The sequence below is a fragment of the Oncorhynchus gorbuscha genome, linkage group LG15 (assembly GCF_021184085.1).
Source record: "Oncorhynchus gorbuscha isolate QuinsamMale2020 ecotype Even-year linkage group LG15, OgorEven_v1.0, whole genome shotgun sequence".
Taxonomy (NCBI): domain Eukaryota; kingdom Metazoa; phylum Chordata; class Actinopteri; order Salmoniformes; family Salmonidae; genus Oncorhynchus; species Oncorhynchus gorbuscha.
The window spans coordinates 34,309,391-34,514,265 of NC_060187.1; the positions used below are offsets into that span (position 1 = coordinate 34,309,391).

At 42.5% G+C, this 204,875-nt stretch overlaps 10 protein-coding genes, 11 non-coding genes and 1 pseudogene across 30 annotated transcripts; 4 read left to right on the forward strand and 18 right to left on the reverse strand.

The window, feature by feature from the left end:
• Positions 1 to 4,885: 4,885 nt before the first annotated feature.
• Positions 4,886 to 17,039, reverse strand: LOC123997237 (glypican-3-like). The gene is made up of 3 exons (XM_046301397.1): positions 16,590 to 17,039; positions 9,211 to 9,425; positions 4,886 to 4,939 (listed from the first exon to the last, which is right to left on the reverse strand). The coding sequence occupies exons 1-3, from the start codon at positions 16,753 to 16,755 to the stop codon at positions 4,886 to 4,888; spliced, it is 435 nt and encodes a 144-aa protein (XP_046157353.1). The 5' UTR covers positions 16,756 to 17,039.
• Positions 17,040 to 24,317: 7,278 nt separating this feature from the next.
• aqp12 (aquaporin 12) lies at positions 24,318 to 25,828 on the forward strand. The gene is made up of 3 exons (XM_046303486.1): positions 24,318 to 24,996; positions 25,187 to 25,303; positions 25,415 to 25,828. Exons 1-3 carry the CDS (start codon positions 24,402 to 24,404, stop codon positions 25,534 to 25,536), a joined length of 834 nt encoding a protein of 277 aa, XP_046159442.1. The 5' UTR covers positions 24,318 to 24,401; the 3' UTR covers positions 25,537 to 25,828.
• On the reverse strand, positions 25,796 to 28,832 carry LOC123998356 (ribonuclease P protein subunit p21-like). Its single transcript, XM_046303487.1, is given in 6 exon segments — positions 25,796 to 26,195; positions 26,198 to 26,241; positions 26,532 to 26,666; positions 26,890 to 26,972; positions 27,159 to 27,259; positions 27,345 to 28,832. Coding segments are annotated over 6 exon segments (519 nt in total). The 5' UTR covers positions 27,402 to 28,832; the 3' UTR covers positions 25,796 to 26,096.
• Positions 28,833 to 39,062: 10,230 nt separating this feature from the next.
• trnav-aac lies at positions 39,063 to 39,135 on the reverse strand. The gene has a single exon. It is a non-coding gene; the product is annotated as a tRNA-Val (tRNA).
• A 6,408-nt stretch (positions 39,136 to 45,543) lies between these two features.
• Positions 45,544 to 45,616, reverse strand: trnav-aac. Its single transcript has one exon. It is a non-coding gene; the product is annotated as a tRNA-Val (tRNA).
• A 5,567-nt stretch (positions 45,617 to 51,183) lies between these two features.
• Positions 51,184 to 51,256, reverse strand: trnav-aac. Its single transcript has one exon. It is a non-coding gene; the product is annotated as a tRNA-Val (tRNA).
• A 5,148-nt stretch (positions 51,257 to 56,404) lies between these two features.
• On the reverse strand, positions 56,405 to 56,477 carry trnav-aac. The gene has a single exon. It is a non-coding gene; the product is annotated as a tRNA-Val (tRNA).
• Positions 56,478 to 57,149: 672 nt separating this feature from the next.
• On the reverse strand, positions 57,150 to 57,221 carry trnad-guc. The gene has a single exon. It is a non-coding gene; the product is annotated as a tRNA-Asp (tRNA).
• A 1,323-nt stretch (positions 57,222 to 58,544) lies between these two features.
• Positions 58,545 to 58,615, reverse strand: trnag-gcc. Its single transcript has one exon. It is a non-coding gene; the product is annotated as a tRNA-Gly (tRNA).
• Positions 58,616 to 61,356: 2,741 nt separating this feature from the next.
• trnag-gcc lies at positions 61,357 to 61,427 on the reverse strand. Its single transcript has one exon. It is a non-coding gene; the product is annotated as a tRNA-Gly (tRNA).
• Positions 61,428 to 65,429: 4,002 nt separating this feature from the next.
• trnav-aac lies at positions 65,430 to 65,502 on the reverse strand. Its single transcript has one exon. It is a non-coding gene; the product is annotated as a tRNA-Val (tRNA).
• Positions 65,503 to 65,863: 361 nt separating this feature from the next.
• Positions 65,864 to 65,935, reverse strand: trnad-guc. Its single transcript has one exon. It is a non-coding gene; the product is annotated as a tRNA-Asp (tRNA).
• Positions 65,936 to 67,752: 1,817 nt separating this feature from the next.
• Positions 67,753 to 67,823, reverse strand: trnag-gcc. Its single transcript has one exon. It is a non-coding gene; the product is annotated as a tRNA-Gly (tRNA).
• Positions 67,824 to 73,623: 5,800 nt separating this feature from the next.
• trnag-gcc lies at positions 73,624 to 73,694 on the reverse strand. The gene has a single exon. It is a non-coding gene; the product is annotated as a tRNA-Gly (tRNA).
• Positions 73,695 to 79,393: 5,699 nt separating this feature from the next.
• LOC123996985 (serine/threonine-protein kinase PAK 2) lies at positions 79,394 to 118,149 on the reverse strand. 6 transcript variants are annotated; one of them, XM_046300893.1, is made up of 17 exons: positions 118,084 to 118,133; positions 117,926 to 117,999; positions 93,355 to 93,532; positions 92,110 to 92,438; positions 84,851 to 84,957; positions 84,557 to 84,707; positions 84,433 to 84,464; positions 84,157 to 84,267; positions 83,926 to 84,058; positions 83,751 to 83,814; positions 83,551 to 83,599; positions 83,198 to 83,310; positions 82,890 to 83,007; positions 82,633 to 82,732; positions 81,310 to 81,506; positions 80,981 to 81,118; positions 79,394 to 80,799 (listed from the first exon to the last, which is right to left on the reverse strand). In XM_046300893.1, exons 4-17 carry the CDS (start codon positions 92,297 to 92,299, stop codon positions 80,713 to 80,715), a joined length of 1,590 nt encoding a protein of 529 aa, XP_046156849.1. In that variant the 5' UTR covers positions 92,300 to 92,438; positions 93,355 to 93,532; positions 117,926 to 117,999; positions 118,084 to 118,133; the 3' UTR covers positions 79,394 to 80,712. The 6 variants fall into 6 exon arrangements, with proteins under 6 accessions (XP_046156849.1, XP_046156850.1, XP_046156848.1 ...); XM_046300894.1 differs by lacking the exon at positions 93,355 to 93,532 and having other exon boundaries at positions 118,084 to 118,149; XM_046300892.1 differs by having other exon boundaries at positions 93,355 to 93,423; positions 117,926 to 118,146.
• Positions 118,150 to 118,426: 277 nt separating this feature from the next.
• pigx (phosphatidylinositol glycan anchor biosynthesis, class X) lies at positions 118,427 to 129,658 on the reverse strand. 3 transcript variants are annotated; one of them, XM_046300901.1, is made up of 6 exons: positions 129,518 to 129,658; positions 128,326 to 128,407; positions 120,814 to 120,949; positions 120,448 to 120,652; positions 120,182 to 120,282; positions 118,427 to 118,693 (listed from the first exon to the last, which is right to left on the reverse strand). In XM_046300901.1, the coding sequence occupies exons 2-6, from the start codon at positions 128,382 to 128,384 to the stop codon at positions 118,556 to 118,558; spliced, it is 639 nt and encodes a 212-aa protein (XP_046156857.1). In that variant the 5' UTR covers positions 128,385 to 128,407; positions 129,518 to 129,658; the 3' UTR covers positions 118,427 to 118,555. The 3 variants fall into 3 exon arrangements, with proteins under 3 accessions (XP_046156857.1, XP_046156856.1, XP_046156855.1); XM_046300900.1 differs by lacking the exon at positions 129,518 to 129,658 and adding an exon at positions 129,152 to 129,247; XM_046300899.1 differs by lacking the exon at positions 129,518 to 129,658 and adding an exon at positions 128,887 to 129,043.
• On the forward strand, positions 129,095 to 130,743 carry cep19 (centrosomal protein 19). The gene is made up of 2 exons (XM_046300902.1): positions 129,095 to 129,544; positions 130,094 to 130,743. The coding sequence occupies exons 1-2, from the start codon at positions 129,409 to 129,411 to the stop codon at positions 130,468 to 130,470; spliced, it is 513 nt and encodes a 170-aa protein (XP_046156858.1). The 5' UTR covers positions 129,095 to 129,408; the 3' UTR covers positions 130,471 to 130,743.
• Positions 130,684 to 138,116, reverse strand: ing5a (inhibitor of growth family, member 5a). 2 transcript variants are annotated; one of them, XM_046300898.1, is made up of 8 exons: positions 137,985 to 138,116; positions 133,866 to 133,937; positions 133,537 to 133,703; positions 133,265 to 133,376; positions 133,070 to 133,169; positions 132,844 to 132,979; positions 132,644 to 132,705; positions 130,684 to 132,564 (listed from the first exon to the last, which is right to left on the reverse strand). In XM_046300898.1, the coding sequence occupies exons 2-8, from the start codon at positions 133,891 to 133,893 to the stop codon at positions 132,525 to 132,527; spliced, it is 645 nt and encodes a 214-aa protein (XP_046156854.1). In that variant the 5' UTR covers positions 133,894 to 133,937; positions 137,985 to 138,116; the 3' UTR covers positions 130,684 to 132,524. The 2 variants fall into 2 exon arrangements, with proteins under 2 accessions (XP_046156854.1, XP_046156853.1); XM_046300897.1 differs by lacking the exon at positions 137,985 to 138,116 and adding an exon at positions 136,999 to 137,149.
• A 282-nt stretch (positions 138,117 to 138,398) lies between these two features.
• Positions 138,399 to 144,100, forward strand: LOC123996491 (pleckstrin homology domain-containing family B member 2-like). Its single transcript, XM_046299857.1, is given in 8 exon segments — positions 138,399 to 138,647; positions 139,677 to 139,725; positions 139,990 to 140,098; positions 140,100 to 140,140; positions 140,256 to 140,358; positions 140,467 to 140,506; positions 142,388 to 142,502; positions 142,675 to 144,100. Coding segments are annotated over 7 exon segments (588 nt in total). The 5' UTR covers positions 138,399 to 138,647; positions 139,677 to 139,688; the 3' UTR covers positions 142,818 to 144,100.
• A 1,454-nt stretch (positions 144,101 to 145,554) lies between these two features.
• On the reverse strand, positions 145,555 to 153,810 carry LOC123996990 (vacuolar protein sorting-associated protein 4B-like). Its single transcript, XM_046300903.1, has 11 exons — positions 153,598 to 153,810; positions 153,176 to 153,287; positions 151,279 to 151,429; positions 149,279 to 149,340; positions 148,992 to 149,111; positions 148,668 to 148,824; positions 148,365 to 148,513; positions 148,078 to 148,159; positions 147,652 to 147,871; positions 147,346 to 147,486; positions 145,555 to 147,007 (listed from the first exon to the last, which is right to left on the reverse strand). The coding sequence occupies exons 1-11, from the start codon at positions 153,616 to 153,618 to the stop codon at positions 146,906 to 146,908; spliced, it is 1,317 nt and encodes a 438-aa protein (XP_046156859.1). The 5' UTR covers positions 153,619 to 153,810; the 3' UTR covers positions 145,555 to 146,905.
• A 1,334-nt stretch (positions 153,811 to 155,144) lies between these two features.
• On the reverse strand, positions 155,145 to 162,994 carry LOC123996992 (ankyrin repeat domain-containing protein 29). Of its 2 annotated transcripts, none has more exons than XM_046300905.1 (10): positions 162,489 to 162,513; positions 161,424 to 161,534; positions 160,820 to 160,918; positions 160,444 to 160,542; positions 160,140 to 160,238; positions 156,693 to 156,791; positions 156,426 to 156,524; positions 156,105 to 156,200; positions 155,836 to 155,934; positions 155,145 to 155,685 (listed from the first exon to the last, which is right to left on the reverse strand). In XM_046300905.1, exons 1-10 carry the CDS (start codon positions 162,498 to 162,500, stop codon positions 155,602 to 155,604), a joined length of 897 nt encoding a protein of 298 aa, XP_046156861.1. In that variant the 5' UTR covers positions 162,501 to 162,513; the 3' UTR covers positions 155,145 to 155,601. The 2 variants fall into 2 exon arrangements, with proteins under 2 accessions (XP_046156861.1, XP_046156860.1); XM_046300904.1 differs by having other exon boundaries at positions 155,146 to 155,685; positions 161,365 to 161,534; positions 162,489 to 162,994.
• Positions 162,995 to 166,310: 3,316 nt separating this feature from the next.
• Positions 166,311 to 167,261, forward strand: LOC123997238 (annotated as a pseudogene).
• Positions 167,262 to 204,875: the final 37,614 nt, after the last annotated feature.

Consider the following 204,875-nt stretch of genomic DNA (forward strand, 5'->3'; position numbering starts at 1 on the left):
CAACGTGGGGGTAATATAACACTGTGCAGCCATTACACAGAATGGGGTCCTCCAAAGCCATGCCCATATGGGCCCTTACAACACAGCACTCATACTTACATTCTTGGACCAATTGCACAACATAACAGCAGCAAATCAAATCGATCATATGCAATACATTGTTGTCTGGGACAACGTGTCTTTCCACCGCTCTGCTCTGGTTCAGAACTGGTTTCAGCAACATCCACATTTCACCCTCCTATATCTTCCACCATACTGTCCATTCCTCAACCCTATAGAATAGTTTCTCGGCATGGCGGTGGAAGGTATATGATCTCCGTCTCCAGGCTGAGGTACCCCTCATCCAAGCCATGGAGGAGGCCTGTGACCAGATGGAGGTAGCAGCAATGCAAGGATGGATTCGTCATTCAAGACGTTTCTTTCCAAGGTGTCTTGCTAATGACAACATTGCCTGCGATGTTGATGAAATTCTCTGGCCAGATCCAGCTAGGCGAAGAGACAATCATTGCCTGCGATGTTGATGAAATTCTCTGGCCAGATCCAGCTAGGCGAAGAGACAATGTCTAGTTATTTATTTATTTTTTTAAACTTACAATACGTAAAGTGACGTTTGGTTACAGTATTATGAAACTCCATGTCAACATTTTGGGCGTGTTGAGAAATAAATGAGTTTCTTCAGTCTGCAACATTGGTCTTGTGTAGTGTTTGGTGAATTTACATTATATTTGTACTTTGTTGATAGTAGCCTACTCTAATCATAGGGAAGTAGAAGTGCTAAAAGTGTTTTAGGTTTATCACAGCAGAGTGTAACTCTGCAGACAGAGTATATTAATGTGAAACGTGTGTGTTTCATATGGTAACAATGTGTGGTTTTTATAAAGAAGTGTATAGTTTTAACAAGAGTGTTTAATTTTGCAAAGGATCTGTAGTGTTGTGCTAATTGGGTGTGTGGTTGTGCTAATCGGGTGTGTGGTTGTGCTAATTGGGTGTGTGGTTGTGCTAATTGGGTGTGTGGTTGTGCTAATTGGGTGTGTGGTTGTGCTAATTGGGTGTGTGGTTGTGCTAATTGGGTGTGTGGGTGTGCTAATCGGGTGTGTGGTTGTGCTAATCGGGTGTGTGGTTGTGCTAATTGGGTGTGTGGTGGTGCTAATTGGGTGTGTGGTTGTGCTAATTGGGTGTGTGGTTGTGCTAATTGGGTGTGTGGTTGTGCTAATTGGGTGTGTGGTTGTGCTAATTGTGTGTAGTGTTTTGAAAACACGGGCCCTGTTTTGAAAATCATGCTTAAGCAATCAAAAAAAAAACGGTAAGAATGAGAATGTGTTTAGAGTTTTGCTGAAAAGTCTAAGTGAGATCTGCAAATTGTGTTTTACCATGTGAAATGGTTTAAGGTATTGACAACAGACTGCATTATTAGCTAAATGAGTCCAGGCAACTGAGAACTTTGTTCAGCCAATGGGTTTTTGTGTTTTAGCAATTGAGAAAAACTGTAATCCCTGTGTTTATCAGTGAAGTGTGATGTTCCCAGGCCAGGTATGTCGTTAAAGAGACATGATCACAGATTATACAACCTTTTTTATGACCAGAGATGACATACCATCTCCACCCCTAAGCCCCTCAGCACCCCACTACCTCTAATCAGGCCATCGGTCATTACAGTTTCATAACCTTTTTTGACAACACTGATCAAAATGTAAAACGTCTGGCTGCATGTGTTCTTATCAGTCATACTGAAGCCCATTTTACATTTCCTACATTTCACCAAGTCACATTCTCACATTTACTGGCTTGACTGCAAACTCGACAGCAGCGCCCAAGCAAACCATTCTAGCTAGCACTGTGAAAAGGGTAATCTTCTTTCTGTAAAGGATTTGACCCCAAACCCCTAATCCAGCTTCCCAGGATTTGGGGTTTAGAAAATGGAGGGTGGAAGGAATGAGGGGTGGAGGAGGGAGACCAACAGGTGGAACTGCAAGAAGTGGGGGGGGGGGGGTTTACGGAGAATGAATACTTGTCTGAATTAACAGATTGTACTGGCATGATGCCTAGGGCTTTTAGATTTACACACACAGAAATGTTTGTTTGGTGTCATCTTCAGCTCTGTTATTTAACTACTTAGAATGCACAAGTATGTACTCAAAGTACTCGAGTTCAACAAATACAATTAAATAGACGAAGTACGCTTAAAAGCAAACATTGTCAATGCAATACATTACTACTAATGGAGTTAGTAAAACTGTGTTGTCAGGAATGGGACGACCACTTCGACAGCTGCTATAATGCTGCGCTTGCCAGAAATGTCCCATTGAGTAACGAGCAATTGGAATGCAGGTGGGAAGCCAGGGGAAGTGGTTTCTAATGTTCAAAAACTCCACAGAGAATTACAGTCACTGATGGACTTTCACCCTCCCACACACATACTTATAGGAGAGAATGACACATTATACATACTCAGACATTAGGCACCTACACATCTCACACACTTATAGATATTTACAGTATGTGTCCCATCTATTAAACAAAGACACATCCACGCACGCTCACACAACACACACACACACGTTGGTTTTTCCAACCTTGTGGGGACCAAACCATTTAACCTAACCCTTTACCCCAGGGGCACAACATTCACTGGGGACGGTGGGACATGACCCTCCCACATTCTGAAATTGCCTTTGTTTGGTCCCGTATCAACATAAGTAAATTAATTTGGCTCGTTTTGTTGCCAGTTGATGTACCATTAAAGCAAGCCAAAAGTTGGCTAACATCAGATATTATTTTGCCCCAATCACAGTCAGTATAGCAACGTAACATTATTGATCTGTCAGTTTCCCGAGCAAATTCTCTACTTTTCACACTGACACGGTATAAACATATCTGCAGGCTTCACTGTCATGGTGCACAGTCAGTATACAACACTATGCTCATCATGTCTTAGCAGGACCAGATGGTGACACATTTTGTAGTATATTATAACAATCAGTGTATGGATACAAAGTTCCATCTTGATTTGATAGGTAGGTTACAGTCTGGGATCTGGGAATAATGGTCTTTTCAATTATTGAACCATTTATTTATATTGTTGGATAATTTAATGTAGAAATGTACAGCAAGGTATTTCTTTGTCATGTCTTATCTGAACAGGTTTCCACTGCTCCAGAGACCAATGGCTGCGAGCTTTACACCACTCCAGCCGACGCTTGGCATTGCGCATGGTGAACTTAGGCTTGTGTGCGGAAACCCATTTCATGAAGCTCCCGACGAACAGTTCTTTCGCTGACGGTCGTTCCAGAGGCAGTTTGGAATTCGGTAGTGAGTGTTGCAACCGAGGACAGACGCACTTCAGCACTCAGCAGTTCCGTTCTGTGAGCTTGTGTGGCCTACCACTTCGCGGCTGAGCCGTTGTTGGTCCTAGACGTTTCCACTTCACAATAACAACACTTACAGTTGACAGGGGCAGCTCTAGCAGGGCAGAAATTTGACGCACTGATTAGTTGGAAAGGTGGCATCCTATGACGGTGCCACGTTGAAAGTCATTAAGCTCTTCAGTAAGGCCACTCTACTGGCAATGTTTGTCTATGGAGATTGCATGGCTGTGTGCTCGATTTTATACACCTGTCAGCAATGGGTGTGGCTGAAATTGACAAATCCACTCATTTGAAGGGGTGTCCACATACTTTTGTATTTATAGTGTATGTTTGAATGCCCAGTCATGTTCATATGATCTCAGGCATAAATTACTGCAGTTTAAGACTATCCACAGAATGTGCAATATGCCGGTAAAACTGAATATCATGGATATGTTATTCTCTTGTGAAGGCCGGCTGAATTCTGGGAAAGTGTATGTTGTTTTTTCTCTGCATGTCTACAGATTCCCCCTTCTCTCTGTTTATGTTTGCTTGGAAAACTGTGTAACCTAGCATTCATAGCGGCTAACAAATGCATTTCCATTCATTGGAAGGTTTATTTATTTATTTCACCTTTATTTAACCAGGTAGGCCAGTTGAGAACAAGTTCTCATTTACAACTGCGACCTGGCCAAGATAAAGCAAAGCAGTGCGACACAAACAACAACACAGAGTTACACATGGAATAAACAAACATACAGTCAATAACACAATAGAAGAAAAAATCTATATACAGTGTGTGCAAATGAGGTAAGATTAGGGAGGTAAGGCAATAAATAGGCCGTAGTGGCGAAGTAATTACAATTCAGCAATTAAACACTGGAATGGTAGATGTGCAGAAGATGAATGCGCAAGTAGAGATACTGGGGTGCAAAGGAGCAAAGAAATAAATAATAATAACAATATGGGGATGAGGTAGTTGGATGGGCTATTTACAGATGGGCTATGTACAGGTGCAGTGATCATCAGTGAGCTGCTCTGACAGCTGATGCGACGAATATGAAGCGCGGGCCAGCCAACGAGAACATACAGGTCGCAGTGGTGGGTAGTATATGGAGCTTTGGTGACAAAATGGATTGCGCTGTGATAGACTGCGTCCAATTTGCTGATTAGAGTGTTGGAGGCTATTTTATAAATGACATCGCCGAAGTCAAGGATCGGTAGGATAGTCAGTTTTACGAGGGTATGTTTGGCAACATGAGTGAAGGATGCTTTGCTGGAAATAGGAAGCCGGTTCTAGATTTAATTTTGGAATGATTAATTAGGTTGGTTATCCTTCCACAATATCACAATGAATGGCAGAAATGTCAAGTCATGTATCACTATATTTGATATATTACAAGATTACAGGTATACTGTGCAATTTTCATAACGTCTAGATGGCTTATATGGAATGCTGTATGACAAAAGGAGTCTATATTGAGAACATGCCCACGTCAGGGGAGATACCTATTGTGGGCAATCCCTAGCTGCTCGGCTGCTCAGTCCTGGCCCTGGGGGTCTGCCGTAATGTTGGCTGACACTCTGGCCTTGGCCTATCACACCTGAAACCAATCATGAATGTTTCACTAAGATCGTAAAGCTGAGTGGGGTGTGTTGGGTTGGGGCGCTGCAGTGCTGTGGACCCCTAGGGACAGGATGGGGTGGTCCAGCTATATTGTGTGCAAGTAAAAAGAGCTCTACAGTACTAGTAGGCCTATGATATGAATTACAGTGCCCTCTGTAATTATTGGGACAGTGAACCCTTTTTTTACTTTTTGGGACTTGGATTTGAAATCAAACAATGACTATGAAGTTCAAGTGCAGACTGTCAACATTTTCCCCCTGGGTATTTTCATCCATATCAAGTGAACCGTTCAGCTGCATCTGAGTCTTCAATGACAGAACAGTGCCAATACCTCCTTCCTTAATGATGCACACAAGACAGTTGAGTGAGCAACACTAAGGAGTACCATGTCACGGGTTGGAAAAGATACAACTATTGCAGTTCAGTGGAATCTAATTTTCTACTGTCAATAAAACCAACTTGAGAAGACTTGCACCACCCTCCTACAATGTATAGGCAAATCCTCCATGCACAAAGCCAGCCACTGTCAGAGAACATCCCACTCATGACCAGAATAGTCACAGTCTATGAGCATAACCCAGGTTTAGTGGGCTGTGGTGTTTCCCAGGTTGATAGGAAGTATTTACTCAAACTGTGGGAAAAGGAAGAGCTGGAGAGCAGCTGCAGGCTGAGGACTAAGAGGAGACCCTAATGAAAACATCCTGTACATACAGAGGGAGACCAGTAGGGACACTAATTAGCCCTTTACCATTTACAGCTCATACACATACCCTGACTGACTACTGTACTATTCTATTGTACAATTGGCCATACTAAACCCAAACCCTGTTTTTGAAATTGATGTTGTTGTTTTTTTTTCATTTCCAACATCTCAACAACCCAGCTTTGGATAATTTGGTTAAATGGGATGAGCCTAAAACTGAAATGGAGGTTCTGGAACATGGTACCAGGGCGTAGCAGGGGCACTGTCCTGTCCCCGGCAAGCCAGTCAAGCTGCTCTGGAGGGCCTCTCTCTCTAATATGTCTACTGCTGGCTCATATAACCTAGGAGCTGACTGGAATCAAAGGGACCCGGTAAGACACAGATGACTGGCATGCAGTCTACAGTTTCCAGGGCCAAATGTATCCCTGTGTGACCAGCTTGGACTCACGGCCACGGGTATACCCCACACTCTGACACCAAGGAACCTGGATATGTAGCAGACTGAGATGGAGAGAGAGGATCAGAGGTGCTACTCATATCATCCTAGCGTCAAGAAACAATCCACTGATCATCACAGACATATGAACGTTTAAAGGTTATGAAATTGTGGTTGTTTTTGTCCCTGATTTACAGACACACAAAAACAGTATTTGAAATGTACTATGATACATTATTTGACCATGCTATATATGCATTCTTGAGTGTTTCCAACAAGAGGGTTGGTTCAGACATTCCCGTGTGTGGGACACAAACCATTTCCATGAGGTGACTCTGGGTGCCCTTTACACCGACAGACGACAACCTACAACTGCAGTCTCATGTCAGGACGGACTCCTCCTCAGTCTTCTCAGTTTCACCCACATGCGTTTCCAATTATGTGTGCAAATCAGTTCCACAAGAGCCTGTCATGAAGGTTAAGCCACGCTGCAACTACCAATATAGAGTTACAGAGAGAGTGACAGGCTTCCAATGACACACCAATGCAGGAACATATGTATACTGTATATTCACACAAACACACACATACACACAGCGCAGCAAATCGGGTGTGGGAACGACCGAGCTGTAAATGTGATACTGGTTCGCACCTCCAGGTTCCTGGACGGAAGCAGGAGATCTTAACCCTATGTGGGCCACAGACAGAGGGCGGGGGGAGAGGCAGAGGTGAGCGGTGACGGGAAGGTGTGCGATCCATAAGTCTCACTTTTCAAAACCAGGTGCACTGAATCAGGGATCTCCCAACTCTTTTCCCTATGTGGACATATCCTATCCTAGCAACGGCGTCCAAAACACAGGGGCATCGAGTGACAGGGCAGGGATTACTTGGGGATCGTGTGATGAGCCCATGCTCATCTGTGATAGGGTCAGACCAGCAGCCTGGACAGGAGGGCATGCAGGTCATCAAGCACCATAACTGACTACTGAGTCCCAAGACTGCTGTCCTGACTCCTGTCCTGCCCATGTCGTCCACTCATGCTATAGGCTCCTTAATGGGACAGATTGAAGGGGATATCCTAGGTCTCTGCAGTGCTGACCCCATATGCCCTGCCTGGTCCCCATTCCCACCCCCAACACCCACATTGGGCCAAGACACACCCTGGTCATAAGTTTGAGCTTGGCAGGTTCTAAATGGCAAGATCAGTGTCATGTCTCTGCACCGCCTGGCAGGGTTGTGTCAGTAAGTCTGTCCAATCTACTCTAACCTCTGAGGGTTTCAACAAGTAGTGCTTAGGTACTTGGGTAAATGTGTAGTCTTTGGTGGTGGGCATGGAGTGTAGGGATACAGACCGGTATAGGCCCTGCAACAGCCTAAAGCCTAAATTAACTCAAGCTTATTTAGGCTGCTGAATGGTCATTGGGTGTTATGGCGCATTCTGAGCCTGGTCAAAATGAGGTTCAGATGTAACTCATGAATCACATTTGTAACCATTAGTGTCCATCACCTATTTCTCACAAGTAGATGGCAGGACCTTAGATCTTTTCCCAGAGACCAATTTGTGAGAGGCTTCAGAGGAGAGATGAAATGAAGCAGATGTCAGGGGGACCAGAGGGTAGCGTTTACAGAAGTACTCAGTAGAGAGGGAATACAGCAGTAAACAAAATGCTGCGAACATTATATACACATTAAGAAGTACAACAAAAGGCTAATGATCACATCTGAAAGTGATACAGAATGACAGCAAAATATGCTAATATTAACATTTTCGAGTGTACTTCCTCTGAACTCCAACTGCATCAGGTTTGAGGCACTTAAACACATTGTACGCACAGCATACATCCACAGAAACAGACACAAAACAAAAATACATGTAGACACATATAAAAACATACATGTAAACTGCCACGATAATGCTTTGTGTGAAATGTTTATTGTAATGAGATTCCTTATTCTAGAAGCCAATTAGATCAGGTTACCTCAGCAAACCCACTGCTGAAAGCCCAGTGAGCAGTGACCTGGCAGGCATCCTCAGAGGACACTGTTCACATCACTCATTGACATCATCTGTCTTTCAGCAGAGATAAAAGGCCAAGAAAGCCTCCCTTTCTGAGAAGCCAGGGACCAGACACCCAGCTTGCCTGACGTCTCAAACTGAATTATTCCGCTGCTCTATCATTCGCTACATACTTCAGTCTGAGACTGCAATCATTGAAGTCGTTTGTGTTGACATCAAAATGAGGGATATTGTATAAAACTAAGTAATCAGCGATTGGATCTCTAACCAATCAGAGTATCAATTTTATAAACGTCTGGCTACCCATCGGTTTCTGGGAGCAATCAAACGATCTAGAATGTATTGCCATTCTAGAAATAGTAAGGAAGGTACTCAGATCCAGACTCATTGCGGAGAAGAAACTAACGTCCGTGGGCGGGCATAGAGTTTGGCAGGAGCAAGGAGTTTGGGTAGCCAGGCAACCGCCCAGCAGCCCTCTCTGTGAAAAGCAGAGCAGGATAACCCCACTATTCTTCCCTCTCATTCAGGACAGCTCGTTAGAGAGACAGATTGATTCAAATGTTAACACATCTCCAGGGATACTCAGTGAATGTAAACATTTTTCCCTCCCTGTATTTCATTGGTTCAGAACAAGACCTGCTGTGTATTCTCTACTCTACATGGCTGAATAGAGAGAGAGAGAGAGAGAGAGAGAGAGAGAGAGAGAGAGAGAGAGAGAGAGAGAGAGAGAGAGAGAGAGAGAGAGAGAGAGAGAGAGAGAGAGAGAGAGAGAGAGAGAGAGAGAGAGAGTGTGTGTGTGTGTGTGTGACAGAGGCAGAGACAGACTCAGACATCTAGAAAGACAGAAAGATATAGACAGATAGAGATACAGAGCGCAGTAGTCAAGTTATTAATTTCTCAATGTGAGGCCTGGCTAAATATTTGCTTTATAAGCCAATATTGAACCGTACAAAACCAATTTCAAATGCCACTGAAGTGGTTCTCAGTGAATCATGGCTCTCTCGGGATATCAGTGAATTCGTAACAACCTAACCATTAAGAGACTTCAATAGCAATTACATTTTTTGTTGAATATACTCTAACATCATCCCACTCCCCTCTCCTCGCCCTGTCCCACAGGCCCCCCATATCCTTACCCTGGAAGGCAGAGGAATGGCCCACAATGAGGTACTTGAGCTCAAAGCTGTAGGAACGGATGTTCTGGAGAGTCTCTCTGCGCACTGCTGCCTGGTAACTCTCCTCCATCTTGCGTGTGCAACATGACGGGCCTGGGTGCTTGCAGATCTGCAGCTCGCCATCTGGGAGAGAAGAGGAAACACATTATAACAACAAACCTGACTAGAGAGGCAGAAGCGAAGCGAGAGGTTTTACTCCGCCCAAAATCTGTCCATAAAAACAGGCCCACATAGTGAGGAATTTCTGTATAGAGGTCAAAGAGAGAGTGTTGAATTTGTTCAACAAAAAATGTAATTCCAATAGAAGTTTCTTAATGGTTAGGTTGTTACGAATTCACTGATATAAGTGGACGCAGGTGGCATTTCGGCAACTTTGAAAGAAATGTACTATATATCGGAGTTGTGATGTTGTCATAGAGATAGCATGGACATTGCCATTGAGGTCTTTCACCATTTTAAAGTAGTCAACTGGGTGGGGATTCCTATGAGTTGGGAACAATCAGCCAATGAAAAAGAAGAAAATGGACTACCTTAAAATGTAGATAACCTCAATTGCACTGCCCATGCTGTCACAGACGCTATAATGGCACAGATACAGAGATGAGTCCTCTATCTATCTCTATGGTCTGTTGGTCACACGAGTATCTGCCCTCTCATTAGCTAGAATGGTCCCACCTGATCTCGGCTCCTCCCGTCTGCCTCTCATCTATGAGGCAATGTATTTCCATTGTTAGAGCTGTCACTTGACTATCTTGTCAATATAACAGACGATCTTTAACATGACACATCTCAACTGAGGTGTCAATATGAAATACATAGCTCAAGTGTGCTAGAAGCTTTGACCAAATGTGGTTAATAATACTTACTCAAATAGTTTAATAAATAAATAGTGAATAAATGGTTCCAACACATTATTTCTCTACATTTATTTCTGATGGGAATCTACACTGAGTGTACAAAACATTAAGAACACCTACTCTTTCCATGACATAGACTGATCCAGGTGAAAGCTATGATCGCTTATTGATGTCACTTGTTAAATCTGCTTCAATCAATGTAGATGAAGGGGAGGAGAAAGTTTAAAGAAGGATTTTTAACCCTTGAGACAATTGAGACATGGATTGTGTATGTGTGCCATTCAGGGGGTGACTGGGCAAGGCAAACAGTTTAAGTGTCTTTGAACGGGGTATGGTAGTAGGTGCCTGGTGCACCGGTTTGAGTTTGTCATGAACTTCAACGCTGCTGGGTTTTTCACGCTCAACAGTTTCCCATGTGTATCAAGAATGGTCCCTCACCCAAAGGACACCCAACCAACTTGACACAACTGTGGGAAGCATTGGAGTCAACATTGGCCAGCATCCCTGTGGAATGCTTTCGACACCTTGTAGAGTCCATACCCTGACGAATTGAATCTCTTTGAAGGCAAAAAGAGATGCAACTCAATGTTAGGAAGGTGTTCCTAATGTTTTGTACACTCAGTGTATACTGTTTTCAAGTTCCCTTTCAGTTAACAAAGAGTCCCCTAATACAATCTAATTTGGATGAGGTCCAGGGTGACCCTGGCACCCCTTAGCCACTCTAGCCGATGTCCTCGCTCACCACCCCACTCCCCTCCACTCCCCTCCACCACCCCCCACACCCACCCCCCCAAGCTGGCTCACCATAAGCTTGATCTCCCATATGAAACTAATACACCAGCATGTGAAAGTGGAGCCAGGAACGAGAGAGAGAGAAAAAGAGCTTCAGAAATAGACTTTGGCTATCTGGCCAGAACTGGCTGAATCAAAGTCCAGATACAAGAGCTCCAACAGGGCAGAGAGAGGAAGATGCAGAAGGAAACAGAGCGATGCAGCTGAGTTTAGGCTCACCAGAGTTAACATGCTTAAAAACTCAACCAAGCCTAAATCATTGGACGTGTCAATCATGACAGCATTGTGTGAACAAATCAATCATGTGACTGATGACAGCTGATGTAGACTTACATGCACTGGATGTTCTGTTGTTCAAGTATCAAAATGTTATCACAGTTGTGTGAAATAGCTATGTCTGTCTGGTCCTCGCAAGTATGGCTTTTCTCAGGCTCAGAAGCCCCCAATACAACCGCTGCATGTTCATATGACTTAAAAGTAAGTCTTAAACAGTAAACAGTAAATCTCACATGTCTTTCATCCCACGTATGAGGACAGAATTGGAGGTGGGCTGAGCGATGAGGAGGACAGGACACAGTGTCATACACATTCACAGCAAGCTCCTGAGAGGGGGTTGAGAGGCAGTGAAAGCGTGAGGATTCATGATTACCGTCCTCGTCTCCAGTGTGAGGAATCTGACATTGACAAGCTACTATAAACCAAGCTGAAGAACAGCTGATTGGGATCACGAGATGGGAAAAAGCAGGCCCCTTCGCAATCCCCACTACCACCACAACATGCCCTACACTACTGGGCATCGGCAGCACAGTGGTGAAAAACATCTTCCACAACCCACCCGTGCATCCACTCCTCGATGTGATCACCCTCTAAATGCATACGAGCATCTCATTCTATTTTCTGTGCTTCCTCTACCTGCTAAACTTTCTAACCAACTTATGCAAACAATGTGTGTGACAGTTAATAAGGATGAGGGCAAACAGCAGTGAAGGGAAAGGGGCTCAGAGTGCTAATAGACAAAGCCCAGTGTCTCCTCAGCTGTTGGAGTCAGCCCCCATTTGTCCCAGAATGCATTGCTGTGGCTGGATTCAGTGTCTGTGACACTTTTCCCCCAAGGACAAGATGTTATGCATGCACTGTACATTAAAATACCACAGTGCAAGTGATAGACACTGCAGAGGGACACAGGAACAGGGGGCTTATTAAGACTGAAATAAATCAGTTAAACACTGGGGTACTTTCCAAAAGGCACAGTGATCATACGATACCACACATGAATATACAGTGCATATACAGTGGGGCAAAAAAAGTATTTAGTCAGCCACCAATTGTGCAAGTTCTCCCACTTAAAAAGATGAGAGAGGTCTGTAATTTTCATCATAGGTACACTTCAACTATGACAGACAAAATTAGAAAAAAAAACAGAAAATCCCATTGTAAGATTTTTAATGAATTTATTTGCAAATTATGGTGGAAAATAAGTATTTGGTCACCTACAAACTAGCAAGATTTCTGGCTCTCACAGACCTGTAACTTCTTAATTAAAAGGCTCCTCTGTCCTCCACTCGTTACCTGTATTAATGGCACCTGTTTGAACTTGTTATCAGTATAAAAGACACCTGTCCACAACCTCAAACAGTCACACTCCAAACTCCACTATGGCCAAGACCAAAGAGCTGTCAAAGGACACCAGAAACAAAATTGTAGACCTGCAACAGGCTGGGAAGACTGAATCTGCAATAGGTAAGCAGCTTGGTTTGAAGAAATCAACTGTGGGAGCAATTACTAGGAAATGGAAGACATACAAGACCACTGATAATCTCCCTCGATCTGGGGCTCCACGCAAGATCTCACCCATGGGGTCAAAATGATCACAAGAACGGTGAGCAAAATCCCAGAACCACATGGGGGGACCTAGTGAATGACCTGCAGAGAGCTCAGACCAAAGTAACAAAGCCTACCATCAGCAAGGGCATTGAAGATGAAACGTGGCTGAGTCTTTCAGCATGACAATGATCCCAAACACACCGGCCGGGTAGCGAAGGAGTGGCTTCGTAAGAAGCATTTCAAGGTCCTTGAGTGGCCTAGCCAGTCTCCAGATCTCAACCCCATATAAAATCTTTGGAGGGAGTTGAAAGTCCGTGTTTCCCAGCAACAGCCCCAAAACATCACTGCTCTAGAGGAGATCTGCATGGAGGAATGGGCCAAAATACCAGCAACAGTGTGTGAAAACCTTGTGAAGACTTACAGAAAACATTTGACCTCTGTCATTGCCAACAAAGGGTATATAACAAAGTATTGAGATACACTTTTGTTATTGACCAAATACTTATTTTCCACCATAATTTGCAAATAGATTCATGAAAAATCCTACAATGTGATTTTCTGGATTTTTTTCTCTCATTTTGTCTGTCTTAGTTGAAGTGTACCTATGAAGAAAATGACAGGCCTCTCTCATCTTTTTAAGTGGGAGAACTTGTACAATTGGTGACTGACTAAATACTTCTTTGCCCCACTGTATAAGTCTACAACCCCCCGATGTTTTTTTTTTTTATACATTTTATTTTGTTAATTGTATGTCAATGATCTACACAAAATATTATGTAAGTAGAAGAAAAATACATGAAAAATAAAACACAAATATACCTTGATTAGATAAGTATTCCCTCTCATGTGTAAATACATGTTAGAAACCCATTTGGCAGCAATTACAGCTGTGAGTCTTCTTGGGTAAGTCTTATAAGAGCTTTGCACATCTGTATTGTGCGATATTGGCTATTTTTATATTTTTTATTATTCAACATCTGTTAAAAGTGTTAGGGATCATGGCAAGACATCCATTTTCAAGTCTTGCCATAGATTTTCAAGCATATTTAAGTCAATAATGTAACTTGGCCCCTCAGGAACACTCTTCTTGGTAAGCAACTCCAGTGTAGATGTTGCTTTGTGTTGTAGGTCATTGTCCTGCTGAAAGGTGAATTCCTCTCCAGTCTCTGGTGTAAAGCAGACTGAAGCAGGTGCTTAGCTGAATTTTGCCTGTGCTTAGCTCCATCCTGTTTCTTTTCATCCTGAAAAACTCCCCATGCTTGAAAGTAAAGAGGCAGTTGCTCAGTGATGTGTTGTGTTAGAATTACCCCAAACATAAGGATTTGCATTTTGACCAAAAAGTATATTCCTTTGCAGTATTACTTTAGTGCCTTGCACATATTCTGTATATCTGTATTCTTCTTTTCACTCTGTCATTTAGGCCATTGAACTCTGTAGCTTTTTAAAATCACCAATGACCTCATGATGACATTTCTAATCAGTTTCCTTCCTGTCCTCAAGCTCAGTTCAGAAGGACGACTGCATCATTTTTGTGTCTGAGTGGTTTAATACATCATCCACAGTATAATTATTAACTTGACCCTACTTAAAGATACATTTTAATTTTTTAATTAGGCAAGTCAGATAAGAACAAATTCTTATTTTCAATGACAGCCTGGTCAAACCCTACCCCAGACAACACTGGGCCAATTGTGCGCTGCCCTATGGGACTCCCGAACACAGCCGGATGTAATACAGCCCAGGGTTGAACCAGGGTCTGTAGGGTCTCTAGCACTGAGATGCCTGCAGCCTTAGACCGTTGCACCACTCGGGAGCCCTAATATTCAATATCTGATTTGCTATTGTTACCCATCTACCAATCACTGAGGCTTTTCGAAAAGCTCCCAGGTTTTTGTATTTGAATCTGTGCTTGAAATTCAATACCTGACTGAAGGACCTTACAGATGTTGCATGTACGGGGGACAGAGGAAGGGGTAGTCATTAAACAAATAATTACTTCACACAGACTGAATCCATATAACTTATTGTTAAGCCAAATTTGACTTCTGAACTCATTTAGGCTTGCCTAAACAAAGGGAGTGAATACTTGCGCAATTACTATATTTTTGTTATTCAATTTTTATTACTTCGTAAAAATGTGTAGAATTTTCTTTTCACTTTGACATTATGGAATATTTTGTGTATTTTGAATATTTATTTTGAATATTTTTTGGACATTATGGAATAAATCATTGACAAAATATTTCAATGAAATCTATTTAAATCCCACTTTGTAACACAACAAAACATTTTAAAAGTTCAAGGAGGTGTAGACTTTCTATTAGTGGTAGAAAAAGTACTCAATTGTCATACTTGAGTAAAAGTAAATATACCCTAATAGAAAAGGACTCAAGTAAAAGTGAAAGTCACCCAGCAAAATACTAAAAGTAAAAGTCTAAAAGTATTTGGTTTTAAATATACTTAAGTATCAACATTATTTCAAATTCCTTATATTAAGCAAACCAGAGGGCCCATTTTTTTTTTTTTATCTACGTATGCCATTGAGACAACATGAAATTGATATACAAAACAACAAGTTTGTATCCCATAAAAGGCGAAGTATAAAGTATAGCCATGATGTTCAAGCAGGACAAGCAGTCTATTAAACCTAATGACCTGTATATGTACTGTAGATGATCACACACAACACGCAGCTCAGTTATTGTGGCCCCTGGGGCTCGGGTCTGACCAATATAGATGAGGAGAGAGAGACAGAGAGAGAGAGAGAGAGAGAGAGAGAGAATATGTGTGTGCATTTGTGTATTTATTTGGTTTTAATGGGATATTTGATTATGATACTATCTCCAAACTAAATTGCAAAATGATTTTGACTCACACTTCATTTTAAGGTATCCTTAAAAATATTTATGAAGGGGCTTCTAACTTTCAAGTTGTTTATAATCTGTTCAGTAGGTGTTTAGTTTATACAACTTTAATAAACAATTATTGAACATTGGTTGAAATTGCGTGAATGCTTTTTTGGTGTTTGCTGAATTATGAGCTGATATAACTGCAATGTTATTGATTATGACAGTTATGGCCATTGCATCCATATAATAAGCTCAGTATTTGAAAAGAAAAAAAAAGAAAAGATTGGGACCCTTGGGACTCATATCCAGTTCTTGGAATTATGATTTATACACAAAGACAAAGCATTAACTATTCGACCTACTTGCTAGCCAGTTTTGCTTGAATCTTTCTCTTGAATCTTTGTCACAGTTTCTGCTCATTTTGCCATCCATCACCTAACCTATAACATTTTCATTGGCATATCTCTGTCTGATGTAGCCGGAAAGTATATTCGGATCAGGAGGATGAAATGCATTAATGTGGAAAGGAAATATAATTTCAGTATCAGACAGAAAACTTGAGTAAGCTTGCAATGTATTTGTGCGAGTTTTGACAATGTGAACGATCCTATGAGCGCATTACTGCTGTCACTACCAATGAAGTAGCCTATATGCTGTCACTACCAATGAAGTAGCCTATACGTCATTGTTCACTATGTGTATTTGTCCTATTCACAGCACAGGGAACCATGTGTAAGCTTTTACATGAGTAAGAACTTCATTTTTTATGAAAAAATGAACAGGCTAAATGACACTTAACATTAATGTAAACAATTTGTACATTTCTATGATTTTGAGGTATCAATACCTTAAGGAAAAGAATGGAAAAGAAACGGGTGCACAGCACGCACAGGTGCACAAGCGGCGGGAATCTGGCTCCTGGACACAACATGTGTTAGGACCTGCTAGATCAAGTGCGCACTAACCTGTTCCAGGTGCCTCGGGGACCCATTTCAACGAGCCGATCTGGCGCAATTGGAAAGCCGTTTTAACCTCATGGCAACTGTGCGCTCCTGCACCAGAAGCTCCACATAGTACAACTGTTACCCAAATCAACCAAAAGTCAACGCGTTGGAGTATCCTTCGGAACATTGCACCATTTCAATCAGATAGACTATGAAGGTATCCTGGCAGTGGTATGGCCGTTTGTAAAAGTAGCCTAATAGGCTATTAAAGTAGCCAAATACAATCCCAAAACAAATTCGCTGTCCTTATCAACTGCATCGGTCTGTTCAAATATCACATTCTTGGGTCTGTTCAATAGAGCGCACGACGTTTACACTCTTAAGTAGGCTATCACCTTAAAATCCATGTGCTTCAGAAAGTGCAACACCGCTCTTTGGTAGGTTACAGCTGCGCACTCTCTCGCTCTCTCCCTCTCTCTCTCTCTCTCTGAATATCACACACACGTACACGTACACACCGTGCAAACCAACATACACTATTGAAATGCTCGGTCTGAAACATCACACACAAGACAGCAAAAAAAAAACATATTCGTTTCTTCAGAAAGTATTCACACCCCTTGACTTTTCACACTTTTTGTTGTGTTCCAGCCTGAATTTAAAATGGATTAGATTTAGATTTTGTGTCACTGATCAACTCCCATAATGTCAAAGTGAATTGTTTTCAGAAATTGTTACAAATGAAAAACAAATAAAAAGCTGAAATCTCGAGTCAATAAGAATTCAACTCCTTTGTTATGGTAAGCCTAAATAGAGTTCGGAGTAAAAATGTGTTTAGCAAGTCACATGAAAAATTGCATGGATTAACTCTGAGCGCAAAAATGGTGTCAACGTGATTTTTGAATGACTACCCCATCTCTGTACCCCACACGTACAATTAAATAAAGTTAAATACATATATATATATTTTTTTATTAAACAAAATATCTGTACGGTCCCTCAGTTGAGCAGTGAATTTCAAGCACAGATTCAACGACAAAGACGAGAGAGGTTTTCCAATGCCTCGAAAGAAGTGCACCTATTGGTAGATGGGTTCAAATAAAAAAGCAGACATTGAATATCCCTTTGAGTATGGGGAAGTTATTAATTACAGTTTGTATGGTGTATCAATAATTCCAGTCACTACACAGATACAAGAGTTCTTCCTAACCCAGTTAACGGAGAAGAAGGAAACCGCTCAGGGATTTCACCATGAAGCCAACGGTGATTTTAAAACAGTTACGGAGTTAAATGTCCGTGATAGAAGAAAACTGAGGATGCATCAATAACATTGTAGTTACTCCACACATCTCCATTCTTCAATTATCCATTGCTTTTGTCTTGTTCCATTCACACCTGGTTTGCATTCCCCAATCACACTAATTGTATTTATTCCTCTGACCCCCCTCATGTCTTTGTGTGAAATGAGTTGTGTGTTAGGTGTTGTACGCACTAGCCTAAGCGTTTGTTATGTTCTGTGTGTTTTCACGAAGCGTATTTGTATTGCTAAACATTTATGTGTGACATTTGTGCGCTCTCTACACTTTGCCTTGTTGGCTGGAGGACGTTTTTGACGCAGCTGTGTCCATCTGTATATCTCTCATACCGTAATAATAAAGTGTGCGCCTGTTCACAATTCTCTGCTCTCCTGCACCTGACTTCACCACCAGTATGCACACACCTGACACTCTTCATATTTTCAAGAATTGGTAGTGCCTGCATCATGTTATGGGTATGCTTGTCATCAGCAAGGACTATGGACAGGGCTCCGGGCAGCCGAGCGGAAATGGAGGAAAACTCGCCTCCCTGCGGACCTGGCATCCTTTCACTCCCTCCTCTCTACATTTTCCTCCTCTGTCTCTGCTGCTAAAGCCACTTTCTACCACTCTAAATTCCAAGCATCCGCCTCTAACCCTAGGAAGCTCTTTGCCACCTTCTCCTCCCTCCTGAATCCTCCTCCCTCTCTGCAGATGACTTCGTCAACCATTTTGAAAAGAAGGTCGACGACATCCGATCCTCGTTTGCTAAGTCAAACGACACCGCTGGTTCTGCTCACACTGCCCTACCCTGCGCTCTGACCTCTTTCTCCCCTCTCTCTCCAGATGAAATCTTGCGTCTTGTGACGGCCGGCCGCCCAACAACCGGCCCGCTTGACCCTATCCCCTCCTCTCTTCTCCAGACCATTTCCGGAGACCTTCTCCCTTACCTCACCTCGCTCATCAACTCATCCCTGACCGCTGGCTACGTCCCTTCCGTCTTCAAGAGAGCGAGAGTTGCACCCCTTCTGAAAAAACCTACACTCGATCCCTCCGATGTCAACAACTACAGACCAGTATCCCTTCTTTCTTTTCTCTCCAAAACTCTTGAACGTGCCGTCCTTGGCCAGCTCTCCCGCTATCTCTCTCTGAATGACCTTATTGATCCAAATCAGTCAGGTTTCAAGACTAGTCATTCAACTGAGACTGCTCTTCTCTGTATCACGGAGGCGCTCCGCACTGCTAAAGCTAACTCTCTCTCCTCTGCTCTCATCCTTCTAGACCTATCGGCTGCCTTCGATACTGTGAACCATCAGATCCTCCTCTCCACCCTCTCCGAGTTGGGCATCTCCGGCGCGACCCACGCTTGGATTGCTTCCTACCTGACAGGTCGCTCCTACCAGGTGGCGTGGCGAGAATCTGTCTCCTCACCACGCGCTCTCACCACTGGTGTCCCCCAGGGCTCTGTTCTAGGCCCTCTCCTATTCTCGCTATACACCAAGTCACTTGGCTCTGTCATAACCTCACATGGTCTCTCCTATCATTGCTATGCAGACGACACACAATTAATCTTCTCCTTTCCCCCTTCTGATGACCAGGTGGCGAATCGCATCTCTGCATGTCTGGCAGACATATCAGTGTGGATGACGGATCACCACCTCAAGCTGAACCTTGGCAAGACTGAGCTGCTCTTCCTCCCGGGGAAGGACTGCCCGTTCCATGTTGACAACTCCATTGTGTCCTCCTCCCAGAGCGCTAAGAACCTTGGCGTGATCCTGGACAACACCCTGTCGTTCTCAACCAACATCAAGGCGGTGGCCCGTTCCTGTAGGTTCATGCTCTACAACATCCGCAGAGTACGACCCTGTCTCACACAGGAAGCGGCGCAGGTCCTAATCCAGGCACTTGTCATCTCCCGTCTGGATTACTGCAACTCGCTGTTGGCTGGGCTCCCTGCCTGTGCCATTAAACCCCTACAACTCATCCAGAACGCCGCAGCCCGTCTGGTGTTCAACATTCCCAAGTTCTCTCACGTCACCCCGCTCCTCCGTTCTCTCCACTGGCTTCCAGTTGAAGCTCGCATCCGCTACAAGACCATGGTGCTTGCCTACGGAGCTGTGAGGGGAACGGCATCTCAGTACCTCCAGGCTCTGATCAGGCCCTACACCCAAACAAGGGCACTGCGTTCATCCACCTCTGGCCTGCTCGCCTCCCTACCACTGAGGAAGTACAGTTCCTGCTCAGCCCAGTCAAAACTGTTCGCTGCTCTGGCCCCCCAATGGTGGAACAAACTCCCTCACGACGCCAGGACAGCGGAGTCAATCACCACCTTCCGGAGACACCTGAAACCCCACCTCTTTAAGGAATACCTAGGATAGGATAAGTAATCCTTCTCACCCCCCCCCCTTTAAGATTTAGATGCACTATTGTAAAGTGACTGTTCCACTGGATGTCATAAGGTGAATGCACCAATTTGTAAGTCGCTCTGGATAAGAGCGTCTGCTAAATGACTTAAATGTAATGTGAATGTATGGAGTTTTTTAGGATAAAAATAAAAGGAATAAAGCTACGCACAGGCAAAGTCCTAGAGAAAAACCTGGTTCAGTCTGCTTTCCAACAGACACTGGGAGACAAGTCCACCTTTCAGCAGGACAGTAACCTAAAACGTGATGCCAAATACACACTGGAGTTACTTACCAAGACCACATTGAATGTTCCTGAGGGGGCTAGTTACAGTTTAGACTTAAATAGGCTTGGCAATCTATGGCAAGACTTGAAAATGGCTGTCTGGCAATGATCAACAATCAATTTGATAGAGCTTGAAGAATTTGGAAATATTGTACAATCCAGGTTTGAAAAACTCTTAGAGATTTACCCAGAAAGACTCACAGCTGTAATCACTGTCAAAGGTGATTCATCTCAGGGGGTTGAATAACCTAATAAAAATATATTAGGTTTTTATTTTCCATTAATGTAAAAAAGATTGTTGACAAAAAATGACAATTAATTTTATTTTAATCCCACTTTGTAACACAACAAAATGTGGAAAAAGTCAAGGAGTGTGAATACTTTCTGAAGGTACTGTAGGCCTATTGGGTTCTCTGTTCTTAGGTTTTGGCAAATCATTGTGCGATCATTTAAAACAATAACATGACATTTGGAGTTATCGATGGATTCATATGACTGGGCATGGGCGCAGCCATGGGAGGTGCTGGGAGGGCATAGGCCCACCCAATTGGGGGCCAGGCCCACCCACTGGGGAGCCAGGTCCAGCTAATCAGAATGAGTTTTTCCCCCACAAAAGGGCTCTATTACAGACAAAAATACTCAGTGTCATCAGCTGTCTGAGTAGCTGGTCTCAAACAATCCCACAGGTGAAGAAGCCAGATGTGGAGGTCCTGGGCTGGCGTTTACACGTGGTCTGCGATTGTGAGGCCAGCTAGATGTACTGCCAAATTTTCTAAAATTACGTTGGAGGCGGCTTATGGTAGAGAAATTAACATAAAATTATCTGGCAATAGCTCTGCTGAACATTCCTGCAGTCAGCATGCCAATTGCATGCTACCTCAAAACTTGACAATTCGGTGGCATTGTGTTGTGTGGCAAAATTGCACATTTTAAAGCGGCCTTTTGTTGTCCCAAGCACAAGGTGCGCCTGTGTAATGATCATGCTGTTTAATCAGCTTCTTGATATGCCACACTTGTCAGGTATATTGGCAAAGGATATGCTCAATAACAGGGATGTAAACAAATGTGTGCTTTGAGAGAAATACTTTTTTAGAATTTTGGAAAATATATGTAATCTTTTATTTCAGCTCATGAAACATGGTACCAACACTTTACATTTATATTTTATTCAGTATACATTGTATTTGGAAAGTATTCAGACCCCTGGACATTAACACATTTTGTTACATTACAGCCTTATTCTAATATATATTAAATGTTTTTCCCCCTCGTCAATCTACACAATACCACATAGCACCACTTAGCACCAGGTTTTTAGAAATTTGTGCAAATTTATTACAAATTAAAAATGAAAATATCACATTTACATAAGTATTTCAGACCCATAACCTAGTACTTTGTTGAAGCACCTTTTGCAGCAATTACAGCCTTGAGTCTTCTTGGGTATGACGCTACAAGCTTGACACACCTGTATTTGGGGAGTTTCTCCCATTCTTCTCTGCAGATAATGGGGAGCGTCGCTGCACAGTTATTATCAGGTCTCTCCAGAGATATTTGATCAAGTTCAAGTCCGGGTTCTGGCTGGGCCACTCAAGGGCATTCAGACACTTGTCCCGAAGCCTCCCCTGCATTGTCTTGGTTGTGTGCTTAGGGTCCATGTCTGTTGGAAGGTAAACCTTTGTCCCAGTCTGAGGTCCTGAGTGTACTGGAGCAGGTTTTCATCAAGGATCTCTCTGTACTTTGCTCCGTTCATCTTTACCTCGATCCTGACTAGTCTCCCAGTCCCTGCCGCTGATAAACATCCCCACAGCATGATGCTGCCACCACCATGCTTCACCATAGGGATGGTGCCAGGTTTCCTCCAGACCTGAAGCTTGGCATTCAGGCCAAAGAGTTCAATCTTGGTTTCATCAGACCAGATAATCTTTTTTCTCATGTTCTGAGAGACTTTAGGTGACTTTTGGCAAACTCCAAGCGGACTATCACGTGTCTTTTACTGGGGAGTGGCTTCCATTAAGGCCCTTCTCCCCCGATTGCTCATTTTGGCTGGGTGGCCAGCTCTAGGAAGTCTTGGTGGTTCTAAACTTCTTCCATTTAAGAATGATGGAGGCTTGTACTTTGGCCCTTTCAATGCTACTGAAATTTGTTGGTACCCTTCCCCACATCTATGCCACAAAATAAACCTGTCTCAGAGCTCTAAGGACAATTTCTGGCTTGGTTTTTGCTCTGACTTGCACTGTCAACTGTGGGACCTTATATAGAGAGGTGTGTGCCTTTCCAAATCATGTCCATCAATTTAATTTACCACAGGTAGATTCCAATGAAGTTGTAGAAACATCTCAAGGATGATTAATGGAAATAGGATGCACCTGTTATTTTATGATATTTTTTGCAAGAAATTCTAAAAACCTGTTCTTGCTTTGTCAATATGGGGTATTGTGTGTAGAGTGATGAAGGGAAAAAATATTTAATCAATTTTAAAATAAGTCTGAATAGTTTCTGAATGCACTGTATATATTCATGTCCAGCCTGCAGGGGTTTATCTAATATGGATTCAGTAACTTCAAGGACTGATATCTTCATCATCGACGTATTAACTGTGTTTGCATTCATAGGTAAATTGACATCCTAAATAAAGCCAGTAGCAGGGCTATGCAAAACATCTGCCCCGTGTGAGGCTCGAACTCACGACCTTCAGATTATGAGACTGACGCGCTGCCTACTGCGCCAACAAGGCTCAAACATGCAACGTCCAAGGTGGATAAATCAGTCATTTTGAGTTTTACTTCACCACATTCTTAAAGAAGATAATGTACTTTTTACTCCATACATTTTCCCTGGCACCCAAAAGTACTGGTTACATTTTGACAGGAAAATGGTCAAATTCACACACTTATCAAGAGAACATCTCAGGTCATCCTTACTGCCTCTGATCTGGAGGACTCACTAAACACAAATGTTTCATTTGTAAATGGTGTCTGAGTGTTGCAGTGTGTCCCTGGCTATCCGTAATTTAAGAAAACCTGTGCCTTCTGGTTTGCTTAATATAAGGAATTTGAAATGGTTTATACTTATACTTTTACTGTTGATACTTAAGTACATTTTAGCAATTCCGTTTACTTTTAATACTTAAGTACATTTAAAACCAAATACCTTTAGACCTTCACTCAAGTAGTAATTTACTGGGTGGCTATCATTTTTACTTGAGTCATTTTCTATTACAGTATCTTTACTTTTACTGTGACAATTAGGCACTTATTCCACCCCTGGTTCCCAGATAGCATGGACCTTAACAGTGCCCTTATTTTACAATGCAATTATTCCTGTAAGTACAGGGTTAGACAAGGGTTAAGGAGGATTAGACTGAACAGTATGAAAAAGTATGAAAATGTATGCACTTACTATATTGTAAATCGCTCTGGATAGGAGTGTCTACATTGGTCTGCTAAATTACTAAAATGTTAAATGAACACAGATTGACACATAGCAGAATAAATAGCTAAATAAATAAGATTCAATAAATATAACTGAATCAAAGTAAGGTATATTCTTTAGTGGGATCAGACCAGGTAACAATATTTTTTTTCCTGGTGTCAATAAACTATATATTTGGTTTAAGCTACAATAGTCCTTTGCCCTTATCAATGGGGCAAAGCCACTTCCCTGACCTTGAGAAGGGAAGTGTGTATTTTGGCAGGTGGTGTGGGATGAAAAGCTGGTGTTTCTGTGATAAGAAAAACGCTTCTCCATGTGCCACGTTGTCACAATCACACAGACAGCAAACTGAGCAACAAGTCATACATTGTGTGAGCAGAACCAGCAAGGTGTAGTATCATCGGTGAACCTAACTATGTCTGGACTCAATGTCTCCCTTGCTTACTTTCTCGCTGTTGTGGTGTTTGGTGCAGCCTTTAGAAGCCTTTTCAGAAAATGGCCTTGTTTGAGTGTTGCAGCAGAGTTTCCGGCCTCATATGTGCTGGTGGCATGCTGGCTGGAGGTGCAGACCATTAAAGAGGTGGGCGAGTGGGCAGGAGGACTGGGTCCAGACGTGACTCTAACCATACTGTTTTTAGTGCTGCTTACCCATGGTGTGATCTGTGCCGGAGCCACTGGAAACCCCTCCCTGACTCTGATGGATTTCCTGCTGCTGGAGACCCCTACTCTGCACACTCTGCTGGCTCTGGCTGCTCAGTTCCTGGGGGCACACCTGGCTCTGCTTGGGGCTGGCTACTACTGGGCCCTGGAGCTTAACGACATGCACATGATCAAGAACCTGATGTCAAGGGAGTGCAGCACAGCCCTGCGTGTCTCCCTGGTGCAGGGGGTCTTTTCTGAGTGTGTGTGTGCATTCATCTTTTATCTGATATACCTCAGCCTGAAACGTCGCTCTGCGCTGATTCGGGTTCCTCTTGTTGCAGCTGTGCTCACCTTCTTCTCCCATTCAGGTAAGTAGCCCATCATGACAATCATGGCTCTAACTTAGATTTCAGTAAAGAGATCATTATTAAAGTTGCATAGGCCTATATGCTGTTTTCTTTATGTTATATCTGTGAGTCAGAAAAAAAAACTGTTTTTGTAGATGATCGCTGCATTAATAAGTTCATGATCGGAGAACTCATCTTCTTTGTATTTCAGCCAGTGATTATACCATGGCTTTCCTGAACCCCTCCCTGGCCTATGGCCTTACCTTCTACTGTCCCGGGTTCACCTTTACGGAGTACTCAGTGGTCTACTGGCTTGGGCCAATTTTTGGTAAGTCAAACAACATTTTTGTTACATACAAACACCTGATAAAAAGGCTTTATCCTTGACAATGAGGCATAATTGCTTATCAAGCTGGTAATACAGATATCCTCTTTTCAGGAATGACGCTTGCCCTTCTCCTGTACATGGGCCACATTCCCAGGATTTTTACCAAGAACCTGCTGTATTCCCAGAAAACCCACTTCCGGGTGCCAAAGGGGGAGGGAGATAAAAAAAAGTGAAAGAATATAAAAATCCTCCACCTCAGCTGATGCAATAACGGACCTAGAGTGCATTAGGAATGCAATGCTCAATTTTGTTCTTATTGGGATGTTTCATTACGCACTGAGCACTATTCAACAGCTGATTCTCTCCTTAGGTTAAACTGACAAAAAGTGGTGGGCTATAGAATAATAAGATCTGTACATGTATGATACAATTTTATATCTCATGTACAACAACCTGTGTTCTTTCAGAAGTAATACATCAATTGAAAATAACTATTTTAAATAAACATGTGTATTAAACATTTAACATTGGTTGTCATTCCTGAACTTACTGTACATTGTGAACAAGTTGAGGTATACACAAAACTCAAACCATACATTTTTTTTGTTGCATTTTTACCAACCTCAACCAATTAACCAATCCATTACCAAAATACCACTGATGTAATGCTAATAGGTTGTCACCAGCAAAAAAACACAGCAAAAAAATAAAATATGCTCAAATAAAAATTTAAAAAATGAAATTGTTGAAAATATGTGTCAATACCACACAAAGAGGCTATGTCCAGTTGTGACTAGGCTACCGAGGCCACAGGGCTCAGGTTTAGGGCTTGGATGGAGACACCTGGTGCTGGGTAGAGGAAGGCCCTGTAGAGGATTTCTGAGATACGGGTCCATCAGCTTTCTCCTTCTGCAACTCTTTAGTGGAGTGACCTTGTTCTGCAAAACAGACAGGACAAATGTTAAACAGCATGGCCTTCCTCTGAGATGGATGAAAAGTGGCATATATTATATTATATAAATATATTATCTTTCCCCACATAGCCAACATGCAATTTATACCGGTGTCGTGCGTACAAGACTATCTGCGGAAATCAAAGAAGGCATCTGACACGCAGTCCGACTACTCAAACTCTTAATTCACCTATGCATGACGGTCCTTAGTTGTCCTGCGCCTAACTAATATGAACCATAACTAATGTAGTGGAGTTGTCTCAGGGTAACCTCACCTGGCTGCGATTGGTTCTCCAGCTGGGCTTCAGACTGGTCCACCCACAGGCGATGCTTTGGATTGTTAAGGAACCTCTTGCTCTGTCCACAGCTGAGACACTGCAGCACTGTCATGCGGTTTCTATACTTAATCCCTGAAGAGAATAAAGCATGGGTTACATGTAATGACATTGGACTCTCACTCAGTACTTCAAAAATCTCATCATGAGATATAAATGTCTCCAACTGCTAGGTACAACCATAACTCTGTTTTCATCTGTGTTTGTATTGAGAAGGACTAGAACGACAAATAGCTTGCAACAATGTGTTGGCTTTGATTAGGTGGCTGACGAGCCATCTATTTAGTTATATACTTACTTCTCTGTCTGGCTGTGGCAGTTACTCCTGGGACCAGCAAAGAGCAGCACTTCTTACATAATGTTCTTTTCACTGAGGGGTCTCTATAAAGATGTCAATAACATTCTAGTTATGCCCTAGTTGTCATCATTTTAGCAGACATGTTTCAAACTGACAATTTCTGTCATGTATTCTTAACGTGACATGAAAGTTGCAACGTTTATTGATGGAAATGTAAGCACATATTTTTTCTTACAAGAGTTTTTACGGTATTGTTATAGTGTACTCACTGTCTCAGCACCAAACGTTTTGCAATGGTCTTCTGAGTGAAGCAGTAAAAACGAGCCAATTCCACATTCTCAGGGGTTTGAGACAAAACACAGTGTGCAGCCTTCAAGAAATCAATATCACATGAAACCACGATCTGTGCAAATCAGTTAGCAAAATATAAAGTACTAGAAATCAATAAAACGTACCTGATATAGAAAGTTTAGTCTTTGATATGCTTCCTTGTCTTTCAAGTTTGCTGCCATTACATAGATGTGGATTGCTATGCTAAATTAGCCTGCTAACTTCTATGTAGGCTAGCTAGGTAGCTATGCTATCTAGCTAGTTATATGTATCCACAGAATGGTAAGTAGCTACCTAACAGGCAACAGGAAAATATGTAGCCTCAAATTCAGCTAGCTTCACAAGCTTCTAGTTAGTTAGCTAGATAAACCCTCTGGTAACTAATCTACCTCTGAACCAGGGAGCCAGGGTGTTTTTACTGTCTTGTGGATTTTATATGAGAGTTGACAACCAACTTTATGGTGCATTACCGCCACCAACTGGACTGGAGTGTGCACCAGAAACAGGGAAGGACTAAATCCTACCTAATATTCTCGTCTCCCTAAGGAAACAAAATACATAATTAAATACTACATCTCCTGAAGGTTCCCCAGCAGTTCACTTAACATTGGCTCTTCAACCTCATTACACCTTAAATATAACAACATTCTCTCCCTTTCCCTCCCATATTGCTGCCACTGAAATATAACATGTTCCACTGTCTCCATCTCCTCTTGAAAATGATCACACCTCCCAGTATGATGTTTTCCTACCAATTCCAATGTACTATGGAGTCTTGTGACCCAGTCTCAGCCTTGTAATTATACTTTTGCCCCTTCTATCTCAACCTGAGGACCTCCCTGCCCACCACCTTTCCTGAGTCTTATACAGGTGTCTTCCCTTTCCCACAACTCTTGCCCTTATTTTATAAACACTGTTTTTATTAACCACTTGGCTTCTGCTTTACTGATTGACAATTCCATCTCAACATCAGGATGTTTAAAATCCTGCTTGGCGAGAACATCCATTTCTTCATTGCCCTCATTTCTTCACTCCCACATGAGCTGGTGCGTAGAAGAACAAGACACATACCCCCATGTCTCACCCTATAAAACCCTCATACAATAGATACTGTTTTCTATGAGACACACATTAATTTAAGGTCATTAGTGCTGCACAAGAGTCAGAGCAGATAACTACCCTGTCTGGCCTCACCTCCTCCACCCACTCTTCAGTCAAGAGTATGGCCAGCAACACCCTTGTGTAAACCGATAAATTATCCGTTGCTCTTTTTGTCATTGCCACCTTAAACTAAGAAACGCTAAAAGCTGCACCTGTCCTCGCTATTTAAGGGTCCTTAGATCCATCAGTGAATATATTCAAAAAAGCATAGTACTGTGTTCTTAAATGTTCACAACTGAACTGAATATACTTCTTCCTCGACAGTTCTTACCCTCTCAAGCATCCCTAAAACTATACGAAATATATTACATCACCAATTAATTGATTAAAACACACAGTTTTGCAATGAAGGTATATAATAGCTTCAAGAGCGCTCTGGTGCGGCACCAGGGGACAACTGGTTTCCTTCCTCCTCTGGGTATATTGACTTCAATACAAAACCGAGGAGGCTTCCAGAGGACGTCCTCCAACCCATCAGACCTTTCAGAGCTCTTGCAGCATGAACTGATTCCACCCAATCAAAAGATCAGAGAATGAATCTAGTACTGAAAGCATAAGCTACAGCTAGCTAGCACAGCAGTGCATAAAATGTGGTGAGTAGTTGACTCAAAGAGAGAGAATGACAATAGTTGAACTTTTTTTTTCAAGTTCAGGAGAAGCAAGAAAGAGCTAGCTATATTTAGTATTTTTTTTTTCCGGCTCAAATAGAGGAATGCTATGTTAGCTAGTGTAACAGCCATTGGTAAGGACCAAGATGCACCGTCGTAAGTGTTCATCATTATTTTAATAAACTGAACACTAAAGAAATAACTCCATCATTTGCAAACCACACTAGACAGACAATAACTACCCACACCACACAGGTGTGAAAAGGCTACCTAAGTATGGTTCTCAATCAGAGACAATGATAGACAGCTGCCTCTAATTTAGAACCACACCTGCCAAACAACACAAAAATCAAAAACATAGAAAGTGAACATAGAATGCCCACCCTCGTCACACCCTGGCCTAACCAAAATAGAGAATAAAAACCTCTCTATGCCAGGGCGTGACAGCTAGCTGCTTATGGCTATCCAACACTGGAACTCTTCCAAGTTAAGGTAAGCTTTTGGTTAAATTAATTTATTGTCACCTGTCTATTTATGGAAAAATTGCCCTGATTAACTCCTTAGTCATATCTTAGTTTACTCACTTTTTATGGTGCTGCCTACTCCTGATGATTTGATTTTTCAAATCATATGAGCCAAAAATATTTCGCTTTATCTGGGACACTAAACCAGACAAAATAAAACGAGCCTATCTATATAATGAATATGAATTGGGTGGATTGAGTTTGAGTTTGAGTTTATTTTTTATTTTTACAGGGACAGTGCACATTAATCAACGTTTCAGTAAAAGTGCCGGTTTTAGCCAGCCGGCTAATTTTCAACCGCAGTCCCTGGGCAGGTTATTAAAAACAATTACAATATAGACAAAAGCAAAATAGAACAAGCAAGACATAGCAACATAGGACAAGCAAGACATAGCATACAGACAGAGCAACATAGGACAAGCAAGACATAGCATACAGACAGAGCAACATAGGACAAGCAAGACATAGCATACAGACAGAGCAACATAGGACAAGCAAGACATAGCATACAGACAGAGCAACATAGGACAAGCAAGACATAGCATACAGACAGAGCAACATAGGACAAGCAAGACATAGCATACAGACAGAGCAACATAGGACAAGCAAGACGTAGCATACAGACAGAGCAACATAGAACAAAAAGCAGCAAGACAAATTCATAAAAGCAACAAAGTGTTTCCACACCTCACAAGCTACAGACAACAGACAACATGGAAAGCGGCAACACACAGCTAGGGACCATGTTCACAAATCTGATTGACCTTTAGCCATGTCTTCAAGCATTTTGTGAAAGTGTGATATGTGGTGCAGTTATGTGTGTCTGATGGCAGTGTATTCCAGACATGGGAAGTTCTCACAGAGAATGCAGCTTTACTAAAGGTGCTTTTCCTTAAGGGAACTATACAGTCACCTCTCATGGCAGACCTTGTGGATCTGCTGCCATATGTCTGGGTTTTCTGTTTAACAAAAATATTGAGTGGAGGGGGAGCCAGGCCATTAAGGATCTTGAATACAAGACATGCGTCGGTGTATTGCACAAGATTTTCCCAACTCAAGAGCTCATGCTTTCTAAGGATGTGACAATGATGATGGCTATTGGGCTTCCTATCAAGCACTTTGAGAGCCTGTTTGTAGACAGACTGAATAGGTTTTAATGTTGTACAGCAAGCTTGGGCCCAACTAGTCAAGCAGTATGTTAAGTGGGGGAGTATCATAGAGTTGAAGTACAATTTTGCTACCTCTGTTGCAAAAGAGTTGGGAAGAGATTTTTTATGTACCGATTCCATGATGCAGGCTGTATGAGTTGATATATAAAACACAAGATTCAACTTGATGCTTTTCAGCTAAAATTATTATATAGACTTCTTGCCACCAACAAATGTTTAATATTTGGGGCATAAAATCATTGAAGCTCTACAGATTTTGTTGTGAGGATACAGAATCAATAGACCATTTATTTTGGTATTGCCCTCAGGTAGCCTGTTTCTGGTCTCACGTTCAGGAATGGCTGAAAATGCATTGCAATGATCTAAAACTTACTCTAGAAATAGTACTGTTAGGAGATCTGGAGAGACCGGGTCACTCAATTACTAATATACTAATACTCTCAGCAAAAGTATTTATCTTCAACACGCAATCTGCAGATTCTATTCGATTAGATAGATTTAAATTGTATGTTAAACATCTTGGCATAGTTGAAAGATATGTGTTGTGTTGCGTAGAAACACTAAGTGGGTGGCCAGCAGAGATGGATGGGACGGGCTGAGGTAAGCTGAGGGTTGGTCTGTGGAATTGGAGACAAGTGGGAGTGGAGTTGCTGTGTGAGAGATAGAATGATGGGATGTGCTGAGGGTTGGTATGTGGAATTGGAGACAAGTGGGAGTGGAGTTGCTGTTTGAGGGAGAGAATGATGGTCAAAAGATAAAGGGGGAAAAAAAGTCAAAAAACATAATATAAGTACATTTGAATGACACTAAGTGGCAGTGTTTTTACAACTAATGCCGGTTTGCATGAGGCTGATGCTGTGCAGGTGTTTGTACACATGCATATACACACACTCATTCAAATGAACACCTACAAGAACACACACATACATGTAATAGTGCCAGACATGCACACAAACATATACAGTTGGCATTGCTATTATGATTTCAGTTGTCCTTGATGTCCTTTGTTTTAAATGTATTATTATTATTATTATTATTATTATTTGTTTGCATTGTTTGCTGTTTTCTTCTGTCTTTTCCTTTTTTCTCTAGTTCATTCTCTTGGTTGTTGGTGCATTGGGGGGTTCTTGGGGGTGGGGAATGGAATTAATTGTATTTAAAAATTTAAAAATCTCAGGGGGGCGGGGGACTGTGGGAGGGGTCTCAAATGGTTGAGGGACAGCTATTGGGGAACCGTGGGGGGATCTTGGAGGGTTCGGGTTTCACAAGATGAAAAAGGAAACTATGACATATTTTATATCACTATCATGCACATGCACCCTCACACATAAGGATGGCTCTGTTGCGGAAAGACTGATACATGTATGATAGTGTCTTGATGCTGTGTTTGTCCTTCATGTCCTAATAATTTAATGTTACCCCTTCCTTGTGTTTTTTGTAATAAAAATAAAAAATGTATTGCCACCGGAGCCCGCCAGTGTAAATAAAGGTGAAATAAAAAATAAATCAAATAAATAGCTTGACACATTCAAGCTATAGGCCGTTAGCATTGACATCTCATGTATGGAAACATATGGAAAGGATGATAACAGAAAGGCTGACTTACTTTCTTGAGAGGAGAGGACTAATGTCACCAGATCAAAGTGGGTTCAGGAAAGGCAGGGGAATGATGGATCCTGCACTGTGCCTTGAGTCAGTAATATGGAAGGCACAGGCAAATAAAGAGGTGGTGGTAGCTGTTTTCTGTAGCGAAGTGTAGTGAAGGCCTAGTTGTCAATGGGAAGACTATATTGAATGTGATGTGTTGCCTGTCAGGAATGGAGTGGGGGGCAGATAGAAGGGTGTTAAAAATGCTATATATAGAGCTGTCAAGGTCATCACTGGATTATGGAAGTGTAGCGTCTCTACCAGCAGCTCAGACATCTTTAAAAAAAGTTAGATGTAATCCAGTCCCAGGCACTAAGAATGTGTTGTGGAGCACTTAGGACCTCCCCGGTGGCAGTGAGGCATGTAGAGTTGGGAAAGATGCCGTTGAAGTTAAGATGACAACAGCTAACCATGACATACATATTGGGTAAATCTACAAGGACATAAGGTTACACATCCTACAAAAAATGTACCCCTAAAGCAGTGGCAGTCTGTGACCTGATTTTTTTTAGGAGCATGGCCTTAATTCTATAACAGCATGGATGACTGTCATTCATACCCAGCTCAAAGTAACATTGAAAGGTTTAGGCTACCTCATGATACCCAAATTGTCCCCATACCCATCATGAGGTTGCTACAACCTAGCCTATGAATGAAAGTTTACAAAATACTATAGGAGTGTAACAGTATAACTTTAGTCTGTCTCCTTGCCCATACCCGGGCTCAAACCAGGGACCCTCTGCACACATCAACAGTCACCCTCGAAGCATCGTTACTCATCGCTCCACAAAAGCCACTGCTCTTGTAGAGCAAGGGGAACCACTACTTCAAGGTGTCAGAGCAGTGAAGTCACCGATTGAAACGCTATTAGCGCGCACCACCGCTAACTAGCTAGCCATTTCACATTGGTTACAGGAGCACAGGTCGAGAGAGACATTTGAGTACTCAAGGTAAAAGACAGTGATACATTCAAAACTGCCTTACACACTCTTTCATACGTCTAGCTGATCTAGGGTGTAATCATTAGTCCAACAGTTGCAAAAGAGTTTCTATTGGACAAAATTCAGGTATGTTTATCCCAGTTTCAAGTTTTAATATCACATGCACAAGTACAGTGAAATGCCTTTCTTGCAAACTCCAAAACCAACAATGCAATAATCAATAACAATGTATTACTATATAAAAACATGAGGCATGACACTTCCAGGTCCTCCCTGTAGGCTGCCTCATCGTCACCGGTGATCAGGCCTACCACCATCCTGTCCTCAGCAAACTTGATGATGGTGTTGGAGTCGTACGTGGCCACGCAGTCGTGGGTAAACGGGGAGAATAGGATGAGACTAAGCACACACCCCTGTGGGTCAGCGTGGCGGAGGTGATGCTGTCTATCCTCACCACCAGGGGTTGGCCCTTCAGGAAGTCCAGGATCCATTTGCAGAGGGAGGTGTTCAGCCCCAGAGTCCTAAGCGTGGTGATGTTTAAGAAACATTTTCAACTGAATTGGCAGAATGAATACACCCCTGATCACACTCAAACACAGTTCACTTCCATAGCAGCCAGTTACAAACATGATAATTTTGCTCATTGTAGAATTCCTTCTCGCATCTACGTGCTCTCCTCCTCTCCGACCTTTCCCTTCAGTACACAACACATCAGCTGTATGTGACCAGGCAAAAAAACCTTTCCAAGCCAAACCTTCATATCATAATCTCTAACTACTACACACAGCCTACCTACATCGTCGTAGCAAGACGAAGTAACACGTTAGTAAACCCGCTACAATCACTTGTTGTTTGCCTACTGAAATTGAACTTCAGTTCATGAAAATAAATAGCTAGCCAGCTACTATAAATCGCAGATGGCATAGTCTTTTTCTTCGTCTTTTTGTGTCCCGTGTATATATCTTATTTCTTTGCATATATTTTTCTTAACCTCAACTTCAACATACTCTCCTACAACCCGCCTCACCCAATGTGAAGGTAAAGAAAATAGCAGATCCATACCACACAAGGATTCCTAAATCATTGCTAAGAATAATGAAAATGACTGCAGTTTCTACTAGAGGTCGACCGATTATGATTTTTCAACACTGATACCGATACCGATTATTGGAGGACCAAAAAAGGCCAATACCGATTAATCTGACTTTATTTATTTATTTGTATCAATGACAACAATACTGAATGAACACTTATTTTAACTGAATATAATACATCAATAAAATCCAATTATCCTCAAATAAATAATGAAACATGTTCAATTTGGTTTAAATAATGCAAAAACAAAGTGTTTGAGAAGAAAGTAAAAGTGCAATATGTGCCATGTAAGAAAGCTAACGTTAAGTTCCTTGCTCAGAACATGAGAACATATGACAGCTGGTGGTTCCTTTTAACATGAGTCTTCAATATTCCCAGGTAAGAAGTTTAAGGTTGCAATTATTATTGGAACTATAGGACTATTTCTCTCTATACCATTTGTATTTCATATACCTTTGATTATTGGATGTTCTTATAGGCACTTTAGTATTGCCAGTGTAACAGTATAGCTTCTGTCCCTCTCCTCACTCCTACCTGGGCTCGAAGCAGGAACACATCGACAACAACCGCGGTGCTTGCAGAGCAACTACTCCAAGTCTCAGAGCGACCGCTAACTAGCTAGCCATTTCACATCGGTTACACCAGCCTAATCTCATGAGTTGATGGGCTTGAAGTCATAAACAGCTCAATGCCTGAAACACAGCAAAGAGCTGCTGGTAAAATGCACGAAAGTGCTGTTTGAATGAATGCTTACGAGCCTGCTGGTGCCTACCATCGCTCAGTCAGACTGCTCTAGCAAATATAGACTTAATTATAACATAATAAAACACAGAAATACAAGCCTTAGGTCATTAATATGGCCAAATCCAGAAACTATCATCTCGAAAACAAGACGTTTATTCTTTCAGTGAAATACGGAACCGTTCCGTATTTTAGCTAACGGGTGGCATCCATAAATCTAAATATTCCTGTTACATTGCACAACCTTCAATGTTATGTCATAATTTCATAAAATTCTGGCAAATTAGGCGGCCCAAACTGTTGCATATACCCTGACTCTGCGGCAATGAATGCAAGAGAAGTGACACAATTTCACCTGGTTAATATTGCCTGCTAACCTGGATTTCTTTTAGCTAAATATGCAGGTTTAAAAATATATACTTCTGTGTATTGATTTTAAGAAAGGCATTGATGTTTATGGTTAGATACACATTGGAGCAAGGACAGTTCTTTTTCGCGAATACGCACCGCATAGATTATATGCAACGCAGGACACGCTAGATAAATTTGTAATATCATCAACCATGTGTCGTTAACTAGTGATTATGATAGGTTTCATGCTAGCTATCAACTTACCTTGGCTTCTTACTGCATTCGCATAACAGGCAGGCTAGGCTCCTCGTGGAGTGCAATGAAAGGCAGGTGGTTAGAGCGTTGAACTAGTTAACTGTAAGGTTGCAAGATTGAATCCCAGAGCTGACAAGTTAAAGAGCTAACAAGGTAAAAATCTGTCGTTCTGCCTCCGTTCCACCGTTCCTAGGCCGTCATTGAAAATAAGAACGTGTTCTTAACTGACTTGCCTAGTTAAATAAAGATGAAATAAAGGTGTAAAAATATATACATATATCGATTTCCGATTGTTATGAAAACTTGAAATAGGCCCTAATTAATTGGCCATTCCGATTAATTGGTCGACCTCTAGCTTCTACTGGTCATTGTTTTCAGGCTGGTTGTATTGGTGCTAGCTATATCTGTTTATAACCCTCTAGTGGTGTGGGGGCTGTGCTCTGACAAAGTGGTTGGGGTTACATCCTGCCTGTTTGGCCCTGTCTGGGGGTATTGTCGGACAGGGCCACAGTGTCTCCCGACCCCTGTCTCAGCCTCCAGTATATACAGTGCCTTGCGAAAGTATTCGGCCCCCTTGAACTTTGCGACCTTTTGCCACATTTCAGGCTTCAAACATAAAGAAATAAAACTGTATTTTTTGTGAAGAATCAACAACAAGTAGGACACAATCATGAAGTGGAACGACATTTATTGGATATTTCAAACATTTAACAAATCAAAAACTGAAAAATTGGGCGTGTAAAATTATTCAGCCCCCTTAAGTCAATACTTTGTAGCGCCACCTTTTGCTGCGATTACAGCTGTAAGTCGCTTGGGGTATGTCTCTATCAGTTTTGCACATCGAGAGACTGAATTTTTTTCCCATTCCTCCTTGCAAAACAGCTCGAGCTCAGTGAGGTTGGATGGAGAGCATTTGTGAACAGCAGTTTTCAGTTCTTTCCACAGATTCTCAATTGGATTCAGGTCTGGACTTTGACTTGGCCATTCTAACACCTGGATATGTTTATTTTTGAACCATCCCATTGTAGATTTTGCTTTATGTTTTGGATCATTGTCTTGTTGGAAGACAAATCTCCGTCCCAGTCTCAGGTCTTTTGCAGACTCCATCAGGTTTTCTTCCAGAATGGTCCTGTATTTGGCTCCATCCATCTTCCCATCAATTTTAACCATCTTCCCTGTCCCTGCTGAGGAAAAGCAGGCCCAAACTATGATGCTGCCACCACCATGTTTGACAGTGGGGATGGTGTGTTCAGGGTGATGGGCTGTGTTGCTTTTACGCCCAACATAACGTTTTGCATTGTTGCCAAAAAGTTAAATTTTGGTTTCATCTGACCAGAGCACCTTCTTCCACATGTTTGGTGTGTCTCCCACGTGGCTTGTGGCAAACTTTAAACAACACTTTTTATGGATACCTTTAAGAAATGGCATTCTTCTTGCCACTCTTCCATAAAGGCCAGATTTGTGCAATATACGACTGATTGTTGTCCTATGGACAGAGTCTCCCACCTCAGCTGTAGATCTCTGCAGTTCATCCAGAGTGATCATGGGCCTCTTGGCTGCATCTCTGATCAGTCTTCTCCTTGTATGAGCTGAAAGTTTAGAGGGACGGCCAGGTCTTGGTAGATTTTCAGTGGTCTGATACTCCTTCCATTTCAATATTATCGCTTGCACAGTGCTCCTTGGGATGTTTAAAGCTTGGGAAATCTTGTTGTATCCAAATCCGGCTTTAAACTTCTTCACAACAGTATCTCGGACCTGCCTGGTGTGTTCCTTGTTCTTCATGATGCTCTCTGCGCTTTTAACGGATCTCTGAGACTATCACAGTGCAGGTGCATTTATACGGAGACTTGATTACACACAGGTGGATTGTATTTATCATCATTAGTCATTTAGGTCAACATTGGATCATTCAGAGATCCTCACTGAACTTCTGGAGAGAGTTTGCTGCACTGAAAGTAAAGGGGCGGAATAATTTTGCACGCCTACATTTTTCAGTTTTTGATTTGTTAAAAAAGTTTGAAATATCCAATAAATGTCGTTCCACTTCATGATTGTGTCCCACTTGTTGTTGATTCTTCACAAAAAAAATACAGTTTTATATCTTTATGTTTGAAGCCTGAAATGTGGCAAAAGGTCGCAAAGTTCAAGGGGGCCGAATACTTTCGCAAGGCACTGTATGCTGCAATAGTCTATGTGCCGTGGGGGCTAAGGTCAGTCTGTCCTATCTGGTGAAATTCACCTGTCTTATCTGGTGTCCTGTGTGAACTTAAGTATGCCCCCTCTAATTCTACCATCGTTCTCTTTCTCTTGGCCTCCACAATCACCTGACTTCAACCCAATTGAGAAGGTTTGGGATAAGTTGGACTGCAGAGTGAAGAAAAAGTAGCCAACAGGTGCTCAGCATATGTGGGAACTACTTCAAGACTGTTGGAAAAGCATTCCAGGTGAAGCTGGTTGAGAGAATGCCAAGAGTGGGTAAAGCTGTCAAGGCAAAGGGTGGCTACTTTGAAGAATCTCAAATACAACATATATTTTCATTTGTTTAACACTTTTTTGGTGATTCCATATGTGTTATTTCATAGTTTTGATGTATTCACTTATTCTACAATGTAGAAAATAGTAAAAATAAAGAAACACCCTTGAATGAGTAGGTGTGTGCAAACTTTTGACTGGTACTGTGTATCTTAATTGACCGCGTTTTCATGAATTTGATTATATAATCTTGAAAGCCATTCAAAAGACCATGGACATGAACATGGAAGTATGACGTAGGAAAGAATCATCTGCACAGGGTATTCATATTCAAAACCAGAGACAACATCCTGGTAATTTGTCAGCTAGGAAAGATAGAAGAGAACGCGTAGAAACAAACGCTCTCTGTGGTTAACAGAGAGTGGTTTCTGAAGCCAATGTGGCATGTTGAATTAATTTTCTTAATACATTTGGCTTTAGCATTTGAACTGTTTTGGCTATATGCTTTTATGACCCCATTCCAAAAGGTAAGACTCCGGAGCATGTACGTGCCTTCTGTACATGGTAGCATGAACCATTATTAGCTAGCAAAGATCGTAAAAATACCTAACTAACGTTAGCTAGCAAAAATCTGGTGATCTCCCTCAATCTTAGCTAGCTGGCTAACGTTATACTGCATCTTAAGTCTATTTGACGACATCACAATTTTCCCTCAAGCCACTATAATGCACTTTTGACTCTAAATCTTCATCAGCGCCAATTGACAATGCAAAAGAATGTTATAAAATGTACAACCAATTACGACTGTAACATATTAATTTGACGGTTTATTGTCAAATAATGGTCATAGCCTACGCAACTATTTACTTTTTGAAAATGTGTTTCCGCCCGGTCTCGAACCGGGGACCTTTCGCGTGTTAGGCGAACGTGATAACCACTACACTACGGAAACTGAAGGTAAGACACTGCCTTTCGGTGTCATGTTGCCTGAAATTCTGTTGGCGGGGTGCTGTTCTGTCTAAATTTGAATGTTCGCCTTTGATATATCGGTGGCTCTTTGAGTGCAGGTGTCAATTTAGGTCTCTTCTAGAGACCCAGGATGTAGTTGAGGAGAGATTGTGGGATGGGATGAAAAGAGAGAAAGCAAATGTACCTATGGTAGGTGAAAATAAAGAGAAAAAGGAAATAAATACAATACATCCGAGTTTTACAACAAGTTAACAAAAATATCTACATACAAGGGACATATTGGTGCACCCAGGCATCAGTAATTGTCCAACTCAAGGTGTAGAATAAAAATGCAACCCCCTCCCAATGTAAAAAATATTTTCACATGACCCTCCCCTTGTACTGTAAAATAAATGGAACACCCTCATAGAATTAACTCAGAATAATGTTTATTGCTGCCATTGACTGGAACGAACTACAAAAATCTCTGAAACTTGAAACACTTATCTCCCTCACTAGCTTTAAGCACCAGCTGTCAGAGCAGATTACTGCACCTGTACATAGCCCATCTATAATTTAGCCCAAACAACTACCTCTTCTCCTACTGTATTTATTTATTTTGTTCCTTTGCACCCCATTATTTGTATTTCTACTTTGCACATTCTTCCACTGCAAATCTACCATTCCAGTGTTTTACTTGCTATATTGTATTTATTTCGCCACCATGGCCTTTTTTTGCCATTACCTCCCTCATGTGGTACCCTTCCAGCAGGCTCATCCTGACATGACCTTCCAGCATGACAATGCCACCAGCCACACTGTGCGTGATTTCCTGCAAGACAGGAATGTCAGTGTTCTGCCATGGCCAGTGAAGAGCCCGGATCTCAATCCCTGTTAGCACGTCTGGGACCTGTTTGATCGGAGGGTGAGGGCTAGGGCCTTTCCTCCCAGAAATGTCTGGGAACTTGCAGGTGCCTTGGTGGAAGACTGGGAGGAGATGCACTGCAGTACTTAATGCAGCTGGCGGCCACACAAGATACTGACTTAACTTTTGATTTTGACCCCCCTTTGTTCAGGGACACATTATTCCATTTCTGTTTGTCACACTGAATAAAAATATAAACGCAACATGTAAAGTGTAAGTCCCATGTTTCATGAGTTGATATAAAGGATCCTCACAATTCTCACAAAAAGCTTATTTCTCTCAAATGTTGTGCAAAAAAATGTGTTTTACATTCCTGTTAGTGAGCATTTCTCCTTTACCAAGATAATCCATCCACCTGACAGGTGTGGCATAACAAGAAACTGATTAAACAGCATGATCATTACACAGCATCTTGTGCTGGGGACAATAAAAGGCTACTAAAATGTGAAGTTTGTCACGCAACAAAATGCCACAGATGTCTCAAGTTTTGAGCAAGCATACAATTGGCATTCTGACTGCACGAATGTCCACCAGAGATGTTGCCAGATAATTTAATGTTAATTTCTCTATCATAACCTGCCTCCAATGTTTTAGAGAATTTGGCAGTAGGTCTGTGTGTTTTGGACATTGAAACTTAATGTGTAGCTAGTCTTGTCCATTTGTTCAGTTCCAATGCCATGTTGATCATGTTTGATCCGCTGTCGGTAGTCCTACATACTTGACACGAATCTTTCAAGCCCCAGGATGAAAGTGCCCCCCTCAGCCCAGCTGCAATTATTTCTCCAGTGTGATCAACTGAGAAATAAGAGGTCTGAAGGCCTTTGCTTTGCAGATACCAGTTGTTGTCAATGGTATCTGCTGAGTTGAGGATGCATGGTCATTCTTTAAAAGTAACTTCCTCACCATTTTAGATAAGCATGCTCCGTTCAAAAAATGCATAACTAAGAACAGATACAGCCCTTGGTTCACTCCAGACCTGACTGCCCTCGACCAGCACAAAAACATCCTGTGGCGGACTGCAATAGCATCGAATAGCCCCGTGATATGCAACTGTTCAGGAAAGTCAGGAACCAATACACGCAGTCAGTCAGGAAAGCTAAGGCCAGCTTCTTCAGGCAGAAGTTTGCATCCTGTAGCTCCAACTCCAAAAAGTTCTGGGACACTGTGAAGTCCATGGAGAACAAGAGCACCTCCTCCCAGCTGCCCACTGCACTGAGGCTAGGAAACACGGTCTCCACCGATAAATCCATGATTATGGAAAACTTCAACAAGCATTTCTCAACGGCTGGCCATGCCTTCCGCCTGGCTACTCCAACCTCGGCCAACAGCTCCGCCCCCCCCGTAGCTCCTCACCCAAGCCTCTCCAGGTTCTCCTTTACCCAAATCCAGATAGCAGATGTTCTGAAAGAGCTGCAAAACCTGGACCCGTACAAATCAGCTGGGCTTGACAATCTGGACCCGCTATTTCTGAAACTATCTTCCGCCATTGTCGCAACCCCTATTACCAGCCTGTTCAACCTCTCTTTCATATCGTCTGAGATCCCCAAGGATTGGAAAGCTGCCGCAGTCATTCCCCTCTTCAAAGGGGGAGACACCCTGGACCCAAACTGTTACAGACCTATATCCATCCTGCCCTCCATCCAGGGTGGTGATGCTGGTCAGGCGTGCAGGTAGCGAACGGTTGAAAAGCATGCATTGGTTTTTTTCTAGCGTTTAAGAGCAGTTGGAGGCCAAGGAAGGAGTGTTGTATGGCATTGAAGCTCGTTTGGAGGTTAGATAGCACAGTGTCCAAGGACGGGCCAAAAGTATATAGAATGGTGTCGTCTGCGTAGAGGTGGATCAGGGAATCGCCCGCAGCAAGAGCAACATCATTGATATATACAGAGAAAAGAGTCGGCCCGAGAATTGAACCCTGTGGCACCCCCATAGAGACTGCCAGAGGACCGGACAGCATGCCCTCCGATTTGACACACTGAACTCTGTCTGCAAAGTAATTGGTGAACCAGGCAAGGCAGTCATCCGAAAAACCGAGGCTACTGAGTCTGCCGATAAGAATATGGTGATTGACAGAGTCGAAAGCCTTGGCAAGGTCGATGAAGACGGCTGCACAGTACTGTCTTTTATCGATGGCGGTTATGATATCGTTTAGTACCTTGAGCGTGGCTGAGGTGCACCCGTGACCGGCTCGGAAACCAGATTGCACAGCGGAGAAGGTACGGTGGGATTTGAGATGGTCAGTGACCTGTTTGTTGACTTGGCTTTCGAAGACCTTAGATAGGCAGGGCAGGATGGATATAGGTTTGTAACCGTTTGGGTCCAGGGTGTCTCCCCCTTTGAAGAGGGGGATGACTGCGGCAGCTTTCCAATCCTTGGGGATCTCAGACGATATGAAAGAGAGGTTGAACAGGCTGGTAATAGGGGTTGCGACAATGGCGGCGGATAGTTTCAGAAATAGAGAGTCCAGATTGTCAAGCCCAACTGATTTGTACGGGTCCAGGTTTTGCAGCTCTTTCAGAACATCTGCTATCTGGATTTGGGTAAAGGAGAACCTGGAGAGGCTTGGGCGAGTAGCTGCGAGGGGGGGTGGAGCTGTTGGTCGAGGTTGGAGTAGCCAGGCGGAAGGCATGGCCAGCCGTTGAGAAATGCTTGTTGAAGTTTTCCATAATCATGGATTTATCGGTGGTGACCGTGTTACCTAGCCTCAGTGCAGTGGGCAGCTGGGAGGAGGTGATCTTGTTCTCCATGGACTTCAGTGTCCCAGAACTTTTTGGAGTTGGAGCTACAGGATACAAATTTCTGCCTGAAGAAGCTGGCCTTAGCTTTCCTGACTGACTGCGTGTATTGGTTCCTGACTTCCCTGAACAGTTGCATATCGCGGGGACTATTCGATGCTATTGCAGTCCGCCACAGGATGTTTTTGTGCTGGTCGAGGGCAGTCAGGTCTGGAGTGAACCAAGGGTTGTATCTGTTCTTAGTTCTGGATTTTTTTGAACGGAGCATGCTTATCTAAAATGGTGAGGAAGTTACTTTTAAAGAATGACCAGGCATCCTCAACTGACGGGATGAGGTCAATGTCCTTCCAGGATACCCTGGGCCAGGTCGATTAGAAAGGCCTGCTCACAGAAGTGTTTTAGGGAGCGTTTGACAGTGATGAGGGGTGTTCGTTTGACTGCGGCTCCGTAGTGGATACAGGCAATGAGGCAGTGATCGCTGAGATCCTGTTTGAAGACAGCGGAGGTGTATTTGGAGGGCCAGTTGGTCAGGATGACGTCTATGAGGGTGCCCTTGTTTACAGAGTTTGGGTTGTACCTGGTGGGTTCCTTGATGATTTGTGTGAGATTGAGGGCATCTAGTTTAGATTGTAGGACTGCCGGGGTGTTAAGCATATCCCAGTTTAGGTCACCTAACAGAACAAACTCTGAAGCTAGATGGGGGGCGATCAATTCACAAATGGTGTCCAGGGCACAGCTGGGAGCTGAGGGGGGTCGGTAGCAGGCGGCAACTGTGAGAGACTTATTTCTGGAGAGAGTAATTTTCAAAATTAGTAGTTCGAACTGTTTGGGTATGGACCTGGAATGTATGACATTACTTTGCAGGCTATCTCTGCAGTAGACTGCAACTCCTCCCCCTTTGGCAGTTCTCTCTTGATGGAAGATGTTATAGTTGGGTATGGAACTCTCAGAATTTTTGGTGGCCTTCCTGAGCCAGGATTCAGACACGGCAAGGACATCAAGGTTAGCAGAGTGTGCTAAAGCAGTGAGTAAAACAAACTTAGGGAGGAGGCTTCTGATGTTGACATGCATGAAACCAAGGCTTTTTCGATCACAGAAGTCAACAAATGAGGGTGCCTGGGGACATGCAGGGCCTGGGTTTACCTCCACATCACCCGCGGAACAGAGAAGGAGTAGTATGAGGGTGCGGCTAAAGGCTATCAAAACTGGTCGCCTAGAGCGTTGGGGACAGAGAATAAGAGGAGCAGGTTTCTGGGCATGGTAGAATATATTCAGGGCATAATGCGCAGACAGGGGTATGGTGGGGTGCGGGTACAGCGGAGGTAAGCCCAGGCACTGGGTGATGATGAGAGAGATTGTATCTCTGGACATGCTGGTTGTAATGGGTGAGGTCACCGCATGTGTGGGAGGTGGGACAAAGGAGGTATCAGGGGTATGAAGAGTGGAACTAGGGGCTCCATTGTAAACTAAAACAATGATAACTAACCTGAACAACAGTATACAGGGCATATTGACATTTGAGAGAGACATACAGCGAGGCATACAGTAATCACAGGTGTTGAATTGGGAGAGCTAGCTAAAACAGTAGGTGAGACAACAACAGCTAATCAGCTAGCACAACAACAGCAGGTAAAATGGCGTTAACTAGGCAGAGGGAGGGTCGGATTAACTACACACAGAGCCTGAGTGCGGCTGGGGCCGACAGATAAAACATAAACAAGCAGAATGGAGTACCGTGATTAATGGACAGTCCAGCATGCATCAGCTATGTAGCCAAGTGATCAGTGTCCAGGGGGCAGCGGTGGATGGGGCAGGGAAGCTGGACTGGCGAGTGTTATCCAGGTTTAAAAAACGAACAATGACTAAATAGCTTGTAGCTTGTAGCTAGTTTAGCGGGTTAGCTTCTGGAGGTTCTTGAGTGTGTTCTAAAAATGAAAAATAATAGCGATTCCATATCACATTTGATGTTTTGGTGCCTCGATGCCACTTCAGAAGCTGATTGATGAACTTTTTACTGATGAATGTGTTTGTTTTTTATGATCGTGTTTTTCTTTCTGTTTGCAGTTAGTATTAATTTTTTGATGTGTGCATTTTCTGTAATAGTTTTTAAACCCAAGGTCCAAATGGGCCAATACTTCCAGGAACGCCTATTTGAAAAGCAGTTTCTAGGCATCTTCATACTAAACAATCTTCGGAAGAACTTTCAGTCAAGCACCAGACCTCGAGAAACTTCATAACAATATTGTAACACAACGTGCAACACATGAACACTGGCCTGGAAATACAATGACATTGCTAAAGTATGCAAAAGATTAGTAGGAAACGACTTTGCCATCATTACGATGTTGTCAACTTTATTGTGGACAGATGGCAATGTTAACATTCCCTAACAAAGTTTGTATAAAAAAAAAAAAATACCTAGCAAAAAGATCAGGTGCTCTCCCCTCACTCTTAGCTAGCTGGCTAACGTTTTAATGCATCTTCAAGTCAATCTGACGAGACCACAATGAAGACAAAAGGTTTTTCCTCGCAATTTATTGCCTCCTTTAGAAATGTAATTGTATTTCCAAGCTACTATAATGCACTTTTGACTAAATCTTTATCAACGCCAGTTGACAATGCATTGAGTATAGTGCTCAGTCGGGAGTCCAGTGTCCTAAAGAATGTGCAACACATGAATACTGTATTTATTTGTTTGTTTAATTTTAGACAAAAGCTTTGGCCAAACACTTCGTTTTTTTAGTTTTTAAAAAAGTGTTTCCGCCCGGTCTCGAACCGGGGACCTTTCGCGTGTTAGGCGAACGTGATAACCACTACACTACGGAAACTGAGCATGACAGACAGAAGTACTCCAAATACACCTACTGCGCATTAAGTTAGCGTATACACTACAGTAGCTTCTATAAAGCAGGGTCTCATTTCCATATCAATTTAGGTTGTTTTAAGAAAGGTCAATCTGGTGCAGTCCATGAGGAGGAGATGCACTGCAGTATTTAATGCAGCTGGCGGCCACACAAGATACTGACTTAACTTTTGATTTTGACCCCCCCCCCTTTGTTCAGGGACACATTATTCCATTTCTGTTTGTCACACTGAATAAAAATATAAACGCAACATGTAAAGTGTAAGTCCCATGTTTCATGAGTTGATATAAAGGATCCTCACAATTCTCACAAAAAGCTTATTTCTCTCAAATGTTGTGCAAAAAAATGTGTTTTACATTCCTGTTAGTGAGCATTTCTCCTTTACCAAGATAATCCATCCACCTGACAGGTGTGGCATAACAAGAAACTGATTAAACAGCATGATCATTACACAGCATCTTGTGCTGGGGACAATAAAAGGCTACTAAAATGTGAAGTTTGTCACGCAACAAAATGCCACAGATGTCTCAAGTTTTGAGCAAGCATACAATTGGCATTCTGACTGCACGAATGTCCACCAGAGATGTTGCCAGATAATTTAATGTTAATTTCTCTATCATAACCTGCCTCCAACAATGTTTTAGAGAATTTGGCAGTAGGTCTGTGTGTTTTGGACATTGAAACTTAATGTGTAGCTAGTCTTGTCCATTTGTTCAGTTCCAATGCCATGTTGATCATGTTTGATCCGCTGTCGGTAGTCCTACATACTTGACACGAATCTTTCAAGCCCCAGGATGAAAGTGCCCCCCTCAGCCCAGCTGCAATTATTTCTCCAGTGTGATCAACTGAGAAATAAGAGGTCTGAAGGCCTTTGCTTTGCAGATACCAGTTGTTGTCAATGGTATCTGCTGAGTTGAGGATGCATGGTCATTCTTTAAAAGTAACTTCCTCACCATTTTAGATAAGCATGCTCCGTTCAAAAAATGCATAACTAAGAACAGATACAGCCCTTGGTTCACTCCAGACCTGACTGCCCTCGACCAGCACAAAAACATCCTGTGGCGGACTGCAATAGCATCGAATAGCCCCCGTGATATGCAACTGTTCAGGAAAGTCAGGAACCAATACACGCAGTCAGTCAGGAAAGCTAAGGCCAGCTTCTTCAGGCAGAAGTTTGCATCCTGTAGCTCCAACTCCAAAAAGTTCTGGGACACTGTGAAGTCCATGGAGAACAAGAGCACCTCCTCCCAGCTGCCCACTGCACTGAGGCTAGGAAACACGGTCTCCACCGATAAATCCATGATTATGGAAAACTTCAACAAGCATTTCTCAACGGCTGGCCATGCCTTCCGCCTGGCTACTCCAACCTCGGCCAACAGCTCCGCCCCCCCCGTAGCTCCTCACCCAAGCCTCTCCAGGTTCTCCTTTACCCAAATCCAGATAGCAGATGTTCTGAAAGAGCTGCAAAACCTGGACCCGTACAAATCAGCTGGGCTTGACAATCTGGACCCGCTATTTCTGAAACTATCTTCCGCCATTGTCGCAACCCCTATTACCAGCCTGTTCAACCTCTCTTTCATATCGTCTGAGATCCCCAAGGATTGGAAAGCTGCCGCAGTCATTCCCCTCTTCAAAGGGGGAGACACCCTGGACCCAAACTGTTACAGACCTATATCCATCCTGCCCTCCATCCAGGGTGGTGATGCTGGTCAGGCGTGCAGGTAGCGAACGGTTGAAAAGCATGCATTGGTTTTTTTCTAGCGTTTAAGAGCAGTTGGAGGCCAAGGAAGGAGTGTTGTATGGCATTGAAGCTCGTTTGGAGGTTAGATAGCACAGTGTCCAAGGACGGGCCAAAAGTATATAGAATGGTGTCGTCTGCGTAGAGGTGGATCAGGGAATCGCCCGCAGCAAGAGCAACATCATTGATATATACAGAGAAAAGAGTCGGCCCGAGAATTGAACCCTGTGGCACCCCCATAGAGACTGCCAGAGGACCGGACAGCATGCCCTCCGATTTGACACACTGAACTCTGTCTGCAAAGTAATTGGTGAACCAGGCAAGGCAGTCATCCGAAAAACCGAGGCTACTGAGTCTGCCGATAAGAATATGGTGATTGACAGAGTCGAAAGCCTTGGCAAGGTCGATGAAGACGGCTGCACAGTACTGTCTTTTATCGATGGCGGTTATGATATCGTTTAGTACCTTGAGCGTGGCTGAGGTGCACCCGTGACCGGCTCGGAAACCAGATTGCACAGCGGAGAAGGTACGGTGGGATTTGAGATGGTCAGTGACCTGTTTGTTGACTTGGCTTTCGAAGACCTTAGATAGGCAGGGCAGGATGGATATAGGTTTGTAACCGTTTGGGTCCAGGGTGTCTCCCCTTTGAAGAGGGGGATGACTGCGGCAGCTTTCCAATCCTTGGGGATCTCAGACGATATGAAAGAGAGGTTGAACAGGCTGGTAATAGGGGTTGCGACAATGGCGGCGGATAGTTTCAGAAATAGAGAGTCCAGATTGTCAAGCCCAACTGATTTGTACGGGTCCAGGTTTTGCAGCTCTTTCAGAACATCTGCTATCTGGATTTGGGTAAAGGAGAACCTGGAGAGGCTTGGGCGAGTAGCTGCGAGGGGGGTGGAGCTGTTGGTCGAGGTTGGAGTAGCCAGGCGGAAGGCATGGCCAGCCGTTGAGAAATGCTTGTTGAAGTTTTCCATAATCATGGATTTATCGGTGGTGACCGTGTTACCTAGCCTCAGTGCAGTGGGCAGCTGGGAGGAGGTGATCTTGTTCTCCATGGACTTCAGTGTCCCAGAACTTTTTGGAGTTGGAGCTACAGGATACAAATTTCTGCCTGAAGAAGCTGGCCTTAGCTTTCCTGACTGACTGCGTGTATTGGTTCCTGACTTCCCTGAACAGTTGCATATCGCGGGGACTATTCGATGCTATTGCAGTCCGCCACAGGATGTTTTTGTGCTGGTCGAGGGCAGTCAGGTCTGGAGTGAACCAAGGGTTGTATCTGTTCTTAGTTCTGGATTTTTTGAACGGAGCATGCTTATCTAAAATGGTGAGGAAGTTACTTTTAAAGAATGACCAGGCATCCTCAACTGACGGGATGAGGTCAATGTCCTTCCAGGATACCCTGGGCCAGGTCGATTAGAAAGGCCTGCTCACAGAAGTGTTTTAGGGAGCGTTTGACAGTGATGAGGGGTGTTCGTTTGACTGCGGCTCCGTAGTGGATACAGGCAATGAGGCAGTGATCGCTGAGATCCTGTTTGAAGACAGCGGAGGTGTATTTGGAGGGCCAGTTGGTCAGGATGACGTCTATGAGGGTGCCCTTGTTTACAGAGTTTGGGTTGTACCTGGTGGGTTCCTTGATGATTTGTGTGAGATTGAGGGCATCTAGTTTAGATTGTAGGACTGCCGGGGTGTTAAGCATATCCCAGTTTAGGTCACCTAACAGAACAAACTCTGAAGCTAGATGGGGGGCGATCAATTCACAAATGGTGTCCAGGGCACAGCTGGGAGCTGAGGGGGGTCGGTAGCAGGCGGCAACTGTGAGAGACTTATTTCTGGAGAGAGTAATTTTCAAAATTAGTAGTTCGAACTGTTTGGGTATGGACCTGGAATGTATGACATTACTTTGCAGGCTATCTCTGCAGTAGACTGCAACTCCTCCCCCTTTGGCAGTTCTCTCTTGATGGAAGATGTTATAGTTGGGTATGGAACTCTCAGAATTTTTGGTGGCCTTCCTGAGCCAGGATTCAGACACGGCAAGGACATCAAGGTTAGCAGAGTGTGCTAAAGCAGTGAGTAAAACAAACTTAGGGAGGAGGCTTCTGATGTTGACATGCATGAAACCAAGGCTTTTCGATCACAGAAGTCAACAAATGAGGGTGCCTGGGGACATGCAGGGCCTGGGTTTACCTCCACATCACCCGCGGAACAGAGAAGGAGTAGTATGAGGGTGCGGCTAAAGGCTATCAAAACTGGTCGCCTAGAGCGTTGGGGACAGAGAATAAGAGGAGCAGGTTTCTGGGCATGGTAGAATATATTCAGGGCATAATGCGCAGACAGGGGTATGGTGGGGTGCGGGTACAGCGGAGGTAAGCCCAGGCACTGGGTGATGATGAGAGAGATTGTATCTCTGGACATGCTGGTTGTAATGGGTGAGGTCACCGCATGTGTGGGAGGTGGGACAAAGGAGGTATCAGGGGTATGAAGAGTGGAACTAGGGGCTCCATTGTAAACTAAAACAATGATAACTAACCTGAACAACAGTATACAGGGCATATTGACATTTGAGAGAGACATACAGCGAGGCATACAGTAATCACAGGTGTTGAATTGGGAGAGCTAGCTAAAACAGTAGGTGAGACAACAACAGCTAATCAGCTAGCACAACAACAGCAGGTAAAATGGCGTTAACTAGGCAGAGGGAGGGTCGGATTAACTACACACAGAGCCTGAGTGCGGCTGGGGCCGACAGATAAAACATAAACAAGCAGAATGGAGTACCGTGATTAATGGACAGTCCAGCATGCATCAGCTATGTAGCCAAGTGATCAGTGTCCAGGGGGCAGCGGTGGATGGGGCAGGGAAGCTGGACTGGCGAGTGTTATCCAGGTTTAAAAAACGAACAATGACTAAATAGCTTGTAGCTTGTAGCTAGTTTAGCGGGTTAGCTTCTGGAGGTTCTTGAGTGTGTTCTAAAAATGAAAAATAATAGCGATTCCATATCACATTTGATGTTTTGGTGCCTCGATGCCACTTCAGAAGCTGATTGATGAACTTTTTACTGATGAATGTGTTTGTTTTTTATGATCGTGTTTTTCTTTCTGTTTGCAGTTAGTATTAATTTTTTGATGTGTGCATTTTCTGTAATAGTTTTTAAACCCAAGGTCCAAATGGGCCAATACTTCCAGGAACGCCTATTTGAAAAGCAGTTTCTAGGCATCTTCATACTAAACAATCTTCGGAAGAACTTTCAGTCAAGCACCAGACCTCGAGAAACTTCATAACAATATTGTAACACAACGTGCAACACATGAACACTGGCCTGGAAATACAATGACATTGCTAAAGTATGCAAAAAGATTAGTAGGAAACGACTTTGCCATTATTACGATGTTGTCAACTTTATTGTGGACAGATGGCAATGTTAACATTCCCTAACAAAGTTTGTATAAAAAAAAATACCTAGCAAAAAGATCAGGTGCTCTCCCCTCACTCTTAGCTAGCTGGCTAACGTTTTAATGCATCTTCAAGTCAATCTGACGAGACCACAATGAAGACAAAAGGTTTTTCCTCGCAATTTATTGCCTCCTTTAGAAATGTAATTGTATTTCCAAGCTACTATAATGCACTTTTGACTAAATCTTTATCAACGCCAGTTGACAATGCATTGAGTATAGTGCTCAGTCGGGAGTCCAGTGTCCTAAAGAATGTGCAACACATGAATACTGTATTTATTTGTTTGTTTAATTTTAGACAAAAGCTTTGGCCAAACACTTCGTTTTTTTAGTTTTTAAAAAAGTGTTTCCGCCCGGTCTCGAACCGGGGACCTTTCGCGTGTTAGGCGAACGTGATAACCACTACACTACGGAAACTGAGCATGACAGACAGAAGTACTCCAAATACACCTACTGCGCATTAAGTTAGCGTATACACTACAGTAGCTTCTATAAAGCAGGGTCTCATTTCCATATCAATTTAGGTTGTTTTAAGAAAGGTCAATCTGGTGCAGTCCATGAGGAGGAGATGCACTGCAGTATTTAATGCAGCTGGCGGCCACACAAGATACTGACTTAACTTTTGATTTTGACCCCCCCCCCTTTGTTCAGGGACACATTATTCCATTTCTGTTTGTCACACTGAATAAAAATATAAACGCAACATGTAAAGTGTAAGTCCCATGTTTCATGAGTTGATATAAAGGATCCTCACAATTCTCACAAAAAGCTTATTTCTCTCAAATGTTGTGCAAAAAAATGTGTTTTACATTCCTGTTAGTGAGCATTTCTCCTTTACCAAGATAATCCATCCACCTGACAGGTGTGGCATAACAAGAAACTGATTAAACAGCATGATCATTACACAGCATCTTGTGCTGGGGACAATAAAAGGCTACTAAAATGTGAAGTTTGTCACGCAACAAAATGCCACAGATGTCTCAAGTTTTGAGCGAGCATACAATTGGCATTCTGACTGCACGAATGTCCACCAGAGATGTTGCCAGATAATTTAATGTTAATTTCTCTATCATAACCTGCCTCCAACAATGTTTTAGAGAATTTGGCAGTAGGTCTGTGTGTTTTGGACATTGAAACTTAATGTGTAGCTAGTCTTGTCCATTTGTTCAGTTCCAATGCCATGTTGATCATGTTCGATCCGCTGTCGGTAGTCCTACATACTTGACACGAATCTTTCAAGCCCCAGGATGAAAGTGCCCCCCTCAGCCCAGCTGCAATTATTTCTCCAGTGTGATCAACTGAGAAATAAGAGGTCTGAAGGCCTTTGCTTTGCACATACCAGTTGTTGTCAATGTAATGAATCGTGAGGCTAATGTATGGCCCTGTGGTCCGACTTGACAGAAGTGGTAGAGAAGAATGCAGCGTTACGGATTTCATTGGCAACTCTATCCCGACATTCCGTGTAGAGTTCTGGCCGACATAATTTGCGGTATTTACGGCTCGGGATATCGTATCTTGGGTCTAGCGTTCGAATCAACTTTCTGAAACCATCTTTCTCCACGGTTTGAATTGGTTCCATGTCTTTTGCTATGTGATATGTAATTGCACTCGTTATCTCATTCCATGTCCTGCTCTTCTTGTTTATATGGAGTACCACTAACGAATGATGCCTTGAGTGATAGCTGAGTGCTGGTCTGGCTTGAAGATGTCTTGGGACTTGCTCCACTGCTCCGGGGGTTTGTTGCACACATTCTGGTAGATTCTTCATATTCATGCACATGCAGGGTTTTCACCTTGGGCTAGCACAATGTGTCGACACAACCTACACAGTACTGTTTGTTGGTCGAGTTCAGATATCTTAAAGCCCAAGCAGTCCCAAAGGACAGAGGAAGCAGCTTTTTTTTCGAACCAGGCCTTCGTCGTCCTGCAAATCAACCTCAATAGCGTTATTTCCTTGTCTTCAGTAATCCTCAGCGCAGAAGAGTAAGCAAGCATTATGTTTTTAGTAAAATAAACCATTTGAACAAGCCCACTAGGCTGTATTATTCGACAGATTTTTTTACGAAACAAAAGCGCCTTATTTCATACATTTATTAATTTACCATGATATGGCAAAATCCATATCATGGCACAATATACCGGTATTCACGTTCGTACCGGTATTCCGCCCACCCCTAGTTCTTCAATATAAATAGGTCCTGCCTCTCGCTAAATAGTATGAAACAGATCATTCAGTTGACGTTACTATGGTCCAATATCATCTCTGTAAACACAGCTGCCACTTCATTATTACCATAAGATACAGTTTATTATTGCGCACTGCGCTTTATTATGAGTGACAATTTTCTACATCACTGTAATTCTCTATCAGAAAGTTGATTGGCCCACTTTGATGTCACGTAGGGTTGATACATTGCTAGGTTTTCATTTATAAAGCCCTTGTACAAAAAGTCCCACTGTACCTAACATGATTACTAAACTTTAGACATACAAGTTACCTCACACAGTCTCAGGGATGGCTAGCTCTGGAAATTCCTTAGGTGTCTACGGAGTTAGGTAAGTCAGGTTTTAGTTTCTTTGCACCTTATTTGTGGAACAATTTTGAAATAGTTCCTACATTTAAAAAAAAAAGTTTTTATTTATTTCACCTTTATTTGACCAGGTAGGCTAGTTGAGAACAATTTCTCATTTGCAACTGCGACCTGGCCAAGATAAAGCATAGCAGTGTGAACAGACAACACAGAGTTACACATGGAGTAAACAATTAACAAGTCAATAACACAGTAGAAAAAAAGGGGAGTCTATATACATTGTGTGCAAAAGGCATGAGGAGGTAGGCGAATAATTACAATTTTGCAGATTAACACTGGAGTGATAAATGATCAGATGATCATGTACAGGTAGAAATATTGGTGTGCAAAAGAGCAGAAAAGTAAATAAATGAAAACAGTATAAAAACGCGAACCAGGGACCTACTGCACACATCAACAACAGTCACCCACGAAGCATCGTTACCCATCGCTCCACAAAAGCCGCGGCCCTTGCAGAGCAAGGGGAACTACTACTTCAAGGTCTCAGAGCAAGTGACGTAACCGATTGAAACGCTATTTAGCGCACACCGCTAACTAAGCTAGCCGTTTCACATCCGTTACAAATAGACTATGTACAGCTGCAGCGATCGGTTAGCTGCTCAGATAGCAGATGTTTGAAGTTGGTGAGGGAGATAAAAGTCTCCAACTTCAGCGATTTTTGCAATTCGTTCCAGTCACAGGCAGCAGAGTACTGGAACGAAAGGCAGCCAAATGAGGTGTTGGCTTTAGGGATGATCAGTGAGATACACCTGCTGGAGCGCGTGCTACGGATGGGTGTTGCCATCGTGACCAGTGAACTGAGATAAGGCGGAGCTTTACCTAGCATGGACTTTACCTAGCATGAAAAGCATGCATTGGTTTTTTTCTAACGTTTAAGAGCATTTGGAGGCCATGGAAGGAGTGTTGTATGGCATTGAAGCTCGTTTGGAGGTTAGATAGCACAGTGTCCAAGGACTGGCCGGAAGTATATAGAATGGTGTCGGTAGCAGGCGGCAACAGTGAGAGACTTATTTCTGGAGAGAGTAATTTTCAAAATTAGTAGTTCGAACTGTTTGGGTATGGACCTGGAAAGTATGACATTACTTTGCAGGCTATCTCTGCAGTAGACTGCAACTCCTCCCCCTTTGGCACTTCTATCTTGACAGAAGATGTTATAGTTGGGTATGGAACTCTCAGAATTTTTGGTGGCCTTCCTGAGCCAGGATTCAGACACGTCAAGGACATCAAGGTTAGCAGAGTGTGCTAAAGCAGTGAGTAAAACAAACTTAGGGAGGATGCTTCTGATGTTGACATGCATGAAACCAAGTCTTTTTCGATCACAGAAGTCAACAAATGAGGGTGCCTGGGGACATGCAGGGCCTGGGTTTACCTCCACATCACCCGCGGAACAGAGAAGGAGTAGTATGAGGGTGCGGCTAAAGGCTATCAAAACTGGTCGCCTAGAGCGTTGGGGACAGAGAATAAGAGGAGCAGGTTTCTGGGCATGGTAGAATATATTCAGGGCATAATGCGCAGACAGGGGTATGGTGTGGTGCGGGTACAGCGGAGGTAAGCCCAGGCACTGGGTGATGATGAGAGAGATTGCATCTCTGGACATGCTGGTTGTAATGGGTGAGGTCACCGCATGTGTGGGAGGTGGGACAAAGGAGGTATCAGGGGTATGAAGAGTGGAACTAGGGGCTCCATTGTAAACTAAAACAATGATAACTAACCTGAACAACAGTATACAAGGCATATTGACATTTGAGAGAGACATACAGCGAGGCATACAGTAATCACAGGTGTTGAATTGGGAGAGCTAGCTAAAACAGTAGGTGAGACAACAACAGCTAATCAGCTAGCACAACAACAGCAGGTAAAATGGCGTTAACTAGGCAGAGGGAGGGTCGGATTAACTACACACAGAGCCTGAGTGCGGCTGGGGCCGACAGATAAAACATAAACAAGCAGAATGGAGTACCGTGATTAATGGACAGTCCAGCATGCATCAGCTATGTAGCCAAGTGATCAGTGTCCAGGGGGCAGCGGTGGATGGGGCAGGGAAGCTGGACTGGCGAGTGTTATCCAGGTTTAAAAAACGAACAATGACTAAATAGCTGGTAGCTTGTAGCTAGTTTAGCGGGTTATCTTCTGGAGGTTCTTGAGTGTGTTCTAAAAATGAAAAATAATAGCGATTCCATATCACATTTGATGTTTTGGTGCCTCGATGCCACTTCAGAAGCTGATTGATGAACTTTTTACTGATGAATATGTTTGTTTTTATGACCGTGTTTTTCTTTCTGTTTGCAGTTAGTATTAATTTTTTGATGTGTGCATTTTCTGTAATAGTTTTTAAACCCAAGGGCCAAATGGGCCAATACTTCCAGGAACGCCTATTTGAAAAGCAGTTTCTAGGCATCTTCATACTAAACAATCTTCGGAAGAACTTTCAGTCAAGCACCAGACCTCGAGAAACTTCATAACAATATTGTAACACAACATGCAACACATGAACACTGGCCTGGAAATACAATGACATTGCTAAAGTATGCAAAAAGATTAGTAGGAAACGACTTTGCCATCATTACGATGTTGTCAACTTTATTGTGGACAGATGGCAATGTTAACATTCCCTAACAAAGTTTGTAAAAAAAATACCTAGCAAAAAGATCAGGTGCTCTCCCCTCACTCTTAGCTAGTTGGCTACCGTTATAATGCATCTTCAAGTCAATCTGACGACACCACAATGAAGACAAAAGGTTTTTCCTCGCAATTTATTGCCTCCTTTAGAAATGTAATTGTATTTCCAAGCTACTATAATGCACATTTGACTAAATCTTTATCAACGCCAGTTGACAATGCATTGAGTATAGTGCTCAGTCGGGAGTCCATTGTCCTAAAGAATGTGCAACACATGAATACTGTATTTATTTGCTTGTTTAATTTTAGACAAAAGCTTTGGCCAAACACCTCGTTTTTTTAGTTTAAAAAAAAGTGTTTCCGCCCGGTCTCGAACCGGGGACCTTTCGCGTGTTAGGCGAACGTGATAACCACTACACTACGGAAACTGAGCATAGCAGACAGAAGTACTCCAAATACACCTACTGCGCATTAAGTTAGCGTATACACTACAGTAGCTTCTGTAAAGCAGGGTCTCATTTCCATATCAATTTAGGTTGTTTTAAGAATTGCTGAAGACCGTTTTTATATTTTATATTTTATTTGTTTACCTTTTTTAAAAACAGGGATTCACCGTTAAGACCAGGGTCTGTTTCGCAATGGAGCCATGCACATACAATTCATACACAAAATCAAATACAAACTAAAATAAAGCACAACAATCAAGAAAAACAGAAACATTCCTCAGCAAAGTTCCCCAATCAATATTTAAAAAATGAGGTGCATTAAAACTAAAAGCGGATTTACCTAATTCAGCGGGGGCCCAACCCTGTAAGTGGTTTTGGTACCTCATGGTTTTTTAAATACTTTTTTACACTTTAACAACAAAGTTAATTATAAAAAATACTTCATATTTAAAGTTAAGTCAATTGTAAGCTTGTGTAGTATATAATGCATGTATACTGTTCTTCTCATGATGTTTAATGATCATATCCGACATTATGTCTTGGCAATTACTGAAGCGCTAAACGAACACAAATGTCCATCCACGTAAAGGTGACGTTTCAGGTTTATCGATTACAAATCAACAATAAAAAATCCTTAAACAAAAAAAAAAAATCCTCCCCGTCGGGGAATTGAACCCCGGTCTCCCGCGTGACAGGCGGGGATACTGACCACTATACTAACGAGGAATACACGTACAACTCACAATGGTTTTTATAATATTGATCACCTAATTATATTATATATGTCTCTGTGCCTATGTTTGTGTTGCTTCACAGCCCCCGCTGTTCTATAAGGTGTATTTTATCCCCCCAAATCTGATTCTACTGCTTGCATCAGTTACCTGATGTGGAATAGAGATTCATGTAGTCATGGCTCTACGTAGTACTGCGCGCCTCCCATAGTCTTTTGTCGACTTAGGGACGGTCATTGAAGAGACCTAGTGGCATGTCTTGTGGGGTATGCATGGGTGTCTGAGCTGTGTGCTAGTCGTTTAAACAGACAGCTCGGTGCTTACAATATCTCTCACAAATACAAGTAGTGTCAATCTCTCCTCCACTTTGAACCAGGAGAGATTGACATGCATATTATTAATGTTTGCTCTCTGTGTACATCCAAGGGCCAGCTGTCCTGCCCTGTTCTGAGCCAATTGCACTTTTCCCTCTTTATAGCACATGACTGAACAGTAGGCCAGGTGCGACAAGACTAGAGCCTGTAGGACCTGCCTTGTCGATAGTGCTGTTAAGAAGGTAAAGAAGCCTTTTATTATGGACAGACTTGGGCAGTCAGGAAGTCCTGCTGCCTTTTCATACATATATGTTTTTTAGGTAGGTACATCATTATTTAAAAATGCACTATGCAGAAATTGCTCTGCCATTTCCTGGTTGCTAAAATTTGAATAGTTCCCCTAATTTCAGTTTATGTGACAAAAAGAGCAAGTGGAGTTGCACTGTTTAATCTCTCTGCTAAAATGTTCATATTGTGCCACTCACAGTAGTGAGTTCTGTAGCTAGCACCCGTAATAAACCTAAGTGCGCAAGGATACGTAGCATCCAGCGATGTAAGTGTTGATGCCGTAGCATGCATGTAAATAATATCCCCATAATCTAAAACTGATATAAAAGTAGCTTGCACAATTTGTCTTCTATTTGTAGAGGACAAACATGTCCTGTTTCTATAGAGGAAGCCAAGCTTGATTTTAAGCCGTTTACAAAGTTCATCAATATGCATTTTAAAAGACAGTTTATCATCCAACCATATCCCTAAGTAGTTATATGCAGAGACCTGATTAATTTGAGAACCATCAAAGCTCGTAAATGCAAGTGTATTTTCAACTTTTTGAAACTATTAAAAATCATAAAACGTGTTTTCTTTGCATATTTTACATGTCAACAATCTTAGCCAACCTTGTCTGTTTTGCCCCATAGTTGCGCACGTGTCGGTTTTGTTGCTCACCAACCAACTCTCCTATAAACCAAAATAACATGGGTGACCGAAGCAAAACATGTTAATGCATTGGCCGGGAATCGAACCCGGGCCTCCCGCGTGGCAGGCGAGAATTCTACCACTGAACCACCAATGCTTACTTTTGTGTAAAAATCTAGTTGTATAAATAGTTGTATAGAACAGTCATTTGTGCATGGCAGTAGTTCTTTTTGGTAAGAATACATGAGATACGGTACTCATCATTTCCATCTCAATTGGACAACTGGAGAAAGATTAGAAATCAATAAAAACATCAATAGTATGACCACCGGGTGGCGCTCTAGCTCGGAGAAATAGCCTAAACCTGGGAGGCCAAAATAACTTCTCCACAAAACTGTTGCCACCACATCCATGACATGGAGATTGCGCTACAGAGATGCAGCTTTCCAATCATGCAATTTCGAAAAAAATGTGTCTCCATAAAATGCTCAATCAAAACAACAGATAGATACAAAATGACTGGGCTAATCGCAAGTGTATCCAATGGTTTAAATAAAACAACCTAATTATCGTTTTTGCATGTGATGGCTCTGTACGAGCCTTCAGAAAGTATTCACACCCAATTGACTACATTCTGTTGTGTTACAGCCATGGGGTGAAAGTAAGCTCATACTGTCCAATATTGTGTCCCCGAAATAAATAGTGGGTGTATGCCGTACTGGTAAAACATGAGTTTATCACAATAATTAAAACTAAAATGTCAAGAAAGCTGTTGGCTATTTCACAAATTGTTATCATCACAGCATGTCAGGCATGAAAAATGAACAAATGCGATGTGGTTAAGACGAACACACTGACATTCTGCCAAGGCTGAGATGAGTGGCCAACAGAGATAAGCAGACAACAGTGGACGCATAAATACTAGCCTAATGACAATCGCAAAATGTCATTACACTTTTTGGTGTTTTGTGTAACAGATGTCTCTTTTAGAGGTCAACCGATTAATTAGAGCCAATTTCAAGTTTTCATAACAATCGGTAATCTGCATTTTTGGACACCGATTACATTGCATTCCACGAGGAAACTGCGTGGCAGGCGGACCACCTGTTACACGAGTGCAGCAAGAAGCCAAGGTAAGTTGCTAGCTAGCATGAAATGTATCTTGTAAAAAAACAATCAATCTTCACATAATCACTAGATAACTACACATGGTTGATGATATTACTAGGTTAACTAGCTTGTCCTGCTTTGCATAAATCAATGCAGTGCCTGTTAATATATCATCGAATCACAGCCTACTTCGCCAAACGGGGGATGATTCGTTGCACGAATGTACCTAACCATAAATATCAATGCCTTTCTTAAAATCAATACACAGAAGTATATATTTTAAACCTGCATATTTAGCAGGCAATATTAACTTGGGAAATTGTGTCACTTCTCTTGTGTTCATTGCACGCAGAGTCAGGGTATATGCAACAGTTTGGGCCACCTGGCTCGTTGCGAACTCATTTGTCCGAATTTGACATAATAATGACATAACATTGAAGGTTGTGCAATGTAACAACAATATTTAGACTTAGGGTTGCCGCCCATTCGATTAAATACGGAACGTTTCCGTTTTAACGGAAATAATAAACGTTTTGTTTTCGAAATGATAGCTTCCGGATTTAGCCATATTAATGACCAACGGCTCGTATCTCTGTGTTTATTATATTATAATTAAGTCTATGATTTGAAAGAGCGGTCTGACTGAGCAGTGGTAGGCAGCAGCAGGCTCGTAAGCATTCATTCAAACTTTACTACATTTGCCCCACAGCGCTGTTTATGATTTCAAGCCTATCAACTCCTGAGATTAGGCTGGCAATACTAAAGTGCCTATTAGAACATCCAATAGTCAAAGGTTTATGAAATGCAAATGGTATAGAAATAAATAGTTGATGCACCATAATTCCTATAATAACTACAGCCTATAACTTCTTAACTGGGAATATTGAAGAACTCGGAATATTGAACCACCAGCTTTCATATGTTCTCATGTTCTGAGCAAGGAACTTAAACGTTAGCTTTTTTACATGGCACATATTGCACTTTTACTTTCTTCTCCAACACTGTGTTTTTGGCCGAGCCAGTCTCCAGACCTGAACCCAATAGAAAATCTTTGGAGGGAGCTGAAAGTCCATATTGCCCAGCGACAGCCCTGAAACCTGAGGGATCTGGAGGTCTGTATGGAGGAGTGGGCCAAAATCCCTGCTGCAGCCTCCTCCCTAAGTTTGTTCTATTCACTGCTTTAGTACACTCTGCCAACCCGGATGTTCTAGCTGTGTCTGAACATCCGGACCATTGAACCACCAAAAATTCAGAAATGTTAATTCCAAACTACAACATTTTCAGACAAGATAGAACTGCCAAAGGGGGCGGTGTTGCAATCTACTGCAAAGATAGCCTGCAGAGTTCTGTCCTACTATCCAGGTCTGTACCCAAACAATTTGAATTTCTACTTTTAAAAATCCACCTCTCTAAAAACAAGTCTCTCACCGTTGCCGCCTGCTATAGACCACCCTCTGCCCCTAGCTGTGCTCTGGACACCATATGTGAACTGATTGCCCCCCATCTATCTTCAGAGCTCGTGCTGCTAGGCGACCTAAACTGGAACATGCTTAACACCCCAGCCATCCTACTAATCGAAACTTGATGCCCTCAATCTCACACAAATTATCAATGAACCTACCAGGTACCTCCCCAAAGCCTTAAACACGGGCACCCTCATAGATAACAATTGGAGACAAAATATAGTTTACATGTCAATAATCTTAGCCAACCTTGTCTGTTTCGCCCCATAGTTGCGCACGTGTCGTACCTACAAATAACATTGGTAACCGAAGCAAAACATGTTGATGCATTGGCCGGGAATCGAACCCGGGCCTCCCGCGTGGCAGGCGAGAATTCTACCACTGAACCACCAATGCCTACCCCTACACAAAAATCTAGGTCACTAAATAGGCATATAAAACAGTCATTTAACCAAATTATCGTTTTTGAATGTGATGGGTTGTAATTATACACGGAGGTACAGAGCCGTCAGAAAGCCTTCACACCCAATTGACTACATTCTGTTGTGTTACAGCCCTGGGGTGAAAGTAGGCTCATATGGTCCAGTAAATAGTGGGGGTATGCCATACTGGTAAAACATGAGCCAATCACAATAATTAAAACTAAAATGTCAATAAAACTGTAGGCTATTACACCACTTATTATCATCACCGCATGTCAGGCATGAAAAATGAGCAAATCATCACCGCATGTCAGGCATAAAAAATGAGTGAATGGACTTGAAAAAAATCGAAATATCAAGTGTTAATTTTTTTATATGCAGTAAAAAAGATAACAAAAAATCTATGAAAATCAAGCAATTTCATTTGTCCATTCAAAAAATAAGCTGTTTTCATGTTGCTGATTCCGGGTGGTATAAGTGACCTGGAGGGCAGGTAGTTTACCCCCGGTGAAGCGTTGTGCAGACCTCACTACCCCCTGGAGAGCCTTACAGTTGTGGGTGGAGCAGTTGCCGTAACAGGCGGTGATACAGCCTGACAGGATGCTCCCGATTGTGCATCTGTAAAAGTTTGTGAGTGTTTTAGGTGACAAGCCAAATTTCTTCAGCCTCCTGAGGTTGAAGAGGCGCTGCTGCGCCTTCTTCACCACGCTGTCTGTGTGGGTGTTGGGTGTTGAGGATCAGCGGATTGGAGATGTTGTTACCTACCCATCACCACCTGGGGGCGGCCTGTCAGGAAGTCCAGGACTCAGTTGCACAGGGTGGAGTCGAGACCCAAGGTAGACCTATAGGGGCGGTAAGCAAATTGCAGTGGGTCTAGGGCAGGGGTGTCAAAGTCAAATGGACGGAGGGCCAAATAAAAAATTTAGCTACAAGCCGAGGGCCGGACTGTTCGAATGTTCATTGAAAATTTTTTAAATGACGCATATAGTCTAGTGAACCTAATTGAACCTACTGAAAACCTAACAAATATATTCCAATATGATCAGATAAATAAAGCAATATTTTCTTATGGCTCTGTCAGTAATCTTTAATTTTCAACAGACACAAAAGACAAATTTCCTTTATATAAAAATCCCCATAACATGAACATTAAATGAAAGAAACCGGTATTCAAGGCACCATCAGTAGCCTATATTTTCTATTTTAGCAAAAGTGGGCTAAATTTACTTCAAAGAAAAAAACAATAATAGCAATTTTCTATCATCCACTCAACTGAAATATTTTTAAAATATAATTGGATTGAAATACAATAAAATAAAGTGCAAAAATCTATTAATCAAAAACAACACTTTGTTTAAGGAGAAGTAACATGCAGTGAAAACAAATATTAAACTTTAACTTTTAAACTTGAACTGAGTAAAAACTCTAAATATGTGATTGCACAGTAATGTTCACTTGTTTGAGGTTGAGGGTGATACTTGGTGGTGTCCCATCTTTTCCACAAGTTCATCAATGTTCGGGGTAAGGCTCTGAGCTGAGGAAATCCTCAGAATTGAGTGGAGGTGTTCAGCAGTAAGTCGACTTCTGTGTGATGTTTTGTTCAAGTTCATCAAAGAAAACAGTTGTTCACACAGGTATGTGCTGCCAAACATAGACAACGTTTGAGCAGCCTGGATGCGCAGCTGGGGCATTGTGTCGGGGAGGAAACGGGCGAACTCCGCAGCACCCACTGCCGCATATTTTGCCCTCAGTGCATCATTGCATTGGAGGTCAATCAACTCCATTTGGAGGTTTGGTGGTGAGCTTTCCACGTCAACAGCAAATGGGTTACCGAGCAGTTCCAACCTGCTTTTTTGTGCTTCAAAGTCAGCAAATCGGTGTCGAAAGTCAGCGGCAAGCATACCTATTTTATCAGCCAACTGTGCGCTCGGGAACGCACTGGTAGAGAGCTTCTCTTTCATGGTCTGGCAGCTGGGAAAGTGGCTCAAATTTTCTTTCCGCATCTGCGTCTCCCACAGAGTCAGTTTGGTTTTAAATGCCTTCACTGTACTGTACATATCAGAGATGACACGATCCCGACCCTGCAGCTGCAAGTTCATTGCATTCAGATGACTCGTAATGTCACACAGAAAAGCCATTTCACACAGAAACATTTCGTCTCGGAGTTGTGTTGTGTCTTTCCCTTTGCTGTCCAAGAACAGACAAATCTCCTCATGAAGCTCGAAACATCTTTGAAGCACCTTTCCCTGGCTTAGCCATCGCACCTCTGTGTGATAAGGCAAATCACCATGCTCCGTTTCTAACTCCGTCAGAAATGCCTTGAACTGGCGGTGATTCAAATCTTTGGCTCTGATAAAGTTAACTGTGCGCGTGATGATGCTCATTACATGCTCCATTTTCAAGGCTTTACCGCACAACGCTTCCTGGTGTATGATACAATGATAAGCTGTCAGCTCACCTGTCGCGTTTTCCTCTTGCATCTTTTCCCGTATCTTCTCCACCAGTCCGCTCCTGTGTCCACACATCGCAGGTGCTCCGTCGGTTGTCAAACCCACGTGTTTTTCCCAAGGCAGCTCCATCTCATTTACACATCTTGACACCTCTTCATACAAATCATGCCCCGTAGTTGTGCCATGCATAGGACGTAAAGCCAAAAACTCCTCTGTCACGCTTAGGCTGGAGTCCACTCCGCGGATGAAAATTGACAACTGGGCAATGTCAGAAATGTCGGTGCTCTCATCCACAGCCAAGGAATATGCAATGAAATCTTTTCCCTTTTTCACAAGCTGCTCTTTTAGATTGATGGACAACTGGTCTACTCTCTCGGCAATGGTGTTTCTGCTCAGACTCACATTTAAAAAGAGTTGCCTTTTTCTGGGCAAACTTCGTCACAAACTTTAATCATGCAGTTTTTGATGAAATCCCCCTCCGTAAATGGCCGGGCTGATTTAGCGATCTCTTCTGCCAAAATAAAACTGGCCTTGACAGCAGCCTGGCCTTGTGATTTGGCTTTTTTGAACAGAGCCTGTCGAGATTTGAGGCCTCGTTTTAAGTCCTCTGCCTTTTGTAGCCTTTGTTCCATGTCCATATTCTTGTTTTTGTCCGCGTGTTTCGTTTCATAATGTCGTCTCAGATTATACTCTTTCAGTACCGCCACACTTTCTCCACACAGAAGACACACAGGTTTTCCAGCTACCTCCGTGAACAAATACTCCGACTCCCACCTTGTTTGAAACCCCCGGTTCTCAGTGTCCACCTTCCGTTTTGCCATTTTTGATGGGTATCTGAAAGTTAATTTTACTGTGATGCTGACAACTGCTGTGCCAATAAATATTGAAATGAAGCAGCCTACTGCTCGGTGCGTCACCGTTGCATTGTGGGAAATGTAGTATTGGTGCGTGTAAAAGATCTGCGGGCTGCCGGCTTGCTGCGGTCTGCGGGCTGGTTCTAATAATAAATCAAGATCATCCCAGGGGCCGTAAAAAACCTTCTCGCGGGCCGGATGTGGCCCACGGGCCTTGACTCTGACATATGTGGTCTAGGGTGTCAGGTAGGGTGGAGGTAATATGGTCCTTGACTAGTTTCTCAAAGCACTTCATGATGACGGAAGTGAGTGCCACGGGGCGGTAGTCATTTAGCTCAGTTACCTTAGCTTTCTTTTGAACAGGAACAATGGTGGCCCTCTTGAAGCATGTGGGCAGCAGACTGGGATAAGGATTGATTGAATATGTCCGTAAACACACCAGCCAGCTGGTGACATCACAATGACAAAAGGTTTTCCTACCATTTTTTTTGCCTCCTTTAGAAATGTAATTGTATTTCCAAGCTACTATAATGGACTTTTGACTAAATCTTAATCAACACCAATTGATAAATGCATTGAGTATAAGGTTCAGTCAGTGTCCCAAACAATATTTATTTGTTCATTTTCAGACATTTGCCACAGATTAACACTAGAATGTACTTTTTGAAAAAGTGTTTCCGCCCGGTCTCGAACCGGGGACCTTTCGCGTGTTAGGCGAACGTGATAACCACTACACTACGGAAACTGAACACATTTAGCAGAAGTACTCAAAATAAACCAACTGCATATTAACTTAACCTATAGCATACAATAGCTTTTACTTCTACTTTTAAACGTCACCATTAAGACCAGGGTCTCTCGCAAGGGAGCCCTGCACGTTCAATTCATACACCAAATCAAATACAAACAAAAATAAAGCACAACAATCAAGAAAAACAGAAACATTCCTCAGCAAATAGTTTCCCAATCAAGATTTTAACATTGCAGAGCGTCAAATTGCACTGCATTTTGCAATTGGTTCCAGCAATAAGGTGCATTTAAACTAAAAGCGGAATAACCTAATTAAAAATCAACATTGAAAAAGCCTCAAACTATAAAAATTGATACTCCCCGTCGGGGAATTGAACCCCGGTCTCCCGCGTGACAGGCGGGGATACTGACCACTATACTAACGAGGACTATACATACAAAATTACAGTGGTGATTATATAACCGATCACCGCATTATCATTTTCGCATGTGGTGTGTTGTAAAGATGTACAGTGCCTTCAGAAAGTATTCACACTCCATTTTATTGTGTTACAACCAGCGGTGAAAGTAAGCTCATATGGTCCAGTACGGTGTCCAAAATAAATAGCGGGGGTATGCAGTACCAATAAAACATGAACCTATCACAATAATTATAGCTAAATGTCAAGAAAACTGCAGGCTATTACATCACTTTTTTATCATTACCGCATGTCAGGCATGAAAAACGAACGAATTGACTTGAAAATGGGTGGAACCTATGCTCCAAAATGCAATGTGGTTAGATGAAAATACTTCAATTATTTGCCAACACAGAGATACGCAGACAACAGTGGACGAAAACAATTCTGGCCTGATGACAATCGCAAAATGTCATTACACTTTTTGACGTTTTGGTAACAGATGTCTCTTTCCATTCACCACCCACAGGGAGTTGATTAGTCCCAGGGTGGGCACTATGGTGTTGAATGCTGAGCTGTAGTCAATGAAAAGCATTCTCACATAGGTGTTCCTTTTGTCCAGGTGAGAAAGGGCAGTGTGGAGTGAGATTGAGGTTGCGTCATCTGTGGATCTGTTGGGGCGGTATGCGAATTGGAGTGGGTCTAGGTTTTCCGCAATTATGGTGTTGATGTGAGCCATGACCAGCCTTTCAAAGCACTTCATGGCTACCGACATAAGTGCTTACGGGGCGGTAATAATTTAGGCAGGTTACCTTCGCTTTCTTGGGCACAGGGACTATGGTGGGTTGTTTGAAACATGTAGGTATTATAGACTGGGTCAGGGAGAGGTTGAAAATGTCAGTGAAGACACTTTCCAGTTGGTCTGCGCATGCCTTGAGTACACGTCCTGGTAATCCGTCTGGCCCCGCATTTTTTTTCATGTTGACCTGTTTAACCTCTCTAGGGTATGTGGGACGCTCCCACCTGGCCAACATCCAGTGAGATTGCAGAGCACCAAACTCATATACAGAAATAGTCATTATACAAATCAGAAAAGATAAAAGTATTTTACATAGGTTTAAAGATTAACTTGTTGTGAATCCAACCACGGTGTCAGATTTTTAAAATGCTTTACAGCGAAAGCATACCTTACAATTATTTGAGAACATAGCCCAGCAATAGCCCAGCAGACAAATCATTACAAACAGTAACCAGCCAAGTAGAAGAGTTACACAAGTCAGAAATAGAGATCAAATTAATCACTTACCTTTGATGATCTTCATATGGTTGCACTCAGAAGACATTCATTTATTCAATAAATGTTCCTTTTGTTAGATAAAGTCTCTCTTTATATCCGAAAACCTCCGTTTTGTTCGCGCGTTTTCTTCAGTAATCCACAGGCTCAAACGCATTCACAACAGGCAGACAAAAAATTCAAATTGTATCCGTAAAGTTCATAGAAACATGTCAAACGATTTATATATTCAGTCATCTGGTTGTTTTAGCCTAAATAATCGATAATATTTCAACCGGACAATAACGTTGTCAATAAATAGAAAAGGTAAACAAGAAAGACAATCTCTCGGTCACGCACATGAAAAAAAAAGAAGCTCTGTGACACTGCTCATTGTGCAAATGTATTTGTTTCAATAAACATTGGAGACAAAATATAGTTTACATAGTTTACATGTCAACAACCTAAGCTAAACTTGTCTGTTGTGCCCCACAGTTACGCACGTGTCGGTTTTGTTGGTCAACAATCAACCTTCTACCAAAATAACATGGGTGACCAAAGCAAAACATTGTAATGCATTGGCCGGGAATCGAACCCGGGCCTCCCGCGTGGCAGGCGAGAATTCTACCACTGAACCACCAATGCTTGGTAACAGATGAATTTCACTTTTATTTAATCAAGTAGGCAGGTTTAGAACAAGTTGAGAACAAGCTCTTGTTTACAATTGCAACCTGGCCAAGGTAAAGCAAAGCAATTTGACACACACAACAACACAGAGTTACACATGGAGTAAAACAAACAAAAACAAGTCAATAATACAGTAGAAAAATAAGTCTATATACAATGTGAGCAAGTGAGGTGAGATAAGGGAGGTAAAGGTAAAAAAGGCCATGGTGGAGAAGTAAATACAATATAGCAAGTAAAACACTGGAATGGTTGATTTGCAGTGGAAGAATGTGCAAAGTAGAGATAAAATAACAGGGTGCAAAGGAGCTAAAATAAATACAGTAGGGAAATAGGTAGTTGTTTGGGCTAAATTATAGATGGGCTATGTACAGGTGCAGTAATCTGTGAGCTGCTCTGACAGCTGGTGCTTAAAGCTAGTGAGGGAGATAAGTGTTTCCAGTTTTAGAGATTTTTGTAGTTCATTCCAGTCATTGGCAGCAGAGAACTGGAAGGAGAGGCAGCCAAAGGAAGAATTGGTTTTGGGGGTGACCAGAGAGATATACCTGCTGGAGCGCGTGCTACAGGTGGGTGCTGCTATGGTGACCAGTGAGCTGAGATAAGGGGGGACTTTACCTAGCAGGGTCTTGTAGATGACTTGGAGCCAGTGGGTTTGGCGACGAGTATGAAGCAAGGGCCATGAAAATATATCAGCTTAAACAAAATATAGATTTTTGGAAAACTCTGCTTATCTCCTTGGTTGGTCATATAAACGCTATTAAAATGGTTGTCCTACCCAGGTTTCTTTACCACTTCAAATGTCTACCAAATTTCATACCACAAAGCTATTTTAAGAAACTGGATTCAATAGTAACTCCATTTTTATTGGATAACAAGGCAGCCAGAATTTCAAAGAAGCATTTAGGCTTTGGCCTTCCTCACTTTAAACTGTATTATTGGGCTGCTAATCTGAACATTGTGTCTTTCTGGAGGGAAAGTTTACCTGCGACGAAACAGAAGGATATGCCTGCATGGCTTTTGATTGAGCAGGCCTCCTGTCAACGTTCCTCACTCTCTGCACTTGTTAATAGCCCATCATATGTGAAAAAATCCACTTATGACTCTAACCCAGTCATTTGTCATATGCTTAGGATCTGGAAACAGATTAGGTATTTTCTTAACATACCCACTGTATACATTGACAGCCCGATTTGCCTGAATCATGCTTTCCACCCCGCATTGGATGATGTGGTGTTTTCACATTGGAGGGAGAAGAGGCTCACAACAATTGGTCATCTATACATAGATGGTCATTTAGCTTAATTTCAACAATTACAGGGAAAGTTCAACATGCCAACAACACATTTTTTCAGATACCTCCAAATCAGGAATTTCGTTAGGACACATATCCCACAGTATGGCATGAAGCCAAATAGTCCTACATTAGATAGCTTGATCCTTGTCAAACCCCATTCAAACGGGTCGGTTTCTAGACTGTATGATGTGCTACAGGCCCACATAGAGGTATCCACAGACACAATTAAAAGGGCTTGGGAACAAGAACTTGGGTCAGAAATCTCAGATGAGGACTGGGTAGAAGCTCTCAGGAATATAAACCACAGTTCAGTGAATGCCAGACACAATCTTGTACAGTTTAAGGTGATACACAGGTTACATTACTCAAAAGTAAAACTGCATAAAATATTCCCGGACACCTCGCCACTGTGTGAGAGGTGCAAGCAGGATGAGGGGACGTTGACCCACTTATTCTGGGCATGTCATAAATTACATGTTTTCTGGGCTCTCATTTTTGATTACTTATCTAGAGCCTTTCATAGAGTTCTAGCCCCAGACCCATTGACCGCTCTGTTTGGTACAGTTGATGGGAATAACCACGAAGGGAAAGCTGTCTCTCTTTGTACTCTATTAGCCTGCGACAAAAAAGGCTCATACAAAAAAGGCTCATATTGCAATTTTGGAAACTGGAGACTGTACCTACCTTTGAAATGTGGTTACGGGATTTAGGGAATGTAATACATATGGAAAAGATTCAATACAATACCTCCAATAGAAGTCCAATGTTTTACAAAATATGGCAGCCGATACTGGATAAATGGTCTAGTCCCGCTTCATAACTGGGTTGACGATCTGCTGCTACTCTGTGCTGTACTCCACTCAATATTTATTTTTGGCTTAACTACACTGCTTGTAATGACTATATGCTGTCTTCTTATACATGTACCAGGATTTTGTTTTATTTTGTGTATGTGTGAGTTAAGTTTTGTTTTGTCCTCTAAATTGTCCATCCCATACAACAGTACAATGAATGTCATTGTTAGTATTGCTGTCTTTTGTATTCGATGTTTTATTGTAAAATAATAAACATATTATGAAGCAAGGGCCAGCCAACGAGAGCGTACAGGTCACAGTGGTGGGTAGTATATGGGGCTTCGGTGACAAAACGGATGGCACTGTGATAGACCGCATCCAATTTATTGAGTAGGGTATTGGAGGCCATTTTGTAAATGACATCGCCAAAATCGAGGATTGGTAGGATGGTCAGTTTTATAAGGGTATGTTTGACAGCATGAGTGACGGATGCTTTGTTGCGAAATAGGAAGCCAATTCTAGATTTAACTTTGGATTGGAGATGTTTGATGCGAGTCTGGAAGGAGAGTTTACAGTCTACAGCAGCGATCGGTTGAAGAGCATGCATTCAGTTTTACTTGTATTTAAGAGCAATTGGAGGCCACGGAAGGAGAGTTGTATGGCATTGAAGCTTGCCTGGAGGGTTGTTAACACAGTGTCCAAAGAGCCAGAAGTATACAGAATGGTGTCGTCTGCGTTCAGGTGGATCAGAGACTCACCAGCAGCAAGAGCGACATCATTGATGAATACAGAGAAGCGAGTCGGTCCAAGAATTGAACCCTGTGGCACCCCCATAATGTAATCTAACATGTATTGACTCAGGGGTGTGAATTACAGGTGTGAACGTTTAATTTAAAAATATAAATATTTTACCAAATTAAAATCAAATCAAATGTATTTATATAGCCCTTTGTACATCAGTTGATATCTCAAAGTGCTGTACAGAAACCCAGCCTAAAACCCCAAACAGCAGGCAATGCAGGTGTAGAAGCATGGTGGCTAGGTAACCCAAGGGGGGCGCCAACCCAGACAGGAAGATCACGTCAGTGACTCAACCCACTCAAGTGACGCAACCCTCCTAGGGAAGGCATGAAAGAGCACCAGTAAGCCAGTGATTCAGCCCCTGTAATAGGGTTAGAGGCAGAGAATCCCAGTAGAGAGAGGGGAACCGGACAGGCAGAGACAGCAAGGGCGGTTCGTTGCTCCAGAGCCTTTCCGTTCACCATCACACTCCTGGGCCAGACTACACTCAATCATACGACCCACTGAAGAGATGAATCTTCAGTAAAGTCTTAAAGGTTGAGACCGAATCTGCGTCTCTCACATGGGTAGGCAGACCATTACATAAAAATGGAGCTCTGTAGGAGAAAGCACTGCCTCCAGCTGTTTGCTTAGAAATTCTAGGGACAATTAGGAGGCCTGTGTCTTGTGACCGTAGAGTACATTTAGGTATGTACGCCAGGACCAAATCAGAAAGATAGGTAGGAGCAAGCCCATGTAATGCTTTGTCGGTTAGCAGTAAAACCTTGAAATCAGCCCTTGCCTTGACAGGAAGCCAGTGTAGGGAGGCTAACACTGGAGTAATATGATACATTTTTTTGGTTCTAGTCAGGATTCTAGCAGCCGTATTTAGCACTAACTGAAGTTTATTTAGTGCTTTATCCGGGTAGCTTGAAAGTAGAACATTGCAGTAGTCTAACCTAGAAGTGACAAAAGCATGGATTAATTTTTCAGTAATCATTTTTGGACAGAAAGTTTCTGATTTTTGCAATGTTACGTAGATGGAACATTTAACATTTAAGTCATTTAGCAGACGCTCTTATCCAGAGCGACTTACAAATTGGTGCATTCACCTTATGACATCCAGTAGAACAGTCACTTTACAATAGTGCATCTAAATCTTAAAGGGGGGGGTGAGAAGGATTACTTATCCTATCCTAGGTATTCCTTAAAGAGGTGGGGTTTCAGGTGTCTCCGGAAGGTGGTGATTGACTCCGCTGTCCTGGCGTCGTGAGGGAGTTTGTCTGTCCTTGAAACAGTCTTGATATGTTCGTCAAAAGAGAGATCAGAGTCCAGAGTAACGCCGAGGTCCTTCACAGTTTTATTTGAGACGACTACACAACCATCAAGATTAATTGTCAGATTCAACAGAAGATCTCTTTGTTTCTTGGGACCTAGCACAAGCATCTCTGTTTTGTCTGAGAATGTTTGCAGAACATCCACTTCCTTATGTCTGAAACACAGGCTTGTAGCTAGGGCATTTTGGGGCTTCACCATGTTTCATTGAAATGTACAGCTGTGTGTCATCCGCATAGCAGTGAAAGTTAACATTATGTTTTCGAATGACATCCCCCAGAGGTCAAATATATAGTGAAAACAATAGTGGTCCTAAAACGGAACCTTGAAGAACACTGAAATTTACAGTTGATTTGTCAAATGACAAACCATTCACAAAAAAAGTGAAAAGTGAATCACAGTGCAGTTATCACAAAACTACCACTATCAGACCCTGATCATCAACTTAAACTGACTTGTTTTAATGAAATATATACCTAATGCAACAATGCTGTAAAGTAGGAGATCTGCATCTTTCAAATGAATTTGCCACAGATATAAAGCGATGCGCACATCATCGTCGTTAACAGTTGGAAAAATGGCAGATAGTGAGAAAGGGAAGTGACAGCAGCGAATTTGTGTATGGCAATAGGCTACTTACTTTGAGAAGTTAAATGAGGTGATGAAATGCAAACTTTACATGGTATGGTGGAATTGAGCTTCAATGGCAGTACAGGAGCACCCCTTGAAATGATTGAGAATGGCTGCAAATCAACTGCAATGGTAAATTATGTTGGTTACAGTACCCTAATGGCATATCTAGATTTTAATTAATTAAATAAGCAAGTCAGTTAAGAACAAATTCTTATTTACATTGATCGCCAAGCCCGGCCAAACCCTAACCCGACGACACTGGGCCAATTGTGCACCGTCCAATCACGGCCGGCTGTGATACAACCTGGAATTGAACCAAGGTCGTAGTGACACCTCTAGCACTGAGATGCAGTGCCTTTGACCCCTGCGCCAATCTAGAATCGGACTTGCTGGATGTCTATAAACACACTTTCATACATAGGCAAAGCCCCATACGTAGGTTATCCACTAGTTACCACAGCCAAGTCAAAATGGTCTATATTGGTACATCGAACTGCATTTCCCCCTAGCGGTCATATGCAGAACCACATCTGAATTGTGAAAATTGCAGTTAAATTTTTAAGAGAAAATCCTCGTGTGAATAGTTATGTAAATGAGATCTGTATTTCATTTGCAATAATTTAGCTAAGATGTCTAAAAACATGTTTTCACTGTCATTATTGTAGGGTGTAAATTGTTGAGAGAGAAAAATCAATTTAATCAATTTTGAATTCAGGCTGTAACAACAAAACTTGGATTAAGTCAAGGGGTTTAAATACTTTCTGAACATATATGGCCATTATACCACAGTTAAGGGTTGTGTCCAGGCATTCCGCATCGCATCGTGCCAAAGAGCAGCCCTTAGCCGTGCTATATTGGCTATATACCACACTTCCTCAGGCCTTATTGCTTAAAGAACATAGGTGACCGAAGCAAAACATGTTAATGCATTGGCCGGGAATCGAACCCGGGCCTCCCGCGTGGCAGGCGAGAATTCTACCACTGAACCACCAATGCTTACTAATACATGACAATCTAGGTTTAGCTAAAACTACATGCAGGAATGGATGCAAACGGCCCAAAAATGCGACGGCTTTTTTTTGCACTGCTCAGGGGAAATGCAGGTTTTAACTAATTAAACAACAAAGAATATGATCTACAGTCTCTGTGTGTAAAATAAAATGGTTAATGTGAACCTAACTCACAGCAAAAAAATGTAAAGGAAGCAATCCAATGTTATTTGTAACCTAGACTTCACTGCAAATGACACAAGTCTTAAGAAGAAAAAAAAACAATAAACTAATATTGCAGTTAGCCATGACAACCTTTATAATAGAACACTTGTGACCACACACATCTAAATATTGTACTTAAGAAAAAAAAATCTTAAGTTGAAATACAATGAAACAAACAGGCATTCTATTTTTGCTCTATTATAGTGGCCACTATAGTAGACATCGATCAAGTGCACAAGGCTACATGTGTGCAAAAATAATGTTCACTGAGTAAAAACTGTAATAATCCCCCCTCACTCACACACAAGTGTTACTATCAAGTTCAACACAACTAAAGCAAAATCTTTGGGCAACACTGCACATTATTACATTATTACATTTTCATTGCCTGTGGATATCGGTTCTACAATGTGCCAACAGAGCATGATAGATACCCTTTTTTGGCATAATTAATCTTTTACCCAGAGAGTACACCTGGCATACCCCTTTTATCCATTGTATTGAAAAAGTGAGAAAGAGAGAAAGCGTGTAGTGTTCTATTCACCTCTAACAGTGGCATCCAGCTTAAGCAAGGTGTAACCGAAGTGAAATGGCTAGCTAGTTAGCGCACGCTAATAGCATTTCAAACGTCACTCTCTCTGAGCCTGTGGTTGTTTCCCTTGCTCTGCATGGGTAACGTTGCTTCGAGGGTTGTTGTTGTCGTTGTGTTCCTGGTTTGAGCCCAGGGAGGAGCGAGGAGAGGGATGGAAGCTATACTGTTACACTGGCAATACTAAAGTGCCTATAAGAACATCCAATAGTCAAAGGTTAATGAAATACAAATGGTATAGAGGGAAATAGTCCTATAATTCCAATAATAACTACAACCTAAAACATATTACCTGGGAATATTGAAGACTCATGTTAAAAGGAACCACCAGTTTTCATATGTTCTCATGTTCTGAGCAGGGAACTTAAACGTTAGCTTTCTTACATAGCACATATTGCACTTTTACTTTCTTCTCCAACACTTTGTTTTTGCATTATTTAAACTAAATTGAACATGTTTCATTATTTATTTGAGGTTAAATTGAATTTATTGATGTATTATATTAAGTTGTACTGCAGCGCCAGCTGTGCAATCAGAGACTGGGTTCGCGCCCAGGCCAGGCTCTGTCTAACCCTGTGATAGGGATGTCCTTGTCTCAACGCGCACCAGCGACTCCTGTGGCGGGCCGGGCGCAGTGCGCGCTAACCAAGGTTGCCAGGTGCACGGTGTTTCCTCCGGATTGGATGCGTGCTGTGTTAAGAAGCAGTGCGGCTTGGTTGGGTTGTGTCACGCATGACTTTCAAGAGCCCGTACGGGAGTTGTAGCGATGAGACAAGATAGTAGCTACTAAAAAAAACAATTGGATACCACGAAATTGGGGAGAAAAAGGGGTCAAAATTCAAAACAAAAAAAAGTGTTAATTCAGTATTGTTGAAATTGTCATTATTACAATGTTTTTTTTTTTAAATCGGCCGATTAATCGGTATCTACTTTTTTGGTCCTCCGATAATCGGTATAATCTGTCGACCTCTAGAAAGTACCTTTCTAAATCATGCAACATTTAAATATATAAAATGCTCAATCCAAACAAAACAACAGATAGATACTTGCGACTAGCCCCAGTAACTTCGCATCCATTCAGTGTCACTGTCAAAAGCGATTGTTGATTTTGATATTGGTGAAGCCAAGGTTTTCTTCACACTCCACACAATGACTGATGTTTTAGTCTTGATAAGATTTACACAATCTTTAGTCCAGTTTGCATTGGGAACGTTTGTGTAGCGTTTGTGTAGGCGGTCATTATTTGATATGCAAAATACATTTTAATCCTCGAATCAGCTCTGCACACGTTGGCCTTCTGTGCCCTAGGGCGAGATTGTGCGCCAGCTAGGTTTACATTCAGATTATAATTTATTATTTACTTTACTGTATAATAAATGTTCATCCTTTGATATCTAACTCGTTGACGAATCCAATATTGGGGTCCAATTTCTCAAAAAACTGTTGCCACCCCATCCATGACATGCACAGACTCGTTGCAGAGAACAGCCTTTGCATTGAGAAACTGTGTAGGAAACTGTGTAGGCATTATTAATGTTTATTTCTAGTTTTATTTTATATGCAAGACAGATTCTAATAATGGTATCAGGTCTGCACGTTTTGGCCTTCTATGCGCACATGAGCGTGTGCGCCTGGCCTTCTATGTACACGTGAGGCTGAAGCGACTGCTTTGCAGGCTCACATTTGGACTAATATAATGTATAGTTAAAATCAATTATTAATTAATTGATATCTAAATGACCTAATCCATTATCTGAGACCAAGCGTAAATCGTTATAAAACACACATAAGCATCATGAATCAATGTGCCTGTCTAGCTCAGGCCAAGCATGCATATGGCCTCAGAACATCAGGCAAATCCAGTCAATTATAGACGTTTTCAAAAACATAACTTTTCAAAATCTTACATGGACTTTGCTTGGAGTAAATGGTCATTCATGTATCAATTATAGATTTAATGTATTTCCAATTCACCATGGATGAAATGATGGCAATCCATATTTCTGGTGAAGGTGCATGTGCCTTTTTTTGATAATGCTCCAGAAAAGAGCACATGGCGCAGCAATCCATAATATAAAAAAAATTCTACTTAATTACAAAACATAATTTCCATGCATATACAGTATTTTAAATGAGTAATGTCCACTCACAGATCCTCGACGACGAACTGTTAGTAAGACAACTATGGCCAGTATCTGACTGTCTATGACATCATATGATCAATGCGTCTGATTGGATTATTGGATATTGCATTGGCAAGAAAAACAGTAGCGTATGGCTCATTTCCTTCTCAAATTGTAGATCTTTAACTGTATGGTCAGGACATTCTTATTATGAGTAAATATAAACTCAAAATAAAAAAATCCTCTCACTATCAGCTGCGTTAATTTTCAGCGAAATTAATGTGTAAATAGTTGTATGAACATAACAAGATTCAACAACTGAGACATAAACTGAACAAGTTCCACAGACATGTGACTAACAGAAATTGAATAATGTGTCCTTGAACAAAGGGGGGTCAAAATCAAAAGTAACATTCAGTATATGGTGTGGCCACCAGCTGCATTAAGTACTGCAGTGCATCTCTTCCTCATGGACTGCAACAGATTTGCTAGTTCTTGCTGTGAGATAATACCCCATTCTTCCACTAAGGCATCTGCACGTTCCCGGTCATTTCTGGGGGGAATGGCTCTAGCTCTCACCCTCCGATCCCAGACGTGCTCAATGGGATTGAGATCCGGGCTCTTCGCTGGCCATGGCAGAACACTGACATTACTGTCTTGCAGGAAATCACGCACAGAACGAGCAGTATGGCTGGTGGCATTGTCATGCTGGAGGGTCATGTCAGGATGAGCCTGCAGGAAGGGTACCACATGAGGGAGGAGGATGTCGCCCTGTAACACACAGCGATGAGATTGCCTGCAATGGCAACAAGCTCAGTCCGATGATGCTGTGACACACCGCCCCAGACTATGACGGACCCTCCACCTCCAAATTGATCCCGCTCCCGAGTACAGGCCTCGGTGTAACACTCATTCCTTCAACGATAAACGCGAATCCAACCATCACCCCTGAGGAGACAAAACCCGCACTTTTTGCCAGTCCTGTCTGTCCAGCGACGGTGGGTTTGTGCCCATAGGCGACGTTGTTGCTGGGGATGTCTGGTGAGGACCTGCCTTACAACAGGCCTACAAGCCCTCAGTCCAGACTTCTCACAGCCTATTGCGGACAGTCTGAGCACTGATGGAGGGATTGTGCGTTCCTGGTGTAACTAAGGAAGTTGTTGTTGTCATCCTGTACCTGTTCCACAGGTGTGATGTTCAGATGTACCGATCCTGTGCAGGTGTTGTTACACGTGGTCTGCCACTGCAGATCAGCTGTCAGTCCTGTCTCCCTGTAGTGCTGTCTTAGGCGTCTCACAGTACGGGCATTGCAATTTATTGCCCTGGCCACATCTTGCAGTCCTCATGCCTCCTTGCAGCATGCCTAAGGCACGTTCACGCAGATGAGCAGGGATCGTGGGCATCTTTCTTTTGGTGTTTTTCAGAGTCAGTAGAAAGGCCTCTTTAGTGTCCTAAGTTTTCATAACTCTGACCTTAATGGCCTACTGTCTGTAAGCTGTTAGTGTCTTAATGATTGTTCCACAAGTGCATGTTCATTAATTGTTTATGGTTTATTGAACAAGCATGGGAAACAATGTTAAAACCCTTTACAATGAAGATCTGTGAAGTGATTTGGATTTTTACAAATTATCTTTGAAAAGACAGGGTCCTGAAAAAAGGCACAACTTACTCTCTCAGTCCAGGTCCTGTACCTGTGCCAGGTTCTTGCTAGTAAAATGGGTCTGCCTGGACATACTCCCATCTACAGTAGCGGGAGTTACTCAGGTTTATCTACACCCACATTCATTTTGTAACATTTTCAATTCATGAAACAACCCTTGACTTTGAACAATCTGACTTATTATACATGCATACATAAGAGAAAAGACAAACAAAATCACGAGGACGTTTGTTTTTCTTGGCCTACTTTAACAAAATGTAATAGCTCCAAATCTTGCCTAAAAATAATGCTCTCTTGGAGTGTCATTCCTTCAGCCCACTCTTTGATGGTCTCCATTCAAGTTAGAGTCATAGTATACAGAAATAATCATTCTTAAATCAACAATAAGGACAAACAGCTGCATTTATTTGAATTTGCAGGCAATTGTCAGATTGTTAGTAATCCAAATAGAAAAAAATAAAACAGTAAATATACATGGCCTTTTCTAGCCTATAAAAAAGGTACCCGGCCTTATATCCACTGTTTTCCGTCTAGTTAGGTACACAATATACACATGAAAAAGCACATTTTCAAGCTACAGTCCTAAATACACAAAAAGTACAGAATTTGACATATACAATATAGCAAAACATTTTTATGAGAACAAAGAATGTTGGCCCAAGCAAGAATAAACCCTGTCATTCTTCCATTGAATTTGCCCATACGGGTGCACATCTACTACCAAGGGACTAATGACGCAGGAGGGAATGATGGTAGCACTGGCAAATGAGGCAACCCTATATCGTCATCCATATCACCATATTCACTGTAATAATGGGAATGTTTTCAAATGTCTGTCCTATAACAAATGAGGCAAGGTTCCCTATATGGGTCTGCCTCATCCATATCACCATATTCATTCATTTTGTAATAATGGGAATGTTTTGAAATGTCTGTCCTATAACAAATGAGGCAACCCTATATCGTCATCCATATCACCATATTCACTGTAATAATGGGAATGTTTTCAAATGTCTGTCCTATAACAAATGAGGCAACTGTTTTCCCTATAGGTACACAATATCATCCATATCACCATATTCACTGTAATAATGGGAATGTTTTCAAATGTCTGTCCTATAACAAATGAGGCAACCCTATATCGTCATCCATATCACCATATTCACTGTAATAATGGGAATGTTTTGAAATGTCTGTCCTATAACAAATGAGGCAACCCTATATCGTCATCCATATCACCATATTCACTGTAATAATGGGAATGTTTTGAAATGTCTGTCCTATAACAAATGAGGCAACCCTATATCATCATCCATATCACCATATTCACTGTAATAATGGGAATGTTTTGAAATGTCTGTCCTATAACAAATGAGGCAACCCTATATCGTCATCCATATCACCATATTCACTGTAATAATGGGAATGTTTTGAAATGTCTGTCCTATAACAAATGAGGCAACCCTATATCGTCATCCATATCACCATATTCACTGTAATAATGGGAATGTTTTGAAATGTCTGTCCTATAACAAATGAGGCAACCCTATATCGTCATCCATATCACCATATTCACTGTAATAATGGGAATGTTTTGAAATGTCTGTCCTATAACAAATGAGGCAACCCTATATCGTCATCCATATCACCATATTCACTGTAATAATGGGAATGTTTTGAAATGTCTGTCCTATAACAAATGAGGCAACCCTATATCGTCATCCATATCACCATATTCACTGTAATAATGGGAATGTTTTGAAATGTCTGTCCTATAACAAATGAGGCAACCCTATATCGTCATCCATATCACCATATTCACTGTAATAATGGGAATGTTTTGAAATGTCTGTCCTATAACAAATGAGAAAAGACCAAAGATTAAATGTGGCACCAGGTGGGAATAACAGTTTCATTAAGTGAGAGGCCCTTAACGTGATCACAGTGGGGACACAAATTAAATTCAAGTATCAAAATGCCTAAGAGGACACTAACAAGCTGGATTGGGAAAAATTACAAAGAAAAAACAATTATGGAAAAATAATTTGACACAATCAACAATACATTAGGCAATGTTTGCATTTGTTTAAGGCAGTAATATTTCTTCCAAAAAGTAAGAACCAGATATCTTAATTCCATGTTAAATAAAAATTTAGCCCCCAATTTTTTTCTTCTTGTACAAAATAACTAAGCCTGGATCTGAAGATAAGCACTTTCATTTGACTTGTCTTCAAACGTTTGAGTGAGAATCAAAGAGTTCATATGGTCAGCGATGGGTTGTGCTCTGGATGTTTTTGGTCTTCTTCACAGTGAGGTTTGTTAGGGCTTATCAGGCTGGAGCATATACAGTTGGGTTGTCACTCAGTCTATTGTCTGGCACAAAACCTCAAATCTGGCACAGCATGGGAAGGCATGGTTGTTTGTTCGGTTAATGGTTGCCTTTCATGGCCTCCTTAGCAGCCAATATGAGAGGTGTAAGACTGGAGAGGGGTTTTGCCAGCTTCAGGAAGGGATGCTAGACAAACAGGAAAGAGGGAGGAAAAAGAGAGTACGGTTAACATTGGAGCTCATCTCTATTGTAGTACATGCAGATGGTGTAATAATGGAGGCATATACAGCCACATCCAACCATTCAAGTTGACACAACAGTAGAAGATCAAATCACATGGGAAGCCATAAATAAAATGGGGCATCACCTGCAGCAGCTCTTTTCCCCCGCCTCTCTTCTCCACATCCATTTCTAGGCAGTGATTAAGGAAGTCTCTGAAGATGGGGGACAGCTTTTCTGGGTTCTGCAGCTCTGGAGTGCCATTGGTAGCAATCAGGTACAGTGCCTTGGGGAGGAGAGGAGAGAGTGCAGAGGGGAAGACTAGAACTGTGAGATACCTTACAAATGTGCTGGAAAAGTCTGCCTGTTACATCCATGTCAGTCTTATATCACTATGGAACTAGCTTTTGATGCACTATGATACAGTAAAACAAAGACATTTCATTTTAGAAGGGTGCTACTCTACGGTTCACTTACTCTTAGCGGGTTCTCATTGAGGTATGGAGGCTCCCCCTCAACCATCTCAATGGCCATGATGCCCAGGGACCAGATATCAACCTTTGGCCCATAGGCCTTCCGGGTCACCACTTCAGGTGCCATCCAGTAAGGCGTGCCCACCATGGTGCTGCGCTTGCTCTGCTCTGGTGTGATCTGGGCGCAGAAACCAAAATCGGCTGCACAAAGAGAAGGGAGGTGGGACAACTCAGAGAGAGATGGAGACTGAATGTTAGCACTACAAACAGCAGCACTAGCATAATAGTCATTATTTAACTATCCTTTCCAAAATGTTACTTCCCTTTCATAGGATGTAGATTAATGGTTTGATGTGTCAGCTGTTTGTTCACCCTCCTGCAATTGCTAATAACCCATCCTCAACTGCCCGACTATATGTGATAAAGTGGAAATCTGAGGCCCGCACCCGACCCGCTATTATAGAAAATGTGCTGTAGGCTACAGTCAAAGAAGGATTTTTTGACAGAGGGTGCAGGTTATTTTTTGTGTGCCCGATTTAGATACGTTTCTGCTTATACTTTCCAACATTTTGGTAGGCTATTTGTAAATCAAGTGTCTATAATTATATACATGTGGCTTCTCTTTTGTCATTATATGGTGCCCTAGAAGACTAAATAAACTCTTACTCAACAGAAAATGTAATAGATCAATGGAATCAATCCTTCAATCTAGTTGACATCGGTAAAGTTCTCTCTATCATCTCTGCTTATTTTGCGGAGCAAAGACGTTTAGGGACCTGGGAGAAAATGCAGTAACAAATAAATAAATGGGAAAGATTTTCTGTGTAAAATTTCCAAATGACATCAGCTTAGATTTTATGTGGTTGAAATACAATCAGCGTTTTAATTCTAATTATTAATGACATTCTGGGGTACAAGGGTTTATTTAGTCTTCTAGGGCCACCTATAATGACAGAAGAGAAGCTTGACTACCAAAATGTTGGATATTATAAGCAGAAACATCTAAATCAGGCCAAACAAATCCTGCACCCCTTGTCAAAAAATCAATCTGCCGTCTCTGACTATAGGTAGCCTACAGCGCATTTTCTATATTAGCGGGTTAGGGTCGGGCCTTAGATTTTCACTTTATCACATATAGTCGAGCAGTTAAGGATGGGTTATTAGCAATTGTGGGCATGTGCTGGTGAACAAACAGCTGACTCACACACCACTACCACAGTCAATAAGGTAAATATCTACCCCCAACTATTAGTACTTTTACTTCCTCTACAACTCTACATAGACCATGACCAGCCTGGGGTTGTTTAGGGGGTAGAGGGAGACTCACTGAGCTTGACAGAGCCATCCATCCCCAGTAGCACGTTGTCACTCTTGATATCACGATGGATGACCTGGTTCGCATGAAGGAACTCCAGTGCTTGTAAACACTTCAGATGGGGAAACCAATGAGAGGGAGAGAGACACAGAGAGGGATGGTTATGAAGGAAAAAACAGTCAACAAACACACACAAGTTTCTCACCCAGCCAGTGTTAAAGGGTAAATATGTAAAGGTTAACCCTGTGTTCCGCATAAGAGCTGGTCACCTCTCTGCAGACAGCAGCTATCTGAGCCTCGTCCATGCAGGTCTCTGTCACCACATCAGTCAGCGAGCCACCAGCCAAGTACTCCATCACCACATAGAGCTCCTCTCCCACCAGGAAACTGACATAAACACACAGACACCAAAGCCAGAGAGGTCGTTAGGATATATTGTATTGTAAAAAAATGGTACACCCAATGTGTTCCAGGACCTCTAGAGTCTCACCATCACCAGGAGGTTAGGTTTGGTACATCGAACTGACACCGAAGTTAGTGATGTTAAGGTTAATTATATATTTGACCATTCTATTACCTGTCTACGAAGTTGACAATATTTGGGTTCTTTAACTCTTTCATCACCATAATTTCATTTATGATCAGCTCCTTCTTGGGCTGCTTCTGTAGGTTGATCTGTTTAATGGCCACCTGTGAAAAACACCCAGAAAGAAGGAAATGTTCAACATGAGCCTCTAAAATGGGTGAGTGATTAGTTATCCTGCTATTTCTAATCTGCTGCCAGGCTAACAGTTCTCAAACTCTTTCCCCATTCCTGACTCTCTTGTCGTCATTCCTCTACTCTTTCAATATTTCCTTCCTTTCACTTATTCTCCTCTATGCATCAATCCCCGGTCAGTCGACCAATGACAACCCTTAATTCCCCTTTACCTCTTGTCCTGTGGCGACATCAATGGCCGTGTACACTGTCCCCGAAGCCCTGTGTGTGGACAATGTTTACATATTTTTTTATAACTCGGACACACACACACACCTCTGTCACACACACTCTCCCCATGCACAAATAAGACCCCATACACACTACACTCAAATACACCCCAATTACCACCTTCAAATAAACGTACACTTACCCCTGTCCAATTTTTTCATATCTCGTGTACTTCTTTTTGGGATCTCCAATGCTGACTATAGTTCCTGAGGGCAAATATATGATTATACAGACCAGACCAATACTGATTTCCCCTGACAAACGGGTCTTAATAGCTACCTGTAACATTGCTTTTGTGAAATATATAGTTTGTTTACTCAGTTTGTCCATGATCTCCTCGTCTGACATCTTTCCCTTCTTCTTCTGTCTGTCTACAGCCTTGGAGGCCGAGTCTCCATCTGGGCATGTGGCTGGAGCTGGGATGGGGTCAATGACGGAGCGAGTGTACACCTGCAGGCCAACACACAAGGCACACATAATAAATAAGTCGAAAGAGAGCAAGAGCGAAAGAGAAGTGGAGGTTGTGAGCTCCATTCAAAATGACTCACACTCTTAGTGTATTCTGGACGTGGTGCCACAATGGGTGGGGGAGCTTCATCATCATCATCATCAATGTCCTTGATATTGGTCGATGAGGGTTCCATGACATTTTTGACCGGCTAATGCAAAATAGAAGATATAACAAACATTTCATACATAGCCCCACACATATGTCTTTCACATATTTTCTAGGCTGCCATGAGTGAGGTCAAGGAACAAGAAATTGCAGCACCATATTATTCAGGTAGCTAGTAAGTCATCACTAGAACAAATTTAGTACTTACAGACTGGGGTCCTGTGGGGAAACCATCTTTTTCTAAAAATGAAATGACATTTTTTTTTGTTGCAATCTTTAAAAAGTCTGTAACAAACAGAAAACAGTCAAGTCTAATCCATATGAAAGTTCACCAGAGGAGGAGAAACTGAGGTATTTCTGGCGGCCGTTGCCCGTAGAGTCATAGAATTTGAGCACGTCGAGAACAGCCTGTGGGTTCTTCTTCTGCTCGGACTTGGTGATGTTTGATGTCTGGAGAAGTCGTGCCCATTGCTCTGGCATGCCCTATCAGCGAGGAGGATACAAGGGGGGGGGGGGGGGGGGGGTCAATCAACTAAGAAAACTAGCAGTACTACATCCATCCAGGCTGAGATTTGAGTATACCTGGAGTAAGAGATGAAGAGTTGGAGGAAAGTGTGGCTACTCACAGTGAACTCCCCAGTGACAGCATCAAAGCCAACGTGGATGGTGTGTTCAAAGTCTGAAGGCGGAGAGATCTCTGGTCTTTCTTTGTCCCGGTCTTTCTTTCTACCACCTGAAAGTCAATCAATAAACCATCATTACATTCTCTGGTAATAAATGGGCTGAAACGTAATCAGATCCAACAATGGATAGACAAATTGAAAGACCAAAAAACTTCAACTGCCTCTGGATAGTCTGATGCACACAGATGGAAACTAATATAAGATGGATTGGTTCTGAACTAAGATGCACTGAATGAAATGTAGCCTCTACTGGAAATGCACCTTTACCACCAGAACCACTAAAGCAGAGTCATTTGGACTGCTCACGAATGTCTTCTTTATTTATTGCTGTGACATTTTTAAAGTCATGCCCCTCTCTGTCCTTGAGACTTTTCCTAAATACGTCTATTTAACACATTGTAGTTGTTAGAATCTTTCTTGACATTTTGATTAAGAGGAAGGGGGGTGTACTTTAGCACAGACCAATAGAGGAAGCCAACGGACAGGAATTCCCTTTTACGTGGAGACAGCTTCCACCCTACAGTGCATTCGAAAAGTATTCAGATCCCTTGACTTTGTCTACATTTTGCTGCGTTACAGCCTCATTCTAAAATTATTTTTTTTTAAAAAAAAAAAAAAATAAAAAAAATAAATAAATAAAATAATTAAATAAAAAATAAAAATCCTCATTAATCTACACACCATACCACATAATGACAAGGTGAAAACAGGTTTTTAGACATTATTGCAAATGTAGTAAAAATTAAAAACATAACTTTTTTCTCTCCAATCAAAACATAACTTTACTGTGTTTAAACATCTCAATACACTTTACATGAATATACAGTAGACACACTGAATGGCACACTGTTCGGCTGTCACGTTCTGACCTTTATTTCCTTTGTTTTGTCTTTATTTAGTATGGTCAGGGCGTGAGTTGGGGTGGGCAGTCTGTGTGTTTTTTAATGTTTTTCCATTTCTATGTTTGGCCTGATATGGTTCTCAATCAGAGGCAGCTGTTTATCGTTGTCCCTGATTGAGAATCATACTTAAGTAGCCTGGGTTTCACTGTTGGTTTGTGGGTGTTTGTTTCCGTGTCTGTCACCACACGGGACTGTTTCGGTTTGGTTTTCGTTCATGTTCACATTTATTGTTTTGTAGTTCTTAGTGTTCAGTTTATGTTTTATAATAAACGATATGGACACTTACCACGCTGCGTTTTGGTCCAATCCTTGTTACACCTCTTCAGACGAAGAGGAGGAAATCTGCCGTTACATCGGCCATGTAAGTGACCAGGAGCTAGCTGGACTGACAGACAGCTGTCGTCATTATGTGGTGCTTACCCTGCAGAGTACAGTTGATCTAACCTCAGGCCAGACCATGGTAAATCCCACCAGTCTCTGAGAGAATTCAACCCCTGACCTCTGACCCCTGGGATGTGTCTTTGGGAAGTGCAGTTTGTTTATCTAGATATGTCTTCAGGGGATGTACAGTAGTAGCTAGTTTCTCTGGAGACCTCACTTCTTCACTGTAGGAATAAATGTGTAAACCAAGAGACCCTGTAAACTGGGAGCTGGGGCTGGGAGCTGAGGGCTGGGGAAGGGAAGAGAGGCCCTCTACTGTACATGTTTCGTGTACTGTAGAGGACAATGGTGGGAACTTGTACGTGGGTTGAAACTGCAGTTCTCAGCCAAAAACAGAGATAGAGGGCCACATCAGATGTAATGCAACACATACAAATCCCCCTTAAGAATCAATCAGATCATCAGACAGTCTTAAAGTTCTGTGACATAAGCCTCCACCTGACCTTGGGATTTGATCCAGCTCAGAGCAACAAGCACGTCTTTTTCAAAGAGGAGTTTTTTAACCTTTTATGATGTCACCTGGATTTTACTACCTACTTGGACATCTTTATAACCGTACAACAAACTACAATTACAACATCTTAGAGTTATAGTGGAAGGAATCCAATGGGCTAGAAGTACATTTCTAATACATTTCAATACATATGGAAAGTTCCTAGCCCAGCCTTTGCTTCAACCAGTGACCTGTATTCAAATCCCCAGGGGTTGTTATTCAAAATCCGGTTCAGAGATGAAGGTTGTATTTTTAATGTTCCCTGCTTGCTAGAAATACTGTTTTTACATAAGTATTCAGACACTTTGCTCTGCGACTTGAAACTGAGCTCAGGTGCATCCTGTTTACGTTGATCATCCTTGAGATATTTTTACAACTTGGAGTCCACCTGTGGTAAATTCTATTTATTGGACATGATTTGGAAGGACACACACCTTTATATATAAGGTCCCACATTTGACAGTGCATGTCAGAGCTAAAACCAACCCATAAGGTTGAAGGAATTGACGGTAGAGCTCAGAGACAGGATTGTGTTGAGGCACAGATCTGGGGAAGGGTACCAAAAAATGTCTGCAGCATTGAAGGTCCCCAAGAACTCAATGGCCTCCATTATTCTTAAATGGGAGAAGTTTGGAGCCACCAAGACTCTTCCTAGAGCTAGATGCCTGGCCAAACTGAGCAATTGGGGGAGAAGGGCCTTGGTCTGGGAAGTGACCAAGTACCCGATGGTCACTCTGACAGAACTCCAGAGTTCATCTGTGGATATGGGAGAACCTTCCAGAAGGACAACCATCTCTGCAGCACTCCACCAATCAGGCCTTTTTGGTACCAGACGGCAGTGGTGGAAAATGTACTCATTGTCATACTTGAATAAAAGTAAAGATACCTTAATAGAAAATGACTCAAGCAACAGTGAAAGCCACCCAGTAAAATACTACTTGAGTAAAAGTCTAAAAGTATTTGGTTTTAAATATACTTAAGTATCAAAAGTACATGGAATTGCTAAAATGTACTTAAGTAACAAAAGTAAAAGTATAAATCATTTCAACTTCCTTATATCAATTTTCATTTGATCTTTTTATTGACGAATAGCCAAAAGCACACTCCAACACTCAGAAATGATTTACAAACAAAGCATTTGTGTTTCGTGAGTCCGCCAGATCAGAGGCAGGGACGTTATCTTGACAACTGTGTGAAATGGACCATTTTCCTGTCAAAACATAAGGAGCACTATTGAGTGTCAGATTGACATTCTCTCCCTGACCAAGTCTGTAATACCTATATGTTTCAAGCAAACCACCAAAGTCTCTGTGATCAAGAAAGTGAAGATAACCTGCCTAAATGATTACCACCCCGTAGCACTCAAGTCGGTAGCCATGAAGTGCTTGAAAAAGACTGGTCATGGCTCACATCAACACCATCATCCCGGAAACCCTAGACTTACTACGGAATTGTGTTTGGCCACACAGTCAACACCATCATTAAATTTGCTGACGACACAACAGTGGTAGGCCTCACTGACAATGGTGAGACAATCTCCAGTTCCTTGGTGTCCACATTACCAACGGACTATCATGGTCCAAACACAAAATGTGGAAAAGGTCAAGGGGTCTGAATACTTTCCGAATGCACTGTACACCCTAAAAAAGTGCCTCCCCATCCGCTAATAGGGGAAAGGGGTATACCTACTGAATGCATTGTGCCTTCCGCATTTAACCGAACCCCTCTGAATCAGAGTGGTGCGTGGAGCTGCCATAATCGACATCCAAGTCTTCGGCGCCCGGGGAACAGTGGGTTAGCTGCCTTGCTCAGGGGCAGAATGACAGATTTTTACTTTGCCAGCTCGGGGATTTGATCCAGCAACCTTTTGGTTACCTGGCCCAACGCTCTAACCACTAGGCTACCTGCTGCCCCAATACAGTTGCATACGCAGGATTTGTATTACACAGAGGGACTATGACAAACAAGCCGACTATCTGGATGAGCTTTTCAGGCAGCGGGGTTACCCAGAGGAATGGCTGCATGACGCAAGGGATCGTTATAAAACTATGACCCAGGTTGACAGCCTCAGGCCCAAACCACCCCGCCCTCCTGACCAATGCGTTCAGTGCTTCCTTCAGTACTCCCCACATGGTAAACAGTTCAACCACATCATTAAAAAACACTTGTACATCTTGAGCACTGATCCACCACTGGAAAAGACGTTTAAACAACCCCTGCGGGTCGTCTTCAAACGCGCCTCTAACATCAATCAAATGGTGGTGATATCGGATCTTCCACCAGTGTCACGTAGTACTTTCCTAGACAATGTGCCGATTGGCAATTACAGATGTGGCCGATGTAACCAGTGTAGCTTTACGAAAACATGCACAATGTTCAATCACCCTATTACGGGCAAGGTCATTAAGATTAAGGGCATCATTACGTGTTCCACAAAAAATGCAATATACCTGATCAAGTGTGTGGTCTATGCTATGTAGGAAAAACAAAACTATCTCTGAAAACAAGGAGTAATGGAGGCTCGTCACAACATTAGCTCTCAGATACACATCGGTATCGAATATGTTAAAGACTCCTGGGGGGGTACTGATAATCTTCTCAATAATATTGTATTGGATCCACCATGTGTACCATGTCTCCTAAAAGGTCTGAACCAAGAGTTTGACATCAGACCATTTCTTACATGAATATGTCACTTTGATTTGTCTTGCCTATCAGGTCTCCAACTTGGTCATTTTGAAATATAGGTCATTTTTTTGTAACTACCACATGTGCCAATCTCATTGATATCAAATTATTAGTGATACACATAGTTTTTACACCCAACATGTGTCATGTGCGTAATGGTCATGAGAGGTGAAACATGTATATTTTGGGATGTAAGCACTCGTTTTTTTTTATTTGACTTGAAAAAGATCCGTTAGATAGAAACATTGTCAAGAAAGCCGTGAATTGTGAGCTTTAACAGTTTGCAGGCCTTCTTGTTCTTTACTAGAATCTTAATATCACAAAATAAACTGGAGTTATAACCAGTTTTAGGAGGGCATGTCATTTTCTGAATGGTTTTCCCCCGTTGCCCCTCTTCCGACAGTAGGGCCTGATCCCCTCCTTCTCCCGGAAGTTGGAGGTGCCGTGCCCAGTTGATAATCACCCCAATAATTGCCTCGAAACTGAACCTAAGCTAAACTATACAGAGACTAACGTCACACAACAAATTACAACAAATCTCACCCAAATGATGGGTGAGAAAGTGTGAGTTGATTACTGAGGGGAAGCTAACAATGCCAAATGTTGTAAATCACCAATTGTGAATGAAGAACAAGGCAGGCCATTCCATTGCATTGATCTATCTAATTTCAAAATGGTATGTACCCTCTATCAGCCCATTGAATCCAAGCAGTCTTATCAGTCTACTCAGGCCTACTTGGAGTGCGTGCGTCATTTACAATGGCAAGAAGACCAAGATGATTGGATGCACATTCTGCATCAGCGTTGCTACAAAATCTGAATGCAAACAGCTCAGATCTTGGGGAAGAAATGAATCATCTCTGATGATGATTCTTCTTATTCTCCTGAACATACACCCCTGAGGTCTAAGTAAAAACATGTTTTAAATGAATGGTGCAATGAGCAGGTGCCCGCGCCACCACCAAATGGAACGGCGAGACAGGAGAGAGGAAGGACAACGCTACGGGACAATTATCAGCACAAAATGTCATCACTGAGAGAGAGGACCCTACATCAAGCAAAAACATCAGCAACACACTCAGCAGTTTGTTGTTTATGTGACATGAGGCCATTGCGTTTAGACGCACGCCATGTAAGCACAAGCTGGTCATATTTGACTGCTGTCAGACACATTCATTATAATACCATCATTGCTATTTTGATGATTTACACTATTTATTAAGCACACTTGGCGCTTATAATGATGTTTAGGCTACTGATGTTTTCATCATTTGACACGTCATGCTGACCTGACCGTGCATCTTGATGGTTGGGGTATTTTTTGTTGTTGTTTTTGTTATAAAAATAAGCTGTTACCACATTTCAACACACAGCCTATGTTTCATAGTTGTCACAATTCCACAAATAGTTTAATTTATTTCACCTTTATTTAACTAGGCAAGTCAGTTAAAAACAAATGAGAATTTACAACGCTGGGCCAATTGTGCGTTGCCCTATGGGACTCCCAATCACGGCCGGATGTGATAAAGCCTGGATTTGAACTAGGTACTGCAGCGACGCCTCTTGTACTGAGATGCAGTGTCTTAGACCACTGCTCCACTCGGGAATAAAATGTATTGAACACTTGAATGTGTTTTTACATACAGCCTACAGGAGCAGAAACAAATGAAAGTGCTATTGTGTTATTTGAAATATATATATTTCATGTTCTAATGTTATCGAAGACATTCATAAACACAACCAAATTATTATTTTTGTGATAGCATATATAGCTAGGTTTCCATCCAATTGGTGACAGATTTCTGAATGCGAATATTCTAAAATCTGCATAAAAATTATATGCGCATTTTCCCACCGGAGCTGTTTGCATCAAAGTGCCTTGTTGCAGATAAAAGGCTGTGCGTGATGATTTATTGGACATAAAATACCTTTTGCAGTTAAATTCCCATGTACCGAATAAAAAATACAAGTTAAATGGGTTTCCATCGCATTTTCAACTAAGTGTAATGCACATTTAAAAAATGTATTTGCATTACATAGCGAGTGTGCCCACTCTGTTATTGGCACGTGCGCTCTAGCCAACAGCTGGCAGATACAGTGCGGGTATAGCATACATGATGAGACTATTATGGACAAAAGAGAGATATTAAATTGTATTTGTCAAACGGCAGCCAAGCATCGATGATAATTTCACCAGAATAAGACCCTTGATATTTATTGGAACTGAGCATCAAGCTCATCACCGTGCACTTTCACCACCCTGTGAAGTTCATCATAACTTATTTCATCTGTAATAAACTGCATGCTTTCCCGAGTTTTAGTGGGTGGTCTACTTCAACATGATGGTTATTATATGAATATTTGCGCATAAAACCACTTCTACTGACATTTCTTGCATAATTAGTTTTACGAAATAAAAAGATCTCACCTTGTCTAGCGTGTTTTGTAGACTTTTCTCGCATAAAAAGGTTGGATGGAAACCTGGTTCATGAAATGTATTAATTACACTGCTAGAATGTTACACCTAGAATGTTACACCCAGAATGACAACTCATTAGCTTGGGGGGGGGGGGTCCCTTGAGGCCCAGTGGTTCCCTAGTGTTAAAAAAACAAGATAGGACAGCCAACCCACGCTTTAGAGCCCCTCCCAGTGCCCCACCTCTATGGACTCGTCTGACCTTTCTCTGCGCCTGAGAAAATGGAGATGATCTTGTTGCGGGGTTTCCTCTCCTCTGGAACCGAGGGCAGGGGCTTAGAGCTGTGATTGGCTGAGAGTGGGTCCTTGCTGGAGCCTGTGCTGAAGATGGTGCTGCTCATCCGGACCGGGGGGGCAGGGGGCTTGTCCTCGGGATCACCGTTATCACACATGGCCACAGGGAGGGGAGGGGAGAGGACAGAAAGGGTAACAGAAAGAGACAGACAGAGACTGAGAGTGCGCGGAATAGACAGGTGTGTGCAGAGAGATCAGGAATGGGAATCAGAATAGAAGGAGAGCGCAGAGTGATATCTGTAAGGAAAACAGAGACATAATCAGCTTGACCACACAAATGACAGGTGAACAAGAGCACATGCACATTACATTACATTACATAACATAATAGGTGGTTTTGCTTTTGGAGGCCAGTTCAGTTTTGTGGACACCATAGAGATGTGTAGATATCGCAACATTGTATCTGTCCCATTATGGCACCTGTGAGAGCAGGGGCAGCGCCATTGAGGCCATCTCCATTTTGAAGTCGTACAATTTATTCTTCTAGTACATCTACGAGTGTGTTGATTGAACAGGTATAAAGCCAAGGTTGGCAATTTACTGCCAGCTGCACTGGTAGAATGTGTGTTCACAAGTATAATTAGTTGGCTGATCCCTCCTGGTGACCTAGATGAAATTGTAATCCGTCTCACCCAGTTGAGTACTTCAAAATGGTGAAAGTATTAAATGGTATTGCCCATGTTAAAATGGGCTTTGGGCACTAGAGGTCTCTATACAGTACATATCTGTGGGTGACACTGACGTTATACACAGTAGATGAGCACATTTATGTAGACAGGAAGCTCTGTCCTGCAGAGGTCATTTTCTCCCTGGCATGTTTTCAGCATTCCACTGAGATTATGGAGAGATTTGAGCATAGACCATATTTCCTATATTATCATCATCGCATACTCATTCACACTCTAAAGATAATTCTATGTCTATGGAAGGAGGGGGCAGGGGACAACAACAACACTGGATAAGTTGTGGTGCAGAGGTGATAGGTAGGGACTTGACAAGATCAGTAGGGTCTAGAATAGATATGCTGCAATCAGTCATTTATCAGAAAGGTGTGGGATACAGAGCCAAGGAAAGCACTGCCAGTGCAGACTGTGGTGGGTTTTTAGAGGTTTAATAATTGATGTAGTAGAGATCAACAATAGGGAGGGAATACCTTGAGTAAAGAAGCAGCATCACCAGTGTGGCACTGTCTCCCTTTCATTGTATCCTTTGCTATCTCCATCTAATTATGAGAGAAGTGGCAAGGGGGAAGTCAATCAATTGGAGGACATCCGATTCCACTATTGTTCTCACATCTATCCATCTTCTCAGATCAGTGCAGATGATAGAGACTAAATGAAGAGAGGAAACCATGTCAGACTATTGAGAAACACAATAAATGGACTGTGTATGAAGACCATCATAAACAACTTTCAAGATCAGTAACATTAGCTAGTTAGAAAAGAGAGAAGATAGAGGCATACCTAGAAATTCTCTCACTCCACACATTCAATAGCATTTACCTAACATTAGGCCAAGGTTTCTGAAATATGCAACATAGTAACGTTAGCTAGTTCTACAGTCCAGATCACCCCGACATCCAACACAGAGGTAAAGACAGTTTCGGGTTGGATAATACACGGATATTCACCTGTAGTTTTCCTTATGTCCACCAACAGCAGTTAGGGACCATCAACATAGTGACAAATCAACATTTTCAAATTTCAATAGATCTTTAACCATTACTCCTAAAACTTTCAAAACTGGTTCTAGCTAACCCGGTGGCATAGGCACAAATTGCACACACCTTTTTTTGTTGGTTTACATCTCACACTATTTTAAAATTATTTATTTGAATTTTTGAAATTCAATAGTGCCTTGGTCTTGTGACCAACACCTCAAAAGGTTCATAATGTACACTCAGTGGGCCTACTGCACACTCTTTTGTGTCAATTTGCATCTCATGAGATTTTACAATTTAAAAAATATAAAAAACGTCAATAGCTCTCTGATCATGTGACCTACAACCCTCAAACTGCTATCAGAATATCCACTGAGTAGCCTTACATGTAGCACAAACTTTTGTTTGTCCATTTTAATCTCATGCGATTTTAAATTAATTTTCAATGTTTCGAATTTCAATAGTTCCTTGGTCATGTGACCTACTGACCTCAACCAAGGTTCAGAATGTTCCTTCTATATGGCACACCCTTTTGTTTGTCCCTTTTCATCTCAGGTGATTTTACATAAATATTTTTTAAATGTTACATTTCAATAGCTCCTTGGTCATGTGAACTACTGACCTCATACAAGATTCAGAACGTACTCAGTGGGCCTACACATTGCACACTCTTTAGTTTGTCCATTCTCACCTCACACGTTTTTAGATACAGTGGGTTAAAAAAGTATTTAGTCAGCCACCAATTGTGCAAGTTCTCCCACTTAAAAAGATGAGAGGCCTGTAATTTTCATCATAGGTACACTTCAACTATGACAGACAAAATGAGAGAAAAATAACTCAAAAAATCACATTGTAGGATTTTAATGAATTTATTTGCAAATTATGGTGGAAAATAAACATTTGTTATTGACCAAATACTTATCTCAATACTTTGTTATATACCCTTTGTTGGCAATGACAGAGGTCAAACGTTTTCTGTAAGCCTTCACAAGGTTTTCACACATGTTGCTGGTATTTTGGCCCATTCCTCTATGCAGATCTCCTCTAGAGCAGTGACGTTTTGGGGCTGTTGCTGGGCAACACGGACTTTCAACTCCCTCCAAAGATTTTCTATGGGGTTGAGATCTGGAGACTGGCTAGGCCACTCCAGGACCTTGAAATGCTTCTTACGAAGCCACTCCTTTGTTGCCCGGGCGGTGTGTTTGGGATCATTGTCATGCTGAAAGACCCAGCCATGTTTCATCTTCAATGCCCTTGCTGATGGAAGGAGGTTTTCACTCAAAATCTCACGATACATGGCCCCATTCATTATTTCCTTTACACGGATCAGTCGTCCTGGTCCCTTTGCAGAAAAACAGCCCCAAAGCATGATGTTTCCACCCCCATGCTTCACAGTAGGTATGGTGTTCTTTGGATGCAACTCAGCATTCTTTGTCCTCCAAACACGACGAGTTGAGTTTTTACCAAAAAGTTATATTTTGGTTTCATCTGACCATATGACATTCTCCCAATCTTCTTCTGGATCACCCAAATGCTCTCTAGCAAACTTCAGACGGGCCTGGACATGTACTGGCTTAAGCAGGGGGACACGTCTGGCACTGCAGGATTTGAGTCCCTGGCGGCGTAGTGTGTTACTGATGGTAGGCTTTGTTACTTTGGTCTCAGCTCTCTGCAGGTCATTCACTAGGTCCCCCCATGTGGTTCTGGGATTTTTGCTCACCGTTCTTGTGATCATTTTGACCCCACGGGGTGAGATCTTGCGTGGAGCCCCAGATCGAGGGAGATTATCAGTGGTCTTGTATGTCTTCCATCTCCTAATAATTGCTCCCACAGTTGATTTCTTCAAACCAAGCTGCTTACCTATTGCAGATTAAGTCTTTCCAGCCTGGTGCAGGTCTACAATTTTGTTTCTGGTGTCCTTTGCCAGCTCTTTGGTCTTGGCCATAGTGGAGTTTGAGGTTGTGGACAGGTGTCATTTATACTGATAACAAGTTCAAACAGGTACCATTAATACAGGTAACGAGTGGAGGACAGAGGAGCCTCTTCAAGAAGAAGTTACAGGTCTGCGAAAGCCAGAAATCTTGCTTGTTTGTAGGTGACCAAATACTTATTTTTTATTTTATTTTACACCATAATTTTCCCCCCTCATTGTCTGTCATAGTTGAAGTGTACCTATGATAAATTCCAGGCCTCATCTTTTTAAGTGGGAGAACTTGCACAATTGGTGGTTGACTAAATACTTTTTCGCCCCACTGTACATTTTGTAAACTTTCTCATTTCAATAGCTCCTTGGTCACGGTTTTGTTATTTACTGCTGCTCTTTAATGATTTGTTATTACTTTCTCTTTTTAGGGATTTTCTTAAAACTGCAGTGTTTAGGGCTTGTAAGTAAGCATTTCACTGTAGGGTCTAAATAGAACTTGATTTTATGTGACCTACTGACCTCAAACAAGGTTCAGAATGTCCAATGACTACCCATCTATATTGCACACCTTAGTTTGTCAATTTTTCATCTCACACGTTTTTACAGTTTACAGTAATTGCCTGCTCTGCTCCCCTGAAGGACAGTGTCACTCACACCTATTCACTTGGGCATTCCCACTGGGGCCTTCCTGACCTCCAGGCAGGCCCCCATTGCCATCTGAACTCCAGGCCTCTACTCCCTGCCTGCCCTCTCCCTGGGCCTGAGTGTGTATAGCTTACTCCCTGGAACTACAGACCTCCACACCTACTCTCCCTACCCGTTCAACACCCCTCTCACTGGGCATCACCCATCAGCGTGCCCTGGCCGGGGCTCAGCCATCTCCATAACCTTGCCCATCAGGCGAACTGGAACACCCACACTTAAGTACCCCCTCCCGGACACTAAGACATCTATTTTCCCACTGTCAGGAACCACGTGCACCTGGTAATCCAAAACAGGCTCTGTACACCTGGTGACCCGCCTGCTTTTTTCCACTCTGAAACTAAGTCCCCACTCCAACCTCCATGGCCGGAGTGCCGCCCCTGCTCAGAATCTTGAGTGCACCCCACCTTGATGAAAGCCTCCTCGTGCACCTGGTGACCCTTTGACTTCCACAGTCCCATCAGAGGATGGGCCCAGCCGGATGAGCGACCACCACCTAGCCCCCTACCTATCCAGAGGCCCATGTCAATGCCTTCTACCTGCTTGCCTGGGCTCTCTTACACACTGTCTGATCTCTGGCCCTTCTGCGTGCACCTGGTAACCCGTATGTAAAGAAGGATGGTGGAGGAAGACGCCTTCTGTCCCCGACAAAGGTTTGGATCGAGGGCAGACTTAATAGATCGCAGCGAGTGAGCTGCTTTGCTACGTACGAAAACCTGACCCAGAATCAGTTAGTCTATGAGTGATTTAGCACCAGGTTCCTCACAAACATGCAATGCGCATCAGGAGAGGACCAGCAACTCATCCAGCCGCACCCAACCCCGTCACGAACGTCTCTACTCACCTGCCAAAAGAGGCAGGCTATGCCGGGCCAACCTCAAGATCCGTGGTACTACGTTATCGTTGCGTTTAGGGGGGGGGGGGATTCACACAGATGGTAGCGTTGCATCATTGGCTCTTCAGCCAAGCACATACACCAAATGTGCTTGGGTGATAAAAAAAAAATATATATATATATATATATATATATATTTTTTTTTTTTTCTCGTTAAAGGAAAAAGTTTATTCTAGTCCGTGGTTAGTAATTGCTTTAATTTTTTTATACTTAGTTTTTATTGTAGGAACACAAAGAAAGTACAAATAAAGTCAAATATAAGAACAACAAAAAAAGATTGGGCAGTTACAGTGCACTTCATACCTTCATCATATCAGTTACATTGACATCTTTGAATTAGACTTTTTACAAGTACGAAACCCATTTTTCCCAGTATTCCTGACCTCTCTCCTGTTGAGTTCTTAAAGCAAAGGTCATACGCTCCATGTGGTGTATTTCTTCTACAATGTCTATCCAGTGTGTCACTGTGGGAGGGTCTTTTTGTAGCCATTTCCTTGTGATAGCCTTTTTACTGGCTGCCAGTAGGACCTTCAAGAGTTACTTTTCACTATTGTGTAAGTTATCAGGTATTTCACCCATGTACAAAGAAATTGTTTGTTCTATGTCAAATCCCATTATTTAACCAATGTTAGATCTTATTTCTCCCCAGTAAGTTTCGATTGAGGGGCAAGTCCAAAAGATATGAGAGTGGTCCGCCCTCAATAGACCGCATTCTCTCCAACAAGGGTGTAGTGAGCCAGTCGGTTTTGATTTCAGTTTAGGTGATATGAAGAAACGTATAACATTCTTCCAACAGAATTCTCTCCATGACCTCGAGTTGGTGGAGCTTTGTTGAGTCTCTAATATGTTCAACCATGTTTCATCAGTTATTTCAATGTTAAGTTCCTCCTCCCATTTCTTTTTAATATAGTTTGTAGAATGTTTCATGGAGGATTGAATACCCAAGTAGAGATTTGAAATGTTTTTTTTGTTACTCTCCAAGTTATATGCATTAGTGAATACTTGGATTAATTTTGGAGGTGCTCGAGGGTCAGTCACTTTTATCTCCCTTAAGAAATAGTGTTGAACTTGTAGGTATCTGTAAAAATCTTGTTTATCCAAGCCATGTTTTTTACTTAGGTCCTGGAAGTTATCTAGGTTCCCATTCCTTATGGTTGTACTGAATGATGTGATGCCTTTCTGCGTCCATTGTTTAAACCTGCTGTCCTGAGTTGCAGGGATGAAGCTGGGGTCGTATGCGGGCCAACTCAGCAGTTTGATCTCTCTGTCTAAATTATTTTGCTTAACTACCCTAAACCATGTCTTCAGAGAGAAATTAATCCACTGATTTTGTCTATTGTATATTTCTTTTACCATGTCCTTATTTCCCAAAACTGACTGTATGGGTACCTCTGTCAATGTAGTCTCCATGTCCTTATTTCCCATAACCGACTGTATGGGTACCTCTGTCAAAGTAGTCTCCATGTCTTTCCATTTGGATTCGTATTCTGAATTGCACCAACACACCAAGGTCTCAATTGGGCTGACACAAATCTTTTAGGTTTGGTAAGGCCATACCCCCAGTTGTTTGGTAACTGTAATGTTGTATATCTAGTTATTGGTCTCTAACCGATCCAGATAAACCTTGATGTCCGTTTATCCCATTCCCTAAACTGTTTAGGTGGGATTTCTATGGGCAGTGATTGGAACAAATACAGTAACCTTGGCAGGATGTTCATTTTGATTGTTTCAATTATACTATTAAGATCTAAGGGAAGTGAATTCCACCTGTTTAGGTCATCATATATTTTCTTGTTAATGTGATCGTAATTCATGCAATAAAGTTTGAGTGTATCTTTTGGTAAATTTACTCCCAGATATTTAATGGATGAAGAGGTCCAGGTGAAGTTATACCTACTCTTCAGCGCTTCCTGTGGGGTATAATTTTCTACTAGGGCTTGAGTCTTGTGTACGTTAAGCACATACCCTGAATATGTTCCAAATGTTTGTAAAACATCCATCAATCTAGGTACACTTCAACCTGGGTCTTTAAGGAATAACAGAACGTCATCAGCATACATGCATATCTTATGTTCACTGCCTCTTATTGTTATTCCCTCTAAGGTTGGGTCCTGTCTTATTGCCTGTGCTAATGGTTCGAGGTACAAGGAGAAGAGCGTGGGTGAAAGATTACAGCCTTGTCTTGCCCCTCGCTCTAATTTTAGCGTTCGTGTCAAATGTCCATTTTATCTTTATTCTAGCGGTCGGACATGAATACAGTGTTTTGATGCACTGTATCACTTTGTTGAAACCAAATCTTTCCATAACTTGGAATAGGTAATCCCATCCCACTGAATCAAATGCTTTTTCTGCATCTAGGCTGATTAATATTGCACTTATTCTGAGTAATGCGGTCCATGACATGTAGTGTTCTCCTTATATTGTCCTGTGTCTGCCTATTTTGTATGAAACCAGTTTGATCTCCATCAATCAATTCTGGGATTATGTTCTCCATTCTTTTGGCTATGATTGATGCATATAGTTTATAATCTGTGTTAAGAATTTCGATAGGTCTATTTGAACTACATTCTTATCTTTACCCTCTTTTGGGATTACTGATATGATGGCCTCTCTCCATGGCGGTAGGAGACCCCCCTCCCTCAAGGTCCAGTTAAAAAACAGGCCTTAAGTAGAGGTGTTAATTGTTCTCTGAAAGTCTTGAACAATTCTGAAGGGAAGCCATCAGTGCCTTGAGACTTGTTGACTTTTTGTTGAGATATTGCTTTATTAATTTCTTCAGTGGATATTTCTAAAGTTAGTCTATCATTTTGCTCTGTCCCAATTGAGGAGAGATCAAGTGAGTTCAAAAAGTGCTCTATTGTCTGTGCATCTGCCTTCTCTGGTTGCTTGTACAGATTTGTGTAATATGATTCAAATGCATTCTGTATTTCATCTCATTTGCATGTGATCTTTTTTGTTTTGGGGTCTTTTATTTTGAAAATGGTATTCTGTGCTTGTTGTTTCCTGAGTCTCCATGCAAGTAATTTGGTTGCCTTTGAGCCTGCTTCATAATATCGTTATTTCTCTACTTCTTATCTATAAATCTGGTCAATCTCCTGTTTTACCTTTTGAATCTCTCGTAATATAAGTGGGTCTTTGTATCGACTACGAGATCGTTCTAAGTTTCTTAGGGTTTCCTGTCATTTCAGCAGTTTCTGTGCTTTAATCTTTTTCATGAGAGATGTGGCTATGATCTTCGCTCGAATAACCTCCTTAGCTGCATCCCACAATATAGCAGGAGATACTTCCCCATTATCATTATTCTCCAGATAGATGTTCAATTCTGTCTTTATTGATTCCTTGAATTCTGGATCATTCAGCATGCTTGTATTAAGTCTCCATATACACTGCTCAAAAAAATAAAGGGAACATTTAAACAACACAATGTAACTCCAAGTCAATCACACTTCTGTGAAATCAAAACTGTCCACTTAGGAATCAACACTGATTGACAATAAATTTCACATTTTAGGCAATTAGCAAGACACCCCCAATAAAGGAGTGGTTCTGCAGGTGGTGACCACAGACCACTTCTCAGTTCCTATGCTTCCTGGCTGATGTTTTGGTCACTTTTGAATGCTGGCAGTGATTTTACTCTAGTGGTAGCATAAGACGGAGTCTACAACCCACACAAGTGGCTCAGGTAGTGCAGCTCATCCAGGATGGCACATCAATGCGAGCTGTGGCAAGAAGATTTGCTGTGTCTGTCAGCGTAGTGTCCGGAGCATGGAGGCGCTACCAGGAGACAGGCCAGTACATCAGGAGATGTGGAGGAGGCCGTAGAAGGGCAACAACCCAGCAGCAGGACCGCTATCTCCGCCTTTGCGCCCTTTGCCCTGCAAAATGACCTCCAGCAGGACACAAATGTGCATGTGTCTGCTCAAACGGTCAGAAACAGACTCCATGAGGGTGGTATGAGGGCCCAACGTCCTCAGGTGGGGGTTGTGCTTACAGCCCAACACCGAGCAAGACGTTTGGCATTTGCCAGAGAACACCAAGATTGGCAAATTCGCCACTGGAGCCCTGTGCTCTTCACAGATGAAAGCAGGTTCACACTGAGCACATGTGACAGAGTCTGGAGACGCAGTGGAGTACGTTCTGCTGCCTGCAACATCCTCCGGAGGTGGGTCAGTCATGGTGTGGGGTGGCATTTCTTTGGGGGGCAGCACAGCCCTCCATGTGCTCGCCAGAGGTAGCCTGACTGACATTTGGTATGAGATGAGATCCTCAGACCCCTTGTGAGACCATATGCTGGTGCGGTTGGCCCTGGGTTCCTCCTAATGCAAGACAATGCTAGACCTCATGTGGCTGGAGTGTGTCAGCAGTTCCTGCAAGAGGAAGGCATTGATGCTATAGACTGGCCCGCCCGTTCCCCAGACCTGAATCCAATTGAGCACATCTGGGACATCATGTCTCGCTCCATCCACCAACACCACGTTGCACCACAGACTGTCCAGGAGTTGGCGGATGCTTTAGTCCAGGTCTGGGAGGAGATCCCTCAGGAGACCACCCGCCACCTCATCAGGAGCATGCCCAGGCGTTGTAGGGAGGTCATACAGGCACGTGGAGGCCACACACACTACTGAGCCTCATTTTGACTTGTTTTAAGGACATTACATCAAAGTTGGATCAGCCTTTAGTGTGGTTTTCCACTTTAATTGAGTGTGATTCCAAATCCAGACCTCCATGGGTTGATAAATTTGATTTCCATTGATAATTTTTGTGATTTTGTTGTCAGCACATTCAACTATGTAAAGAAAAAAGTATTTAATAAGAATATTTCATTCATTCAGATCTAGGATGTGTTATTTTAGTGTTCCCTTTGTTTTTTTGAGCAGTGTAGTATTTCTTGGTTTGCTATCAAGGTATAGAGTTAGCTAAAGTCCATTATGATCTGATAAGTCGCTCTGCCAGATCCTACAATCCTTAAGCCTGTGTCTATCTGCACTGTACATAAAAAAGTAGACTAACCTGGAGTATTCAGTGTGGCGGGCTGAGCAAAAAGTATATTCCTTATCGGTCTTGTGGGTGTCAACGCCATACATTGAGCAGTCCTAGAACCAGCAGTATCCTATTGATCTATTTGGCAACTAGGCTAATTTTCCTATTTTGGTTTGTGCTGTCCAATTTTGAGTTTAGAATTGTGTTAAAGTCCCCTCCACAGATAAGAGTGCAAGAGGTTTCTGTGGCAATTAAATCAAACACCTTCCCCTGGAAGACCATGTCACTCCATGGGGGTGCGTTCCTTGTTATCCAGTTTACATTTAACGAGTATAAATCTACCCTCCTTGTCTTTTATTTCTGACATAAAGTCAAAATTAACTGAATTTGGGATAAAGATTGCAACTCCCCTTCTACCCATTTTGTAAGAAGGAAAGAAAGTGTTCCTATATCCCATTTTCTTGAGTTTCTCGTGTTCAGGTGTGGATAAGTGAGTTTCCTGACAGAATAGTATGTCAACTCTCTCCTGTTTCATCTTTGCTATTACCTTACTTCTCTTGAAGTCACTCCCCAGTCTGTTTACATTGAGACTGATTACCTTAAATTCCCCATGATGCATCAATATAAATAAAAAACCCTGTGCACAATATCTGTCTGCTTATCATGACCCTAAAAATGAAGTAAACCAAAGTGGGAAAATACTTTGGTATTTGGACTCCCATGTCAGAGGACTGTCACTTTTCTCTGGGGTTTGAGGGGATGAGCCTGTCCGCAGGATGGGCCCCTCGCTCAGATATGAAAATGCGTGACGTAGTCACAAACAAGACCTGGTGGAACCAAAAATAATCAGGGCGCCTAATTTCGTCGCTTATACACATTGATTAATTACAAGTGAAAACTATATCGGTCATGCTTGCATATCATGAATCCTCCCCTCGATATGCCCTTCTGTCGCCCCATTATCAATGTGTCATTAATCCTTAGCTAATATATATGTTATTAACGTGACGCTACTTAGTGTGTTCGTAAAGAACACGTGCTTTTGGCTACTCACCCTTCTTCAGCATTGGGGGAAAATAGGGGATATATTTTACCTATTGTAATGTCAACCGTAACAACCCAAAGTCTTAACAGCTCGTGTTAACTATTAATTCTGTTAAATCCGATTCAGCGTCTTCCATCTTCCCGTTGGAAATGCCTGAGTCTCTCTCGGATGTGAACGTCCTCTCGCCGAGATGGTTTCCCTCTTTCTCCATGACCCTGCTTGTCAACAATGATCCATAGGAGAACTTGCTCAAGTCTTTCCGCTGGTGATGTCACCTTTCTCCTGGCGGTATACTCCACTGGGAAGCCCTTTGACTTCAGGTCCTCAGCCACCTCGTCTGCATGCTCGTATGTAACCGGGCCATTTTCCAGAAATACCCGCATTTTTGCCAGGTATGGTGTTTGGAAGTGAATACCCTTCTCTTTAAGTGCTTTCTTAATGGAGGTGTATTCTTTCCTTCTTTTCGGTATCTCTCCCGCGTAGTCATGATCAAAGAACACTCGTTGGCCTTGGAAGTTAACAGGCTTTTTCCAGGTTGCATGTAAGACTTTCTCTTTGACTGAGAATTTTAGGAACCGTACTACTATGGATCTTGGTGGGTCGCCGCTGGGGGGTTTTGAGGACAGAGCTCGGTGTGCTCTCTCGATTCCCAGGTCAGTGTCGTCTTCAAGTATGCCCTTGAATAGACCCTCCATGAAGTTGGGCATAGAGTATTTTTCTGCGCCCACTACTAAGTTATAAAGTCTAATGTTGTTTCGACGTGAGAAACCTTCTAGTTCTGTCACTTTTGCCTGTAGTGCGTGTTGGCTTTTCAGTGACTGTTCAAGTATTTCCTTGACTGCAGAGTTCCATGTGTCCGTTTCCCAAATGCGCTGTCCTGCGTCTCCCATTCTTGTAGACATGCTGTGAAGTTCTAATTTGTTTTCTTCCAGTTTCTGGTTAATGTCCTTCTTGAACTCATTTGGTTCTTTTCTTACATCTTCTCGAAGTTCCTCTCGTAAGCCTGTGAGTGCCTCGCGCAATTCCTCCTTATCACCTCACGATCCGCTCTTTTGCTGCTGCTATCTTATTTGCGCTAGTATTAGCCATTTCGGGTTCATCGATTATATCTTCTGCTGTTTTGTTACGGGCTGTTGTAGCTCCGCGGCCTTTTCCTATTTTCCCCTTCTGCGTAAGTTATTATAATGCTCAGAGTAAATACTTGAATTTAGGGGGGGGAAATACCCAACCGATGTGCAGTACGGAAAACTAGGCAGCCATTTCCTAAGTTGCGTCACCGGAAGCCGTGCTTGGGTGATTTGAGTGCGACCGCGACAGGTGGGTACGCTCCTTTGAATTTCATCAAGTTGACATTCAGTGATGAGTGCCCAGTGGAAACCTGTCCGTTGTATGGGTCCACAGCAAATCAATGGGCGTGGATGGTACTACCCACATCAGATGTAGGCCTCCCTCCCAAGACGAGCTGGAGATACCTCTCCCCACTTCGTAGGGCATGAGCCAGATCCATGCGGGCCAATGGGTTTGGTCTCCACCTCGAGTCTAGTGAGCGTAGAGACCTCCAATGTGTGGTGTCCCGCAATGAGGCAAACCTGAGGCTTGGTAGTGTCAACTAATGGTAAGGCACATGCCATCTCCACTACATGCTCCAAGGAGCATGGAGGAGAGCTCCCACATAGAATGTGTAGAGTCCCGCACCCAGGCGGACCTGAGACATGGCAGTGTCCATAACCGCTAAGCACATTCCAGCTCCATTTAGTACTCCACCGTTAGCGGATCCAGCCAAAGCCAGCATTCGATTCAAACCTTCACGGTTTAGAGCTAGTTAAGTATACTGGGGATGTGTGTTTAAACGTTTCACAACAGCCGCTCTGTGATCAGACTGATGCCAGTAGTACACTTTCATCAGCCATATCCCAGGACTTAACTACCCCTCCCAGCCAAAGCCAGGTATGCGTTCGAGCCATCATTCTCTGATTGACAGGAAGCCAAAGTCAGGATTCAGCAGCAAAACATTGAGTCTGGTGGAACCGCCCTTACATTTTCATGCTTGACCGAAAGCCCCATAGTCCAGGACTGACTGCCACCTTCCGTTAACAATCATCAGCCATCATCATCTGCAGGACTCTCTTCGTGTACGGACTAGTACCGAGGTAACTCCCGCTTGGTTTGCATCATTAGCGACACTAGAAAACAGGTGACATACAGGGAGGGATTGGAAGAGCCCTGCTATAGGGATACCTCATTATCTACCTTACTAAGGCTAAGCACTCCTTAAGAGAGTCATTGTTCCTCCCGCAGTTTACCTGCGCTTCATTGAATTTCTTCACTTTGACATTCAGAGCACTGGGCAGAAATCACATCAACACCCACCTCGGGCCTTCGCGATGCTTTGTTTTACTTAAAGCAGACGGATTCCCCTGGTCCGCACCCGCTCTAAATCAGCTGCTCGACGCCGGAGAATCGCCGGAGACCCAGCGCGAACAGGGACCGGCGCACGTCCAGAGTTGCCGCCACCAACTGCCTGACCCAACCCCCATCTGTCCAGCCTTCGGCCTCCAACCCCCACATGCAGCTCCTCTCTGCACAAAAGACTGCACAACAAACTTCCAATGGTGGTGAAAGAAGGGCAATGGAGCGACTGCTCCGGATTTTCAAGGGCCAGCGAGAGCTCAACGGATGCCGCCTGAACTGCAACGCTTTCCAGGACTTGGGCCCCTCTCTTGGGGAGAACCCATTCCAGGGCGCCCTGCCCTGCAAAGCTGGCTCCCACCAGCTTCTCAGGGATCAGTCACCTTACCACACTGGGCGCCGCTCCACCAGGCCGTGGTACATTCTGAAAGTAGTTTGAGGTCAGTAAGTCACATGACCAAGGAGCTATTGAAATGTAACATTTTTCAAAATGTATGTAAAATCATGTGAGATGAAGATGTTCAATATAGAAGGGTAGTCAGTGGGCATTCTCAACCTTGTTTGAGTCAAGTAGGTCACATGACCAAGGAGCTATTGAAATCAGAAAGTTTGAAAAATTCATATAAAAATGTGAGAATGGACAAAATAAAGGGTGTGCATTGTGTAGGCCCACTGAGTGTACATTCTGAACCTTGAAGTCAGTAGGTCACATGGAGCTATTGAAATTCAAATGTGTGGCGCATTGGTCTAAGCTGTAGCTGTGCTCCTAGAGATTCTGGGTTCGAGTCCAGGCTCTGTCACAGCCGGCCACGATCGGGAGACCCATGGGGCGGCATACAATCGACCCAGTGTCGTCCGGGTTTGGCTGGCAGGGATGTCCTTGTCCCATCGTGCACTAGTGACTCCTGTGCCATGCTGACACGGTCAGAGGCGTTTCCTCCGACAAATTGGTGCGGCTGGCTACCGGGTTAAGTGGGCATAGTGTCAAGAAGCAGTGCGACTTGGTTGGGTTGTGATTCGGAGGACACACAGCTCTCGACCTTTGCCTCTCGAGTCCCTACAGGAGTTGCAGCGATAACACGAAATTGGGAAGAAAAAAAGTTTGTACTTTGATAGTTGATAGGGAGTGTAAACAAAGTACAAACTAACAAATTCAACTAGGAATACAAAATGCTGCTCACATTTCCACGTTTATGAGCTTTGGAAAGCGAATTAATGTCCAACTGTTGAAAATAAGACCTGTGCAATGTTGTGCGCAATTTTTCCAACATCAAGACACTTATTTGGATGGCTCAACCTTGGATCATTGTTACTCTAAATTCCGCGACGCATATAAGGCCCTGCCCCGCCCCCCTTTTGGAAAAGCTGACCACGACTCCATTTTGTTGATCCCTGCCTACAGACAGAAACTAAAACAAGAGGCTCTCACGCTGAGGTCTGTCCAACGCTGGTCCGACCAAGCTGACTCCACACTCCAAGACTGCTTCCATCACGTGGACTGGGATATGTTTCGTATTGCGTCAGATAACAATATTGACGAATACGCTGATTCGGTGTGCGAGTTCATTAGAACGTGCGTTGAAGATGTCGTTCCCATAGCAACGATTAAAACATTCCCTAACCAGAAACCGTGGATTGATGGCAGCATTCGCGTGAAACTGAAAGCGCGAACCACTGCTTTTAATCAGGGCAAGGTGTCTGGTAATATGACCGAATACAAACAGTGCAGCTATTCCCTCCGCAAGGCTATCAAACAAGCTAAGCGTCAGTACAGAGACAAAGTAGAATCTCAATTCAACGGCTCAGACACAAGAGGAATGTGGCAGGGTCTACAATCAATCACGGACTACAAGAAGAAATCCAGCCCAGTCACGGACCAGGATGTCTTGCTCCCAGGCAGACTAAATAACTTTTTTGCCCGCTTCGAGGACAATACAGTGCCACTGACACGGCCTGCAACGAAAACATGCAGTCTCTCCTTCACTGCAGCCGAGGTGAGTAAGACATTTAAACGTGTTAACCCTCGAAAGGCTGCAGGCCCAGACGGCATCCCCAGCCACACCCTCAGAGCATGCGCAGACCAGCTGGCCGGTGTGTTTACGGACATATTCAATCAATCCCTATACCAGTCTGCTGTTCCCACATGCTTCAAGAGAGCCACCATTGTTCCTGTTCCCAAGAAAGCTAAGGTAATTGAGCTAAACAACTACCGCCCCGTAGCACTCACTTCCGTCATCATGAAGTGCTTTGAGAGACTAGTCAAGGAGCATATCACCTCCACCCTACCTGATACCCTAGACCCACTCCAATTTGCTTACCGCCCAAATAGGTCCACATACGATGCAATCTCAACCACACTGCACACTGCCCTAACCCATCTGGACAAGAGGAATACCTATGTGAGAATGCTGTTCATCGACTACAGCTCGGCATTCAACACCATAGTACCCTCCAAGCTCGTCATCAAGCTCGAGACCCTGGGTCTCGACCCCGCCCTGTGCAACTGGGTACTGGACTTCCTGACGGGCCGGCCCCAGGTGGCGAGGGTAGGCAACAACATCTCCTCCCCGCTGATCCTCAACACTAGGGCCCCACAAGGGTGCATTCTGAGCCCTCTCCTGTACTCCCTGTTCACCCACGACTGCGTGGCCACGCATGCCTCCAACTCAATCATCAAGTTTGCGGACGACACAACAGTGGTAGGCTTGATTACCAACAACGACGAGACGGCCTACAGAGAGTAGGTGAGGGCCCTCGGAGTGTGGTGTCAGGAAAATAACCTCACACTCAACGTCAACAAAACTAAGGAGATGATTGTGGACTTCAGGAAACAGCAGAGGGAACACCCCCCTATCCACATCGATGGAACAGTAGTGGAGAGGGTAGCAAGTTTTAAGTTCCTCGGCATACACATCACAGACAAACTGAATTGGTCCACTCACACAGACAGCATCGTGAAGAAGGCGCAGCAGCACCTCTTCAACCTCAGGAGGCTGAAGAAATTCGGTTTCTCACCAAAAGCACTCACAAACTTCTACAGATGCACAATCGAGAGCATCCTGGCGGGCTGTATCACCGCCTGGTACGGCAACTCGCTACACTCGCATTAACATCTGCTAACCATGTGTATGTGACAAATAAAATTTGATTTGAAAGTGGTTAGAAAGAGCAAATATCAAATCTGAAACGGTCATTACTGTAGAGGATTGCTAATTCTTATGTAGGTGACATTACTGCTATTGCATTGTTATAACTGAGACAACACATAACAACGTATTTTCATAGTAAAACAGGTTGGGCCCCATACAGGATACTCCTAGCCACAGGTGCTGGCCGGGAGTTCGGCCATAACTCCTCTGAAGATAGGGACGCACACACATTACACACTGACTCCTCTGAAGACAGGGACGACACACATACAATACACACTAACTGCCGAGGACACACAGATAAGACATACACCCACACATTGGGAAGAAGAGACACAGCCTTGACTTGCAGACAAACTAGCACACACACATAATCTCCCTCCCAGCCGAACATTGTGTGACTGAAGATAGCGCACACACCAGATCCCCTTTTCAGCTGAACATGGTGTGACGACCAAGAACAGGCATGGCAGGATTCTACGATGAAGGACAGACAACAGAGCCAATGCCGGATGACTACACCCCAGCCTGATCCAATCCGAAGATCCGATCTCCTAGAAATCAACCTACTTTCTGTTGTGTATATGAAGCTTGTACTCACTGTTAGCAGGTGCCTTTTCTGCTAGTCTCTGATGAGCTAACAGTGGGGCCCGTATATACGCTGTACCAGATATCTTCACTCTGAATAAACCTGTCGCTTGTCGTACAATCTACCACCTTGTCTGAATCGATCCTTAACCGGCTCATCCTTCCACATAACCTTTTATCAACAGAACTTGGTAGCGGGAGGATGGTTTAATAACGGTCCGTCGATGTGAGTTGATTTGGGTGTGAGAAGGAGAGTGACGGAAGGACGGTTGTAGGAAGACGGGTGAAGGAATTCGGGGGAGGACAACAATTCTGCTCAACTCGGTAAACTGATCACAAGGCGCACCACAAACAAGGTAAGCAAAACCTGTTAAATCAAACTTTGCATATTGTCGTATAGTCTATCCAAATTTTGATCAGTATTACCGAGTAAGTATGAATTCTTGTGTAAATTTATAATTTGCTGACAAGTTGAAAGTACAGTGAAGTGAACATATGTGGTACAAACCGGCGACGGCCGGGTGATTAAATCATTGATGAGATATCAGTAAGTGGATAGCTAATTACTATTCATTAAATCTGGCGCCGAGGGGATAAATTGTAATTTTGTCCCGTGACCCAGTCAGCGCAGTCTGATAGCTTTCAATGATGAGGTATCACTTTTGAGGCCTGTGGTTCCGATAGGGGTTAGGAATAGAGATCAGTAGGGGATAGCTAATTACTATTCATTAAACCTGGCGCCAAGGGGGACAAATTGTAATTTTGTCCTGTGGCCCGGTCAAGGCCAGACTGATAAGAGATTCACTGATAGAGGTCGGACATGTGTACAAATCCTGATAGGGGTTAGCTCGATATGGATCAGGAATAGAGATCAGTAGGGGATAGCTAACTACTATTCATTAAACCTGGCGCCGAGGGGGACAAATTGCAATTTTGTCCTGTGGCCCGGTCTAGGCCAGTCTGATGAGAGATTCTCTGATAAGGATCGGCTTTCAGGGGTCAGAGATATAACGTGTTGTTATGATAAGGATCAGCACGGTAGAGATTAGGGATAAAAATCAGTAAGGGGATAGTTAATTACTATTCATTAAACCTGGCGCCGAGAGGGGAAAAGATTGGCAACTTTGTCCCGCGACTCGGTCGAAGACCAGTCTGATAAGTAGTCCAAAAGATAAGCTGATAATGGTCAGAGAAAACGTGTATTTGTAACTGTTCATATTAAAATGTAATGTGGTTGTAATCGTCTCCATCAAGATTGTTGATGGTTTGAGAGAGAGAGAACTCAAGAAGGGTTATTGGATAAATCCGAAACTTATATGTTGTATGTATCTATAACTTCTGTGTAAAATGTATAATCAGGAACAAAATGACTGATGTATAATTGAAATAAGATCTGAATATAATATTTAATATTGTGACTATATAGTCGAATAGATCCCTTGGTTGCGCGCTCCACGAAAGCTATACCAACCCAATCGTTTTTTCTCGAACTGAATATTCAAGGAAAAGCTCTGAGATAAGGCAGAGTGTGAGCAATAGTGTCTCCTCGAATACATCGTTGTTATTAACTAACGACGGGCTAAGTATATTCTAATTATATTCAAGTAGTCTGGAAAATTCCGATTAAGTTACGATTAATTTCCAATTGAATTAAAATTGAATTACGATTTAAAATTCACAATGGCGACCCCCAATACTCCAAAGCTGAAGTTTAATGAGTTCCTAGAAAGAAAAAAAATAGAATATAGATCAGGGGTAAAGGGACAGTGGAAGGATATAAAGAAAGTCTGGGAGGGAGTAAAGTTAAGATGGACGCAAGCAGGTTACCTAGGAGGGGGACTGCCAACCGGGGTCCAGTTGAAAACAATGGAATGTGGGTTAAGGGAGACGTTGCAGGAAGCTAGAGACAAGGAAATAGGAAGAAACAAGGCCCATTTATTGAGGAACCAAGGGACCAAACAGAGAGAGAGAGCAGAAGAGGAACTAAAGATAGGAACTTGGGCCATAGAAGAAGCGCAGAAAGCACAACTGAATAAAAAAATCCTGAAATGATGGGGGTTGCCACTCCCCCACGAGGGGCAGATGAACAGACGAGCTACCACCAGGAGATGGCGCCACATCCCTCTACATATATAATTACTAAAACATACAATACATGACAAATGGTGACCCTGACGTGGTCTGGTAAAAAGATATCGCCGGACATTGGTGTGCCAGCCGATTGGCCAGTACTGTCGTCGGACGGTGTGTCTCACAAATCCTGACCGGTCAACTAAAAAAGGGTAAGCAGACACCTGTTGTGGAAAACTAAAGTTCTGCACATTGGAGTTATACAAATTTAGTTTTGTGAGACACCTGTTTGATGTAAGTTACTAAATTTAAACTATTATGATGTGTGAGATTGGAAAATAGTTGAGAAAGTAATATCTCCATTGGCAACTGCAATTTTATTATTGATCAACCATACTTAATGGTGCATTGTGTATGGGATGTACTAGTATGCCTGGTTGGTAGGTGGTAACAGAGATCACTTACCACGTGTATGAATGATGGGTAACGGGTGACCACCAAAGCTTGAATGGATAGTCTGGGACTACATGTATGAGTGGTGAGCAACGAGTGATCGCCAAAGTGCGAATAGAAAGTCATATGATGCGAACGTGATGTATTAGGCAGGGCCAAGTGTGAATGACGGATATTCAAATTGAATACTCGGACTTGAGACCGATTTAGCCGTAGGGAAAGGGTATCACTTGGGTTTCAGTAAAGACATTGGTTGTTGGCAGTATTGTAGTGTACATGGAATGTCGTTGGAAATAGAAAAGAGGTTGAGAACGCTGAAGTCCATTCTAGAATTCAATAAAGGCAGAGAGGATAAGGAGTGGAGGAGACTGGGTGAGAAGCTGTACAGAGTATGGACAGAAGGTGGGGCTATTGCATCTCCTACTGGTCTGCTTGCTGGGGAGAATGAAGATTTGTGTGTGTATGGTGTAAATTGAAGTTTACTGGCGTAAATGAAGATTTGTGAGACTCAAATCGTGTGCATGAAATACGTTTGATATTCAGTCGGGGACTAATATCGGTATGAATGAGGTCGGGGATTTTTATGATAAGAATGTTGAAAAGGTTGCAGGCTTGCTGATGAGAGTAATATCATAGAATATTGAGGGGGTGTGCATGACTGTTGGAAAAGGTGTTAAACTCTATTGACGTAAAATTCTGTGTGTAGAGTTATATTATGAGGTTTGAACTATACTAATATTGTGGAATTACATAATCAACATCTGAACATACTTACGATAAACATTAATTGAGCCACTGAGTAATAGATAAGATATACACTAGGTACGGGGCGACGGGTGTGGTCGATGTAAGACGGGAGTGGTGTTCTAACCAAGTGCTGAGAAATAAGGTAGATTTATTTTGTTCTTTTAATTAGTTTACACAAGTTCTTCCCGGTTATTGATTTTGGTTTGATTGTTCAGATAAAACCACTGAAATTAAACAGGAGGTTAAGGTAGACTAACATTAGAATCTGTATTCATTATGGGGAACAATGAAAGGCCCGCAGAGGGGATTGCAGGCTGAGGTTTTTATGTTAAAGGGACAGTGCACATTTAACACAGTTGTGTGTGTGTCTAATGGCTGGGGATTTAAGAAGTATTTTTGGGGAGACAATTTGGAGAAACACGAATAAAACATGAAACACCAAGACAAATTATTTGAGTTTGAGGGGATTATCATAATTATTAGGTTTTGTTTTTGTAGTAAACGTTTGGGTTAAGGGGATTTTCACGTTCCCAGAGACATGGTATTTTACAGCTGGGGGAAAAGGCAGACGGAGGGGCCCTCCCCCGCACTGCAGAGACCTTGAAAGTTGGAGAGAAGTGAGGAGAGTTTTGGAAAGGGGGGGGCCAGGACAGGCAAAGATAGCAATTGCTGAGTGGAGACAGGGGAGAGAGTTGGACATGTAGAAAATGTAGGGGGCGCTCCTTCATGATGATGTCAGAACATAAGGATACTATACTAATCTTACCTAAGTCATTATTTAGAGTAGGTAAGGTTGATACCTGGGCAAAGCCAGATATCAAAAGGGGGATGGGTAAATTGTGGTCTAGGATAGGATGGGGACTATTGGATAAGAAACTAATAATTTAAAAAATGTAAGCTAACAATTGGGCATAGAAGTTAAAGATGTAATCAGATAAAACATATGAGAAATTGTTTGTTAACCAAGCCTGTATGTCCAGGATTTTATGCATTACAGGTGAACTACAGGTGAAGTCACTCAATCCAGTCCCAGAGGCTTGGGGACCATAGAAGACCCCTGGTGACAGCTAGCTGAAAGAGCTGCCCAGATTCATATCGCACGGCGGAAGGGTAAGACACCTTTTCACTGTCGGACAATAAACAGAGTTCGGGAGAAGAACTGGAATTAACAGAATTCCGGGGGCTAACTCCCGAATGAAGTAACCCTACCTGTCCTATCACCCCTGTTTTTGTCCATAGGAGTGAGGATGTGTCTGGCTCTGGCTAAGTGATGTGTATTTTGTTCCAAAATGAACATAAGAGATCCCTAGATTTGGGTAGACAGGAAGTTAGAGTAGAGATTACATGATAACCGACTTCGGACTGTTCTAGGATTGGAGAAGAGGGTATCCTTATAGCATAGAGGGTCCCACAAGGGTGGATAGGTTTTCCATGATATGGGGGAAACCTGGGAGCAATGTTGAACTTTGTAAAGGTGATGAAATCCTACTAACCATAAAAAATATTGAGCTCTCTGATGCAGGCACTCACACCCTCGGACTACAAAGGACGAGGACAGACATGCTGGGTGTGTTTTCTATTAAGGTACTGCCAAGACCAGAGGTAGCCGGACACACTCCTCTACCACCACTGTGTTAAAAATACCATTCAGGTAATTAATGTTAGAGACTATTCTGCTTATTGATCAATTAGGAACTGGGACTGGTTTTGATTATGGGAGATTGCCTGAAGCTGATTGCAGTAGTAACATAACCATTAATTCCACTTGGCCAGTTACAGGCCTAAACCAAACTAGTGGTCTGGCTGATGTGAGGTGGATGTGTGGAGCCAAAAAGAGTGCTGAGACCCATTCTTAGAGGAGAATGGCAAGATACGTGTGGTCTGACCAGTGATAATTCCACTGACCATTGTTGATGTTGCTGCTGAACAGCTGCTGAGTTCTGTAACCAGGGGACCTGAAAACATTCCATCCCATGGGAGACATAGACGTAGTGCTCCATGGACAGAGGATGTAGTTGACATATATATATATATATATATATATATATATATACATACACTAACCTGTTGGGAGTGCCAGTGGGGGTTCCTCATGAGTTTCAGGCCTTGGGTAGGAATGATGGACTCTGGCACTTACTACCTATTATGGGTCCAGCCATAGTGGATGCTGGACAGACTGCATGGATTAATTATATCTACTATAATCAACAGCGTTTGGTGAATTACTCCCGTGATGCACTCACTGGTATGTCTGAACAGCTTGAGGCCACATTTGGGGTTTCCAGACAGAATAGACTTGCCTTGAATATGCTTCTTGCCAGTCAGTGGGACGTCTGCAAGATGTTCGGTAAACAATGTTGCACGTATATTCCTAATAATACCAGTCCAGATGGTGGTATATCTAAGGCGGGCTTGATGCACTATCTGCTAAGATGAGGTCCACGGAGGGGGTGGAGGAGTCTGTTCTCTTGGCCTGGTTTGGTAAGTACACTGGTATGATGGTTACTGGATTTCTGACCCTAATTCTTGTATTATTTGTTATTGATGTGATATGCCGCTTGCATCATACTGTGTTTTAAGAAGTCTGTTACAGATGTGATGAAGGCTTCAGGGAGGATGGGACTGACTGAGGATGACACATGGTATGCTGTGGGTGAGGTAGTAGAATAATTTTACACCACCACAGTTCCTTGTTATACATTTTTATGATACGTTTTCTTTCCAGTATGTTTGTTCTCCCTGTTGTAAAGGTTTAGAGTCCCTGGGTGGCAAGGAGCCCACCTAGTACAGGATAGGAGTAGCTGAGAGGACCAGATGGTTTCTAATAATTCTTTACTGTTTTCCATGACCAAAGTTTTATCCTACATCTTACATGTCAAGAACAATAAAGTTTTATCCTGTTTTTGATAAGTGACACCCTTGTGGGTGACAAAAGGGGGAAACAAAAGCATACAACAAAGGCATATATCACTTGTTATTAATAATAAACTTTTTATTATTTTCATGAAATGCTATGACTGCTGAAATAAAGGATAATGAGTGACACCCTAGCGGGTGTCAAAAGGGGGACTTAAATTTCACACTATTTTCTTTTGTTCTGTTTTTGAATGAGCTGTTCTCTTTTGACATGAAGGTAGTTTAAACTTTGTAACTGTTATATGATTCATTGCTGAATTTGTGTTCACACCCTTGGGGTTATTTTACATTATAGCCATTACCATATATAAGATTGAATATTATCTGCTGTTGCCTTGTGTGGAGGTATGTATGTGTTATGCTACCTAGCTGATTTGAAACATTGTTAAAAGTATCAGGGCCATGGGACTTTCTCATGCTGGAAAAATACAGAAGGGAGGGAACATTCAGAGCGGGGTGTTGCGAGAACAAGCGGTCTTTTGTTAGATAACAGGAGCCAGGTGGGAGATAACGGTATGGAGCATGAGACCCATCTTTCAGTTTTTGCAGCCATTTTAGTGTTGTGCGGATGCTGTTGCATTCCATGTATCCGGTCCCTTACTACTAGAGTTATCTCTAAAGCTATTGACCCTGCCTCCCCTTCCCAGATGTATCCTCTGCTTGCTAATGACCTGCCAGAGTTTGAGGATGAGGTGGAGAATACCCTTTAGAGAGTGTCACATCTCTTTGGAGATGTGAAGAGAGGGTATCACAACTTTTTCCGGCTGGAAAAAGTTGGCTTATGTAGAATATAATTTTTCCTTTCATTTTGAGCTGTTGTTCTCCGCTCTGTTACATGAGGGTTGTAAGTTCCTAGGTGGCTGGTAGCCAACTTAGTACATAGTGGGATTGAGTTGGGAACATGGTGGGAATACATATACATCCATTTATTTTTAATGTTGTGCCTTATTTCATAGCCCCTTTGGGACAAGTTTTCTTTTGTATCAGAATCTAGTTAGGTTGTGTCACGTCTCTGGGGAGACGTGAAGAGAGGGATTTGTAGAGGATTGCTAATTCTTATGTAGGTGACATTACTGCTATTGCATTGTTATAACTGAGACAACACATAACAACGTATTTTCATAGTAAAACAGGTTGGGCCCCATACAGGATACTCCTAGCCACAGGTGCTGGCCGGGAGTTCGGCCATAACTCCTCTGAAGATAGGGACGCACACACATTACACACTGACTCCTCTGAAGACAGGGACGACGCACATACAATACACACTAACTGCCGAGGACACACAGATAAGACATACACCCACACATTGGGAAGAAGAGACACAGCCTTGACTTGCAGACAAACTAGCACACACACATAATCTCCCTCCCAGCCGAACATTGTGTGACTGAAGATAGCGCACACACCAGATCCCCTTTTCAGCTGAACATGGTGTGACGACCAAGAACAGGCATGGCAGGATTCTACGATGAAGGACAGACAACAGAGCCAATGCCGGACGACTACACCCCAGCCTGATCCAATCCGAAGATCCGATCTCCTAGAAATCAACCTACTTTCTGTTGTGTATATGAAGCTTGTACTCACTGTTAGCAGGTGCCTTTTTCTGCTAGTCTCTGATGAGCTAACAGAGGAGCCCGTATATACGCTGTACCAGATATCTTCACTCTGAATAAACCTGTCGCTTGTCGTACAATCTACCACCTTGTCTGAATCGATCCTTAACCGGCTCATCCTTCCACATAACCTTTTATCAACAATTACCTCAGTACTTCCAACTGTGTATTAGAAAGTCAGTGAAAGATCAGATGCTCTGTCGTCTTGCAAGTGACGTTAGGCCTAACTATTTAGCGGATTCCACGATTATATTAGTGCTAATTATTTTAGCTATTCAACTAAGCTAATTAAAGCAGGTTAGCTAGGCTAACAGTTACCCGAGTTTTTTTTTCTTCCAGTTAGTTAGCTATGTGTAATTAGAGTTCTAACGTTAGCTAGAGTGAATTAGCTAGCAAGCTTGTCCTCCAAGTGCAGTAGCGCGAATGCCAGACAATAACGAACCATGCTTGATAATACACATGTTAATTTGGTAAGCAACATAAATGCATTGATTAGCTAGATAGCGATTGTCGGTACCGAGGACAAGCACTAACTTATTTGATGACGTCCTGCGACTCGCAACTTACCAGAAAGACTCCACAGGAAACATGAATATAACTTGGGTCCAATCCGTAGACGCTATGAAAACGTTTGTACATACCTAAAACAAGAGTTATGATATTACTGTGGCGCTTGCATAAATTACACAGCGTAATCCATTGTTTTCAATAGTTCAGTTCCCTACATAATTGTTTCCTCAATCTTTTCGTCCCGGGAATAATTCCACTATGGCGAAGGGGAGGCGGAACTACCGCCCCAGCGACGGGTGTTACAACTATATTAAACGGTACCAACTACATATTGACAAGATCCGTCTGGTAATTTATTTGTTTCTGTGTGTACTTTCCTGGTGATAAAAATTAGAACCTGTCTGCAGTACAGTTATTAGTGAAGGTACCCAGGTTCAAACACCATTTTGGTTGAGGTTGTTCAACTCTACATGTCTATAGGCCTATACCCTATAGCAGAGTCAATGTATGGTACATTACTTTCAAGGATCCAATCAACGGTTCTTTGACACAAAAACATATGGAAGCAGTGTGACAATTATTTAATGTTTTAAAAAGTCATTGGGAAAAAACTAAATAGTCTAGTTGCAAATTAATCCCTGGGGATTTCTTACTGTACAGTACATTATTAAATCAGTATAACATTGTCTAAAAAACACCATGCATCCAGATACTTCTTGAAAGGATGACACAGCACAGCAGCGTGACAAGCAGAGTTCCAGCACATACAGGCTCCACCAGAGACCCATCACCAAGTGGTATCTCCAAACTCACAGGATCCTGCTCCTAAAAATAAATAAACATTTGGATAAGGTGATTCAAGTCATTTTCATATTCACAGTTGGTACGTTTTGAAACATTGTTATTGAAAATAAACAAGTTAGTTACTAAGTATGATAGTAATGACACATTCAATACTACATTGAATGTACACATCCGGCAGTGATTGGGAGTCCCATAGGGTGGCACACAATTGGCCCAGCGTCGTCCGGGTTTGGCCGGGGTAGGCCGTCATTGTAAATAAGAATTTGTTCTTAACTGACTTACCTAGTAAAAAAAATGTGGACTCCAAACATAATTTACTGTTACCAAATCACACACACAAATGTATGAGGACAGCCCTTAAAATGAGTGGATTCGGCCATTTGCCGTTGCTGAATGGTGTATAAAATCGTGCACACAGCCATGGAATCTCCATAGGAAACATTGGCAGTAGTGGCCTTACTGAGGGAGCTCAGTAATTTTCAGCGTGGCACCGTCATAGGATGCCAATTTTTCAACAAGTCAGTTCGTCAAATTTCTGCCCTGCCAGAGCTGCCCCGGTGAACTGTAAGTGCTGTTATTGTTATGTGGCAACGTCTAGGAGCAACAACTGTTCAGCCACGAAGTGGTAGGCCACACAAGCTCACAGAACGGACCAACGTTCTGTGAGCCGTACAGATAGTGTGTCCTCGGTTGCAACAATTATTACCGAGTAACAATGCCTCTGGAAGCAATGTCAGCATAATAATGAAAAGGGTTTCCATGGCCGCACACAAGCCTAATGTCACCATGTGCAATGGATTGGCTGGATTGGTGTAAAGCTCGCCGCCATTGGACTCTGGGGATGTGGAAACGCATTCTCTGGAGTTATGAATCCCGCTTGACCAGCTGGCTGTCTGGACAAACTAATTGAGGTTTGGCGGATTACAGGAGAATGCTACCTACACGAATCCATAATGCCAACTGTAAAGTTTGGTGGAGCAGGAATAATGGTCTGGAGCGTTTTTCATGGTTTGGTCTAGGCCCCTTAGTTCCAGTGAAGGCAAATATTACCGCTACAGCATACAATGTCATTCAAGACGATTCTGTGCTTCCGACTTTGTGGCAACAGTTTGGGGAAGGCCCTTTCCGGTTTCAGTATGACAATGCCCCCATGCACAAAGCGAGGTCCATCCAGAAATGGTTTGTCGAGATCAGTGTGGAAGAACTTGACTGGCCTGCACAGAGCCCTGACCTCAAACCCCATCGAACACCTTTGGGATGAATTGGAACACAGGTGATTAGGCCTGGCTCGCAGTCGAACATCAGTGCAAAACCCTATAATGCTCTTGTGGCTGAATGGAAGCAAGTCCCCGCATCAATGTTCCAATATCTAGTGGAAAGCCTTCCCAGAAGAGTGGAGGCTGTTACAGCAGCAACTGGGGGGACCAACCCCATATTAATGCCCATGATTTTGGAATGGATGTTTGGTCATGTAGTGTATGCGACAATGTCATTGGCTGATAGATTTACCTGTAGATGTTGGATCTCAAGCCATTGGCATATGCTTAAGTTGTGGACAGTGCAGGGTGCGTCCACAATTTTGTAAGGAGGGAAGGAAATGAGCTGTGTACCTTAAAACAAAATAAAAACTAGTTATAATGGTAAAAACAAGCATATTTGCCATTAAATAAGTTGGTCCACTTCCAATAACCAAACGTTAATGTTATTTACAGACACAGCATGAAGGAAATTGGGAAGTATGGTTATGCGTAAAAGGTATAAACACGATAACTCACATGTTTCTGTCCTGAGTATTAGCTTTGGAAGTTTAATTTCAACAAGTTCAAATCTCTTCCCTGCAAGAGAGGGCTTGTGATAACGGCCATGGATAGGGAGTGTTGCTTTGAGAATTCCTTGGTCCAGAGCAGGATACACGAGAACAAGGAATTCCTCAGATGTGTGTGCTGGAGCCTCCAAGTCAACCGCTGAACCCAAAAGCACCTAACAGGAAAAGATCATCAAATGTGTTACTTAGCATAGCATGTATTAGGTTTGGCCTAACATAGATCTCAGAATTGGCAGATGGAGTTGGGTATAATAATTTGATCCTATACTTTTCTGTACTGTGGTTGTATAATGCTACAGTCATTGTCATTTTTTACCTGTAAACCAGTGTCCTCTTTCAGAGATGCAAGTTGGTATTGATCAATGTAGATCCCACTGGGTAGTCTGTGAACCAGCAGAGCCTCGAGGCCATCTGGAAAACCAGGACCGAAGTCAACTGTGGTGACCAGGTCTCTAAAAACACAGAGGGACCATACTTCCTAACATTAGAAACAGTTAAAAAGTAAACAGCTTCTCAAGTCTCAAATGTGCATCACCCAATTAAAATTATCAATTTACTTGCACGTGATAGGACCAGTGTTAGTGTTGCGTGAATTCAAATCTGGTATCAGGATAAATATAACAATGAGTCTAACACCAGGTACAATGTTGTTGGTCCTATCAGAAACTGGCATACGTTAGCCCTATGCTAACCTCACCAGATAACTGCTTATTCTGCATCAGCCTATCAAATATCTTACACTTTATATCCACCAACCAATGGCATTTCTTAAAATAGGTCAACCTTGGTAACCAGTGAGATATTTTAAACCTACAAATTCTGATTTACTTTTGTTCCATTGGTCTGTGTCAAAATGTTGTGTGACAATATTGCATTGATGCATCCTTAAATAGACTACAAGCTACTAGTACTAACAGACAACATTTTTGAATACATTACAAAATCCCAGGCTTCAGCCTATCTATTTCACACGTGTGCTTTCACAGCAATACAGATTTAGGAAGAATCGGAAACCCAGCTGCGAGCTGCCCAGTGATGCAAGCCTAGCAGACGGGCTACATGCCTTTCATGCTCACGTTTAGGCAAGCAACACTGAACCATGCATGAGAGCACCGGCTGTTCCGGATGACTGATCAATCTCTCCGTAGCCGATGAGAGTAAGACCTTTCAACAGGTCAACATTCAAAAGGCTGAGGTGCCAGATGGATTACCAGGACGTGTACTCAAAGTATGCGCGGACAAACTGGCAAGTGTCTTCATTGATGTTTTCAATCTCTCCCTGACCGAGTCTAACACCTACATGTTTCAAATAGACCACCATAGTCCATGTCCAAGAACACCAAGGTAACCTGCCTAAATGACTACTGCCCCGTAACACTCACATCTATAGCCATGAAGTGCTTTGAAAGGCTGGTAATGGCTCACAGCACCATCATCCCGGAAACCCTACAACAATTTGCATACTGCCCCAACAGATACACAGATGATGCAATCTTAATCGCATTCCACACTGCCCTTTCCTACCTGGACAAAAGGAACACCTATGTGAGAATGCTGTTAATTGACTACATCTCAGCATTTAACACCATAGTGCCCACAAAGTTCATCACTAAGCTAAGGACCCTGGGACTAAACACCTCACTCTGCACCTGGATCCCTGACGGGCTGCCCCCAGGTGGTAAAGGTAGGTGACAACATCTGCCACACTGATCCTCAACACAGGGGTGCATGCTTAGTCCCCTCCTGTACTCCCTGTTCACCCGCAACTGCGTGGCCTAGCACGACTCCAACACCATTACTACATTTGCAGACTACACAACGATGGTAGGCCTGATCACCGACAGCGATGAGACAGCCTACAGGGAGGTGGTCAGAGACCTGGCAGTGTGTGTCAGGACAACAACCTCTCCCTCAACATGAGCAAGACAAAGGAGCTGATCATGGACTACAGGAAAAGGAGGGCCGAGCACACCCCTAATCGCATTGAGGGGGCTGTAGTAAGCGGGTTGAGAGCTTCAAGTTCCTTGGTGTCCACAGCACCAACAAATCGAACATAGTCCAAACACACCAAGACAGTCGTGAAGAGGGCACGACAACACCTTTTCCCCCCTCAGGAGACTGAAAAGATTTGGCATGGATCCCCAGATCCTCAAAAAGTTCTACAGCTGCACCAGAGATCATCTTGACCGGTTGCATCACCGCCTGGTATGGCAACTGCTTGGCATCCAACCATTATGTGCTACAGAGGGTAGTGCGTACGGCCCAGTACATCACTGGGGCCAAGCTTTCTGCCATCCAGGATCTCTATACTATGCGGTGTCAGAGGAAGGCCCAAAGAAATTCTCAAAGACACCAGCCACCAAAAACAGACTTCTCTCTGCTACCACACGGCAGGCGTTACCAGAGCTCCAAGTCCAGGTCCAAAAGGCTCCTTGACAACTTCTACCACCAAGCCATAAGACTACTAAACAATTACTTCAACTAACCTGTACCCCCGCACATTGACCCCTACCAACATGTACATCTTACCTCCATTACCTCGACTAACATGTACCCCCGCACATTGACTCGGTACCGGTACCCCCTGTATATAGCCTCGTTATTGTGTTACTCATTTTACTTTAGTTTATTTTGTCAATATTTTCTTGACTCTCATTTTTACCAACAATGCAGTTACTGTTGTAATCGGCGCATGTGACAAATAACATTTGATTATACATGTAAGTTTATATTTGTACACTCATGGTCTTGTCAAATACCAGTCATTTACCCTTACTGCTATGACAAAAGTCTTGTTCACACTGCAGACCTTAAATGCTCAAATACTGTGTACGTTTTGGATTACTGACTGTCCAAACAGCAAGTTGCAAGTGACCAAATCAGATTGGTTGTCATTTGCAGACATGACTACGCTAGCAGTCATAGTAATGATGGGTGTGTGAGCAGTGGTGGAGGCTGATTGGTGGTGGTGCTTGTGCCTCCTATCACTTAGCTTGCTAGTTGCTACATAACTTCTAAGGTGATCATGCCTGCCATGGATGTTTCCCAGTTGCTTTGAGTGTTCAAAATCAGTGTATGAACACTTAAAGCCTCAAAGGATAAGATCCAACTTATGAAACACGTCCTTTTCAGCTAACCACAGCTGTTAAACTTTCGAGTACGTTCACCATTTTCTTTGTAAACAACTAACAAGCTAGTTAGCTACCACATGTTTTTGTCAAAATAACAGTATGCCAAATAAATCTGATTTGACTGTTCAAGACATGTCGCATGGCCAGGAATCAATGGTGGTTTGAAATATCTGATTCCATGTGCTTTTTGGCTGTTCTGAATGCGGAAAAAAAATCTAAATGTAGGATCACATAGGATTCAAATCCAAAATAGGATGAGTCAAACTGCCAGTGTGAATAAGGCTTAAATTAGTGGTGTGATCCACTAAGACGGTAAGCCCAGAGACAGCAAGGTACGACAGCCTTGAGTTTGAATCCCCCTCGGGGTCAGGTTTTTATTTGAGAGAAAGAAAATACAAGTTGTCAGACACCGTTTCAACTGCGTGATTGTTGTCCTCACCTGACTGCAGTTTGGCTTCGCAACAGACTTCAGTGGGCAAACGCTCACCGTCGATGGCCACTGGCACGCTGGAAAAGTCTGCTCTTCACAGATGAATTAATGGAGTGGGACACCATTGCACAGGCCAATCAACAGCCTGCTCAGCTATATGCTAAGGAGGGGTCGCCCTGTATGAGGCAAATGGTTGTCATTTTAGATATTAACTGGTTTTCTGATCCACGCCCCTACTTTTTTAGGTATCTGTGACCAACAGATGCATATCACCATTCCCAGTCATGTGAAATCCATAGATTAGGGCCTAATGAATTGATTTCAATTGACTGATTTCGTTATATGAACTGTAACTCAGTAAAAATCTTTGAAATTGTTGCATATTGCATTTATATTTTTGTTCAGTGTAGTTGGCACAGGACAGAGATGAGCACAGTGAAAAAAAGATCCAAAGGAATTAACCCTTTGAAAAATGGAAATCATTTGCACAATGAGGCAAGCAATGACTTCCTGATGGGTTGACCCCAAGTCGGGAAGGTAGGCAGCAACACCTCCGCTACCCTGATCCTCAACACGGGGACCCCCACTGGGGGTGCGTGCTCAGCCCCCTCCTGTACTCCATGTTCACCCATGACTGTGTGGCCACGCGCATCGCCAACTCAATCATAAAGTTTGGTCCCTTCACACAGACAGCGTGGTGAAGGCACAACAGTGCCTCTTCAACCTCAGGAGGCTAAAGAAATGTGAGTCTTAGGGGCCAAGCCACAAACTTCTACAGATGCACCATTGAAAGCATCTTGTCGGGCTTTGCACCATTCACAACCACAGGGCTCTCCAGAGGGTGGTGCGGTCAGCCCAACGCATCACTAGGGGCACACTGCCAGCCCTTCAGGACATCTACACGCCACGGTGTCACAGGAAGGCCAAGAATATCATCAAGGACCTCAACCACAGCCTGTTCAGCCCACTACCATCTAGAAGGGGCATCAAAGCTGGGACTGAGAGACAGCTTCTAAATGTTTTCACAGATTGTGTGTATTTTATTGCTAGGTATTACTGCACTGTTGGAGCTAGAAACACAAGCATTTTGCTGCACCTGCGATATCTGCAAATCTGTGTACGTAACCAATAAACTTTGATTTGGCGTGCTCTAAAAGATGTGCAGGCTAAACAACATTTGCTGTTGAATTGCTACATTTTGTATATTATTTACAGTTGTAAACACACCCTGAAAGCACTGAATGGTCTTGTATAATCACCTTATTAAAAATGCCCACAACAGTACAAATACACTTATTCAAGCTAACATAGCTTACCCACGATTGATGTTGCACTATGAGTTAAAGTCAACAAGTCATAATTTTAGTCAAAGTATGATATATATGAATTGATGTAACAAATTCAAACTGCCCACTTTGTGCAAATCTGTGCAAATGTGATGTATTTTCCTATTTAGTTTCATGGCTAGGTTTTATTTGAATGTTAACACCCATCAGCATGACATTGATAACATTTTAGTCATTTAGCAGACGCTCTTATCCAGAGCGACTCACATGAACAATTAGGGTTAAGTGCCTTGCTCAAGGGATTCAAACCAGCAACATTTATGTTACTAACCCAATGCTTAACCCCTAGGCTACCTGCCACCCCTTTATTAATCAAAAACAGCTGCAAAGTAATTTCTCTAGGCAACAGAGATGAGCCAAAAGCCTTGTGTCCACTTGGCCACCTGAGCAATGGAGCAAATTAAAATAGAATAACATTAGTTTGCACCCCTTAACTATTTCCATTGCAGATTTGAGGCCGCAATTATGGAAGATGACAAATCCAGAACCAGCTGGCTAATTTTTTGAATACATCGTTGTAAAATAAAGAGCAACAGATAACATTAGTTAGCTAGATAAGGATATCATGCTAGCTAGCTACACTGACAGCTGTCAGTGACCCATTTGTTGATGTTGATCAACTCCAGATGGAATTCGTGAATATGTATGTGGTCTTCATCATTCTTCAGGAGGTGGAACCTAAACATGCATTTCCTCTCTAGAACAGGAAATTAACTATCAAACTATCAAAATAGTTGCAGCATCTTCCTCTGGGGATGGGTCCTTTAATTAGGCATAGAGCGTGCAATAGAATGCATTGATTGGCAGGTGTACTGTAGAATGAAACTTTCCTTTAGTGTGGAACACGCCTGCGTGGGTTCAAGTCTGTGGGTTCGAGTCCGGACTCACGATAAACTTCTTTAAAATAATCAAACACTTTTACTGGAATCTGTAGGATGATAATGCTCTTATGGAAAGTGTTTGTTCAAGTCCATCTACGTTACTTGATCCAGATGAGTGATTATTTCCCGGTGAGGTCAGCCAAAGATTATGGATATACTGGCACGATACGGGTCTTTCCGCCCTAAAAATGGGAGTCGTTGTCAACAAAGCGGTACGGTAGGCTGTACATCTACTAGAGGTCGACCGATTAATCGGAATGGCCGTTTAATTAGGGCCAATTTCAAATTTTCATAACAATCGGAAATTGGTATTTTTGGGCGCCGATTTAAAAAACAATATATATAAAAAACATTTATTTAACTAGGCAAATTAGTTAACACATTCTTACTTTCAATGACGGCCTAGGAACGGTGGGATAACTGCCTTGTTCAGGGGAAGAATGACAGATTTTCACCTTGTCAGTTCGGGGGATCCAATCTTGCAACCTTACAGTTAACCAGTCCAACGCAATAATGACCTGCTTCTCTCTAGTTGCACTCCACAAGGAGTCTGCCTGTTACACGAATTCAGTAAGCCAAGGTAAGTTGCTAGCTATCATTAAACTTATCTAATAACAATCAATCATAATCACTAGTTCACTACACATGGCTGATGATATTACTAGATATTATCTAGCGTGTCCTGCGTTGCATATAATCTGACTGAGCATACAAGTATCTGACTGAGCGGTGGTAGGCAGAAGCAGGCGCATAAACATTCATTCAAACAGCACCTTTGTGCGTTTTGCCAGCAGCTCTTCGTTGTGCATCAAGCTTTGCGCTGTTTATGACTTCAAGCCTATCAACTCCCGAGATGAGGCTGGTGTAACCGAAGTGAAATGGCTAGCTAGTTAGCACACGCTAACTAGAGGGATGGAAGCTATACTGTTACACTGGCAATACTAAAGTGCCTATAAGAACATCCAATAGTCAAAGGTTAATGCAATACTAATGGTAGAGGGAAATAGTCATAACTACAACCTAAAACTTCTTAACTGGGAATATTGAAGACTCATGTTAAAAGGAACCACCAGCTTCCATATGTTCTCAGCAAATGAAATGCTAGCCTTCTTACATAGCACATATTGCAGTTTTACTTTCTTCTCCAACACTTTGTTTTTGCATTATTTACTTGAGGCTAAATTTATTTTTATTGATGTATTAAGTTAAAATAAGTGTTCATTCGGTATTGTTCTAATTGTCATTATTACAAATTAAGTTAATTTTTTATAAATCAGCCGATTGATCGGTATCGGCTTTTTTGGTCCTCCAATAATCGGTATCGGCATTGAAAAACCATAATCGGTCGACCTCTAATATCTACCGCCTATCCTGTCTTTGGTGGATACATTGATTATTGTATTCTTTTTTGAATATTCAATGAGGGTTGTTGATGTCAACCGCCTGTCTTCGATGGAGATGCTATGCTACTAGCCTTGTGCCATGAATTTGCATCGAGGCAACGGCAATATAAAGTGTTTTTTTCTCAAAGTTGTCGGGATGTCACGTGTCCTACTTATCGGTACACTCGTAACAACTTAATAAGCATTAGGAAACTTCCTTTTTTAATTCAACACTCATTGACCTCCATACAAAAATTCCCCGCTTGGTGGGCGAAACACAGAAATTATACAAGACTAGTGAAGACCCAGTGCACTACCTCGGAGGAAAAAAAATCAAATATATTTAAATTAATATTATATTTCAAATTAAATTTCAGCACCCTCAGCACCTCTACTTCCCATGGCTATGGTTTGCATAGGTCTAACGTGTGACAGACTCCAATGGAACCAGTTACAATGTTGACCATTTTAATTGTCTGATGCACATTGAGACTGAGAAACTGTTTAAATGTAACCCTTTCTAATGTTCACAAGTATGGCCCCAGAGTAACCAAAGATTAGGAGTCAAAATCAACATCTTTCAATTGCATTTATTAGCTATGCTCTTGGTAACCTTGCAGATGTTTATTCGCCAGATGGTCATCTTACAATTAGTTACCTGTGAAAACCATTTTTGCTGACATCCATCGTTACTGATACAGTCTCCAGCCATGTCATGGACAAACCACAGCTGTTCTCGTCTGCAAAAAAAAGGTCAGAGGCTTTGTACATCACATGAAAAACTAGCAGCCATCTAAAAGCATAGGGTCAGTGACTGTCTGTGGACATTGTTGGTTGACAATTTGTCAATCCAGTGTGGCTCTGCTGTTGGCACTGAACTTCATACATTGAAGATTAGCTACTGTGCATAGCTACCTGTGAAAAAGATTGGCTGAACGAATGGCATGACAAATTTGGTGTAACGTTAACTAGCTGGGAAACTATTTTCAGGTCACTTCGATACCTTTACTTGTTTGTAGCAGGATAGGATACTGAGGTCAATGTTAGCGAAATGCTATCCTAGCTAAATTACCTGCTTCGCAAAAGCACTTTGTATCGAAGTGGCGCTAGCTAACTTTACTTTAAATACCTAACGTTACTAGCCACCACCCTTCAACCGCCCTCAATTAACATTGTCGGATTTATTCAAAATGACTTTCTTTGATGTGTTATAATTTACCTGCTTGCGTTGATCCAAAAAGAACCAAGTAAACAGCACATGTGCTGAAAAATACAAACATGAATATATTGTCTTCTGAAAACCCTGGGCGATGCTAGAAATGTCAGCCAGCCACGTCATGTGTTTACGGAAACAAACTGAAATGAAGGACCCATTCCAATATACAGTTCATTATGACAGACAAATATATTATTCTCATATTCAAATTAATTGCGATAACTACATAGAAAATCTTAAAACAGTGAAGACTTTTTTTTTTACCTACTGTGAACAAAAGTAGAAGCCATCTTCACCCCATAAGCGCACAGGCAATTGGAGCGTAGCCCAAGATTTGGACGAGGTTTGAGAAACTAGCTGGGTCGATTCGTTTGATTTTTTTGCGTGCCTGCCTTTCAGTATTTTGTTTATTTTCAAAACTCAAGATAGTATGCATGTCAAACATGTTTGCGAGCTAATTACCTTGCGAGGTACTTTGATAAATCTACATAAAACGTTCGTATAAGTAAAATAAAATACTCAACAATGCCTTTTGTGGCTAAACGATGCGGTGTTCAATTCAGCCCGCCATCAATCGTTTTAATTTATGAAAGTAATGTTGACGATACCAACAAGATCCGCAAAAGAATCATACCTGTGAGGAACTTCTCGAACTGTTCAGGTAGGAAAACTACATAGTACAATGCTGATCACAGAAAGGATGAGCATCCCATAGTCCAGCATTTTCCAAACTCGGACCTGGGGACCCCAAGGGGTGTTTGGTTTTTGCCCTTGCACTACACAGCCGATTCAAATAATAAAAAAGCTTAATGATTAACGTTAGTTGATTATTTGAATCAGTTATGTAGTACTAGGGCAATAACCAGGACCGCGTTTGGGAAACGCTACCTTGGTCACACTTGTTATGGAGAGCTTTCAGATGGCATAGTGATCTCCCGAATTATTTTAGTGTCAGATCAATACATATGGCAACACATTGCTATACTTATTAACTTGTCCAATGCAACAACTGAAATTCTAGATGGACAACCCACAAGGCAAATAGATCATAGAAAATACTTTCCCAACTAGTATTTGAGAGCTGCAGAGTACAGGTTTCATTGAAAGCCCAGTACTCTTGAGGATTTATGGTTGGTGACCACCACTAAAAGGTGTTTTACCCAAATAGATACTTAAAACATGAGGTAATCTAATTCTATTTCACCCACAGACTGCTGCATGGCTGCGGAGAGAATGAAGCACCATATTCGGCATAGGGCATACCTGGAGAGTGTTTCATTGGGGCAACTGGAGAGGCTTCATATAGTGCTGCGGGATCACATGCAGGGCCACAGCCTGGAGCACACTCTAGCCTCCCTCCGCCTGCACCCTGAGGAGGACCTCAACAAGCTGGATGATGAGGACCTCAACAAGCTGGATGATGAGGAGCTTGCGCGCAAGAAGGTCCAAATGGACAAACTCTTTGAGCGTAACCGAAGGCGGAAAGATGACCCTGACTTTGTCTATGACCTGGAGGTGGAATTTAAAGGGGAGGTTGCTCGGGAACCATGCAGCTGGGATGAAGAGGAGTCTGATGATGGGTTTTAAAAGAACACAGATCAGACTGGGAGTGTTTCAGATTGTCAACAAAGCACCCTACCTGATCTTTAGTGACTGAATAATACTCATTCCTTTGCACAGGGCAGTTGTTATTCTGGCCCTTTGCTCAATTAAGCCATCAACAACAACCATATCCAACTGGACATGGATAAAAATACACATTTAAACTAATATCCTTACAGATGCTATTGAAATATTGAGTAGTTGTACATGTTTATTGATATGAAACTTACATTTACAAAATAAACACTGTCTCCTTGACCCTCTGTTTCAACAGCATTATACTTGTACAAGATTGATATATTCACAGTTAACTAAAGACAAGTTTATGCTAAACCCCTAAGAATCCCGAACAATTATCTAAAGTAACAATCTTTGGAAATTAATATTCTTGTCACATGTCGTTGTCAACATTGTAGCCTATATCAAGTACAATAGTATTGTGTAAGGTTTGAATAAAAAGTAGCACATACAACTATCAAATATCATCTGAATCTCTACATTTAAAATTTTAGGTCAACAAAATATTCAAAAGCAATAGCAGTGGTTTTTTACAGTGGATAATAGCTCAGAATCATTTATGTTCAATTTCTTCAAATAACCAGGTTTCTATCCAACCATTTCATGGAGATTAATCACCTGACGCATTTTTAAAAAAAAAAAAACTCACGACAGGCCTCATGGAAACAGTACATTTTCCAATGTCGCCAAAACAAAATACGCAATACAAAGTGGGATATTGCCACAATTGCGGTGATAGCGTTTTTACACGCAAATATTGCCATATAAAAACCGCAGTAAGCTTGAAGTCATGCAATGAATGATATGTTTCGTTGTTCTACTAACACAAAGTGAAAAAGCATGCAGAGCTTATCGGCAGTTAAGTTAAAGTTAGTCATAATTTATTTCACAAACTTCATAACTTATGGTGGTTAAGTAGTCGGCAGGTAGCCTAGCAGTTAAGAGCATTGGGCCAGTAACCACAAAAAAATCCCAGAATCCAAAAAAGGTTAAAAAAAATATGTTGATGTGCCCTTGAGCAAGGCACTTATCTTGTGACTTACAGGAGCCATTTGGGTTAAGAGCATATGGTGATGAGCTTCATGCAAATTTCCACTAAATATCAAAGGCTATAATTTGAAAGATGCTTGGCTGTTTATTATCAACTAAAAGTGATCTGGCTTTTCTATATCTCATCATATAACCTACCCTGTCCGAACTGTCTATAGACCATTATCACAACAGTTTTTGTGATAACCATCGGAAGTTTGATGGAAAATGCCGTTCGTATGCAGATTTTAGAATATATGCATGAATATATGCATGAAAATCTGTCGCAAATTGGATGGAAACCTAGCTACTGCTGGTCTTTCTTTCATACTTTATAGCAGTTTGAATAAGATATCTTTGGAACACCATTCCCCAGAATTTTTTATTTTGTATCTAGGCATTGTTAATAATTAGTGGTGAGCAGTTGATTTTAATTCAAAGTCCTTTAATGCTCGCTGGTTATGAAGGCAAAGAAACCCCAGTGGCTTCCTAAATGTCTGACCATTATCACCATCCTACATTCAAGAGCGGGCAACTGCTTTTGACAGTCGATATAAAAATATAGTACACCTTTTACCAGATAGCTTATTAGTCCAAAAATGGACGGAGTGAACATTTTTGTTTGCTTGGTTTAAGATTTTTTGGCAGGATTCAAGATTGTTGTATAGATATTTTCTGCATGTGTGTGCTTGAACCCAAGAGGTAGCTAGGTAACTAAAATGCAGGCACAAATGAGATCGTAACACTTGAGTGAGGACTGAATTTTAAAAAATAACTAAACCATGGAGAAAATGTATTATCAACAGCAGTTAAATGTGTTTGTCAAATACTAAAACCTTTATAAATTTCAAGTACTTTGAATAAAAGCTTTGTATTTAGACCATCATATTTATGCACAGCCATAATAGAAAGGGAAATATTTTTGTAAATATATTACACTATTTTACTACAGACAAAAAAACACACATTTATAGAAAAGTACTTAAGAAATATCATTTTTTCTTCTTATCTTGGGTGCATCGTGGACAAAACCTGAAAGAGAATAGACTAAATACAAGATGTACAAAAACGTAATGCGTGTAATCACCAACTATGTAAAAGATTCACCTACCATTTTCCCTTTGGCTTCGTAGCAAGATCAACACAAGCAAAGTGAAACCACTCAATTGGGCACTGTTTGAATAAGTGAAAACATTGGTAAGAAGACATTCAGATTACAATAATCTTTCATTTAACTTCTTGGATCTACATAAAAATGCCACTAATTTCAAAGCATTCTTTGGAATAAAAGGACAACCAATAAAAACTTACATCAGGGTTATCACATCCAATCATCTCTCCATATGACACTTGATGGCACAAGCAGTATGTTGGCTCATTTGGATCAACTGGCATGTCCAAAACATCTGACGGTTGCATTGGCAGGAGAGCGTCACTCAATTCTGGGCTACAGATATTAATGGGTAAAATGACATCGAGTTAGAGTAAAAACCAGGCAGACATAGATAGAAAAGATTGTATAAACAAAATACTATACCTGTTTTTAAGCTTTTTCTTCCTGGGAGAATCCTCATCCGATGATTTCCTGCCTCTCCCCTTGGGCACACGCTTCTCCCTCAGTCCCCGACCTTCACCCTCTGAAGCAGATATTCACAGATGTAACTAACTTCCATGTGCACATGTCGTAAATGTGCTGTAAATGTGCTTTCCCACAGACAGTCTCCCTGCTTACTCTTTAACCCTCTTCCTTCTGGACTGTCATAGCCGCTAACTTCCAGCTTCTCCTTCAGCTCATTCTCAAATCGGGCCAGGTCTGCATCCAGCCTGCGGATATGCTTGTCCACCTATGACATGCAAACAATTAGATTGGTCAATAGATAATGCAAAACCAATAGTGACAGTATGACACTAGTTTGTACTCAAATGACAGGTTTGGCGCACTATACAACCAACAGTGAAAGTATTGAGATCTTTATGTACTCATGACAGTGTTGGAGCACTGACCATTTCATATGTCTGCATGGCAAGCTGCACTTTGTCATCGCTGAACTCTTTGCACTTGCAGTAAGCACTCTGGATCTTCTGCAGGTGCACAACCCTCTGTTCCGTAGCCAAGTTCCTTACACTTGAGATGTACTCCTCTGCCAGCTTGTCGATCTCTCCTTTTTTCTCTACACATTTGCAGGACAATTTAAATACTGGAAAATGAATTATGCTGAACAATATAATAGTGATGGGCATGAAACAATGTAGTAAATCAGGTGATCAAAACTAATACAATTTGTAATGTATTTTTTGTGTAGCTTAACTGATGTCAACCTCATGTTTTGTACCTTCAGTTCTATTGTCCAGGTCCCGCATCAGTGAAAAGTTCCTCTGTAGTTCACAGGGCAGATTCTCAATACCTAGAGGAATACATCATGATTGTTAAACGCAGTCATCAGTAACTACAATATTTCATCCTCAGAACAAGATAGGACTCTATGGTAACACACAGCTGACAGCTCATGGTTCATGTTCACTTTTCTACAATGAATACACTGCAGTCTGATGCCGATACTAGATAACAGGTGGCCACATCCAAAATGGATAATGTTAGCCAGGTAGCTGGATCACAACAGCTGTACTAGCAAAATAACTTCAACCTAAATGTTTTCCCCCATGGAAAACAAGGTTGTCACTAGTAACCACAGACGCAAAAAAAAAAAATATATATATATATATAAAAAATGGCTACATCGTAACAATGAATGAAAACATTAGTCTTTATTTAAGGTTAGGATTAGGCATGTTAAAAGTGTGGTTAAGGTTCATTTTAAAATCAGAAGAGGCAGGGTTTAGCCATAATTATTATGACTGTAGTAACTCGTCACTCTTGTTTTCCGGTAGAGGATAGCTTCATATTATCTTCCACTCCCTTAAGAAATTTGGCTTCGGGGATTTTTTCTGTAAGGCTATTAAGACTATATACGAATGGTAACAGCTCTATCAAACTGAAACATGACACCTCACCTAGATTTGATTTAGAGAGCGAAATAAGGTGAGGTTGTCCTATCTCACTGTATCTATTTTTATTAATCACCCAACTTCTTACAAATTCTTTAAATAATAGTCCTGTACAAGGCATTTGCATAGCTGGTAAACAAATGATTATAAGCCAGCTGGCTGACGATACTACAATTTTTCCTGAAAGACGCTAGTTAGATTCCCATATCGATAAATGTGATAGAATCCTTTTCCAAAGCATCTGGTCTATATCTTAACATTAATACATGTGAACTCATGGCTGTCAAAGATTGTGTGACACCCTCATATTATGGTATTCCAGTGAAAGAAGAATTTACATATTTAGGCATAACTAAGGATCAGAACTTACTAAATTGTAACCCTCAAATTATTATTATTATTTTTATTTTTAACTAGAAGCTAAATCAATGGCTACATAGGGACTTATCATTAAAAGGAAGAGTCCTAATAACCAAGGCTGAAGGTCTAGGTTAACATATGCCGCTCTATCTTTATATCTTTACGGGAAAATAAGCAAAGAGATAGAAAGTTGAAAAGCATTTGGTCTGTGGAGAAACCGTACCCATTCCATCGTATCAGTTTTTTCCTAATGTAACACTTGTGTATGGTGGGCTGAATTTTAAAGAATACTTTTAAGATCAATTGGATAAAACAATTCCTAAGAAGACCCACTTCTATGTGGAACTTCACTCCTCATCATGTCTTCTCTACTTTTGGTGGCCTTAATGTTGGTTTGCAATAATAATATTGACAAAGTTCCAGTGAAACTCTGCTTTTCAACAGGTTCTCGTCATAGTACTTAATTTATCAGCATAATTTCTCTCCACAGATATATGGAATAGTCGGGACATACGGTATAAAAATACTTCTTTGTTATAAGAATATTGGTTCCGAAATATCCTATTGGTGAGTCAACTTGTTAATGAAGAGGGTCTTTTACTTAATTCTAAGGAATTTGTATCACTTTACAAGATCCCTGTAACACCGAAAGATTTTGCAATTGTTTTAGAAGCCATTCCCTCAGGTGTTGCTTTATTATTCTGGAACGTGTCAAGACCCTCAGAACATACCTACAATTAACCCGATTGACTCATTAGTAGGAAAGATTTGTTTTTCTTTTAGTCCATTCAACAACAATAGAGCTATACGAGCCTTGTGGCAACAGGATGTTGTATCTATACATTATTGGATTGGTTTTACTGATAATGTCTGTTAGGAAAAAGTTTAGATGTTGCCACACATGTAAAAAGTTTTCATAAAAATGATTGCCGACCACTATATTAAGATGTTTTTAAAAATCCTAACTTTTTGTAATGACCACTCAGAAACAGTGCTGCATCATGTTTGACATTGTATTCATGTAAATGGATCTGTGGCAAGACATCAGTCGATTTATATTTGAACACATTTATGAAGATGTTACACTATTATAGAGAGAGATGCTGCTTTGATTCTTTACTTATGATAGAAATAAGATGAAACAATTAAATTAATTTCATTATTCTTTCGACCAAATGTTATATTTCAAATGTACAAAAAAAAAAAATACCTTGAAAAAAGAAATGTAACTATATTTTAAGCCTGTCAACAAAAAATGTTAGAATTATTCATGTATATTCCCCTTAAGGTCCTTGTGTAATGTGATATTGTACCCCCTAGCCCAAATGTCCATTAATATTATACACACACACACACACACACACACACACACACACACACACACACACACACACACACGTGTTTTCCATGTACTTTTTGTATTGATTTGTTATTTAAACATTTTCATAAATACGATTATTTTGGCGGATGTGGAACTGGAATTTGGTTATACTTTGTGCTCGTGACGCACTTTGAAATCAAACAGTCCGCCCTGTGTACACCTGACTCGCCGTAGAAAACGAGGTTGCGTTCCCCGCCAACTTGCTAAAGTTACATTGAGGAAAGTGCTCCCTGTTCAGGGAAGTTGTCAATCATTATTCGGAACGTGGCTATAACAAACGAACTAGTACTAATCAACCGCATTTTGTTACTGGCATGCACCACAGATTAATGTACAGGTTGCAGTTTAGGTTAGTAACTAGCCAGAACATAATCTGTTACTGGTTTACTGCTACAAAATAAGCCAAGACAGCGGAAAAATATACCCTCAGTGCGCTAGCTAACATTAGATAGAGGATAGAGATAGATGAAATGCTATGAATTGAATTTAACGTACAGTTTCAATAACATAGTTACTAGAAAACAAACAACAATAACAGTAAATTAACGAACTAGTTAGTAATGCCGAGAATTTGTAATCTCGCTAACGACACAACATGTTTCTTGCTTGCTAGCTCGCCAAGCTAACGTTAGTTTAGAAGTTCGAGACTGAAAAACAAACACGGTTGGAAATGTAGCCAATTAACACAACTGTTCACATTAAGTTAGCTAGATACTCACTGTCGAGGTAATGTTCCAGGTATATTGCCGTCGCCATCTTTTCAATTGTATTTTACCGGACAAGCTAGTAAACTTTTTTTGCCAACTAGCTTAGCCGAACGCTTGATACGTTTCTAATTCATGACGTCCTCAATTTTCATTGGCTTAAAATACAGGTTTGAATATGTTATTCTGATTGGATAACTTTAAGGTGTGGCTCCTTCATATTTTTATGCGCTTCAAACAGTAAAGATCATACCCACATTATTATTGTAACTATATAATATCACCATTTGTCTTAATAAAAGTAATTTTGCTTTTCACAAGCTCAGAACGCCGTGAGGAGTACATTTTGTAAATATTTATTTTTTATCGACTTTAAAAAAAATGTATACATGTCTGGTTTGATCACAAATATGGTGGTTGTCAAAGTTACACGAGATGATAAATCAGTTTGTTTGTCTTGTGCTAGCTAATGTGTTTGCGTTTAAATAATGCAGCTAGGGTTGCCATGTCCGCGGTTTTCCCGAAACTGGGCTACTTTGAAAACATTGTTGCACTGCGCCCGCCATGGCATTTCTCTTAAAAAATATACAACTATTTCACTGTGACATGCTGTTGCCGAGTGAGTAGTGGGGTGAGCGTTAAGAACACTGCAGGAGGCAATTTAGTCCAGCATTGCCTGAGTCAGGTGAATGAGGGAGACAGATCATCAGCACGTCGTGACAGCTCTTTACCACAGATAGAAAGAACAATGAGACAGATATTTCACCGAATGTATAAATGTGAAGCATCCGCTTGGCGTTTCCACTGGCACACTGACCGGGAGCAAATTAATCATAGTGTGCACGAGCTAGCGAGATTCTATTGGCGCGGTCTAGCATTATTTGCATATTTTTGTTAAAGAACGCCTCTACTCTGCGTGTGCAATAACTCAATTTGCGCTTGCGCTCATTCTACACAACACAATATTTTTTAACTTTCGAAAACTGGTATAGTCTACAAACCTTACAGTCCACTCTGTTCATAACATATTTTAGTTTTGGGAACAGAAATCAAATATTGAATCGATGAGAACATTTGCACAATGTCGGCCAAAACCCATCTCGTTCCATCTTCTCCCACTGCTACGCAAGGAAGTCACGTTTTTAAAAACTACATTTCCCATCATTCTAATTAAGGACCGGTCCATTTATTGATTATGCAACCACCATATAAAAACCACAGAAGAAGAATGATATTGATTATGACATTCAAAACGAGGCAGTTAGCTAAGTTTGTCGTCTCAGGGCTTTGAAAACAGCGTTCCACAATTAGTATTTTAGATACAACTATCAACGTTTCTATTTAAGCGTTGATCGTCATGGTAATGGCTCTATAGTATTGGAGAAAAGTTTTTAAAAATGACCCTCCGTTACATCGTGACGTGTCATGCCGTAACGTACAGCACGCATAAAGCAACTATTCCTGTTTTACAATCGCTCTCCACCAGGTGTAGCATTTCTCTCATCGTTTAAAAACAAGAAATGGACAGTAAAGGGGGATACCTAGTTATTTTTTTGCGCCATCACTGTAAGCGACCGTCACTCTCAAAGTCGCTGTTTACTTCTAAGATCACTTTAGCACCGCCCTAAAAGCCCGATTCAAATTCGACACAAACCTTCAAATAGGTATGTAATGACACATTATATAAACTCTTTATATTGTTTTATTTACATTTTAGAGGCGATAAGGTGATAAGTTGGACAGATCGAGTGAAAAAAAAGGCGTTTTCCCACACATCTCCTCTCCTCACAACCACGCATTAGTTTCGCTCCCCCACCCGCCATTTTTAAAAAAGACCCGAAGGAGCTCATTGCCTTCTTCAATCATGCAGAAACGGGCAGCGTGGAGGTCTCGGCATAAATTCTGTTGGAAAGGGGAGAAATTGTGCTTTACTTCGGTATTGACATTACAGTTGATCTGGAAGTATTACATTTTTGGGGCGCTAAAATAAGGTCAATTGTACGGACCAAGGCGATGTACAAAAGTGAGTGAGTTTACGTTAGTCATATTATAATCTCCAGAAATATTGTCAGCACAAACTTCAAAGTAACGTAATAGTTTTAATGACCAAAGGGTCAAATGCCAACGTAAATAGGTCCGCTAGCTAGGCAACGTTACAGACAGTACAAATTTAGCTAGTTAGCATACCCGACAATGTCAACAATGAGTTTAGATAAATATAGTAAACTTCCTCTCTGGTGTAGGTGGTGTGTGTTGTGATTAAGCAATAAGGCACATGGGGATATGGTATATACTCCGCGTTGCGTCGTGCATAAGAACAGCTCTTAGCTGTGGTATATTGGCGATATACCACAAATCCCCGAGGTGCCTTATTGCTATTATAAACTGGTTACCAACATAATTAGAGCAGTACAAACACATGTTTTGTCATACCTGTGGTATACGGTTTGATATACCACGGTTGTCAGCCAATCAGTATTCAAGGCTCGACCCACCCAGTTTATAATCGTAGATATAGAACTGATATAAACTACAATTCCCATCATTCTAATTAAGGACCAGTCGATTTATTGATTAAAACAGCTACAGTAGCTAACTAGATAGGGATCAGTGATGGTTTAGGAAGGCCAATTTAGTTAAATGGATTTCGCTATATGCAGTAAGCATTTTTTTTCTATGTATTCTATTTTCAGTGTGACCTAAGGATGTCGATTGTGAAAAGTGGCTTCCTTCATCGGCAGAGTAAGTGGAGCTGTACAGCACACAAATGTCAGAAACCTGTTAGCCATGCATCGTGCTTGTCATGTTTCCAACTACCAATGTAACAGGTACAAGGTGTGGTCAAGAATAAGTTTGATTTCTATAGTTGAACGTTTCTTCCTGGTACTTCACTGAATTTCCTCATGGAGTTTTTCCATATCACGATGACCTCATTGCTCTTTGACTTTGGGGCTTAAGACCTGTGTTTGCACTAAGTGCTACAATATTTTAATACAATTGATGCAGGCACTATTCTGCGGCGGTGGAAGAGAAACTGGTTTGACCTGTGGTCTGATGGGTGGCTGGTATTCTTTGATGACCAGCACCGGTGAGATATGGAGGATGGGATCCACATGAGTGGACAGCATTAACATTCGCAGTGCAACTGCATGTCAAGGTATTTGACTACATCTGTTATACTTTTCTATCCTATCCTCTCAACTAGACCTAGGATAGTTTATTTGCACCAACCCATCAATCACCTGTTCCATTCACATTTTCATTGTCAATAGATCTGAACCCACCAGAGGGTAGGAGTCAAAATGCCCTGCTCCAGATAGTCTGCAGAGACGGACGGGTCATCAGCATTTGTGGAGACAGTGCAGATGATGTTTTGTAAGACAGTTCTCCCATTGTAATCAATATTACTGTGGTTAGTTGTGTCTATATTGGATAGCCTGCTGATAAGTCATGTCAATTCTTGTTTTCCTATTGTTGTTTCAGTGTATGGACCATGGCTCTCCAGGATGCCAGAGTCAGCTCTGTGAGTTTCTACTGATCTGCCAAGACCCTCAGCCTTCATATCCCAGTCTTCTTATTGACCGTGTTAGATTAGTTAATAGATTAGTATATTTTTTAAATTCACATTCAAAACATTCCAAAGAGATTATCTATATTTTAGGTGGTCGCTCATCCTCAGATTGACTTTGCGCTGAAGATTGTTGCTTCTGCCTCTCCTCTGTATTCTGAATAAGTACATGTGAGCCTGCTGCCTATCCTTTACATTTGTGAATATACTTTGAGCAGTCAGTGTGGCACAGTGTCTTATGCTATTTCACTTGGAATTCTGTCTTGACATTTACACTGAACAAAAATATGAACGCAACATGCAACAATTTCAGATTTTACTGAGTTACAGTTCATATAAGGAAATCTGTCAATTGAAATACATTCATTAGGCCCTAATCTATAGATTTCACATGACTGGGAATACAGATATGCATCTGTTGGTCACAGATACCTTTTAAAAATGTAGGGGTGTGGATCAGAAAACCAGTCAGTATCTCGTGGGATCACCATTTGCCTCATTCAGCGTGACACATCTCCTTAGCTTAAAGTTGATCAGGCTGTTGATTGGCCTGTGGAATGTTGTCCTACTCCTCTTAATGGCTGTGCAAAGTTCCTGGATATTGGCGGGAACTGAAACACGCTGTCGTACATGTCGATCCAGAGCATCCTAAACATGCTCAATGGATGACATGTCTGGTGAATGTATATAGGCCATGGAAGAACTAGGGCATTTTCAGCTTCCAGAAATTGTATACAGATCCTTGCGACATGGGGCCATGCATTATGCTGAAACATGAGGTGATGACGGCAGATGAAAGGCACGACAATGGGCCTCAGGATCTCTTCACGGTATCTCTGTGCATTGAAATGGCCATCGTTGAAATTAAATGGTGGTGTTTATCCGTAGCTTATGCCTGCCCAAACCATAAACCCACCGCCACCATGGGGCTCTCTGTTCACATCAGCAAACCGCTCGCCCACATGACGCCATAGATGCTATCTGCCATCTGCCCGGTACAGTTGAAACCGGGGTAAATCCATGAAGAGCACACTTCTCCAGCGTGCCAGTGGCCATTGACGGTGAGAATTTTCCCACTGAAATCGGTTACGACGCCAAACTGCAGTCAGGTAAAGACCCTGGTGAGGACGACAATCACGCAGATGAGCTTTCCTGAGATGGTTTCTGCTAGTTTGTGCAGGAATTCTTCGGTTGTGCAAACCCACAGTTTCATCAACTGTCTGGGGGACTGGTCTCCGATGATCCCGCAGGTGAAGAAGCCGGATGTGGAGGTCCTGGGGTTGTGTGGTTACACATGGTCTGGGGTTGTTGGACGTTTTGCCAAATGCTAGAAAAATTAACATTAAATACTCTGGTGGACATTCCTGCAGTCAGCATGCCAATTGCATGCTCCCTCAACTTCAGACATCTGTTGCATTGTGTTGTGTGACTCGACTGCACATTTTAGAGTGGCCTTTTGTCCCCAGCACAAGGTGCACCTGTGTAATGACCATGCTGTTTAATCAGCCTCTTAATATGCTACACCTGTCAGGTTATCTTGGCAAAGGACAAATGCTCACTAATGGGGATGTAAACACATTTCTGCTCAATTTCGAAAATTTCTGGGTTCTTTTATTTCTGCTCATGAAACAGGACAAACACTTGTTGTGTTTAAAATAAATTGTTCAGTGTACTTACATTGATTTAGTGAAACCATTGTAAAGCCTTAGTTTATAATACATCTATATAACATGGTGTTTGTTATATATTGTGCTTTAGGATACATGCTCTCTAGTTATGGTGGTGGTGGTGGTGGTACTCTCCCATAATGACAGGTCATTTCTGCCTTTCCAATAGGTTTATGTCCCGGACACTTATGGGGGCTATGCCCCAGCTCCTCCTCATGGCACACAGATCATTTATTCAGCAGATGGGAAGCCTAACGCGGTTGTATACCCCTATCAGTACCAAGGTACTCACTGGGTGAATGCCCACTTTTAGGTCTGCAAGGTTACATTGATAATTACATTGATTTAAATGCTTCTTCATTCTTTTAATGGATGTTATCTTTCAATGACTATTTTAGCAATATAGAAGTTTTCACCATTCTAACTGCAGTTCATATTTCCCACCATGGTTTGTAGGAGCATATCCTATGAGGGATCCACAAGGAATGGACCAGGTTATTGTTCACGAGCGTCAACGTGATGATGGAGGAGACGTGGCTCTCAGTATGCTCGCTGGAGCTGTGACTGGATTGGCTATTGGGTCTCTGTTTGTCTTCTAGTGTCTTCATTGGAACAGTTTACAACGATACCTATCCCTAACTGACACGCACCATTCCCACATTTTTGCAGCACTGCAGCTGCATTTCTGTAGCCATGTGACTGAGATGGAGGAGTTACATGTATGTGATGGTTGGGCTATGTTCACCTATGAGGTTTGATTGTGATGTGCCAGTAAATTACTCCTTTTGTGCCCTTACCAAAGCGTTTGATGTATATTAACGCTGTAGCGCTTTCTATTAGGTACAGTAGCTATTTTGCAGCTTGCCTTTTGTTTGAAGAAACACAAATTATGTGATATTTTATGCACATCTGAAGAGAAGGTTTTGATATATTTAAACTTATTTTTATCCTTTTCAGGTCTCGCAAATGTAAATTATTCTAACTGATGCCTTATATAGTAGAGTGGTCATTAAGAGTGGGACTAGAGTTTTATTGGAACATGCCTGAGCTTGTAAAATCCTGATTCTTCACTTTACACATCTGTCTTAAATCCAATGTTCTTTTGAGGCTTTCCACTCATTTTTCATCTACTTTGCATTTGAGATTTCACTTGCCTTTATTTGGTTATTGTCATTCCTTGAACATGGAAGGATATTTTGGAAGTGAACCTAGGATTTATGCTCTAGGATTATTGCTTGGTTTTCCTATTATTTCATTGTCAGCTGTTGAACCATGTCTTTTGTTTTATCTCACCTCATGTGAGAGGTGAGGAGGAGATGCATGTGTAAACTAGAGTATGCACAAACATCCAGGCTAATCTTACATTTAAAGCTGCTACAACAGAACTGAATGATACTCCTTGACATTTCAATTGTTTTGACTTTACGCCACTCCTAAAATCATTTTTAAATATGTGTCTTTTTTATGTTAATGATATTTATTGAGTCATTACATTATGTGCACTTTGTTTAACTGGATATGTTAATTAGGTAACATGTGTGTGGCCTCTATTTGTCGCTGAACACATCAGCCACTGGTTTTTCACCTTTTATATTCAATTTCAAAGTCTTATTTAACTCTTACACCACTTTGTACAGACATTTGGAATACTAGATTGTGTTTCCTTTTAGACATGAACATTGTATACAATAATTGATAACAGATTATATTTATTTGATATCAAATGAAGTAGAGCTTTATGGGGCAAACTGCTTTCATGTAATCACAAAACCATTATACCTTACATTTCAAATGGAAAACATTTTGTTATGCAGACTTAATGCAGTGTTTATTGCTCTTTAGCGGTTGTGTGACATTTTAACAATTTACTTATTAAATTATTTTAATCCACATGAATTCACTATGGAAACTATTTGTGAATCCTAGCAACGTCTGAGTTTCACCTTGGCTCAAGGGGAGCCGCTTGATGTCGCATGGTGTTTGAAAAAGGAATCACTTTTAACCATGATATGCTCTTAACATAGTCCAGAGCAAATTAATAACAGTGCCAGTTAGTATAAAATGTAGACTACTTCATACACACATTCCATAGATTATTTACACATTTTGGCATGACAGGGCCTTGTATGTTGGGTCTCTGGGCAAACCGCTTGTCTCAACACCGTTCCCTGGTATTTCGCACCACTGTTAATATCAGAATATTACTCTCTTATGCATTGTGGTCACATCCCAGTGTTTTGTGAATGACACGCTATATCAGGGGTGTCAAATCAGGGTGGGACACATTGTCTCCAATTCGCACCACTGTTAATATCAGAATATTACTCTCTTATGCATTGTGGTCACATCCCAGTGTTTTGTGAATGACACGCTATATCAGGGGTGTCAAATCAGGGTGGGACACATTGTCTCCAATGCCGTCCGGAGGTACGCATTGAAAAGTGATGTATTTCCTTGCCATCAACATTTGCAAATAAATGGTCATCTTGACATAATTTTCACATTTTCAATGCTCTCTGTCTCGCTTTCATTTTGGTGATTAGAAGGCCAGCATCCCGGAGTTGCCTCTTCACTGTTGACGTTGGTGTTTTGCGGGTACTATTTAATGAAGCTGCCAGTTGAAGACTTGTGAGGCATCTGTTTCTCAAACTTGACACTAATGTACTTGTCCTCTTGCTCAGTTGTGCGTCGGGGCCTCCCACTCCTCTTTCTATTCTGATTAGAGCCAGTTTGCACTGTTCTGTGAAGGGAGTAGTATACAGAGTTGTACGAGATCTTCAGTTTCTTGGCAATTTCTTGCATGGAATAGCCTTAATTTCTCAGAACATGAATAGACTGACGAGTTTCAGAAGAAATGTATTTGTTTCTGGCCATTATGAGCCTGTAATTGAACCCACAAATGCTGATGCTTCAGATACTCAACTAGTCTAAAGGCCAGTTTTATTGCTTCTTTAATCAGACAAGTTTTCAGCTGTGCTAACATAATTGCAAAAGGGTTTTCTAATGATCAATTAGCCTTTTAAAATGATAAACTTGGAATAGCTAACACAACGTGCCATTGGAACACAGGAGTGATGGTTGCTGACAATGGGCCTCTGTACACCGATGTAGGTTTTCCATTTTAAAAATCTGCCGTTTCCAGCTACAATAGTCATTTACAACATTAACAATGTCTACACTGTATTTCTGATCAATTTGATGTTATTTTAAAATGGACAAAAAGTGCTTTTCTTTCAAAAACAAGAAAATTGAAAAGTGACCCTAAACTTTTGAACGTTAGTGTATTGAAATATACAACCATCCAAAGATGTGTAAAGTAAAACCAAACATCAGTAATTTCAATAAGTAATATTTTTATTTACATATACACCAAGATTAGAACAACTGGATACCTCTGGAACATCCCAGAAAAAAACCTGAATATATATTTCAAGGAAACCCCACAGCCATAGATGTTAACAGTATTTTCAAAAGAAAACATAATGACCATTCTTCTTTTATGAAGAAAAACCCCTCCCTGCTCAGCATTGTTCAACACTACACTAATCTCATCCCAGTGACCAGACAATATTTGTGAACAGCTCAAATGAGAATGAATGACTATACTGTACATTGAGATTTATAGCATTTGTGTTTTTAAGTCAGAGGTTATAGAAAGAAATGTATACAATCATAAGTAAGTAACTGTCTGAATATGTGTCTCTTTCATAGGGTGTCTGAAGTTTCATCGGCTTTAGTAGTAAGTGAGAGAGGATATACATTGATTCTCTTTCAAGGCACAACTTGTACAAAACATTTGAAGTGGGCAAAAATGTATGAAGTACAATTGAAGGGGTACAGGTTAAAAAAAATGACCAAACATTATTGCACACTCAATTACCGATTCATCTTTCAGATCAATCATTGGGTTTTATTTAATTATAACATAGCCCCACCCACCCATCCCAAAGTACTTTTACTTGCTGTTGAACAGCAAGGAACTCAGACTAACGCCTTCTTTCAAAAACAGCCTACAGCAAAATAATATGAATATTGTACAAAAAAAGACAATGAAAGGAAGTTAAAATCAAATTAAAGTTGCTGATATTTAATCATGATATGGTCCGCTTCAATGAGTGCTACTCCACCAACACAGAGTGAACGTTACAGACTTAGCCCTTCCTGGATACAACATGAATAAATAAATAAAAACTTAACTAGGTCCTAGTTAAAGTTCAAGTTTAACTAGGTCCTAGTCAAGTAAACTAACTAGGTCCTAACACCATACAGTACAACAAAACCTGCAATCCTCATCTATCTTGTCAAGTCATAGATGTACTTCAAGGAGTAAAGGCCTTTTGGAGGAGTTGCTGTAATGCACCATGACATGCATTGTTAGTTTGATGCCATCAAGGCAAAAACAGACACTTTAGTGTTTTAAAGCATAAACTATGAATACATTGCTTGAATCCATATTCTTTGAGACCATCACCATCTTAAACATTAGTCAACCTTATCTGGCTTTGTAAAAAAAAAGAAAAAAGTAATGTACTATGCGTATGTATTAGCAGAATAAGCAAACAAGTCAACATACATGAAACCCCTTTGTAACTTGGAGAGAAAGTAGAGTAGTAAATACAAGCCTGAGAACCAGTGGAGGAAAAGGACAAGAGAAAGGAAAGTTGGGTTTGCATTCTCTGGTTGAGTGTTAGCCTTCCTGACCAAAGTCCTCTGTGAACTTCTTGAGTTTATCCAAGTCCTGCTCGTTCACAGTTGGCTTGGTGTTGTGCAGTGACCTCAGCATATCAGCCTGTAAACAGCACATCACAAAGGTCAATTAGTAGGGCTGGGACGATACCAGTATCTCAATATTTTTGCAGAAATGAAAATGCGAAGCAGATCAAACAATCTTTGTTTGGATATTAAAAACCTGGTGTATGTAAAATATAGTGTGATTTAGCTTGGAACATAACTAAAATGTGACTCTGGATGACAAACATAATGATGTTTGTTCCCAACATTAGGGCTGTTTCCCCCAAAAAAGTTACATCCGCTTCATGTTTTGTTTCCTTGCAACGATACTAACGAGAATCGCAACACAGGTATCATCCCAGTCCAATCAGTTAGCATTTTTGGGGTTCTTCTCACCATGCAAACAACAGGCTCCATGAGTTTCTCCCCATTAACATCCATCCAGGTCATCTCTATGGCGTCTGGATCTCCTGGTGAGCATGGGGTCAGGAGGTCGTCTACCACGAGGTTGGGATGGTTCCATGACGATCCTTGGACCTGGGTGTATGCAGGAGAAGACATGGACGGAACTGGATTTGTGATTACTGACGTTTCATTGACAGAGCATTCAATGCTTCCTTCAAAACTATTAGATGCTGAAAATTAAATCAATTAAGATTTGCTGCACCTAGTTGAGCCCCGCCTCTGTTGAATGTCACTTACCCGTTTGAAGTGAGTGGCCGACTGCACTTTCCTGACTGGCTGCATGAGGGCGTCCCTCACGATGACGCTGATGTCAGCTCCAGAGTAGCCTTCCGTCTTCTTACCAAGGGTCACATAGTCTGATTCAATGAGCTCACTGGGGGTGGAGCCTAGATGTAGCTTGAACATGAAGGAGCGGGCGTGCTCCTCAGGCAGAGGGATGTAGATCCGCTTCTCAAACCTGAGGCACAGAAACACGACAGCTGTGATATCTGATACGGGAATGACATATGGTGATGCAGCAAGTGACAGGAGGGAATCTCATTCTTTAGTTCTAATCTTTAACAATCTGTCTAACAAGAGTCAATGGGTAAATATCCAAGGAATAATACATCTTTACAATAAGATAAAGGACTTGAGATCATCAAAAGATACATATACACAGACCTTCTCCTAATAGCAGAGTCCAATGTCCAGGGGATGTTTGTGGCTCCTAGAACCAGGACTCCATCATTGTCATTTCCAACACCTGGGAGAAGAGAGAGAAACCGCTTTAAAATAGACAGCTGGTCCAGTCAAATGGAAAGCCAAAAAATGTGTAGTTTAGTTGTTTTGGTGATACCTTAGAAAGAAAAAGGTTCAGTGCTAAACGACACAGTGGACGAAGCAGTTGTGTCACTACTCAAGGTACAAGGTAAACAGGATCTGAGGCCAAGCTTTGCGTAAACTCTCACCCTGCATCTGGACCAGGAACTCAGTCTTGATGCGGCGGGCTGCTTCACTCTCGTTCTCACTCCTGGAGCCACACAGAGAGTCTATCTCATCGATGAAGATGATGGAGGGCTTGTTCTCCCTGGCTAGGCTAAACAGATTCTTCACCAACCTGATGACAGAAAGAGTGGCGGCAAGTAAATAGGAGGCCAATGGATGGTGTGGGAGAAGAATGAAGAGGATAGAGATGGGTATGTATGAGCAATATCCTTCAAATACTATTTTGATTTGATTGCATAGCCCATCCTCTTTGCCCCATCACTCACTTTTCACTTTCCCCCAGCCACTTTGACACCAGGTCAGATGACGAGATAGAGAAGAAGGTGGAGTTGTTGGCTTCTGTGGCCACAGCCTTGGCCAGGTAAGACTTTCCTGTACCAGGAGGGCCAAAGAGCAGGATCCCTCTCCATGGAGTCCGCTTTCCTGGACACCAAAGACAAACATACTCATGTATTCTTTAATTACATGACTTCTATAGTTAATGCTATCCAAGACTAAAACAATTTACTCTTCAGATGCATTGCTGCAAGTCACAATACATGCGTTATTATCTAGAATGTTATGTGTTGATTGAATTACATAATCCATACCTGTGAAGAGGTGAGGAAATTTGATGGGCAAGATGACAGCTTCTTTAAGGGCCTCTTTTGCACCCTCAAGCCCAGCTACGTCACTCCACTTGATGTTTGGCTTTTCCATGACGATGGCACCTGTAAGACATATAGTAGATAGATAGAAGTGGTTGAAATGTAGTACGATGTATATACATTTTTTCCATACAAATCAAATGCAGATTCAGTGTCAAAAGGCAACATCAAAGCTTGTATGAGCCTCACACAAAATGCTGAAAAGGGAAGTAGCTGATGCTATAACTCACCTGAGAGTTGATTTTGGAACTTCTTTTTCTCTGGGTCACCTTCACCTTCATCACTCTCATTCCTGCAAAAGAAAAAGCAAAGTCGTTTTGACCTCACTGTACTGATAAGGAGGCAACACAAAAATTATATAAACAGTCCAAAAGACTAAAGAATCAGAACCAAATTAAGGATTGGTGAGGATTATAACGCATCTCAGGATTCATTATGCTCACTTAGGGCTGTTGTGGTGACCATACTACCGCCACATTGGCAATCATGAGTCATGACCGCAGTAAATCTCCTTTTATGACTCTGCACATTTTATGGTAGTACTCAACTTGCTAACTACACCGTATATAAAACATTAGTGGATTTGGCTATTTGGACCACACCAGTTGCTGACAGGTATATAAAATCGAGCACACCTCCATGCAATCTCCATAGACAAACATTGGCAGTAGAATGGCCTTACTGGAGAGCTCAATGACTTTCAACGAGGCACCGTCATAGGATGCCACCTTTCCAACAATCTAGTTTGTCAATTTCTGCCCTGCTAGAGCTGCCCCGCTCAACTGTAAGTGCTGTTATTGTGAAGTGGAAACGTCTAAGACCAACAACGCCTCAGCCACAAAGTGGTAGGCCACACAAGCTCATACAATGGGAACGACGAGTGATGAAGCGTTTAACTCGTAAAAAATCGCATGTCCTCGGTTGCAACACTCACTACTGAGTTCCAAACTGTCTCTGGAAAAAAAACATCAGCACAATAACTGTTCGTCAGGAGCTTCATGAAATGGGCTTCCATGGCCACACACAAGCCTATGACCACCATGCGCAATGCCAAGTGTCGGCTGGAGTGGTGTAAAGCTCGCCGCCATTGGACTCTGGAGCAGTGGAAACGCATTCTCTGGAGTGACGAATCATGCTTCACCATCTGGCAGTCCGACAGATGAATCTCGGTTTGGTGGACGCCAAGAGAACACTACCTGCCCCAATACTTAATGCCAACTTTAAAGTTTGGTGTAGGAGGAATAATGGTCTGGGGTTGTTTTTCATGGTTCGGGCTAGGTCCCTTAGTTCCAGTTGAGGGAAATCTTATTGCTACAGTATACAATGACATTCTAGATGATTCTGTGCTTCCAACTTTGTGGCAACAGTTTGGGGAAGGCCCTTTCCTGTTTCAGCATGACAATGCCTCCGTGCACAAAGCGAGGTCCATACAGAAATGGTTTGTCAAAATCAGTATGGAAGAACTTGACTGGCCTGCAGAGCCCTGACCTCAACCCCATTGAACACCTTCGAGATGAATTGGTACGCCGACTGCGCGCCAGGCCTAATCACCCAACATTAGTGCCCGACCTGGCTGAATGGAAGCAAGTCCCCGCAGCAATTTTCCAACATCTAGTAGAAACCCTTCCCATAAGAGTAGGCTGTTATAGTAGCAAATGAATGCCCATGATTTTGGAATGAGATGTTCGACAAGCAGGTGTCCACATACTTCCAACAGGGGTTTGTGCGTGGAGTGAAATAAGTGTTCTCTTATTTCCCAGCTGCTCATATCAAGCACATGCTCCATTATAAAACCAAAGTAGCCTACAAAATGAACCGTTGGGAAAGCGTGCGGCCTATGTTCGCCATGTCTTTTTTCCCCTTTTTCTGCCCATTTGAAAATGTGCCATTCTAAATCAAAACTAGTTTTACATATTAGTAAAGACAAGATTACATTGTAGGCCAGTAGACCAACTCATATTCTGTTCTTCTGAAATACATTTACTTCATATGATATTGTTTCTTTAAACCTGACTAAAATAAATAATGGATTTATTGTATATTAAGTTGATTTATTATACTTTTAAAAAAAATGTAGATGTTACAAAAACACACATCTGTGGCTTGTATGCATGGAGGCCTGGAAATGCTAATCCTATGTTAATTAACAGCCAATTACCGTGAGACCGGCAGACTTTTGCACGACAATAACCGGCTGACATAATTTCATGACCACCACAGCCCTATTCACCCTTTGTCATCAGACCCAGACTCTTTGACAGGCTTGGCTGGAGGAGCCTTCTCCTTCTTCTTAAGGTATTCCTTCAGCTTCTCTGCTCGGTCCAGGTACTCTGCACACTTTGCCCTGATGCTTTGCTTGGCCTTGTCTCCCTGGGCCTCATCTATAGGAAAAGGAAATGGACCACAGGTTGTCACATCACATTATGCCCTAAGTCACCTCACACGTCGGGCATTTAATGTGAAAGTGAATTTTTTTTTTAAACAGTTTCTTTAATAAATTATTTATGTTTACCCAGAGGTCCTCCTGTGGTCATTCCAATTTCATTCCAAACTTTAAGATCAAAGGTGAACACATACACTCACCGGCCAGTTTATTAGGTTCACCACCCCATTCACAAAAATGGTTTGCTCCTACAGACAGTGATTGTCGTGGCTTTCTATATAAAGCAGGCAGACACACATTGAGGCATTCAGTTAGTTTGATTGAACGTAAGAATGGGCAAAACTGGGCCTCCTGGGTGGCGCAGTGCTAGCTGTGCTACCAAAGACTCTGGGTTCGCGCCCAGGCTCTGTCACAGCTGGCCGCGACCGGGAGGTCCGTGGGGCGACGCACAATTGGCCTAGCGTCGTCCGGGTTAGGGAGGGTTTGGCCAGTAGGGATATCCTTATCTCATCACGCACTAGCGACTCCTGTGGTGGGCCGTGCGCAGTGCACGCTAACCAGGTCGCCAGGTGCACGGTGCTTCCTCCGACACATTGGTGTGGCTGGCTTCCGGGTTAGATGCGCGCTGTGTTAATAAGCAGTGCGGCTTGGTTGGGTTGTGTTTCGGAGGACGCATGGCTTTCGACCTTCGTCTCTCCCGAGACCGTACGGGAGTTGTAGCGATGAGACAAGATCGTAACTACTAACAATTGGATACCACGAAATCGGGGAGAAAAAGGGGGTAAAATTAAAATAAAAAGAATGGGCAAAACTAGTGATCTAAGGAACTTTCAGCGTGGTGTTATTGGTGTATGATCATCGGTGTTAGGCATGCCGGACCCAGCATTTCAGAAGCGACCACCCTGCTGGGCTTTTCACACACGACAGTGCAGGTTAACCGGGAATAGTGCGACAAACAAAAAACATCCAGTGGCAGTCCTGTGGGCTAAAACCGCTTGTTGATGAGAGACATTGAAGGAGAATGGCAAGAATTGTGCAAGCTAACAGCGCAGTGCAAAAGTTGTGTGCAGTCTCTGGTGGCATCTCGGAAAACACAACTCGTCAATCTTTGTCACGGATGGGCCATTGCAGCAGACCACCACAGAGGGTTCCACTCCTACCAGCTAAAAACAAGAAGCGTATCCAGTGGGCACGTGATCACCAACACGACAATTGAGTATCGGAAAAACACTGCTTGAAACATGACATCACGTTCAGATTACTTGAGTGGCCTGCACAGTCCCCAGTTGTCAACCCAATAGAGCATCTTTGAGATTAGATGGAATGGGCTGTTCGCAGCATGAATGTACCCATCTAGACCGAGTCGGACACTCCTTTGCCTCCAGAACAGCCTGAATTATTCGGGGAATTCTACAAGGTGTCGGAAATGTTCCACAGGGATGTTGGTCCATGGTGACGCAAAGTCCAATCTGCAGCAACTGCATGATGCCATCACGTCAGCATGGATCAACATTCTTGTGGAACATTTCCAACACCTTATAGAATTCCCTGAATAATTCAGGCTGTTCTGAAGGCAAAGGGGGGTCCGAACCAATACTAGGTGGGTGTACCTAATAAACTGGCATGTGTGTATATTACCAAATTAAAGTGAATAGAATAACAATGTATGTGTATGTTCTGTGTTTGCAGTGTATTTCTCAAATTAAGACTTGTAAACAGCAAGTGGAGATATAAGACAACTCACACTTCACAACATGAAGGAAGTACTGAATAGAATGCTGGTACAACCGGAGAGCTTCCTCATAGTTTTTAGCTTTGTCCTCCTCTGCAGCCTTGCTTGCAAGATCTATGGCTTTCTGTAACACAATGCATGGGCAATGTTATAGAAGAGCCATAACAAAAGAGGGAAGGGCATTCGCATGACATCTTGTTCTGCCAGATATCACTGTCATTTGGTGTAGTTTATTTTAGAAAGGTATGTCACAATGAAATGAGTAAATAATGAAACATTTCTCACACACGCACCTGCGTCAAGAGTCATATTTACTAGACAAATCTAAGCATTAACGCCATCCGAAACAGTAGACTTGAATACAGTGTTAGCTAGCAAGCCTAGCTAGCTGGCTAATTTCGTTTGTTGTTGTCCCTGGCTGGACACTCACTCACCTGTAAATTGTTATTAGCCATGGTTGCTGGATACGTACAATTGCCAAAATAAAACTTTACTCTAGTCTCAATAGATCAACGTACAATAGCTACAACACGACGTTATTAGCTCTGGTTAGTGTTTTGTTATCATTTTGGTGAAATCTTCAATTGTTCTGAATCTCTTCCGCATCAAGATGTCGAGTGTCACTTCCGCCTATGATGTACACGTGACAGCAACAGAAAGGAGACGAGTAAAAGCTTTTTCTGACCCTTTACTGTCAATTTCATAGCCTATTTTTATCTGTACTTTGAAATTCTGATTAACAAATCATAAACATGTATGTGCATTGTATATGCTAGAAATAAGGTTACCAAGATCAGACAGATTTGCAAGGATTCTGTTTCTTGGTGAGTACAGTAAATCGAATCCAATTTTATTGGCCACATACACATGTTTAGCAATGTCATTGCGGGTGTAATGAAATTCTTGTGTTTCTAGCTTCAACCATGCAGTAATATCTAACAATTTCACAACACACACAAATCAAAGTAAAGGAATTAAGAATATATGAAAGAGCACTGTCAGAGCAGCATAGACTAAAATACAGTAGAATATAATACAGTATATGCAAATGAGATGGGTATTGCAAAATATGTTAACATTATTAAAGTGACTAGTGTTCTATTTATTAAAGTGGCCAGTGATTTCAAGTCTGTATATAGGCAGCAGCCTCTAATGTGCTAGTGATGGCTATTTAACAGTCTGATGATTTTGAGATAGCTGGGACCGAGAGACTGAAAAACATCTGTGATGCACCTGTACAAACCTCGCCTTCTGGATGATAGCGGGGTGAATAGGCAGTGACTCGGGTGGTTGTTGTTATTGAGCTTTTTGGCCTTCCTGTGACATCGGGTTCTGCAGGTGTCCTGGAGGGCAGGTAGTTTGCCCCCGGTGATGCGTTGGGCAGACTGCACCAAACCCCTGGAGAGCCCTGTGGTTGCGGGCAGTACAGTTGCCGTACCAGGCCGTGATACAGCCCGACAAGATGCTCTCAATTGTGCATCTGTAAAAGTTTGAGGGTTATAGGTGCCAAGCCAAATTTCTTCAGCCTCCTGAGGTTGTGTGGGTGGACCATTTCAGTTTGTCAGTGATGTGTACGCCGAGGAACTTGAAGCTTTCCACCTCCTCTGCTGCGATCTCGTCAATGTGGATAGGGGGATGCTCCCTCTGCAGTTTCCTGAAGTCCACGATCATCTCCTTTGTTTTGTTGGCGTTGAGTAAGAGGTTCTTTTCCTGGCACCAGAAGAAAATGGCACAGAGGGCAGCCGTGCTTCTAGCCCCTAGGCCCTCGTTTTTTTGGTGTTATTTCTTACATTATTAGGCCAGAAAATGTTTTGTTTTATTACGTACAGCTGGGAATAACTTTTTGATATCAGAGCGGCAGTAACTCACCAGCATTACGACCAGGAATACAGCTTTCCCGAAACGGATCCTTTGTTCGTACCCCCCAGGGCAATTGAACTGATTCCAAAGGCTGACCCAAAACATCACATGTTATTGACTGAGTCACAGAACAAAATATGACAGTTATTTCACATTCATATTTTATTTAACACATTAACAGTTTACTTTTATTAATATGGAAGAAGAAAAAGGCTAAATATTTAGAAATATTACAGCACCAGGGATAAAACATTTTATAAACAGAAACTATACAGCAAAGTTATAACACCTCAAAGATAAGGGCACACATGGCAAAATAACTATTGCCACAAACTGATGCATTTTTGTAGTAGGCTACATATATAACCATCCTTTTAGCTATATCCAGTTATGGTAACTCCAAATAACATTGTCTGAAGCTGCAATTGAAAACAAGCACCATATTAATAGTATTGTTGTGTGACTGAATCCTGTTGGTTTGTTCTGTTGTTCGAAGCCCTCAGTGCATTTCTCTCCATAAAACAACCATTGTCTAAGGTTTGCGGTCATGGTCTAACCATGGACAACTAGGGTTGTCATCAACTACTTCCATTTAGGATGTGAGGTCGCAGAGCCCTCAGGATGCGATTGCTCTTTGTAAGATCTGCTGGCAGTTCATTGTTCTGCAAAGAAAACATAACATAAAATGATCAACCTGAAAGACGTCCTGAAATGCCTCCTCCTCCTCTGCTTTCCTTCTTATCCCTAGCTTATCCCTAGCTTATCCCTAGCTTATCCCTAGCTTATCCCTAGCTCACACTACAGTGATGTACCTTGTTGGGTAGTGTGGGGTCTGCGTTGGCCCCCAGCAGAAGGTTTACACTTTTATGATTGTCACCCATGACAGCAGCGTGGAGGGCTGTGGAACCATTCTGGAAAAATGAAACAGTTAAAGACACTTGTAACTAACAGTGGTTTCTTATCACTAAAATACTGCAAATGTTTTACAATACAATGTTTCACAATATACTTCTGAATAAAAACTACTCATGGCAAGTCAGGAGATGCCAAAGCGCAAGCTTTATCTTGATATCTAACCTACCTTGAGAAGGCCCAATGAAGGGGAGAACTTGAGGAGCTCCTCAATGACAGTGTTGTGTCCTTTGAAAGCTGCCTTGAATAGTGCAGTTGACCCGTCCTTCAATGAGATCAAAAGAAACAAGATACATTAACATTTCAAAACTTACAAAGAAAGTCATTTAAATAAATGACTTGATTTAATATATTAATGTTTTTTTTTTTTGTATTTTCCAGAAGTAAACCCTGAAAGAGGATTTGAAAGATAAAGCAACCACATGGAGGAATAAGATCTTGTCTTTGTCAACCCACTGGGCACCGACTGGGTTGCTAAAGGACTACATACTTTTCTGTCAGCATCCCGATCTGCACCACGCAGAAGTAAAACCTTCACTACTTCACTGTGTCCCATCTGGGCTGCCATCCACAGGGGGACTGTGCCATCCTGGAGGGGGGGGGGGGGGGGGGGTGCGGTAGGGAGGAGTGAGGAGAAACAGAAGGGGAGAAAAGTTACATGGAGATAAAATAAAAGGAGGAAGAGGGTGAGACGAGAGATGAAGATGTCAGTCCCTCTATTGAGGTCCTCTATTGTTGTATGGGAGTGTGGCCTCACTTCCCTAGGGTGGTTAACTTTGGCTCCAGATGACAGAAGTTGACGTATGACAGTCACATGACCCTCCTGGGAAGCAAGGAAGAGTGGAGTGGCACCATCCTAAAACATGATATTAGAAACATGTCACATCAGAAAAGTAAATGACAAAGTGATGCACTGTATGGCTTGTCCTATGAATAGTAACAGACCCTACAGTGCTTTCGGAAAGTATTCAGATCCCTTGACTTTTTCCACATTTGGTTACGTTACAGCCTTATTCTAAAATGTATTAAATAAGTGTTTTTTCCTCATCAATAAAAAAACGTAAATATCTCATTTACATAAGTATTCAGACTCTTTACTCAGTACTTTGTTGAAGCACCTTTGCCGGCGATTACAGCCTTGAGTCTTCTTGGGTATGATGCTACAAGCTTGGCACACCTGTATTTGGGGAGTTTTTCCCCATTCTTCTCTGCAGATCCTCTCAAGCTCTGTCAGATTGGATGGGGAGCGGCACTGCGGAGTCATTTTCAGGTCTCTCCAGAGATGTTAAATCGGGTTCAAGTCCAGAATCTGTCTGGGCCATTCAGAGACATGTCCAGAAGCCACTCCTGCATTGTCTTGACTGTGTGCTTAGGGTAGTTGTCCTGTTGGAAGTGGAACCTTCGCCCCAGTCTGAGGACCTACTTTGCTCCGCTCATCTTTCTCTCGATCCTGACTAGTCTCCCACTCCCTGCCCTGAAAAACATCCCCACAGCATGATGCTGCCACCAGCATGCTTCACCATAGGGATGGTAGCAGGTTTCCTCCAGATGGGATGCTTTGCATTCAGGCCAAAGAGTTTAATCTAGTTTTTATCAGAACAGAGAATCTTGTTTACTCTTACAACCCGTTTACTCCAAACGGGTTGTGCCTTTTACTGAGGATTGTCTTCTGTCCGGCCACTCTACCATAAAGGCCTGATTGGTGGAGTTCTGCAGAGATGGTTGTTCTTCTGGAAGGTTCTCCCATCTCCACAGAGGAACTCTGGAGCTCTGTAAGAGTAAGCATTGGGTTCTTGGTCACCTCCCTGACCAAGTCCCTTCTCCCCCGATTGCTCAGGACAGCACCTCGACACAATCCTCAGCGCTCTACGGACAATTCCTTCGACCTCATGGCTTGGTTTTTGCTTTAACAGGCACTGTCAACTGTGGAACCTTATATAGGCCGGTGTGTGCCTTTCCAAATCATGTCAAATCAATTGAATTTACCACAGGTGGACTCCAATCAAGTTGTAGAAATCTCAAGGAGGATCAATGGAAACAGGATGCACCTGAGCTCAATTTGTAGTCTCATACTTACAGTGGGGCAAAAAAGTATTTAGTCAGCCACCAATTGTGCAAGTTCTCCCACTTAAAAAGATGAGAGGCCTGTCATTTTCATCATAGGTACACTTAAACTATGACAGACAAAATGAGGGACAAAAATCCAGAAAATCACATTGTAGGATTTTAAATGAATTTATTTGCAAATTATGGTGGAAAATAAGTATTTGGTCAATAACAAACAAGCAAGATTTCTGGCTCTCACAGACCTGTAACAACTTATTTTAAGAGGCTCCTCTGTCCTCCACTCGTTACCTATATTAATGGCACCTGTTTGAACTTGTTATCAGTATAAAAGACACCTGTCCACAACCTCAAACAGTCACACTCCAAACTCCACTATGGCCAAGACCAAAGAGCTGTCAAAGGACACCAGAAACCAAATTGTAGACCTGCACCAGGCTGGGAAGACTGAATCTACAATAGGTAAGCACCTTGGTCTGAATAAATCAACTGTGGGAGCAATTATTAGGAAATGGACATACAAGACCACTGATAATCTCCCTCGATCTGGGGCTCCATGCAGGATTTCACCCCGTGGGGTCAAAATGATCACAAGAACGGTGAGCAAAAATCCCAGAACCACAAGGGGGGACCTAGTGAATGACCTGCAGAGAGCTGGGACCAAAGTAACAAAGCCTACCATCAGTAACACACTACGCCGCCAGGGACTCAAATCCTGCAGTTCCAGACGTGTCCCCCTGCTTAAGCCAGTACATGTCCAGGCCAGTCTGAAGTTTGCTAGAGAGCATTTGGATGATCCAGAAGAAGATTGGGAGAATGTCAGATGAAACCAAAATATAACTTTTTGGTAAAAACTCAACTCGTCGTGTTTTGGGGACAAAGAATGCTGAGTTGCATCTAAAGAACACCATACCTACTGTGAAGCATGGGGATGGAAACATCATGCTTTGGGGCTGTTTTTCTGCAAAGGGACCAGGACGACTGATCCGTGTAAAGGAAAGAATGAATGGGGCCATGTATCGTGAGATTTTGAGTGAAAACCTCCTTCCATCAGGAAGGGCATTGAAGATGAAACGTGGCTGGGTCTTTCAGCATGACAATGATCCCAAACACACCGCCTGAGCAACGAAGGAGTGGCTTCGTAAAAAGCATTTCAAGGTCCTGGAGTGGCCTAGCCACTCTCCAGATCTCAACCCCATAGAAAATCTTTGGAAGGAGTTGAAAGTCTGTGTTGCCCAGCAACAGCCCCAAAACATCACTGCTCTAGAGATCTGCATGGAGAAATGGGCCAAAATACCAGCAACAGTGTGTGAAAATCCTGTGAAGACTTACAGAAAACATTTGACCTGTCATTGCCAACAAAGGGTATATAACAAAGTATTGAGAAACTTTTGTTATTGACCAAATACTTATTTTTCCACCATAATTTGCAAATAAATTCATTAAAAATCCTACAATGTGATTTTCTGGATTTTTTTTTTCCTCATTTGGTCTGTCATAGTTGAAGTGTACCTATGTTGAAAATTACAGGCCTCATCTTTTTAAGTGGGATAACTTGCACAATAGGTGACTGACTAAATATTTTTTTGCCCCACTGTATCTCAATACTTAAATAAGGTATTTCTGTGTTTTATTTTTTTATACATTTATAAAAACCTGTTTTCTCTTTGTCATTGTGGGGTATTGTGTGTAGATTGATGAGGAAAACATTTAATTTAATCCATTAGGCTGTAGAGTAACAAGATGTAAAAAAAAGTCAAGGGGTCTGAATACTTTCCGAATGCCCCGTATGACTATAAATTGTGCCTTCCTGTATTATACTTATGCTAAAATGTTTATATTCTACTGCCATTTACTTTATGTTTGTATTATATTTGATTTATTATTGTTAGCTAGCTAAATGTAAACTCAAATACCCATCAACCATTTTGAAAATATTGTAACATGATATTTTTGATCATATCACCCAGCCCTAACAGTGCATAAAACAAAATGGAGCTCATGTCTGACTCAGCGGAAACATGAGTGTGTGTGATTTTGTTGTTTTGTGGACTACAGCAGTGGACACTGTCAGTGGGGTTCTGCAGGGAAAAGGAGTGGTGGAAAAGAACAGTGTGTGAGAGGTGTTAGGGATGCTCACATGCAGCTGATCATGGACATTTGCGCCGTTCTTCAGCAGAGTGTCCACCACCTTAGAGTGGCCATACTGGCAGGCTGCAGAGAGGGCTGTGCCACCGTCCTGCCAAACCATGAGAATACAGATTAGCCACATATCCTGGAGTGACTGGCCCATGGAATATGACTTAACACAGCAGGCATCAAACACTCTAGATCACTGCTGTCAGTATATTCTGTCCGTCTCCCCCTGATGTCCTCTGACTCTCTCTCACTGTAATCTCTCTCTCTCTCTCCCTCTCTGTCTACAAGTAGGTGACACAGCATACCTTTGTCTGGAATTCAGTTGAGCCACCAAATTCAAAGAGCAGCTTCACTACTTCATTGTGTCCCTGCTGGGAGGCAAAGAAGAGGGCAGTGGAGCCTGTCTGAGGGTAGAAACATGCATTCAATGTCAGAAAGACCTGAAATGGACATACCTGTTCACATTTTCTCAATGATTCAAAACATCTTTACTGCTTATTGACTTCTACTTCCTGACCACATTAGTCTCAAAGCAACATCAATAATGCACCGACCGTTTCAACCCCCGAACTGTGTACTCTATGGAAAAGTGGAAGGTTGCAGTTTATCAACGAGCAACACTAAAACCGAGGTAAGCCTTATAATGACAGCAAAGTGCACTAAAGTGGTCATCTACCGTACCTCTCTCTGCAGGTTAATGTCAGTTCCCTGCATGATCAGCTCCCTGGCACAGTCATAGTGGCCACTGTAGGACGCCACCATCAGGGCTGTGGTGCCAAACTGGAAAGAGATCGAGGCATCACAATCAATCAACACCTCAGTCCTTAAGTCCAGTCGGATCCTTGTTTTACACGTCATTAAAACTGCACAGGAAAGAAACATGGTGCACATGTTTTTTTAAAGTTTTGCAAGTGTTTTGGTTCTCCTCAAGACAATCTAATGACACACACACCCCTCCAAAATAACACTCCTTGCCTGACACTCTTTCCAATCATTCACATGCCATAATCCCAAGAGAAAGTTGCTGAAACATAGTTGAACTTGTCAGCGGAGACTCAACAAAGCATTATATTTCAGATACCAGGCAACAATAAACAATTAGATGTGACACGCATGAAAACAGCAAGCACATAAGTGGACTTACAACACATTATTAAGACATGTATACATCCACACACACACACAGAGACAGACAGAAGGGTTGTAGCTCTCTCTTTCTCTCCTACCACAGGTGGTTTATGGGTAAAGCGTGCAGCTGAGCCACCAGGGCATGCAGTGTCCGTACACTGTCTCTGCAGTCGGCATCCACACGACCACTGTTGAGCAGTAATTGAAGCAGGGCCAAGTTCCCCTTACGAGCTGCCCAAAACACGGCGTTAGCAAGGGGAGTCTCCTTCTGCAGGACAAACACACATGATACAACATCTACTAGACATTGGTGTCAGAAAACAGACCTGTAATCAGAATAAAAGGTAACAGATCTACAGTATCATCTCAGAATTCCAAATTTGGCATGCAATTTCTTTAGTATTGATCAGACAATGGCGGTTATGGACATAACCATTTCAAATGAGTTGCAGTCAGGCAATTCCTGTTCACAATCAACATGAATCAATATGGACAGAGGCTCTTTGCACATGCACACACATTGATTATGCTCTTGCATTGTGTATGGTGTAGTTGTATGGTCTCTGGTCTGGTTGTGTGGTCTCTAACAGTCTAGCTCCCACCCACCAACATTGGTCCAAATATATCTGTGTAAACCTAACACAGACAAGACAAAATAATACATTTTATCACGTGTCAATCAAATAATGACCAAGTCCAGTTAAATGGTTTGAAAGATAAGTATGGAATACTCTACTGCAATAATGAGGCCTCTTTATGGAAACAGTAAGTTTGACTGTAATTCAATGGGGCCAAACAGTTCAAAGTGTCAAAGTTAATAGAAATTGGGATTTACTCATTTTTGGTGGATATTTCCAAATACTGCATGTGGGTGGGGCATGGTCTGCAATGGTAGGCTGCTCATGGCCAGATGATGCTCAACTACCTCAACATCTGTCACTTTACTCTAGTGACATGACAACCTAATCTTAGCCAGGTCAAAAGGGCAGGACTCTGATTGAAGGTCAAGCAGCAGATCTAATTTCCATAAATACATAATTATTGCGCGCAAGCCGCCTGCAGATTACACGCGCATACTCTTCATCATAGACCATAACACACATTATGAGCGATGGCCGCAAAAAAAGTTAACATTCGTAGTGAGTTGATTATGCTACTCTCTTTTCATTTCAAGCTTGGTTAGAGTAGCCTATGCAGAACATCAGGAAAATGTGGAGATTACCTTGAACGACATCCTGAAGACCTCATTCGTGACTCATCTTTCTTGCGTATGCTACAAATTGCGATGTCCTTATATTACAATAATAACCGTCTAAAACGTATTTGTTTGGACTATTTGTTGTGGCTTCTCCCGGGGTGTTGGCGCGCCGAAGGAAAAACAACACGCAGCCTGTGTATATTCTCTGCAGTGCCGCTCCAGCCACACAGACTGGCGCTCTGTCTGCTCACTGACTCAATTCCGTGTGGCGCTCTGTCTGCTCACTGACTCAATTCCGTATGGCGCTCTGTCTGCTCACTGACTCAATTCCGTGTGGCGCTCTGTCTGCTCACTGACTCAATTCCGTATGGCGCTCTGTTTGCTCACTGACTCAATTCCGTATGGCGCTCTGTCTGCTCACTGACTCAATTCCGTGTGGCGATCTGTCTGCTCACTGACTCAATTCCGTATGGCGCTCTGTCTGCTCACTGACTCAATTCCGTGTGGCGATCTGTCTGCTCACTGACTCAAATCCGTGTGGCGCTCTGTCTGCTCACTGAATCAATTCCGTGTGGCGCTCTGTCTGCTCACTGAATCAATTCATTGAAGTCGTTTGTTTAAACAAATGCATCGAGTTTGATTCTGTTACAATTTCATTTTGTGGGTAGTAGTCATATACATTAACACCAAGATAGTAGTTGGCTTACACTGAGGCAACATAGGCTATTGTTTTATATATGACACAAGGTTTTGTTCTATTCAAGGTAACGTTAGTGTAGGATTATTTTCCTGAATAATTATTTAATATAGGCTATAATGGGCGGTAGGTAGCCTAGTGGTTAAAGCGTTGGACTAAATCAAATCAAAGTTTATTTGTCACGTGCGCCGAATACAACAGGTATTTGCTTACTTACAGGAATACAACAGTGAAATGCTTACTTACAGGCTCTAACCAATAGTGCAAAAAAAGTTATTATGTGAACAATAGGTAGGTAAAGAAATAAAACAACAGTAAAAAGACAGGCTATAAAGGTAGCGAGGCTACATACAGACACCGGTTATTCAGGCTGATTGAGGTAGTTTGTACATGTAGATATGGTTAAAGTGACTACACATATATGATGATCAGAGAGTAGCAGTAGAGTAAATGAGGGGTTGGCGGGTGTTTGGTGGGACACAATGCAGATAGCCCGGTTAGCCAATGTGCGGGAGCACTGGTTTGTCGGCCCAATTGAGGTAGTATGTACATGAATGTATAGTTAAAGTGACTGTGCATATAAGATAAACCGAAAGTAGCAGCAGCTAAAAAGAGGGGTTGGGGAGGCACACAATGCAAATAGTTCGGGTAGCCATTTGATTATCTGTTCAGGAGTCTTGTGGCTTGGGTGTAAAAACTGTTGAGAAGCCTTTTTTCCTAGACTTGGCACTCCGGTACCTCTTGCCATGCGGTAGTAGAGAGAACAGTCTATGGTTGGGGTGGCTGGGGTCTTTGACAATTTTTAGGGCCTTTCTCTGACACCGCCTGGTGTAGAGGTCCTGGATGGCAGGCAACTTAGCCCCAGTGATGTACTGGGCCGTACGCACTACCCTCTGTAGTGCCTTGTGGTCAAAGGCCGAGCAATTGCCGTACCAGGCAGTGATGCAACCAGTCTCTAGATGTTGCAGCTGTAGAACTTTTTAAGGATCTCAGGACCCATGCCAAATCTTTTTAGTTTCCTGAGGGGGAATAGGCTTTGTCGTGCCCTCTTCACGACTGTCTTGGTGTGTATGGACCATTCTAGTTTGTTGTTAATGTGGACACCAAGGAACTAGAAGCTCTCAACCTGCTTCACTACAGCCCCATCGATGAGAATGGGGGCGTGCTTGGTCCTCCTTTTCCTGTAGTCCACAATCATCTCATTAGTCTTGGTTACGTTGAGGGATAGGTTGTTATTCTGACACCACCCGGCCAGGTCTCTGACCTCCTCCCTATAGGCTCCTCCATCTCGTCGTTGTCGATGATCAGGCCTACCACTGTTGTGTCGTCTGCAAACTTAATGATGGTGTTGGAGTCGTGCCTGGCCATGCAGTCGTGGGTGAACAGGGAGTACAGGAGGGGACTGAGCACGCACCCCTGGGGAGCTCCAGTGTTGAAGATCAGCGTGGCAGATGTGTTGCTAGTAACCGAAAGGTTGCAAGATCGAATCCCCGAGCCGACAAGGTAAAAATCTGTTGTTCTGCCCCTGAACAAGGCACTGTTCCTAGGTCGTCATTGAAAATAATATTTTTTTCTTAACTGATTTGCCTAGTTAAATAAATATAAAACATAAGGCATTTACAAGCAGAATCTGTGTTTGAGGAAAGAACTGTGTTTACTTAATTATTTACCTAACTAATTAGCTATCTGTTTTCTTAATGGCTAATCCATTCATTGCATTGAATAAACTTATTTGACTCCATCCAGTCCTCAGCCATACACCTGTACTCGGATCTTACAATAGTGTCTGTACTGTGACCCATGCTACCCTGCATGCCTGCATGTAAAGCAGCTTTTGCTGCCACAACTGTTTCAAAGGTATTCGTTTGTGACGAACTTTGGGAGAAGAAACATGACTGTTTTCACAGGCTACGCTAGTCATTCAGAAGATAAGCACAAGCTTCAATGATGCAATGGGTGCCTGGGCCTACACAAAAGCACAGCCTGACACCAAAATATCAGGGTGCATAATGTTTTAGTATTTATTAGTATCCCCATTAGCTGCTCGCCTGCTACCAAGGCAGCAGCTATCATTCCTGGTGTCCAAACAGGATAAAAACAATTACAATGTGCAATACTCCAATGTGTGTAAAGTGTGTGTTAGAGTATGTTTGCGTGTGTGTTTGTGTGTGTCTCTCTTCACAGTTCACGTTGTGCCGTGAGGTGTTGTTGTATCTGTTTAATTGTAGGTAATTGGCAGGTTTTTAGAGATGGGCTGTATTTCGAGTAGACCAGCATATTTTCTTGGCACCGCTAAGCTATTGTTGTGAGGAGTGTCAAAAACTCTGATGTAGGCTACTTTGAATAGTGACATACTGTGTTTACACTCTGTGACCTGGGATTGTCTAATAAGGGTTGTTTTCTCCCCTGTTGGCATGTCCCTCTTGTGTGTAGGTGATGGGGATTCAGACAGGCCCGTGGGGAGCACACCCTTCATCACAAGCAATGAAAGAGGTGGTGATGACCGGTCATAGTCAGAGTGTGGAATTAGTCTCAGAACATGAACACATGACAGCCCAACTTTCCAGCAGGTGGTGCCAGGTAATTGACATTAATTTAGTCTAACTTGATTGCATTGATTTTATAACATTACATTCAAAATCTCAGAGCATTTATATTGTGTCTATAGAATTCTCTCTCCAGAATGGTATAAATTGCAGTAAAGTAATTTACGACAGAACACATTTGGTGAAATACTATACTCTGATCATTCATCCCTCCAGTTCAATGGGCCAGCCTCATGGGGAGAGCTGTGCTGCTCTCTATACTGCTGTCTGATCCTCTGCACGTGGCGTCAGACTCGGATGAGGAGGTCCAGGGGCCATCAGAGTGGCAAACATGGAAGAGGAGCAACGGTGGGTCGTACGACAAGAAGGTTATATGTTATTTTATACATGTACTCATAGACACAGCCTGCATTCACAAACACGTCTCAATAGTTACTGTTGGATTAGGCTACTCAACTTCATACAGGCCTACATGAAGACGCATTGTAAACATTCAATAATTAATTCTCTCCCTCCCAGACACACACCTTCACAATAATCAACTATTTGTTTGTTCATTCTGAAGCGGATGACATTGAGAGGAAGGCCATTTGGGAGGAGAACATGAGGGTGATTGATGATAATAATAACAGTTTTATCAGAGGGACAAGGATGTTGTTATGAGAATTTCATTATCAATGTTCATAAACTTCAATTAATCTACTCAGTCTGCAACACAGAGTTTGTAAAGTTCTGGTTGAATGAAACATACAAGAGTTCCCAGCTTACAATAGTCAAAATGTTTATTCACGAGAGCACTCTGAAGTCCATTATACAAAGACATCCATTTTACACTTGCTCCCTACTTACGCACATACTTCCACACAAGCAGTAGGTATCCTACGCACATACATACACACAAACAGTAGGTGAGTTGTATCCTTCTCCAGAGTTCTCACCACTGTGTATCACTACCCAGCTGACAGTTCCATTCCCCCGAGATTAGGGAGACCTTGAGAAGTACTCCCTGTCCTATCATCAAGTTTCTCATAGCAAAATAAAGAGAAAAGGGAAGAATGCATCAGCTCGAAAGCTCCGTGCCAGTGCTCGGAAGTTAGAGGCTGTTACCGTTGACTACAGAGCCATGGGCTATGTCACTGAGGTGAAAGACCAGGTGAAGCTTTTCTTAAAAAACTTCTGGAAGTAGAATGTCAGTGCAAACTAGGAAGTTTGAGTTCTGTTGATTTCTCCTCACAGGGCGACTGTGGCTCCTGCTGGGCGTTTAGCACTACGGGGCCATTGAAGGACAAATGTTCAAGAGGACAGGTCAGCTGGTGTCCTTGAGTGAGCAAAACCTTGTGGACTGCTCCAAGCGCTATTGCACCAATGGCTGCAGTGGAGCCTGGATGGCTAATGCCTATGATTATGTGCTTCAGAATGGGCTTCAGTCCACAGACACCTACCCCTACACATCAGTGGTAAGAGTCTGACTGGGGACATCCCTGTCCATGTAGACCAACGTTGTCTTCAACCAGGATCTCAGCGACCACTGCCTCATTGCCTGTATCCGCCACGGAGCCGCAGTCAAACGACCACCCCTCATCACTGTCAAACGCTCCCTAAAACACTTCTGTGAGCAGGCCTTTCTAATCGACCTGGCCCGGGTATCCTGGAAGGACATTGACCTCATCCCGTCAGTTGAGGATGCCTGGTCATTCTTTAAAAGTAACTTCCTCACCATTTTAGATAAGCATGCTCCGTTCAAAAAATGCAGAACCAAGAACAGATACAGCCCTTGGTTCACTCCAGACCTGACTGCCCTCGACCAGCACAAAAACATCCTGTGGCGGACTGCAATAGCATCGAATAGCCCCCGTGATATGCAACTGTTCAGGGAAGTCAGGAACCAATACACGCAGTCAGTCAGGAAAGCTAAGGCCAGCTTCTTCAGGCAGAAGTTTGCATCCTGTAGCTCCAACTCCAAAAAGTTCTGGGACACTGTGAAGTCCATGGAGAACAAGAGCACCTCCTCCCAGCTGCCCACTGCACTGAGGCTAGGTAACACGGTCCCCACCGATAAATCCATAATTATCGAAAACTTCAATAAGCACTTCTCAACGGCTGGCCATGCCTTCCGCCTGGCTACTCCAACCTCGGCCAACAGCTCTGCCCCCCCCCACAGCTCCTCGCCCAAGCCTCTCCAGGTTCTCCTTTACCCAAATCCAGATAGCAGATGTTCTGAAAGAGCTGCAAAACCTGGACCCGTACAAATCAGCTGGGCTTGACAATCTGGACCCTCTATTTCTGAAACTATCTGCCGCCATTGTCGCAACCCCTATTACCAGCCTGTTCAACCTCTCTTTCATATCTGAGATCCCCAAGGATTGGAAAGCTGCCGCAGTCATCCCCCTCTTCAAAGGGGGAGACACCCTGGACCCAAACTGTTATAGACCTATATCCATCCTGCCCTGCCTATCTAAGGTCTTCGAAAGCCAAGTCAACAAACAGGTCACTGACCATCTCGAATCCCACCGTACCTTCTCCGCTGTGCAATCTGGTTTCCGAGCCGGTCACGGGTTCACCTCAGCTACACTCAAGGTACTAAACGATATCATAACCGCCATAGATAAAAGACAGTACTGTGCAGCCGTCTTCAACGACCTCGCCAAGGCTTTCGACTCTGTCAATCACCATATTCTTATCGGCAGACTCAATAGCCTCGGTTTTTCGGATGACTGCCTTGCCTGGTTCACCAATTACTTTGCAGACAGAGTTCAGTGTGTCAAATCGGAGGGCATGCTGTCCGGTCCTCTGGCAGTCTCTATGGGGGTGCCACAGGGTTCAATTCTCGGGCCGACTCTTTTCTCTGTATATATCAATGATGTTGCTCTTGCTGCGGGCGATTCCCTGATCCACCTCTACGCAGACGACACCATTCTATATACTTTTGGCCCGTCATTGGACACTGTGCTATCTAACCTCCAAACGAGCTTCAATGCCATACAGCACTCCTTCCGTGGCCTCCAACTGCTCTTAAACGCGAGTAAAACCAAATGCATGCTTTTCAACCGATCGCTGCCTGCACCCGCATGCCCGACTAGCATCACCACCCTGGATGGTTCCGACCTTGAATATGTGGACATCTATAAGTACCTAGGTGTCTGGCTAGACTGCAAACTCTCCTTCCAGACTCACATCAAACATCTCCAATCGAAAATCAAATCAAGAGTCGGCTTTCTATTCCGCAACAAAGCCTCCTTCACTCACGCCGCCAAGCTTACCCTAGTAAAACTGACTATCCTACCGATCCTCGACTTCAGCGATGTCATCTACAAAATGGCTTCCAACACTCTACTCAGCAAACTGGATGCAGTCTATCACCAGTCTAGCACCTTATACCACCCACCACTGCGACTTGTATGCTCTAGTCGGCTGGCCCTCACTACATATTCGTCGCCAGACCCACTGACTCCAGGTCATCTACAAGTCCATGCTAGGTAAAGCTCCGCCTTATCTCAGTTCACTGGTCACGATGGCAACACCCATCCGTAGCACGCGCTCCAGCATGTGTATCTCACTGATCATCCCTAAAGCCAACACCTCATTTGGCCGCCTTTCGTTCCAGTACTCTGCTGCCTGTGACTGGAACGAACTGCAAAAATCGCTGATGTTGGAGACTTTTATCTCCCTCACCAACTTCAAACATCAGCTATCCGAGCAGTTAACCAATCGCTGCAGCTGTACATAGTCTATTGGTAAATAGCCCACCCATTTTCACCTACCTCATTCCCATACTGTTTTTATACTGTTTTTTATTTATTTACTTTTCTGCTCTTTTGCACACCAATATCTCTACCTGTACATGACCATCTGATCATTTATCACTCCAGTGTTAATCTGCAAAATTGTATTATTCGCCTACCTCCTCATGCCTTTTGCACACATTGTATATAGACTGCCCAATTTTTTCTACTGTGTTATTGACTTGTTAATTGTTTACTCCATGTGTAACTCTGTGTTGTCTGTTCACACTGCTATGCTTTATTTTGGCCAGGTCGCAGTTGCAAATGAGAACTTGTTCTCAACTAGCCTACCTGGTTAAATAAAGGTGAAATAAAAAAATAAAAACATAATGTTAATAGAAACATATGATTTAAGAAGTACAAGGGTTGAGACACCTTTCTGTATTTATAGGATTCCCAGCCCTGTTTCTATGAAAGCAGTCAGTCAGTTGCCAGGATTACTGATTAGAGGTTCATACCCACTGGAGATGAGCAGACCCTGACTGATGCTGTGGCAACCATTGGCCCAATCACCATTGCTGTGGATGCAGATCACCCAAGCTTCATGTTCTACAGTTCAGGTTGGTCTTCATACCTTGAAGCTTGACAACTAAAGGTAGTGTTTTTTTCATTACTGTACATAATATTAACTTTGATAGTCCAGGTAAACGTTTTTTTGATTCCATAAAAAAAGCATTTTCCCTATCTGAGCTTGCCTCATTGTAACCAGTGCTATTATTGGTCAAACAGGAATATATGAGGAGCCAAGCTGTAACCCCAACAACCTCAGTCATGCAGTGCTGCTGGTTGGCTATGGCTCTGAAGAGGGACAAGCATATTGGATCATCAAAACGGTCAGTGAATCACAGGTGGGAGTAACATGGTTTACATTCTCACAAAATATCATAATGGGGTTACTTTTTCATGTACAGTACCAGTCAAAAGTTTGGACACACCTACTCATTCAAGGGTTTTTTAAATATTTTCTACATTGTAGAATAATAGTGAAGACATCAAAACTATGAAATAACACATATGGAATCATGTAGTAACCAAAAATACATTTTATATTTGAGATTCTTCAAAGTAGCCACCCCTTTGCCTTGATGACAGCTTTGCACACTCTTGGGTTCATTGTCTTGTTGAAAAACAAATGATAGTCCCACTAAGCGCAAACCAGATGGGATGGAATATATCGCTGCAGAATGCTGTGCTATCCATGCTGGTTAAGTGTGCCTTGAATTCTAAATAAATGACAGACAGTGTCATCAGCAAAGCATCATCACATCTCCTCCTCCATGCTTCACGGTGGGAACCACACATGTTGATAATCCGAAGGCCTAATTCACGCAGTCTCCTCTGAACAGTTGATGTTGAGATGTGTCGGTTACTTGAACTCTGTGAAGTATTTATTTGGGCTGCAATTTCTGAGGTGCAGTTAACTGTAATGAACTTATCCTCTGCAGCAGAGGTAACTCTGGGTCTGACTGACCTTCATGTCATAAAGTAATGATGGGCTGTTGTTTCTCTTTGCTTATTTGAGCTGTTCTTTCCATAATATGGACTTGGTCTATTACCAAATAGACCTATCTTCTATATACCACCCTTACCTTGTCACAACACAACAGATTGGCTCAAACGCATTAAAAAGGAAAACAATTCCACAAATGAACTTTTAACAAGTCACACCTGTTAAAACCTTTTTGGGATAGGGGGCAGCATTTTCACTTTTGGATGAATAGCGTGCCCAGAGTGAACTGCCTCCTACTCTGTCCCAGATGCTAATATATGCATATTATTATTAGTATTGGATAGAAAACTGTTTCTAAAACTGTTTGAATGATGACTGTGAGTATAACAGAACTCATATGGCAGGTGAAAACCTGAGAAAAATCCAACCAGGAAGTGGGACATCTAGGTTTGTAGTTTTTCAAAACTTGGCCTACCGAGTACACATTGAGATATGGATGAGGTTGCACTTCCTAGGGCTTCCACTAGATGTCAACTTGAATGAGGATTCTACTATAAAGGAGGGGCTCTCAGAGTTACCTCTCGTTCCAGTGCCTTTCTGAAGACGAAGGAATTCTCGGGTTGGAACATTATTGATGTTTTATGTTCACTCTTGGAACTCCCTCTCCCGATTCCGGGGGAATTGTCATCAACTGACACTAATTAGCATAACGCAACGGACAAAAAATATTACTAGAAAATATGAATATTCATGAAATCACAAGTGAAATATATTGAAACACAGCTTAGCCTTTTGTTAATCACCCTGTCATCTCAGATTTTGAAATAATGCTTTACAGCCAAAGCGAGACAAGCATTTGTGTAAGTTTATCGATAGCCTAGCATAGCATTATGCCTAGCTAGCAGCAGGCAGCTTGGTCACGAAAATCAGAAAAGCAATCAAAATAAATCATTTACCTTTTATGAGCTTCGGTCGTTTTCACTCACGAGACTCCCAGTTAGACAGCAAATGTTCATTTTGTCCCATAAAGATTATTTTTATAGCCGAAACACCTCCGTTTGTACTTCACGTTTGGTTGAGAAATCCACCGGAAACAGCGGTCACGACAAGGCCGAAAAATATTCCAAATTAGATCCATAATATCGACAGAAACATGACAAACGTTTTTTAAATCAATCCTCAAGGTGTTTTTCAAATATCTATTCGATAATATATCAACTGGGACAGGTGGCTTCTTAGTAGGAAAGAGAGAAACAATGGCTGCATTTGTCTTTTATGCACAAAACACTCTGAGAGCCTCCAGCTGACCACTGACGCAATGTTGTCGTTCAGGCTCATTTTTCAAAATAAAAGCCTGAAACTATGTATTGTGACACTAGACACCTTAGGGAAGCCATAGAAAAAGAAATCTGGTTGATATCTCATTCACTGCTCAATAGGGACGCATAGGAACGCAGCGCTTTCTAAATAAGAGTCCCTTCCTGATTGGATTTTTCTCAGGCTTGTGCCTGCAATATCAGTTCTGTTATACTCACAGACAATATTTTTACAGTTTTGGAAACTTTAGAGTGTTTCCTATCCTAAGCTGTCAATTATATGCATATTCTAGCATCTTGTCCTGACAAAATAGCCTGTTTACTTTGGGAGCGTTATTTTTCAAAAAATTAAAATAGTGTCACCTAGATTCAAGAGGTTTTAAAAAAACATCCTAACGATTGATTCCATACATAGTTTGACATGTTTCTAAAGGACTCTAACGGAACTTTCGAGTTTTTGTCTGGATGAAATGCTCGCGCTTCATGAAGATGGATTACTGGGCTGGACATAAATGATGGAACTTTATGGAACAAATCAGTCATTTGTTGTCGAACTGTGATTCCTAGGAGTGCCTTCTGATGAATATATATATATGATGAAGATCATCAAACGTAAGTTAATTTTTTATGATATTGTTTCTAACTTTGTTGATCCCAAAATGGCGGCTATTCCTCTGGCTGTTTTGGGTTCTGAGCGCCGTTCTCAGATTTAGCTTTTTCTGTAAAGTTTTTTAAAAATCTGACACAGCGGTTGCATTAAGGAGAAGTCTATCTTTAATTCTGTGAATAACATTAGTATCTTTTATCAATGTTTATTATTAGTATTTCTGCAAAATCACTGGATGTTTTGGAATCAAAACATTACTGCATGTAAGGCGCCAATGTAAACTGAGATTTTTGGATTATCGAACAAAACATACATGTATTGTGTAACATGATGTCCTATGAGTGTCATCTGATGAAGATCATCAAAGGTTAGTGATTTAATTTGATCTATATTTCTGCTTTTTGTGACTCCTATCCTTGACTGGAAAAATGGCTGTGAGTTTTTTTCGATTTGGCGGTGATCTAACATAATCATATGTTGTGCTTTAGCTGTGAAGCTTTTTTTGAAATCGGACACGATGGGTAGATTAACAAGATGTTTATCTTGCATTTGCTGTATTGGACTTGTTAATGTGTGAAAGTTACTTACATATTTCTAAAAAATATTTTTGAATTTCGCGCGCTGCCTTTTCAGCGGAATGTTGTCGAGGTGTTCCACTAGCGCTAGAAAGGTTCATTGAAATGCATTCCAGGTGACTACCTCATGAAGCTGGTTGAGAGAATGCCAAGAGTGTGCAAAACTGTCATCAAGGCAAAGGGTGGCTACTTTAAAGAATCTCAAATATAAAATATATTTAGATTTGTTTAACACTTTTTTGGATACTACATGATTCAATATGTGTTATTACATAGTTTTGATTTCTTCACTATTATTCTACAATGGAGAAAATAGTACAAATAAAGAAAAACCCTGGAATGAGAAGGTGTGTCCAAACTTTTGACTGGTACTGTATATTAAGGGGATTTTTTGTATATAAATCTGTGCCTGTTTTCCTTTTCTTCCCAGTTGGAGTACTGGATAGGGAGAGGGTGGCTACATGAGAATGATCCGGAATGGCAGTAACACGTGTGGTATCGCAAGCTATGCGCTCTACCCTACTTTAAGAACCATATAGTTGATAAAGTATCAGAGACAGAACACATCATCTTGGTAGATAGGTGTTCAGAGGTTAATAAAAAGTATTTGTTTTGGTTTATTTGTGGGGTGATGGTGCCAGGTATTCTGTCTTTTATACTGTACCACTCTGAGTAATGCTATGTCTGTATTGCATTGTGATGGAGAATAAAGCTCAATTGGATTGACATTTGACTGCAATTGTTTTTCTATTTCGGCCGACTGTGGCAGGTTTGTCTAGAATGTTGATGTTAGTATTGGATGTTTTGTATATAACGTTAAATACAGGACTGGGTATAGCACTAGATACTCTGCATCAAGGTATCTGATTGCTTTGAAGCTATTTCTTTGCACAGTGAGGCCTCTTGAAAAATCCCTTTCAATCTGCAAGAATGTCAAACAAGGGGACGTAGGATTGGGAACATAATCAGTGTGTAAACAACGCTATACTTTGGTTTGTATTCGATTTCCTTCTATTATATTGTTATTTAATTCACCTGGTTCATAGGTTTACACCTTACATAGTTTCACAACTGTGAAACGTGACCTGTGGTACATACTACAAATACTATCTATGCCATGCCAACTTACTGCTCCACAAACACCTCTGAGAAAAAGCAAGTGGTACCCAGGTGATCCCAAGCCTCAACAACCTCCAAACTAAGCATACTGATATGCTCAGTCTTCCTGTAGGTATACCAGTCAATTTGTATACAGGCATTCTATTTGGCCCTAGTTTTACAGGGGGTGGAGCTCCTAGTTATTTACTCCTCATAGTTCCCACAGCCAAGCTCCTCTACAGTTTTACAGGGGGTGGAGCTCCTAGTTATTTACTCCTTATAGTTCCCACAGCCAAGCTCCTCTACAGTTTTACAGGGGGTGGAGCTCCTAGTTATTTACTCCTTATAGTTCCCACAGCCAAGCTCCTCTACAGTTTTACAGGGGGTGGGGCTCCTAGTTATTTACTCCTCATAGTTCCCACAGCCAAGCTCCTCTACAGTTTTACAGGGGGTGGAGCTCCTAGTTATTTACTCCTCATAGTTCCCACAGCCAAGCTCCTCTACAGTGCAGGAGGTAGATTTGCTGTCTTGCAGACGTATGAAAATGACGCAAGGGAGTTTTTCCTGGATTGGAGGAGTATGAGGATTAGTGTTGCGGTGTGCTTTATTTGGCCCCTACACAAAGGGCCAGAGAGGACCACAGAGACATCCAAACTGTGGGTATAACTATCTGGCACAGAGCCACCAGAGCAGTAAGGATCTCTGGCTCCCAAGGAAGTACTGAGACCCCTCATTCAACAGCCAGTCAGCTGGAGCCATCACCCAGGTATTTCTGTACTAGATTTCAGATCTAGTGTTTAAGGATTTTGAGTAACTGATTTGTTAATAGTTGTCAGGGGCTTCTGTCTGAGATTAATGTTCACTGTAGACATGCAAAACATTTAGTCCACCATTTTGAAAAAGCCTGCTAATTACAAATATTAATGGAGTATGTCCACAAACTACATGTAGATGTTTAAGTAAGAAAATGTTGAACAACACAAATATATGTATTAATTTGTTACACACAGGGTACACAAACAAAGACAGATTAGCCTTAAACATTTGAAAAATATTTCTTGATTCCTCTCTTTTGATACTTTCATCTTCAGGTGGTGTGTCCTCAAATCAATCAATCAAATGTATTTCTGAAGCCCTTTTAACATCAATTGATGTCACAATGATCCCCATTGTTCTTTGGTCACGTGTTGATATAGTCGTGCAATATACCACACGTTGATTTACCACTCAAACAAGCAATGATTTTGAATTGAAACCTCTGGAATTTTCACAACAAAATTGTCTCTGAGTGACTTACATAAAATGGGTTGCTTATTAGTCCATATTTACATTAAATAATGATTTTGAATAGCAGGACAATAGAGATAAACAGTGCATGTCCTTCTAACTAGGGTCGTGTTTTACCTTTCTTTCCGCCCGTCCAAGCTTTCTTCAATTAAATAATGTGTTGCGTAAAGTTCAGGACGGGCCGAAAACACGTAGGACTATAGTCCTGATAGTCCTTGCTTTCCACTCACAGCCCCTGTCATCCTGTATAACACCTAAATTGAAACATGCTATACATAAAATCAGAGCTCAGTTTCTCAACTTCACAATGCTGTCTAGGTAGTCACTGACAGCCGTTATCAACATGAGCACAACAAGATGCCCCCATCCCTCTCACTAATTGGGCTACTTTTGAACATTTGTTGTTGTCTGAATGAGGGAAATGCTGTAAATCAAGAAGAGACAAAAGATGAGATGTTTAGGATTATAATAAATACCACTTTGATGTCATACAAATAAACCACAAACCCATGAGTCCAAAAACTGATCTGTATTTTCTATTGGAACTTTATAGAGTAAACACTTTTGCATTCAAAAAGCTGCCTTAACTCATCAGACTTTTCCCCTCCATACAGAGGTGTGGCCCTAGATACTACAGAGAGGACAAGGCCTCCTAGGGGCCAGTGTGTACCCTGCAACTGTAACGGCCTGTCCAATGAATGTGACGAACAAACAGGGAGATGTCTGGTGGGTTTTCTCTCTCTCTCCATCTATCAATCTATCCCTCTATCACTCTCTCTCACACACACGCACACATACAGTGGCTTGAAAAAGTATTCACCCCTTGGCATTTTTCCTATTTTGTTACCTTACAACCTGGAATAAATAGATTTTTTGGGGGGTTTGTATAATTTGATTTGCACAACATGCCTACCAAAATATTTTATATTGTGAAACAAACAAGAAATAACACATAAAAACAGAAAACTTGAGCGTGCATAACTATTCACCCCCAACGTCAATACTTTGTAGAACCATCTTTTGCAGCCATTACAAGCTGCAAGTCTCTTGGGATATGTCTCTATAAGCTTGGCACATCTAGCCACTGGGATTTTTGCCCATTCTTCAAGGCAAAACTGCTCCAGCTCCTTCAAGTCGAATGGATTCCGCTGGTGTACAGCAATCTTTAAGTCATACCACAGATTCTCAATTGGATTGACGTCTGGGCTTTGACTAGGCCATTCCAAGACATTTAAATGTTTCCCCTTAAACCACTCAAGTGTTGCTTTAGCAGTATGCTTAGGGTCTTTGTCCTGCTGGAAGGTGAACCTCTGTCCCAGTCTCAAATCTCTGGAAGACTAAAACAGTTTTCCCTCAAGATGTTCCCTGTATTAAGCGCCATCCATCATTCCTTCAATTCTGACCAGTTTCCCAGTCCCTGCCGATGAACAACATCCCCACAGCATGATGCTGCCACCACCATGCTTCATTGTGCGGATGGTGTTCTTGGGGTGATGAGAGGTGTTGTGTTTGTACAAGACATAGCGTTTTCCTTGGTGGCCAAAAATATCAATTTTAGTCTCATCTGACCAGAGTACCTTCTTCCATATGTTTGGGGAGTCTCCCACATGCCTTTTTCTTTTTTTCTTTAAGCAATGGCTTTTTTCTGGCCACTTTCCCATATACCCCAGCTCTGTAGAGCGTGTGGCTTAAAGTGGTCCTATGGACAGTCGCTCCAATCTCCGCTGTGGAGCTTTGCAGCTCCTTCAGGGTTACCTTTGGTCTATTTGTTGCCTCTGATTAATGCCCTCCTTGCCTGGTTTCTGAGTTTTGGTGGGCGGCCCTCTCTTAGCAGGTTTGTTGTGGTGCCATATTCTTTCAATTTTTTAATAATGGATTTAATGGTGCTCATTGGGATGTTCAAAGTTTCAGATATCTTTTTAGAACCCAACCCAGATCTGTACTTCAACCACAGCTTTGTACCTGACCTGTTTGGAGAGCTCCTTGGTCTTCATGGTGCCACTTGCTTGGTGGTGCTCCTTGCTTAGTGGTGTTGCAAACTCTGGGGTCTTTCAGAACAGGTGTATATATACTGAGATCATGTGACACTTAGATTCCACACAAGTGGACTTTATTTAAAAACTTCTTAGGGCTAGGCCCGTTTTTTCTCAATTTCCACCTGAATGACGTTCCCAAAGTAAACTGCCAGTTGCTCAGGCCCTGAAGCCAGGATATGCATATAATTAATGGTACCATTGGAAAGAAAACAATTTGAAGTTGGTAGAAATGTTAAAATAATATAGGAGAATATAACACAATAGATATGGTAGGAGAAAATCCAAAGAAAAACCAACCAGAATTAATTGTTTTGAGAGAGACCATCCTCTTACAATGGCAAGTATAAGGGCATACTGAAAATAGCTTCCAGGGTGCAGGGGTTCCTATGGCTTCCACAGGGTGTCAGCAGTCGATGTTCAAGGTTTCAGGCTTGTAACTTTCAAAACGAATAAGAAATAGCAGTTTTAGTACGGGGACACAGTCTTGGAAATGTGTGTTTGCACATACTTCTTTCCGTAAGTAATATTATAGTTTGATTACATTTCAGGGTATCGCAGGAATACATAGAAATGTATTTTAACTTGTTGAAACAAAGTTTAAGGGTAGATTTTCGGATTCATTTCTCTGCATGATGAACGAGTGGATTACTCAAATCGATGGCGCTGACTTTTTGGGATATAAAGAAGGATTTTAAAAATTGACACTACATGTTATAGCTGGAACCCTTTGGATGACAAATCAGAGGAAGATTTTCAAAAGGTCAGTGAATATTTAATCGCTATTTGTGAATTTATGAAACCTGTGCCTGTGGAAAAATATTTTGAAATGGGGCGCCGTCCTCAAACAATCACATGGCATGTTTTCGCTGTAGTAGCTACTGTAATCGGACAGTGCAGTTAGATTAACAAAAATATAAGCTTTCAACCGATATAAGACACTTATATGTACCTAAATGTTTAATATCCATATATTTTTTTTATTATTTATTTGAATTGCGCCGCCTTCCAGTTTCACCGGAAGTTGTCCCGCTAGCGTAGGCTTATGTGACTTCTGAAGGTAATTGGTTACACCAGATCTTATTTAGGGGCTTCATAGCAAAGGGGGTGAACACGTGTACGCACCACTTTTCAGTTTATTAATTTTGAATTTATTTTTTGAAACAAGTTATTTTTTAATTTCACTTCACCAATGTAGACTATTTTGTGTGTGTTCATCACATGAAATCCAATAAAAATCAATTTAAATTACAGGTTGTAATGCAACCAAATAGGAAAAACGCCAAGGGGGATGAATACTTTTGCAAGGCACTACACACACAGCAGGATAGATCATTTCTGACTCACCAGTAAGGTAAACATACTGTATGGCTTAGTTCTGCTTTTTCCAAAACCTGCTGATCCAGATGGATATCAGTCATATCCACAGATTAGCATTCATGCCAGACTACATTACCTCTCACATCATGAACCATACCACCAACATTCCACAAGCCTGCTTCATTGATAAACAGAGAGAACTGTCAGTACAATACTGACGGGCATCGATGTGAGCGCTACAAAGTGGGTAACTATGGCAATGCTGCCCAGAGGACCTGTCGTGGGTGTCTTATCCCTGAAGCTCTATCTCTTAATGCATATAGAAGGTAAACTATAACTCAAAGTATTTCAATATGATAATATAATGATACATCATTGTCATGATAATCCCCACCTCTTTTCTTGCACTCTAAGATCTCCTTTATCACCTGAGGGAGGCGAAATCTAGTATACCCAACATAAATGTGGCAGTGGAGGAGGCGGCCAGGATGATGAAGGAGGTGCAGCGCATGGTGCAGGAGATGAGAGAACTTGGCTGCAGTAACCAGACAAGGAGGCTGCCAGGGAGCAAGAGGAGGCTCACAAATGTGAGATCTGGGCTTTTTGGATTAGACTAAAGGCACTTACAGTACAGGGCAGCACTTTATTTAGCATTCTTTTGAATGAGACATTCCATACATCAATGTGACACAAGTTCTTGATAGATATGACTCAAGGTGCAAAGGGTAATACATGTGTTCCTCTCAGTATTGGACTTCATCAGGAACAATAGGACAACTCCATTGGATGACAACCTGGCTGTAGCCAATGAGGCGGCAGAGTCCCTGATGACGTGGGGCTCTGCGTTGATGAATCTGGCAGGGGCTGTGGCACAAGCAGAGGATATGGTAAACAGGACATGGAGCCTCAACTCCAGCAGTACTGACTTCCTAAGAGACCTGATGGTAATGTCAAATACTGAAGAATAACATCTATGAAATGTTGTAGATACAACACAAAAAATGTCCCTCCTTTTTCCAAATAATTTACTAGCAATTAAAAGATGAGCTGGAGAGGAAATGTGATTCAATCCAATCAATATGACCAAAGATAAACTGAGGAATATCACAAACCTTTTGGAAATGATGAAGGAGCACAACAAGGTATGAAGCAGATTCATTCAAATTGTTTCCAGTGGATATTATTATTTATCTCGTAATGAAGGAGGCATTAAAAATGTCATTTAAATCTTTCAGGAATATGAGCACCTTGCAGCCGAGATAGATCAAATCAAATGTATTTATAAAGCCCTTCTTACATCATCACAGTGCTGTACAGAAACCACAGGTGTAGAAGCACAGTGGCTAGGAAAAACTCCTTAGAAAGGCCAGAACCTAGGAAGAAACCTAGAGAGGAACCAGGCTATGAGGGGTGGCCAGTCCTCTTCTGGCTGTGCCGGGTGAGATTATAACAGAACATGGCCAAGATGTTTAAATGTTCATAGATGACCAGCAGGGTAAAATAATAATAATCACAGTGGATTTCGAGGGTGCAACAGGTCAGCACCTCAGGAGTAAATGTCAGTTGGCTTTTCATAGCCGATCATGCAGAGTATCTCTACCGCTCCTGCTGTCTCTAGAGAATTGAAAACAGCAGATCTGGGACAGGTAGCACGTTCGGTGAACAGGTCAGGATTCCATAGCCACATGCAGAACAGTTGAAACTGGAGCAGCAGCACGGCCAGGTGGACTGGGGACAGCAAGGAGTCATCCGGCCAGGTAGTCCTGAGGCATGGTCCTAGGGCCAAGGTCCTCTGAGAGAGAGAGAGAGAGAGAGAAAGAAAGAAAGAAAGAAAGAAAGAAAGAAAGAAAGAAAGAAAGAAAGAAAGAAAGAAAGAAAGAGAGAGAGAGCATACTTAAATTCACACAGGACACCGGATAAGACAGGAGAAAAACTACAGATATAACAGACTGACTCTAGCCCCCCCACACATAAACTACTGCAGCATAAATAATGGAGGCGGAGACAGGAGGGGTTGGGAGACACTGTGGCCCCATCCAACAATACCCCTGGACAGGGCCAAACAGGCAGGATATAACCCCACCCACTTTGCCAAAGCACAGCCCCCACACCACTAGAGGGATACCTTCAACCACCAACTTATCATCCTGAGACAAGGCTGAGTATAGCCCACAAAGATCTCCGCCACGGCACAACCCAAAGGGGGGCCGTGACCCAGACAGGAAGATCACGTCAGTGACTCAACCCACTCAAGTGACGCACCCCTCCTAGGAACGGCATGGAAGAGCACCAATAAACCAGTGACTCAGCCCCTGTAATAGGGTTAGAGGGAGCCAAGCCCAATCTCGCTGAGACACTGAATGATATCGCTATGACGAGGAGCTAAACAGACTGGCAATGGAACTACAAATGTAGGTAGACAAAGAGGGGGTTAGGTTGTTCTTAGGTGGGGCCTACTTCTTCATACCCCACAGATGTTTCCTATGTCGGGACCTTTGTGTGGACTGTATGGACTGTCACGCCCTGATCTGTTTCACCTGTCACCTGGGATGGTCTCCACCCCCTCCAGGTGTCACTTATTTTCCCCAGTGTATTTATCCCTGTGTTTTCTGTCTCTCTATGCGAGTTCATCTTGTATGTTTAGTCAAGTCAACCAGTGTGTTTTTCCCTGTACTCCTTTTCTATTCTCTTTTGCTAGTCCTCCCGGTTTTGACCACTACCTTACTCTGGACTACTTTCCCGCCTGCCTGATCATCCTGCCTGCCAAGAACTTGAATCTGCCTGCCCTTCGGTACCTATTGGACTCTGAACTGGTTTTGACCTTTTGCCTGTACACAACCATTCTCTTGCCTACCCCTTTTGGGATTAATAAACATTCTACGACTCCAACCATCTGCATCTGAACCTTGCCTTGTGCCTTGATAATGGACCACTGTGAGCGTTGTATTCCTTGTTATTGCAGGGCAGTACACAATGCCACCAACAGCTCAGACATGCAGCATGCTGCTGAAAGCGTGAGATCCTACAGCAGAATAATAAAAGCTGTTATAGGCAGTGATTGCGGCCAACATATCCAAAGAGGCAGCTGAAAAAGCTCTGAAGGTGATTATTCTGGTCCGGATGCTACAGCCACCATGAACTTAAATTCACAATGACATGGAAAATAGTTAACATAGCATGCAAAAATATTTCGTATATCTCTTAACTTTGATATGTTTCAGGATGTGGAGGAGAAAGGTCTGACCAACAGGTCCGAGGAGCTAAATAATAATGCAAGAAGCTTATTGACAGAGGCCATGAATGCCGAGAAGGACCTTAAAGGTGTAGTAATCATCCTAATTCTTGCTTTTTAACGACACTAAAGCTACATTAGAAACAAGAATTGCACCAAAATGTATGATGTTATTGACCCATTCTCAATCCTTCCAGGTTGACATTTATTGTCATGAGTCTTATCATGGAGGCAGAACTGAGCAATGTATCTTTAGATGGGCCAGCTGTAAAGTCAAAATGAGCTATATTGTAAAAATTAATGAGAACAAAAATGTGCTTTTTGCTCTTATTTTAGGGTTAGGCATTAGGGTTAGCAGTGTGGTTAAGGTTAAAAAGGATTAGGTTTAAAATCAGATTTTAGACTTTGTGGCTGTGCCAGCTAGTGACCACTCGGCAGAACTTCATCCAGGGCAAGATTCATGACAATGAATGCCAACCTGCTAAATGATATGGGGCAAATGCTTTGCTTTGCACTTTGAACCTGTTAATGTAGGGATTGAGGCCAAATCACACTACAGTATATTGTATGCCCCTCAATAAAACACATTCCAGTGTCTCTGTCTGATATTTCCTTCTGATTCTGATATTTTATCATACACTGAGTATACCACACATTAGGAACACCTTTAATATTGAGTTGCACACCTCCCCCTTTTGTCCTCAGAACAGCCTCAATTAGTTGGGGAATGGACTCTACAAGGTGTCACAAGCATTCCACAGGGACGCTGACCTATGTTGACTTCAATGCTTCCTGCAGTTGTGTCAAGTAGGCTGGATGTCCATTGGGTGGCGGACCATTCTTGATGCACACAAGGGAAACTGTTGAGATTGAAAAGCCCAGCAGCTTTCCAGTTCTTTAGACACTCAAACCAGTGCGCCTGGCACCTACTACCATACCCCATTCAAAGGCACTTAAATATTTTGTCTTGCCCATTTACCCTCTGAATGGCACACATACACAAGCCATGTCTCAATTGTCTCAAGGCTTAAAAATCCTTCTTTAACCTGTATCCTCCTCTTCGTCTACAGTTTGTCAGAAGTTTACAAACATCTTAGCCAAATACATTACTCAGTTTTTCACAATTCCTGACATTTAATCCTAGTAAACATTCCCTGTCTTAGGCCAGTTAGGATCAACACTTTATTTTAAGATTGTGAAATGTCAGAATAATAGTAGAGAATGATTGATTTATTTCAGCTTTCATTTCTTTCATCACATTACTGGTGGGTCAGAAGTTTACAAACACTCAATTGTATTTGGTAGCATTGCCTATAAATTGTTTAACTTGGGTCAAACACTTCAGGTAGCCTTCCACAAGCTTCCCACAATAAGTTGGGTGAATTTTAGCCCATTCCTCCTGACAGAGCTGGTATAACTGAGTCGGGTTTGTAGGCCTCTTTGCTCGCAAAAACATTTTCAGTTCTGCCCAAAAATATTCAATTGGATTGAGGTCAGGACTTTGCGATGGCCACTCCAATACCTTGACTTTGTTGTCCTGAAACCATTTTGCCACAACTTTGGAAGTATGCTTGGGGTCATTGTCCATTTGGAAGACCAATTTGCGTCCAAGCTTTAACTTCCTGACTGATGTCTGGAGATGTTGCTTCAATATATCCACTTAATTTTCCTGCCTCATGATGCCATCTATTTTGTGAAATGCACCCGTCCCTTCTGTAGCAAAGCACACCCACAACATGATGCTGCCACCCTCGTGCTTCACGGTTGGGTGGTGTTCTTTGGCTTGCAAGCCTCCCCTGTTTTCCTCCAAACATAACAATGGTCATTATGGTCAAACAGTTCTATTTTTGTTTCATCAGACCAGAGGACATTTCTCGAAAATGTACGATCTTTGTCCCTATGTGCAGTTGGAAACCGTAGTCTGGCTTTTTTAGGGCGGTTTTGGAGCAGTGGTTTCTTCCTTGCTGAGCGGCCGATCAGGTTATGTCGATATAGGACTCGTTTTACTGTGGAAATAGATACTTTTGTACCTGTTTCCTCCAGCATCTTCACAAGGTCCTTTGCTGTTGTTTTGGGATTGATTTGCACTTTTCGCACCAAAGTACGTTCATCTCTAGGAGACAGAATGCATCACCTTCCTCAGCGGTATGACGGATGTGTGGTCCCATGGTGTTTATTAATTTTGATTTCCCATGATGTCAAGCAAAGAGGCACTGAGTTGAAGGTCGGCCTTGAAATACATCCACCGTTACACCTCCAATTGACTCAAATTATGTCAATTAGCCTATCAGAAGCTTCTAAAGCCATGACATAATTTTTTGGGAATTTTCCAAGCTGTTTAAAGGCACAGTCAACATAGTGTATGTAAACTGACTTGAAAAATGACTTGTGTCATGCACAAAGTAGATGTCCTAACCGACTTGCCAAAACTATAGTTTGTTATCAAGAAATTTGTGGAGTGATTGAAAAACGGATTTTAATGACTCCAACCTAAGTTTTTGTAAACTTCCGACTTCAACTGTACACTGATTAAGGTGGATTTAACAAGTGACATCAATAAGGGATCATAGCTTTCACCTGGATTCACCTGGTCAGTCTATGCCATGGAAGTATACACTGAGTATATGTTTTGTATACTCAGTGTATATTCCACTTATCCACAAACTTTTTACACGCAGATCTCAGCCAAATTTGACACCCACAAGCAACGTGTTGGTCAGATAAAGAAGAAAAGAGATGATGAGAAAAGATGCTCTTGCAGTTACAGATTCAAAGAAGTTTGTGGACACAATATGAAAGATTATGCTTGTGTTTTAATGATGACATGGAACGGATGAGAATAACATCTGCAGTTTACACACTCTGTGCCACAACATGAACATAGGTATGTTATTCACACACACTATTTTTGTGTTTCAGATTACATTGGGCAGCTTTTAGACTTTACCAAAGCAGCTGTCACTGCTGCCAATACCACGTTCAATGACATAACAGACACTAAATAATATCAGCCAAGAAAAAAAGGGTGTCAGGTAGCCGGGCCAGTAAGCAAAGGTTGGTGGTTCGAATCTCCGAGCTAACTAGGTGAAAAATCTGTTGATTTCCTCTCCTGGTGGTTCTCCCCAGCTCTCTATTTGGCATGACCTCCAATGGGAAGGGTCACATGTGAGATTTGGGTTTTCACAAGATAGGGCTCTACTCAATCAGTGGCCCGCCCCTGTGAAGGGACATGGTGTCATGTTTTGTCTTTTATTATCTTGTCTTGTCCCTGTGCTTCCCATTCTATTCGTTTCCCTCTGCTGGTCTTATTAGGTTCTTTCCCTCTTTCTATCCCTCTCTCTCCCCCTCCCTCTCTCACTCTCTCGCTCTCTCTTCTCTCTATCGTTCCGTTCCTGCTCCCAGCTGTTCCTATTCCCCTAATCAATCATTTAGTCTTCCCACACCTGTTCCCGATCCTTTCCCCTGATTAGAGTCCCTATTTCTTCCTTTGTGTTCCGTTCCTGTCCTGTCGGTTCCTTGTCTAGAATTCACCGTGCTCTGTTTGTGTATCGCCCTGTCGTGTCGTGTTTTCCTCAGATGCTGCGTGGTGAGCAGGTGTCTGAGTCTGTCTGGTTCAAGTGCCTTCCCGAGGCAACCTGCTGTTCACCTGCTGTTCAAGATCGAGTCTCCAGTTTGTCCTCGTCATTTCGAGTGAAAGTTGTGTTTTTTGTTTGTATTTACTTTACTGGATTAAAGACTCTGTTTTCGCCAAGTCGCTTTTGGGTCCTCTTTCACCTGCATGACAGAAGGAACCGACCAAGGAATGGACCCAGCGACTTCAGACGCTCGTTACACTGCCGTCGAGATCCAAGGAGCCATGCTCGGCAGACACGAGCAGGAATTGTCTGCTGCTCGCCATGCCGTGGAGAACCTGGCCGCTCAGGTTTCCGACCTCTCTGGACAGTTCCAGAGTCTACGTCTCGTGCCACCTGTTACTTCCTGGCCTGCCGAGCCTCCAGAACCTAGGGTTAATAACCCACCTTGCTACTCCGGGCAGCCCACTGAGTGCCGCTCCTTTCTCACGCAGTGTGAGATTGTGTTCTCTCTCCAACCCAACACATACTCTAGAGAGAGAGCTCGGGTTGCTTACGTCATTTCACTCCTTACTGGCCGGGCTCGAGAATGGGGCACAGCTATCTGGGAGGCAAGGGCTGATTGCTCTAACAAGTTCCAGAACTTTAAAGAGGAGATGATTCGGGTTTTTGACCGTTCAGTTTTTGGTAGGGAGGCTTCTAGGGTCCTGGCTTCCTTATGCCAAGGTGAACGGTCCATAACGGATTATTCTATTGAGTTTCGCACTCTTGCTGCCTCTAGTGAGTGGAACGAGCCGGCGCTGCTCGCTCGTTTTCTGGAGGGACTCCACGCAGTGGTTAAGGATGAGATTCTCTCCCAGGAGGTTCCTTCAGATGTGGACTCTTTGATTGCTCTCGCCATCCGCATAGAACGACGGGTAGATCTTCGTCACCGGGCTCGTGGAAGAGAGCTCGCATCAACGGTGTTTCCCTGCTCCGCATCGCAACCATCTCCCTCCTCTGGCTCAGAGTCTGAGCCCATGCAGCTGGGAGGGATTCGCATCTCGACTAAGGAGAGGGAACGGAGGATCACCAACCGCCTGTGCCTCTATTGCGGAGTTGCTGGACATTTTGTTAATTCATGTCCAGTAAAGCCAGAGCTCATCTGTAAGCGGAGGGCTACAGGTGAGCGCAACTACTCAAGTCTCTCCATCAAGATCCTGTACTACTTTGTCGGTCCATCTACGCTGGACCGGTTCGGGTGCTACATGTAGTGCCTTGATAGACTCTGGGGCTGAGGGTTGTTTCATGGACGAAGCATGGGTTCGGAAACATGACATTCCTTTCAGAGAGTTAGAGAAGCCTACGCCCATGTTCGCCTTAGATGGTAGTCATCTTCCCAGTATCAGATTTGAGACACTACCTTTAACCCTCACAGTATCTGGTAACCACAGTGAGACTATTTCTTTTTTGATTTTTCGTTCACCGTTTACACCTGTTGTTTTGGGTCATCCCTGGCTAGTATGTCATAATCCTTCTATTAATTGGTCTAGTAATTCTATCCTATCCTGGAACGTTTCTTGTCATGTGAAGTGTTTAATGTCTGCCATCCCTCCCGTTTCTTCTGTCCCTACTTCTCAGGAGGAACCTGGCGATTTGACAGGAGTGCCGGAGGAATATCATGATCTGCGCACGGTCTTCAGTCGGTCCCGAGCCAACTCCCTTCCTCCTCACCGGTCGTATGATTGTAGTATTGATCTCCTTCCGGGGACCACTCCTCCTCGGGGTAGACTATACTCTCTGTCGGCTCCCGAACGTAAGGCTCTCGAGGATTATTTGTCTGTGTCTCTTGACGCCGGTACCATAGTGCCTTCTTCCTCTCCGGCCGGGGCGGGGTTCTTTTTGTTAAGAAGAAGGACGGTACTCTGCGCCCCTGCGTGGATTATCGAGGGCTGAATGACATAACGGTTAAGAATCGTTATCCGCTTCCCCTTATGTCATCAGCCTTTGAGATTCTGCAGGGAGCCAGGTGCTTTACTAAGTTGGACCTTCGTAACGCTTACCATCTCGTGCGCATCAGAGAGGGGGACGAGTGGAAAACGGCGTTTAACACTCCGTTAGGGCATTTTGAGTACCGGGTTCTGCCGTTTGGTCTCGCCAATGCGCCAGCTGTTTTTCAGGCATTAGTTAATGATGTTCTGAGAGACATGCTGAACATCTTTGTTTTTGTCTATCTTGACGATATCCTGATTTTTTCTCCGTCACTCGAGATTCATGTTCAGCACGTTCGACGTGTTCTACAGCGCCTTTTAGAGAATTGTCTCTACGTAAAGTCTGAGAAGTGCTCTTTTCATGTCTCCTCCGTTACTTTTCTCGGTTCCGTTATTTCCGCTGAAGGCATTCAGATGGATTCCGCTAAGGTCCAAGCTGTCAGTGATTGGCCCGTTCAAGGTCACGTGTCGAGTTGCAGCGCTTTTTAGGTTTCGCTAATTTCTATCGGCGTTTCATTCGTAATTTCGGTCAAGTTGCTGCCCCTCTCACAGCTCTTACTTCTGTCAAGACGTGTTTTAAGTGGTCCGGTTCCGCCCAGGGAGCTTTTGATCTTCTAAAAGAACGTTTTACGTCCGCTCCTATCCTCGTTACTCCTGACGTCACTAGACAATTCATTGTCGAGGTTGACGCTTCAGAGGTAGGCGTGGGAGCCATTCTATCCCAGCGCTTCCAGTCTGACGATAAGGTTCATCCTTGCGCTTATTTTTCTCATCGCCTGTCGCCATCTGAGCGCAACTATGATGTGGGTAACCGTGAACTGCTCGCCATCCGCTTAGCCCTAGGCGAATGGCGACAGTGGTTGGAGGGGGCGACCGTTCCTTTTGTCGTTTGGACAGACCATAAGAACCTTGAGTACATCCGTTCTGCCAAACGACTTAATGCCCGTCAAGCTCGTTGGGCGTTGTTTTTCGCTCGTTTCGAGTTTGTGATTTCTTACCGTCCGGGTAGCAAGAACACCAAGCCTGATGCCTTATCCCGTCTGTTTAGTTCTTCTGTGGCTTCTACTGATCCCGAGGGGATTCTTCCTTATGGGCGTGTTGTCGGGTTAACAGTCTGGGGAATTGAAAGACAGGTTAAGCAAGCACTCACGCACACTGCGTCGCCGCGCGCTTGTCCTAGTAACCTCCTTTTCGTTCCTGTTTCCACTCGTCTGGCTGTTCTTCAGTGGGCTCACTCTGCCAAGTTAGCTGGTCATCCCGGTGTTCGAGGCACTCTTGCGTCTATTCGCCAGCGCTTTTGGTGGCCGACTCAGGAGCGTGACACGCGCCGTTTCGTGGCTGCTTGTTCGGACTGCGCGCAGACTAAGTCGGGTAACTCTCCTCCTGCCGGTCGTCTCAGACCGCTCCCCATTCCTTCTCGACCATGGTCTCACATCGCCCTAGACTTCATTACCGGTCTGCCTTTGTCTGCGGGGAAGACTGTGATTCTTACGGTTGTCGATAGGTTCTCTAAGGCGGCACATTTCATTCCCCTCGCTAAACTTCCTTCCGCTAAGGAGACGGCACAAATCATTATCGAGAATGTATTCAGAATTCATGGCCTCCCGTTAGATGCCGTTTCAGACAGAGGCCCGCAATTCACGTCACAGTTTTGGAGGGAGTTCTGTCGTTTGATTGGTGCGTCCGTCAGTCTCTCTTCCGGGTTTCATCCCCAGTCTAACGGTCAAGCAGAGAGGGCCAATCAGACGATTGGTCGCATACTACGCAGCCTTTCTTTCAGAAACCCTGCGTCTTGGGCAGAACAGCTCCCTGGGCAGAATACGCTCACAATTCGCTTCCTTCGTCTGCTACCGGGTTATCTCCGTTTCAGAGAAGTCTGGGTTACCAGCCTCCTCTGTTCTCATCCCAGCTTGCCGAGTCCAGCGTTCCCTCCGCTCAAGCGTTTGTCCAACGTTGTGAGCGCACCTGGAGGAGGGTGAGGTCTGCACTTTGCCGTTACAGGGCACAGACTGTGAGAGCCGCCAATAAACGCAGGATTAAGAGTCCAAGGTATTGTTGCGGCCAGAGAGTGTGGCTTTCCACTCGCAACCTTCCTCTTACGACAGCTTCTCGTAAGTTGACTCCGCGGTTCATTGGTCCGTTCCGTGTCTCCCAGGTCGTCAATCCTGTCGCTGTGCGACTGCTTCTTCCGCGACATCTTCGTCGCGTCCATCCTGTCTTCCATGTCTCCTGTGTCAAGCCCTTTCTTCGCACCCCGTTCGTCTTCCCTCCCCCCTCCCGTCCTTGTCGAGCGCACCTATTTACAAGGTACATAAGATCATGGACATGCGTTCTCGGGACGGGGTCACCAATACTTAGTGGATTGGGAGGGTTACGGTCCTGAGGAGAGGAGTTGGGTTCCGTCTCGGGACGTGCTGGACCGTTCACTCATTGATGATTTCCTCCGTTGCCGCCAGGATTCCTCCTCGAGTGCGCCAGGAGGCGCTCGGTGAGTGGGGGGGTACTGTCATGTTTTGTCTTTTATTATCTTGTCTTGTCCCTGTGCTTCCCATTCTATTCGTTTCCCTCTGCTGGTCTTATTAGGTTCTTTCCCTCTTTCTATCCCTCTCTCTCTCCCTCCCTCTCTCACTCTCTCGCTCTCTCTTCTCTCTATCGTTCCGTTCCTGCTCCCAGCTGTTCCTATTCCCCTAATCAATCATTTAGTCTTCCCACACCTGTTCCCGATCCTTTCCCCTGATTAGAGTCCCTATTTCTTCCTTTGTGTTCCGTTCCTGTCCTGTCGGTTCCTTGTCTAGAATTCACCGTGCTCTGTTTGTGTATCGCCCTGTCGTGTCGTGTTTTCCTCAGATGCTGCGTGGTGAGCAGGTGTCTGAGTCTGTCTGGTTCAAGTGCCTTCCCGAGGCAACCTGCTGTTCACCTGCTGTTCAAGATCGAGTCTCCAGTTTGTCCTCGTCATTTCGAGTGAAAGTTGTGTTTTTTGTTTGTATTTACTTTAGTGGATTAAAGACTCTGTTTTCGCCAAGTCGCTTTTGGGTCCTCTTTCACCTGCATGACACATGGGCTATAAACCTTTTCAAACACGCCCTCCTCTCCCTTCCTATATAAGCCCTTGACGACAATATAACCTCCTGTTCCGATGATGTGAGGACGACGGTCCGATGTCAGAATGGTTCAGATAATAACTACAGAACAAAGCCAACATCAGCGCAAGCTTTGGTTGCGAATGGTATGAACTTTGAACTCTTATTCACTACAGAAGTGATACCTCCTAGCCGTTGAGTTAGCAACAGTAGATGCAAACGAGGGTTAGGAAGGAACAGACAGAGTATCCCGTCTACCACACAATTTACATTTACATTTAAGTAATTTAGCAGACGCTCTTATCCAGAGCGACTTACAAATTGGTGCATTCACCTTATGACATCCAGTGGAACAGCCACTTTACAATAGTGCATCTAAATATTTTAAGGGGGGGAAGGGGACATTACAATGACATTACGACAACGTATCCAATTGACCACCAGAGACATTCTTCAAAGGACCCGGTTGGGCAACACAGCCATCCATCTAACCTACTGAAGCGCAGCTCAGAGTAAATATTTATTGCATTTTCCTTTTCCAAATTGGCGGTAATTTAGAATACATAAGATACTGTATTTATGATAGCACAGCTTCGCCTTTGTTCCTCAGTCTTCCCGCTCTTTCACTCAAACCCAGCCCTTTTCTTTTGTGTAACCAGCTGTCATATCTGTTCCGCCTGCTAGGGACGTTTTCCTTTATGACGTAATTTGTAATGAAGTTATGATTTAAATACGTATATGTGTAATTCTGTGTGATTAGTTAGGTATTTAGTAAATAATTAATTAAACCCAATTTTGTATTGCTGATTCAACTTGTTAGCCAGGGTTTGTGCAGATAATTAAGAATTTACAACTTTCAGATGAGACTGAATTAAGGTGACGATTAATGTTGACTGCTATTGATGTAAAATATTACTAGGTCTATAAGAGTTTATTCGGAAGATAACAGCTCTATAAATATTATTTTGTGGTGCCCGACTCTCTAGTTAATTACATTTACGTGATAAGCTCAATCAGGTAATATTATTTACGGAGAAATTATTTTATAGAATAGCATGTCATATCACTTAATCCGACATAGCCAAAGACACGACAGTCCCAAGAAACAAAGAGAGCTTCTGTTGAATCTGACAATAAATCTTAATGGTTGTACAGTCATCTCAAATAAAACTGTGAAGGACCTCGGCGTTACTCTGGACCCTGATCTCTCTTTTGACGAACATATCAAGACTGTTTCAAGGACAGCTTTCTTTCCATCTACGTAACATTGCAAAAATCTGAAACTTTCTGTCCAGAATTGATGCAGAAAAATTAATCCATGCTTTTGTTACTTCTAGGTTAGACTACAGCAATGCTCTACGTTCCGGCTACTCGGATAAAGCACTAAATAAACTTCAGTTAGTGTTAAATACGGCTGCTAGAATCTTGACTAGAACCAAAAAATGTGATCATATTACTCCAGTGCTAGCCTCCCTACACTGGCTTCCTGACAAGGCAAGGGCTGATTTCAAGGTTTTACTGCTAACCTACAAAGCATTACATGGGCTTGCTCCTACCTATCTCTCTGATTTGATCCTGCCGTACATACCTACACGTACGCTACAGTCACAAGACGCAGGCCTCCTAATTGTCCCTAGAATTTCTATGCAAACAGCTGGAGGCAGGGCTTTCTCCTGTAGAGCTCCATTTTTATGGAATGGTCTGCCTACCCATGTGAGAGACGCAAACTCGGGCTCAACCTTTAAGTCTTTACTGAAGACTCATCTCTTCAGTGGGTCATATGATTGAGTGTAGTCTGGCCCAGGAGCGTGAAGGTGAAAGGAAAGGCTCTGGAGCAACGAACCGCCCTTGCTGTCTCTGCCTGGCCGGTTCCCCTCTTTCCACTGGGATTCTCTGCCTCTAACCCTATTACAGGGGCTGAGTCACTGGCTTACTGGTGCTCTTTCATGCCGTCCTTAGGAGGGGTGCGTCACTTGAGTGGGTTGAGTCACTGATGTGATCTTCCTGTCTGGGTTGGCGCTCCCCCCTTGGGTTGTGCCGTGGCGGGAATCTTTGTGGGCTATACTCGGCCTTGTCTCAGGATGGTAAATTGGTGGTTGAAGATATCCCTCTAGTGGTGTTGGGGCTGTGCTTGGCAAAGTGGGTTGGGTTATATCCTTCCTGTTTGGCCCTGTCCGGGGGTATCATCGGATGGGGCCACAGTGTCTCCTGACCCCTAGTGTCTCAGCCTTCAGTATTTATGCTGCGGTAGTTTATGTGTCGGGGGGGGGCTAGGGTCAGTTTGTAATATCTGGAGTACTTCTCCGGTCTTATCCAGTGTCCTGTGTGAATTTAAGTATGCTCTCTCTAATTCTCTCTTTCTCTCTTTCTTTCTCTCTCTCGGAGGACCTGAGCCCTAGGACCATGCCTCAGGACTACCTGGCAGGATGACTCCTTGCTGTCCCCAGTCCACCTGGCCGTGCTGCTGCTCCAGTTTCAACTGTTCTGCCTGCGGCTATGGAATCCTGACCTGTCCCCTGGACGTGCTACCTGTCCCAGGCCTATTATTTGACCATGCTGGTCATTTATGAACATTTGAACATCTTGGCCATGGTCTGTTATAATCTCCACCCGGCACAGCCAGAAGAGGACTGGCCACCCCTCATAGCCTGGTTCCTCTCTAGGTTTCTTCCTAGGTTTTGGCCTTTCTAGGGAGTTTTTCCTAGCCAACGTGCTTCAACACCTGCATTGCTTGCTGTTTGGGGTTTTTGGCTGGGTTTCTGTACAGCACTTTGAGATATCAGCTGATGTACGGATGTACAATTGATTTGATTTAATAACCAGAACCAAAGTGAACTCCACTGTTTTTGACAAGGTGGTTTTTAACACACCTCTGGGGAAACATTCTGGATTTGATACTATCTTGATGACATGACAGTTTGCCCATGATGGAAACCGCTCCCTTGTAATCCTGTTTGCTTACTATTTCTCTAGAGTTTAGCAAGATGCTGAGGCCAGTCTCACACACAGCTTTACATCACAGTCCAAGTGTCTAAGGAGAGTTAGCGGCTAAACACAGCAGTTGGCCTCCTCAACCTGGACACCAACAGTGTGGTCTTCTACGTGGACGGCTATCCTGATGACCTCACTGTAATTACAGTCCTCTATCCCTTTGTCTCGCAGGTGCGTTGTGCCTCTGCATCATCCTCAGATTGTTGAATACAGAAGTACACTTTACTAGTCTGTAATCAGCGGGACCAGACCAGTCTTATTCTCCATATTCAAGTTTTGTTTTAATTCACTATGTATGCCCCTCCTTCATTAGCCTCCAGTGGAGCTGCGTTACCCTCGTGCTGTGGAGCCATCAAACTGTCTACTATCAATGGACAATTATTTAGTCTGTACAACTTTAAGAATGCCATCAGCGTAGACAAACAGCCATATATAAAGTAAGAACCAACAAAAGGGGATCACCACCTTGTTTTAACATCTATAAAAGAGACCATACTGTACAGAATGGTGAATGCTGTCCAAATTTGGCCAGTTATGCCCTGTACCATTACCCTAGATATAGCAGTCCTCTCTGCTTAAATGTCAGAATGTATCATGCAGTTCTTTCCTCCTGTCAGAGTTTGGGTTAGTCAACAGTCAACAGTGCCTTATTATTTTGACGGCATTGGTTACGGTTTGGTTCCAGACATTAAGACCCTGAAATCCAGAGAAGAAGACTGGTCAAGTTCCACACAAACAGCCGGGTGTGGAATGCATTACTGTTTTATAGAGGAAATGAGGTATGTATGTATATCTGATATCAGGTACAAATGTTGATTTGAATCACATGCAGAAACCATTGAATAATTAGTACATGCAAGTGAATGAAAGACTTGGTTTACATTGTAAGTAGTGTAATCAATTAAGCATACAATATCATAAAGTACACACCGGAAATTCAAGGTATTGCAGTTGAACATGAATAGATTAAATCCTAATTGAGAATTTATGGTTTTGTCTGTAGTGTAAATGTCGTCATGAATGGGGTATTTCATAGGATTCGTATACTAACGTTATTGTGGAGAGAGGTTGTATTGTGCTGCAGGGAAGGCCAGACAACTAAGCCCTCAAAGCCAAGAGTACTGGGAAAGTTTCATTCATTGTAAGTTAGTAACACAGATTTGCAGTGCACAGTTCACCCAGAAAGGATTGCTCTCTCTAATTCTCTCTTTCTTTCTTTCTTTCTTTCTTTCTTTCTCTCGGAGGACCTGAGCCCTAGGACCATGCCTCAGGACTACCTGGCATGATGACTCCTTGTTGTCCCCAGTCCACCTGGCCGTGCTGCTGCTCCAGTTTCAACTGTTCTGCCTGCGGCTATGGAACCCTGACCTGTTCACTCTGATTACTATTATTTGACCATGCTGGTCATTTATGAACATTTTAAAATCTTGGCAATGTTCTATTAAAATGTCCACCCGGCACAGACAAAAGAGGACTGGCCACCCCTCATAGCCTGGTTCCTCTCTTGGTTTCTTCCTAGGTTTTGGCCTTTCTAGGGAGTTTTAGCCACCATGCTTCTACACCTGCATTGCTTGCTGTTTGGGGTTTTAGGCTGAGTTTCTGTACAGCACTTTGATATATCAGCTGATGTAAGAAGGGCTTTATAAATACATTTGATTTTGATTTGATCATTTTCAGGATTCATTCAGGACTATCTGTAATCATGGTAGCATCCATATGAATGTAGAAGTGTTTAGAAACATTTTCTATTCTTATTTACAATTAAAGTGACAAAAAATGACACAAGACATTATTTACCATTAACTTCTATTGGGCACAAAATTATCTGAAACACAACCAAAACAAACAAACAGCAAGTGCATCCAACAAGTTTGTAATCTCAAGCTGGATGTAATCATTGCATGCTAGGAATATGATATTAAATACTACATTTTTGACTAGTTTAATACACATATAAGTGCATTTGTACCAATACCTTTGGTCCTCTAAAATGGGGGGGACTATGTACAGAAAGTGCTATAATTTCAAAACGGTTCACCCGATATGGATGAAAATATCCTCAAATTAAAGCTGACAGTCTGCACTATAACCTAATTACATTGTATCATTTGAAATCCAATGTGCTGTAGTACAGAGCCAAAATGAACTAAACATTTCACTGTCCCAATACTTTCGGAGCTCACTATATGTAATAGAAAGACACTCTCTCTCTGTGCATTAACAATTTACTTCACTAGAGGATACTGCAGTGCTCCCATTACTGTGTTGCTCGCTTTGCGAGGTCATTCACACTCTTTTGGGGTTCAAGGCAATGTTTTCTAAATGTTTTATGAATTGAACATTAACGTGTTTTCAATTACAGTGAGAGTGACTTTGGTGTATTTTATGAATTAACAGGAAAAATATCTTCATCAAGATGAACTGGCACACAAGTCAACCCTAGTGAGGCTAAAATAGAATTGATTTGATCTCAAAACCACGTCTGACATTGATCACTGAACAATACTTGCTGCTGTATATCAAAAACTACAATTGCACAATCTGTTACAATATACTAAAAGTTGAAGTTTAACCAAATGCTTGTTAAAACCAGTAAAAGGAATTCCAAACATTACGCCTGAACAATTTTCTCAATATTATGATAGGACTGCAGACAAAAGGTATGTACTAATGAGTAATAAAATCCAATTGGCATGCCATATAGTCATCATTACGACTAGGAAGAAGAAGATGATGTTATGGGGTTCTAGACTCTTCTTCTAGGCTGACTGCGGTAGTCTACTGAGGTTAGTTCTGCACAAAGCTAGGACCCCCTGGCTTGGCACACATCATTTATTCATGCAGGGTGCACTAATGTGTGTCTAATGCACGTCTGGACTTAGCTCATACTGAGACCAGGGACTGCAGAGTCCAGGCAACTTCTTCTCTCTCCCTAAATCCACTCTGTATCTCAATCTTGCAAATCAAATACAACATAATGAAATGCTAATGTCAATATTCAGGATCCTTTTGACTTGTTTATATTGTCCTCATAGTTGGGGACACACCCTTGTCACATATCTCACTGCACACCACACTAGCACCTGTCTGTGCTTGCAATCCAGGAAGAAAGGAACAACAAAGAGATGGATACATAATATATATATATTTTAAATTAAACACAGTATTTAATTCTAAACCAGGGGTCTCAAACATTTTCTAGCATGAGAGCTATACTACATGACCAAGGATATGTGGACACCTGCTCATCAAACATCTCATTCCAAAATCATGGGCATTAAAATGCTATAACAGCCTCCCTCCACTCTCTCCAGTCAAGTTCTTCCACACCAATCTCAACAAGCAATTTCTGTATGGACCTCACTTTCTGCCAGGGGCATTGTCATGCTGAAACAGGAAAAGGCCTTCCACAGACTGTTGCCACAAAGTTGGAAGCACAGAATTGTTTATAAAGTAATTGTATGCTGTAGAGTTAAGCAATAGCCAAATCCACTAAGTTGAAAAGGTGTCCACATACTTTAGTATATATAGTGTACATTAGAAAAATAAAACATGTCGCGAGCAACTGATTTTTTTCTATACTGAGCAAAAATATAAACGCAACATGCAACAAAGATTCTACTGAGTTACAGTTCATATGAGGAAATCAGTCAATTGAAATAAATAAATTAGTTCACACCCTGATCTGTGTCACCTGTTTTTGTAATTGTCTTCGCCCCCTCTAGGTGCCGCCCATCTTCCCCATTATCCCCTGTATATTTATACCTGTGTTCTCTGTTTGTCTGTTGCCAGTTTGTCTGGTTTGTCAAGTCAACCAGCGGTTTTGTGTCTCAGCGCCTGCTTTTCCCAGTCTCTCTTTTTCTCACCCTCCTGGTTTTGACTCTTGCCTGTCCTGACTCTGAGGCCGCCTGCCTGACCACTCTTCCTGACCACTATGCCTGCCCCTGAGCCTGCCCCCAAGCCTGCCTGCCGAACTGTACCTTTGCCCCACCTCTGGATTATTGACCTCTGCCTACCCTGAGCCTGCCTGCCGTCCGGTTCCGTTGCCCCACCTCTGGTTTACCGACCCCTGCCTGCCTTGACCTGTCTATTGCCTGCCCCTTTTTGATTAATAAACCATTGTTAATTCGATGTTGTGGATCAGAAAACCAGTCATTATCTGGTGTGACCACCATTTGCCTCATGCAATGTGACACATCTGCTTCGCACAGAGTTGATCAGGCTGTTGATTGTGGCCTGTGGAAAGTTGTCCCACTCAAATCAAATCAAATTGATTTATAAAGCCCTTCTTACATCAGCTGATATCTCAAAGTGATGTACAGAAATCCAGCCTAAAACCCCAAACAGCAAACAATGCAGGTGTAGAAGCACGGTGGCTAGGAAAAACTCCCTAGAAAGGCCAGAACCTAGGAAGAATCCTAGAGAGGAACCAGGCTATGAGGGGTGGCCAGTCCTCTTCTGGCTGGGCCGGGTGGATATTATAACAGAACATGGCCAAGATGTTCAAATGATCATAGGTGAACAGTAGGATCAAATGATAATAATCACAAGGGTGCAACAGGTCAGCACCTCAGGAGTAAATGTCAGTTAGCTTTTGATAGCCGATCATTCAGAGTATCTCTACTGCTCCTGCTGTCTCTATAGAGTTGAAAACAGCAGGTATGGGACAGGTAGCACGTCCGGTGAAAAGGTCAGGATTCCATAGCCGCAGGCAGAACAGTTGAAATTGGAGCAGCAGCACGGCCAGGTGGACTGGGGACAGCAATGAGTCATCAGGCCGGGTAGTCCTGAGCATGGTCCTAGGGCTCAGGTCCTCCGAGAGAGAGAAAGAGAGAGAGTTAGCGAGAGCATACTTAAATTCAGACATGACACCTTCTTTCTCTAATACTGTAGAGAAAGAAAATCTCTTCAAAGGCTGTGCAAAGTTGCTGGATATTGGAGGGAATTGGAAAACACTGTTTTACACATCAATTCAGATCATCCCAAACATGCTCTATGGGTGACATGTCTGGTGAGTATACAAGCCATGGAAGAACTGATACACTTTCAGCTTCCAGGAATTGTGTTCAGATCCTTGCTACATGGGGCTGTGGATTATCATGCTGAAACATGAAGTGATGGCGGTAGATGAATGGCATGACAATGGGCCTCAGGATCTCGTCACGATATCTCTGTGCATTCAAATTGTCGTCGATAGATTGCAATTGTGTTCATTGCCCATACCATAACCCCACCGCCACCTTGGGGAACTCTGTTCACAACATCGATATCAGCAAACCACTTGCCCACACGATGCAATACACGTTGTTTACTGTTGTGAGGCCGGTTGGATGTACTGCCAAATTCTCTAAAACAACATTGGAGGTGGCTTATGGTAGAGAAATTAACATTAAATTCTCTGGTAATATCTCTGGACATTTCTGCAGTCAGCATGCCAATTGCATGCCCCCAGAACTTGAGACATCTGTGGAATTGTGTTGTGTGACAAAACTGCACATTTTAGAGTGTCCTTTTGTTGTCCCCCGCACAAGGTACACCTATGTAATGATCATGTTGTTTAATCAGCTTTCTGATATGCCACACCTGTCAATACATTTCAGCACAACATTTGAGAGAAAAAATAGATGAGGTCTGGAAGGGGAAAAAACAAATTTAGATTTTTCTCCTGTGAGATACATTCAGCCTCTTGCGAATTGGAGGGCAATTATGAAACACAGAGTGTAGCTCCCTTCAGTAACCACGAGCTCAACCGTTCCTTGATTTTAACTGGCGGCTTTATTCTGTAGTTTTAGTCAGAATTATCACCTTCCGTGAGAACTATAAAGTAAATGAAAAATACAGTTAAGCACACTCTTACAACCTTATCTTACGAGTGACTTATTAGCTTGGTATAACTCTGAAGTGCTTACATACATAACAGTTTAACCGGCATTATAACAGGTTCAGATTAACACATGAATAAAGGAACAAATACCTCATTGGCTGCTTATTACAGAAGGGAGGAAATCAAACTTCACACTTATTATTCCTGGCATGAATTCACACTTCATCCTAACATACTCTTCAACGTTTATGAACTACTCCCGATGACATGAAAACTTAGCTAACGCAGCGCAGGATTGCCTTCCCTCCAAAGGTGTGTTGCTACAATAACGATCCCCGTTACAACAGTATTAGCTACGTAGTTCCGCTTGTATTATCATTTCCCCGCACAGCGGACACATAAACAATTCAAACAAAAGACAACGAGATATCCTGTAAGTCTAACTGTCAGTTACACTCCCACCAATCACCGGTGATTTCTGTGAAAGAGGTCTGCAGGTTTCTTGATCGGCTTCCAGGAGGGTGACTGTCTTATGGATGGGCCTCTCCAGATAGGTGGGTTTGGTGATGCATTTACCTCCCTCATCTAGGGTTGAGTCGCTGATCAGTAACTTGAATCTTCTCACCCGGCCATCCTGTCCCGGGTACACTTCTGTAACCTTTGCCAATTTCCACTGGTTGCGTGGTGCAGTATCATCTTGCAAAATGACAATGTCATTAATCCTTGTGTTTCTTCTGTCCTGTCTGATTCCATTTCCGTCTGTGTTGGAGGTTTAATTGTTCTGAGGTATGAGCACTCTCCATAACCTAAGGTACTAGCGTCGGAGAAGTGATGGAGCTCATAACTCTGCACCTCCTTGAAACTTGATGGCAAGTAGCTTCGTTGGATCCTTACTTCAGACAAGTTTTGTAGACCTTGGAGCCAGAATTCCCACTGGGAACTTAGGTCATCTGGAAGGGGGTCATCCCAGTCGATTTTGTCACGACACATCCGCTGCAAGATCTGCTTCCCCACCAGGACAAAGGGTGCCACAAACCCAAGCAGATCATATACAGAGGCTACTGTAGACAACACTCCTCTTCTTGTGAGTGGGCGTTCCTTGACAACTACTCTAAACTGGAACTCGTCTGATGCGACACACCACAGTACACCAAGCGCTCTCTCCATGTGTGGTTCACCCAGAGCCATATCCAGGTCTTTGGCACCCTTGGCACGTTCTTCCTTGGGAATTGTGGCTATAACTTCCTTGCTGTTAGAGATAAACTTGTGCAACCGAAGTTTGCCGATGCTGCAAAGCTCTCTTGCTTCTTTCCCCAGCTGGGCCGCTTCAGCTTCAGACGATACGCTCGTCAACCCATCATCAACATAAAAGTTCCTTTCTATGAACTGGATAGACTTCTCGCTGAAGCTTCCTTGTCCTTCGGCAGCAAGATGTTTGAGACCATAGTTGGCGCAACCAGGAGATGAAGCTGCGCCGAACAAGTGGACCATCATACGATACGCTGAGGGTTGAGACTCTAGATCTCCGTTCTCCCACCAAAGGAACCGTAGATAATCTTGGTCTTCTGCTTTCACATGAAACTGGTGGAACATGCACTCTACGTCACACATGATTGCAACTGGACCCTTACGAAAACGACAAAGGACGCCCAGCAATGTGTTTGTCACCTCTGAACCGGTAAGATGATCATTCAAGGACGTCTCTCGAAACTTAGCTGAGCAGTCAAAGACGACTCGTATCTTCCCAGGCTTTTGTGGGTGATAAACTCCATGGTGCGGGATGTACCATGCTGGATGCTTGTTAATTTCCTCTTTAGAGACCTTCTCAGCATCTCCACAAGCTATAGTCTCTTCCATGAATGCTGTGTAGTCCTTGTAGTACTGCTTGTCTCTCCTTAGCCTCCTTTCCAGGCACTTGAGTCGGTGAACTGCACATGTTTTATTGTTCGGCAGATTGGGTCTTTCTTCCTTAAACGGCAGCGGCATCTCATAATGTCCATTGTCCTTGCGTCTGATGCCCTCTTTCATTTTCTTCAGGAACCGGATATCCTCTTGAGATATGAGGTCCTCTTCTGCAGCTCTCTCGTTGAAGTCAGATTCAAGCGTCTTGATAATGTCCAGTGTTGTGATTACCTCTCTTACATGTGTTCTACAAACATGGTGTACTTGATTTGTGAGGTTGGAAGAAGATTGAAGGCTTGGCATCACCTGTCTAACGATAACCCGATGACTCACTCCAATAGGGTCGCCATAGTCGATACATGGATTTCCATAGCCGACTATGCTCCAGCCAAGATCTGTTCTCTGAGCAAAAGGCTGATTTCCCTTACCAGACACAATTTCTCTTGGAAGGAGAGCCTGGGAGCAGTTGTAGCCAATTAAGAGACCGACATCACAGCTCTGTTGAGGAGCAATCTCCTCTGCAATGTGTTCAAGATGAGACCATGCTCTTGCAGTCTCTGGAGTAGGAATATGATCTCTGTTTGCAGGAATAAACTCTCTCGAGTAGGTCGTTGGCAGAGGGATTTTCTTCTCCAAGTAAAACCCTCTAACCTGCAAACCAGACAGCTTCTGGCAGGGCACAGTGGTATTTCTTGAAGCCATTGTAGAGAGTTTCAGTTGGACTGGCTCCTTCCTTGTATTGAGAGCCTTTGTTGTCTCTTCAAGGATAAAAGTGGTGTCACTCTGGGTGTCAAGAAGTGCATACACAAGAACTTCACGATCTGGCTCACTTGTGGTTGACACCCATACTGGAATGATTGTGGAGGTGTGAGTGTTAATGCCCCTTACGACTCTGTTAGATATGGCCTCACTTGACGCTCTTGTCCCCTTATCTCGTGGGGGCTCTGTCTTCCTATCCCTTAACCTTTCTTTACTACGATCTTCGTGCAGGCAGGATGGATGCCTCCTCTGACACGTGTCGCAGGTGTTCCTGTTATCACAATCTTTCGATCGATGCCCAGGCCTTAAACAGCCAAAGCACAATTTATTCTCTTGAACAAACTTCTGTCGCTCTGCGGCGGGCTTATCCATGAACTTCCAGCATTTGTGGAGACTGTGACCTGACTTCTCACAGAAGACACAACTAGTAACAGTATCTTTCTCATCAGAGTTAGTTGCTAATACCCTTGCTCCGGGGTTTTGAATCTTTGGCGTCTTAAGTTTCCCATCTTCACTTGGTTTCAAAGCATGAAGGGATGTTACAGGATTGCAAGCAATCTTGGCTTCTCTCGTGAGAAACTTCACAAACTGACTGAAGCTAGGAAAGATCTCCGTTTCTTCTAAGATGTCTGTGACCTTTCTATTCCATCTTGAAGTTAGCCAATCTGGAAGTTTAGCGAGGATCTTTTGGTTTTCATTACAGTCATTAAGCACCTCCAGGCCCTTATTCTGAGACATAGCAGCTTCACAGCTGCGAAGAAAGTCTACAAGGTCTCTAAGTTCAAGACTGTCCTTGGATCCTATCGTAGGCCATGCATTTTCTACCTCTAACTTGACTCGCAGCCTAGCTTCTTCTAAGCTGCGTTTCACAGCCTCAGCTTCTTGCTCCGCTGTCCTCTTCTTATCTTCATCTTCGAGTCGCTGAAGCTCTTCTAGTTGGCGTTCTTGCTTAACCATTACTTCTAAAGCTGCTTGATTAGCAGCAACTTCCGCCGCAGCCTCTTGTCTCTTGACAGATGACACGCTTGAGCGTCTGGAGTTGACCTTTGAGTTGCTTTGAGACTGGGAGGAAGCACTTGAGGGCTGATAGTTGAGACTTGACTTATGTGAGAGTTCAGACATGCACAAGGAATTGCTGTCCTTCCAGTGCAACTCTATCTGGTTACTTTGACCTTCTTCCCTGCCTTTTAAATGACACCTTACAGTCTTGATAATAGACATTGTAACTGCTTCACAAGTATCAACTCTGCGTCGTATATCGTTGTCGGGAATGTCGATTTGACGCAAATTTACGTAGACAAGGTTTAGCTCTGTAGAGGTATGGCTAATCTTGTTTAAGAGGTCTTCTAGTAGGTCTTCAGAGCAACAGCCTGTCAGTGACAGTTTTGCTTCCTTTACCAGAGCCTTCCACTTCTCATAGCTGACCCTGAAACGATGTTCGAGCTGTCTCCACCTTTCGTCGCGCAGTTCTCTGCCCTTTTCAGTTAACCTGCGGACCCTCTCACCTTTTCGTGGCTCTTGTTGTGCTATCTCATTAGCAGCCTCTGTATCATCATTCACTGGCCGAAGTGACTCCACACCAGTCTGGGCCTCTTCCTGCTGTTCTGTTTGTTCTGATGAAGGCTCAAAGTTTGCGAGGTGTTGCTGCAGCTGCTCAACTTGACCCACCCCATCTCTATCACCTTTAGTGAAACTACCTCTTTCTGACATTCTAAATCAAGTCAAATCAATTCTAGCTAAGGTTTGGATAAGTGAGTAGGTAATTTATACTCTAATTCACTGTAATTTAAAACTCAGTACGTGGTATAAACATGTATAATGCTTGTAACAAAGGCTTGAACAAACACCTTACCAAACAATTACACTATTAACTTACATGTGAATATATAATTAATAGGTGTACGCTGACCCTTAATGTTTGTGACTATATATATATTTTTAGTAAGTATCAAATAATATTTTTCAGTAATACACATACCAGTGATACATTAAGATAGAAAGAGCAAATGCATAATACCAGAGTATTTATGAAATAGACAACTATCTCCAGTCCTTACGAATTGTAATCTTAAAGTCTCTTATTAGCTGTTCACAAGGCTAGGACCACCTTCAAACACCTTGACTTGTACTTGCGTGTCTGACTTTCCTGTTAGTCTTGACCTTATGTTGCCTCACGATGCTTCCTTATGTGGAGATTTTCTTCTTAGTTTGCAGGTAGGTGCAAAACTCTTATCTGGCAGATGACAGGGTCTACCAGGATTTGGGAATCTTGTAGACGTTTTACAGCTGGATGTGATTCTTCTTTCTCTCTTGCTCGTGAAGAGCATTGAGTTCTCACTGTAGCTCCCTTCAGTAACCACGAGCTCAACC

Excerpts from the sequence above, each read along its gene's own strand:
- LOC123997237 (XM_046301397.1), bottom strand. The coding sequence starts at position 16,755 with ATGTTCCGAAGGATACTCCAACGCGTTGACTTTTGGTTGATTTGGGTA. Across the intron at positions 9,426-16,589 it reads CCCCGAGGCACCTGGAACAG|ATGGCGAGCTGCAGATCTGC; the intron begins GTTAGTGCGCAC and ends CTTCTCTCCCAG. Across the intron at positions 4,940-9,210 it reads GGAGAGGGGAGTGGGATGAT|GCCAAGGCCAGAGTGTCAGC; the intron begins GTTAGAGTATAT and ends CAGGTGTGATAG.
- aqp12 (XM_046303486.1), top strand. The coding sequence starts at position 24,402 with ATGTCTGGACTCAATGTCTCCCTTGCTTACTTTCTCGCTGTTGTGGTG. Across the intron at positions 24,997-25,186 it reads CACCTTCTTCTCCCATTCAG|CCAGTGATTATACCATGGCT; the intron begins GTAAGTAGCCCA and ends TTTGTATTTCAG. Across the intron at positions 25,304-25,414 it reads CTGGCTTGGGCCAATTTTTG|GAATGACGCTTGCCCTTCTC; the intron begins GTAAGTCAAACA and ends TCCTCTTTTCAG.
- LOC123996985 (XM_046300894.1), bottom strand. The coding sequence starts at position 92,299 with ATGTGTGATAACGGTGATCCCGAGGACAAGCCCCCTGCCCCCCCGGTC. Across the intron at positions 83,008-83,197 it reads ATTGTCAACTTCGTAGACAG|TTTCCTGGTGGGAGAGGAGC; the intron begins GTAATAGAATGG and ends TGTTTATGTCAG. Across the intron at positions 82,733-82,889 it reads TAGCTGCTGTCTGCAGAGAG|TGTTTACAAGCACTGGAGTT; the intron begins GTGACCAGCTCT and ends CCCCATCTGAAG.
- pigx (XM_046300899.1), bottom strand. The coding sequence starts at position 128,947 with ATGTTTGTATTTTTCAGCACATGTGCTGTTTACTTGGTTCTTTTTGGA. Across the intron at positions 120,283-120,447 it reads AATACTCAGGACAGAAACAT|GTACACAGCTCATTTCCTTC; the intron begins GTGAGTTATCGT and ends TTTTGTTTTAAG. Across the intron at positions 118,694-120,181 it reads TTGAGATCCAACATCTACAG|GAGCAGGATCCTGTGAGTTT; the intron begins GTAAATCTATCA and ends ATTTATTTTTAG.
- cep19 (XM_046300902.1), top strand. The coding sequence starts at position 129,409 with ATGCCTTTTGTGGCTAAACGATGCGGTGTTCAATTCAGCCCGCCATCA. Across the intron at positions 129,545-130,093 it reads GAACTTCTCGAACTGTTCAG|ACTGCTGCATGGCTGCGGAG; the intron begins GTAGGAAAACTA and ends TTTCACCCACAG.
- ing5a (XM_046300897.1), bottom strand. The coding sequence starts at position 137,035 with ATGGCGACGGCAATATACCTGGAACATTACCTCGACA. Across the intron at positions 133,938-136,998 it reads CCTGGAACATTACCTCGACA|GTATTGAGAATCTGCCCTGT; the intron begins GTGAGTATCTAG and ends GTATTCCTCTAG. Across the intron at positions 133,377-133,536 it reads CCATGCAGACATATGAAATG|GTGGACAAGCATATCCGCAG; the intron begins GTCAGTGCTCCA and ends TGCATGTCATAG.
- LOC123996990 (XM_046300903.1), bottom strand. The coding sequence starts at position 153,618 with ATGGCTAATAACAATTTACAG. Across the intron at positions 153,288-153,597 it reads TGGCTAATAACAATTTACAG|AAAGCCATAGATCTTGCAAG; the intron begins GTGAGTGAGTGT and ends ATTGTGTTACAG. Across the intron at positions 149,112-149,278 it reads GTTCCAAAATCAACTCTCAG|GTGCCATCGTCATGGAAAAG; the intron begins GTGAGTTATAGC and ends TATGTCTTACAG.
- LOC123996992 (XM_046300905.1), bottom strand. Across the intron at positions 160,919-161,423 it reads ATGCCGACTGCAGAGACAGT|TTTGGCACCACAGCCCTGAT; the intron begins GTACGGACACTG and ends ATCTCTTTCCAG. Across the intron at positions 160,543-160,819 it reads ACATTAACCTGCAGAGAGAG|ACAGGCTCCACTGCCCTCTT; the intron begins GTACGGTAGATG and ends TTCTACCCTCAG.